The sequence below is a fragment of the Bufo gargarizans genome, chromosome 1 (genome assembly GCF_014858855.1).
Source record: "Bufo gargarizans isolate SCDJY-AF-19 chromosome 1, ASM1485885v1, whole genome shotgun sequence".
Classification (NCBI taxonomy): domain Eukaryota; kingdom Metazoa; phylum Chordata; class Amphibia; order Anura; family Bufonidae; genus Bufo; species Bufo gargarizans.
Genome location: NC_058080.1, coordinates 716,538,394 through 716,826,751, shown reverse-complemented (window position 1 = coordinate 716,826,751; position 288,358 = coordinate 716,538,394). Strand labels below are relative to the sequence as shown.

The 288,358-nt window shown below is 45.3% G+C and overlaps 2 protein-coding genes and 1 long non-coding RNA gene across 4 annotated transcripts; 1 reads left to right on the top strand and 2 right to left on the bottom strand.

Moving 5' to 3' along the window:
- Positions 1–6,973: 6,973 nt before the first annotated feature.
- LOC122937206 lies at positions 6,974–17,008 on the bottom strand. The gene is made up of 5 exons (XR_006389624.1): positions 16,896–17,008; positions 15,568–15,654; positions 8,354–8,456; positions 7,318–7,421; positions 6,974–7,227 (listed from the first exon to the last, which is right to left on the bottom strand). It is a non-coding gene; the product is annotated as an uncharacterized LOC122937206 (long non-coding RNA).
- Positions 17,009–18,825: 1,817 nt separating this feature from the next.
- On the top strand, positions 18,826–40,184 carry SMAD7 (SMAD family member 7). Of its 2 annotated transcripts, XM_044292641.1 has the most exons (4): positions 18,826–19,787; positions 21,980–22,033; positions 26,124–26,198; positions 39,504–40,184. In XM_044292641.1, the coding sequence occupies exons 1-4, from the start codon at positions 19,310–19,312 to the stop codon at positions 40,040–40,042; spliced, it is 1,146 nt and encodes a 381-aa protein (XP_044148576.1). In that variant the 5' UTR covers positions 18,826–19,309; the 3' UTR covers positions 40,043–40,184. The 2 variants fall into 2 exon arrangements, with proteins under 2 accessions (XP_044148576.1, XP_044148578.1); XM_044292643.1 differs by lacking the exons at positions 18,826–19,787; positions 21,980–22,033 and adding an exon at positions 22,074–22,177.
- Positions 40,185–93,998: 53,814 nt separating this feature from the next.
- On the bottom strand, positions 93,999–270,693 carry CTIF (cap binding complex dependent translation initiation factor). The gene is given in 14 exon segments (XM_044276324.1): positions 93,999–98,761; positions 99,191–99,244; positions 104,852–104,932; positions 104,934–105,008; positions 161,847–162,146; positions 167,316–167,772; positions 197,571–197,647; positions 225,632–225,710; positions 226,070–226,174; positions 228,634–228,707; positions 237,653–237,733; positions 239,637–239,828; positions 245,300–245,398; positions 270,575–270,693. Coding segments are annotated over 12 exon segments (1,779 nt in total). The 5' UTR covers positions 239,817–239,828; positions 245,300–245,398; positions 270,575–270,693; the 3' UTR covers positions 93,999–98,545.
- Between the last annotated feature and the right edge of the window lie 17,665 nt (positions 270,694–288,358).

Here is a 288,358-nt window from a genome sequence, read left to right as displayed (position 1 = left end):
CATACCTTCTAGAATTCATGATAGTATCCTTAAGTAAATATCTAATTTTCCTCTATACCCGGAGGATATTATCTATCTAATATATATCTAATAAATATTTATCTATCTATCTATCTATCTAATATACAGGGTGGGCCATTTATATGGATACACCTTAATAAAATGGGAATGGTTGGAGATATTAACTTCCTGTTGGCACATTAGTATGTGTGAGGGGGAAACTTTTCAAGATGGGTGGTGACCATGGCGGCCATTTTGAAGTCAGTTTCAGGTGCTGCACATCTCGTGTCTTCACAGCATATGCTGTGCAGCACCTGAAACTACGGATACTGGAAGCCTGTGCTAGCATTTCTCCTGCGGCGTTGCTATCAGTGTGTGAAGAGTGGGAGAAGACGGTTGCATTGACAATCCAACACAATGGGCAGCACATTGAACACATTTTATAAGTGGTCAGAAACTTGTAAATAACTAAAACCAAGCACACCATTGTTTTTCTTGTGAAATTCCCAATAAGTATGATGTGTCACATGACCCTCTTCCTATTGAAAAAACAAAAGTTGGATTCAAAATGGCCGACTTCAAAATGGCCGCCGTGGTCACCACCCATCTTGAAAAGTTTCCCCCCTCACATATACTAATGTGCCACAATCAGGAAGTTAATATCACCAACCATTCCCATTTTATTAAGGTGTATCCATATAAATGGCCCACCCTGTATATCTAATATCTATCTATCTATTATATATCTAATATTTATCTATCTCATATCTATTTATCTATCTATTCCTCTACTAATATTACATAATAACAAACCTTTTCCGCTCAGGGAGTGAACTCTTGGTTCAGTGACTAAGCCCCAATTTCTGGAGGAACAGCAATTATTTGGTCACAATAGACTTGCTGCAGGATGACGGCTCCTAACTGTGAAATTGGGGTTTAGTCACAGTCGCAGCTCATATGGAACGTCCTCATTGTCAAAGAAAAAACTGTATGTGTCATATCCATCCAGTATCACCGAGAACAGACGTGTCATTATCTGTCTCCAGGATGACATAATCTGGACAGAACACAAACTTTGCTCTAATTTCAATAAACTGTGTATTCTATATATATATGAAAATATCAAAAGGGTGAAGTTACAGGCCGCCCCCATGCTGACTCTTCTTATTATTGTCTTCTTGCTGATTGTCGACTCATTCAAGTCAACCTGCAACTGCAGCACGGACTGCACGCGGCCAGTGCTCGTATATTGCGGACCCGCCATTTGTGGTCCGCAATACGGGCACGGAGCCTTTAGGTTGGTGGGCATGAGCACTTATTCCCCTGCCCAGTCTTGGATAGGTGGTACTGTGACCCAGCACCTATAGGTGGAGTCCACTCCGCTTTTTATACCTACATGTCTTAAAGAGGACCCGTCCTCCCTCCTGATGTGTCTGCTGTAGTAACTACTTGCATTACCATCTAGTCTTATGACTTTATGATGTGCCATTCCTATATTATTCCTGCCAAAAGCCATTCATTAATTGCATATTGTTTGAAATGAGGGTCCAGCTGACTGGCGGTGGAGGGTGTGAGCCTGGAGCGCCTGACACAGACTGTGCAGGGACACCCCCCACCCAGCTGGACCTTCATTGCAAACTGCCAGCAATGAATTCATGACTTCTAGCAGGAATAATACATATATGCCGCAGAATTGTTATTACATGAGGGACACAAGCAGTTGGTAAAACAGACGTGTGAGAGAGAGAGGCGACAGCTCCTCCTTAAAGCTGAACTGACCTATTTCAGTACGGAATATCTGCGCAGTGGTGCGCCACACTTTCTATATTTTAGATTTGGAGAGTATATTATTTGATGTGCGTGTTCAGTCTGAGCTCATACTTCCAGACATGGCAATGGTAATCATACCAGTCCTAGATGTTACTGTGCGGAATGTTCTTCCAGGCTTCTGGGTGTCATCTGTCAGAATCAGCCTGTGATCGGCTCTGGGTACATTGCAGCTTATCATCAAAATGTCTAGATCTCTATCTGGAGTCCATGGCTCCTCATTGTCTCCGGACTGTTCCCTCACTCCTGCTTTCTCTAACCTCTACCTCATTTTTCTTTACTTCTATCTTTCTCTCTCGCTTCTCTTTCTCTATCACTACCATTTTCTCTTTCCTTTCATTCTCCCTTTTCTTCTCTTTCTCTCCCTTCCTTCCTTCTCCTTCTTTCTCTGCCCTCCTTCTCTCTTTCTCTCCCTTCCTTCCTTCTCCTTCTTTCTCTGCCCTCCTTCTCTCTTTCTCTCCCTTCCTTCCTTCTCCTTCTTTCTCTGCCCTCCTTCTCTCTTTCTCTCCCTTCCTTCCTTCTCCTTCTTTCTCTGCCCTCCTTCTCTCTTTCTCTCCCTTCCTTCCTTCTCCTTCTTTCTCTGCCCTCCTTCTCTCTTTCTCTCCCTTCCTTCCTTCTCCTTCTTTCTCTGCCCTCCTTCTCTCTTTCTCTCCCTTCCTTCCTTCTCCTTCTTTCTCTGCCCTCCTTCTCTCTTTCTCTCCCTTCCTTCCTTCTCCTTCTTTCTCTGCCCTCCTTCTCTCTTTCTCTCCCTTCTTGTATCTCTTCCTCTTTCTTGCTCTCCATTTTAATCTTCTCTCTTCATTATACTTTCTTTCCTTGTTTCTTTCTTTATTCCTTCCTACCTTTCCCTTCTCTCCTTCCGTTCTCTCTTTCTTTCTTCTCCCACTCGCTCCCTCTTTTCTCTTTCTGTCTCTCCATTTGTCTTCTCTAGGCTACATGCGCACGAACGTTAGGGCTCCGTGCAAATTGCGGTCCGCAATGCACGGGCACAGACCGTGGGGCAGCCACATGGGGATCACAGACCCCTTCACTTGAATGGGGTCCGCGATCCGCATCCGACGGTCTGCACCGCAAAAAAGTAGTGCATGCGCTACTTTTTTGCGGTGCGGAGGCACGGCCAGAAACACCACAGAAGCACTCCATAGTGCTTCCGTGGGGGTTCCGATCCGTGCCTCCGTTCTGCATCTCCGTGATTGCGGACCCATTCATGGGTCCGCGATCCGTGATGCGGAATGCACAAGGCTGGTGACCGTGTATTGCGGACACGCTGTATGCAGGCCGCAATATGGCCACAGGGGGCATGTACAACCGTATGTGTTTTGCAGTCCGCAAATTGGATCCGCAAAAAAAACAACGGATGACATCCTTATGCCATCCGTTTTTTTTTTTTTGTGGATCTATTGCAACAATGCCTAAAACGGACAAGAATAGGACATGTTTTATTTTTTTTGCGGGGCTACGGAACGGACATACTGATGTGGACAGCACACAATGTGCTGTGCGCATTTTTTGCGGGCCCATTGAAATGAATGGGTCCGCATCCTATCTGCAAAAAAAACTGAACGAACACAGAAACAAACAACGTTCGTGTGCATGTAGCCCATGCTTTCTTCCTTCTTTCCTTTGTATTTCCACGTTCTCACTCTAACCCCCTCCCTCCTCTTTCCTTCATTCGGTTGTATTCTCTCTTCTAGGCTGCTGTCACATAGGTTTATGTCAACGTTTTTTTTTTGGGTGACTTTTTTGCTCCATTTTTTGCAGTAAAAACTCCAAATAGCTGAAGGTCCAAGGGAATATGAAATGCAGAACATGCAGTGTTTTTTGTACTGGTCTTTTTGATCATTAGTTGGCATTTTGGTTTTTTTGGCTTTTTTTTTTTTAAAGGTCTAAGAGAAATATGAAATGTCCGCCTTTTTTATATTTCCCTTAGATCTGCAACTAAGATATGGAGCTGGTGGATCTGGCGCTCTTGGCCTTTTACAGCTCATTCACTATAGGAAAAAAAGGCAGTAAAAATGGTCATTTAGAGAAAAAAAATACAACTACAAAAAAGTCACAAGAACTGCAGAAAAAAATACAAGTGCTCTAATAATACTGAGGAAAATACATGCGCAAGGACTCTAATAGTGATATCATACTTCCTCACATGTTGGCTTACATAGGACTGCAGTTAAACCTGCAGAAGCAAGTGAAGTCCAAAAGCGTCACAAAGTGCTACAGGACAAATTCGTCGCTGCTACAATTCACTGCATCTCTCCCACAGCTCCACCTCCCTATCATCATGTCAAGTATGGGAGTTGGAAATTAGAGCTTTGTTATAACTTTATGCCTCGGGGAGATCAGGAGTTTATTACATGAAACCTTGTACTTAAAGTAAATTCACCCAAAACTGAATTTTCAAGCTTTTCTGTGAAATTAGAGAGTGACAGGGGTAAGAGGGGCCGCTTACCTTATGTAATGAGACAGCACCTTCACATATCAGGTTCCTTCCTCCAGTCTGAGGAACCACACCGAGGTGATAACTCTTGCTGAGGGGCATGATGCTGGAAAACCTCCTTACCTTTGATCCTCAGTAAACCCTTTGCCTGGGTCAAGCATCTGCAGACATTTTTATTGCCCGTCTGCCACTGTCTTATGTCATAGAAAACCACAAAGTAAAAGGAAGGCTCTTGGCAACAAATGTTGCACGTTTGCATCCACTGTAATGTTGTGTTCACATTTTACTGTAAGGGGCAGCACTGAGCTTATTCACAAACTGCGGCTCCGCAAATTAAAAAAATGCTCTTAGAATTTTTTACAGGTATGTCTCTAGAATAACAAAAAATAAGGAACCCTGGAAATTGTCTTGATTAAATATTGTCTACCATTTTGTGTATACAGCTCCTATGCAGACCGTTGTGTCTCCACGGTTACACAATAAATACTTCCCTTGGAAAAATCCTCCACAGAACCCAATCAGAAGTCAGATCCACATGCAGAGTTAGCTTTAAAAATTATTAATGGGGACAAGAATTGGTGATACCCCCTGAAAACAGGTTCTGGAGGGGGGCCTGAACACTTTAGGGTATGCTCACACATTGGAATTTGCACATATATAAAGTATAAACATACCTTTTGTGGAGCTTTTAGCATCAGGAGTAGTGTGAATGTGATGTTTTATTCTGCCAGGTTCTGCTCCTGCAAGTGCACTGATGTGCTCTTTCTTCTCTGCATTGGTATGCTTCACAGCTACTCCCCTCTGCTCTGAGTGACAGCTGTAGCATCCAACCATGAGACCAGTACAGCTGTCACTCAGAGCAGAGGGGAGGAGCTGTGAAGCAGCTCAATGCAGAGAGCACTTCACAGTGAAGCTCCACCTTCTGGGCACTTGCAGGAGCAGAACCTTGAAGATTAAAACTTCATATTCACACTACTCCTGGACTCCTATAAAGACATTTTGGTGTCAGACCACAAGCGCAGGTAGTGTTGACACAGGGACATAGGCAAATAAATTCTTCTCACAGGCAACCTGTGGCTTGAACTGCTGATATCCCAAGATGATAAGCTTTATAGATATTCTGGTACACTTACTGTACTTCTTCTTTTCATGTCTGCTCCCTGCAGCCACGTCCCCTTCTAATACCCCGGTGTAATTGAATGACTATTTTCAGGAATGCTAAGAATAGCTGTCAGTGCAGTGAATGCTGATTTATATCATGCAGAGTTTATTATGTCATGTGGCAGAGAGGGCTGAGGGTGTCAGGACATCATCCGGAAAGTATGGTGACTCCTATATTAGATTCCACTAATAAAATGATTATTTCTGTCTATGCGTGGTCACATTTAATGGAATCTGCCCACTGAGGGTCAATTAGAGCATTACCCGTGTCAGAGTTCTCAGGAATACACAATTTCATCTCTCTGTCAGATAAGAGGATATTAATATATTTCACTTATCTTTACTGAGGTTATATATCAGAGGAACCAAACCGTATCAAACCACCACGCTGAGCACCATCTCTGGGATGAAGCCACCGGAGACCTGAGCCTCACATAAATATTACAGTACTATAAAATATCCAGCAACATACATGATGATAGATAGATATGAGAGAGATAGATAGATAGATATGAGAGATAGATAGATAATGAGATAGATAGATATATAGATAGATATTATAGATAGATAGATATGAGAGAGATAGATAGATAGATAGATAGATGGATAGATATTATAGATAGATAGATAGATATGAGAGAGATAGATAGATGATAGATAGATAGATATATAGATAGATATGAGAGATAGATAGTACAAGAAAGAAAAATAGACATACCGGTAGATATCATAGATAGATTAGACAAATAGATACATACTAGAAATGAGCGAATTTCATGTTATGAAATTCATTCACGCTTCGTTTGGTGGTAAAAGCTGAATTGCGTTATGGATTCTGTTACCACGGACCATAACGCAATTCTATAAAGGCATTCCGTTATTCATTCCGTCCTAATAGAAGTCTATGGCCTGCATAACGGATCCGTCCAGCATAATGGAAACCGGACGGATCCGTTTTGCAGCCCATAGACTTCTATTATAACGGAATGAATAACGGAATGCCTTTATAGAATTGCGTTATGGTCCGTGGTAACGGAATCCATAACGCAATTCTGCTTTTACCACCAAACGAAGCCTGAAGGAATTTCAAAATATGAAATTCACTCATCTCTAGTACATACATAAATATCAGACAGATATGAGATAGATACCTTGACAGACAGACACATAGATAGAAGTATTATTCAAGAATAGATAGATAGATAATATAAGAAATATAATAGATAGATAGATAGATATTTGGCATAACACAATGTATAAATTCAGATCATCTTGTTTTTAGCATCAAACCAGACTATTCCACCTCCTCTGATACATGCTGCAGTAGTAAATGATTGTGGTATTCTCAGTTTATACGCTATGTCGGGACAATAATCCAGAGTATTTATAATCCGGCAACTATCAGGTTCGTGTAACGCTGGATTAAAGACATTTTGTGGAATATATCTCCTTACCCTACTGCCCTCTTGTCTTAGAGGAGTGGGGGGGGGGGGGGGACATGACTACAGAACAGAAGACGTTTTCTAATTAAGAATTTAATTAGTTTAATTTCTTCTTTTACCAGCAAAATAGTATTGCAAAACTCTACATACCCCTAGAACCTTGAATTCTATGAGCTGTCCTTCAGGAGAGTATCTGCACGCCCCTGGGATATTAATTGGGGTGATCCCTCTAAAATGACTAGAATATGCTCTGTGCTCGGCCGGTATGGTCTGTCTCCTGGCTGCATTGACCTCTGTGAGGTTCGATTCCATTATACGCCGGTGTAATTGAGACACGACTCCGCTCTTCACAATGGTTTCCTGGAAAGAAAAGGCGACCTAATTACCCAGCGGTGTCACTGAGCACCATCCTGGAGTGACTGCAATATCCGCACAAGAAGCCGCTCTCACCTGAGCTTTAGTTCCCATGGTTACCGAAGGAACAGCTTCCTATTAGAGACGCGTCTTCACACGAGATCGTTATTGTCCAGGCGCTTATTTACTTCTGAATTTTCCTTTATAAAATTAGTTTAAAGGGTAGGTGTCATCAGAAAATCAAGTTGTTATTTTATTAGATTTTTTATAATTTTCTGAGATTTTTTTTTTTTTTTTTAAATCCTAAAATCGTGCCGTTTTTAGCGTGGCCACTAGGCCTAAAAATATATCCTGTACTTTAGCATTTAGAGATATGCTTTACAGCAGCCACAAGAGCCATAGACACAATTGTCAGGAAGGGACTTCATTGACTTCTATGGGAGAGTTTTCTAGGTGTGCTCTGTGACCTGTGCAGGGGTCATTGTGCAGGGAGGAGGGAAGCTAAGACATCAGTTATTGTGAATGGCAGATCCTGTGTGTGCACAAATATATATATATATATATATATATATATATAATATTTAATTGTGATCCTGCCTGTGATGATAATGAGATGACTGCTGAAAAGCGATCTCCACTGACCATGAAGCAGTGTCAATTATTAGGCTTAGTGGCCAGTGTGAAAATTGCAGGATTTTAGCATTTTTATTAAATATAGATAGTGACATTGAAAATGTAATAAAATCGCCAAAAAATGACATGTCATATTAATTTGTGGTGCGGAACAACGAAAAGAAACACCACGTAAGCACTGCGTAAATCCTTCCGGTGTTCCATTCCGTGACTCTGTTCCGCATCTGCGTAATTGCGGACCCATTCAAGTGAATGGGTCCGCATCCGTGATGCTTGGTGCACACGGACCAACGGTCGTGTGCATGAGGCCATAAAATGTGATTTAAATAGGCCATTTTATGACACATTTACTTTATTTAGATTTAAATAATTTTATTGATTGAAATTCAATAGGAACAAAATGTTTTTAATTTTTTTTCCCCCTAATAAAATAGTAATATTTCACATAATCCTCCAGCGCCAATAGCTAATTAGAGGAGGGGTAAAGGGGGCCACCAACCCTGAGCAGTGTATTCCGTGCTGGGGTCCTCAGGCTGCCGTCGTGCCTGTTTTTACATATCAATTTCATTTTTCTGGTACTGAACTTCTGTCTGTGGAAAACTCTATAAAAAATAAAAGCTCAGAATAATTCAATGAAGCTTACAAGGAGCAATAAAGTTGCAATATCTAAAAAAAAAAACATAAAAACTACAAAAAAGGTCACATCTGCAGCCTTAGTAGTTCACTAGGTCACAGCAGCTACTACTACTGCCTCTCCATCTATACATCTTATGCCTACATGTTAGGGTTCCTTGCTGGGATCTCTATTTGGTTTTGGGTTCTCAAAGCCAGTATAAAGTCTCTGATTTATTTTCTATATACCAGCATAGTCCTAGGTTAGGGTTCCACTGTGACCTCCCCAGCATAGGGATAGAGTGCAGCTTTAACGATTATTCACAGTCAGGCTGCCTAGAGAATGACAACTGCCTAAAAAAATCTAACATTTCCTGTCTACAGCTTCAATACAATTCTCAAGGCTGAGAAATACGGGTAGAGCTTCCTACCGATCATGCAGTACCATCAGGGAGGCTTCTGATCGACTCCAAATTTGTACTGCAGCAGGACAACGACCCCAAACACATAACCAATGTCACTAAGAACTAACTTCCGTGTAAAGAAGAACCTGGAAGTGATGATATGGTCCCCACAGAGCCATGATCTCAGCATCTTAAGGTTTGTCTGGGATTACATGGGGAAACAGAAGGATCTGAGCAAGCCTACCTCCTCTGAAGATCTACGGTCAGTTCTCCGAGATGTTTAGAAGAACCTTCCTGCCGAGTTTACCTAGAAGTGTACCTAGAAGAACTGATGATGTTCTGAAGGTAAAGGTGGTCACGCCAAATATTACATTTTTCTTTTATCCCTTCACTTTGCAGTTTGCAAATTGATAAAAAATAAACGATGAACACTTCTATTCTTGAAAGCATTCCTAATTTGCATCATTTTCCTCACACCTGCCTTAGACTTTTGCACAGCACAGCATATCCCATCCACTCGGAAGCCGCACGTGGCCCTTGCACAGAGTTTTAAGCAGGACTAGATTTCCTACATGACTGTGTGCAATCTGAATGGCAATTTCAGTGGCGCGTCTGTGACACATAGGGCAGGGCTGCCTGATGAGGAACCTGACAGACTTGTGTCTCGGTCCATCCCCAGATATATTTTCTTAGGTCATCACCCTATTGTCCCATTTATTTCCTCTTCACTAACCTGTAAGACTTCCTATGCTCTGAGGTCATCTCCATGACACATTGTAACGCTGCATGATGTGTGTATAGATGACTGTGTAGGACTGAATAATTGAGGTGTACATAGCCCAGCGGAATCCGTACTCCAGTACTCTGCGGACACGTCAGCGGTGTACCAGTATACTGGCTCCAAAGCCAGATAGGCACCCGGGTCTCTGGGTACCTATTTGCTTAGAAAAACCGCAAAATAAAGTATAGTAGAAAAACTATAGAAAGTTTAACAAAAGTTTAGTTACTCTTTATTAAAGGGGTTCTGCAGTTTGTTTTAACTGATGATCTATCCTCTGGATAGATCATCAGCATCTGATCAGCGGGGGTCCGACCCCCGGGACCCCCGCCGATCAGCTGTTTGAGAAGGCAGCGGCCCTCCAGCAGCGCCGCGGCCTTCTCACTGTTTACCGCAGGCCCAGTGACGTCACGACTAGTATCAACTGGCCTGGGCGGGGCTAAGCTCTGAGCTTAGCCGCGCCCAGGCCAGTTGATACTAGTCGTGACGTCACTGGGCCTGCGGTAAACAGTGAGAAGGCCGCGGCGCTGCTGGAGGGCCACTGCCTTCTCAAACAGCTGATCGGCGGGGTCGGATCCTCGCCGATCAGATGCAGAACCCCTTTAAACTATGCCCAGGGAACTGTTCCTAAAGGTTACTTTTATACAATTAGCTACAAATAGTGCCACACGCCACACAGGTCCTACTGCTACACGGTGCACAAGTAATAGGGCCATACAGTATACCAATAAGGATGCATTCACTCGACCCAAATGCTTTCTGCATCCGTATGTCCGTTCCGCACAATACAGATGAGTCCGTGTAAGGTCCGTGTTGCGTATGTTTTTTTTTTTTTTTTTTTTTTTTTTGTGGACCCATTGACTTCAATGGGTCTGTGGTCCGCATTTGCAGCCAAGAATAGGACATGTTCTATCTTTTGCAGAACGGACATACAGATGCGGAAAGCACATGGAAGACATCCGTATTTGTCATGTGAATGCCCCATTACATAGTGAACCCCTGCTGTGGATTGTCCGGAGGGAGTGGTGGAGGCCCCATTGAGTGTGTGGTGGAGGCCCCATTGAGTGTGTGGTGGAGCCCCCCTTGAGTGTGTGGTGGAGGCCCCCTTGAGTGTGTGGTGGAGGCCCCATTGAGTGTGTGGTGGAGGCCCCATTGAGTGTGTGCTGGAGGCCCCATTGAGTGTGTGGTGGAGGCCCTATTGAGTGTGTGGTGGAGGCCCCATTGAGTGTGTGGTGGAGGCCCCATTGAGTGCGTGGTGGAGGCCCCATTGAGTGCGTGGTGGAGGCCCCATTGAGTGTGTGGTGGAGGCCCCCTTGAGTGTGTGGTGGAGGCCCCATTGAGTGTGTGGTGGAGGCCCCATTGAGTGTGTGGTGGAGGCCCCATTCAGTGTGTGGTGGAGGCCCCATTCAGTGTGTGGTGGAGGCCCCATTGAGTCTAAGTGCTCATGCATACAAACATGTGGCGGCCGTTTAGTGTATTGGGGACCACAATTTTTGCACAGAGAGAAACCCCACGGAAGCACTCCGTAGCGCTTCTGTGCCTACACACCACACCTTCCGGATTGCGGACCCATTCCAGTGAACGGGTCCGCATCCGTGATGTAGTGCACAAATGGCCTGTACCCGTATATTGCTGTTAGCGGGCCGCAATACGGGCACGGCCAAGCATGAGCCCTAACTCTGTCCCAGTCCCGAGTAAGGAGTGGACGCTTGTCCCAGTCCTGAGTAAGGAGTGGACGCTGCTCTTGCTCATTCCCCAGACTTTCCCATCCCTTAAGACACGGTGGTATGAGGGAAACGGGCTCACAACACCCATTAATCCGTCTACCCTATGAGAGCTGCGTCCTGGTGCTGACCACTATGCCATCTCACTTGGTAACACTGCTGCCCTCGTCTACCCACTCCACATGGGCGCACTGAAGTCAATGCCTGGTAAGAGGCGCCCAGCTACACCTCTTACATCACTGTTTCCGTTTTTCTGTTAAAATGATTTAATTTACACAGGTTCAGGCAAAACAAGGATGTCTCGCCGTATAAACCGGAGCTGTCGTATTACCCAGGACAAGTTCAGACAAGGGGTCAATCTACACCAACCGGCGCTGTCCCGGCCTGCCCCAGTAATTGAGGGGACAGATATATTGTCTCCGCTGGTAGGAAGAAAAAATGGTGAGATTATGAGATTGACTCGACAGCAGCTGGAGTGTGGAGAAAGGCGGGCCTGCACACTGCCCCCTAGTGGTGGCGCTTATTGGCTATTCTGTGGTATGCTGATACTTGCAGTTCTGAAAGAGACCGAAGAGGTCTGTCCACGTTGGGATACACAAAAGATCGAGACCCCAGGGGTTATCACACAGCTTTCCTGGAGTCCTGCATGGAAAATGTATCCAGTAAAACGTGGCTGCTTTCTTCCAAAAACAGCACCACTCTTGTCCACGGGTTGTGTGTGGTATTACAGTTCAGCCCCATTCACTTCAATGGAGCTAAGCTGCAATACCGGACACAACCCATAGACAGGGGTGGCGCTGTTTCTGGAAGAATGCAGCCATGTTTTTCTAATCCTGGACAACCCCTTTAAGGATTGTTGCCAAGCTGGGTGGTGATGTTCCCTGCAGGAGCTGTAATGGAGGCTGCTATGGTTGCCACCCAGCTTTCCAAGAAACAGATGTGCCAAAAAAGTTGTGTCTCCAACTGATGAGAACCTAAAATTCTCAGCATGCTGGGAGTTGTAGTTTCACAGCAGCTGAAAAGCTACTGCGATAGAGGGACGAGGGGCTGCCGAGCATCTCAGATTCTGCTTATCTTGGGGGAGGAGGACAATAAGAATTGCTGAAATAGGGTGACCAATCTAAATGTCACCCCAGAGCGGATGTCCGAGATTGTCACCCAGTTTGAGGCCTCATGCCCACGGCCGTGCCCGTATTGTGGCCCGCAATCAGCCCACCCTATCATGGATGCGGACCCATTCACTTGAATAGGTCCGCAATCTGGAAGGTCCGGTGGGTAACGGGGGCATGGGACCCCACGGAAGCACTATGGTTTCTCTCTGTGTCTCTGCAACGTGGTGCGGATAGATCACGGACCCATCCAAGATGAATGGGTCTAGATCCGTCTGCGGCAACCGCATGGAGGTTGCCCGTGCATTGGGGACCGTAAATTGCGTTATGGCCGGTTCGTGTGCATGAGTCCTAAGGCTGTATTACACCGAATGCCAGCGGCATACTGGACTGGCATCCTGCTTACTGCAGGAGCGCACGGCGTCATTGGTTGCTAGGACGCCGCGCACTTCGTGCCGCAGTACAGTAATACACCTGTATAGATCATACGAGTGTATTACTGTACAGCGGCGGCGGCACAAAGCGCACGGCATCCTAGCAGCCAATGACGCGGTGCGCTCCTGCAGTAAGCAGGATGCCAGTCCGGTATCTCACTGGCCGTGTGAATGAAGCCTAATACTGACGCCGATTGCCTGCAAACTCTCGTTCAATGCCCGCTTAGAAATCATTGTTTGCCGGCGGCAGATGGTGCTGTGTAATTACGATCTGCCGCCGACAAACCAGTGTACAGCATGGGGACGAGCGATGGCGTAACGACTGCTCCCCATGCTGTGGAGGAGATCGCTGCATGTAACAGCAGTGGTCTCCTCCGCTAGCGAGCAGGCGATTGCCGGGACAATCGCTTTCTCAATCGGTCTGTGTAATGCAGCCTTTATGGACACATCAAAGTCTGCGACGCTGAATCAGGCGGCGATTTGAATGTTACTCAGCTTGTTAGAACTCCTCGCTTACGTAATATAATGGTTTATATTGTGCTTTATGCTTTTGGCCTGGGCCGTGGACGGGTAGGCCCCTCAGCGCCGGCCATGGAGACATCTGACCGCCAGACCCTTTTATTCCATTGTCTGCTATTGACATTCCTGACACCTCATCTTACATGTATCTGCTCCTTTAATGTGGTCATGTGACTCCTCAATGCCCTGTGGGGTCTCCACCGTGTGCAGTGGGGGGCATCCTATTCTACAGATACAGGCTGATTTGCAAATAGGTGCTAAATACTCCCCCCACCCCCGCCCAGGATCCCAACCGCTTCTAAAAATGTCAAAAATAAGAACCAGCTCTTCACACCCTCCGGCAGATTGGTCTAATTGGGCCCCATTGTATAATGTGTCCAGTGACACTGGGATGCTGACCTGGTGTATCTAAGCCTATCGAGTGTGATACAGTCTGCATCTCAAAGTATCTCAGCCCATCATGTGTGATACAGTCTGCACCCCCAGTGTATCTCAGCCCATCATGTGTGATACAGTCTGCGTCCCCAGTGTATCTCAGCCCATCATGTGTGATACAGTCTGCCTCCCCAGTGTATCTCAGCCCATCATGTGTGATACAGTCTGCATCCCCAGTGTATCTCAGCCCATCATGTGTGATACAGTCGGCAACCCCTAGTGTATCTCAGCCCATCATGTGTGATACAGTCTGCCTCCCCAGTGTATCTCAGCCCATCATGTGTGATACAGTCTGCCTCCCCAGTGTATCTCAGCCCATCATGTGTGATACAGTCTGCCTACCCAGTGTATCTCAGCCCATCATGTGTGATACAGTCTGCATCCCCAGTGTATCTCAGCCCATCATGTGTGATACAGTCGGCAACCCCTAGTGTATCTCAGCCCATCATGTGTGATACAGTCTGCCTCCCCAGTGTATCTCAGCCCATCATGTGTGATACAGTCTGCCTCCCCAGTGTATCTCAGCCCATCATGTGTGATACAGTCTGCCTCCCCAGTGTATCTCAGCCCATCATGTGTGATACAGTCTGCCTCCCCAGTGTATCTCAGCCCATCATGTGTGATACAGTCTGCATCCCCAGTGTATCTCAGCCCATCATGTGTGATACAGTCTGCATCCCCAGTGTATCTCAGCCCATCATGTGTGATACAGTCGGCAACCCCTAGTGTATCTCAGCCCATCATGTGTGATACAGTCTGCCTCCCCAGTGTATCTCAGCCCATCATGTGTGATACAGTCTGCCTCCCCAGTGTATCTCAGCCCATCATGTGTGATACAGTCTGCCTCCCCAGTGTATCTCAGCCCATCATGTGTGATACAGTCTGCCTCCCCAGTGTATCTCAGCCCATCATGTGTGATACAGTCTGCCTCCCCAGTGTATCTCAGCCCATCATGTGTGATACAGTCTGCGTCCCCAGTGTATCTCAGCCCATCATGTGTGATACAGTCTGCGTCCCCAGTGTATCTCAGCCCATCATGTGTGATACAGTCTGCATCCCCAGTGTATCTCAGCCCATCATGTGTGATACAGTCTGCCTCCCCAGTGTATCTCAGCCCATCATGTGTGATACAGTCTGCATCCCCAGTGTATCTCAGCCCATCATGTGTGATACAGTCTGCCTCCCCAGTGTATCTCAGCCCGTCATTTGTGATACAGTCTGCATCCCCAGTGTATCTCAGCCCATCATGTGTGAAGCATCTGAGATGCTAGTGTATCTTAGCCAGTCAGGCGTGATAACGTCTGTTGAGCCAGTGTATCTAAGCCCTGTCATGCAGGATACAGTTTCTGAGGCCCGTGTATCTAAGCCTATCTCTGGACTCTATGTACTAGATGTGCCGGCCATATACCATGTATTTTGCTTTGCGCCGTGTACAGTATACAGCACAGCGCTCAGTATCAGTAGTCGCCTGTCCAGGGGGCGTCCCTGTGAGAAGCCCCCGGTTCCACATGTCTGCTCTGTAGGGTCTTCTGGGGCCTCCTTTATCTCCGGAGCCCTTGTTGTGTCTCACACCCCGGGGCTGTTGTTGGGCCCTGGCTCCAGCTGTCTGTCAGCCCCAGAACAGCAATGCAAATGAGGCCGAGGCGGCATTGTCTGCTGCAGACGGGGCTGAGCCCAGCGCTGCTGCCGCCCGCTCACCTGGCTGCAGAGGCCTCCGACTTCACAGCACCAGATAACAAAGGTGGAAAAAAGGAAAGCTTGTCGCCTGGCGTCACCTGCCCGGACCTGGGGGAGGAACAAAGGGGTTACAGGGAGGGGGACAGACGGCTACTGGGGTAGGAAATACTGAAATCTCCCTGAAATTATACCGTCTGTCTGTCTGCCAGAGGATGGAGAGATGGACAGATAGATATGAATAGATAGATTAGATATGATAGATAGATAGATGATAGATAGGATAGATAGATGATCGATAGATAGATAGATAGATTAGATAGAAGATCGCTATGAGATAGAAGAATAGATAGATATGATAGGAGATAGATAGATAGATATGATATGAGATAGATTAGATGAGATATAGATAGCAGCTAGATAGATAGATAGATAGATAGATATATGATGAGATAGATAGAAGATAGATAGATATGAGATAGATAGATAGATAGATAGATAATAGATAGATAGATAGATAGATAGATAGATATGAGATAGATAGATATGAGATAGATAGATATGAGAGAGATAGATAGATGATAGATAGGAGATAGATAGATAGATAGAAGATAGAAGATAGATAGATAATAGATAGATGATAGATAGATAGATAGAAGATAGATAGATAATAGATAGATGATAGATAGATAGATAGATATGAAAGATAGATAGATGATAGATAGATAGATATGAGATAGATAGATAGATATGAGATAGATAGATAGATAGATATGAGATAGATAGATAGATAGATATGAGATAGATAGATGATAGATAGATAGATATGAGATAGATAGATGATAGATAGATAATAGATAGATATGAGATAGATAGATAGATAGATAGATATGAGATAGATAAACTTTCCATGTTCTTCCTAAAGAACTCAGCCGTTCACATCTTAATAAGGCCTCTTGCAGACGAACGCTGTGTGCCCGTGGCTGTATTACGGCGGGTCTGCAATACACGGGCATCGGCCATATTCACTTGAATGGGTCTACAATCACGGAGAGGCGGAACGGAAGCACGGATCAGAACCCCACGGAGGCACCACGGATCGGAACCCCACGGAGGCACTAGTGTGCCTCTGCACCGCAAAAAAAAAAATAGAACTTGTTCTATTTTTTTGCGGTGCGGACGGATCACGGACCCATTCAAGTTGACTGGGTCTCGATCCGTCCCGGCTGCCAGTGCACGGAACGGATGCACAACGTTCATGTGCAACAGGCCTAACTCTGTGCCTCAGCCAGGGATCGGAGGGTTAAGAGTCTCCCCAGTGCACTGGCCCCCAGCTATTAACCCCTTCTCACCCAGACTGGGAGCAGAGCAGCTCCTGGACATGCAGGGGCTGTCACCGGCGGCTCCTATAGACGCTGTACACGAGGCTCCTGTTGTTATATATGTGACATAAAAGAGCTTTTAGTAACCTGAGCTGTTTGTGCAACACAATCACTTTTTTTTTTTTAAAGCGACAGAGTGTCTAGACACCCACGTGATGGGGCGAGCCACTGAGCACTGGAGCCTGGGAGCAGGGAGGGAGGGGGCAGAGACAGCCAGGGAGGGGGCAGAGACAGCCCGGGAGGGAGGGGGCAGAGACAGCCAGGGAGGGGGCAGAGACAGCCAGGGAGGGAGGGGGCAGAGACAGCCCGGGAGAGACAGCCAGGGAGGGAGGGGGGAGAGACAGCCAGGGAGGGAGGGGGCAGAGACAGCCAGGGAGGGAGGGGGCAGAGACAGCCCAGGAGAGAGGGAGGGGGCAGAGACAGCCAGGGAGGGAGTGGGCAGAGACAGCCCGGGAGAGACAGCCAGGGAGGGAGGGGGCAGAGACAGCCAGGGAGGGAGGGGGCAGAGACAGCCCGGGAGAGACAGCCAGGGAGGGAGGGGGTAGAGACAGCCCAGGAGAGACAGCCAGGGAGGGGGCAGAGACAGCCCGGGAGAGACAGCCAGGGAGGGAGGGGGCAGAGACAGCCCGTGAGAGACAGCCAGGGAGGGAGGGGGCAGAGACAGCCCAGGAGAGAGGGAGGGGGCAGAGACAGCCCAAGAGAGACAGCCAGGGAGGGGGCAGAGACAGCCCAGGAGAGACAGCCTCGGAGAGAGGAAGGGGGCAGAGACAGCCTGAGAGAGACAGGGAGGGAGGGGGCGGAGACAGCCCGGGAGAGAGGGAGGAAGCAGAGACAGCTCAGGAGAGAGGAGAGACAGCTCTGGAGAGAGCAGAGAGGGATGGGGCAGAGACAGCCCCGGAGAGACAGCTCAGGAGAGAGCAGAGACAGTCCCAGAGAGACAGCTGATGAGAGAGCAGAGAAAGCCTATGAGAGAGGAGGGGGCAGAGACAGCTCAAGAGAGATCAGAGACAGCTCCAGACACAGAGAGCTCAGGAGAGAGTAGAGACAGTCCAGGAAAGAGGAGGAGGCTGAGAAAGTCCCAGATACAGAGAGACAGAATTATTATAGACAGACCCAGAGAGTTCACAACTCAGGAGAGAGGAGAGGGCAGAGACAACTCATGAAAGAGGTGGGGCAGAAACAGCTCCAAGCACAGAGACACACAGATTAAGAGAAGTGGGTTCAGAGACATCCTCACACAGAGGACAAGTTCAGAAATAGACAGTCCATGAGCAAGAGAGGTGGAAGGAAATATACCAGGATAGATGAGAGGGCAAAGAGACAGCCCAAGAGTGTAGGGAGTGCTGCAGGTACTCCCAGTGACAGAGAGACATCTCAGAAACGTTTATAGGGTATAAACAACCCCAAATACAGAGAGACAGCTCAGGAATACGGGGCAACTGCTGAGGGAGAAGTGAAAAGTCAGCCAGGATAGAAGAGAGGGTAATGAGTCCAGAAGGAGCTGGCAGAGGTGACCCCCAAGAAAAGAGACAGAGAGGCCATGACATAAGTAAAATAAAAGTGCAAAAGTAATAAAAAAGAGATCACACACATCCCTACCAGACCTGGAGAACCAACCAGTACTGGGCATCTGCTCCTGGCACAGACCAGGAAACTGCCTCAGACACTGGCATGGGAAAGAGACCTCCATACGTATTGTCAATGGGTTTTGTGAGGCTGGCACATGCAGGTTTGGTATACCTAGACCTGTGCCATCTACAGGCAGTGCGACCCCGGTGAACAGGTGAGAGGGTCTCTGCCATTGACAGCAGCAGCAGGATGTGTCTGATGGGACCTCCTCCCTCTCCTCCGCCCTCCCCCAGCCGTCCCCTCCCGCCCTCCCCACATTTCCATCACACAGCCCGGCCTGCCCCGCAGCCTGAGGAGGAGGACACAAGACTCTGCTGCATTTTTTCCCCGCTGTCCTCCTGAGCAGCCGGATCAAGGATTCTTGTGGATTACAGCAGGAGCTGAGCTTGTGGCGTCTGCCCCCCGGATATACCGCAGCGCCAGCTCCAGCACTCGTTACATTGTATCCCTGGATCTACAGCGTGGGGCCCCTGATTGAGCCTTGGGCTGACACTAGTAATCGGGCATGCTGGGGCACCTCCGCGGGCACCTATGGTGTGTGTGCCCCCTGTGAAGGATCTCCCTCCGCTTTGCAGGATCTCTACCCCCCTCTAAGACTGGCGTATGTTCCAGATCGCCTTGGCTACTGCTCGGACCCCCAGTCCCCCCCGGGCTGCTGCTGCTTGTCTCTGTCCTCCGGCCTCGGGTCCAGGATCCTTCATGATTTGCGGGCGTCATGCACGTTTTTTAGCCGGGAAGCCTTGCTCTCGTCCCGCATGTTCAGGACCAAAAGATCGGTGCTCGTCCGGCGACTCTGGAGGAGTCGAGCTACTCCCGGGGAGACGGGGGAAGGAGACGGGGAGAGCAGGGCGCATGGGGCCGGGGGCTGCTGCATGGGCAAGACCGGCAAGGTGTCCAAGGCGCAGCTGGGGGGGTCTGAGGCTGAACTGAAGGCGCTCACCCACTCTCTGCTTAAGAGGCTGAAGGAGAGGCAGCTGGAGGGACTGCTGCAGGCGGTGGAGTCCAAGGGGGGAACCCGCAGCCCCTGCCTCCTGCTGCCCTCTGCCAAGCTGGACTCCAGGCTGGGACAGCAGCTCTTCTCCCTGCCCCTGCTGCTCTGCAAGCTCTTCAGGTGGCCGGATCTCAGGCACTCGGCCGAGGTCAAGAGGCTCAGCTGCTGCGAGTCCTATGGCAAGAACAACCCGGAGCTGGTGTGCTGTAACCCGCATCACCTCAGCAGGCTCTGCGAGCTAGGTACACATCTGAGCTGCACCCCACTGTGTGTATAGTCTGCACCCCACTGTGTGTATAGTCTGCACCCCCACTGTGTGTATAGTCTGCACCCCCACTGTGTGTGTAGTCTGCACCCCCACTGTGTGTGTAGTCTGCACCCCCACTGTGTGTGTAGTCTGCACCCCCACTGTGTGTGTAGTCTGCACCCCCACTGTGTGTGTAGTCTGCACCCCCACTGTGTGTGTAGTCTGCACCCCCACTGTGTGTGTAGTCTGCACCCCCACTGTGTGTGTAGTCTGCACCCCCACTGTGTGTGTAGTCTGCACCCCCACTGTGTGTGTAGTCTGCACCCCCACTGTGTGTGTAGTCTGCACCCCCACTGTGTGTGTAGTCTGCACCCCCACTGTGTGTGGTCTGCACCCCCACTTATATACTCTGCACCCCTCAGCCATCAGATCATGTACTATTTTAACTATAGACTGTCACCTTCTTATGTCATATAGTGTGTACCTGAGGGCTGCATTACTTTATATACCTGACACCCCAACTATTGCTACTTTCCTATACTGTACCCCAACCCTCATGTCCTCTTATATTGTACCTTTGAACCACAGTGTGTCTAGGTGCCCCCTCAGCACCCTGGCTGTCATCACATGCCCCCATAGTATACTCACTCTGCGCCCCTCACTAGAAGTCTCTTGCTCTGATCTTACAATGCAATATGATATTTTGTCATGTCTGTCATTCCTGTACATTATAAGGCTTTATTAGAAGTCTCCTCTGTCTTCACTCTTCTTGAGGATGATGGTGGATTTTACATTAGTGTCACTTATAAGGATGTATGACTGTAACACTATTCATGTCTGGGGCAGGCTTGGCTATCTGTGCATGTAGATGTGAAGTTGCTGGTTACACTCTGGGTTACTGTTTTTTTTTATCTGGCTCCTGGGGGTATCTGGCTTGCTGGTGGACTCCAGGTTTCTGGGGGTATCTGGCTTGCTGGTGGACTCCAGGTTTCTGGGGGTATCTGGCTTGCTGGTGGACTCCAGGTTTCTGGGGGTATCTGGCTTGCTGGTGGACTCCAGGTTTCTGGGGGTATCTGGCTTGCTGGTGGACTCTAGGTTTCTGGGGGTATCTAGCTTGCTGGTGGACTCCAGGCTTCTGGGGGTATCTGGCTTGCTGGTGGACTCCAGGTTTCTGGGGGTATCTGGCTTGCTGGTGGACTCCAGGTTTATGACTGGTGGACTCCAGTTTCCTGGGGGGCATCTAAGTTTCTGGCTAATGGTGTCCAGTGATGGCACTGTCAATATAGGAAGTTGGCCAGACCTGTGAGCACTTCCCCAGATGTCGGGTGCAGAGTTTACTCACTCCCCCCTGGAGTCACTGAGTCTGAGCTCTGATAACACAATGCAATGCTGCTTTACAGGCAAGTGTTAACTCTCTAACTCCCACTCGCTGGCTTCCAGGTTTTATGAGCCTGAGGTATTTATTGCTTGGTGCAGTGTGTAAAGCTTCCTAGACATCCAGGAATGTGGAGGTAAACTCCCAGTGCACCCTGATTTCTGCCTTGTACACTACGATGCCAACCCTTATCTCATTATACCTTCTGCAGGTGTGTGCCCACTGTAGACCCAGAGCCCGGCACGCGGAGGGTTAAAGGCTTTATTAGGCTTATTGTGCAGGAAATCCAGTTGTTACTCTGTTGTTGATTTTGTTGTGTTAATGAACTGGCAACATTGTATCAAGGTGAATGTAAATACAAAGCTGAAGGCAGAGAGCGAGAGAGAGTCCTGGCATTGAGGGCATTGCAAATCTGTAAAAAACAAAAAAATAAGAGAAATATCCCCCCCCCCCCCCTAAGTGCATCCTGGGGGTGAGGGGAGGGTTAGAGCAGGACCAGGCATGGAGAATGTCTCTCTCCCCTCTGTGTTACTAGCTGGGGATTATCAGGCATTGCTGGCTGCAGAGTTGTACTAGAGATCCCTGATCAGACAGCCAGAGGAGCAGATAGCACTGAGCCTGGCGCCAGGCGGTCTCTTGTTTATCAGACTCCTAGAATCAAGGCAATCACCGCCTGCTGCCCCAGCTCCAACCCCCAGAGCTTACACAAACACAATGTCCCTCTTATCACAAGTCTCTATCTCTTCTCAGTCTTTTCCTTCTCATGGCTCCTTCTTTATTTTCTCAATACTTTTTTTTTATGCTTTTTGCAGAGTCCCCCCCACCTCCCTACTCCAGATACCCAATGGAGATTCTCAAGCCTTGTGGTGAGTACCTCTGCTTCTACTTCAAGTTCTTTCTTGTGCGTTTCATTCAGACTTGTGTCACTTCTGCTCACTGACAGTTTCCAGGCTATGTCCAGGCAGCAGCTACAAGTCCTGTTATCATTATGGGTAGGATGCACTTAATGTGTAAGTTGGGAAAACTTTTGTACCACTGAACTGAGCTTACTTTTATTTGCTTTTTATGTCTTTTATATTTTTTTTACCTATTCTTTTTGTATGTTAGTATATGATTTATTTTATATACATTTATTGTTTCAAAGCATTTAATATACAATATGTATTTCACTTTTATGTGCTGTTTAATCTATTTTCATTTGTATTTTTCGATTTGAATATTTTATATATTTTTATGTATTTTTTTAATTATGTTTTAAAAAAAAAAAATATATATTATATATATATATATATATATATATATATATATATATATATATATATATATATATATATATTTTTTTTTTTATGCCTCTTTCATAATTATTTTTTTTTTTTTTTCCCCTGAAAATCTTTTTTTTTTTTTTTTTTTTTTTTCCTGGGAAAATGTACCTCATTTAATGTACAACATATATTAGATTTTTTTATATATTTTTTTAATGTAGAACTTTTTATTATTTTCTTAACTTATCTATTTTTATATCTGATTATTTTTATTTTATTTTGTGTTGGATTTTACATGTTGATTTTTTTAATGTAGAACTTTTTATTATTTTCTTAACTTATCTATTTTTATATCTGATTATTTTTATTTTATTTTGTGTTGGATTTTACATGTTGGTACCGATTGTCTAGGCACTGTCATTGTCTATCCCACCTTATAGACTTTGGATAGGATGGCAATGGCATCTTGTCAGTACTGAACTTGTTAAATGAGTCTCTGGCAGGCCTGTTGCTTTTAATAAATGGGCTGCCCGCCAGGGCAAAAGCCCATTTTCATCTGGCACCGGCGCTGTTGAGTCGCCTGTGTGAACCTGGCTGGCATCCTGCTCACCTTGTACTAGATAAATAAAACTGACATTGTGGGATGCTTGTAGATATGGAGTTGGCGACAAGGTGCGAACGCACTGAGCTCTGGGTATTGATTTGGTCAGGGGTTCTTTTCATGATTGTCATGTTACACGCAGTGAGCAGCATGTATGTGCATCTGTCTATAGTTGCGATGTATTCTGGGTGACCATTTGGTGCCCTAAAGGTGCTAGAAGGTTGTACTGTTTTTTTTTTTTTCAGAGCTGTTTTTCCGTAAACGGATCTACCTTTCATTCAGCAGGATTTGGTTGGAATTTTTTGGTCTAGCCTGCTGCCAGTGTTGACACCCAGTTGGTTCTTTCCTTGCTGTGTAGCTGCCTACAAGATACCAGTCAAAGAATTGGTTGCACAGATCAGATGTGAGCGAGCAGTTTAAAGGAATCAAATGCTTATACCGATGGTCCTAACTACAACTCCCAGCATGTCCTGACCACCGCAGGCCCATAGGGCCTTACATTCCATCTGTAACTTTACTGTATTTGCAGTGGAGGATATATTAGGACGGGATCCTCACTTTGCTGCTAATTCCAAGTTGTTGGTTTTTTGGCCACGCGGAGCCGTGTGTTCCCTCTGTTTATCTGGGGTTACTAGGTGAGAAGCAGGAACATCATTTTGTAATGGAACAATCTGAAATCATCCCCGGTTTAACAAGAAGAAAGTGAAGGCTCAGCCGGTTTCATGATAAAACCACATTAGAGACATTGATCTACCACCATGGACACAGAGGTCAACCAGTGATGAGTCTGGAGCCCTGGGCAATGACTTGTCCCTGGAACAGAACTTGTGCTGCTTTGTATGTAGTCGGCGCAGACTTTCAGGCCTTTCTAAGCTACATGAGCCGTGTAATCCAGCTGTTGTGAAACTACAACTCTCAGCATGCACATTGCAAAGTGACGGCTCAGTCCCAAAATGCTCATTTGTGAATACAAATATCTCTTGGCGCCCCTAGTGGTGGAGGGGTGGTACAATACAGTTATTATGTCAGATTGGCTGCCAGGACTGGGTGCAGCAATAACTGTCTGTATGTCATCTGGATGATTTATACTGGACATAGTGGTGTGAATCCTCAGGGCCTGGATTCTGTATATGTCAATGTATCTGTGGGAATTCCTCCCCATCACCAGATTTGCTTTCAACTTGCAGTGGGATCAATAATCCCTATGCTTATCGGCATGCACCGGCTAAAGCATCTGGGCCAGACCAAATTGTATCCATGAAGACTGGAAACATGGATTCTCATTCTTGGTGGGCAAAAGATGCCACCACAGGGAAGGATGCTATCAAGTAGCATTGGCAGACCATTAATCTTCACACCAAAGTGGGGACGTGAAAGGACCCTAGGGCGTCATATCGTAAACCACTATAGCCTCTATATATTACATTTGACTGGAAATTGAATGCAGCCTATTTTGGAATTGTAAAGATGGCTGCTGTGGGTCTGTGGAAGAGATGGAGGCTTCAAGATCAAGGCCCTGGCATCCACGTGAAAGTATACAAGTTTTGAAGCTTCCTGAGAACGTCCCTTCGTTCCCTTGTGCTGTTACCTGGCCAAGTTCCTGTAATCGCATAACCTGGGGCGGCGTTTTGTGTGGGAGTTCAGTACGGTGCGCCTTCTATATGGCTACAGTGTGCCACGGGGCTGGATGTTGGCACCGCACACAATCGTGCCATTTAATAATCCTCCCGCACTGTACACATTCACTCGCAGGAGTTTCACTGGTAATGAAGGAGTGGAAAGCAAAAAAAAAAGATTTCCTTAGGGCATTACGTAAAAAAAACAAAAAAAACTTAAGTCGCTGAGAAAGTAACGATTGACAATTTCATAAGTGACTGCACTTCCTGTCTCCTCCATTGTTTGAAGTTTGATGAAGTGCATCCTGGTAAACTGTATATTCCTGTTATGGCTTCTGATTCTCCTCAATTAAACTTTTAGTGGACTTGTGTGGCCTTTTCTCTTACCATACTGGCACCTACTGGTCTCGGTGTGTCCAGCAACTGCGTCCAAAGTATTCATCAGTTATGGCTGACATGATGCCATATGACCATAGGAGCTTCTAATCCAATGTATCTATCCATCTAACCTTCTATCCATCAATTCATCCATTCATCCTTCTATCCATCCATCCTTTAGCCTGTGTCCTTCTATCTATCCATCCATCCATCCTTTAGCCTGTGTCCTACTCCTTCTATCCATCCATCCATCCATCCTTTAGCCTGTGTCCTACTCCTTCTATCCATCCATCCATCCTTTAGCCTGTGTCCTACTCCTTCTATCCATCCATCCACCCATCCTAGCCTGTGTCTACTCCTGCTGTCCTTCTATCCATCCATCCATCCATCCTTTAGCCTGTGTCCCTACTCCTTCTATCCATCCATCCATCCTTTAGCCTGTGTCTACTCCTTCTATCCATCCATCCATCCATCCATCCTTTAGCCTGTGTCCTTCCTTCTATCCATCCATCCTTTAGCCTGTGTCCTTCTATCCATCCATTCAGAAACTTCTAGACCTCTATGCATCTGTCCTTTCCCAATACATCCTCTTTGCCCCCCCATTCCAGGGCTGCTGGTCTTTTCTTCAGCACAGGATCAGGTCTCATTAATGTGGAGAAGACATTGCTGGGGAGATCCACATCTGCTTTATATTTTGCCTCTCTGCTTGGATTCATTAAATGCTGCTCTGTTTCATGTTTTAAGAAAACAGAAATTCTTCTCTTACTATTCACATAGAGTTTTACTGTTTCTGCTAGTTTTTCTTTTTGCTGCTTTTCAATGCCTTTTGGTTTATTCATTTTGTAGTTCCTAGTGGGTCTAGCAGTTATTATGGTACCACAAGCCTCACTATGTGCTGATGCTGGGGTTAGTAGTTCCACAGCAGCCACTAGACTATAACGTACGCACCTATGAGGCTCAATGTAGAACTACAGGGTCTCAGTGTGTGGGCATGCTGGGTTTTGTAGTGCCACAATAGGGTTGCAAGCTGCTTTTATTTCATTTGTCGATCTGATCTGAAAACGTGGATTTTAACAAGTCGCTTTTCTTTCTTTTTCAGCGGATCCTACAGACTGTGTGCCTTCCTCCACTGAGACAGGGGGAACTAATTACCTGGCCCCTGAGGGGCTTTCAGGTGAGAGATCTGTCTTATCATAGATACATTGATGTTCTGTATGATACATTGTTGCTCTGTCCAAAAATACATTCTATTTGGAACGTTTTCTGGTTGGTGCAGGGAATAATTTTCAGGTCTGAATATTTATGTTTTATGGCCCTAGGTCTGTGTGGAAGCAGGGGCCCCCTCGCTGCGCGCACTAAATGAGATTTTGTGGGTACAGTAACGATAGGCTCGCACGTTTACTAGGCAAACATACCATTCCGCTCTAGAAACGAAGGTCATTAAAGCTGGACCAGGCTGTTCTTAATTGGGCTGTTATGTGAACAGACCCTCATGTATAGAATAAAAAGAAAAAAAAAAATCAAAAACAGAAATAGCCAGTAAATTCTTCTCAAGTCTTCATTAAAAATTTTGCCAAGAGGCCCCGGCAGTCTATATATTTTTAGTTCCAGATGTCATATCAAGTATAAACCCTTGTTAATACCATAAAGGAGGAGGGGAAAAAAGACTTCTAGTTGGGTTTATATGGGAGTAATCAGGCTGCTTTGCATTATGGGTATTTGCTTCTTTCATGGTTGGCTAGCTGTATATTACCCGTGGCTTTTAAGGTATGCTGGGAGTTGTAGTATCCCAGGTTACAGCCCGCTGTGTTGCATCAGGTGCATGTCTTACCTGTTCTGCGTTGCTTCAGATGGCCCAAATGTTTTTTTTTGTTTTTTGTTGCTCACATATAATAGCAAGTGCATTGCCCCATGTGGGAGTTTTTTTTGTTAAATTGTCAATGAATATTTCACCCCTGGATTATCATTACCCATTGGGTATAAATATGGAAATGCATTAAAGGGGTTGTCCAGTGCAGAAAACCCATTTTCATATACGCCATTAGGGAATTCTGAGTTAATGGAGGAGGTCCTCATCCCTTGGTTTATCTCTGGAGGACCTGTCCTGTCCTACATTACACAAGCAACCCATTGACGTCAATGGACACTGCGTAGTACATAATTCCTCCTATTGGTGGGGCTGCAGGGAAATTGAACACTTTCTCACAGATTACAGCTGATCTTTGGGGGGTCCTAGCAGAAGGATACTTTGTGATCCGTTATTTTCAAGGAACTCTCTTGACAAATGGCGATTGTCCATAGCGGAGAACCCCTTTTAAATTATAGTACAGCCCTGAGATAAAGGTTAAAAAAACAAAAACCCTCCTGCTCTCGGAGTTCTTTATCAGATGACTGTAGAGCTGTGCTGGGCGTCTTTCATCTCCACATTAAATAAACTCAGTCCTGGCTTTCAGTAGAAGGTTCTCTTATCACTGATGGGATCTGCACAGTCTGGTCTGCTGGGGAAGGTCAAGGGTGGAGAAGAGAACTGTGTCTCTGTGAAGACCCCCTTAAGAGGAGGTGGGGGCTCTGGTGTAAGCTGAAGATTTCAACCACTCATTTCATGGTGGTTCTTCTTACTCTTCTCCCCCCCTTTTTTTTTTTTTAAAGTTTTTTTTTGTATTTTTCCCTCTTCTGTGGTTGGTGTGTGTGGGGAGGCTCCGAAGCCAACTAAGGGTTTAAGGAGGAATTTAAAGCCGTGGATGGATTTTATGGGTGTAGCTTGAGAAACTCTTACAAAGCTGCTGAATTGGTGACTAACTGTGCTGTTGTGTAACTCATTGACTTGGTCAGTTAAGGTCTTGGGCAAAGTTTTTATTTATTTATTTTTGTTTAAACTTTTATTCTTCTACTAAAGTTGTGGTTGATCTAAGTATTCCATAGCATCTTGAGGCAGATGAAAAAGACTTTTTGCATTTCCAGTCCCCCGGGGGCACACTTCTGTTGCAGTCTAGGAAAGCTTTGTAACGATTTTATTTAAATGGCATGGATCCTCCTGGCTTGGTGTGTTTTGTATTCTGTGTCTCTTAACATACTCTTAATTGTGTATAATGTGCCTCCCCCCCCCCCCCCCCTTCCCCTAAAAAAAAAAAAAAAAAAAGAGTTGAAAAAGTTGGTATGTAACTTAAGCTTGCTCTTGTAATGAGGTTCTGATAAGTGTTGATTCATGGAAGGAAAGAGCTTGACTACAGCAAGCCATGAAAAAGCCCAGCACCACCACATGAAACGCCATTTGTTTTGCATTAGCTCTGATTTACAAGCAGTCCTATTCTGCGTGCATGCCTTCTGCTTTAATGTTGAACCCCAAGAGAAGGAGAATTCTGCAAGAGAGAGACTACAGGGAAAGGGGAGGGGGAATTGCAAAGCTGTTTTCTCTTTTTTTATGTGTTGTCTTGATGTGACTTGTTACATTGTGGCTACAATGTGTCAATTTTCACAAGTGCAAGGTAGTCTAATTGTGTAAGAATGGAGCATTGTCACAATAACCTGGGTGACCTCAGCTGCTCCGTTCCCCCGTCATTGTATGGGGCTGCTTGGTTAAGGCCTGTTTACGTGCAGTAGTTGCCAGTAAGCGATTGTAATCATTTCTTTTAACTTGGCGATTGCCCTACTACTTTCCAGCAATTTTAACATCATTTTGGACCATAATCGGTATTCTCTAGTTTGAGAAAGATTCTTTTAATCTGGCATGAATGGGGTTTTTAGCACATGCTGGGTTATCATAGAAAAAAAAAAGGATGGCTATTGCTCTGACTGGCCCTTCGGGGTGATTTGGGCCACTTTCACGCATACCGCCTTTGAAGCCAAAACTCCACAAAAAAAGAGTGAAGTAGAAACTTTCCTATATAATTTTCCTCCCTTTATTATCCACTCTTTGATTTGGTTTCAAAATCTGTGCATGCACCAAAGTGTGATTGCATCCCTAAAGTGTTGTCCTAGGTGGGATCCGGAGAATGCCCCTTCCTCTCTTTGTTGTGCAATAGTCTCTAAGTACAGAACATTTCTGGCTCTCAGAATACAACCAATGAGACTTGCTCTCTGTTAAAGCAGATCCCCCTTCCTGCTTTTGCCTTGGGCCTCGCTGCAGTTAGCTTGGCTTAATGAATGGGGCACAGTTCAGGGGGGTGGGATGAAGGTCGGGACTTGGGAGACTGGAGCCAGAGATTTGATTCCTTTGGCAAAGCTAGAAAAAATGTAAATGCTAAAAACCTAATCCCTGGCGGGCCTCTCACAAAAGAGCTGGTTCCTCCTGCAAAGCACAGAGGTGACCTTTAATTCACTTGTGCTGCCCTTTCATGTTGTATATAAAACGCACTCCTCCTCCTCCTTGCTTTTCTTTTTTTTTTTCTTTTTCTTAAAAGAATCTCGTCTTGGCACAGAAACGACTTTCGTGGGCAATCTTTACTTAATGACCCTTCCTGTGGTTTGTCTCTCTTATCGTAAGCGGCACAGACTATTCCCTATAGGAACAGAAGACAAACTTTCTTCGACTATCATCTCGCCTTTCAATAACCTCATCCATAAAAAAACAAAAACTAAAATCATATAACAACTAATTGGCAAATTGTGTTTTTTTTGTTTTGTTTTTTATTGTGCCTGGTAAAAAGAGTTCATGTGTGCCTTTTTAGGTTTAATACTGCCATATCGCTGACAAATTTGTATAGTACATAAATAATACCGCCATACAATACTACCTACACAATAGTGTCATACAGTGAGGAAATAACAGTGCTCAATTAGTAATGCTATACTGTCCCTATATAATACCAGGCCTGGTATCATGAAGTAGACAAAAGTGGAATACCTCGAAGTGGTGTACAGTTATAATCCACCCCTCGCCCATATGATTGCACCATTTGCCCAAGAACATGTGGCATCTTTCTTTATTTTGACTTGCGTGACTATTTGGCGTAGCGGTGGTGGAATTTACCACCACACAAACCAAGCAACTGCTTGGGGCCACAGAGGCCAAGATGGCCCCTGCTGGTCACAAGCAGTTAGAGAAAAAAAAACTTCAGGAGCAGACGATAAGTTGCCCAAGGGCCTGGGAGCTCTGGCGAGCAGTAGCAGAAGTGCCCAGGCTGTACTGCTAAGCAGAGAGTGGGACTTGGCGGGCCAAAGGGGTGGAGCTTACTGGTGCAACAGGACCCCCCCCCCCACCAGACATAACTTTGCAGGGGGCGCCAGAAGTGCCCTGGTGGCTACGTTTTGGAGTTGCACAATGTATGTCCACTGCCAAAAAAACATTGCGCGGGTGGGCCAGCCAGTATAAAATCAGGGCGTATACTGGTAATTGTTAGGCTTCTGCCGCCCACTCCCTTTAAATACACTGGAGAGCTTAGTTTTATGAAGCTCAGTCATTTCGGTACTGTTAGACTTTCAAAGTCCAAACGGCAGAGCTGAGTGTGTCATTGGGTTTTAGGTTTAGAGTTTGTCACTTTGTTCATGGCGACTGCAATTATCACACTATGCTCTATAAGGGTAGATGCACACGCTCAGATTTTGCTACTATCCCCATTCAGATGAATGGAGCAGTGTTTCAGTTGCAGAAATCTCTGCCGCAAATCTACCGTGTGTGAATATAGCTGAAGACAATCTGCAGTCCTAACAGCGAGGGAGTCCTGGCGTCTGTGTGCCTAAAGCTTCATTATGACATAGCAAACAAGCCAGGAATGTTTGTCTGTGCCTTTGATCCTTCTGGTAACTCTTCACGTCGCGGAGGAGCAGTTCATTCACTGAGTCTTTAGACGTGTCATTGACTTCGACACATATTCTTGTTAATAATAAACTAAAAAAAGCCTTTTTTTTTTTTTTTCCCCCATCATGTCTGCACTGGGGCCTACTTGAAGCTGAGGTCAAACTCTGTATTGACTTATGTGTGTTTAAGGGTGTCTCAATGGAATCTGCTATACCATAGGGCCACTCGGCTTTCTCGGATATACACCCCCCCCCCCCCCCTCAAAAAAAAAAAAAACACAGCAATTTTGCTTCATTTTTAGAACAGATGTGCCCATAGCCATGGGTTAAGTGCTACTGTATTGGAGACCATATTGGTTTTTGGCCAGCTTTCCAAGAAAGAAGCAGGCCTCTTATCAAAACAAAGAGGAAACTCGGCCTTGTAGTGTATAGCAACCAATCAGAACGCAGCTTTCATTTTTCCAGGGCTGTTTAAGAAATGAAAGCTGAGCTCTGGTTGCTAGTGGCAACAAGACAGGAGTTGATTGAGGCCTAGTAGGCTTGGCAGAGGCTTCAAAATGTCGGCTTCCATTTATCACAGCCACGCTTTAAAATTCACGGGTAGTCCAGATCAATATTCCGTTTCGGTACCGATTGTAGAATTTTTGGCTGCTGTGTTTTTTTTAATTTTATTTTTTATTTTTTTTTATTACGGAAAAGGGAGAGACTGGAAATATGAGCTTCTCCTTGTAATTTCTTTGGCAGGAGAAAAATATGTTACTAGAGGATTATGTGAACTGCGTGAGTGGAGAGAGAGAAAGAAAAAATGGATTGGGCCCCTACAAAGTGAGGGTTATCGTCAGGGGTTAACAGTAAGACGACAGAGTAAAGGCTTTGGATGAGACTAGGCCGCCTGCCAGACTGGGTGTACTGCTGTAAAGTACACACACCATCTGACCGTCCCTGCAAGAGGCCAGGCCAGCAAAAAGAGGAGGGAAACGGGGTCTTGGCAAGGGCCTTGTATAGCTTTTGGCCTTCTAGTGTCGGCCTCTTTCCTGGCAGAGACTGCTCCCGGCAGCTAGGGTGGGCTTTGCAAGACTGAGGGGGCTGTTTAAATTCGCTGCGGTCATTTATAAGCTTTCATTTATATTTTATATTTTTTGCTTTTCCTTTTTTTTTTTTTTTGCTTTTGGAATTTTTTGTTTATGTTTTAATCAGTTTTATGGTTTGTAGCCCCTCGGGTACAGTCCTGCAGCCCTTGTTGTCATTCTTAACACGACAGGAATGCATGGAGCCATAGCTGTCTGGGCAGATCACTCCAGCGCTCAGCGCCTTCGCTGCTAATGTACTTCATGCTATCAGTCTACCGCCTGCATTATCGGCTACATGACTGCACAGTTTAGAAAATGAACGTTGAATTCCTACTGGTGCCGTCTCTTGATGACCCGAGAATGAGCTGTCTAGGAGAGTACTGTAACAGGCCACGCCGAGGTCACTGCCAACACAACCATCTTTCTTAAGCAGGATTAAATAACCCACACAGCAGTCTGGCTGACTGCCTACTGTCACCGAGCAGCTTCCTTGCAGTTTATTTTCAGCTCCAAAGATTTGGGCTTCTTATCCGCAGCCTCAATTTAGTCGTGACACACAAATAAAACTTTAAGATGACTTCTTCACATCAAGAGGTCCTATTTTTAGGGCCCAGTGGGCGGGGGGGGGGGGGGGGCGCGCGCAAAAATGCTCATGTGGACTGCGGCTCGAGTGGAGCTGTGGATTTGGTCCTACCGTGACGTTCTAGGAATTGTATTCCCATGGTCCACCTTACAATGGAGGTGTGAACAAATTCGCAATTTTCTGCCTCTTGGGTGCGTTATGCCTATAAATGAATTTTTAGCGATTTTGGTTGTAGCTCTTTATTCGTGGTTCCAGGATAACTCTAAAATATAGTGACTCATTTCATGGCCCGGCAATAGTTTTCACCTTACTGGTTAACAGGAAATATTAAGAGAGGGGAGGAAGCTGCATCATTCCTCGTGCGAGAACCCTGCCAAAAACGGTTCTTAAGAAAGGGAGTTTAAAAGGGCTTTTATTCACTTAGTAAAAGTTATTATAAAATTGTTTGGCATTTTTTTATGGTTTCTTCAAACCCTTTAGATTAACTCTGCCCCTACTCTTATTTATTATTACTTTTTTTTTTTTTTTTGTAATTTATTTTTTTCGCCATTTACTGAATTCTTCCTTTTTTCTTTCCCCTTCCTCAAAAGTTTGAGGCCAGGAAGGTTGTTGGCTGTGAGCTAATTTTGGTTTTGGCTGCTGCAGTCTCACACGGGTCCCCACCCTGCGTCATTATCTTGGGTTTAACATATAAAAATTAGAGATTTTTTTATTTTTTTTGTAAGGTTTCTGTTGCCTTCACCCTCTTCAACTCCCTCTGCAAACAGCTTGAAGTGTTAAGGCAGAACCATATTTTTGTAAATTGTTCTTTTTAGTCTTGCTGCAAATGCCTTGTTGTAAACTTGACATTTTTGTCCTAGGCCTTTACCCACAACTATAATCCTATGGCCACAGCTACAGAATCTGCTTAAAGAGGTTTTAGCAACTACTTGCATTCCCTATGTTTTAACAAATCTTCTTTCTTTGATGGGCCATTCCTATATTATTCCTTCTAGGAGTTCTGAATGAATTACTAGCTGTGGGTCCTGATGAATGTTACCAGTTGGGGATGTCTGTCACCAGTCACCAGCAGCACTGATTGGATAGTGTCACACTGTGCAAGGACGCTTCCATAGCTGGTAACACCCAGCTGGACCTTCATTGCAAACTGCTATCATTTCATTCATAAACTTCTAGAAGGAATTTTAAAGGAATACCACGGTGTAGTTATAAGAATAGATGCTCCATTTTTTTTATGCATGGGGAATGCAAGTAGTTGCTAAAACAGACATGTCCGGTAGATTAAAGGTCCTCTAATGTCACCATGGAGGTGACCCTTTAAGCATATGGTGCTGCCTTCCATACAGATGTCATTTAGTTACAGTATTTATATAGATCCAGCCTCGAAAATGGCTGCCCAATTCCTTTTTTTTTTTTTTTCAAATAGTTGATGGATCTAATGTTCTTCTCCAAATCCCTCCTCGCTGCAGGACGGTTATTCATTACTGAACAAAAGCACCATCCTTACTATTTGCAGCCATTACGGGGTCTTTTCTTGTCTGGCACACAAGTGCGCTCCCCTCCAGCAGAGGCCTGGGTCGCCCTGATAGAGTATTGATGAGATAATAGCGTTCAACACGTGCTGGACAAAGAATAGGCCTCCATAACCTAGTAACCTTACAGCGAGGAGATTATGAGGCCTGGGTTTGTTTCTGTGTCACAATGGGGTCTAGGCCCTGCGGCTCTGTCTGCGAACGTGTATATTATATTGTTACAGTGGGGGGGAAGCCAATACCCCTGGTCTGCCATTTTTTTTTTTTTTTTTTTTATGTGCATTTTTTATTTTTTTTTTGCCATCTTAAGACCATTTATTTATTTATTTATTTATATATATATTTTTATATTAGATAGGCCCACTGACCCATTCGGTTATGATGGTGGTACCAAGTAGCATAGAGGCCAGTTTCCATTTGTTCATACGTGTGCTGGACTTTATCATGTACCTGTAGTAGGTAGACAGGATTATAAACTCTGCTGAGACAGCAAGTAACCTGAAGAAACCAGCGGTATAATAAAAAAATAAAAAAAGTCTCATCACAGCTGGCAGTCACTGTTAATAAAACCTGTCTGAGTTATATTAATGTAGTAGACAGGAGGGTGCAGGAGAGCATTAAACCAGAGAGCTGGTTACATTTTAACCTCGCCACTGACGTCTGTGGTCGTTAGACATTTGTCTGGCTTCTACCGAGTGATCCTGATCTGGCTGTCCCGTCTCCTGGATATTAAGATTATATACCCTCCCTTCTTCCTGTAATCTTGAACATAAAGAGTTCATACTGTTTCAGAATTAGTCCCCCCCCCCCCCCCCAAAAAAAAAAAGTTGACCTTTTTTTAAAATAATTAAATAAATAAAAACTAAACATTCTAAAAATAATTATCGAATTTTACTTTCTATACATTTACATTCTATTGTTTGGTCTCCCAACATTCTGTCCTAGCTGCCATGGTTGTGCGTGTGGTTGTGAGTTCAGCATGTGCTGGAGGGGACCTGATTAGATTATGAAGGCAGACATAAGTAATGATTAACTTTTTAAGTCTGCACACTGTCTCCAACCTGGCTGGTGGTAAGGCCCCCCCCCCCCCCCCCCCCCCCCCCCTCCCTCCCAGTGAAGTAGTCGGTCTGGTATTGCAATGCAATGGATGAAAAGAGAATGGGGAAGGAGAGAAAGAAAGAGGTTTTATCTCTTCCCCCCCCCCCCCCAAAGCCTTTTCCTCCTTTATCAGATTCAGCAGTGGAATGCAATAAATGCTGCAAAAATGTCATCTCCTGCAATCTAGGATTGCTCAAAGCGCAGAGGAAGGAAAAAAGTTGAACATATTTTTAAACCTACGGGAGGGGGGGGCAAGTTAGACGTAAGGAATTTGTCACATGCAGACACCATTCATCTTTCAGCAATGACGGGGATCCGAAGTTGGACGTTGTTACAAAGAAACTCAGAGAAAAAAAATAAATGTAAACATTTTTTTTTAGAAACTTCTAATTGGTTGGCTGGATAGGTTTGCAGCAATTGTCGGCTAAGCGATTGTATCGATCAGGCCGTCGATATCAATTTTGCACCCCGTCATTCGGTTCCCCTATGATCAAGGCTGCCCGTTCATTCCCTTGGAGTTGAACAGGGCTAAACTTTTATACTATAATTTAGAACATTTTTTTTAGCACATTTTATTTTTTTTATTCTTAATTTTTTTTTCTCCCCCAGACTTAATAAATGATGTCTCCATCTCATGTTAAGAGTTTCCTGACTCGAGTCTGAGGTTATTATATATTTTTTTTCTTTTCCTCTGCAGACAATTTGTACTTTGAGGTTGTTTTTATAGGCTGAAATTGTCTCCAAACAAGTAACCGCATTCGCTTGATAATATACATTTTCCTGACTATTTAGGTTTGAGGGACGGCAGCGTCTCCTTTCCGTATAAAGTATTTTGACCACAGACTGAGCCTTACAATAAAAAGGATGTATGTGTTCCCATTCAGCAAAGCTCCAAACTTGTGTTTTCTTCAGCACAATTTATATATATTTTTTAAATGCCCTTGTCTGGGAGCCATCATGGCGTAGCATAGTCTTTTGCATGACAGCTTGGTCACATGAGCAGATTCCCCAATGGCAGACTTATATACTGACTGTTACCTTTTTATGTTTTATTTTTTTTTTGTTGTTTTGCTCTTTGACTCTTTTTTTTTTTTTTGCCATTTTTGGTCATGGGGATTTCTTGAATTCTATTCGAAGTCTTGTTTCGCTAGTTTTTTTTCCCCTTAGTCAGTACCTGATCTGTGTTTGTATCTATTGTATAGGACTTGCAGTGTTTTGCATAAGTCATCATACCTTTTTTTTGTGTATAGTGGTTCTGAATGGAATGGCTGTTGTACAAAGAGAGGCCCTTTTTGTTATTTGGAGCCTGATGGTGACCGGAGCATCTCATGTCTTGGAGATACTTAAAGAGCAGCTGTCGGCATGATCATGTAGGATTGATCATGCTAAATAAAAAATAAAAAAAATATTGGGTTGAAAGTTGCCGTGATGGAAGATGGATATTGCTGTAATAGAATTTGTTACAAATGTTAATTGACCCTGATGAATGCAAGGGCCTCCAATGAAAAAAATAAATAAAAATTGCACAAAAAAGTGGGAATTGTTCTTTGGTGGTGGAGGAGTAGGTCAGTCCTGACATTAAAAGAGTTAAACACACTTAGCATCTCACACACATACAATGTGGATGGGTTTTGGCTTCCTAATAGATCCCACCCTTCCTTCAAGGCATTTTGCTGTTAAGAGGCTCTCAACTTCAACCTACAAAAAAAGCACTCTATAATTTGCATGGCTGATGAGACTGACTTCTGGGACATGGGGAGACAAAAAAAATAATCAGCCAGTTCCTTTGTTTCCATCAGAGTTGGGCAGACTTTTTTTTTTTTTTTTTTTTTCCATGTCTGTCTTGGAGACAGTTTAGGTCATCAGGTTGACTCTTTTTAGTCGGAAGGAGGCCTTTGGGCTCACAAGGAATGAGTCTTGACAATCGCACTTGGGCTGTATTCACACACAGCATATTAGTTGCAGAAACTGCTGGCACAGAGTTCTTTCGGGGTCTCCGCAATCCCCTTTCTACATGAATAAAGCGGCTGCAGAAATGTCTCCACCAAAAGTGCCCTTAGAAGATTAGGTTGATTTAAAAAATAAATAAAAAAAATTTAAGAATTCTACATGAATTGGTGGGGGCGCTATTGAGCATTTCTTGGGTTATTTCGGTTATTAATACCCATACTAGACCAGACATAAAATGTAACCATATGTGCCTACAAGAAGTGACATTTTTCCTTTCCAGAGACCAATCACAGTTAAGGCATTGTCATAGGTCTAAATGACTAGACATCAAGTCAACACCGCTGTCCCTCAAAACGGAACTGAGTAGACATATTTATAGTGTACCTTGGCTTCGGACCATTGAAAAGTTTGGCAATTACCTGAAGTTAAAAAAAAAAAAAAAAATGTCCTTGGAAGTCGATGTCATTGAAGAAGCTGGTAAAAATTCATTCATAAACTTCGCCCTCCGTTCCTACAACCGGCCCGTTCATCGCAAGCCAGGGTAGCTCGTTTTCTACGCGCTGCCAATTAAATAAGCCTTTGTATGTGGCAATGAGCGGCTTGTTATGTGGTATTCACTAATGCATACACAAACACACACAGACCCGTCTCGCTCCCCCCCCCCCCCCCCCCACCACCACCGCCACTACACCCCCCTCCTTTCCTGGAAGGGTTCCTTTCATGTTGGGGTGTAGAGAAAGGATGTAAAAATAAATAAGAAATGAAGAATTTAAAAAAAAAAAAGAAACGGTAAGCATTTTGGAGAAATGCTGCAGAAGCTGAGGCACCACTTGTATCTTACCTCCCTTCATTTTTTTTTAATTTTAATTTTTTGTAATTCACACCGTCCCAGAAAGGGGGCACCAATAACTGTCTGGAGCTTAGGCCATGAAAAGGTTAACAGAAGAGTAGGTTACACTCACCAAGCCTGCAATTTATATGGGCTAGGCAATTACAATAATCTGAAAACTCCTCTCTTTACTGACGTCTGTCTGAAAATTGCAGGGTGTACTGGCAGGGGCCCTTGAGATGAAAGGGGAAAAATGCAGTCTTAAGGATTTTCTTTCACGCAACAGGGTGACTACAGCCCTTCCATTTACAGATCTTTCCTGGCTTTCTTTTATTAGTTTTTATGAACTTTACAGTTATGACTTTTTTTTTTTTGTGTGTTTGGCCTTTTTAGTTAAGGCACTAAATAGGTTATTTAGTTCCCCTCTTTGCCTACTGTGCCTCTAGCCCTTTCATAAAAAACTTCAGAACTTTTTTTTTTCTTTTTAACTTTTTTTTTCAGAACTGTTTCTTCCAGTGTTTGTTTTCCTGCAATGTGTGCTGCTTGTTTTTGTTGTATTGCGTTTCGACCATTTGTGTCTTGCTTCTTATACATGCTTTTTTCCAAGTTTCTGTAAGAAAGCACTGTAGTTTCAAAAAGGTTTGGTGAAAGGTAATTTGATAGGTTTCCTAACCCCCTCCCTACAACCCTCCCTCCTTTTTTTTTTTTTTTTTTTTTTTTTCTCTTTTCCCTTGCTAGCTGCCTTTTTTGGTGCCAGGTTTCAATCCGATAGAGATATTTGAGGAAAGTATTGTGAGGCACAATGAAGGGGGGGATCCAGAGGCAGCCGAGTACACACACCTAAGCTTGTCTGAATTCCTTCTACTTATTTGATATGGAATTTTTGTAAACCTCCATCCCCTATACAGCACTTCCCCTCTTGTCCAAGAGCTTAAGGAAAGAAGAAGGAAATTTGCAAAATTGCCTTTAGTGTATTTTGAGCAAAATTGTAGTTTTAGTTGTAAATTTCTGGGTGTTTTTTTTCTTTTAGCCTTTTGAATGCTAGAAATGACTTGTTTGCATGTGGGGGTGGGCGGGTTCTTTTTTGTTTTGTATTCATTGTCTTTTTGCTATAGTCGTGTTTGTTTGTTTTTTGTCTGGCTGGTGGTGAATAGAGATGATATGTGGTAGTTGTATTTCTTGGTTAAAAAAAAATAAAAATTACAATGAATGCTTCGGTGCACAATTTCCAGGTCTCCACCCTAAATACCACAAACCACAATTTTAATGAGCTGGGTTACATGTTTAGCAGAACAAACCCCTTTATTTCACAGGCCTAGGGTCCAAGAATGCAAAGATAGGGTAATTCAACTTTTTATACCAGAAAATGGGAGAGTTGCGAATTGCAAAAACTTAAAACCCCAGGGTTGAATATTTACTTTATATTTAAATTCCTATTATTTTTACAATTTTGCTAACTGAACTATATAAACCCATTGATTTTCCTGCCTTTCTAACGATATTTGAAAAAAAAAAAAAAATGTGATTTACAAAAATTCTAAGCATTTTTGTGGCTTGTTTGCAGTATCACTCTAAAGCCTGTAGGTGTCACTGTTGAAAATAACACAATACGTATGAGAATATTTTTGAGAAAAATGGCGCTCTTGTTCTAATGTTCAGTTTTCTCTTTTCTTCTCAACAGATTCCCAACTTCTCCAGGAGTCTGGGGACCCGTCCCATTGGTGCGTGGTTGCATACTGGGAAGAAAAGACACGGGTGGGTCGATTATATTCTGTCCAAGAACCTTCCCTGGATATCTTTTATGACCTACCTCAAGGGAATGGCTTCTGTATTGGGCAACTAAACTCGGACAACAAAAGTCAGCTGGTGCAAAAAGTACGCAGCAAGATTGGATATGGGATCCAGCTGACCAAAGAAGTGGATGGCGTTTGGGTTTATAATCGCAGCAGTTATCCGATCTTCATCAAGTCGGCCACACTGGACAACCCTGACTCTAGGACGTTGCTGGTCCATAAAGTGTTCCCCGGATTCTCCATCAAAGCTTTTGACTATGAGAAGGCTTACAGTTTGCAAAGGCCTAATGACCACGAGTTTATGCAACAGCCGTGGACTGGATTTACTGTACAGATAAGCTTTGTGAAAGGCTGGGGACAGTGCTACACGAGACAGTTTATCAGCAGCTGCCCCTGCTGGTTGGAGGTGATATTTAATAACCGATGACTTGGAAACGAGTGGACTTTAGGACTCTATGACTACATGCTGCTAATATTTCCTTCCGAGTGCTTGCTTCTTTGTGCAAAATGGTTTGTTTTTGTTTTTTTCACTTTTTTTTTTTTTTTTTTTTTTGTTCGTTTGTTTTTATCTTGAGAAATAGCTTATGTCAATTTTTTTTTTTTTTTTTTTTTTTTTTTGGGGGGGTGGGAGGGGTTCCTTAAATATTATTCTTATAAGTGTGAATGATGATTGCAGAGAAAGCTGGGGAAGGGGGAGCGATGAATGGGAAATCCCTCATAAGATCCTAATCCTCTCTCACAGCAACATATTTGATGAATGCGAGGGATGGGAGTAAATCAGTATTTATTTTTTTATGTAAAGTCGACCCCCATCCCGCCATTTTATTCTTCTTCCTGACGTCTGGGTACAGAAAGGCGAACAGCCTGTAATATGTGATAAGCAATCGGGCTTGTAGAGCATGCTTTATGTATGTTTGACACTTGGAGAATCAACCACTTTGTCCCGGGTCAACTTTTTGGATGGTCCGACTCATTGACTTGCTCTAGGAATTCATAACTCAAGCTCTTGGTGGCTTCCAAAAGGCAAGGCAGCCCAAGACATAGTTTTTTTTCTTTGGGCCAATTTATTGAGCCACTTAACTATATAATCCATGCAGGAGCTGCCAAGAGTTTGAGTTGGCATTCTCCAATGGGGCCTTCACAATGAAGGACGGCCATCTTTCAACGGTAGAACCTTGCTGATTGCAGATGTTCAGTTCGAAGAGTACGATATGTGCTTGAGTCTGGAGTGCAGTGACTATGCTTTATTTGATAAAGACCAAATAAAATAAAAAAAAACTGCCAACCTACCGACAACCCCTCCCCCAACTGCCCTTCCCCCATGATGACGTCATCAAACACTTTACTTTTATTTTTCTGGGCAGCGCATTAGGCTTGTTGTTTTAAATAAGCCGATGCAGGATAGAGCTGCTGCTTTTTCTTCTTCTCCTAAATCCACGGTCATATTTATCACCTTTTCTTGTATATGTATATCTAAAGCGGTTGTATACATATAGAAGAGTTCTATCCTTTCAGCAGTTCTGTGGACGCTGACAGGGCCGCAATGGTCAATCATTTATTTATACTATAGGGAATAAGAAGCGAATAGTTTGTGCAGCGTTGTATGGTTAAACTTTATTAAAGTAGTTGTCCAGGATTAGAAAAAAACATGGCAGCTTTATTGGATTGAGTGGCGCTGAGCCGCAATACTACGCATAGCCTGTGGCGCCGTTTTTGGAAGAGAGCGGCCCATGGATTTCTAATCCTGTACGACCCATGCAATATCCCTGAAGGACCATTTACATACAACCTTTTGTGTTTTTTGTTTTGTTTTTAGACTGGGGACAGTCAACTTTCCAAAAATGTAGAAAAAAAAAGTTGACAACTGTCCCGCTCTTTAGGCAGCCATTTTTTTTAGCATGTTTTTTGGCCTAGAAATAGGGAATGTGTTTTCAAAAACTGTCTAAAAACAACCAATCACCACCCAGATTTTCAATTCGTATTCTGCTGTTGAAAAGTGAAAGCAGAGCTGTGATTGGTTGCTGTGGGACAGTTTCGTAAATCGCCATTGAGCGATCCCTGCTGGTCCCATACTAATGGTTTAATGCTACAAAGTGCTGCACAGTCTATCGACTCTTACCGCGGACCAGCCTACCACACACGGCAAGCCATATTGTGGCCTGCGCAGAAAGTTTTTACACAGAGGCCTATCTTTTCACCAGATAATAAACCATGCAATGGCGCCCAATTCTGGTGAACGGATAGGCTGTATTGCTGCCCACAAAATGGCCGCCTCTGCGCGTGCGGCGCTCTGGTCTGCTTCCAACACATCGGTTAGGGATTCTACAGAATAGATTTCTGTAACGTACAGTATTTACTATATATTTTCCTCCTTCTAAGGTACAAGTTATGCACAGAGGACGTTCATTTTTTTTTTTCTATGTGTCGTACGTGACGTATGATGCGTTGTCATTAGTTATGGCTCAATGAGCACGATTTAACATAAGCTATTTTTCTAAAAACCGAAGTTTCAATGAACAAGAGTAGGCACTCTTTGGATCTTAAAGCAATGTAGTGCTTTGAAAAAAAAAAAAAAAAAAAAAGAACTGAAAAAATGGACTCCTTTAAAAAAAAAAAATAAAAAAATTGAAAAAAAAGGAAAAAACCCCCTGAGATTTATTAAAGAAAATGTATTTTATGTTATATATATAAATATATTATTACTTGTAAATATACAGACGTTTTATAAGCATCATTATTTATGTATTGTGCAATGTGTATAAACGAGAGAAATTAAAAAGATGCACTTTGCTTAATATAAATGCAAATAACAAATGCCAAATTAAAAAAAAGATAAAATCTAAATTCTCAAGCTTTTCGGCTCTTTCTTATAATTATGTGATTGTGCTGAGCAGCAGTCCCTGACGTTTCCACACTGGTACATAGAGGGACACTCTGCTGCCGTCTCTTCGTTTTCAGGGGTCAGATCTAGCGAAAGCAGGGGAAGAGGCTGCTACGGGGCCCGCCCCAAAGATTTCATTGTCAGGGCCCCCTGAACAGTATTATACAATGACGTTCTATTCAGTGACATAACAAACAGTATACACGTGTAGGAAACAGACTGAGCGGCTGCCGGGCCTGGTCTGAGAGAACGATCTTGACTAGCCGCAGGATGTATGGTTGCACAGGAAGATGGGGATTTGCAAAGAAGTTGCCGGAGGGCCCCCGTTCAAAAATTTGCTGTGGGGTCCACTGGTCAGACGTTGTAGGCCCCATGTACAAACAGTTAGTTATTTTCAACAGTCCCCAATTTGCAGAGACTGTCCATAATTTTCTGAGACAGTGCTGGCAAATTTGGTCTCTTCTTGGCCAAAAATGGGTGGAGCTTATGTAGACCACACCCATAAGTGAGCATTTCAGGTTAGGTTTGGGGTGTTCCTAGTGGCCCAGAATTTACCAAGTAAGTATGCATACGATGGACCTACTACGTTGGAAAATGGAAGCAAAATCAAGATGGACTTGCAGAAAACCAATCCGACCCCCGTCAGACTCCTAAGTAAAGGGGCACATCTCCCAGAAGAGTAGGTACATCCTAGAAGCCCAAGGTTCTTCTCGTTCTTGCAGACCTTTTCATTCTCTGGGACGGGTGCAGAGATTGTTGGACACCAGACCGTCTAATGCAGGGCTGGCCAAACAGCGGCTCTCCAGCTGTTGTAAAACTACAACTCCCACCATGCCCTGCTGTAGGCTGATAGCTGTAGGCAGTGTGGGCATGCTGGAAGTTGTAGTTTTGCAACAGCTGGAGAGCCTCAGGTTGCCCATCCCTGGTCTAGTGCTACAGTCCCCCAGTCTTGGGAACCAGTGAGCATTCAACACTCCCAGTTGATGAGTACTTGAGTGACCCCCCTCTTAAGGAATCTGAACAATTACTAGAACATTTTAGATATTGGCTTATAGAACAATATTGATTTCACAGTCATATCTGTATTATCACCTGTTTTATGGCCGTAAGATCCAGAACCCTCATGGCTCTTCTGAATGGAATTTGTTTCATTGTAAGTTTGGCCCAGATGTTACGTGAACAGAGCGGAGATGTGGATGTGAAAGTTCTGCAGTGGCCAAATCACAAATGTATGAACGTTCCTTTCAAGAAATACTTTGGGTTGAGTTGTTCTATTGGATTATGTTTCTATTGAGTGGTTCTAGTAACAGGGACTAGTCCGTTACCATTCCAAAATGGAAAAGATGTTACCATAAGGTCTTGTGTGTAACACTTCATACACCCTATTCTGAGGTTATACATAGGGGGGGTGGGTCCTTTTTTTTTTTTTTTTTTTTTTTCTGGCATCCACATCTCTTGGCCAGTTATAAAGATCATCTCTCACGCTGGAGGACCTGTCGTGTATTACACTGACAAACCATTCATTTGAATGGACACTGCGTAATACCTAATTTCTCCTATGATGGTGCTGTAGTGTTTACCTCCACAGTATGAGAGTGAGCATCGCTGTTGCGATCACTTGTCCTTATACAGCTGCCCTGTTTCTACGATAATTTACTTGCCTGCACAAACAACTGGTTCTCGGCTGCATCTCTAGACGGGCAGATTATCGGGAACGAGCGTTTGTAAAAATGTTCATCCTCGATCAGGCAATGTAAACCCTTTAACCCTTTACACCAGATTGTCATAGTAAACAAAAAATGCTACCTACTCCTGGCAGCTGTAGATGTATAATACAGGGTGGGCCTTTTATACGGATACACCTTAATAAAATGGGAATGGTTGGTGATATTAACTTCCTGTTTGTGGCACATTAGTATATGTGAGGGGGGAAACTTTTCAAGATGGGTGGTGACCATGGCGGCCATTTTGAAGTCGGCCATTTTGAATCCAGCTTATGTTTTTTCAATAGGAAGAGGCTCATGTGACACATCAAACTTATTGGGAATTTCACAAGAAAAACAATGGCGTGCTTGGTTTTAACGTAACTTTATTCTTTCATGAGTTGGTTACAAGTTTCCGACCACTTATAAAATGTGTTCAATGTGCTGCCCATTGTGTTGGATTGTCAATGCAACCCTCTTCTCCCACTCTTCACACACTGATAGCAACGCCGCAGGAGAAATGCTAGCACAGGCTTCCAGTGTCCGTAGTTTCAGGTGCTGCACATCTCGTATCTTCACAGCATATGCTCGTGAAGATACGAGAACGGAACGGATGCACAACGTTCGTGTGCAAGAGGCCTAAGTTAGAACTAGTGTTGAAGTGGAATTTGATCTGAATTTCAGGGAAAATTTGATTCGCCACAAAGCTGAATTTCTTTGTGGTATCGAATCGATTTTCCCTGAATTGCGGTAGGAAAGAAAAAAAACATAAATCATTACTTACCGCATCCGTTTGAGCGCGAAGAGCTGGCCGCCATCTTGGTGACGTATGATGTCACTACAGCCACACAACATTTCGCGCTAGATCTTCGCGGCTCTTTGCGATCAAATGGATGAGGGAATCATAATTTTATTATTATTATTTTTTTTTTAACATAATTTACACTGAAAAGTACAATGACGGGGAGCGCTTCGTACCCAGCACATTTTTGAATATTTTGCTCATCACTAATTATAACATTTTATGGCTCCATAGGGCTTTAGTGACATGGAGTTGCCTGCAATTCAGAGTAAAATCACAGTAAGGGCTAATGCACACGGCTGTTGTTCGGCCGTTCCGTGCATTGGTGGGGGGGGGGGGCACAATTTGCAGTCTACAATGCACGGGCAACATCCGTGCGGTTTCCGCAGATGGATGCAGACCCATTCAACTTGAATGAATCCGTGGTCCGTCCGCACCCCAAAAAAATAAATAAAAGAATGGGTCCACATCTGTGCACAAACGTCCAGGACCAGTATATTGCAGACTATGGGCACAGTCAGGCAACGGCCTTAGGATTGATGCATATTTTTTTTTCGTCCGATGTGCATTGGAAAGGAACAAGAAATATAAAGGAAGGACTTTTACTTCTCCTTCCTGCTGGATTTAATTCTGGCTTTGACTCAAAAAACTGTGACTCAAAAAGTTGTCTGTAACACCAGCTTAATACCAGTTGCCGGTCACCTTGTTATAAAAAAATTAAAAATCCACCCACTAGCCACAACAATGTACTGTCTACCCGGTAACGGTGGCTGACTACTTTGGTCCAAGTGACCCTCATGCACTCTGGGTGTCACTAAACAATTTTATAATGTGACATGTTGCCATGGCGCCACAGTGCTGAGACACAATAGAAACCCTCGCGCACCATTCTTAGAATTCTGAGACGGAATCTGTAAAAAGATCACAATCTGAGATAAAAAAAAAAGACGTTTAGAAAATCACGTCTATTCTGTGTACAGCAAATGGGACGGGGAGGGGGACAACCTTCACAGCGCGGGATGGGACAGAGGAACTCCAGCAGGAAACGCATCAAGATTGGATTTTTTTTTATTTATTTTTTATGTGCAGTTGTGCTTGAAAGTTTGTGAACCCTAAATTTGACCTAAAACTACATCAGATTTTCACACAAATCCTAAAAGTAGATGCAGATGACCAAATCAAATAAATGAGTCACAAATATTAGACCTAGTCACTTATTTATTGGAGAAAATGCTTGAATATCACATGTCTGTGAGTGGGAAAAGTATGTGACCCTTTGCTTCTAGTATCTGGTGTGACCTCCTTGTGGAGCAATAACTGCAGCTAGAGATTTCCAGTAATTGTAGATAAGTCCTGCACATCGGCTGGGAGGAATTTTAGCCCATTCCTCTATACAAAACAGCTTCAGCTCTGCTGTGTTGGTGGTTTCTTCCCTTGAACTTCTCACTTCAGGTTCTTCCACAACATTCCTATTAGATGAAGGTCAGGACTTCCAGACCTTCAGGATCTGTTGGACCAAAATGAGAGGGGCTATTGTAAACCTCCTGTTCTGGTAGGTTTCGGTTCAGATGTCCCGAACTTACCAACTAAAATGTTGGTACGTATGTCTGGAATTTACTGAACTAAGCCAGTATTGGGGGGTGCAAAAAGGTCTTCACTGATGAAGAGGAACAGCAACAATCACAACTCACCGGTGGCAATGGTCGGTTGCCCCTTTCAGATTAATTCTCTGGAGTCTTCCCTGATGCAGGGAACACTTTTGACATGATTGGCATTGCCGCTCCACAGTCCTGCACCTCCACTGCCACCTCCTCATACTGTTGGCGGGGAGGTCCATATCTTATCTCAGTCTTGTGGAAGACTCATTCTCCACCTGCTGTGACCACCATGCATGGAGCACCCTCTCCACCACCCACCGACAACCAGGGGTGGGATTAAAATTTTAACAACAGGTTCCCTACTCAACGGCGGACACACGGGGTCACAACACGTTTACATATACATGCACCATATACATGGCACACATACATAAATACACCATACTGTATATACATGGCACACATACATAAATACACCATACTGTATATACATGGCACACATACATAAATACACCATATATACACCATATATACACCACACACACACATACCACCCAACTAAGGAGCTAAACTATCAGAGGTGCTCGAAGCAGTGGGAGCGAACATCTCCAGCTGACCTGCAGCCGCCAGTGCACCGGATTGGGACTCAGCCGGTAACTCAGCCGATCCAGTTGTAATTTTAATAACTGGATCTGAAGAACTGGAGGGAACTGGCTGAATCCCATGCCTGCCGACAACCTTTCTTCTGCTGCATTACTTCCCCAGACCTGACCTGTCGGGGCATTCCCTCTCTTGCCATCTTACGCCCTTTCTCTATTGACGGGAAGGGCAACCCTTTTAAAGATATATTACTGTGCTTTCTTACTGGGCCCAACAACCATCTCTCCCAACCAACATGGCACCCAGGCCTCTCTTCCCCGCCGTCGTCTCAGACTGGACTCAGAGCAATCTAGAACAAGACAATAAGCAACTGTTCACACACTGCAGCATTTCCCATCAGAACTCAGTAACCCAATAAACAAATAGCAATAGTCCCAATTATGTTAGGAGGGGGGTCGCTCCACCACCTTAAACCTAAGCACTGGTGCTTCCGACCACCCGCTGTGCAGTGAATTGCAACCTTGCTCCATTAATGTGAATAGCGCAACACTGCTAAGGGGCAGGGGTTGTACAAAAAAATGTAAAAACATGGCTGCTTTTATCTAAAAACAGCGCCACACCTATCCACAGGTTGTGTGTGGCATTGCAGCTCAGCCCTATTCGTTTCAATACATGCAATACTACACACAACCCATGCACAAGTTTGGCGCTGCTCCCAGAAGTAAGCAGCCATGTTTTTCTTATCCCGTACACTCCCTTTAACCTTTTATTTGCTACAGTTATATCCCCCAAAAGCAATAAGTGATATGCTGAGTGATTTTCAATCTGCGGCTACAACTCCCATTAGGCCTGAACAGCTGCAATCTGTCCTTGCATGCTGGGAGTTGCAGTTTTGTGACAGCTGGAGAGTATTTTTCACGTTATCGGGCCACTAGGGGGCAGCCTGGGATATCATCTGCACAGAGAAAAGTCCGGAAGCTGCAGAATCTCCTGTTCTCATCGATGTTCCCGCAGCAGATTTATACAGATTCCACGCATGAAGTCCTTTCTTTTTTAAACTGTTGGATGATCATTTGCGCTGTAACGATGACAGTCCGCACTCCATATATCAGGCGACACGTAGCTGGACGGAGATGAAGATAGTCGCAGAGAGGAATATTTACACTGGCAAATTCTTTTCCTCCGAATATTTGAGGGTTGGCGTAATGCTCAGCGCAGAGAAATGTGACCAGCGACCGAGAGCCCCTCACACTGTACGTTACCCTGGATTCCTGCCGTGAAGCGAGGGAGGCATATTACATCAAATAGCTGGATGGTTAAACACAGATGTAAGCCAACGACAGAGGCACCTGTGTATGGGACATGATGGGAGTTGTACTTCGGACCGATACATTGTAACTAATTCGAAGGAAAGTTCAGAATAAAGGCTGATCTGTCCCCCGAGTTCCTGTCACTAATGGGACTTTACATAATGCTTCTGGACCGGAAAATAACCCGAAAACTATCCTTCTGAACACATCCCTGCCGCTCGGTCATACACCCAGCAGAATGGCACTACCATAGGGCACCTGTAGCCCTGGTACTCCTCCGCATTCAGCACATATATTTATTTGCAGAATTATATGGGCACTACATAGGACTAAAGGCTGTACTATACTGCCCGATGTGGCAGATGATTGTTGGGAGGGAACTCTTCCCTCCCGGCAATCGCCTGCTCGATAGTGGAGGAGACTGCTGCTATTATAAGCAGCGATCTCCTCCGCAGTATGGAGAGGAGCAGTCGTTATGCCATCGCTCGTCCCCATGCTGTACAGTGGTTTGCCGGCGTCAGATCGTAATTAGACACCACGATCTGCCGCCGGCAAACGATTATTTTTTTAACCTGTCAAAAGATTTGGATTGCCCAATGATCGTCGGCAGTACTACACTGCAAGATGATCGCTAGCGAGTGTTCATACGAATGCTTGCTAGCAATCATCTGCCGAAAAATCGCCAGGTGTAATACAGGCTTTACGCTGGGTTCAGACCTGAGCGTTCGCGATGGAGCGCTCTGTATGCGCGATTGTACGGGCGTTTGCAATCGCGCATACAGAGACAAGCGAACGCCCATTGTCGCGCGTTCCCGCTGAAGTCTATGGACGGGAACGCGCGACAAGACGCCCCAAAGAAGCTCATGTACTTCTTGGGGCGTCGGGCGTTTTACAGTGCGATCGTACGCGCTGTAAAACGCTCAGGTGAGAACCATTCCCATAGGGAATCATTGGTTCTTGCCTGTTGAGCGTTTTACAGCGCGTAGGAACGCGCTGTAAAACGCTCAGGTCTGAACCCAGCCTTAGGCTACATTCACATGCCGGCCTTGAAAAACTTTTTATTTTTTTTATATTTTTTTTAAAGCATCTCAATCCCTACAGTGCCACCAGTACCTATAATGTCCCCCCTGTAGTGCCTCCAGCATCTATAATGCCCCCTATAGTAGCCCAGTATATATAAGTCCCCTATACATAAAATCCCTCCAGTAGTGCCCCTTATATATAAAATGTCCCCCAATAGTGTTCCTCTAGTATAAAATCCCCCAAATAGTGCCCACCTGTATATAAACTAACCCCCATAGTTACCCCAGTATATATAAGTCCTCCCCCTGTATCGTAAATGACCCCCAATAGCGTTCCTCTACTAAATAAAGGCTGCCAATAGTGCCCCCAGTATAAATTACCCCGATCCCCCCCAATAGCGTTACCAAATTTGCTAGGTAACATTTGGTAACACATCCACTTGAACGCGCTGACACTGGCTCTGCACTGGAGGGAACTGGAAGGACCTGACGCTCCCAGCACAGATGATTCCCTGTCCTTGTTGCAATTTCCGCCTCCGTTTTGTGGTCCTCAAACCACAGATCTGCAAAATATAGACACCTCCCGTGCGCAATCCACATTTTTCTCACTCCCACCACTAGAAATGACTATTCCCGTAGGCAATACGGAAAAGAACAGGACATGTGTTCTAACTTGCGGAACGGAAATACGGATTCGGACCCAGAGATGAATAGGTCCGTGTGCTTCGGACGCGGATGCAAAATACGGTCATGTGCATGAGCCCTTAGCATGTTAGGACACCCCTGTGGCTCCTGATACATTACTGGCAGGGCGCTTCCTGTAAAGTCAGGGTCCGGCCTTAATATGGGATTTTGCCTCCCGGTATTCCTGAGTTTCCAGAGGTTGTGTTTTACCACAAGCCCTTATAGGAATCCAGCGCAGGAGCAGGCAGCTGGTGCGGGTTATACCAGTGCAGCACAGTGGCCTCTTTTCATAGGCGGCATTTCCAGGGGTGACGGTGGGATTAGCCAAAGGGTAATCAAAGACGACTTCAGGCAAGGAGATTGGGTTTCAAAGATCCCTGAAGAATTTCATTCTTTAACACTGGAGAGGTATTCGTGTATTATAAAAATGAGCGAGAGATTAACTTCCAAGATTTTCATGCGAAATGGGTTAAATGCACTTTTAATACAAAAATATACAGTAAAATTCCAGAATCAAATATTCTTATTGGACATAGAAAAGGGTTGAAAGTAAAACTCCCAACTACTATTCTCATTTTGTTTAACGGGGTTGTCTTTGTGAGGACCTGTCCCCTCTCCCAATATTTATTTTTTGCATTTTCCATGAAATAACAATTCTGGATATTTATTTTTTCTTATAACTCTGCTGTGTTGTGTCGTTCCTTTATTATTTCTACTAGAAGCCTATGAATGAATTAGTAGCAGTCTACAGTAAAGGTCCAGCTGGGTGTTACCAGTTGGGGGGGTGTCCCCACACAGTCTGACACTGGCAGCAGGGACACATGCCCAACTGATAGCACCCAGAAGGACCTTCATTGCAAACTACTAGCAATTCATTGTTATAGGAAGAATAATAGAGGAACGGCACAACATATAGACATAAGACGAGATGCTCCAGAATTGTTATTACATGGGGGATGTATGAAGTGATTACAACAGACATGTCAGGAGAGGGGACGGGTCCTCTTAGCCGGCTCAGAGGTCATCAGGGCATCACTGGTATGACGTCTTTCATCCAACCAGGATGGCATGGCTAGGGACATCTCATTTAGGGCATCGGTGCTGATAGACATGTAATATTACGGTCAGTGTTAGGTCTTCCATACAAGTAAATCGTTTTTGGTGGTTCCCATCCAACCGTGTGGTACAGACGTGGACAAAATTGTTGGTACCCTTTGGTCAATGAAAGAAAAAGTCACAATGGTCACAGAAATAACTTTAATCTGACAAAAGTAATAATAAATTAAAATTCTATAAATGTTAACCAATGAAAGTCAGACATTGTTTTTCAACCATGCTTCAACAGAATTATGTAAAAAAATAAACTCATGAAACAGGCATGGACAAAAATGATGGTACCCCTAGAAAACACAGAACATAATGTGACCAAAGGGACATGTTAATTCAAGGTGTGTCCACTAATTAGCATCACAGGTGTCTACAACCTTGTAATCAGCCATTGGGCCTATATATATGGCTCCAGGTAATCACTGTGTTGTTTGGTGATATGGTGTGTACCACACTCGACATGGACCAGAGGAAGCAAAGGAAAGAGCTGTCTCAAGAGATCAGAAAGAAAATTATAGACAAGCATGTTAAAGGTAAAGGCTATAAGACCATCTCCAAGCAACTAGATGTTCCTGTGAGTACAGTTGCACATATTATTCATAAGTTTAAGATCCATGGGACTGTAGCCAACCTCCCTGGACGTGGCCGCAGGAGGAAAATTGATGACAAATCTAAGAGACGGATAATCCGAATGGTAACAAAAGAGCCTAGAAAGACTTCTAAAGAGATTCAAGGTGAACTTCATGCTCAAGGAACATCAGTGTCAGATCGCACCATCCGTCGTTGTTTGAGCCAAAGTGGACTACATGGGAGACGACCAAGGAGGACACCATTGTTGAAAACGAATCATAAAAAAGCAAGACTGGAATATGCCAAACTACATGTTGACAAGCCACAAAGCTTCTGGGAGAATGTCCTGTGGACAGATGAGACAAAAATCGAAGTTTTTGCCAAGGCACATCAGCTGTATGTTCACAGACGAAAAAATGAAGCATATCAAGAAAAGAACACTGTCCCTACTGTGAAACATGGAGGAGGCTCTGTTATGTTCTGGGGCTGCTTTGCTGCGTCTGGCACAGGGTGTCTTGAATCTGTGCAGGGTACAATGAAATCTCAAGACTATCAAGGAATTCTAGAGAGAAATGTACTAGCCAGTGTCAGAAAGCTTGGTCTCAGTCGCAGGTCATGGGTCTTGCAACAGGACAATGACCCAAAACACACCGCTAAAAACACCCAAGAATGGCTAAGAGGAAAAAATTGGACTATTCTAAAGTGGCCTTCTATGAGCCCTGACCTCAATCCTATTGAGCATCTTTGGAAGGAGCTGAAACATGCAGTCTGGAAAAGGCACCCTTCAAACCGGACACAACTGGAGCAGTTTGCTCATGAGGAGTGGGCCAAAATACCTGCTGAGAGGTGCAGATGTCTCATTGACAGTTACAGGAAGCGTTTGATTGCAGTGATTGCCTCAAAAGGTTGCGCAACAAAATATTAAGTTAGGGGTACCATCATTTTTGTCCATGCCTGTTTCATGAGTTTATTTTTTTACATAATTCTGTTGAAGCATGGTTGAAAAACAATGTCTGACTTTCATTGGTTAACATTTATAGAATTTTAATTTATTATTACTTTTGTCAGATTAAAGTTATTTCTGTGACCATTGTGACTTTTTCTTTCATTGACCAAAGGGTACCAACAATTTTGTCCACGTCTGTATATTGGGGGCTACGTCGTTCACTGTCTGGATGGAGAAATGAATCAGATAGTGGCCCCTCCATGGATTACCATGGTCTCCCAATTGGGGAAGATTGTGAGCTGTTCATTTGGTACACCTGTACGGGCGGCCTTAGAGAACAGGAGCCGCTCTGCAGAAGTCTTGCAGATACCCATGCACTGCCCTTTGTAATCCTCTCACAATGTCAGCACCAGCTGTCTGTATTTTCAAAAACCGCCCAACCATCCTGGATCCAGCAGGACAGTTCTGGATTTTGGTGGCTGTCCTGAGGTACCAGGAGGGCTGAGATATGTCCTGATTTCAACTGTATTTGCATCCTGAGGGCAGCACTATTGTAAGAGGGACACAAAGGGGGCAGCACTATAGTAAGAGGGACACAAAGGGGGCAGCACTATTATAAGGGGGACACAAAGGGGGCAGCACTATTGTAAGGGGGACACAAAGGGGGCAGCACTATTATAAGGGGGACACAAAGAGGGCAGCACTATTGTAAGGGGGACGCAAAGAGGGTAGCACTATTGTAAGGGGGACGCAAAGAGGGTAGCACTATTGTAAGGGGGACGCAAAGAGGGTAGCACTATTGTAAGGGGGACGCAAAGAGGGTAGCACTATTGTAAGGGGGACACGAAGGGGGCAGAATTCCGTATGCAACCGTATGCAATCCAATCTTTGCGGATCGCAAATGGAAACATAACATTTGTAATAATTACTGTAATGTAATGTTTGTAAACAGTAGACACATGGGCAAAGTGGGCATGGATCCGCAAAATACGGATGACATACGGATGTGTTCCGTGCGCATTCCGTATTTTTTTCGGACCCATTGACTTGAATGGAGCAATGGAACGTTATTTGCGAGCAATAATAGGACAAGTTCTATCTTTTAGTTAAACAGATATACGGAAATACGGAAACGGAATGCACACGGAGTACACTCCATTTTTTTGCGGAACCAATGAAATGGACGAAAATATGTTTGTGTGCAAAAGGCCTTATTGTAAGAGGGTAGAACTACTGTAGAGCGGGTGCTAAGGAAGCATTCTGTTGTGAAGGGGGCACCACTAGCGTATGGGGCCACAAAGGGGTCTGGCGGGTTGTATAAACAGGCACTGGGAGGAGTTAGAGGTCTGGCGGATATGCTGACATTGTCCCTCCTTGGCCTTTTCAGCGGTTGGGAGGTATGTTACTAGCACCGCGCTGAAGACAAGTCTTAGGCACCTCGGGCCGGTCACGTGGGGGCCCTCCCTTTGCTGCTGCGCTGCCAGTCAGGCCATTTTGGGGCTTTCAGTGCCAGGGCTGATCTGGAGAGCAGGGAAGGGAACCAGCTTTGTGTGTCTAGTGCAGACGTGCCTCTTGTGTCCTAAATAACTCATTAATCTACCGCTGGAACAGTGATTGTATCATCACCGTAAACTGCGCCGCGTCTACAAGTTTAAACTTGGGAAGAGCAGACGGGGAGCGCAGCGCGGTATTGTGTCGTAAGTGTAATTGAGGCCTCTTTAGGCTACACAAACAGCGTGTAGAGACAACGCAAGCACAGCCCCAGTCACTTCATGTCTGGGCCTTGTACAGCGGAGAGCGCGGGGCCTTTCTGTAAATTCCTGCTCCACTCTTTAAAGCTGGAATGCTTGCAATGTCTTTGTCTTCAGCTCCTCGGCTGGATAATGGGCCAGCGTATTATTATTGCTATTTTTCTTAATATGCCAGTTGTAAGGAGGGAGGTGGACGAGATCCAGTTCCCGTCTTACTTTCCCAAAAGTATCTTATTGCAGGGACTGAGAGGTTGGGGAGAACTTTTCCTTTACTGTTTAACAAATACAAACATTGTGCGGTGAGGCGGCGGGGGGGGGGGGGGGAAGCTGAATCCATTTTAAGGCTAGGTTCACACTGGCATACGAGGTTGTTCCTTTTCTTAAAGGGGTTCTCTCATCAATAATGCAACAAATGGAAATCATACATAATCTAGAACAGGGATGCTCAACCTACGGCCCTCCAACTGTTGTAAAACTACAACTCCCACAATGCCCTGCTGTAAGCTGATAGCTGTAGGCTGTTTGGGCATGCTGGGAGTTGTAGTTTTGCAACAGCTGGAGGGCGCAGGTTGAGCATGCCTGATCTAGAACATGGCAAAATCTAGAATCAGTCCTGTACCTCACATGGATCTAGAGGTCTCCCCATTATTGTTGTCGGGGGGGGGGGGGAGGACTGAGCGTGTGCATCTGTCTCAGTAAGCAGGACAGAGAAATTAGAAAAAGAGCAAACAGCAGGTGGCGCTGTACTGATTGAATAGCACAGCGGCTATACAAAATTTTTAATTACATGCAATTACAAAAGTATTCAGATCCAGGTGCTGCTTTGAAAAATGTAGAATATTTTTCGTAGGACAATCCCTTTAAAGAAACAGTAAATTCCAAAGGTTTTAGACATCGGATGCGCAAAATAAATAGAATTTAAAACCAGCACCTGGATCTGAATACTTTTGTAATTGCATGGAATTAAAAATTTGATATGGCTACTGAGTTATTCAATAAACTGTATCTGTATAGCGCCACCTGCTGTATTTATTTTTCTTATTTCTTTGTCCTGCTCACTGAGGTGGCCGCACATGCTCAGTTTCATCCTTCAACCTCCTCTTGAGCTGTGATAGGAAGAGAGCTGCCGCAGAAAGGACACGCCCCCTGAGCTGCTGATAGGGAGAGGATGGACACACCCCCTGAGCTGCAGCAGAAAGGACACACCCCTTGAACTGCCAGCTCGATATAAATCTAGCAGAGCAATGAATGTGGAGATCTATGGATCCATGTGAGGTACATGGCTGGGTCTAGCTTTGTTAGAAAGAGACTGTCATGTCCTACGTGATGTCTGATTTTCATTTTTGGAGAAGGAGCGTTCCTATAAAGTGTAAAGGTGCCGCCAACTTATTTATTGGGAGTGATCATTATTCTCTGCAGGATATCTACATGTTCCAGGAATATGCCTAAAAATCCTGGAGAGACAGACAGGGCATTCTTTTTTTTTGGTTGACGTCCCTTTAAAAATTCCTGAAAAAAATTACCTTCACAGTTAAAGGGGCTTTCCAGGATTTAAAAAAAAGGGATCTGAAGCTGCACCACTCTTGTCTATGGCCGTGTCTGGTAGCCAATACCAGACAAAGCCTATGTTTGGTGCTGTTTCAGATCTTTTTTTGAATAATCCCGTAACTACCCTACCCCACAGATACACCACCGCGGTAACTGGATGGAGCTACACTTAATGCTGGGGTTGGGTACTGTGTACTGACAGCATCAAGGAGATTCTCAGACTCTAATGAGCAGAACATTGAACCCAGAGGCAAGAGTGCCTAATACAGAGGAATGCGTCACCCAGGGCAGATAGACAGACGCCTTGTGCAGCTACTGTACAGATCTCCAGGAATCCACCTACAAATATGACGCCTGGGGCACGTGGACGTTTCTCAAGTATAGATGTTGTCCCTTAGCCTCTCAGGACTCCCTTAATACAAACAGCGATCTATGGCCTGAGGGATCTGTTCTAAAACCATCTATAATTCAGTGTACTCGTCCTATGGGCGCATGGCCAATAAAATACATGAAAACAGGTGATATGTCTTATATACCGTTGTGATGACATTTTGTGTTATACTAGAGTATATTAGAGGGGTCCCCCTACTTAGGACACCGGCTTTATTGTTCGGGGGTTACCCTGATAATAGGTTGATCACATAGCGGTCCGCTGCGGTCTGTGTATATGTTCTCTGCAGTGCCACCACAGGCAAAATGAGGGATTGCATCATTTTTATTATAAGCAATACGTGCTGTGTCCTCCAGATCCTCTCACATGGATGCAGAAATCTCCCCATTCATTGCTCCAACTGCTCTGCTAGCAAAAATTTCTAGCTGGCAGCTTAGGGGGGATGCACTTTCTGCTGCAAATATCTTCCTATAACAGCTCAGGGGCATGTCCTTTCTGCTGCAGCTCTCTCCCTAGCACATCTAAGGGGGTATGTCCTTTCAGCTGCAGTTACCTCCCTATCACAGCTAAAGCGATTTGTCCTTTCTGCTGCAGCTCTCTCCCTATCACAGCTCAGTATGTGTGTCCTTTCTGCTGCAGCTCTCTCCCTATCACAGCTAAAGGGATGTGTCCTTTCTGCTGCAGCTCTCTCCCTATCACAGCTCAGGATGTGCATCCTTTCTGCTGCAGCTCTCTCCCTATCACAGCTCAGGATGTGCGTCCTTTCTGCTGCAGCTCTCTCCCTATCACAGCTCAGGATGTGCATCCTTTCTGCTGCAGCTCTCTCCCTATCACAGCTCAGGATGTGCGTCCTTTCTGCTGCAGCTCTCTCCCTATCACAGCTCAGGATGTGCGTCCTTTCTGCTGCAGCTCTCTCCCTATCACAGCTCAGGATGTGCGTCCTTTCTGCTGCAGCTCTCTCCCTATCACAGCTCAGGATGTGCGTCCTTTCTGCCGCAGCTCTCTCCCTATCACAGCTCAGGAGGCATGTCCTTTCTGCTGTAGCTCTCCCTAAGCCACACTTCAGGGGGCGTGTCCTTTCAGCTGTAACTGTCACAGCTTCTAACAGTAGATACAGCTGAGGGCACTTGCAGATGGCACTGAGCATTTGCGTCCACCTCAGCAAAGATTGGCCAAAAAATAAAGAAACAAACAAACAGCAGGTGGCGCTATACAGATAGATTGTATGGAATAACTCGGTAGCTATAATAAAATTTTAATTACATGCAATTACAAAAGTATCCAGATCTTGGATCTGCCTTGAAAAACTGTAGAATAGATTTTGTGGACAATCCCTTTTACTCTAGGCCTAGACACAGCCAGTGTCATAGCTTTTGCCTATGATGACGGTCCAGTCTGGATCGTTTCCGGCGTTACACAACCTCGCACAAAAACGCAACCCGTGATCTTTATGCTAATTAACTGGATTAATTAAAGAACAACAAAAAAAGGAGTCATAAAACGAAGTCGCTGTAATTACAGAGGATTGTGCGCCGGCATTAGAGGAGCCTTTCCTCACTCTTACGCCCCAGACCTGAGATGAGCGTCTACATGTTCATTCATCCACCAGATAATGAGCTCTTTGTCTTGGGATGAAGAAGCAAGGACGGCTTTTCCCGAGATTATTATTTCACGCGGCGCGCCAAACAGTGGAGAATACAAAGCGCTGTCTGCTCCTACATAATGATAATATTACACTCCATTATACGCAGATAAAAGCTGATGACGTCTCAGTATGGGGGAGGCACAAAGCAGACGGGGAATCGTAATAATATAATTATCGAATGCAAGAGATATCAACCGATACCGGGGATGAACTATTATTTATAGGCGTTGTCTGATCCTAGACAGGGGACATAGAGACCCTAGCATAGGGCGCCAACGTCTGATCGGTAGGTTCTGACCTGTGGGACCCCTGGCATTCACATAGTGGCAGTGACACTAGGAAACCACAGCTCAGCCGCCATAGTCAACGTCCATCCATGCACCCTCCAGAAACGACGAGACAAAGCGGCATAGCAAATTTTGTAGCAATCGGCAGGGTCACAGCGGTCCTACTGCCTCTAACTGGACATTAGTGGAATAGCCTATATATATCTATAATGGCACAACTCCCATCACACATCCGCCATGACTGCTCGGGTGGGTCTACCAGGTATACCTATATCCGCTGTAGCAGTGGTCTCCAACCTGTGGCAAAACTGCAACCCCCAGCATGCTCTGACAGACTATGGTTATCTGGGCATGCTGGGAGCTGCTCGTTGTGCTATATTTGAGTTTTGAAATAGTTTCCATTCACTGACAGCAGGCAGAGATCTTGATAACGGTGAGAAATTTGAGCACAACTATATTTAAATGCATGCTTAGCTGTGAATTTGACGGAGCCCCCTTTGTTCTCATATCACTAAGGGTCTCAGCAATCAGACTTGTGCCCCCATAATGACATACCTGCTTTCTTCTTGAAATAGGAATTGTACGGGCATGTGGCAATATACTTTAAAGCGTTCCTGAGTTTTAAAAAAAAAGTTTGCATAATGGCTGTCCAATTATAACTGTAAATGAATGTGTCTTTTGGGGCTACCCTAATGTCTTTTTTCAGCCATATTATTCCCCCGCTTCAGCTGCACAGCTAGATGCATTTCACTCAGAAGCAAGGGGAGCCTCCCTTCGGTGAAGACTACAGCACTGTACTGCTGTGATAGCCTTTTCCTTACTTCCCACTATGTTTGTTATCCGCTCTGGAGCTCACAGAACAGATAAGGAGGGGGAGATCACACTTACAGAAAGGCAGGAGGCCCCTGTGGTCTTCAGAAGCAGCGTAGAAGTAGTTGTTTTATCAGGATCTCAGCTAGCTTTCACACGCCCCCACATCCTCTCACCCGTCTTCTGTGTCTCTGGTACCAGGGACGGATCTTGCCTGACAACATGCAGTGGACAGCAACTTAGGTGGAAGTGAGCCCCCTAGTGGCCGTGACTTTACAGCTTTTTTTCAGGTAGATGTAGGCAGATTTTTTTAATTAAGTGATTTAGAAATGTATTTACACCATTCTCTATTGAATAAAATAAAATTGTATGAAAGTACAGTGACACTTTAGGGGGTTTTCCAATACCTAAAAATTGATGACCTATCCTGAGATGGTTGGGGGGGGGGGGGGAGGAGTCTGACTCCTGGCACCCCCATCAATTAGCTGTTGGAAGCGGCCAAAGCTGTTGTCCTGTGATGTCACATTGATCGGTCAAATGGTCTTTTTGCAGCTCAGTCCCATTCAAGTAAATGGGGCTGAGCTGCAGTACCAAGCACGGCCACTATACAATGTACGGCGCTGTATATGGACGGCGCTTGGTATACTATGAAGAGCGGAGAGGCCAACCAATCGGATTTTATCTGATCAATATTTAAGTCCTGGAAATCATCTTTCAACTGGAACCCCCTTTAATAAGTATATGTCTGGGATTACACCTCTGATCACGCTAATCAAGGTTGCAACAAAGAATCTGTCCATTTAATTGGGGAGGGGTGGGGGGTTATAAAAGTCGTAGAGTAGACGGGGAGGAACAATATGTAGATTTACATGCGGCTTAATAGATTCCAAGTGGCACAGACTAGATGAATAGCTGGGAAGAGGCGGCTGAGCCCTGTCTGGCTGCAGGCAGCATGGAAAATATAGGTTTCATCTCCGGGGCGCTGATGTATCATCTTCACAGCGCGGAGCGAGGCTGGGACGGAGCAGGGCGTACAGTGCACTGATTTACACAGCTTCATTGGGGCCTCTATAAACACTAAGTGCTCCATGAATGGAATGATTCATATTGTAATTGAGTGAGTGGCGGCAGCGCGGTGTCTTGCAGTGAGCGCGGGGCCTGACATACTGGATTGTTGTGTCATCGCTGCGTCGTAACCAGAGCTCCGAAGCTCTACCTACAAATTGCCCTGAGTCTTTCATTAGCGAGTATTACAAGTCTAGGTGTGTATTATTTATGCCTCTCTTTACAGGCTCTGGGACACATAGCGCGGCGAGCATGTGCGTAATACGTATTCTTTACCCATCCCCGCCTTGTCTGCCGCATGACCTATGACCTGCTTAGGAATTCTATGGGATCCAAATATTAGGCTAGACATCTGCGGCGCCACGGCACCGCCCGGATATTGCAGTAAAATATTGCGACTAATGCCGTGAACATCTTACTACTTCGTTCCCTAGTGTTGCAACAGGAGGCCGGGGGAGACTTGATCCTGGCCTTTAAGGGAACCTGTCACCTGGTGTGAGGCCCAAAAGATGCCGTCGCCCCATTACACAGAGGTGGTTTAGGGTCCCAAATCTGCCCATATCCATAGTAAATTAAAATCAAACTTGTGAGGAGAAGAGTCCTCTTCTCCGCCGGTATCGGCCACTTGCTCGCAGTGCCGATAAAGCCAAAACACTGTACACCTGTCACGGCCTATGGTGTACGCTGTGACACCGTTGCCACACTTGCGGTTGCCCGCGGCAACGTGTTGCTATGAGAGCATGGTTGCCACGCATGCTGTTGCCGGTGGTTACGTGGTTTTGTATGCTTGTGTGTGAACTTCCCCTTTAAGTTGTAGCCTCCCCCTGTCTGGTGCAGTAAGGGTTAACTACCTTGCTGGGTGTGGTCACTAGGTGCTTCATCTTACCTGTGGCTAGAGGCCAGGAGTCAGTGGTACTCCAGCCATGGTGTGTGTGTTCATATTCCATCTGTCCAGTGAGGGCCACCCTTGTGGTCATCAATGTCATCCCGGTGTCTCCTTCCCTCCCTATCCTTATTTGTTTGGAGGGGATTTTGTTCAGGGTGTTTGTTGTTACATGTCTGGTGGTGTTTGGTGTCCAGCATATTTGCTAGACATTCCCCTGTCTTACGTGGTATCCTCCGGAAGGGGGTCTCTGGTTTCCCAGAGGGGGGGACCAATCTGTCCATACGCAGCTATGTGTGTCCTGGATACCTGTGTGGTTGTTGTATGTGCTGTGTCCTTAATGTGTGTGGACATCAGCTCTTGTGCACGGGTTCCAGTCCGTGTGCCTGTGGCAGGTAAGTGTGATGCATTCGTTGCTTACCTGCCAATTCCATATACTGCATGTGTCCCCCCCCTCTCCTTGCAGCCTGGCCTCAGATAGAGACTCCTGTTCCTCCATGACTGGGATGAACAGGTCGTCTCTTCCCTGGCTCCTTGGTGAGGGATTAAGAGGGCGACTTAGGGTCTCTAGGAATCCTGAGTATGAGCCATCCTACCATTGGGGTCCGCTCATACGGTGAGGAGTCAGGGAGAGGATTAGGGACGCTGTAGGAGGTGACCTACTCTCTTATTACTCCTTTTGGCCAGGCTGATCCCCTTTTACCCTTTTGACACTCCCCACATGTGACCGATGTGAAGTGCATGCGCAGTGAAGCAGGGTGTACCGACCTTGGCCTTATCGGTGCATGAGCCCGATGCAGCTGGAGAAGAGTCCTGCACTCTTTTTCCCATAAGCTCATCTTTTAATTGACTATTCTTTATGGGGACAGATGGTTTTGTTGTGTCCATTTTGGGACCCTAAACCCCAGCTGCATAATGGCATGCTGGTGACCCCAAAACAAGATGACAGGTTCCCTTCAGATAATGCTATGGCTTTGGTAGTTACTGTCCTCCTACACGAGTCAATATTTGGCAACAAATGAACACCAACGCTCGTACACGGGGCCTTTTACACTGCCCAGTGCAAAATGAATGGGGAATGAATGATCGTTACTACGATTGTTCGCGCCCCATTCCCTTTGCATATTGTTGGCAGGACATTCCTGTTTTCATGGGGTGGTGTGCTGCCAAATAACAATGATTTTGGGTGTTTCATGAAAGATGTGATCACCCGACAGTCGGGTGTTTGCGCGTTTATTGGTTGATCGGCGGCGGCTTTACTCAAGGCAATTATTGGAAATGGATGTTTTCGTAGGTCGCTCCTGATAATTGGTCCCATGCTCGACTGGTGTAAAAGGGCACTCAAATAGTTAAAGCTACGCTGTATAGCCACATGTCTGACAGAGGGGTGACTGTTTCCAAGGGCAACCAGCAGGATTTCAAAGGCAGCTCTAAAAAGCAAAGGAAAAAATGACAAAATAACTCAAAGTGGGTACAAAATCAGTAAAACAAAGGGATTGTACAGATGCAGCTCTATGTGTAGATTCCAGCTATAGGTAATTTTAGTTAAAGTGGAATTACACCTTAAGTGACTACTGAAATCACAAAAATGGACAATTATATATCTCCCCCCCCCCCCTCCCCCGACGCAGTAAACAGATGCGACAATGGCCCCTGCGCTGTATGGACGATTCTTCTCAGGCTCCCATTTAATGAATGCCCAGCATACGGTTATTATCTGGTGCTCTCGGCTCTTTCATGTCTCTTCCTCGCATACTCCCTGCATTTTATAGTGTTTTTCTTCATTAAATTTCTGAAGCATCAGTTTATGGGAAGACAATAAAGATAATGGGATTGTCCTTTTTTTTTTTTTTCTCCTGCTTCTATTGATGCAAGATTGCAAGATCAAGGTTTTCCGGATGTACATTTATTGGCACTGGGCCCTAATAATAAAACTTTCCCTACTCCCCTCTGCAGGGATCAAATTCATTTTGGAACTTAAAGCAGGAGAGGCAGCTGGCCCTTTAAATTATTTTGCATTAGGGAACTGCAATATAAGCAGTTGCCAGGAGCATTAATGTTGCCTTTGCCAATGGGAGTGATTTGCTAAAAATTCTAAACCCTGCAGGTGCGAAAACCGCCCTCTGCCATGTCAGAAAATATCATGCCTATGTAGGTGCCCTCCAGCGTTCACCCATAGCTCGGCTGCAGTTGGCGGGCCATCCCGCGGACGTGAGAGATTTCACTAATGAAGCGCACTATCTGTTGGAGATAGTCCAGGGCTGATATTGACTTTTATTTGGGGAAGGTGGAGGTGGCTGCAAACATACTGGGAGCTGGCGCTCGCCCTGAGGGTTTTATCTCTATATCTGCAGTGCCATACACTGGGCAGGCACACAGCTGAAACTCTGCTTGGAATCCAGGAAACATTGGGTCACTGTGCTGGTGTCATTGCAGTGGACATGGGGGCACATGAGGGCATTTGGGTCCTGGACCGTGCTAAAAGATTGATAGATTCCTGCACCATTGGTATAAGCAAGAATGGCTCATGCCTTGCACAGTTTGCCACACAATACCCCCTGCCCGAGGCCTCTCAGCACGCATAATACAATCTTTCTAGCCCTGCCCATTTCCCTAACATGCTTTCAATCCTAAGGGCTCATGCACATGAGTGGGTGTTCCCCCGTGCCAGTATTCCACTCCGTATTACGGATGCGGACCCATTGACTTGAACGAGTCCGCAGTCATCAAGATACAGAGCGTAGGCACGGATCCGAAGCCCACGGAAGCACTTGTGGGATTTTGGTCCGTGCCTCTGCACCGCAAAAAAACATGTCCTATTTTTTTGCGGTGCGGACCATGGACCCGTACAAGTCAATGTGTCTTGATCTGTAAACAGTGTGCACATGGATGGTGCCCGTGCATTGCGGACCTCCATTTGCAGTACGCAACACGGGGTACATCCGCTCATGGGCATGAGCCCCAAACCTGCATGCTCTCTTGCGCAGTCTTCTCATGCTTTCTTTGCAGGAGAGATTTAAAACAAGTCTGTGTCTGGGAGAGGCAGTCTGCTGTATAGAAGACAGAACTTCCTGTGACCACTTATGTACGTCCAGCTCCAGGCACCTCATAGTGGTCATCCAAACAGGAACGGATTCCTATGTTACTGGACCTCATAGAGTCTCTTGTATTTCAGTTCCTCTTCTGAATTCTGTGGGGGGCATGAGTTCATTTTACTACATCATCAGTTATTTGGGGGGATCACGTGTCTGCACCTTTTAAAGGGAACCCATCACACTGAAGATGCAGTATAATCTCCAGGCAGCGGGTTATAGAGCAGGAAGAGCTGAGCAGATTGATATATAGATTTCAGCATAACCTGTTGTTTATTCATCGATATCCCTTCTGATCTGACTGCGCGCACAGAGGTAAATCCTTGTCAATCACTGATAGGACCGCCCATTGGATGGAAAGAGCAAAGATGTAAAGCTAGTTTCACATCTGCGGCATGTAGACAATGCCAGGAATCGGCCGGGCACAAACTGCAGTGTGCAGTGGTTTGCGTCTGGCTGATCCTCCACATTTTTGCTGGAACGCAGCCAGATCTCCACCATATACTTAATGGGGCCGGCGGGTATTCCGTTTATATCCGGCAGTGACGGATCTGGAGAATTCCGGTAATCTGTTCTCTGTCGGAACAGCCTTCCGGAATTCACGCTGCAGATGTGAAAGTAGCCTAATTGAATACATTAAAAGCGCTGCTGAACCTTTCTCCATAAACTACAGTATATATCATTCTGCTATATACCATGCTGCTGGCAGACTGTACTACATTGTCGATGACAGGTCACCTCTCCTGACATGTCTGCTTTAGAAACTGTTATAATGACGGTTCATGGCCGTCGCTGTCCCGCGTGCAAAGGTACTGCCTTTCTATGTTTAAATTAGGACCATTGTTCATGGTCTCTCTTCAGTTGCAGTACTGCATGGGTTAAACTCCTCTTTTGCTCTATGAGCTGCTGCCAGGATGTTTCCAGTTGCTCATTAGGCTGGGGTATATAAGCTCTCTTGTTTCCTCCCTCCTGTGCCTGAGCAATAGTTCTCAATAGATCTGCCAGGTCTCTCCAGCTATCGAACAGAGCTTTAATCCATTTGTCTGCATGTTTACCTGACCTGTGCCTGGTTACTGTACTGATCCTGTGCCACCTGCCCTGACCTCTGCCTGTTTCCTGACTACGTGTATTGCCTGATCCCTTGGTGATACTCACCGGTCTCTCAGATTCCTGTGGATCAACAGCCAACCAAACCAGGACTATTCCAAGAGGTAGCAGCCTAGTGCCTCCCCTGCAGTGAAGGCCAGATCCCTGGATAGAGGTTAAAGCGTAAAACCCAGGGGGCTGCCAGGATAACGTCCTTAGGTCTAGTACAAAGTGAAACTGGTTGGTTGGTACAGTGGTTCCACTCTTACTGCCCAAAACAGTAACAATTCTGAGGCACCTTTTCTTATGAGTCTATGTTGTGCCATTCCTTTATTATTCCTTCTAGAAGTTATGAATGAATTACTAGAGGTTTTCAATGAAAGTGCTAGTATCTTCTAATGCTCCAGACTTACGGTTGTCCCTTGTGGGGTGTGAAGACTTGCCCCATGCATTGGCCTTACACATCTCTAAATAGACCAGTGGTCTCCAACCTATAGCTTTGTCTATGCTGCATAACTACTACTCCCATCATTAGCACAGCTGACCCAGGAGAAGATTCCTTGTGCACAATGGGAGACAATCACTGCTATGTATCACTCAGCATCCAGCATTTTCCACGCCGGTTCGCTGGCTTATGTTCCCTTCATATCAATCTGCCCCCCACCTCCTCACTATAGTTTCAGGCCCACCCAGCTTGAGAATCAGCTCTGCAGGTAACATGATCTTCAGTGCAATTCTCTGCATTATGAATAAGAGACCTGTCGGCCCGGTCCCTGGTTTCTCCAGCGTTCCCACACCCCCTCCCCCTATAATATCAGCTTGTACCTCCAGGAGGATTGAAAAGTCCAAGGCACGCCAGGAATTCCTCACTGGTTTCACCTTTTGTGAAGCTGTTGTCATCTACTAAAAATACTTGCAGCAGATTCATGAAGGCCAATAACAGCCAATATGTGGGTGCATGTCATACAGTAACCCCATAACTGTACATCTAATTGGTTGGGCTTTGCAGTAATCTTTGCACCCCCTTAATTTCAGTATGTCGAGGGGGAGGAGTAACATTAAAGGGCTCCTTGTATTCCCAAAAGGCAAGAAATAATCAGCTAAACTCACATGTATAAAGGAATAGAAGGTGCAGTGCTACTTATGAGCTCTAGATGGCAGCACTGAGACTTATAGGACAAGTCTATTGTGGAAGGTGGTTGTGGACTATACTAGGAGGGGATCAGCAATTACTCTAAATATAGAGAATATGAGGCGTCAAGATTGGGGAGTGGCATTTTTTTCCTGTCCTATAATTGATTAAGCGGTATGATAAAAAAATGGTGCTGATATCTGGCGGTGTATATCCCTTTAACAATCTCAACCGATGGTGATAAATATTGAATCATACAGGGACATATATTAGTAAGTGCCCTGGGTCCTCCACCGTCTTTACCACCCATCCTTCCTGATAGCTGAGGGCCATTCACTTCTCCTATATGTGGATGTAACGGGGGTGTAACGGGGGCCAGGTGGGCCCCCCCCAGTGGTCGGGTGGTAGTCTCCTCAAGGCCATTTACAAATCTTCAAGGAGCTGTCTAAGATCTTGTAAATTGATGACCTATACTCTGGATATATCATCAATCAATATCAGATTGGTGGGAGTCAGACACTTGGCACCCCCGCCGATCAGCTGTTTGAAGAGGCTGGTGAGCGCCACGGTCTCTACCTAGGCCAGTGATGTCACGTTCATCGGTCACGTGGCCTAGGCGCAGCTCAGTCCCATTCAAGTGAATGGGACTGAGCTGCAATACCAAGCATGACCACTGTACAATGTATGGCACTGTGCTTGGTCAGCTGCGAAGTAGCCGCAGCTCTCACCGGAGAACCGCGGCCTCCTCAAAAGCTGATTGGACATCTTTGACGGCATTTTTTTTTTTATTGCTGCATTCTACTCATTTTGGGCTAAAAATCATTTTTTTCAATTGGTCTTTCTTAGAAATTTTCAACAGTTTTTCCTCTACAGCTTCCACTTTCAGTGCATCTGCAGCCTATGGCTTCCACCTCCTTGTGATTCTGCTGTGACGGCTGGGGCTGTAGTCTTGTCTCTGAACTTCTGACAAACAGATAAGAATTTAGCTGCAATAGGTGTTTATGAGCTGTTAGGAAAACAGAGATTAGGCCTCTTTCCCACGAACGTGTGCGCCCTGTTGCCTTATTGTGGACCGCATTTGCAGTTCCGCAATACACGGGCGCCGTTCCGTGGGCATTCCGTATTACGGATGCTGACCCATTCACTTCAATCCGGAGATGCGGAATGGTGCGGAACGGAACCCTACGGAAGCACCACGGAGTGCTTCTGTGCGGTTTCGTCCCGTACTTCCGTTCTGCAAAACATGTCCTATCTTTTTGCGGAACGGCCGGACCGCGCTCGTGCAAAATGCGTGCCGCAGCACGACCACGGGGCGCACATGCCCGTGGGAAAGATGCCTAAGGGACACAGATTGACACAGAGTGGATTCACTGACAAGGGGGGAGCAAGAGTCTGCAGCTGCACTCAAAGCTGGAGAAGAAAAAACATTTTTAATAACGACCAACTGAAAAAAACATTTTTAGGCAAAAATGAATAGAATGTAATAATAATAATAATAATAATAAAAATTAATATCAATAATAATAAAAAATGCACAAAAGGTGTCCATAGCCTTTAAAGGGAATGTCTCAGCAGAGACAACGCCTTTCAAAAAGCAGCCACCACATATCACCCCGTTCCTGTCTTTGGCAGCCCTAACAAGCAGCTGATTTGGTCGGGATTTCCACCAAGAGCATTTACATGGCGGCTGAGCAGTCCTACTCAGCATAAATCCACGGAGGTGAGTCCTGAGTGGGGGATGACCCTTGATTACGTCCATTTGTCCAAAAAAGGGCATGGAGTCAGCAACAGAAAGTCATTAGCAGAATTTACAACTGCAGCTTTGGATGTGACTGGAGCATAATGTATCACAGGTATCAGTACAAGATACAATATAGCTTGCAACATGTTGATCAGCAGAGGAGCTCCCTTTGAAGTGGACGTGTTATCATAGGGTAATACCCAGTGACCCGGCGCCTGTTCTCGCTCGGCGTTACTGGCCAGGTTACCGGAGGCGATGCCAATTATGTTCCTATGATGGAAAAAGATCTTAAACTTGAATCCCTTTCAGCTGTTGTGATAGTTTGGAAATCAGGAAATCTGATACATTGAGGTTGTTTTTAGGCCCTTGGACATTTTTACAAGGTTCAGAGATGAGCACGACCCCATTGTCTGCTGCTCTATTCTGGGTGTCCTGTCCCCGCAAACCTTCTCCTTACAGGAATCTTCTCTTATAAATACCCGCGGCTGCCGAGAGGATGTGCCCACATCGGACAGCAACAGTGTCATATTGCCCGGCTACCGGGAAAAGACATCCCATTCTCAGCCTGATGTGGGTGCCACCTCTGGGACCTGCTGCACCCATCACCAAACCCTGATCCCAGTGCTTGCTGCAACATCCAGGCAGGGAATGGACAGGTGGCTGCAAGTGGGCATGGCTCTCTCCTTTCATTCCTATGGTAGTCGCCTCTCCATTCCCTGCCTGGATGTGGCAAGATGGAGATCCCTACACCTCCATTCTGGAGACCGATGTGGGTTCCAGAGGTGGGACCCACATCTATTAGACATTTATGGCATATCCCTCCATTTATTACCAGCCCTGAAAGAACATCTCACAGTCGGATAGCCCTTTGCTTAGAACAATGGGTCAGATTTCCAGTAACAGAAATCTCTGCACAGTACCAAAGGGGTCTGATCTCTCTATGGAGCCTTTTCATTCTGGAAACCAGTAGTGGTCCAGGATTGAAGACTTCTCCAGTGTGATGTCCTCACTTGCATTTATGACCAGATGATCAGATGACTTGAATGCACCTCCTGTTCAAAGGGTGTAAGATTTTAGGAAACCTTGTTATCCCAATTGGATAAATGACCCCATATATGCGGGGCGCTACAGTAGTATGCATGGGGACAGTCTTAGTAGAATAGACTGCACATGGCATTACAAAAAGCCACCTTAAAGGTGATATCCACATCTTCACCCCTCCAGCCCCCCTGATATGAGCATCAGAGCATTTAATGCTCAAATGCTCTCCTTTGCCCGTAAAGGCTTTTTTAGGGGTTCTGGTGACGGACTGGGCTCTCCATAGGGACTGCTAGGCAAAGGCTTCCACCTAGCAGTGAGCCCCTGTACAACGGCTGGGGCATCGCTAAAGCCCGCCAATCAGTGCCGGTGATGTCACCGGGAACACTGCTAGGCAGAAGCCACCGCCTAGCAGTGTGATATTGGAAACAAAAAAGCCCTTGCCCAAGGGAGAGCATGGCAGCATGAAATGCTACAATGCTCATATCATGGGGGATGGAGGGGTAAAGATGGGGATACGTCCAGGTGCAGCTCTGAACCCAGACAACCCCTTTAAAGAGGTTATGCTATAATTGATGTAAAAAATTAAAATCAGACATCATATAGGACATGACAATCAATTTCTAACAAAGCTAGAACCAGCCCCGTACCTCACATGGGTGCAGAGATCTCCTCATTCATTGCTCCAATTGCTGTGTTAAATTATTTTCAATCTGGCAGCTCAGCGGGCATGTCCTTTCTGCTGCAGCTCTCTCTATCACAGGAGGCATGTCCTTTCTGCTGCAGCTCTCTCTCTATCACAGCACCCAGTTGTGTCCTTTCTGTTGCTGCTCTCGTACTATCACAGCTTCTATAGTAGATATGGCTGGTGGCAGTTGAAGGATGGAACTGAACATGTGAGACCACCTAAGTAAGTGGACATGCACATTACTGTACAAATTAAACACCAGGGGGCACCAATATAATGAAATAAAAAGAATATCTCACAACTGGAAGATTTTTGTAACAGAAAGTAAATCCCAAAAGTTACTAGCATTTCATGGTAAATTATATTTAACAGTGACACAACCCCTTTGCTGTGTGATCTGTGAGAACTTGTTTGGGGCATCAAAATCCTTTGATCCCTGGGAGATAAGCAGCGCCAGAAATTACACATGCATTACCGGGCACATAGCTACTGGTCAGTTTAGGGGCAGGTCCTGGAAGTATCCTTGGTACCTATAGACCCATTCAAAGCACTTCTCACTTTCGGAAAGCATCCATTTGGGTGCTCTGGATGCTTCTGACCGGTTGGGTGGACACAGGACTGGTAGTGGGATTTGCACCCTCCATCTGGTGCTGCAGGGGATAGAAAGATCTGCCCCAGAAGCTTTTTCTATCTAGGTGACATGTGTGCATAGGATCTTCCTGGTTCCTTGTCTGGGTCTGTTCTGGGATGTGTGAGCCCATTCTCTCCTTATCACCAGCTGCCTAATCTCCCGTCTGTCCTGACAGCCAGCAGCACTCAGACGCTTATCTCCTGACCTGGGTTCATGGGTTTCTTCTCCTCCCTAATTCACATAGGAGGCTCCCCGGCTATCTCCTCATCTGCACTCCCACATGTTCCAGTCTGACTCTCATTTACCAAAAATGATATCATATTTGTGCTCACTCCTGTCCTTCCTGCATCTTAATAATTGGACATTCTAGCTTTCAGCAAAATTCCAGTCTGATCATACAATCCAGTTCCAATCTGATGATACAATTCCTTTCTTTCTTTATTTTGCTAATTAGTTATTATTGAAAGTTTACAATTTGTTTTATGATAAAAGAAAAAGACTGATAGAAACATAGATATGAGATAGATAGACAGATATGATATATAGATAGATAGTTAATATAGATATCAGATAGATAGATATGAGATAGACAGATATGAGATAGACAGATATGAGATAGACAGATAGGAGATAGACAGATAGGAGATAGATAGATATGAGATAGATAGAAGCTATCAGAAGTCTCCATTCAGGTGGGGGTCTCATAGTTGTCCCTGATCATTGTAGGCCCCTAGGTCATTAAAGCCTATTTAGGTTTAATAGATGTGTGTTAGTATGAGAGAGACAGATGATAGATAGATAGATAATTAGGTAGGCGATAGACAAGACAGAGAGATATTAGCTAGGAGATAGATAGATACACAGTATATATATATTTATTTATTTATTTTACGCACTTATTTATATATAGATGATAGATAGATATGAGAGAGATAGATAGTTAGATAATAGATAGATAGATATGAGATAGTTAGATAATAGATAGATAATATATAGATAGATAATATATAGATAGTTAGATAATAGATAGATATGATATAGATAAATAGATATTTTTTATAATATGCAAATTAGCCTCTAAGTGCAGGGGGGGGGGGGCGTTGTTCCTGCTCCTAGAGGCTCTGTTCTCCCACCTCTGTCACCTCCCTCCAAGTCTTGATTGACAGGGCCAGGCAGCGCTCGCATCCTCCTGCCGGCCCTGAGCGCACAGTAAATCTCAGTAAGGAAGTCGGCAGCCAGTGAGCATCCTTCCGTCACTATGCCTGCGCTGAATAATGAATGTCACGGCGCAGGTGCAAGATTTACCGTGCACTCAGGGCCGGCAGGAGGATGCGAGCTGTCAATCAAGACTTGGAGGGAGGTGACAGAGCTGGGAGAATGGAGCCTCTAGGAGCAGGAACAACGCCCCCCCCCCCCGCTCCTAGAGGGTAATTTGCATATTATGAAAGTTACATTTATGGAGTAACGGGGACATGGATAAAAGTAGAAATAGTTAGGAATAGGCTAGTTAGGTTCAGCTGATATTAGCACATCGCTATTGTCAGCCAGTTTAATGTAGGTATTTCTGGTGAGAGAAACCCTTTAAGGGGGAGTCTGCTCTAGGTTTCTACTAGTTTAAGGGGTCTTATCTATTAAGGCACTCAGGAGAGCAGGACATACAGTGTGAAGATGAAGTTCTGCCCGGATCTGCTCCTGAAACTGCCCTGGACTGGGGAGAGCAGTACAAACACACCTTTAATTGAGATTTTCTCATCAGTAGTAGTGTGAATATGAAGTTGTATTCTGCCTGTTAGTGCTCTCTGCATTGATCTGCTTTACAGTCCCCCCCCCCCAGCTCTGACTGACAGCTGTACTGATCTCCTGGTTGGATGCTACAGCTGTCACTCAGAGCAGAGGGGAGGAGCTGTGAAGCAGATCAATGCAGGGAGCACTACCAGCCAGAATAAAACTTCATATTCACACTACTACTAAGACCCCCTAAACTAATACAGACCCCAGACCAGTAAACTAATTCAGATATACACCCCCTATACAAATTCGGATGCCAGACCACACTCCCACTGAAAGGATCACATCCCGGCCAACTAAAAAAAAAATACAGACCTCAGACCAGGCTCTGCAGATACTCACCTCTCCTCCATTCTGCAGCTTGCAGTCCTCTTCAGACAATGTCCTAATGAGGAGTGAAGAGAACGCCAGGAATGAGGAGAGGTGAGTATTTTGTCCGGATGTGCAGCGCCAGGGAGAATTGCCTGTTTTGCCTGGATTCAGTGAGGTCTCTCCTTAATTTGGGAGAGCAGGTAAGTATGGTACAGGCGGCTAAGGCTTCATACACGCGACTGTATTTTGCATCCGTGATTGTGCTGTCTGGATCTGTATGTCCTTTCTGCAAATTCTAGAATAGACCCAAGACGGCCAATAAAAATGGATGCAAAACGGGAGCTACAAACGGCCAGAAAATGGATGCACACAGCCCGGCGAGGTATACAGTATAACCAATGGTTCTGGGGTGCTGATATTTCCGTTTTTTCTCCTTATTGAAGACGGCGTCCCAGCAGGCGATGGGTTAATAGTGTTCATACTGTGTCAGTCTGGGCAGTATCTCTGTAACAGAACCCAGGACATTCTCTTTACATCAAGACATCCAGATCTCAATCTGTCTTTCCTGGCAAAAATGTTTAACATGATAATATCAGCTGAAGGCTCTGACAGAAGTGTTTGGTTAGTCTGCGTGCTGCTCAGATCCTTGTCTGGCCTACTAGGAAAAGATGAGTTTACAGACGGAGCTGTCTAGAAGTCATTCATCATAGACCAGGAGCGGGAAACAACAAGGAAGACATGGAGGAACTGGGAGAAGCAAGGCGAGTGCCCAGGGTAATGTGGGAACTGGGTGCTGGGGTCCTAAGACGAGGCAAAAGTTGCATGGAGGTTGTGATGACACCAACGTGAGATAAGAAGTAACATAAAAGGATATAAATACATAAAATACATGGTTATAGTAGGGGAGTGGGTCTCAGCAGAATCAGGAGCTATAGACACAGACAGTCAAATGAAGGGTCCACCATGTAGAAAATGAACAGCCGGGTCTATCACAGCTCGATCTGGTCTTTGTATGAGATTAATGGGGAGACCCAGGAAGGAGAACGGATTTACTATGTGATATGAACTGGGATTGTCAATATGGGAGGACCCCTTTAATTAGAGATTACCAGGATGGCAAACATGGCCGTTGCCCGGTCGTGCCCGTATCGCGGCCCGCAAACGGCAGGTCCGCAATATGCGTGCACCCGCATCACGGATGCAAACCCATTCAAAATGGGTCCGCAATCCGGAAGGTCGGTGAGGACGGACCATGGACCCATTCAAGTTGAATGAGTCTGGATCCGTCTACGGAATCCGCACGGAATGGTCGATCAATGGCTGCTTGCATGAGAACTAAAGAGGTCTTCTCATCCACAGGACACACCATAAAAGTCCACTAGATGTCGGCCCCATCTCTCTAGGACTCTCATCAATCTCAAGAACTGAGACCAGTATGCCATCCGTAGTGTACAGAGAGGTGGACGCGCATGCACAGTTTTCTCCCTTCACTTCAATTATTTTCAGGTTACAAAAAAAGATAAGGCCAGCATTCAAGCTTACTGCATTATGTAGCATCAGGTCTCTTCTTCCCCTCTCAGCTTGAATAGCACAGATCCAAGCCTGCTTGAAGCCCTGCTGGGGGGGAAAACCCCGTCTTCAGACACGACATCGTTGCTGATGTCACGTCTACAGGGCAGGGTCCAGGAGAATGAGCAGAACGTCGCCCTGAAAGGCAAAGTCGCTGATGTTGTGTCTACAGGGCACGGCCATGCCTCAAATGTAGAAGTGTGTGATGTCATCGGGATAGGATAGACTCCAAATCCTACTAGATCAGTGGCTCCAGCAGAGCGTTCTCTTATTTGTACAGAGGCCCTTAGCTGTACCTAGAACTCTCTTTGTTCGCTGTATTTTTTTCTCGTAACAGACCATTTCTACCTCTTGTAGTCGGGTCCAGGAAGTAGCTAGCTTCCAGCTACCCTTATAGTCACAGAGTCACCCAGGCTTCATAGGGTTGCATGGCCCCTGCTCTGCCCTCCCTTTTCTTTCTATGGCTCATGCTGTTTTACATGGGATTCAAAGTAGAGACTCCTCTACAGAGGTCTGGGGGCGTCAAAAATGGTACAGATTTATAGATAATCTGGCCATTTAGGGTGCGTTCGCATTTGTCACAAACACGGACCATTTTACATGATACAGAAACAAATAGAGATTTTACAAATATATGATACATATAATGCCAGACGTAGGTGTTAGCAGAATTCTTAGCAGGTCTTATAGAACGTGAAGCCTATTCGTAAAGTGAACCATCCTACAACTTTAACCTAAAATATGTTTCCAATTCCCCAGCTGCCCTGTAAGGGTCCTGCTTTGATGTTTCCCGTCAGAGAGCTGGGTAAGTGAAATGCATATGTGTCTATGTGGATGGAAGGCGAGGAGGGGGTCCAGCGCTGGTCTCTATGCTTCCTTCCATCGGCCATGAGATATGCAGTGTAATAATTCTACACAGACACATCATTATCTCGCCCTGTAGGGAGGAAAATATCCACATATTTTGCTAGGGGGCCTCCATCATTTCTAGATTTCATTCTGGGAAAGAAGTTCTGCTGAATACTATACAAGAGAGTTGCCTTATGACTTTTCTGTGGATGTGAGGGTCAAGTCAAGGTAAGGAATGAGAGGAGCACCATGAATACAGAAAGCTATCCTCTCTACAGTATATGACTGGTAGCGGAGCTACTGGGCCATGTGTGAAATAACTGATGGGTTTACCTCTGTATAATCCATAAGTGACAGCCGGGGTACCAGTGCATAATATATGATTGACAGTCAGGATATCAGTGTATAATATATGGTTGGCAGCCGGGGATACCAGTGTATAATATATGATTGACAGTCAGGATATCAGTGTATAATATATGATTGGCAGCCGGGGTTATCAGTGTATAATATATGATTGACAGTCAGGATACCAGTGTATAATATGTGATTGGCAGCCGGGGTTATCAGTGTATAATATATGATTGGCAGCCGGGGTTATCAGTGTATAATATATGATTGGCAGCCGGGGTTATCAGTGTATGGCCCCATGCACACGGCCGTGTTTCACAGCCGTGTGCGGGCCGTGGAACCGCGGCCTGGATCCCTCCTGAGAGCAGGAGCGCACGGCGTCACTGGTTGCTATGACGCCGTGCGCTCCCTGCTGCCGGCACAGTACAGTAATACACTGGTATAGATCATACCAGTGTATCACTGTATTGCGGCGGCAGCAGGGAGCGCACGGCGTCATAGGAACCAGTGACGCCGTGCGCTCCTGCTCTCAGGAGGGATCCAGGCCGCGGTTCCACGGCCCGCACACGGCTGTGAAACACGGCCGTGTGCATGGGGCCTATAATATATGATTGACAGTCAGGATACCAGTGTATAATATATGATTGACAGCCGGGGATATCAGTGTATAATATATGATTGACAGTCAGGATATCAGTATATAATATAGGATTTACAGCCGGGGATATCAGTGTATAATATATGATTGACAGCCGGGGATACCAGTGTTATCAGTATATATAATATATGCGGATTAAAACTGTATATCAGTGGTTGTGAACCGTTTAGAGGCCGAGTGCCAAAAACTGCAACCCAAAACCCACTTATTTATCGCAAAGTGCGCCCCGGCAATTTACCCCGATTACTACAGTCCTGTATATCTTCCATCTACTTTATCATTTAGCTATAATAGCCTGCCTATATTCAATGCGCTGCACGTGCCGTTCATGGTGCGCCCTGCGCTGATGAATGGCAGGAAGGGTCTAAAGCAGAGCTGGCCAACCTGCGGCTCTCTAGCTGCTGTAAAACTACAACTCCCACCACGCCCTGCTGTAGGCTGATAGCTGTAAGTAGTCTGTGCATGCTGAGAGTTGTAGTTTTGCAACAGCTGGAGAGCCTCAGGTTGGCCATCCCTGGTCTAAAGCATATTGGGACACCATAGACTTTTTCCAGGGCGCAGGTGCCCACAGAGAGGACTCTAAGTGCCCCCTCTGGCACCCGTGCCATTGGTTCACCACCACTGCTGTATAATATGTGATTGACACCGGGGCTTATCAGTGTATAATGTACGATTGACAGCCGGGGATACCAGTATATAATATGTAATTGACAGCCGGGGATACCAGTGTATAACATGTGATTGACAGCCGGGGATACCAGTGTATAATGTATGATTAACACCTGGGGATACCAGTGTATAATATGTGGCTGACAGCTAGGGATACCAGTATATAATGTGATTGACAACCGGGGATACCAGTATATAATATGTGATTGACAACTGGGGATACCAGTATATAATATGTGATTGACAGCCGGGGATACCAGTATATAATATGTGATTGACAGACGGGGATATGATATGTGATTGACAGCTGAGGATACCAGTGTATAATATATGATTGACAGCGGGTGATAACAGTATATAATATGTGATTGACAGCAGGTGATACCAGTATATAATATGTGATTGACAGCAGGTGATACCAGTATATAATATGTGATTGACAGCTGGGGATACCAGTATATAATATGTGATTGACAGCCGGGGATACCAGTATATAATATGTGATTGACAGCGGAGGATACCAGTATATAATATGTGATTGACAGACGGGGATATGATATGTGATTGACAGCTGAGGATACCAGTATATAATATGTGATTGACAGCCGGGGATACCAGTGTATAATATATGATTGACAGCCGGGGATACCAGTATATAATATGTGATTGATAGCGGAGGATACCAGTATATAATATATGATTGACAGCCAGAGGATACCAGTATATAATATGTGATTGACAGCCGGGGATACCAGTATATAATATGTGATTGACAGCTGGGGATACCAGTATATAATATGTAATTGACAGCCGGGGATACCAGTATACAATATGTGATTGACAGCCGGGGATACCAGTATATAATATGTAATTGACAGCCGGGGATACCAGTATACAATATGCGATTGACAGCCGGGGATACCAGTATATAATATGTAATTGACAGCCGGGGATACCAGTGTATAATATGTAATTGACAGCCGGGGCTACCAGTGTATAATATGTGATTGACAGCTGGGGATACCAGTGTATAATATGTAATTGACAGCCGGGGATACCAGTATATAATATGTAATTGACAGCCGGGGATACCAGTATATAATATGTAATTGACAGCCGGGGATACCAGTATATAATATGTGTGGTCTGTACATCTAACACTAGTTTGTGATACCAATGCCCGGTCATGTTTTCCAGCACAGCATGCAGGTAGGGCTAGTTGTACAGGAAATGAAGACGGTCTGGTCCGCCACCAGTACAGATGCAATGACACATTTCGGGTCCCCTCCGAGCTGGGCAGGGAGGTGCGGGGTATATGACACAGGATGTATGGCAGGAATGTATAAAGACAGACTTTACTGGAAAGATAAGAGAAAATTGCATCTTTAATAATTTACTGGGTCGGTATGCAGGAGCCAGGCGCTAGGTGCTGGTGCCTTAAAAAAAGAAAAAAAACACACCATCTGTTCCTGGAAATAGGGCTGGCTCCAGCGTCCAGCCTGCCAGACCACAGGGGGCTCCATTCTCTGCTCAGAAAAGGACAGTGCATTGTGGATGGCGTCTAGACAGAGGTGAAAGGTTAAAACACACTAATCCATTGGACATGTTAAACTCATATCCTAAGCAAAAGAATAGAAAGCAATCAATACGACCTGGACTGAGTGTTTTATCTCTTCTTCCAAGCCTCACGCCTCCCAATATGGGGAAATAATCCTGATTATCAGAGGGCGAGTGCAACAAGGGGTTAAGAACGCCAACCTGCAATGCATCACTATTATTAGACAGACTTTATAACATTCACTGTCTCCAAATGGACAGTCGGAATAATTACACAAGGAAGCATGAGATATAGGAGCCTCCCAGCGGGAGAGGAGACACACGGACCAGTACCATAGAAGGCAGAATACAGCACCTGGTGCATCAGAGCTGACAATCTAAGAGACGAGGGAAGTTCAGAATTTTCTACATATCATTTCTTGCCATATAGATACACACAAGGGTGCAATAATCTTCAAGATTTCCAAGGATGCAGGTCTTAATTTGGGAAGATCTAACATGGCAACCCCTACTACAGCTAATCTCGGGAGAGGTGGCTGTGCATGCGTGTGCGCCTCACCAAATACATAGCATAGTTATAAGGTCATAGGAAGGAATGGCCACCTCGCCTTCAATCACTGACTATCTCATATCTATCTATCTATCTATCTATCGTTTTATCTCATATCTATCTATCGTTTTATCAGTGTACGGCTTGTATAACAGTGTACATTTGGTGTGCCCTCAAAATAACTCAACACTCAGCCATTAATGTCTAAACCACTGACAACAAATGTGAGTACACCCCTAAGTGAAAATTACCAAATTGTGCCCAAAGTGTCAATATTTTGTGTGGCCACCATTATTTTCCAGCACTGCCTTAACTCTCTTGGGCATGGAGTTCACTAGATGATCACAGGTTGCCACCGGAATCCTCTTCCCTCCTCCACGACGACATCACGGAGATGGTGGATGTTAGAGACCTTGCGCTTCTCTACCTTCCGTTTGAGGATGCCCCACCGATGCTCAATAGGGTTTAGGTCTGGAGACATGCTTGGTCAATCTAACACCTTTACCCTCAGTTTCTTTAGCAAGGCAGTGGTCGTCTTGGAGGTGTGTTTGGGGTCGCTATCATGTTGGAATACTGCCCTGCGGCCCAGTTTCTGAAGGGAGGGGATCATGCTCTGCTTCAGTATGTAACAGTACATGTTGGCATTCATGGTTCCCTCAGTGAACTGTAGGTCCCCACAGCCGGCAGCACTCATGCAGCCCAAACCATGACACTCCACCACCATGGTTGACTGTAGGCAGGACACACTTGTCTTTGTGCTCCTCACCTGGTTGCCACCACACACGCTTGACACCATTTGAACCAAATACATTTATCTTGGTCTCATCAGACCACAGGACATGGTTCCAGTAATTCATGTCCTTAGTCTGCTTGTCTTCAGCAAAATGTTTGCAGGATTTCTTATGCATCATCTTTAGAAGAAGCTTCCTTCTGGGATGACAGCATAGGCGTCGCTACGGTGGGGGCAATTGCCCCCCCTAGGTTATTCCCCCCCCCCCCCGCGTTCCCCCCACCGATTCCTCTTTAAAAAGCTGTCCGCCTCTAGTACAGTACCGTACAGGGGCGATCTGTCAGTTTTGCCAAACTAAAAAAAGTACTGCCCACGCTGCCCACCTGCTTCACTATGGGCTCCTTGGCAGTCGGCAGCCAAGTGAATCTTCCCCTGCCCACCTCAGCTGCTATTGGACAACATGGCTGATTTAAAAAAAAAGTCTCCAATTCAGCTCACTATCCTCCTCAGTTATATTGTCCCAGATTGTTCCCTTCTCCAAACTCTTCACCCTTTTGTGAATAAGCCTGTGAGCGTCTGTTCATTGGTCTTCTATAGTCACAGGTTTAACACATGGGATTATTCACACAGCCCTGGTGTTTGCTGAAACTGCTTTAAACTATAAAGAAAAGTTTTGGAGAGTTTCTCTCTTTCTCAGGTCTGAAGCAAAACCGAGGAAGAAAGGAAAACTCTTGAAAGCTCGTCTTTTAAGTATTAGGATAGTACAATAAAAAGGTATCCCTGAAGACCGTAATACTCTCGTATTTTGTAATCTTATTTATATATACCGTATATGCCGGCGTATAAGACGACTGGGCGTATAAGACGACCCCCAACTTTTACACTGAAAATATAGAGTTTGGGATATACTCGCCGTATAAGACTACCCCTTTTTCAACACACAGCAGTACATTACTGCATCCCACCACCATCCCTGGGTACCTCTGCCATCCCTGAATCCCACCACCATCCCTGGGTACCACTGCCATCCCTGCATCCCACCACCATCCCTAGATACCACTGCCATCCCTGCATCCCACCACCATCCCTAGGTTCCACCGCCACCCCATGGTATCACCACCATCCCTGCATCCCACCACCATCCCTAGATACCACTGCCATCCCTGCATCCCACCACCATCCTGGGGATACAAGGCAATAGCCCGGGCTCTCTCTGTTGATAATTCGGGCGTCCCGGCACTGCAGCGCCCGCCATACCCGGCGTATAAGACGACCCCCGACTTTTGAGAAGATTTTCATGTGTTAAAAAATAGTCTTATACGCAGGAATATACAGTACTTCTTTTGTTTGATTTCAGTAGTATGATTAAGTGGTGAAAATTATCAGTGCCCCCCATTTTTGACTGTGGTATCTTATGTGCCCCCCCTATATATTGTTCCTACAGTCACCACTGGATGACAGCCATGCAGAGCCATCTGATGCAGTGTGCAGCGTACGGTCTGAGCACTGACAGGCGGACCCCCCACCCCTGTAACCTCTGCAGCAATGCTGGCAGCACTCATACAACCTCTGCGTATGATGCTTCGCTCGTGCACTCAACTTCTTTGGTCGACCACGGCGAGGCCTGTTCTGAGTGGAACCAGTCTTGTTAAACTGCTGTATGGACCTGGCCCCGAGGCTGCAGCTCAGTGTCAGGGTGTTGGCCATCTTCTTATAGCCTCGGCCATCTTTATGTAGAACAACAGTTCTTTTATTTTTTTCAGCCCCTCAGAGAGTTCTTCTTTGCCATGAGGAGCCATGTTGAACTTGTGACCAGTATAAGAGAGTGTGCGAGCGATAACACCAAATATAACACACCTGCACCCTTGTAACACTAACGATTCACATGACACCAGGGAGGGAAAATGGCTAATTGGGCACAATTTGGTCATTGTCACTTAGGGGTGTACTTCCTTTTGTTGCCAGCGGTTTAGACATTAATGGCTGAGGGTTGAGTTATTTTGAGGGCTCACCACAATGTACACTGTTATACAAGCCGTGCACTGACTGCATTACATTGTATCAAAGTGTCAGATCTTCAGTGTTATCCCATAAAAATATATAATAAAATATTTACAAAAATGTGAGGGGTGGACTCATTTTTGTGAGATACTGTAGCCATCTCATATCCTTCTATCTAATATCTATTTCATATCTATCTAATATCATTCTAGCTTATATCTATCCATCATATTTGTCTGTCTATTTATCTATATCTCAGGCATCAGCAACCTCCGGCACTCCAGCTGTTGTAAAACTACAACTCCCAGCATGCACGCTTGCTTGGCTGTTCTTGGTACTCCCACAGAAGTAAATGGAGCATGCTAGGAGTTGTAGTTTCACCACAGCTGGTGTGCTGGAGTTTGACGACCCCTGAGATAGTCGGACATCAGATAAATATGACAGATGGATTAGAGAGATGGATACATAGACTATCAACTCTTAAATGGCTTCTTTCAGAACAGAAGGAAACAACCCATTTAAAGTAAGAAAGAAACAAAAACTGTTCTGTCATGTGAAGCATTACTCCCAGGGGTGGATTAGGATCTGGACAGCCCAACACTATTTGGGCCATTTCACATACTGCTATCAATGGTGATCCTGCCAATTCTCATATTCTTGTAAAATAGTTTATTTAAGTTTTCATAACAAACCAAAGTATAAAAGAAAAAAATATATATGGATCCATATCCGCAAAAGCTTAGGCATTTTATAATGGTAACAACACAATAGTTACAAGCATAAATTCACAAGCTATATTCTCATTTCTCATATTCTGCTCAAGTTGGGTCTAGGATTCCAGTCCATTTCTATTCAGCAATTTTTGTACTTTCTACCTTCGAAATTATCTTTTTTTCCCTTTATTTTATGATGAGAGATCAGCTATTTGGCCATGTTCCAGTCTCTCTTAGATCACTACATATCATGCAGACAACTTCTCTTTTTCACATCAGAGCGACTCCCAGACCCAATGTCATTGTGACTTCCTCAGTATTTCCACCATGAACAGTCCTCTACAACTGACCCAACAGGTTTTTGTTGATGAGGAACCCTCATCCAACAGTGTTACAGGCACATTGTTTGAATAAACAATCCTATGTCTGATCTATGTAGTAGTGCGATATGCAGCATGGTATTAGGGTATATATAGTCATTATATATGGGCAATGTCAAACTGGGGTTCCTCAGGTCCAAAAGAGGAGATTATTTCGAGGTCACCTAGGGCTCAGTTCACATGATAGTAACAGATCCCAGAGACCAGTACCTATTGGACATTTATGGCGTATCCTGTCAAAATGTCTAGGTGGGAATACTCCATTAATAAGATCTGATGGATGAATCATCCAGTGGTAAACGTATGGCTCCAAAGTTATCTCCAAATAGGGTAGTCTACTGCTAGACCTTTGGGCTTCATTGTCATGTCAAAGCCTGGACCTACTAGAAGATCCTCTTGTTGGCCAGTCAAACCCTATAGGCCATCAATATCAGATCGGCGGTGATCCAACTCTTGGCACCCTCACCATTCAAATGATAGTAGGAGCCACAGCACGTCAGGACTAGCACAGCTCCGTACACAGAGCTGTGTTAGTTCTGGCACCGTGACTCCTATCAGTTGATTTTTCCCACGTGTACTTTTACTGTGTGAACATACCCTAAGGCGACCAAATTATGAAAAGCTAGAAAACAAGAAATTAGTTTTCCTGAGAAAAGTTACATTGGCCCACCAGACTAAAGGAAGATGCTCTCTTAGGCACAGACACAATAATGAACCCTAAAGGTCCCGAAGAACCTCATTTGGAGGTCACTTTGGAGCCAATCACCTCTATTTCTTATGGGCTGATTCACAAATCTATTACGTGCTGGGTGTACAATGGGAAAGTTTACTATACATGTAAAAGTGGACACATGCCAAGTGGATGGAGGGTGGCCATAAGGAACCCCACTGTGACAGTGATCTTGAGGGACAAAGCTGAATAAAAACACAATACAGCAGAGCCGTACTAAAACCGGATACTTTATTTCTTTGCAAGATACAAGCAGATAAAACAGCGCGTTTCAGGCGTCACAGGCCGACTTATAAGTACCTGTGAAGCACCAGTGGAGTAGAGCTGGTATGGGTGTTCACCCATTCTTCAGATTTGTTTTAAGACCACATCTCAACTTTAGATCTGGTTTCAAGGATGAGCATCAATTTCTTTAGGCTAGAGCTACACAGCGACATGTCGTCAAAAGACCTAAGCCCACAATTTTGTGTTACCACATCATACCTAATTTCAGTGAATGTGATCCAACTGAGACCTTCAAGGTACTGAGACCGTGACCCAGAAATCCAACTATTATTAGGTGCAAGTAGCAGCCCGACATGTAACCATGTAGCTCTAGCGTTATGGGTTTAATGGTGCCTGGAGATGAGAACCAGGGATGGGATGAAGAGGTTCTGCCATTTGTTCTGGTTCTTGATTTGGTCTCAGTGTATAGATGCCTATTTGTTTTAAGGACACTTGAGAGACCTTGGTTTTACCTGAAATCCACAACAGAATTGACATTAGAAAATCTACAACATCCCCTCGAGCAGATGTTTGTACTACATGTAACTAGGATTATGCAGAATCCATATGACCACTAGGATCCACCATGGGTCACCCTTATGGTGGCATTTTCTAAAAGTCTGACTGTTCATCCAAGGATGGTTGAGCAGGAGCACGTAGTCCCACAAACTAGCCAGCACCGGACACAGAATGCAGATTTTTTTCTATAGTCCAACCCGATTTTACAGTTTCAATAACATTATTGTCTGGCTTTAGATATTTAGCTGAGCTTTCACTCTGAAGGAACGCACAGACTATAGAATATCAATATGTATTAAATAAGCAAGAGATATAAGCAGGAAGATCAAGGCGTTGCTGGAGACTTTGCATAAGTTAAAATGGAGATGTCTCAGAGATATGGAGCCTGTCTGTGTAATCTAATGCCTGAGGACAAGAACCTTCCAGGTATCTACGTGGGTGCAGTCAATATGACCGAAGCGCCTTAATGAAGAAGAACAACTTCACCGACTCAAAGTCTGGACGAAGAAACTTTGCTGAGGACATTCAAAGAAGCCAAAATTTCAATAATGTTATTATAAAGAGGATTCCTCCGTGCTGAGAATCAGATATGTTTTAAAAGTTGGCTCCAGGAACTTGAAAAAGAAGGTCTACAGCTCCGCTATCCTATTCTGATAACCAACCAAAAACAGCCCGCAACAGCAGACCATAATCGGTGTCGCCCCCTACAACTACCGAAAGAATCAAGAAGGAGAAAAGACCTCAGGGAACCTAAAGTTTTGGAAACTGCACAGAAAATTGTGCACTCAGCCTTCTGATGTGGTTCTTCTTTAAGATCCCCCCTAAACTAGCTTACATTAGAACTTCTATCCCCCCCCCTCCCCGTGCAAATTCAAACTTTCTTTTTAAAGAGAAATAAACCCGCTTCTGTCCACTACCCAGACTTCAGAAATATTTATCTACATATAGTAGCTTCATGCCCCATGATCTCAAGGGTTCAGACAAGAAGGTGTATGCAGATTAGGTCTATTAGAAACTATAGTTTTATGCATCATTCTCAGGATACTGTAGAGCCACAGATGCAGGTGTAAGGCACAGGAGAGGCTGCAGACTGTGCCACGTGCAGCAGCATGCAGCATGTCACAGGTATTGTGCGAACTCCAGCCCACTGCAGGAAGGGGCACACACGATTGGTTGGCAATAGTTTTATAGCAGCTGCAAGAAATCGTAAGAAGCCTGGACATGATTCAGTGGCAACAGCGAATTACCCAGGGCTTAGAAGATTTGCAGCTGTCATCAAGTGCATTCTCGCACAACCGTAGCTAGGCTTTATTTATCCAGTCAGATCAGTTCAGGACCCTAGCCCTTTATCCAAATACCCAAGCCACGGCAAAGTGTCTTGTTGGTACCCTCCATTGGCTTCAGACATCACAACTACAGGGGAGACTCCACATAGGAGTCTTTGGTTGTATCAATACTCACCTGCACCAATACCATACCACTTCATACCATTGCTTACTGGTTCCCACTGGTCTCTTCTTTCTTTTACAGTTTGGACATGCAGAAAATACCAGGCAAGGTCTGCTCAGCAATGATCTGCCTCCGCTGGTGACTGGCTGAGTGGGCCTTTCCTGCTTGGTCGAAACTGGATGGTTTATCTTTTTACACCATTTTCAGCATTTTAGTACAATTTCTACTCCTTTAAATAAAGTTGATGTTTGGCAAAAGATTTGTCTCTTTTGTCCTGTAACAAACCACTGGGACAAGTCTTACTTGTTGACTACAAAACGATGCATTCCAGGAAAGACCATATTAGAATGTGGTATTTTGGGTACATAATGATTGGAAGGCCGTAATATAGACTAGAATATATAAACCCTAAAAGACATCTGTTCCTGAAAAAAGTCCATCAATGGCCATGACTCCAACATAAGTGTGGCCTGACTGTGTCCCATGGATGGCACACTGGTTCCAGGTCCATACCTGACCAGGGGCAACATCAGTATAGAGTTTACATGTTCTCCCAGTAGCTGTATGGGTTTCTACTGGGTTCTCCAGTTTCATCTAACCTTCCAGCCACAGACTGATAGGTTTATTGGCTTCCTATTAAACATTTGGCTGGATGTAATAGGGAGATTACATTGAGAGCTCTATGGAAGTTTATCAGTGGTAGTTTATAACCTTTGGCATATCTCACAGACCAGTTATAATCATTGCTATAAAGAAAATCAGCTATCGATACTCAAAATCTGAAAAGCATGAAGGATGGACGGAGGAAATCTGATCTAAAGGAGGAAGACTTCAGACTACTTGGCACTTCTATGGACAATGCAGCTAAGCTGGGGTCACTAATCAAACCTGTGCGTCAAGGTGGCCATACACATAGGATTTCTGCAGGACCAGCCAACCATATAAAGTGTATGGGGGTGCCCTGACATTACCCGGCACCAGATACCAGGAGAAAGAAGGATCAGGCCAACATGGCCATCTAGTAGTGGCTTATCCCCCCCTGCCCATGCCTACCACAAGCATGGCTAAGCAGGATGAATAGCTGTTGGCTGAGCGTGAATATGTATAGGGGGTGTCGAGGAACAGCTGTTGGCCAAAGTGAGCATGCATGAATATAGGAGGATAGGAGTAATAGTTGTTGGCCAAGTGTGCATGTGCATAAGGGGGTTGGGAGGAATAGCTGTCGGCTAAGTATGCATATTTATAGAGGTAGTTGAGAGAAACAGCCGTTGGTCAAGTTGAGTGTGTATATGTATGGGGGGCATGGAACAGTATTTGGAAGGGCATGCACATGCATAGTGAGCTGAGCATGCATATGTATGGAGGGGGTCGAGAGAAATAGCCGGTCAAGTTGAGTGTGCATATGTATGGGAAGTTGGGAGGAACAGTATTTGGAAGAGAGTGCATGTGTATCGGGGGTCGGGATGAACAGCTCTCAGACAGGCTGAGAATTGATGTATAAGGGGGCTGGGAAGAATAGCCATAAGTTGAACTGAGTGTGTATATGGGTGAATGGAAGAATAGCATTTGTCCTGGTGTGGATGGGTATACAGGGGTTGGGAGGATTAGATGATAACCAAGCTAAGTGTGGCCCTTAAAAAAAAAAAAAAAAAAAAGGCCCTCAAATTTCAGAAGAAGAACAACTAAAAGATGTCCATTGTTCTTCGCAACCCTAAGAGCTACAAGATCTATGGCATAACCAGACTCGTCATAAGCAAAATCAATGGAATGAGAAAATATTAATGAATGACATTCGATAAAAATCAGATGCCCCTATCATGAGAATGCAGCATCAATATTAAACAGACTGGCACAATCACAAGAAGTGGAGACAAATGGGTTTTGTGCACAAGAATTAAATATTTATTTGGCTATTCATAATACTTTCCCCATAATAATTGCATTGTTGTATTAGTCTAGAATAAGCCTCGAACAGAAGATACAAATTATTCAGCAAATCAATTATTGCATATATGTATATTTCAATAGTAGCAGCAACATAAAATGTTCAATAACACCAAAATAGATGGACATTTTTCATACCATTGAGGTATTTAGTCTTCTTGCGTTATCCGTATGGAGTCCGCCTGGCGTCAGACCACTTAAAGTAACAGAGAAGAATTACATGGGTTCAGTTACTTGTAACAATCGACGCATAGAAGTGATATTGGATACAATATTTCATTCACAAACCACAAGAAAGATTTTTAGGTGATTTCAGGATGTTCCTCAGGGATCTGCCGACTATGGCGGAGTTGGAAAGAGCAGAAGACACAATCCCGCCATCATTTACCACACTTATGGTTGTGCCGTGCACTGAAGTTGGATATATACAACAGACATTTGCTTGTGGACAATCCAATATGTATGGGGAAAGCAAAATGGCCGTCCCGAAACCTCCAATCAGGTTTTTGACCTTTGTTTCTGCTATGTGGTAGCAGATGTGTCTTACAGACACTTATCCACCTATAGGTCTATGGGGGAGTTAGGGAATAAAACTATCGGCCAACATCAATCCTATGTGTAAGTGCAGCTTCATTGATGACCTTCAAGATTTGGTGTACATCTAAAAGGTCATCGACGCGCTCCCCTTCTCCGCTCCCAAAGTGCCCAGCAGACCCCTCTAGGAGGCATTTCTTTTTCTATACCAGGTCCAGTGACAGGAGTACACACTGATAGAATAAATAAAGAGGATGCTCTGTACAGACACTGAATCAGCAAGAGATGCTGCAAGATGGGAGCTCAGAGGAAAGAACAAGCCAGCAGAATTCTGATTGCAGCTCCGGATGCAAAAGTTTTTAACTTTAAGTGATTTAAAAGTTGAGGCAAATGGCTAGATGTAAACCATAAAATGGGGTCACAAGAGGTTCCATAACCAGCAGGAGCTACAGCTGATTAGGGAACCCCTTTTCCCTACCTCTCAGGAATGAGAATTTGGGGGAGGGCAATTAGACTGTGATAGGCATGATAAGGTTTAGCTAGCAAGATGTAGAAGACCAAGTACATTGAAATTAAATAGTCTGTTGGACAGTGGTCTCTACCTGACTGGCTCGCCAGATGTTGCTAGATTCTAAACATAGAAAGCCCTGGGACCTTAGATAACAGCTGTACCAAATCCTTCTCCCTGGGACATACGCATTCAATTCTTCCCCACCTTATCAAATCATATAGAACACCCCAAAATAAATGAAACATCTCAGTCTCTGTGTAACCCTCCACACTGCAGCTAATCTACAAATGCACCCATCTATTATCTGTCTCCGTTACTCTACGCACAGGTTCAGCTTACCTACTACTTTTATACAGTATTTTTGAGTACTGTTTGTGGTGATGAGGGACTGGATCGTTCGGGCAGGTGCAAAACAAGGAGTTGTAACAGGCAGATAGCCCTGGAGGTGAGCTTGATGGCAGCTTATTGGCATCATAGTGGTCAGGTCACAGTATGATGTCACACAAGAGGTCGCCCGAAACACAACAGTCTGCTTTTTTTTGTAAGACAGGTGCACCACAAAAGCTCTCAAATTTACAAAAATATTAAGACAAACACTACTAAAAGGCGTTTTCTAAGAGTAACTAGAGCTGGTTTTATTGTACGCCGTTACATATACATAGAAATACGCACATCCATTGAAAAGTTCCGGTCGAACGTTTCATTAACAAGACACATGACGCTACTTTATCTCCGGAACTTCTGATATGTGATCTGACATCTCGTCAGGTGAAACTTAAGCCACACGTTGAACGTGTGAACCTCCTGTCCTCACTACCATCATCACGAGGGGACAGGCCATTGTCTCCTACAAAGTTTCCACACTCTTGAAATACTCTGTGCTACTTGGGAACCAAGCTCCTTCCACTACGTTACTATACGTCTGGGACCCTGTACTTGCTACGTGTCCTTTCTAACACATTCCCCTCCTGTCACATGCACTCCTGTCCTCCTGACATGAATACACATCATCCTTTCCTGAAATACTCTGTGTTGCTGTGGCTATTCCCATAATGCAGATTCAAGGTAAAATAGACTGATAAGACATTCATTATAAGTTAGATGCATTATAAGACAGGGTTTCATGACACAAACTTATTTTATTGTCTTTTTTGAATCTTTACGGTCCTTTCCCTTCTGGACTTGGCAAAAGATATTTGCTGATTTTGACAATTTTACACATTTTATCGTTTGCCTTGACCAACAACCAACCAGTGCTGGTCAAAATCGTCATCTTTGCCAATTATTAGATGAAAAAGAGATAAAGAGTCAATAAAAAGTTCATAGATTACAGGCTGGGAGTACATACCTCCCAGATGTCCTGCTTTGCTAGGGACTCTCCTATAAAACGGTCAAAAAGTCGGAGGAGCTTATGTAAATATGCTCTAAAGTTGGTGCTCCCATGCAGATCGGGGAAGCCCTTTAAAAAAAAAATTCACAAATGAAGAAGGAAATGTCCTGCCAGGAACGCCATGTCCAAGTACATCATGGGGGTGGGACGGTCTCCTTCATGACTAAGGGCAGAAGACTTTTTAAAAAGAAGCTGGTACCAAGGGTCCGGCTTTTCTAACCTATGACAACCTGTTATCCTAAAGGGAAGGCGCGTCCGCCCATCCATTACCCCTAAAGTACCACAATCAAGGTAAATGTAGCATTACGTGGCTGCCACTCAAGTGAATATCCATCCATGTAACGCATGGACACACCTAAGCGGCTCGCTGTTCTGGCTCATGGGTGAGGTCCCCAGCAAGGTACCCCCCCTCCTCTGCCATAATAATAGGTTTCGAAGGGCATACGGACAGGGGATGTCCTAGTGAGATGACCCCCTTTAAGTCCCATCATATGATAAGCTCTGTAACGAATGTAGCTCCAAGCAACGTGCTGGAGCATGCGGAGGGTTAAACATTTATTACCCAGATAATGGGTTCTGTTGCATACATTGGGTCTGAATATTTCATGAACACGTCTTGCTGAGTAGCCATAAGTAGCTACACAGACGTGATCTTGTAGGAAACACGAAGGATTTAATAATTTCCAGCAAGTTTTCTTCCAAAGCCGTTAATAAGAGCAGGGTTGAATAATTCATCGTTACTGTCTCAATGCAAATGCACCATGAAGAACAGTAAATACACGGAAAGCCATCAGCTGGAAAGATCTGACTTTTACGTCGCTGTAAGTTCATGTATTAGAAGAACTTGACATTTTATCAGGTCAGAAAATCTCTAAAAAGTGTATGAAAAATAAAAAAAAACAGAACCGTGTATGGCACAGGAGCCCTGATGGCGCATCTCCATTCACCGGGATGTAAAAGACAAGCAATCTTTGATACAACGTTCCGGGAACAAGACATCAATAGATTCAACCACAAGTTCAAGACGTCCATCCCATGAATGAGGGACAACAGGAGGCCTCTGTGTAAGAACCAGGTGTGAGCCCTCCTTAGGGTATATTCGATTAAGTTTTTCTACGCAGATTTTGGTGCGGATTCCGAATCTGTAAACTGTACCGAAAAGGCTCGTTGATTTCAGTGGGAAAAAACGTTTGTTCATTTGCCCTATTGTTTATTTATATGGTGTGAAAAAAGGAAGTGACATTCTTGGAGTATGTTCACATTTCACGTTTGGGGAATCTGCATGGGAATTCATAACTCGCTTCTTTTTCCACTTGTGGTTTTAAAAACTGCACCGCTCCAAAAATTGTGTGAAACTGCTTAAAACATGTGGCAAAACAGTGTCTGGGAAAAAAAGGCATGCAAAAAAAAGTGTACAGAATCCTGAAGCCAATTCTGCATTAGCTTTTTTTCAGCACTCAAAAAACCCTGTGAAAACATAACTTTGGTGCGGATTTGGCGTTGAATCCACATTGAAACTTCCTATTGAAATGGGCAGGATCAAAAACCATACAAAAACGGGTCAAAAACCACATCCAAAAAACCACGAGGAATCCGGAAGCGGATTTCGCATAATTTTTTTCAGCACATAAAAAACCTTCTTGTGAATACACCCTTACTCTACAGAAATAGGCAGAGCACCTCCATTGCGTCTCCTCCTGCAACTGGTGCTGCTCAGCTGGCAAGTAGACAGCAAGATTGGAGGCATGTTGACTTGCAGAAGACATGCAAGGTTGGGGGCATGTTGACTTGTAGAAGACAGGCAAAGTTGGAGTCCTCCCTTAGCTATACACATGTCTACTGAGAGTTGAAGGAACACAAGGAGTGTGCTCATCATACATAGCATATCCAGGTGTCCAACCAGCTTAGATGTTAGCACAAAGCTTGTTTGGCCAACGGCCATCCCACTCACCAATACACGCTTCGCTCATCCAAGAATGCTCGTGTTCTCAATAGAGAGACTGGTACAAGCCACTTCCAGACACCAACATGCCCAATCTTACTTTCCCTCACCATCTGCCACTAGAGGAGAATCGGGACGCACCAATGCACATTAGATGGTCAGCTGGTCCAGATGAAATCTGAGGGTTTGGATGACATTAGTCTAATGTGTGTGGCCACCTTTAGTGTTTCTGTAGCACGGCCATATTTAGTGAAGACTTGCATAAGTGACAACTTCCCCCAAAGGTGGTGGCTTCCTTTACCTTTGGGGGCGCATTCAAATTTCATTTCCATATCCTTTGAAGGGAGAGATTTTTGTCGATTTACAGACTCAAATGTAAGATTGTTCCACAGTTTCTTAAGATGGTCATGAACCTCTCAAACACAAAAGCACTAAAATAATGGAGAACATGATAGGATTTTACGATCTTTGTTTTCATTGAGGAACATGTTAATAGATTCAAATACTTGAGAAAACTTTAGGAGGAGAGAAATATAACTTGCCCATTTAAAGGAGACAAATTCAGTAGAAAATCCCTACTTCAGTGCAGATGTCTTCTCATTCTCAGTCATGAGTCGGTATCAAGCAGGTCAGTCTATGGTTTAAACTCATAATTCACTACACCCGACAGGTTCCAATAACATTCATATTACAGCCATAGCCATGAGCCAACCAATACAGTCTGCAGCACATTCCAGGTAGATGTTCCGTGTGATATTTTGTGAGAACTACCAAGAACTTGTGGAGATTAAGCCCCAGTAGGTTTGGACTTGGCAAAACTTAATATTTGCCAGTAAAAACTCTACCTGCTGGCAATTCTGTAATATGTTACACCTGCTTTCAATTTAAGTTAAAGTATAAAAAAAAAAAAAAAAAAGTTACATCTTAAAGAGCAACTCCAGTCAAACATTACAATTTTCAATTAGGTTTTTGTCTATTGGATAAGTATTATAGTAGTTATACTCTTGTAAATGGGAACAGTATTATAGTAGTTATATTCTTGTACATAGGAGGCAGTATTATAGTAGTTATATTCTTGTACATAGGAGACAGTATAATAGTAGTTATATTCTTGTACATAGGAGAAATTATTATAGTAGTTATATTCTTGCAAACAAGAGGCAGTATTATAGTAGTTATATTCTTGTCCATAGGTGGCAGTATTTTAGTAGTTATATTCTTGCAAACAAGAGGCAGTATTATAGTGGTTATATTCTTGTCCATAGGGGGCAGTATTTTAGTAGTTATATTCTATATTCTTGTACATAGGAGTAGTATTATAGTAGTTCTATTCTTGTACATAGGAGAAGTATTATAGTATTATATTTTATGTTTTTCCACAGAGGTTAGTTATATTTTCATCCATATGGAACATAATTATTGTAATTAGGGTTAATACATTCTAGGCAGTTTGTCTGCTTATAGAGCCAGAGATGTTCCCAGTTCCCTCTCCCCACAGCTCCGGACAGCTCACAGTGCAGTACTCAGCAGGGTGCTGCAGTAAGCACAGGAAAAAAAAGCTCATATGACGATACAGACAATAAAAAAAAACACGTTCATATTCCTTCTTGGTAGTCAATTTCTACATTTATTTAAGAACATTTAATAAAGTCTCACTGCAAAACGAACTTATGACATCAACTACAACTGGAGTTGCTCTTCAAGTATACCAATGGTGCTCCAGGAGACAAGGCCTCCAGAACATGGTATGATCAATCAAAATATGCCATATTACCTTCCCTATTATCCTGTGGACAGGTAATAAAGGTTCACTATGGGAAAACCCAATTTTCATACTGATAACCTATACTCTGGATAGGTCATCAGTATCGGATCGTTGGGGGTCCGACACCTAGGACCCCCGCCTATCAGCTGTTTGAGAAGGCAGTGGACCTTGTCGTAGTGTTGACGCCTTCTCACAGCTTTTCCTAGGCCAGTGACGCAAGGTTCATCGGTCATGTGGCCTAGGCGCAGCTCAGCCCCACTGAAGTAAATGGGGCTTAGCGAGATACCAAGCACAGGCGCTATACAATGTATGGCGCAGTGCATGGTAAGCAGGGAGAAGGCAGCAGAGCTCACAGGAGCGCCGGTGCCTTCTCAAACAGCTGATCGGCGGGGGTCCCGGGTGTCAGACCCTCACCAACCAGAGGATAAGTCATCAGTATGAAAATCTTGGAAAACCCTTTTAAACCTTAGGAGTGCAAACTTTTCTGAAGAATAACGTTTCCCTGTCCAGGCACACTTCTGGTGCTCAAAAGTTGCTGCTGATATCAGTCTTACGCTATCTGAGGTATAGATCATCTACATGTGCTCTGCATCAGCCATTTCTCATAAGCAAGCACGAAAACGAGAGATAAAATATTTCAGTCCGACACGTATCCTTAAAAGTAAAAAACCACATTCCAAGCACCAACACTTAAAACATTAATGCATGGGCCAAGAATGCAAGACGTTCATCCTGATGCGCTTTGATGGGAGACTTGGGACGTCAAGCCAAATTTCCTTGTACTCCCTCTGACTGCAGGATGAGCAGAGAACAGGAAACTACCCTGCCTTTCCCCTCTCGTCTTTGGAATTCAACATTTAATAAGCTCCAGGAATGATCTACTAAGTCGAGGGTCTATAGAGAAAGTAAATAAGGAAATGGCCAAACAGTGACATCATTTCCTCCACTGACCTCCAGGAAGTGAAACTCTGACCTGCTATTCTTCAGTGCCGATACACCAGCAGCCACCTACTACATTTGATAGCTTAAAAAAATAAAAAAAAATAAAAAAATAAAAAAAAATAAAAACGACTCTTCTAGGTCAGACAACAGACTAAAAACTAAAATCGAGAGACTTGCGTCTTGCTGCTCCACAATACAACACAAGAGTAGATGGACTTCTCTGTAGGCAAGAATTGTCACGACTTAAGATGGACAGTCACATTCGTATATTTTGGCCAACAACCTACAGTATGTCTGTTTTTCCAGATTTTACGCCAAAAATTGGTCATGTTTTTGCGTTCAGACCAACTGGCTACAGAGAAATTGGGATCCATGTTGGAGTTTTTGGCATGTAACCAGTCTTAGGTTTGTTTTCCTTGGCTATGTGTGGTCATATATGCCTCTATGCCATCAACTGAAGAAAGTACCATAACACAACCGATTGTTGACAACTGAAGACTATTTGATGAGGCCTCATAAGACTGCTATTTCCTTTCCCTCACACAGAAGGAATAGGGATCGGAGCCTGACCAGCCCAGGTGGAAGAGTTGCTAAATATTTAGATGTTTTTCTGATGGTTTAACATTTTGAGACCAAGAGAAGACTGTCTTAGGAAGGTCTTATATGCTTCTAAAGCAATCGGGCCATTGGTACTATCCGAAAACCAACAGTCGACAACCATTCTGAGGACCCATTGGTGAGGGATGCCATTCCCCCCCCCCCCATATAGAAAATATAGAGGAGGAATGAAGTTTTACCAACTCAGGTGTAGAACCATCCAGTTCAGGAGATTTTTACTTTTGCTGAAAAACACAATGGTCTCAAGTTTTGAGACCAAGAAAAGGCAATCTTTAGAGATAAAATGAGGACAGAGAAGAATGTTTAGTTAGCCAGCCAGCCAGAATCTTATTTCATATTGATGAGCGGCAAACACCATGAAGTAGCTGTCTACGGATGGACATTTGGCTTGGCTATTTTCCCTTGTCATGTCCCAAGGCTTGTTAAAATGTCGGAGGGAGCCACTTCTAAAAGGTTACGCTAGCGAGATGGTTCTCTTTTTTTGGGAGATACCTCTTTGGATATTATTTTTCCATGGAGCATTGCCAATACACAGATGATCTCTTCAAGGAGACCCAGCAACCTGCTTAAGCTTCATCTAAGGCACTGCACCCAGACAGCCAGAATCCTACTCCGTACATATGAGGGGCAAGCACCCCGATACAGCTGTCTATTTGGCTTAGCAATTTTTTCTTGTCATGTCCCAAGGCTTATTAAAAAGTGGGGATTGTGAGATGGTTCCCTTCCACTGGGAGATACCTCTTTGGATATTATGTTCCCATAGAGCATTGCCAATACGTCTCCATACACGGCTGGTCTTTTTAAGAAGAGCCAGTACCCTGCCTAAAGTCCAAGCCCTGAAAGACAAGACCAACCACCTCTAGGTTGTTGATAACTGTAAAGGTGCCTCACAATATAGCGGTCTTCTTTTTATAAACTATTCAATGGGTGATCCTTATCTGTAGTGTAGCTACAATGATACTCAGTCTGACCAGTCATTCAAGTGGGCAAATTAGAAAGGACTCAATTATTTGCCTCCTTGAACCTAGAGTTCTGAATGTCGTCCCAAATGACTAAAGAGTCAATACAATCTTCCCATCATAATCTCCAATATGCCAGATAATGAATATTTGCCCATTGGAACCACTTGTGGCGATATTGGGCGACATGTTCTAAGCCCATGGAAATACTGAACAGTTGGCATGCCCTCTGACGTTCTTTGTTTGCCTACTGTTTGTACAGCTTAAAAACTATAGCATGCTACATAGGCTATCTCACTGCACTACAATCTTGTACACTGACCTCGTCACTGGACACCAGGGTCCAAGTGGTAGATGCGACATTAGCGCCACAGAGCCAGCCAGTGATCAAGTGCTCCTGGACATTAGTGATTTAAGTTGCTTATCAGTCAAATATGACCCATCGTTTGCTACTGCTCAAACTGACGCTGCATTACCTTACAATAATAGCTGTTGAACCTGCCCGGAATGGGATATTAGGTTCGATAACTCCGATCTGTATTAAAAACATATTTTCACACTGGTCCGTGGCCATACTGCCTCCGTCCACCCATGTGACATCACACAAGTGGAACTGTCTGCTCGCACACTTGTGATGTCATTGAGAAGGCGGAGTTTATCTTGAATCAAGAAATGTCATATAAAAATGAACAAAAAGCCTTCACACGTGACTTTGGTGATGTAAAATCCACCAATGAGCAAATGCCTGGAAACACACAGCAATTGGACAGGAGGACCACTCTCGACGCTAGGGGTGGTCATGGTAGAACATATGGGTTTAACTTTTATAGAACATCGCCCCTAGTGTCAGAAATGTCAAAGCACATAAAAATTACCTATGAAATATACAGTTGAAATAAGCTCTAAATAAATAAAATACACGTATCTGTCTCTTTTTAAAGGGGCGGCCTTCAGCGCATTCTGAGACAATTATGTTCAATGTAGATAATATCTTCGTGTGATGTCATAGTGCTTCAGGGTGACATGAGCATCTGCAAGTAGCGGCATGAATGCTACATATATACCACAGCACAGTGCCCAAATATTTCCCATACACCTTAATAAATAGTGAAATATCAATGGCATCACACATTTCGGGTCCAGGATCCAAACCCATCATCTCACCTTCATCAGAAAAGTACTACCACTGTTTTTGCACCGCCACCTGCAGAAGAGCAAAACCAAGGCTATCGAAACCTGGCTGAAAAGCGCAGAAGAAAGCCACACTCTTACATAAATGCAGGAGGACAATGAAAAGCATGTGAATATGGATAAAGAAGCCCTCCTTACATCCTCTGGGACATTTCCTAGCTCTTCAGATGTGTCTTGGACTGATCATGATGACTGACGCATTTCAGGACAACCCTTTTGCAGCCAGATACAAAACATTTACTACATATTGCACAGCAATTTATTAGGGACCCCCTTTTGGTCCCTGCCCAATGAACTGGGTTGCTTAGTATTTATTCCTATTCCCTCCCCCCAAGTCACCAAATCCGTGCATTATCATCCCAACGGATAGGCAAAACCATTTCCGTCACTAGGATGATGGTTGCAGGATTTTTTGTTTTGTCCTACATCAACCTTAAAATGGAAAAAAAATTATAATAATTATTCGAAAGAAAACCATAGAGTGCAAAATGAAATCTCAACCTGTGCAGCTCTCTAATACATATGCCTACTGTGGCTCCAAACACGCGACCCCCCCAAGCTCCACACGTTGACAAAGAAGAGGTCACCAATCAATGTCGCCTTTGACCGTGCCCTCTTTGCTCTCCTGAGACATCTGCCCAGACCCACCTCCTGCCAGTTGGCCTGTAAAAGCCCTCAATATGCTGTGTAAACAATAGCGGCCAGTCGGCCTCACACAATACAGGTCTCTACTGCACCCACAGTGACAGAGTCTCGGTGCGTGCCTTGCGGCTCATACAATATGGTAACGAGACAATGGAGGAGGCGTTGTAGAGCAGGGTACTGGACTGAAAAAGAAGGCAGCTTCCCCCCCTTTGCTGAATGAGTTCTTAAGCATGCTGTTTGATTTATTAACACGTGTTCTTCCTTCATCATCTTCGTAGAAAGGTTGGCAAGTCCAGTTAGTACATCCTGGTTTACGCCAGGGTGGCGGAACTTCCCCCTACCCTAGGGATCGTGTCCTGTTGGCTGTTGCCCCCTTTTACGCTCTCATGTCAACCTGTAAGTTTCTGGATAGTCTTGTTGTAGTACTGGGTGATGCTTGGGGTCAGGGGGTTCCAGCTGTTGGCGTGAAGCTCAATCACCTCTAGCAAGAGAGACCTGGTCAGCATGGACTCGGTGGGACACAGCATCTTGTCCCGTGCGGCGGCCAGCAGCTCCGTCATCATCTCAGGCAGCTGTTCCTCCAGCAGACGTCCAGTGCTGTGCAGCTGTCAACAGAGCAGAGGTTACAAGTCGCATGTTAAATGGCCACCGTCTCAGACGCCCGTGTCTCCGGCTCAGCTGGTGCATGAATGCGAGACACAGACTGACTGGGGGAGATGACTTGGGTGACAGACTGACATAGATAATTGCCCTATGTGTTAGTGAGAGGTCAAGGCAGTGACAGAGTCTCAACCACAGGTGTCAGAGACTATCACATATCCTACAGCTACAAACCCTGGGTGTCACTCAGAAGTCAATGTACAACTTATGGTGCCACCTCCGATTTATCACTGCTTCCATTGGAAGGACCTAAGCTGCAAGGGCAATGCTCGAAAGCCCCTCCAATCACTATGACTTGATGGGGAATCATCATTATAATTATGCACTAGGGTGGATGGATGATGTGTGATTGTCAGAAGATCCAAAAGTCTCACCTCCATGGAACAACAAAGAACCGCATCCTCCTTCACGTCGTACGACTGTAACAGCTGCGGGGAAAAAAAGTAACAAACTGGTAAAACTACGCAGAAATAAAGCCGAGAAGCATCAAACTGGACAGTACATTGCATTAGGCATACAGGCTTCTGGAGGATCGGTCTGTACAACAAGAAAATCACAGGACACTGCCGCTTCAGGAATGATTTGGGCTCTAGATGTGACTGGATTGAATAGAATGGGCTTCCCCCATTGCTGGGAAGATTACCACATAAATGCGCCAGAATTCTGGTTTAATTTGCACCAAAATTTTAAAGACATTTGTGCCTCGCTTGACAAGGGGCCTGGCCAACCAGTAGTGGTGTAAAGTTAGACAAAAGCATCTAAAGATACAAATTTATTATCCAGCCTGAGACAATTGGATCAATTTGGCACACCTTCTCACCGTCTAATCTAAGGGTCCATTAATATGGGAAGACCAATAACTGGGAACAAACGTTTTTTTTCCTGATCATTGCCCACTTGTTTAAAGGGGCTTTCCGAGACTTTTATACTGATGACCTGGCCTCAGGATAGGTCATCAGTATCTGATCAGTGGGGGTCTGACACCTGGGACCTCCGCCGATCAGATGTTTGAAAAGGCACTGGAGCTAGAGCTAGTACCTTCTCCAACAGCTGATCGGAGAGGGTCAAGAGTGTCGGACTCTCACCGATCAGATACTGATAACCCTATCCAGAGGATAGGTCATTAGTATAAAAGTCTCGGAAAACCCATTTAAGCTGCATTGACAGGCAGCAATCTTCCCCTATTCAAAGGAATTAATGATTGCTAATGTGATCATTCATCCCCATGCAGGTTCATTGTTTGTTGGGTGATCGGCAGCACATTTATAAAGGGTCAATTATTTGGATCAAGCATTCATTTCTGATAATTGGTCTGGTAATCTACCTATGTAAATGGGCCCCAAGCTTAGGCTACTTTCACACTCGCGTTTTGGCTTTCCGTTTGTGAGGTCCGTTCAGGGCTCCCAGAAGCGGTCAAAAACGGATCAGTTTTGCCACTAATGCATTCTGAATGGAAAAGGATCCGCTCAGAATTCATCGGTTTGCCTCCGATCAGTCTCCATTCCGCTCTGGAGGCGGACACCAGAACGCTGCTTGCAGCATTTTAGTGTCCGTCTGACGAAACTGAGCCAAACGGATCCGTCCTGGCACGCAATGTAAGTCAATGGGGACGGATCTGTTTTCTATGACACAACCGTCTTGGCTATGTTAAAGATAATACAAACGGATCCGTTCTGAACGGATGCAGACGGTTGTATTATCTGAACGGATCCGCACCAAACGCGAGTGTGAAAGTAGCCTTACATGGTCTTCGTCAGGCCTTCTTTTCTGAAGACACATCATCCTGTGATAATGTCAACACTTAAAGGGAATGGATCACCACAACACATACATATATATATATATAGTAATAAAACCAAATATTAATTAATACTCTATCTTTGTAATCAGTTTTATTTATTTCTGATGGTACTTTTTTTTATCTATTTTCTGTTCAGGATTATGAGGGCGGCCATCTTGCCCGATCTGCTCTGAATCAAAGATTTGCCACATGGTCTAGTTATCTGTAGTCTTGAGATGATTCACGTATATGTGAGAGTATTGTGGGCATGCTCTGTGACCTTTGGGGTGGTCACTGTGCAGGGAGGGGGAGGAGGGGAGCTGTGGCATCATCTACTGGAGCAGATCGTTGGTAAAGTTTCCCTCACGTGGAACAGTCATCTTCAATGACGAGGAGCCCATGGAAATAAGTGGGTGCCTGATGGTTTCAGTGCATGACTGTGGTACTCAAGGGCTCCTCCCGGCAATGGTTCTCTGCACCGGCTTGAGGATGGACCACCCTTATTATTACCTCAAATGGGCCGTATAGAAAAGGGTTTGCACTGTACACACACTTGCAGCGGCAGGTAATTACTGCGGCTGGTGTGATAAGCACATGATAGAGATCATTCGTGTACACGCTCTCTAGACTTGGACTACACTCCAAGCCGGTGCCAGAAAGAAAGCAAGACGGAAAACTCTGCCCCGAGTCAAGTGGAAAGAAAAAGAATAAAGTAAGGGTCATCCTAAAAGAGTCCTCAATGTGCCGCCGAGGCCACGGTATCCAGGATCTGTGTTCTAAACTGTGTCTAACAATTCTGCAGACGGTAAGGAGACACTGCACAAGCGCCTGACTTATTTAGATGGATGGGAGGATGAAAGAGATCTGCAGAGGTCTGGCTCCACACACACAGACAATGCCCCGGGCCCAGTTTCATTAACGTCACTCAGTAACGACTAGTGACAGATGAAGGGGCTGAGCAAAGATCAACTACTGCCATCATACATGTTCTAGTAACAACATACGTGTACAAAATCTTACACAAATATGTCACCATCCTACTATTCATCAGGAGATAAATTCTCAGAGTTAATGTGTCCGTCCATAGCAGCTGACATATAGAATAAAATGTAGATACATTACAGCCTGTATTATACTCCAGAGCTGCACTCACTTTTCTGCTGGTGGAGTCACTGTGTACATACATTACTTATCCTGTACTGATCCCGAGTTATATTCTGTATTATACTCCAGAGCTGCACTCACTGTTCTGCTGGTGGAGTCACTGTGTACATACATTACTTATCCTGTACTGATCCTGAGTTACATCCTGTATTATACTCCAGAGCTGCACTCACTATTCTGCTGGTGGAGTCACTGTGTACATACATTACTTATCCTGTACTGATCCCGAGTTATATTCTGTATTATACTCGAGAGCTGCACTCACTATTCTGCTAGCGGAGTCACTGTGTACATACATTACTTATCCTGTACTGACCCTGAGTTACAGCCTGTATTATACTCCAGAGCTGCACTCACTAGTCTGCTGGTGGAGTCACAGTGTACATACATTACTTATCCTTTACTGATCCTGATTTATATTCTGCATTATACTGCAGAGCTGCACTCACTATTCTGCTGGGTGGAGTCACTGTGCACATACATTACATTACTTATCCTGTATTAATCCTGAGTTATATTCTGTATTATACTCGAGAGCTGTACTCACTATTCTGCTGGTGGAGTCATTGTGTACATACATTACATTACTTATCCTGTACTGACCCCGAGTTATATTCTGTATTATACTCCAGAGCTGCACTCACTATTCTGCTGGTGCAGTCACTGTGTACATACATTACTTATCCTGTACTGATCCTGAGTTACATCCTGTATTATACTCCAGAGCTGCACTCACTATTCTGCTGGTGAAGTCACTGTGCACATACATTACTTATCCCGATTTATATTCTGTATTATACTGCAGAGCTGCACTCACTGATCTGCTGGTGGAGTCACTATGTACATACTTTACTTTTACTGATCCTGAGTTACATCCTGCATTATATACCAGAGCTTCACTCATAATTCTGCAGGCTTTAGAGCTCAAATAAACTAGCATTTTGCGTATCCAATGTCTGAGACATTACATTGGTATCTTGCATTCTGGGAAGAGTTGACTTTTCACTAATCACTGTATAGTAAAAAAAAAAAAAAAAAAAGATGAATTACTAGATTATAGGAGCTCGGCTAAGCCATTAGAAAGGAGGGGAGTGACTGGTGACCAGCTTGCTGACTGTTTCTAATAGCAGCTAGCCGTTTGTGACTGCAGCTCTTGGCTCAGTGATCAGAGTCCTGTCTTGTAATAAGCCACGTGCTCCAGTGACATGACCGGCACAGAGTTCAAAAGGAATGTTTCAATTCAGTCACTGCAAGCAGTAAAGCCAGAACTGGTGAAGTACTGATCCACTAAATGTATTACACAATTCCATAACTTATCACTATACAATCCCCCCTCCGGCTGCATACGGAGCTCACAGGGTGGCAGTATATCATGATATACACGGTATATATAGTGATTGCTTGAGCCTCAGTGTAAATGTGTGCGTTGTGCGTGTTACGCTGTAAACATCTATGGTCGATTACACGTTTAATCACTTTTCCAAATGTATTCCAGAAAACGCTTAGCACTTGGGACCCCTCCAAGACAGGCCTGAAGCCTCCAGGGGGGGGGAGGAGAGTGACTGATCTGTGCCAGGTCCCGGAGGACACCTCTGCACCGAGCAAAATCTCTGCAAAACGGCTTATGCAGAGACTACGTCTGAACAAAGGAATCACGGGTTGGGGGTGTACAATGTACGACAAACCGCTGGCGTCACCAATGTGCCCTGGTCACACTGGTGGTTTTACGAGACGGCAATCCAGGAATATGTGCAGGCTCCTAAACTAAACCCATTCAAGGTCATCTAGCAGTGTATGATAGTAACATACGGGTTTTAGGTGCATATGGCAGGATTATCTTGCCACTATATAACGGTATTTCAAGGGAGCAAATGATGATAAAAACTGATTACAGGACATTACTAGGCTAATTTCTTACACCTTAGGGTTGCCATATATAGTAAAAAATAGTAAAAAGCAAAATAAAAATAAAAAACGGCACCAGTAACACAAAACGGTTAAATACATGTATTGTTCATGCAACTTCCTGCAGTAGGTGGCGCTGTACTCCATCACTATTGCACAGAGTCTACCTCCTCCTTGTGCTTTGTCTTCATTGCAGTAATGGGTGGATTGTAATGGCGAGATGACAAGTGACTCATTACGTTGAAGACACAGGTTGCAAAAGTAGCGGGAAAATACAACCCTGTCCGTGGGATGTGTCCAGTATTTATCTGATTGGAGCTGAGCTGCAATACCAATTACAGCCATCGACAAGAGTGGCAGTGTTTCTGCAAGAATTTGGCCAATTGTTTCTGTTGTCTTTTGTGCTCTGCCTTGATGTCAGCCTTATATTTTTGATGTTTTATGGGGTTAAAGGGGCTCTTCATCATTATATCAGACCTCACGGTGGTGATCACACTTACCAGGGTCCCCATCGCTGGGTTCGGTCTTACTCTGGGATAGGTGACAGCAGCAGCCAACTGCTGGCCGCAGTGGTGACCTGTTCCCTTTTGCGTCACAACAGATGGTCACATGATGCAAGGGGAGCTGGTCACCGCTGCGTCTAGTGATTGGCTGCAGCAGTAACGTTCCCCTCGTCAACAGGACGTTGACTGATATCAGCGCACCATGGGAGATGAAGCGAGGGCAGGCGTGCAGCTTAGAGCAGGTAAGTATGATCACCACCGCAAGTCGGCCATGCAATGCTGCATAACCCTTTAAGGGGGGGTCTCCGCTTCTTTACTCAGGACAGGCCATCAATATCTGATGGGCAGGGGTCCAACATCCCGCACCCCCAACAATCGTCTGTTTCAGAGTAGCGCCATTGTGCAGTGGACGGAGCTTGTACCTGCGGCAGTGCTTCTATTCACCAGTGCAAGTAACCAGCTCTGACCACTATAGAAAGGATGGCGCTGTAGTTCTGGTGACGTAGCTACTATGAAACATCTGATTGGCAAGGGGTGAGGGCTGCCGATCTGATACTGATGAACCATCCTGAGGATAGGGCATCAATAGCAAAGGAGTGGACAACCCCTTTACGTTTCTATAAGTTCCCAGCAGATGGGCAGTATGTGGCATTATGTTCACTGGGCAGGTCAGCAGCCATTACCTCCCTAAGGCAGGTATAGATGGGGCACACAAGGACTCGGAAAGGCTCGCCCATATTACTCCTCATGGTGCCGAAAACTTCAGCAGAGGAAGGTGATGAATCCCAACCAGCTCTCCACATCAGACATGTGCAGCTCTTCTCGTACGGAGAAATCTTTCTGCAAAACACAAAAAAGTCAGAAGAAATTAACCACAAGAGTCGGGGCCACGAGACAACAAAAGAGGAAACGTGTGCTCAAACAGCAGAGTAACAGGAACCCGACAGACAGACGCGACATAGAAGAGGAAACCAGTAAACCCCAAGCACGGTCACCGCCGTCTATTACAAGGTGGAGGCGGTTTGTCCGTTTCTCGGCTGAAACCTATTGCTTCACATCTGGTGATGGCAAAATACACAGCGGCAAACAGACGGGGTCGAGTTCCTCAATTTTTGGGTTGCTATAGGCAAGATGCAATACTGAGAGACAAGAGAAAAGCACCATCTATAGGTTATTACTCGGGTACATCACGTCTTACATTTACATAGGAACGCTCCATACGTCCAACGTAAGGACAGGACCAAAAATGTCCTTCAACCTCGTCTGGATGGTGTATATAAAAAAAAAAAAAAGTGCCAGGCTGTGGGCCACCACCAAAAAAAGTATCCTGACGCACACTGTGGCCCATGGGTGACTCAGGTCACAGTATGGCCATAACTTGACATATGCTGGCGGTATAAGTCTGGAAAAATTCCTGACGAATCCGGTAGAATGCTATATCTGGCAATATACAACACAGAAAATAGTTGGTTGATCCGGATCCTCCCGTACACATGCATGCTCGGCATAGTGAATGGGAAGAGCGAAGAAGGACTCTGCCTAAAACCTCTGTACATTCACGCCTCAGTGGTTGCTTTTCCCAAACTACACTTGTAACGCCCCCGAGTGGCATTCCCACCTTGGCAACTCGCTACTGTCTTTATTGGTTAACCTCATGTCATCCTTTGTATTTATTCCAGGTCCAAACACTGTGCATTCCCTATTTCTAATGTAACTGTTATGTTCATGTGAAATGTGCCTGGTTCACCAGCAGGTGGCAGCAAACAAGGCAGAGCTATAGTTACATAGAGTGGAACCTTCTTTTCCATTCTAACCCACCCTCTGTGGTGTGATGGGCGAGCCCCACTTGCTGCAGGAAGGGTGGAGTTCTAGTTAGAGTTAGTTTCAGCTTACCCCCTGCTAAGGGAGGTTGTGCAGGAGCATATCCCTGCTGGACGTGCCCTGTCTAAGCCAGCTAGAGCACCTTCAGCTCTGCTGGATATGGAGGCCACAGCCTGAAGCCTCAGAAGCCAGGAAGTAGAGTTCACTGGTACTACTTAAGAGACAGACTACCGAGAGAAGTTGCAGCATCCAGAAGAGCTAAGTTATACAGCTACCCTGTTAGTACAGCAGAGCCAGAGAGCAACAGATGTAGCAAAGACGAGTTTGCCTGGCAGAGTTTTAATGCTAAAGCCTGCTGGATCCAAGACAAAGTCTGTAACCCGTTTGGAGAAATGTTTATGCCAAGTAAAGCCGTTATTGAACTTCATCACAAGGTCTGGACTTAATTTATTCTTCATCCCCAAGTTAACTACCCTCCTTATTTGCTGCTTCGGAACTTCGGAAGACAACGCCTGGGGTCCAGTGTATCCAGGTAGGAACACCGGGACACATACAAAACAGTAAGGGACACTGTAGGCCACCCTATACCACTCGGCCATTCCTACACCTTGGCACCACCACCAACACCATTTCTTAAAGGGACTTGGTCCCGTTGTTGCTTCACTGCAACTGGTGTCACAAATATTTCTTAAAAGGGACCCTTTGCCGCTGTCGGAGGTTGCACACAGGCACCGCTCAGTGGCTGCTCTTGAAACTGGTAGTGCAGGTACTTGTACTGGTTCCATAGCGCTCAAGTGAATGAGAGCACCATTGCAGTACCATTCATGGCCACTGACCACTAAATGGAGCTGTGCTGTTTCCGTGCCTGATCGTGGAGATGCCGAGGGTTGACCCCCCACTGATTTGATACTGATGATGGATACGTCATCAACATTACAGTCCCAGAAAACCGCAATAAGGCATTATGAAGTACTACTAACTGGCTACTGTATTTATGAAGCTATATGGTACTAGGCATAATGAAGCAAGGTCATATTTTACATCCAGTTCATGCCAAATGGGCACCGTATATAAGTATACAGGCATTATAGAGAACTTTTACAGTTGTATGGTGGTATTTAAAGGGTTATTCCCGTCACACAAATGTGATGGGTTCTGCTGGGGTCTGACCACAGGTTTTGCAGGGAACTGCAGGATGGCCTCATTTACTAGAATGGGGCTGGGGAGCAGTTCCGCGTACAGCAGAAACTAGAGCGGAGGTTGCAGCGCTAGGATATGCCATCGATGTCAGATAGACGCGGGTGCTACCTCTGGGACCTGCACCTATCTTCAGAACAAGCCCCCCAAACTAAAGGAGAGCACAACGCACTAGCATGGCCACCCTCCGTTTACCGCTGGGAGTTCCCAAAAAAGGTTAGGCTCGGCTTTTTCTGGCAGTTCCATAGTGGTGAATGGAGAGGTTGTAATGCATGTGTGGTGTACTCTCAAATTTGCCGCTATGGGACCTGCAAAAATACCTGAGCGCGCGCTCTATTTTGAGAACTCCCACAACAGCAAATGGAGAGGATGCCGTGCATGCGCAGTGTTCTCTACTTCAGTTTGTGAGGGGGGCATTGTGGAGATAGGAGTGGGACCTGCACCTATCTGACGTTAACGGCATATTCTAGTGATATGCCATAGATATCTGAGATGAGCCAACCGCTTAAGCGGAGCAATTATCGGCAGCTCGTATAAAAGGGCCCTTAAAAGGGGTTGTGCACTAATTTCTAGACCTCACAGACTAGAGGGACCCATGGTGGTGATCATTCTTACCTGATCCCCAGCTCGTTCGCTCCCTGTCCTCCACTCTTTGTCTCAGGCCTCTCTATGTAAACTTCCTGTTTGATGCTGCAGCCGCCAATCACTGGCCACTGCTCCCCTTGCGTCATGTCAAAAGGAGAGCTGATGACTGCTGTGGCCAACGACTGGCTGCAGCGGCGTCAAACCTGAAGTTTACATACAGAGGGGCTTGAAACAAGCAGCGGATGCTGGGGAGCGAACGTGCAGGGACCTATTGCCAGTATGATCACCAACGAGGGTCCCGCCAGTCAGAGGTCTGGAAATAAGTGCACAACCCCTTTAAACAAATTTGTCACACAAAATACATTTGCTTATCTCAGAAGATAAGACCCACAGTGGTATTTTTTATTCCGCCTTCTACTGTCTTATCACTCCCATCATCGGAGCATTAAACTATCTGATCATTTCACTCAAATCAAAGAAGTTGCCGGAATTTTTTTTTAAAGAAGTGGAGTTATCAAAACCTGTCAGATAAAAATAAAAAATCAAGAGCTGAATAACTCACAGGATTTAAAACCACAAATGGTCCTGAGACGTCTTCGAGAAAAGTCCCTAAGTGGCCAAATCATTATCAAAAAATGGCAGCGAGCCATGGTCATAATGCTTGACTGTATAAGAATACAATTTGTGACGTTAAGCTGTTCTTAAACATTCAGAATTTATTAATGGATAAAAATCTAACTGCCTGATATCAGGTTTCTTTACAAATTAATGTAAATGACAGACAACTGAATAGAGGCAAATCTAACAGGCGGCGTTCACCTCATATTACAGTTTATACAGGATGATAATTTGTATATAGATCTGGAGAAGTCACTGTGTACATATAGGACATTACAGCGCCGATCCCCAGTTACATCCTGTATTATACCCCAGAGCTGAAGAACAAAGGATCGCCAAAATTATAGTCTGTTCCTCATGTACGGTCCATCAGCCGGAGCGCAGACTGGCTCATTTATGGCACTCGTTATGGTCCCGATTTGGACTGGAAAAGAGGAAAGTTAATGCCATATTTCCCCCTCTGTCAGGACTTCTTCACAGCGGCAGGAACGCCCACATTACAGACCACACGGACTCTACGTTCCGGCACTCATCTTAAGGGCTCATGCACACAAACTTATTTTCTTTCTGTTTTTTGGGTGGACCGTATACGGAACCATTCATTAAAAAAAAAAAAAAAAGGAAGTTACTCCGTGTGCATTCCGTTTCCGTATGTCCGTATTTCCGTTCCGCAAAAAAATAGAACATGTCCTACTATTGTCCGTATTATGGACAAGGATAGTACTGTTCTATTAGGGGCACACGGATGTCATCCGTGTTTTTTGCAGACCGCAAAATACATACGGCCGTGTGCATGAGCCCTAAGACCCATAGATTTGTGTCACCATTGTCCGCCAGTGTACACTAATGAAATAGCGAGAAATACTTGGTGGTGGTGATTTCGTATGTACTAAATACATTTAAAAAAATACATAAATGACATAAAAAATAAGTAAAAATAAATAAAAATCGAATACCTCAGCCACCTTTGATTCTTTTGTTATTCTAGCTTCGCCTCCAGCTCCGCCACCCCGGCTCACCTTGTGGATTTACTGTGCGCACATGTGGAGAACAAGACAAGCTCTTGCGAGGAGATGTTGAGCACATGTCAGACAGAAGCTCTGGAGTAATTATCAGCTTTTCAACACATTGCTGGGACAGATTTATAACCCACAATTTGGTCCGCTGGCTGAGAGCGCCGGCCTATAGAGATGCCGCAGCTTACGCCACAGCAGCCCCTGTCCCGCGATCGGGGGATGCTTGAACTACTTCAGGTTTCTAATTTATGGGCAGTCAGGACTAACCTTTTAAAGGGGATCTATCACCAGCGACCTCCATATCCAACTGTTCGCATAGACACATAGCTACCGTTCACCGGATTACAACGCTGATTTTCTTTTGTTGAGCCGAGTTATGATACTTTTTTCTAATATGCAAATTAGGCCTTTGGTGCAACGAGGGCGTCACTGTTGGTCTTGTTGCACCCAAGCTCTGCTCTTTTCGGTGGCCAGATCTTCCCTCGCTGCTTTGATTGACAGGGCGAGGCAGCAAGGGAAGGGCGGGCCACAGATCGACATTTGTAGGCAGCGCATCACCGCCCTGTGTATGATGTGCCGCCAACAATATGCAAGCCTAATGGGGGATGAATTATTGTGCTGAAGGGTCGTCCGTCCTCCATTGAGTTACAAGGCCCTAGAAACAAGCGTCCATCAACTCGTGGCTCGTCTGGGGTAATATATCCACGTGTAAAAGGACCCCAAGGAACAGAAGACATTTTCAGTGGAGCCACCACAAGGTTGGATTCTTTTGGAACTTGATCCATTAGATCTAAGGTGGACCTGCGATTATACGGTAGAGTAATGTATGAACTGGAACATGGTCGTAGATGGCCACACCAGGACAACCCCTTTCCAAATGGAGAACCAAACCTAACGGGTTGATCACTGCAGGCAGCTGAAGCCACAGGTGAAATGTAGTACTACAGCAGTATTACGTGTAATACATGGTCGTCTGGAGTACTTCAGAGCAGAAGACACTCTATGCAACACCCCAGCCTGATGTGACCCATTAGTCAGGTTATCTGATGCTAGTGGCAAGTCTTTTCGGTTCCTCCTGAATTCCCATGGTCACTACCTAGCAACAGTCCAGAGAAGCATCAGATGACATCATCAGATCTGCATCAACCAGTGCTACCTGTTCTTCCCGGGCTGTTTTCTGTCACCGGCAGGTGATGTAAGCCCAGAGCAGCCCTTCCCTCAGCATACAACTATAGTCCTCACAGTCCACGAACAGCCACTGAACCTGCAGACCCTTCCTTGCTTCTTCTTCGCACCCCTGCGCTCCTCACCTACACCATATTCATGACTTTAGGTTCTGTTCACATACTTTTAACCACAATGGCAGATCCATCGCATGACAGACACCAATGGCATCCGAGGGACCCCACTGGGAACCGGCGTTCAGTCATGGCCATGGGCGGACTGGGAATTTAAAGTGGCCCAGGAAAAAAAAAAAAAAAAAAAAACTAAAAGTGGCCCCATGTTGTAGGTAGGTCCAAAATGATAGAAGGCAGGGGCTGCAATACTGTAGTGCAGCGCAGAATACTGCGCAGCAGAACCAAATAGCACAGTGCAGCACAATATACTGCCGCCTTCACCACAGTATTCAAGTGCATCACCGTCCTGAGGATGACCCCAGCATTAAAAAGGCATCTGTCAGCAGATTTGTCCCTATGACACTGGCTGACCTGTTACATGTGCGCTTGGCAGCTGAAGGCATCTGTGTTGGTCCCATGTTAATATCTGCCCGCATTGCTGAGAAATACGAAGTTTTAATATAGGCAAATGAGCCTCTAGGAGCAACGGGGGCGTTACCACTGCAGAGAGAGCAGAGCCTGTAGGTGTAATGGTAACGCCCCCGTTGCTCCTAGAGGCTCATTTGCATATAATAAAACATAATTTTTCTCAGCCATGCGGGCACATATGAACATGGGACCAACACAGATGCCTTCAGCTGCCAAGTGCACATGTAACAGGTCAGCCAGTGTCATAGGTACAAATCTGCTGACAGATGCCCTTAAAGTAATGCTTAGAGAACCAGATCGTTATGTACCCGACTGGCGGCCGTGAGGAGGGCTTGGGTGGTCCCTGGGCATCAGCCCACTGGGAAATTCCCCTGTAGGGTCTATAGCCAGTCTGCCTCTGGTCATAGCGACTACTGTTTTGCAGAAAATAAAAGCGCTGCATGCATCAAATGTGACGGAATCTGTGACTTCTCCGGTGCGAGTTTGAATACAACCTAAGGTACTGCGACATTGCAGTCAGAGGCTCTATCCGGAGACGCTGCTGGCAAGATTAGCGCTGCACGCATCACTATGGTTCCAGTGACATGCCAGTCGTAGGGGTATCCCTTTTTCTTGGAAAGCGTTACGGCTTCCATTATAAATGGAGATTACCGCAATAGACTATGGGGACGGCCACGCATGGCGTATATGCGGCAGAATGGCGTACACAAGTCCGCATCGGACAAAGTAGCTGCCAAGTGGGCAAAACTTTACAGAAAATTTATAGAATGGAATCGCTTGAAATCGGCGGCACGTCAATTCGTGCTGCGGATTTTCCCCTTCGCAGCGCAGAGGGTGATGTTGGCAATAACATTTATGCTATGAATTCTACATCAAATCCGCAGCACTCGCTGTAGATTTTGCTGCTGCAGAATTCCGGATTCCCTCCCGTACCGTTAGACCCCCTCATTCTGGGTGCTATACCCCTCGCTCTCTCTGTACACAAAGGGTTAATACGAGTGCTCATTCTGCTCCCTGCCAGTGCTCCAGTATTCCAGACACCGGTGTAATAACTTCAAATATTTACATGTCATTCCTACTGTGAACGAGCGCTGTGTGCTCCCCGCACGGCCATCTGGCGTCCATGTGAAGCAGGTTGGGTCTGATTGGATTAGCGCTTTGTTCCTTTACACCTCCATCTGCAATGTTTAAATGGCTGTCATTAATGGTATTAAACACTGCAACCGCAGGAGCCCGACCTAGGAAATAACGGCTTCCCATTGGTTTAAGTGTGAGGTACAGAGCGGCAATGAGGTCACGTCTTCCGATGTCACCATCACGTCATGCGGAGTACATTTATTTAGGACTACAGGAATATTCCGGAGGTGTCCGATACTCTGCATGTAACGCACCAGTCCGGGCTGTCCATTGTTTCTTTCTTATCTTTTAGAAATAGAAGAATAAACCAGGCTGCAAGTGAATGTGTTAGAACCTCACCTGTGAGGTCCGCCATCACCTATATGGACTGGCTGACGTAGTAAGCTTGTTGTAAAGGAAACATCATATAATATTGGCTTTATTAATGTTAAGGCAGATCATTTGAAGCTTGTATCATCAATATAACCTGTTGGCTTTGTCCTTTTGCTGCCATGAGTGATCCTAGAAGTTTATATCCTCCTAGACCGCAGTACCATCATATGGCCTGTAGATGTGCTGTACAACACAATCACGACTAAAACATGTGTCCATGTTATTCTGTGTTTTATAAGATCTATATAAGAGTATAATTATTTGGATCATATTTGGAACACGCCAGGTAAGATGTGTGTTAGGTCCCGCATACCAGTATGGTCGATCAGAGATCTGTGACAGAGATAGGGACAAATTAATGGGTTTTCCAACATTTTTAACTGATGACTTATCCTCTTGAAAACCCCTTTTAGCTTTTGCACACTTATTTGGCACCAGATACGAATAGTAGCAGAGCATCAGGCATGAATGTCAATGTTAGTCCGATACCATATACGACAATCAATGTTAAGGTCCTTCTACACGGAGTGATGTTACAGACGATCATCAGGAACAAACCAATTACCTGATCATCAGGCAGCAATCATCTATTCTGTATGGGAACGGCAATTATACAGTAGATTCCTGTTTACACTGGCTGATCTACACAGAACTGATTATTTTAGGTTCCAGTCGAAAGACACTATTACCCCATGAACCAACAACATTTCATTGAGTATCAGGTGATCGCAAGAACCTTTTACACAGGCCAATATTTGGGAATGAGCGTTTCTACAAAACATCCGTTGTTCAAATAGCCTAGTACCAGATATGTTTTATAGGCTGTTACCGGATATGACTCAACAGTAGGCTGGTACCAGATATGGATGTCAGTGGTAGGCTGGTACCATATATTATTCAAAAGTAGCCTGGTACCAGATATGGATGTCAGTGGTAGGCTGGTACCATATATTATTCAAAAGTAAATGCTACCACTGACAGTCATATCTGGTACCAGGCTACTCAGTGGTAGCCTGGTACCAGATATGACAGTCAGTGGTAGCCTGGTACCAGTAGCCTGGTACCAGATATGACAGTCAGTGGTAGCCTGGTACCAGATATGGATGTCAGTGGTAGGCTGGTACCATATATTATTCAAAAGTAGCCTGGTACCAGATATGACTGTCAGTGGTAGCCTGGTACCAGATATTACTCAGTGCTAGCCTGGTACCAGTAGCCTGATACCAGATATGACAGTCAGTGGTAGCCTGGTACCAGATATGGATGTCAGTGGTAGGCTGGTACCATATATTATTCAAAAGTAGCCTGGTACCAGATATGACTGTCAGTGGTAGCCTGGTACCAGATATTACTCAGTGCTAGCCTGGTACCAGTAGCCTGATACCAGATATGACAGTCAGTGGTAGGCTGGTACCATATATTATTCAACAGTAGCCTGGTAACAGATATGATCGTCAGTGGTAGCCTGGTGAATGCTATTCTGGTACCACATATGTCTGTCAGTGGTAGCCTGGTACCAGATAGGACTGTCAGTGGTAGCCTGGTACCAGATAGGACTGTCAGTGGTAGCCTTGTGAATGCTATTCTTGTACTACATATGACTGTCAGTGGTGGCCTGATACCAGATATGACTGTCAGTGGTAGCCTGGTGAATGCTATTCTGGTACCACATATGACTGTCAGTGGTAGTTTGCCACCAGATAGGACTGTCAGTGGTAGCCTCGTGAATGCTATTCTTGTACTACATATGACTGTCAGTGGTGGCCTGATACCAGATATGACTGTCAGTGGTAGCCTGGTGAATGCTATTCTGGTACCACATATGACTGTCAGTGGTTGTTTGCCACCAGATAGGACTGTCAGTGGTAGCCTCGTGAATGCTATTCTTGTACTACATATGACTGTCAGTGGTAGCCTGGTACTACATATGACTGTCAGTGGTAGCCTGGTACTACATATGACTGTCAGTGGTAGCCTGGTACTACATATGACTGGCAGTGGTAGATTGGTTCTAGATTGGACTATGAATGGCAGCCTGGCACACAAGAAATTCCTCAGAATAGTGACATGGCACCGGTATTGGTCTGGATACAAGATATGCATAAAGAACTGTCTATTACAGGAAATGGGGATCCATTTGTTTCTAAGTTACTGATCCACTGGTTTAGTTCATACGGAGGATCTGTTCTCAGGTCCTTGCTCAGTATAATAACCATCACTGGCGTGCCAAGCTGGAGGGGAAAAATATCATCTGACAATTAGCTATGGTTGGCAAGATATAATTTACTGCCTTCTCATAGGAAAACAATCACATGTTAAGTTTTTGTTTTCTTAAGACTCTTCCGATGAGTTTCGGAGCTCAGCCTACACATGAAAAGTCATGTAACAGGAAACCTATCTGCTATATGCCTACACGTGGACAGCCCATGAGATCTGTCCACCCCAACCCCTATCAGGTCGATCAAGGGTTTGTGGCAGCCCTTTTGCCGCTTTGGGGATATGACCTGGTTCATAAGCAGAAGAAGGCTGACCTTAATTGTGTTTTTGCACACAGTATTTTATATATATATATATAAAAAAAAAAAAAGAAAAAAAAGGTAGATTTTGATGCAGTTTTTGAGCACAAACCAGGAGTAGATCCAGCAGGAAGAAGTAAACGTCCTTCCTTTATAATTTACCATTCTTTTTTAATCCACTTCAGGCTTTGGCTTTGAAAACTGTATCAAAAGTTGCCACAAAAACCAAAAAATCTGTGCGTGAAACCACCCTGAATGTGTTTTTTTTCTTTTTGTTTTATGCTTAGAGTATTAATGAAAAACTCAACTTTTTAATATACTTTAGGTTACGGTTCCTCACCATTTTCAAGATATGTGGATATGTGTTTGCTGTCAGTGAATGAGAACACACTCCTGTTTACATTCAGAGGCAGTAAACCTGTGCATGGCTAGTCCTGCTGTATTCAGTCTAGACAATGCTCTGTGATCTAAACAGCATGGACTCCAGACTGATACACTGTAACAAAACTACAGTGGTTTGTTACTGGTTCTCATTGAAGAGATGTATCGAGACTTCTTGTCCAGGCAATGCTCCATGGGGGAAAAACATGCAAATTTGCTCATGTCCTCTAAACCAGAGACTCTTCCAAAAGTAAACTGTAGACAGTTTTGGGGTTCTTGCCCCTTGTCGTCAGTACAGAGCAGGGCACTGGTTGGTTAGATATGAAGCCACGCAATTTGGAGGGGGGGGGCTACTGATTCTCATTCAACCAGTACTAACTGACAAAGGGCAAGCTCTATACTGACGAGGGGCAAGAACCCTAGTGTCTAGAGATGGGTTACCCTTCCTTTTCGGTTTTCTGGTTTGGCTAACAGAAGCTAATCTGTATATTTTTCCCATAAAGCATTGCCTTGAATTTAAACGGGTTATCCAGGAATTTGATATTGATGGCCAATCCTCGGGATAGGTCATCAATACCAGATTGGCAGGGGTCCGACTCCCGACATCCCCGCCGATCAGCTGTTTGAGGAGGTCATGGTGCTGCTGTGAGCACTGCGGCCTCCTCAAAACTTACTAAGCACAGAGCCGTCCACTGGATAGAGACTGTGCTTAGTATTGCAGCCAAGCTCCATTCACTTGAATGGAAGCTGAGTCACCTGACCGATGTATGATGACGTCACTGACCTAGAAAAATACCCAAGTGCTCACGGAGCGATGTACAACCAGCTGATCAGTGGGGGCGCCGGGAGTCGGACCCCCAACAGTTTGATATTGATGACCTATCCTGAGGATAGGCCATCAATATCAGATTCCCAGAAAGCCCCTTTAAGTCTCCTCACGCCCACTGGGTCTCTTCAAAGAGCACCAGTACCCCCCCCCCCAAAGGCAGTTTGTCACGCAGCTCAGCCCACCAACCAGTATCCTGCTCTCTACTGATGAGGGGCAAGTACTGAAGAGGAAAACTCTTCTTACAGGGAAGTGCTCAATACGTTGCTTGTAACAGAAAAACATAACGTCAACGTTTTTAAAAAAATTTGGGCCGAATTCGGTGTTCGTATCCTATACGTAAATACAAAGAAGAGCAGTAAAGTGCTCAAGATGCCGCTGATAAGAGGTTTAACGGCCGGGCATTAAGCAATTGGGATCTGCCAAGTGTGTGCGAGTCTTAATGTGGAAACTTTGTTCTTAGAACAAGTTTAGGAGAGTGGAAGGCGACAGAGAGCAGCCGCTGGAGATAGCGGAGGAGACGTTTAGAAGCTGCAGGCTGGAAGAAGTGGAAATCACTTGATAATGAAGTGAGGGGAGGAAAGAAATGGTGTGTGATCCCAGATAACATTCCTGAGGAAGCGACAGCGTGATAGGGCTGGAGAGAGGCAAGGAATGCAGGCTGTAGAGGAGATAACTGGCTCTGGCCCTACAGTGACGGGAGGGGGCTTCTATTTCAGAAAGGGGCCCCTTACCAGACCCAAAAGTGTAAAAATTTCAAGTGTGAGCGTCCTCGTCAATACGTGGCCACGTGGAAGCTATGGACATCCTGCACAGAGGAGGCTCAGTCAACTTTGGCCTATTCCAGGGATGCCCAACCTGCGGACCTCAAGCTGTTGCAAAACTACAATTCCCAGCACGACTGCAGAGCCTACAGCTATTAGGGCCTGCTGAGAGTTGTCGTTTTGCAACAGCTGGAGGGCTGGAGGTTGAACATCCCTGGCCTATTCCAATATATCAATTGCTGGTGAGGACAAACAAGTTGGAAATTACCCCAAGAGTCAAGAAATGGAAGTGAAGTCCAAGCACCAGTCCTTGGCCAATAAACAGGTCAACAAGCCTACTACTCTCCTATTATTCAATGCGATCTATCATGAGTCATAAAAAAGTTTGACCTGTTCTGCTCACTTTTAAAGGAAAACAACCTCTTCGTGGTACCCTCATTTGGTGGACGTGTATAGTGGCTACAAAGAATGTCTCTACCTCTGGATGACTCCATTACATGGACAGTCGATTTATTTAAAGGAGAGCTGCATAATGCTTCATGTCACCTCTCATGGCACTGCAGGGATATTGACTACTTGCTTTCAGCTCCCTTAAAGGGGTTATGCCATAACTAATGTAAAAAATGAAATCAGACATCATATAGTACATGACAATACCTTTCTAACAAAGCTAGAACCATCCCCGTACCACACATGGATCCAGAGATATCCTCACTCATTGCTCCAATTGTTCTGCTAGGTTCTCTTCAACCTGGCATCTCAGGGGGCATGTCCTTTCTACTGCAGTTCTCCCCAGGTTACTGCCACAGCTTCTAAAAGAAGATATGGCTCATCCCTGGGGAAGATTTAAACTGAGCACGTTCAACCAGCTCAGCGAGACGGACAAAAAAGTAAGGAAAAGAACAAACAGCAGGTGGCGCTATACAGATTCATTTTATTGAATAGCTCAGTGGTTATACCAAGTTTTTAATTTCATGCAATTACAAAAGTATTCAGATAGGGGAGCAGGTTTACAAAATGTAGACAATGTTTTGTGACACAACCCCTTTAAAAAGGGAGTGTCATGAAGACAATCCCTGTCCATATGGTCGCTGGGTCCCCCCTTTATGATAAAGAGCCAAGCGACACAATCTTTAAGGGTAGCTCCATTTCTGGAGGACCTTGCTGGGATTGTTTGTAAAGGGACCATTGAGTCAGGGTCCTCATTTATAAAGGGGTCGTCCTTGAGGAGACAACCCTTACAGCTGGTCGCTGTGGGCCAGCCTGTGGTCAGTTTATTTTTTGTAGGACCCTTGCAGATATAGGGATTGTCCAAAGTGGACAACCCCTTTAACACAAGGAATGCATTTACAAATGTTTTTCCATAAGAAACACTTATCACATACGATATGTAATAAATGGTTTTTCGAGGACCACCACTGATCACAAGAAGTCCCATTGAGATAGATCCTCAGTCTCCTCACTCTTCTTACCTACCTGCTGGGTGACATCTCATCATATGTTCAGGCATCTTACAGATTAGTAATATTTCTCTTTAAATAACAAATATATGGGGCAAACTTTCCAATACTCAGCCACTGTGACCCCCTATATCCAAATATTGGATAATTTCACATGAAGCCAACAGACCCTAGAAGATGAGGACCATGAGTAGACCATGGATTATCATCATCTAATCATCCTTAAATTTATCTCCTGAGATGTGCAGATCTCCCTATAGCAAATCATTGACTTCTGCAGGGTCTCGTCAGTACGGTAGTGCACAGACAGGTTACGTGCTTGGATGTACACAGAAGCTGTGACACTGGTAACACATAGTAACGCCGCTCTAATACCCCCAACCCACAACAAATTCTTCACACGTGCATTTTTGTCTGTGTCAAAAGGCTATCGGGTGGCAGAAAACTATGCCAGCTATTCCTAGCCTGAAGGAGAGATGCCCAGGAATAAAACGAGCATGGATAGCTGAGAATGCTGCCATTCTGTGTCATGGAGACAAGACCTTTACACCCCCCCGGGTGACCAGGTCAGACCTGTTCAAATCACAACCCATGCCTTGATGGGCAGCTCTAGCAGAAGCCCGAGAAATGCACAACATGAGCATTTCCATGGCACCATAAAATGTCTTAAAATATTTATCTGTGATATTATGACAGTGGCTTTAAAGATTGCCCCCCCAAAAATGTGATACCAAGCCAGTAAAATATAACATTTGGTGGGTAGTGACATCACGCAACTGACTGCGAGCAGTGATGTCACTCCTGAGAAATACAGAGTCTACTGGGAGAGTCGTGACATCACTTGCGTCACATGATCCACTGCAAGTAGTAATGACACTCCTGTAAATTGTATTTGGACAGTGTGACATCACTCCTGTCAAATGACTAATTAGTAGTGATGTCATTTCTGTGGAATACAGGTTATAGCTACAGGGATGATATCATGCCTGTCAAATGACTTGGACACTGGAGCAATGACATCACTCCTGTCAATGTGAGTACTGATGACAATTCCATAAATCAAACTGTATTTGTCCCGTGTGACATCACTTGAGACTCAAGAAATGAAGTCATAAGTCTCCATCCATAACCTATGTTTCACAGGAATGACATCACTCAAGTCACAGAACGGACTTGTGAACAAAGATGCCACTTCTTTACATTAAAAAATATATATATTTTGAAAGTTTGACATCACTCATGTCACAAGACTCATGAAAAGTGAAGTCAAAACTCTCCTTCTATAACCTGTATTTCACAGGTGTGACACCACTCAAGTCACAACCCACTATGAGCAGTGATGTCACCCTTTTAAATCAGAAATTGTATTTTGACAGTGTGACATCACTAGTGCCACATGACTCTAAAGTAATGATGTCACTCCAGTGAAATACAGGTTACAGATGCAGTGAAGTTGCAAGACCCACTGAGCAGTGATGTCACTCATGTAGGTCTAAAAATCGTATTTTGACAGTGTGACATCACTGCTCTTACATGACTCAAAATTAGTGATGTCACCCCTGTAAATCTAAAAATTGTATTTGGACATTGTGACATCACTCTTCTCACATGACTCTAAATTAGTGATGGAAATACAGGTTATACAATCACATGATTTATTGTGATGTCCCTCTACGGTCATGTTTAAAGAGAGATATTAACCAACATGTCTGATCCGCCACTTGTCACCCGTCTTTCTTAAAGGAATGTTTTACTTTCTGATTGGATTTGTTATCATCTTGAAAGGAGTGGGTGACTCAGCGACTGGGGAACGTACCAAGTGGTCTGCAAACACTGGCGCACAAAGTTCTGCTGCGCTAATTGTTTTACATTGAAGCACACAGCATTGTCATGAGGAAGGACCGCTATCTGTTTATGGTCTGAAACGCGTAACCGAACTTGTCCTGTGTGTCGAACATTTTATACCGCAATAAAGCTAAGATTTCTTTCATCCTCTCTGAGCTGGATACTTCCATTTTTCCTGGTCAATTGTTTTACGCATCTGGCAAAGGATAGGACGGAAGCCCCCATAGGTGGGTATGTCCATGCATGCCACAGGGCAGACTCCATCGCCACCGTCTTCCTCTCCAGACACAAGTCCTATTATTGGCACATCCTAAAATACACAGCATTTCCTAATTCCTAATTCCCTATACTATCTCACCACAATGGGGTTGCTCAAGCTTTCCTTTATTTTGGGGAAGAGCCTCATTTCAAAACGGACTGTCTCTCAGACTTCAAAGGGAATATGTTGCAGTAAAACACAATCCCAGCCACGAGCCGCACGCACATGTCACCTCTGACCTCTGTTTCTGTGGATTCAACAGTAAGGAAACCATCTACAAGAGTAACATAAACAGCATTTAGAAGCGGCAGAGATGGGGGTCCGCTGAAGCTCTGGTAAATGTTGCTGCCTGATGGGCCACATACCGTCATATATATTCAAAGTGAAGCTCCTTCTTTGAATAACAATGGCTGACAACTATGTAATAGCTTTATAATCATTTCATCTTATTTATGTTAATGTTGTCCTTTGTGTGTTCCTGTTTTGTGGAAACGGTCAATAAGCTGCTGTTGATGGATCTCTCCTGAATGATATGTCTATATCTTGTATGTGATATATCGCTTATCACTTTTCCATGCTGGAAGCAAGTGCCAGACTACCTGACATATTGGATGGCGGATAAAAAGAACTGTACTGTTTTAGGGATTAAAGGGATTATCCCTTTAATACCCAATAGGTGATCAATGTTGGATGGGTCGGAGCCCCAGTGATCTTGACTCTCGAGCGCCCTGTCTGAATGGAGTGGTAGTGCTCATTTCAGTCCGCCGCACTTCTATGTGACTGACTGAGCGAGGTCTACCACCAATCTGGTCACAGACGGCACTCCGGTTCCTAGTGGTCGGAACCCCCAGTCATACGAAATTATAGTCCCTTTAAAATTACTGTCTTTAAGAAGTTATCTCATGAAGTCTACCTTTTTTTGTATGAAGGCCAGTTGATCACCTCACACCCGGTGATCATCTCCCAGGAAGACACGGTCTAGTAGGGCAAATGGACAGGGATTGTCTTCATGATGCTAGCCCCTTTAAATGAGTTCCCGGCTTAGACAACCGTTATGCATATGCTCTAAGTGCATAAAGATGTAACGAGAGGACCTCAGCTTGGGTCCCTAGAGAAGCTACAAAAATTGGCTCTAGGTGGTGCAACCGTACATTACAGGAAAGGCCGAGTGATTCCGATGAGCGCCTTGTAACGCCTTGTGTATCCTACAGCGGGATCACTAGTGATCCCTGGATCCGGCAGCTTGGTGTGGGGGAGGGGTTGTCCTAATGGGACTGAAAACGCCACAATACAATGGCATCACGCCAAAGGTGACATATCAATTAATCAACAGACCCGGTATTAAGCCACCTTGTCCAAATCTGCTTAGAAGAAGCACAGAAGTGCGGTCCTGAGCTTCCTTAGAGGAATTAATCAAAGGCTTTAGACTAACACAACCCTAATTAGTTAACAAATGTTTAATTGTTATCCAGGCCCCCTGCCGCTATTGTGGCTACCTCTGTCTTCCCGTCTCCTCTGCTGATGTCTCTGTCACCTCGCACACTGGGCCATGCTAATGCATTAGTCTGAGAGAAGAGCCATCTGTCACCGAGTCTGCTCCCTTTAATCCCAGTCAGTCTGAACAGCAACTTAAGAATTTTCTCTCAATGACTCCATTGCATTAGAAGGCGAGGATTTCCTGGAGCTTATTGTCATGCAGCCAAAGTGACCCCAAATCCCTTTTAATATGTGGAAAGAAGCTGGCAGACGCCTCCTGCTCGTCGTCCATTAACCCATTTTTACACAGACGTGGACGGCAACCTGTGACCGCTTTATTAGCTCGTGTACTGGGGTGAAGAGCGCGGTGGTTTTTGTTGCAATCCATTAGCTCTATTGTTGGTCCCATCATCTGCTCCTTTTGACCGTGACTGGTCTGAGTCTATTATAGCATTGTGTGAAGATGCAAATGACAACTGAGCGAATTAGGCTGCTGGGGAGCAAGTGACATGCCATCATTAACGATGGATGGATGAACAGATATATGAGAGAGACAGATGAATAAATAAAAAATATAATAGATATGAAATAGATATAAATGAAAAACATATACAGTGCATTCAGAAAGTCTTCAGACCCTTGTTATGTTGCTCCTTGTGCTAAAAAGAAATAAAAAAAAAAATTCAATTGTTCCCCCTTCATTCTGCACTGTCAGTACCCCATAACGACAACGTGAAAACAGAATTTTAGAAATGTTTGCAAATTTATTAAAAAAGGTAAAACTACAATTTTGCAAGGACATAAGTATTTAGAACCTTTGCTATGACACTTGACAATTGGCTCTAGGGGGCCTACCGTTTCTCTGAGATGTTTCTACGCCTTGCTTGGAGTCCACCTCTGGTAAATTCAGAGTTGGTTGAACATGATTTGGAAAGACACAGCCCTGTCTATATAAGATCTCACAGCTGACAATGTAGATCAGAGCACAAACCAAGCCATGAGAGGAAAGAACTGCCTGTAGAGCTCAGAGACAGGATTGTGTGGAGGCACAGATCTGGAGAAAGGGACAAATAAAATGTCTGCTGCACTGAAAGCTCCCAAGGGCACAGTGGCCTCTACAATTCTTAAATGGAAGAAGTTTGGAACAACCAGGACTCTTCCTACAGCTGGCCGCCCCACCAAACTATGTAATCGAGGGAGACGGCCTTGGTAAGAGAGGTGACCAAGAACCCAATGGTCATTCTGGATGAGCTCCAAACACCCTGTGTGCAAATGGGAGAAACTTTCAGAAGGTCATCCATCACTGCAACATTCAACCAATCTGGGCTTTATGGCAGAGTGACCAGAAAGAAGACTGTCCTCAGTAACAGACACATGAAATCCGCCTGAAGTTTGCAAAAAAAGTGCTTAAAGGACCCTCAGACTGTGAGAAACAGGATTCTCTGGTCTGATGAAACCAAGATTGAACTTTTGGGCCTCAATTCTAAGTGCCATGTCTAGAGGAAACCAGGCACTGCTCATCACCTGCCCAAAACCAACCCTACAGTGAAGCATGGTGGAGGCAGCATCATGCTGTGGGGGTGTTTTTTAGTGGCTGGGACAGGGAGACTGGACAGGGTTGAGGGAAAGCTGAATGGATCAAAGATATTCTTAATGAAAACCTGATCCAGAGTGCTCTGGACCCCAAACTGGGCTGAAGGTTCACCTTCCAACAAGATAATGACCCTGAGCACACAGACAGGACAACACAGGAGCGGCTTAGGGACAACTCTGTGAATGTCCTTCAGTGGCCCAGCCAGAGCCCTGACCTGAACCCAATTGAATACTGGAGGCTGTAATCACTGCAAAAGGGCTTCAACCAAGTCTTGAGTAAAGGGTCTGATGACTTATGTCACTGCAAGACTTACATTTTCTAATTTCAGTAAATTACCCATTTATGGGGTACTGAGTGGAGAATGATGGGGAAAAACTTTATTTTATATTAGCACAAGGGTGCAACATAACAAAATGTGAAAAAATTGAAAGGGTCTGAAGACTTTCCAAATGCATTGTATAGGAGATTGATAGAAAGATATGAAACAGACATGAGATAGATAGATGAATAGGTAGTTCTGAGATAGCGACAGACATAGTGTCACAGTTAGAGGTCGTATACAGCACACCACCGCTGAAGCCTAGCAGACAAAGACTACAAACAAAATGTTCAGTCATACTACAATCAGCTGATATTTAATGTGTATGGCCAGCTTTAGACTCATAATTTCTGGTTTTGATGCCTACTTGTCCAGCATTACAATAGTGATGTGAATATTGGACTACTAGTATTGTAATATCTACTGATCTGGTCTCTTGTAAATCAGAGAAAAAAAAAAGTGGGAAGAGACGAAAGGATGAGGAATGTTGGTGCTGTTTTGGGATGCAGGCGGAAAGGGGTTAAGTCAGAACAGGCCATATTTATCTATGGTCTGCTTCACCGACTGGAGGTGGATCACAGGAGGATTTGGAGTCCCACCCTGCAATGCTGACCTGTAATTCACCAGGCCCAGGGGCGGTTATAAAGGCTTCTCCATGTAAAGCTGTTTTTTATTTATAGAGGAGAGAAGAACTTGATGTTTCTTTTATTGGAGCTGTCGAGCCCGGGCTGGACTGAAATATAAATAATCTCCCAGAGCTCATGGGTTCATGGCAAGTGTGTCCTTCTCCCAACTCACCGCAGTTTATATGAAATGCATGAGGTCTTGCTGGTGTGGAAACATAACCACGGTGTTAGGAAAACATTGCCAGAAAGCCTCGATCCATTCCATCAAGTAGAGCTTTGATATTGCAGTAGACCAGAAACCTGCAGGAGAACATGGTCAGACGATCTTGAAAACGATGCCACTTGCTCAGGGAGGAGGCCGACATCAATACTAGTGAAGAAAATGGGGCTATAAGAATCAATACCGGTGGTGGAAAAAAATCACGTCAAGGTGACTGAAATGCCCAAAATTTGACTTTATCTCCACGATCATGACCAGTTGCAGTCAAAAAAGACGACCACAATGTTATGGTGGCTTGTCATCTAACTGCATTTCAAAAAGTCCATCTCAAATTGCCCGGTTGGTATATGGATCAGATAGGCACCACTTAGGCCTTGCCTTATACTGCCGACTGATCCCTGAATCTCAGAAAATGGAAGGACTCCACCCATCATCTTTGTATGGAATTGCCCCTTCCAACAAACTTCAGATTCTCAGTCAGACAACTGTAGGAGTTGCCCAGGATTTTGGTATTAATGGCCTGTTCTCAGGATTGACCATCAACATCAGATTGGCAGGGGTTCAGCACCCTGCACCCTCACCAATGTGCGGAATGTCGACGGACGCTGATCTGATATTGATGGCCTATCCAGAGGATAGGTCATCAATACAAAAATCCTTTAAAGGGAACCTGTCACCAGTTTTATGGTGTCCTAACTAAGGGCAACATAAATAAGTGACTGATTCTCTTAGCAAAATGCTGGGTCACTTTCTTTAAACGACCCAGTCAATCTGCCAACATCTTGTATTGAAAAGCTCCATGAGTGATGAATATTCATGAGCTCCTGACTCTCCCCGCCTACCGGCTGCAGATTGACAGTTATTCTCCATATGAATCAGCAGCAGGTGGGCAGGGGAGTGGCTATAGCTCTGAATTAAATATACGCTGGACTCAATGACATCACGCTGGACTCAAATCAGCTCATTAGCATGTGGCATCTTTGTGTGTATATTATGAGGTAACCATCTGTCACACCAGTAAGTGAATACATCTAAGGTACTTTTTAGTAGTTAATGATTGTATATAATTAGTTAGATTATAATCAAATATCCACATGACAGGTTCCCTTTAAGGCAAGGCCCAAGTTTCATACATGTGATTGATTTACTAACCATGCAATTCAGAAGCTCTGTACTTTTAAGCACGAATCCACATGGGTCAGAATTGCTGCAGATTTCTTATAGTATCAGCAAAAGGATGAGAGTTTTAAAAAATCTTAACCACATGTGGCAAACTTTTTTCACAAGGAAAAATGAATCCACAGAAAAATCCACCCATTATGCGGATCTGTGGCAAGATGCGTAGTGGAAAATTTACACCACGTGTGGACTTTACCTTCAAGGTCAAAAAGTTTGATGGGTGGGGGTCTGGGTGCTGAGAACCCCACTGATCGCTAGAACAAGGAGAGAGAAGCTCTCATATTGCGCTCTTTTTTCTCCTCGCTGCAGAGGACGAAATCAATACGATCCCCATAGACTTCTATTGAGCCCCTCTCCTGGAGCGAGGAGAGAGAACAGAATATGCAGGCTCTTCTCACTCCTCTCAGTGGGGGTCTCAGCACTCAGACCCCCCACCCAACAAAACTTTCTAAATGTCTCAGTGACCCTTTAAGGGTACTTTCTCACTGTCTGTCTGAGGAATACAATGGGAGGATTACCCGACCACTGATAGATGCCGCTTGTATACAGGGGTCGGCAAACTCCGGCACTCCAGCTGCTGTGAAACTACAACTCCCAGCGTGTTGCATTTACTTCTATGGGAGTTCCGGTAATGCCATGCAGAGAAAGCAGAACACATCGAGGAACACTACGTTGCAACTGTGCAGTCCATAGTCAGAAAGCTGGCAGTGACGCCATCTATTGGCAGAGTGCTGAACTACCATGAATTTTCAACAAATACGTTCAACCTCAGCGACGCTGTTTAACAACTATATAATAGCGGCCAATGCTACAGATTCCGCCATGTTTTATTCTTTATACAACTGTCGATTATGGGAGAATTTTCCTAGAACTGTTAAGATGTAAGACCATATGTAAAGACAGCGACTTTCTCCAGCGATGTCAAGTCTGGTTTTGCTGTGCCGCAGCGATGCGGTTCTATACCATTACTGCTCTGTATCAGTGTCGCCTTAGGTTCACACGCGGCAGATTTGCTGCAGCAATTTCTCCAACCGAGAATCAGTTTCATGCACGTCAATGGGGTTGTCTAACTGGAATAACCTGGGTCTGTGCAACATCCAATGACATGAATGGGGTTCATGGCAGAAATTCTGCCACGTGTGACACTGCCATTAGGGTATGTTCACACGTGGCCAAAGCGCTGTGGATTTTCTGCTGCTAAATGGAAAGCAGAAATGCTGCAGTGTAGTAGAGTAGCAGCAAGGTGGATGAGATTTTACCAGATAAATTCACATAGACACGGGGTGAGAAGTATGGAAAATCTGCAGCAAAATTTGCAATAAATCTGCATGTAACTGATGTTATTTTTCTGCTGCAATTTCCATCCCAGGTGGATGAAACCTTTGACACGTGGCGCTCCTGACCCATCTAACATTGGGGACAGAGAAAAGTCCATGCATGCTGCGGAGGTACAGCCGATAACGTGCCCCGTCTTATTGTAATTAGTAAGACTCATGCACAATACGTTCCAAATGTAGGAAGACAAGGGCGTCTATCAGTGCCGATGTCTGACCAGGTGGGAGAGTTATTGGAGATGTAACGTCTGCTCTCGAACGCCACGCTCGTTGTTTTTCATCTATATTTTATGTCACTTGGAGCTCCACGTCTCTTCTTACAGAGCTTTAAAGGGGTTATCCTGGATGCAAGCAGACTGACCGGCACTAGTGAGGATACTCACCGACGAACATTTGTGACGCTCCCCTTGTGTCACATGAAGGTACCGATGACACAAAAGGGGGTAAATTATATATACTGACGGCACTAGGGGCCCGTTACTTATACTGGGGGCAAGATACTAATGAGCAATAAAACAAAAACCGGAATACGATTGTACAGCACGAATAGAATGCAAGTGTCAAAAATGACTAGCTCCTAGATGGGACAAGCCCAGGCACTCAGCATATACAAAAATCTAATACAAAAATATATATCCAAAAATTATTGAAATCGATAAAACAAATAAATAGATGCAGAAATTGGCAAAGACAAACACAACCACATGGAGAGTGCACAAAGCACGTCGGGACATCAAGTTATAGCATTACAAGTAGTGGAAAAGGTGGGATGGAAGAACAAGTATAAATAAATACTAAATCAAACCATGTGGCTTCCCCACTTAGATAAAAAAAAAACATGATTCACAACATATAGACAATACATGTTGTATTGTCTATACAACAAACCGGAATACCCCTTTAAAAGTAACGCCTCTAAGGGCGACTCCGGGATCCCCCTTATTGCTGCTCGTTTCCACCACAATACATGCGGTAGCCGCTGTGGAGTAAGATTTCCAATATGTCCTCCTGAACAGATGGAAAACTAAAACTACTTTTCATGTATCTTTCCTATTGGGTGTAGTTCTCTGTTTCCACCACTAGAGGCTTAAGTGTTCAGAGATCCACTGAAATATTAGTGTATACCCTGCTTGGGCCGGATGCAGAACCACTTATAAAGAGTGCTTCTGACTATAGCAGATCTGACCCATTCATTTATTACATGAATACATCATTTCCATATGACAATCCGCCTGCAGCAGAAATATATGGCAATTTCCAATTTTTTTTATCCGATTCCCCCATCCACAGGGTCACTGTATGTCACTAATCAGATTGTGAAAGTGATCTAGGGTGAAGGCCGCGACCCCCACAAAAGCTAGGAGGCATCTTGCTGTACCATAAACCTTCTGACTGCAGAGATAACCAAGAAACGCTAGATCCCATCTATTTATCCAAGCCTTATAGATACGCTAGGCGCATGCGCAGAAGTTTTTCCCATGCTGGGTGCCGGTGCCTAAAGGGCATCTGTCAGCAGATCTGTCCCTATGACACTGGCTGACCTGTTACACGTGCGCTTGGCAGCTGAAGGCATCTGTGTTGGTCCCCATGTTCATATGTGCCCGCATTGCTGAGAAAAATGAGGTTTTAATATATGCAAATGAGCCTCTAGGAGCAACGGGGGCGTGGCCGTTACACCTAGAAGCTCCGCTCTCTCGGCATCTGCCGCACCCTCTCCAGTATGATTGACAGGGCCAGGCAGTGAAAACATCATAATACCGGGCGCAGGGCGTGGCAGTTGCAGAAAAAGCAGAGACTTTAGGTGTAACGGCAACGCCCCCGTTGCTCCTAGAGGCTTATTTCCATATATTAAAACAAAATTTTTCGCAGCAATGCGGGCACATATGAACATGGGACCAACACAGATGTCTTCAGCTGCCAAGTGCACATGTAACAGGTCAGCCAGTGTCATAGGTACAGAACTGCTGACAGATGCCCTTTAATGGCACTCAGCTTTCCTGGAAACAAATAAAGCTGACCATGGCGGAATAGAAGGATTATATTTCATGTTCCTTTTTTAGGCCACAAATGTTCCTTATGTAAATGATTTACTGTGAAAGCCAAAGCGCTGTTGGCAAATGTGTGTGACTGAGCAGTCAGCAGCACATCGCACATAACTGGGATGGAGCTGCTCACCGCTCTGTAAGCCTGCTGCAGACACGGACTCTGCTGCTTATTTTCCCAAATGTACAGAGCAAGCGCTTGTTATGACCTCTCTTCTACATAATCACTTCCCACCTAACGCTCAAGGTCATGTGAAGGACACGCCGCTCTCCTATCCAATATCCCTGATGTTTTTTATGAGGTTGATGCGATTGAAAATCCTCCCAACATACCAGTTGGCAATAGGCGGTATCTGCGCTGGAGACACATGGTATCTATTAGAGAGCTGTTTTACCAGCCCCGTTCTGTTAACTTCTATAACAGCTGTCAGTGCGGACAGGACCTCAGGGAGGCATCAACTGGATGTGGGAATGAAAGCATTGAATACATCTGATTCATCGTAATACACGATGAAACCGGCGGATATGGGGACGAGAAGATCTATATAATGTGGATACAATGTAACCAGCATTCCTTAACATCGCAGAGAAATAAGGGATGTATCCATAGAAACCAACTTATATCAGAAAACTAACCGAACCCAAAAATAATAAACAAACCCATAAATAATAAACAAACAAACACAAAAATAATAAACACAAAAATAACCAAAACACAAAAATAATAAACAAACCCAAAAATATCTGCGTACCATGTTAGGCTACTTTCACACTTGCGTTCGGGGCTCCGCTTGTGAGTACCGTTTGAAGGCTCTCACAAGCGGCCCCGAACGCATCCGTACGGCCCCAATGCATTCTGAGTGGATGCGGATCAGCTCAGAATGCATCAGTCTGGCACCGTCTGTCCTCCGCTCAGCAGGCGGACACCTGAACCCTGCTTGCAGCATCCGGGTGTCCGCCTGGCCGTGCGGAGCCAAACGGATCCGTCCAGACTTACAATCTAAGTCAATGGGGATGGATCCTTTTCAGGTTGACACAATATGGCTCAATTTCAAACTGATCCGTCCCCCATTGACTTTCAATGTAAAGTCTGGACGGACCCGTCTGACTAACTTTCACACTTAGAATTTTGTCTGAAATATAATGCAGACGGATCCGTTCTGAACGGATCCCATCGTCTGCATTATAAGAGCGGATCCGTCTGTGCAGACACCAGACGGATCCGCTCGGAACGCAAGTGTGAAAGTAGCCTTAGCTAGTGAATAGAAGATGTAAAATTAAGACTCCTCAGAGGTTGATCGCTTTTAATGGCTAACTGAAAAGATGATGACAAAACTGCAAGCTTTGAAGACCATTCAGGTCGATTCTTCAGGCAGGCTATACCACAGTGTCACATACAGTGAGGAACAGAAGTATTTGAACACCCTGCCATTTTGCAAGTTCTCCCACTAGAAATCATGGAGGGGTCTGAAATTCACATTGTAGGTGCATTCCCACTATCAGAGACAGAATAAATAAAAAAATATTCAGGAAATCACATTGTATGATTTTTGTAGAATGTATTTGTCTTGCACTGCTGAACATAAGCATTTGAACACCTGAGACAATCAGTGTAATATTTGGTCCTGAAGCCTTTGTTTGCAATTACAGAGGTCAAACGTTTCCTGTAGTTCTTGACCAGGTTTGCACACACTGCAGCAGGGATGTTGGCCCACTCCTCCACACAGATCTCCTCTAGATCTGTCAGGTTTCGGGGCTGTCGCTGAGCAACACGGAGTTTCTGCTCCCTCCAAAGATGTTCTATTGGATTTAGGTCTGGAGACTGGCTAGGCCACTCCAGAACCTTGATGTGCTTCTTACGGAGCCACACCTTGGTTATCCTGGCTGTGTGCTTCGGGTCGTTGTCATGTTGGAAGACCCAGCCACGACCCATCTTCAATGCTCTGACTGAGGGAAGGAGGTTGTTGCTCAAAATCTCACAATAAATGGCCCCATTCATCCTCTTCTTAATACAGTGCAGTCGTCCTGTCCCCTTCGCAGAAAAGCACCCCCAAAGCATGATGTTACCACCCCCATGCTTCACAGTAGGGATGGTCTTCTTGGGATGCAACTCATCCTTTTTCCCCCAAACACGACGAATGAAGTTTAGACAAAAAGGTTCTACTTTGGTCTCATCTGACCACATGACTTTCTCCCATGCCTCCTCTGGATCATCCAGATGGTCATTGGCAAACATCAGACGGGCCTGGACATGTGATGACTTGAGCAGAGGAACCTTCTGTGCAATGCATGATTCAAAACCATGACAGCGTAGTGTTCTACCGACAGTGACCTTTGAAACTGTGGTCCCAGCTCTCTTCATGTCATCGACCAGCTCCTCCCTTGTATTCATGGGCTGATTCCTCACCTTTCTTTTTTTTTTTTTTTTTTTAAACAATTTTTATTTCGGAGAAGCAGGCAGCATACAAGAGTACAGGTGTACAATCAATAGGCATGCACGCAGGCATGAATATACATGCTGTTCAGCCGAACAGTACATACAATAAAAATCTGTCTGTTATTCAAACATTGCCTGCTACCACCGAATTTTTCAAATTTTCTCCCCCCCTTTAATAATTATCCCCTCCCCGTTCCCCCCAACTGTTTCCAAACTCATAATGCCATGCCAACACTTCAGATTGAGATTGCCTGGTAAAGTATCCCACCTCCCTGTGTAAAAAGAAAAGAAAAGGGTGACATCCAGAAATACTACCTCTCTCTAGACTATCTCTAAGCCTCCTAGCGTTCCCTTCAGTTTCCCGTCTAGGTACCATTTAGTATGTACAAAAGGCCTAACCACCTCTGAGACTTCTGTCGGTGTCAAAGAATATTCAATGAATCTTTTCCAGGTATGAAAAAACTGCCTTGCGGATTTCTCCTTACTACTCTCTACTTCCAACCTGTCCAGATACATAATATACTTCACTGCTCCCAGTGCTTCTTGGAAAGTAGGAACCGTGGGGTATATCCAGTGTCTGAGTATGGTCTTCACTACCGCCAGTAGAAACAAATGTACCCCCCTCACATTAGTAGAGTGGGATATTTCTCCCTTCTCATCCAGTGGGATATAATGGAAAATGCAGTGTAATGGAGTCATTTGCGGCTTAAAACCCCATACCTGCTGGATGTACTCTACAGAGTCCTCCCACAAGGTCTGCAAGCAAGGACAATGCCAAAGTCCATGCAGCAAGTTGGCTTTTTGCAGTGAACATTTCGGGCACCACCTCAGATAATGTGCGGGCGCGTCTCTATAAGATAAATCAAAGGCATACGTAGCTTTATGGAGGATCCTAAAATGCATCTCCCTCCACATCTCACTCGCGATCGCCTGTCTCACTCTCTCCATCCCTTCCCTCAATTTAGGGGTGACTGCGACCTCTCCTAATTCTTCCTCCCACCTCTTATACACTTTATCTCCTAAAGGAGTCGAAAGGATGTTCTGCATACGCCCATATAGGTCCGATAGCGAGTATTCTTGGGATCCCACCAGAGCCCCGAACCAAGTTAATCTCTCAGGATCTCCCAGACTCCCTGACTGGGCAAGACAGAATGAGTGAATCTGCTTATATGACAGAAAATGGGACGCAGGAATTTGGTATTTGGATTGAATCTCAGGCCAGGTTAAAAGCTCAGTACCTCCCTCGTTCAATAGATGCTGCAATACATGAATCTCCTTACCTCTCCACAATCTAAAAAGACCTGATTGCCTGCCTTCCGGAAATGCTGGGAGACTCCATAACGGCATATAAGGAGTAATATACATGGGTAATTGATATAATTTCCGAATGCTCCGCCATGCAGCCAGCGTGTCTCTCAGAACTACATAATCCTTTAACGGTTTAGGAAGATCTCTTATTCTAGTATGTAACAAGGCTACTAAATTCCAAGGTGCTACCAATTCACTCTCCAGGGGGGTGTTTGAAAAATGCGAGGTGTTCTTCAGCCAGTCTCTAGCATGTCTAAACAATGAGGCCAAGTTATATCTCCTAATTGACGGCATCTGGAGTCCTCCCTCCCATTTAGTGAGACAAAGTTTATCGTAGGCTACTCTAGGACGTTTCCCCTGCCACAGGAACCGTACAAACGCTCTCTGGATCCTTGTGACATCAACGTGCGTTATCAGAAGGGGAATTGTTTGAATCGGATAGAGCAGTCTCGCAAAACTCACCATTTTTAAAAGGTGAGCTCTCCCAAAAAGTGAAAGCGGTAATTTAGTCCACCTTTCTAACTCCAACTCTATCTTCCTAATTAGGGGATCATAGTTCAACTTATACAACGAGGACGGGTGCCGTCCTATTTTGATACCCAAATAGGTCAGATATTGCGGTACTACGTCAACATTACATAGATCTCGTTCGAACTGAACTGGAAAACCTCCTTTATTCAGGAATAACAATTGGCTCTTAGTGACATTTATTTTATACCCAGTGGTCCCCCCAAAATATTCAAAAGTGTGTAGTACTTTTCGAAGGTGGAGGCGAGGGGAATCTATGAACAACAAAATATCATCTGCAAAGCAGACTAATTTAATTTCTTTCCTCCCTACCCGAATCCCTTGAAAAACATCTGATTGGACCAGATGCTGCACAAGTGGTTCTAGAGCCAAATTGAATAGGAGGGGAGACAAAGGACAGCCCTGCCTTGTGCCTCTGCCGAGCCGGAAAGGAGCCGACAAAAAACCGGGCACGCTCACCTGAGCTTGCGGGCTTTGATAGATGTTTTCAACCAGTGATCTGAAAGCCCCGTCTACTCCAAAGGCAGTCATGGATCTCCACAACCAGTTCCAATTAACAGTGTCGAATGCCTTCTCCGCGTCGACAGACAGCAAGGCAGGGTTCCCTCCCACACACCCATTCTTATGATGAATAAAATCTTGCGCCACCAACACAGATCTAATGTTAGCTACCGCAGCTCTATTTTTTATGAACCCAACCTGGTGTGGTCCTATAAGGTGTGGCATATACTGTGCCAGTCTATTAGTTAGCAGTTTGGTCAGTATTTTAAGGTCTTGGTTAATTAAAGAGATTGGTCGATACGAGGCGGGCTGTGTCATGTCTTTGCCTGGCTTGGGGATAAGCTTGATATGCGCCATATTTCCGGATTGCATAATGCTTCGACCCTCCAGGCAACTATTAAACAGTAATGTTAAAAAAGGGGTGACCTCCTCCTTAAGTCCTTTATAAAAATCTGCTCCAAATCCATCAGGGCCCGGAGCTTTCCCGTTTGCAAGGGATTTAATGGTACTTTTTACCTCATTCTCTGTAATCTGAGCATTAAGTTGGGTACACATTTCCACTGTAAGTCGTGGTAGCGATACAGTAGAAATAAGTTCCTCTGCTACCTCAGCGTCATAGTCTGCTCGACCATATAGCGTAGCATAATATTGCCCGAAGCAATCTACTATTCCTTTTGGGTCAGTAACTCTGTGCCCCGATGCATTTATGACACACTTAATGCTTGTGTTAGGTACATAAGGTTTGGCTAAATTAGACAGCATCCTCCCTGCCTTGTTCCCATATTTGAATAATTGTGCTTTTTTATAGTCCCCAGACAGTTTGGCATTTTGTTCGGCATAGAAATCGTAACTGTGCTTAGCCGTAACCCAACGGGTCTTATTCGCATCTGTTTGGTCATTTAGGAAGGACGTATAAGCACATCTCACCTCATCTGTCGCCTCATTCAATTTTTGGGCCAGTTTCCTCTTTTTAGCTGCAGCATACGACATTATGCGTCCCCTAATGACCGCTTTCGCCGTGTCCCAAAATAAAGTATAGTTATCTCGGTGTTCTCTATTAGTATCCGAAAATTCCCACCACCATCCCTTCAATTGTAGTAAAAACTCTTCATCAGTAGCCAGATGGCTGGGCATGCGCCATATATAATCCGTGCCTCTGGGTACATTTTCTAAAAGAGACAGGGACACCGGGGCATTAGGGCTGCAACGATTAATCGATGTAATCGATTATATTCGATAACTGGATTCGTTGTCGACGAATCCAGTTATCGAATAATCGCCGATTCGTTGCTATTCGGGCGGGCGGGCGGTCGCTGCATCTTTATTTTACCTTTTTACAATGACGCTCCCGCTCCTGTAACAGCCAGGCAGAGCGGACGGCGGCGTAACGTCACTCACTCACGTGACACGCCTGCTCCGCCTCCTTCATTCATGAAGTGGGCGGAGCAGGCGCGTCACGTGATTGAGTGACGTAACGCCGCCGTCCGCTCTGCCTGGCTGTTACAGGAGCGGGAGCGTCATTGTAAAAAGGTAAAATAAAGATGCAAGCAGCGGGGCCGGGGCTGTTAGGGGGAAGGGGGGTCTGTGTATAGCACTGCTATGGGGAGGGGGGAGGATCTGTCTATAGCACTGCTATGGGGAGGAGGGGTGGTCTGTGTATGGCACTGCTATGGGAAGGGGGGTCTGTGCACTGTTATGAGGAAAGGGATCTGTGCACTGTTATGCCCATAACAGTGCACATATCCCCCTCTCCATAACAACGCCGTCCACAGATCCCCCATAAACGCCGTCCACAGATCCCCCATAAACGCCGTCCACAGATCCCCCATAAACGCCGTCCACAGATCCCCCATAAACGCCGTCCACAGATCCCCCATAAACGCCGTCCACAGATCCCCATAAACGCCGTCCACAGATCCCCCATAAACGCCGTCCACAGATCCCCCATAAACGCCGTCCACAGATCCCCCATAAACGCCGTCCACAGATCCCCCATAAACGCCGTCCACAGATCCCCCATAAACGCCGTCCACAGATCCCCCATAAACGCCGTCCACAGATCCCCCATAAACGCCGTCCACAGATCCCCCATAAACGCCGTCCACAGATCCCCCATAAACGCCGTCCACAGATCCCCCATAAACGCCGTACGCCGTCCACAGATCCCCCATAAACGCCGTCCACAGATCCCCCATAAGTGCCGTCCACAGATCCCCCATAAGTGCCGTCCACAGATCCCCCATAAGTGCCGTCCACAGATCCCCCATAAGTGCCGTCCACAGATCCCCCATAAGTGCCGTCCACAGATCCCCCATAAGTGCCGTCCACAGATCCCCCATAAGTGTCGTCCACAGATCCCCCATAAGTGTCGTCCACAGATCCCCCATAAGTGTCGTCCACAGATCCCCCATAAGTGTCGTCCACAGATCCCCCATAAGTGTCGTCCACAGATCCCCCATAAGTGTCGTCCACAATTTGTTTTAATATGGCCTTTGAACATAATTTTTCAAGTAAGATCATATAAACCTCTGTTTTGTAATTTTGTCGTTTTTCCCGATTAATCGATTAATCGTAGAAATTAATCGGCAACTAATCGATTATTCAAATAATCGTTAGCTGCAGCCCTACGGGGCATGGTCCGATATTAGAATATCCAGTATCTCCGCTCCCTTCACCTTCCCCATCAGTCCCGGTGAGACAAGAGCATAGTCTATCCTAGACCAAGACTGATGAGCAGGCGAGAAATGAGTGAATTCACGTTCTGCCGGGTTTAGATGTCTCCATATATCCGTCAGGGCGGTAGATTGTAAAAAGGGGCCAAGCGATACTCTCTGAGCAGATGTCCCTAGCCTTCTTATGTCCGCTGTCCTCCCGCTCCTGCAATCCTCCTGGGTATTATGGACCACATTAAGATCGCCCATCACTATCATATTACCCCTATTCTCTTGCACAATCCTCAACTCTAACTCTGAAAGAAAAGTAGCCTGCATAATATTTGGCCCGTAGACATTAAACAGTGTTAGCCTGCCTGCGTCCGTATCCAGATCAAGCTTCAATAGCCTACCTTTATCATCAACCTCCGTCGACAATACTTCACATCTAAGCCCCTTGTGGATTAATACCATGACACCTGCCCGTCTCCCATCTGAGGGAGAGCCATATATTTGACCCACCCACATGCGCCTCATCCGCCAAAAATCAGCCTCCCCAAGATGCGTCTCCTGAATCAAGGCTATATCTGTTTGTAATCTCTTTAGGTGGCGTAGAACCATTATTCTTTTATGTGCGGACTTCAGCCCTCTAACATTCCACGAGACTAGTTTAATCATTTGAGCTAGGTGAATGGCATTGATGAAAGTGTGCCACCCCTGAGAGGCTGATTTCCGGCGAATTTCCCTCCACACAGATTGTCAGATACAATACAAACATGACATTAGATGGCATAGCAAACACAACCCCCCCTCCCAACGTAATCCCAGTAAACACAGAAACCCTCTCTCCCTTAAGATCCTGGAGAGTATTCAAACAACACAGCAATTCTTCTATGGACTCCTCTTTTTTCGCACCGACCTGGGCTGGAGCGCTGTGTGTTCCTAACCCAGAATCCATTCTCTAATAACACTTCAATCGCATCGACCTCCCCTCCCCGGACCCAATGTATCTGTGGTAGTAAATTTGCCCGTTAACCTCCTCTCCTCCCAACATATTCAAACCAATTGGAACATAACCCACCCAATCCGTACTGAGTTTTCTACAAGAATGAGATCCCAACCTCAGCATAGGTCCCTGCCCCTCCAACCTCTAAACGTTATTTACAGCGTTCATCTCCAATCCGGGCTGGACGCAGGATCCCTTCCTCGCCTCGGGGAAACTCCAGGTGACGCAGTGGACCTTGTATTCCTCGACTTGCCGAAGCGACGTCCTCTCGGAGACGTCATCCCTCCGGTAGGTGATCTTGTGACCGCGTCCCTAGGTAAATTACTGTCCTCTAAGGCATCCACAGCGTCCGAAGGCGTGAGGTAAGTGTCCACTCTTCCATCTTTCTTGAACACTCTCAGAATTGCCGGATAAATGAGAGCGAACTTAACTCTCCTCTGTACCAGCTCAGTGCATATGCGAGAGAACGCTCTCCTTTTCTTGGATACCTCCATGGAGTAGTCTCCAAAAAGTAGGATCTGGTGACCACGTAATTTAAGTGGCTGCTGAAGCCTTCTGTATTTAAACAAGATGGCCTCTTTATCTGCGTACTTCAAGTACTTTACTATGGTCGTTCTGGGTCGTCTTTGCGGCTCAGTCCCCACATTTTCTTGCGGCGGGCCTATTCTATGCGCCCTTTCGACCGTAGCAGGGTCCTGTAATCCCAGAGCTTGCGGCAACTCATCCGAACAAATCCTGGAGAGCTGGTGTGCTGGTATGTTCTCCGGTAAACCAAGTATACGCAGATTACTTCTGCGGGATCTATTTTCCAAGTCCTCGACTTTGTCCCGGAGCGCCGTGTTGGACTGTGTTACATCTCTGAGCTGGGTATGAACTCTCTCCAGTTCGTCCTCAACAATGCTCATTCGTTGCTCAAGTTCTTGCACTTGTTCAGTATGCTGGCTCACCGTGGCCTGAAGCTGCTGCAGGGAGTTAGTAATCGTAGCCTCCAGAGTAGCTTTGATATCCGGCGCCAACAGCTTAGCCACCGCTATGGCCATATCCCTGCACGAGGCTTCCAAGTCACCCGCCTGCTGGGCTTTCTCCAACTGCGTCAGTATTAGTTCCTCTGACTCAGGAGGCTGAGGAGGTTGCGAGGACGAGCGAGTCAGCCGTTTCCCGGCGTCCGCCATCTTGCTTTTCTGTAGGTCAGCCACGTCGCGAGGCGGGAGAGGCGAGCTGGTCAGCGGGGTGCCACTGCGCACTATAAACTTCTCCATCAACCTTTCGGTATGCTGGGGAGATAAATGATCGGGGTAGCGAAGCCCCGGGTCTTGGCTGTGCCCGCTGTTAGCGTCCGGGGAGACGGAGCTCTCTCTGCACACCTCCTTACATGTGCGCGCCGGAACCGGAAGTCTCCTCACCTTTCTTATCATCAGAGATACCCCACGAGGTGAGATCCTGCATGGAGCCCCAGTCCGAGGGAGACTGACAATCGTCTTTAGCCTCTTCCATTTTCTAACAATTGCTCCAACAGTTGATCTTTTTTCTCTGGTGTCTTTTGACAGCTCTTTGGTCTTGCCCGTAGTAGTTGGTGTCTGACTGACTGTGGGGTGGACAGGGGTCTTTAAAGAGCTCGGACAGGTGCTACTAAGTTAGATTAATGAGTGGAGTAGAGGTGGACTTTTTAAAAGGCACAGTAACAGGTCTTTGGGAGCCAGAATTCTTGCTGTTTCTCAGGTGTTCAAATACTTATGTTCAGCAGTACAAGACAAATACATTCTTTAAAAATCATACAATATTCTTGTATATAAGAGGCAGTATTATAGTAGTTATATTCTTGTACATAAGAGGCAGTATTATAGTAGTTATATCCTTGTACATAGGAGCAGTATTATAGTAGTTATATTCTTGTACATAGAAGGCTGTATTATAGTACTTACAGTCAGGTCCATAAATATTGGGACATTACAATGAGCAGATAAAAGGAGTTAATTTCCAGTGTGCTATTTGCATTTGGAATCTGTTGCTCTCAACTCTCAAGATGAGATCCAAAGAGCTGTCACTATCAGTGAAGCAAGCCATCATTAGGCTGCAAAAACACAACAAACCCATCAGAGAGATAGCAAAAACATCAGGCGCGGCCAAAACAACTGTTTGGAACATTCTTAAAAAGAAGGAAAGCACCGGTGAGCTCAGCAACACCAAAAGACCTGGAAGACCACAGAAAACAACTGTGGTGGATGACTGAAGAATTCTTTCCCTGGTGAAGAAAACACCCTTCACAACAGTTGGTCGGATCAAGAACACTCTCCAGGAGGTAGGTGTATGTGTGTCAAAGTCAACAATCAAGAGAAGACATCACCAGAGTGAATACAGAGGGTTCACCACAAGATGGAAACCATTGGTGAGCCTCAAAAACAGGAAGGCCAGATTAGAGTTTGCCAAACGACATCTAAAAAAGCCTTCACAGTTCTGGAACAACATCCTATTGACAGATGAGACCAAGATCAACTTGTACCAGAGAGTGATGGGAAGAGAAGAGTATGGAGAAGGAAAGGAACTGCTCATGATCCTAAGCATACCACCTCATCAGTGAAGGATGGTGGTGGTACTGTCATGGCGTGGGCACGTATGGCTGCCAATGGAATTGGTTCTCTTGTATTTATTGATGATGTGACTGCTGACAAAAGCAGCAGGGTGAATTCTGAAGTGTTTCGGGCAATATTATCTGCTCATATTCAGCCAAATGCTTCAGAACTCATTGGACGGCCCTTCACAGTGCAGATGGACAATGACCCAAAGCATACTGCAAAAGCAACCAAAGAGTTTTTTAAGGGAAAGAAGTGGAATGTTATGCAATGGCCGAGTCAGTCACCTGACCTGAATCCAACTGAGCATGCATTTCACTTGGTGAAGACAAAACTGGAAAATGCCCCAAGAACAAGCAGGAACTGAAGACAGTTGCAGTAGAGGCCTGGCAGAGCATCACCAGGGATGAAACCCAGCGTCTGGTGAGGTCTATGCGTTCCAGACTTCAGGCTGTAATTGACTGCAAAGGTTTTGCAACCAAGTATTAAAAAGAGAAAGTTTGATTTATGATTATTATTCTGTCCCATTACTTTTGGTCCCTTAACAAGTGGGAGGCACATATGCAAACTGTTGTAATTCCTGCACCGTTCATCTGATTTGGATGTAAATACCCTCAAATTAAAGCTGACAGTCTGCAGGTAAAGCACATCTTGTTCGTTTCATTTCAAATCCATTGTGGTGGTGTGTAGAGCCATAAATGTAAGAATTGTGTCGATGTCCCAATATTTATGGACCTGACTGTATATTCTTGTACATAGGAGCATTACTATAGTAGTTATATCATCATTGCTTGTAGTGTCAACAGTGAGTGGAACTATTAAAGGGAGTCTGTCACCACATTTGACCATATTAGACAGATCCTATAGCGTTATATGTGCCACCCAGCAGTTAAAAACGGTACCTTTGTTGCATATAACCGAGTCTTCTTTCTGCCAAAAATGAACTTTGAAGACTGTGTAAACGAGCCCTCTCAAGTGCCCAGGGCGGTGTCTCAATCTTCCGAGCCCAAGACCGGACCTCCCTAACGGCTCATAACCCTGCCCTCCTGGTGCCTGTGCCCGCCCGTTTACTCCCCTCCCCTCGCCTTTTCCATTGCGGCTGCGCGGACAAATTCGTAGCCGGCGCATGCGCAGTAGGTATTGCGATGCCCTGCCAGGACCGGGCATCGCATTGCGCATGCGCCAGCTACGAGTCTCGTAGCTGGTGCAGGGAGGTCCGGTCTTGGGCTCGGAAGATTGAGACACCGCCCTGGGCACTTGAGAGGGCTCGTTTACACAGTCTTCAAAGTTCATTTTTGGCAGAAAGAAGACTCGGTTATATGCAACAAAGGTACCGTTTTTAACTGCTGGGTGGCACATATAACGCTATAGGATCTGTCTAATATGGTCAAATGTGGTGACAGACTCCCTTTAAGTGTCTTTTTCTACATGTTACACTTGCCACTTTACAGTATCAAGACCATAATGTTTGAGGTGTCTTTTTTGTGTTTACACAGGGAGAAGCTCTCAGCATATATCTACCGTGTGTGTATATATATATATAGTTTAAATTTAAACATGTGAACATATATGCCATGTATCCCTATATTGATATGTTGTTGCCTTTTATCTGGACTTACAAATGTATACCTGCTGCCAAATGGTCAAACATTATGTAAACAGGGCCTTATATATATATATATATATATATATGAAAAATAAATAAAAAATCTGTCACATATCAAGACTAATTGCCTAAATATTGCACATACCAATCTATATTAAATTGGCAGAGTGGTTGTTAACTGATACTTAATGAGGAGGGGGAGTTGTGATGAAGGGCAGAGGGCAGGGAAGGGGGAGAATCCCACCAGAAGAGGGTCCTTAAGTGCTGACTTTTTCAGAAAGTCAGAGGAAAGTTAAGGACATAATGAAGATAAAAGCAGAGGCCGCCAGACGAGGACTGTGTAATGACAATACACTGTGCACACAAACATCGCTGCCCATAATAAAGCTCTGTTCCCGAGACACTAGCACAACGCATCGTCTGCCATCGTAGTCACGGTACAAGGCGTACCATCATAAAAAGCCAAACAAGTGTCGTCTTGTACAGACTGTGCGGTGTACCAAAGATCTGCGCGTTCTGGATTAAGGTTCATGGCTGAAGGTCCTGCACCATCTACTTCATATCATTCTCCTTCAATTGGTGCCGTGCAAGAAATGTTTACGTTTTATCAGCACTTAACGATTCTCGCAGAAGGCAGAAAAACATGTAAAATGCAAAAATATTTTCTAAAAAGAACTAGTATCGAGATGGCTGCTGGATATTGGTAATGAAGTGGAGATTTTAAGGGTGTTCCTCAAATAAGTATATGGTATATACACACTAAGCCAACGCGTTTCAAATCTGCCTCCTATTCTGAGCATGGCAGTAGATACAAGTTGCTGAGGTGTTCGGCCGCGCTTTTGCATTCTGTTTTCAGGAGATGTGGGTGATATCAGTATGGCTGACATTGCAGCTCTACACATGGGAGCGGTGACTATCGCTATATAAACAGGAAGACTAGGTTAGGTCACTCCTAACAAAGCCAAAGTGATGGTGGATCTTAGCTGGGGAGGTGTTTTACGGCTGCACCCATGTTATGTCCTGCTTCCAAAATGCATGGTGACCAGCTGCTATCGCCAGAAGAAGTTCCATGCTGGCCATCAGCGGCGGACTGGCCATAGACCCTACAGGGGAATTTTTCAGTAGTCCGATGGCCAGGGAGCCACCTGAGCCCTTCTCACAGCTACAGGACGGATACATAATGATCTGATGCTCTCAGCATTAATTAATGCTAGGAGCATTAAAGGGGTTCTCTCATCTCAGACAATGGGCGTATATTGCTAGGATAGGCCCCCATTGTCTGATAGGTGCGGGTCCTGTATCGGGAACAGAGCCCCGGCTGGCTGGAGGACTCCGATCCGACCACTACCAAGCTCTCTCCCCAAAGAACTCAATGGGAGCACGCCGCGCATGACCGACCGCCGCTCCCATTCACTTCTATGAGCCTAGTGGAAATAGTCGAGCCAGCGCTCGGGTATTTTTGGCGGCCCCATAGAAAATGAATAAAGGACAGCTGCGCATGTGCAGTGCGCCCTCCACCACTTTCGAGGCTCCATTGTGAAAATAGGAGTGGGTCCCACCGCGCGATATGCCCCCATTGTCTGTGATGAGAAAACCCCTTTAAGTACTTATACACCTGGCCAGCAGCGGCATGTGACATCCTGATTTCATCTACATTGCTGTCCTCAGGACAGTGATATAATTGAATGCTGCAGCGGGGACGACAGTGTTTTGTGCTGCACTGTGGAATTTGGTTCTGCAGGGGCGGTACTTTGCTGGCCCTGCCTACTTGTGTTGCCTTGCCTTCTGTCAATTTGGACTTGAATACAACATGGGGTTCCCAGTCCACCCTTGCCAGCTATTTAAACGTGGATGTGTCAGATTTACTACAGACGCTAATACGTCGCTGCTGACTGCACTCTTAAGGACCCGTATCTATGAAGTGACGGGTCCCCTTTAAGACCATGTGGTAGATGGAATTAGAGGTGACCTATCACCACCCTTTCCTCTGTGAAGTAACCCTAGAGGAGTGTACAGATTCTCTAGACTATATCCTTTCATTTGCTAAATCGGGGAGCTCGGAGCCGCCAAATCTCGTCTCACATCCATGTAACTACATGACAATATCATGTATGGCAGACGCCATACTCCCCTGAGATCTAAGGATTGGGCATGTTGAAATTCAACATGCAAGATTGATATGTTGGATGTCAAGACATATTAGAGGATCAGGGGCGGATGAAGTGTATCATAGGCCCAGGGCTGTTAACCCATCTTGGGTCCACTCCCTCCATTTGTCCCGACCATCCCCCTTGCTATGTTTTGCCCTATAGATTTTTTCCGTTGTAAATATTAAAGAAAACGATACCACATATATAGTATAACACCCCCAGCCCCTCATAGTGTATATTATACAACACCCCACAGTATGCAGTGTATAGTATAACACCCTACAGTATATAGTATAACATCTCACAGTATACAATATATAGTAGAACATCCCCAGGCTCTCATAGTGAGTAGTATATAGTATAACACCCTACAGTATACAGAATAAAGTATAACACTCCCAGCCCATCATAATGGTATAGTATACAACATCCCACAGTAGGCAGTATATAGTGTAACACCCTACAGTATATTGTATAACACCCCCAGCCCCTCATAGTGTATAGTATATAACACCCTCAGTATGCAGGATATAGTATAACACCATACTATATATAGTATAACACCTCACAGTATGCAGCATATAGTATAACACCCTACAGTATGCAGTATATAACACCCCAGCTCATTATAGAGTATAGTATACAACACCCCACAGTATGCAGTATATAGTATAACACCCTACAGTATATAGCATATAATATCCTCAGCCCCTTATAGTATATAGCAGGCATGACCAACCTGTGGCTCTCCAGCTGTTGTAAAAATACAATTCCCACCATGCCCTGCTGTAGGCTGATAGCTGTTGGCAGTCTGGGCATGCTGGCAGTTGCAGTTTTGCAACATCTGGAGAGCCTCGGGTTGGCCATCCCTGGTATATAGTATACAACACCCCACCCCAGTAAAAAAAAAATGTGTCTATTTAGAGCAGTGATGATTTCTGAATTTCAGTGACGCCTACATCTGTTACCAAGTGAATAATTGTTAGTATATAGCAAAACACCCCATAGTATGCAGTATATAGTATAGCACCCCACAGTATACAGTATAAAGTATAGCAGCTCTCAGGAAGCAGTATATAATATAACACCCCACAGTATCTAGTATATAGTAAAACATCTCACAGTATGCAGCATATAGTATATCACCCCGCAGTATATAGTATATCACCCCACAGCATGCAGTATATAGTATATCACCCCACAGCATGCAGTATATAATATAAAAGCCCACAGTATGCAGTATATAACACCCCACATTATGCAGTATATAACACCCGACAGGATGCAGTATACAGTATAACACTCCAGAGGATGCAGTATACAGTATAACACTCCAGAGGATGCAGTATACAGTATAACACTCCAGAGGATGCAGTATACAGTATAACACCCCACAGGATGCAGTATACAGTATAACACCCCACAAGATGCAGTATACAGTATAACACCCCACAGGATGCAGTACGTAGTATAACATCCCACAGTATCCAGTATATAACACCCCACAGTATCCAGTATCCAGTAAAACACCCCACAGGATGCAGTATATAGTAAAACACCCCACAGGATGCAGTATACAGTATAATACCCCACAGGATGCATTATATAACACCCCACAGTATACCTTATATAGTATAAACCCCCCCACAGTATCCAGTATATCACCCAACAGGATCCAGTATATAACACCACAGTATGCAGTACATAATATAACACCCCACAGGATGCCAGTATTATAACTTTTTTCACCTCTTGCAAAAATGGCTACAGCCTGATGTGCTGAGTCCCACTGCTATGCTGGATCGTCTGTTAGCCGATATGTTCTGGAGGGCTTTGACATACCCTCTCCAGCACTGGATCGGTCAGGTGTCTCCTGGCAATGCCCTTGAGATGGTGGACCCGGTGGAACGCTATGAAGCTACCAGGAATCTAAAAGAGGGTTCTGTTGGAAGGGGTGACCGCCACTTTGGTGGAAGAGGGGGAGACAACCTCACTGAATGTGATGGTGGGAGACGTGGAGGACTTGCCGCCGGGTCCTGAATTGGCAGACGTCAATGTCTCCGGGGATAATTTTGGTACCGCACAACACCGGGACCCAACCCTATCACGAGCCTGGGAGAATGTGTTAATAGTAGATGGTGAACCACAACAACCTGGGGCAGAGGCGTATCTATCGCGAGGCAAACAAGGCATTTGCCTGGGGCGGCACTTGCCAATGGGGCGGCAAAATGCCTTGTTTGCCTAGTTAGTTAACGTACACATCGATCCGATCCTTCACTATGCAGCTGCGAGCGGCAGCATCGCCGGCGCCGCATAGTGAAGGAGTGACTTACTTCCTCCCTCCTCCTCCTCCTCCCGACCCCAGGTGTTTCCTGAATTTTTACCTACCTGGCCTTGCTACCCACATCACTTCCAGTAGTGACGTGGGAGGTGCGTCTCTCCCCTCCGCTCCTGACTGGCTCTGCTGGGGGTTTGTCGGCGCAGGCGGATTCTGCGCATGCGCCGAGTCGTCTTTTTTGTGCATGCGCAGTGGGTCAGAATAGTCACAACACAAGCGGCAGCCACAGCCAGCCAGGAAAAGTCTGTCCAGACCGGCTCCCTCCTCACACACCGTCCGTCAGACTCATAGAACAGAGTTGGCCACTTTGCCTGACTACTGGCCTACCCTGCGAGGAATGTCCAGTCCAGGACCAGGTCCAGACAGAGGAACAAACAGGAGTGAGTGAGACGAGAGAGTTAAAAAGCAAATCGTGCACAGTGAGAGTGAGACATAAATAAAAGGTGGTATGTCAGACTGTCTATGGTGGCCCTGGCCTCTCCTTGAGGCTGCCCCATACAGACTGGGGCAGCCTCAAGGAGAGGCCAGTGCCACCATAGACAGTCTGACATACCACCTTTATTTATGACACAGTGCAGAGTGCACTATTTGCTTGTGGCAGCCCCCATACAGTTTAGTGTCTCCTTATGTCTGCCCCCCATACAGTATGTATAATGTCTCCTTGTGGCTGCCCCCGCCCCCCATACAGTATATCGTGTCCTTGAGGCTGCCCCCATACAGTATAACGTCTTGTTGAGGCTGCCCCAATACAGTATAACACCTCCTTGAGGCTGCCCCCATACAGTATAACGTCTCCTTGAGGCTGCCCCATACAGTATAACGTCTCCTTGAGGCTGTCCCATACAGTATAACGTCTCCTTGAGGCTGTCCCATACAGTATAACGTCTCCTTGAGGCTGTCCCATACAGTATAACGTCTCCTTGAGGCTGCCCCATACAGTATAACGTCCCCTTGTGTTTTTTTCTTTTAAATGGGTATTTATTGCGATATATATATATATCATCGCGATAAATTTTTGAATATTATTATGCAAAACAGGAAAGGGTGGAGCCTAAAGAGGAAGGGGTGGGGTTTACAGAGGGATGGGTTTGGCCGTGACAGGAAGGGGTGGATCAAAATTATATTAGGGGGGTGCCCGAGTTTAGTCTCGCCTAGGGCAGCACAAAACCAAGATACACCACTGACCTGGGGGCCGAGTTGGTGTTTTCCTGTTTTGTGGTTCATCAGGGTATGCTGTACACATCTTAGTCATCCTAGACTACGCCACTCGGTACCCGGAGGCGGTGCCACTGTGACATACATCGGCCATACTCATAGCTAAGGAGTTAATGGAGATGTACGGTCTGGTAGAAAGGTTTAACCAAACATTAAAAAATATGTTGAAAAGGGTGGTGGCTAAAGATAGGAAGGACTGGAACCTTCTTCTGCCCTATCTCATGTTCTCAGTACGAGAGGTACCCCAGGCCTCTACTGGGTTCTTGCCCTTCGAACTGCTATATGGCAGACACCCTCGCGGTTTCTTGGATGTAGCCAAAGAGACATGGGAACAACAACCCACTCTGTATAAAAGTGTTATTGAGTATGTTACCCAGATGCAAGAATGGATAGAGACAGTGTTGCCTCTTGTTAGGGAGCATATGGAGGCAGCTCAGCGAGCCCAGAGTCGGGTCTATAATCGGCAGGCTCGGGTCTGGATCTTTAACCCGGGTGATCGGGTTTTGGTTCTGATACCGACCGTGGACAGTAAGTTCCTGCTTGCTAGGTGGCAGGGGCCCTACGAGGTACTCGAGAAAGTTGGAGATGTGAACTACAAGGTACCCCAGCCAGGGCGGCGAAAGTTGGAACAGATCTACCATGTTAATTTGCTTAAGCTGTGGAAGGATAGGGAGACCTCTACGGAAGACAGCCCGCGTCTGGGTTTTCTAGGGGAAGAGGTTCTGGACCCTTTGTCTGATGCAAGGGTAGCGGTTGCCGCCGTAAAAGTTGCTGACAGCCTCTCCTCTAAACAGGTTCACGAGGCCAGGGAGTTCGTCAGTCGGAACACGGATGTGTTCTCTGACCTCCCCGGACGCACTTCCACATTCCAGCTTGACATTGTCAAGGAACCTCAGGCCAAAGTCTGGTTAAAACTATACCGGGTACCCGAGGCTTGGCGACAAGCCACTTCGGAGAAGGTGCAGTTAATGTCATTGAAGAGTAGTGATGAGCAAGCATGGTCGGCCGAACTGCTGTTCGGCTCGAGCATTGCTATGTTCAGCAGATCCGAGTGCTCGGCCGAATAATTCTGGTGCTCGAATACAATTTAATACAATGGAAGTCAATGGGAGAACCCCAGGCACCCCCTGCTCGGAAGACAAGAGGGTGTCTGGTTCATAAAAAAAGGTTAGAAATTGATGGAACCTCAATTTGCATAAACATGAGCATATGGAAAAGACATTCAAATGAGCAGAATCTTCTTTGTCTTTCAGCTGTCATGAGACTATGAAAACCAATAGACGGCGCTATTGAGTTATAAACAGCGCCCTCTATTGGTTTCACAGTCTTATGACAAGACTAATATTCTTGTAAGAAGACTATAAAACCAATAGAGGGTGCTGTTCATAACTCAATAGAGCCATCTATTGGTTTCATAGTCTTCTGACAAGAATATTAGACTGAGTCTTATGACAAGCTTATTAGTGTAGCCTTTTGCATGGAAAATTTGCGATCTACACTAGGATAATATCTGACACTGGGAAAGCTGGGTAATAACTCGCGATCTACACTGAGTTATTACCAAGCTTTTCCAGTGTCAGATATTATCACAGACTTATTACATAATATTCGCTATATATTAGTTTTTTTTTAGAATATTACGAATATTCTAAAAAAACTAATATAGAGCAATATAGCGAATATTATGTAATAATTATGTTGTAAGTCAGTGATAATATCTGACAATGGAAGAGTTGGGTAATAACTCAGTGTAGATCGTGAGTTATTACCCAGCTTTCCCAGTGTCAGATATCATCCTAGTATAGATCGCAAATATTCAAAAAATATTCTACACTAATAAGCTTGTCATAAGACTCAGTCTAATATTCTTGTCAGAAGACTATAAAAACCAATAGATGGCGCAATTGAGTTATGAACAGCACCCTCTATTGGTTTCATAGTCTTCTGACAAGAATATTTGTCTTGTCATAAGACTGTGAAACCAATAGAGGGCACTGTTTATAACTCAATAGCGCCATCTATTGGTTTTCATAGTCTAATGACAGCTGAAAAACAAAGAAGATTCTGCTCATTTGCATGTCTTTCCCATATGCCCATGTTTATGCAAATGAGTTTTTACATGACAAAACTGCATAGAAAGGTTATTGAATATTATGTTAGGACAATTAAAAAACTTTTTGTCGCCCTAATATTGATCTAGGTGTGCAGGTCCACCCAAGCCATCCAACAGATGCAAATTAACTTTGAGGCTTACTGGTTTTCAGTCAGATGAGAGCTGGTTTGGAATATCTCATAGTGCACAAGGCTGCCATTGTAAAGTATGCTGACTAAGGCTGCTTTCACACTAGCGTTCGGGTTTCCGTTCGTGAGCTCCGTTTGAAGGAGCTCACGAGCGGACCCGAACGCAGCCGTCCAGCCCTGATGCAGTCTGAATGGAGGCGGATCCGCTCAGACTGCATCAGTCTGGCGGCGTTCAGCCTCCGCTCCGCTCGCCTCCGCACGGACAGGCGGACAGCTGAACGCTGCTTGCAGCGTTCGGGTGTCCGCCTGGCCGTGCGGAGGCGTGCGGATCCGTCCAGACTTACAATGTAAGTCAATGGGGACGGATCCGTTTGAAGATGCCACAATGTGGCTCAATCTTCAAGCGGATCCGTCCCCCATTGACTTTACATTGAAAGTCTGGACGGATCCGTCCCAGGCTATTTTCACACTTAGCTTTTTTTAGCTAATATAATGCAGACGGATCCGTTCTGAACGGAGCCTCCGTCTGCATTATTATGAGCGGATCCGTTCAGAACGGATCCGCCCGAACGCTAGTGTGAAAGTAGCCTAAGCCTGTCATCTGTCCCATGGATAGATTGATGTCTTGCACATACCTTGCTTTTGGCATACAGACTTTGTGTGGTTGTCTACTGTATGTCGTACATAATAGTAGTTTAAGATGCATCCAGCTATCCTCTTAATGTGGTTTCCAAACCATTTTGATGGGGTTTCCATCAATTTCTAACCTTTTTTTGTGAACCAGACACCCTTTTCTCTTCCGAGCAGGGGGTGCCTGGTTGTCTCCCATTATACTAGGGTGCTCAGCCGAGGAGGATGTGGGCAAGAGCAGAGAGGCAGACGTAAGGGCCGAAATATTTTTATTTTATTTTTTTCCCTGCCGGGCACGGTTATATGTCTTGCATTAAACCCGCTAAATTTCAAACAGTGACCCTTGACAAAATGGAGGCGGTAATGAAGGACCTCGTGGAGGCTAACAAACAGCAAGAAACAAATCTGCAACAGTGGGAGGCTAACAGGCAGCAGCAAGAAACAAACCAGCTTCTGCTACAACACGTGATGGCTTTGCAGACGGCAGGAGCAACCCCGAGCCCCGGAAAGCAGTCTGTGCGGCGAACCCCGCAGTATATAGTATAACACCCCACAGTATGCAGTATATAACCCCCCAAAGTACGCAGTATATAGTATAACACCCCACAGTATGCAGTATATAGTATAACACCCCACAGTATGCCGTATATAGTATAACACCCCACAGCATGCAGTATATAGTATAACACCCCACAGCATGCAGTATATAGTATAACACCCCACAGGATGCAGTAAAAAATATAACACCCCCGAGTATGCAGAATATAACACCATCTTTCACCTTATCCTGAGGTAATCTCCACATAAAACTATCCCAACCCTCCTGCAACAAAACTCCTCCGGGATGCTGGAAGGAGAACGGATCTGTGACGACACCATCACCATGTGATCAATAACAGCCATATGTTACATCACATGGCAATGACATCATCACAGGTCCTTTCTCCTACAGGCATCCAACACCGCAAGTCAAATGAAGCAGCAGTGGTCCAGGCTGTCTGCTCACATTCAGTGACACTCCTATTTCTCCAATCTTCCTCCCTGACACTAGGACACCCTCCTTTCTTGTCAAGGGTGTTTTGGGTGGCTTTGGGCCCCACAGGGACATCGGACCCAGGGCCATCGCCCCAAATGTCCCTTTTATGATCCACCATTGCATCAAATGGATGTTCTTTTGAAATTGGCCAGCATAGAAATCTAGTAGGTATAATTAACATTGATGAGGATGATTTTAGGCATGCAAATTCTAGTGCAAAAGAGGCCGAAACATTGAGAAACGTGGCACCAACCGCTCATAACCCTAACACTTTCATACATGCCCCCACTAATCCTACTGTGTTGTCTTTGGGTCAAGTCTTCTGTAAATTAAAATAAAAAAATGGCGGCAATGTTTTCTGTAGGCGGGTAAGCCGATGCCAGAGCTGCCCATCTCTATCGTACATTGGCATTTCATTGTTTACTTGTTATGGTGATTAATTCCGTCCCAACGAATACTCCATTAATCCTCCCAAGTAGAGGGGAGGTTACAATATATATTTAGGGTCTGTATAAAAAGGTGTGGTGTGGCTTCTGCCCGGGGTGACCGGATCCGCGAGTCCATTTTCAGACGTGCCAGCCTGGGAGAGGTGCAAGACGCATATCCTTATGTTTAAGCTGTTGCTGGAAACGGTCGCCAGGGAAAGCAGTGTGCAATTACAGGCGCTGTGATGTTCCCTCTAATAATACTTCGCTATGCATACTCTGCGTGGAGACAACTCTCTTCTAAAAAGAGAACAAGGATTTCACCCGTCTATTTCATCCAAGGCATAAATGTCAGCCATCAGTAGCTGATTAGCAGTGGGTATACAGCTGCGCCGCACACTTAGGCCACAAGCACCAGTGATAAGACACTTATTTTTATTGTCGTTTCAATGGCGCCATGCTTAGCAGTCGTGCTATCCAGCCCGAGAGAATGGATAGCGCACAGTTACGTGCCCCAAGTCCTTATTCTCTGTGCCCTCCTCGGTGTCTACTTGGTTGGGCTTTCCATATCAAGGAATGTAGCGGACCACTTTCGTAGGGGTTGAGCAGAGTGTTGCCCCTTCAATGCTCTAGCCCACCAGAGATATTGGCTTCACTACTCTTGCCCACCAGGAATATGAATACTAAATATTTTAGCATTAAGCCCTTCACTACCCTAGTCCATCGATATTAGAATGAACCCATGCACCATCCTAGACCACCATTAAAATGAACTCATGCACCACTCTAGACCACTATTAAAATGAAGCCATTCACTACCCTAAACCATCAGGGTTATTAGAATGAACCCAATCACCACCCTGGGCCACCAGGGTTATTAGAGTGAACCTATTCACCACCCTGGGCCACCAGGGTTATTAGAGTGAACCCATTCACCACCCTAGGCCATCAGGTCCATTAGAATGAACCTATTCACCACTCTAGACCACCAGAGATGCTACAAATAAATGACAAGTACAGTTTTGCTACTAATTTTTACCTTTTTAAAATAAAATACACAAAAGTGAACAATTTACTTAATTTTGTCCTTGGGGTAAGTTCACACAGACAAAAATTTTTGCGAATTTCAAAGGGTATTCCGAGCAGAAATCAGGGACAAATCTGCATCTCATTGTGCCGAATTTTTTATGTAAAGATCCGAAATCTGCATCAAGGAGTGCCATGTTACAAAATTGAAGAAGAAACCGCGGTTGGGTAGCTGCAGGTGGAGAAGCCCCACTGAATGGGGCTAATCAGTGGTTGATTCCGTGGCATGGTAAAATACAAATCCGCAACAAATGTACATGCCCTTAAACAGAAAGGCCTTCGTGGTACTCTAACCTGCCTTCGCATCTTTCATTGATACGTTGCTAATAGCATTCAGTACAAACCTCCTTTCGTTTTCCGTCTCCGGCTCCTGTGCAGATCTATGTGTCACCATGGCTATAGACAACATTTTAAACCAATGTATTCTGCAGTCATAAACCATTCCATTTGATCAGACAGATAAAAGGAATTGTCTGAATCTAAGTAAATGCATGGATTTTGGGGATTTTTTTTATGGCTGAAAAGCATTTTTGCTAAAGAATTTAATGAAAGTTCTGCACAGTTTGGCTTCTGCAGCTTCCATTGTCTGACGGCTCTTCAGCCCCTCTCTGCTATCCTGAAAAATCTTCTCGGCTGATTATTTTTTTTTTTTCACCAAATCAAAGTTCAACTTTGGAAAATACAGTAAAGGTGGAAGAAGGATGTGTAATCACACTCTGACAGACTTATCACTAGAATAGCTTTCTGCAGCTGCTATACACTGTGAAACATATAGAGCAACACTATTACAATAAATATTTGTATTTTTTTTAGCCCAAAGTACATGTAAATCAATAAGAAATGTCTCTGCAGATGTCCATAGCCTTTATCATTCTAATATTGATTTATCAATCTCTATAGATAGTATTCCACCCCTTAAATACCCAGCATCTGTCCATTACCCAGGCATATATCCAATACCCTGCTGCCTATCCCATCTGCCAAATTATATCCAGCCCCCTATGCAATACCCAGCCACGTACCAAATACCCAGCTATCCATCCAACACCCAGCTAGGTATCCAATACCCAACCAGCCAGGTATCCAATGCTCAGCCAGCCAGGTATCCAATGCTCAGCCAGCCAGGTATCCAATGCTCAGCCAGCCAGGTATCCACTTCCCATCCATGTATCTAATCTGCCGCCTCCAGTCCAACAGACATCATTTTTAACCAGTGCTTTTTAAGATCAACAAGGCATTGTGCGCCTATGGCTGCAGTTTATGGAACCTCCTGGAAAGGATCTGACATAATTTTTATGAGAACATAGCTTCCTGTATTTTTTTTGGGTGGGGGAAGGGGTAGTTATTTTACAGTAAATTCCTAATTCCCCTTAAATTTACGGGACGTCACATCTCCTGATTTCTGCGACATAAGTTGTGAGCTTGAGACACACTCCCAATTTCTTTCTTTTTTTTCTGACTGCTTCATGTTTATTTTTGAGAACACGATTCTCGCTTTTAATATTTTCTTTGGGTGGAGGACGTGTGTGAAAGGGAACATAATATTTTTTCTGTAAATATGGCGGAGAAACGTGTTAAGTGTCAAAAAGTTATGGCCTGAAGTTCAACTGCGGACTGAAATCTCAGTCGCCAGAGAACTTATTCCAGCCCGGGCTTAGTCTGATTCATGGCGGTCACCAACTCCTTCCGCCTCAACTTTAAAGAGGATCTGTCTGCTCTACTGACATGCCTGCTTTAGTGAATTCTTGCATTACCATGACATTCTGGAGCTTCTCTTCCTCTTTTATTCCTCCTGGAAAAGTATGAATAAACGGACAACTGGATGCTACCATTTGTCTTGTCAATCAGGTGTGTCCCCGCAAAATCCTGCGCTGTCCAATCAGTGCTGCCAAGGTCAGATTGTGACACACATTATTGACAAGGAGAATGGTAGCATCCATTTGTCAATTTATATATTTACAGGAGGAATAATAGAGAAATGATCAAATGCTACAAAATATGCTCCAAGGTGAATACAAGTAATTATTAAAACAGACAAGCCAGGAGAGATGACAGGTCCTATTTAAAGGCTAAATCCCTGTTTATATCACATTCAGGAGGGTCTAGGAAGCTAAGATATGAGGTGCTGTTTGAAGGACCCCTCCCCCCACGTCAAAAAACGCATAATGTCTGTCAGGACATATCTCTCTCTGATCCCTCTCTAAGATCTGACCTCGCTCCAGTTCAGATCTCTCTTCTCTTTCAGATCTCGCTCCAGTTCAGATATTTCTCCCCTCTCTCGTATCTCTCGCTCCAGTTCAGATCTTTCTCCCCTCTCTCGTATCTCTCGCTCCAGTTCAGATCTCGCTCCAGTTCAGCTCTTTCTCCCCTCTCTCGTATCTCTCACTCCAGTTCAGCTCTTTCTCCCCTCTCTCGTATCTCTCGCTCCAGTTCAGCTCTTTCTCCCCTCTCTCGTATCTCTCGCTCCAGTTCAGCTCTTTCTCCCCTCTCTCGTATCTCTCGCTCCAGTTCAGCTCTTTCTCCCCTCTCTCGTATCTCTCGCTCCAGTTCAGATCTCGCTCCAGTTCAGATCTTTCTCCCCTCTCTCGTATCTCTCGCTTCAGTTCAGATCTTTCCCCCCTCTCTCGTATCTCTTGCTCCAGTTCAGATCTCGCTCCGGTTCAGATCTTTCTCCCCTCTCTCGTATCTCTCGCTCCAGTTCAGCTCTTTCTCCCCTCTCTCATATCTCTCGCTCCAGTTCAGATCTTTCTCCCCTCTCTCGTATCTCTCGCTCCAGTTCAGATCTCTCTCCAGTTCAGCTCTTTCTCCCCTCTCTCGTATCTCTCGCTCCAGTTCAGATCTCGCTCCAGTTCAGATCTTTCTCCCCTCTCTCGTATCTCTCGCTCCAGTTCAGATCTCGCTCCTCTCGCTTTCATATATTTCACCCTCTCTCTCATATCTCTCTCTTTCATCTCGCTCACGTTTCTCTTTCACCTCTCTCACTCTCATATCCATCACTCTATTTCATATCTATCAATCCCACGTGCCCAATCCTCTTATATCCACCTCTCTAACCATCTCCATCTCTAATACCTCTCTAAATCTAAGATCTCTCTCTCACTTTCATCTTCATCCATTCCTCTTCCATCCCTCCGTCCGTCCATCACCTGCACAGTTCCTGATGCCCGGCTCTGTCTAGCTATGGATGAATTATTCAGGGTGTTTACATGCGTGCTATATACTATGCATACACACATTTGCTCATTATGTATAATTTATTCGGCTTTGCCTCAATTCTCCCAGGGAAGAAGCCATGGAGAAAGATAGAGCGCTGTGCTCGGGTTCCCGGTGGCGGTGGGCACAGAGCGCTCGCTGGCTCGCAGGCACACTGGGCGGATTTCCTCTCTCCAGCTATGACATTCCTCAGGAGACTCCGCAGCAATAAACACACATCCCCACTGGTAGACACAGAATATAGAATTAGGAGGCGATTCAGGATGTGAACCGCACGGCCAGAGACGGCTGCACTTCAAATATTTCTCCTCGCTCGCTGTTAACCACTTCCTGGCTGCAGGAAATTAAATATTTGACAAATCAAATGAATGTGGGGTACAGCCTGAAAAAGGGGGCATCCATCAAAAGGCATGCGGCACAGTCTCTCTATCGAAAACTCTCCAGACTCTAAGATATGCTATATAAGTGCGCTCTGAGCCAATGGCCCTGAAGGTGCAGGTAATTTAGCACTGCCATTTAAAGTGCGTTGCAAAAGTATTCAAACCTGACACAATACGCGTTTCTTTTCTAAACTTTTGCAAAATTTTGAAAAAATTTATTTGTTTAACTGTGAACACTTGTAAGTGCGCAGAGGTAGTTTAGCTAAAGGGTATGACCGAGTCTTCAACAGCTGTCGCTTAGCTGGTACCCATCGCTCCAGATGCCCACATGCACGCTCGGTTTGCTGGGTATGCATGTGTTTAAGAGAGAAGAAAGCTGCCTGTAGACACTGGCAAAACGGATACTCTGTCTTGTGCAGGTCCTGAGGAGGCGGAGCATGACACACAGACATGCTTTTTGGGGTCATGCGCCGTCACCTCAGAACCTGCACAACACAAGACAGTAGCAGTTTTGCCTAAAAGATTCCTTAAAATGAGGGTTCAATGATGTAACAGTGGGAGGGGCTGTGACACCTTACTAGACAGTGTAGTTCCTTTAAAAATAATATAACCAATGAGCCGGAGTACAGGTAAGCTTCTCTTATTAAGGGCTCATTCAGACAACCGTATCCGTTTTTGCAGGCCGCAAAACATGGATACCGGCCGTGTGCGTTCCCTATTTAGCAGAACGGAATAATAGCCAGCCGTATGATAGAAATGCCTATTCATGTCCAAAATTGCAGACGAGAATGGGACATGTTCTGTCTTTTTTTCTGGGGCCAAGGAACAGACGTGCAGATGTGGACAGCACACTGTGTGCTGTCCGAATCTTTTGCGCCTCTGTTGAAATGAATGGGTCACCATCCGTTCCGCAAAATTACAATTGAATGGAGTCGACCAACTTCTGGCCCCTCTGAACAGGTATTCCAGTCCAGGATGACTGGATGACATTCCACGGAGCTTATGCATTTTTGGATTTTGCCCAGAAACAGTATTTTTAATGTCACCCCACAAGTTCTCTATGGGACTGAGGACGAGGGGTTGGGCTGGCCACTCCATTACCTCAATCCTGATGGTCTGTAACCAAGATGTTATTTGCTTACTGGTGTATTTTAATGTTGTGTTAAAAACACACATTTCAAGGGCATTTCTTCTTTGGCACAGGTCAACATATTCTCCTCAAGTATTCTGATCTATTCAGACTGATCCCTCGTATGCGATAAACAGGCCCAACACCGTACACGGATATGATTCATGGACCACCATGCCTTGCGGTCTTTACAGTGTACTGAGGTGCCTGGGGTTCGTCTGGTATACTGTTTGCGGCCATTAGACCCCAAAAGAACAATTTTTGTGCCAGTTAATGTGATCCTTTGAAAATTTTAACCTATTCATGACATGTCTTCAACACCAGGACTTTGTTGGTAACTTGGCTTCACTTCATTGTCTTCTGATTTTACCAGTGCTGACTGGTAACTTCTTCTTAGATTTTTCTGGAGGTCATTATTGGCTAAGCCTTTGACATTTTGGTCCATTCGAACATTTCGTTTAGCATAATTTTCAGGTTTCGGTTGTCATTTTAATGCATTTGAGAGATTTTAGCTGAGCCTAGAATTTGCTGCCCTTCTCTATGTGTTTTTCCTTCTCCAGTCAACTTTATAATCAAAGTATCTTCTTCATCGGAACAATGTCTGGAATAACCCAAGGAAATGCACTATAACCAATAAGCCCAACATTTGCCGCCCTCCTACCTTATTCCACAGAATGAATGACTTCACCAATTTAACTCCTCACTGATCACTGCTATGATTCAAATACACAGGTTGAGCGGGATGCATTTCCTGATTGTTGGGTCTGGTTTTTTTTTCTATTACTCTACTACACTTACATGCAAATTATTTGCCATGTAGAAATATCACTTCTACCAAAAACAGTGATTTTTCAGGTTAATAACACTATACAGCTTTTTGATTTGAAAATCTCATCTACATAGTTGGAAATTCATCACATTGCGGATTTTCCGCACACAAATCCACAAATATGCACCGTGTCTCTACCTTTAGGCCTCTATTACAGAATGTGTCAGGGTCTGTTCAGTGAAAAACTGATGGTGGAATCCGTTTTGACTGTGACTGAGTTCAGTGTGTACGTTTTTTCTATCAGGACTGCCTCTATTTTACACGGGAATAAAGAAAAACTGAAGAATAACACATATCTCCTAGCAACCATCAGTAAAAAACGCATTGCATCCGGATATCTATAGTTTTTCACGCAGCCCCATTGATTTTGATGGCGCCAAGGCTGCGTAAAAAAACGACAATATAGAACAAGCTGCGATTTCTCCTGCACGCAGAGATAATCAGTGATAAATGCTCATGTGCACAGACCCATTGAGATGAACTGGTCAGGATTCAGTCCTGATGTTGTCCATTCGCAAAACAGAACGCATCTGGAAAACTCACTTGTGTAAAATTATGTTTAGGGCTCATTCAGAGCTGTCCGCAAAAATGCGGATCCTTATTTTTTGCGGACAGATAAAAAAAACGGATAGCATTCAGTATTTTTGCGGACCCATAGACTTCAATGGGGCCATGTCCCGATTTTCACTGACCAGTATAGTACATGTTTCATTTGTTTTGCGGAGCCGTGGAATGGAAAAGGGCCCCATAGAAGTGAATGGGTCAGTATCTAATCCGCAAAAATGGATCCGCATTTTTGTGGACAGCATACGGCCGTCTGAATGAGCCCTTAGGGTGGTTTCCCAAGTAGTGGCCACAATGCAGCCAGAAGACCCATTTCTGCACCATCTGCGAATGAATTAAAGGGGGATTGCAAGCCCCAAAAAATGTGAATGTTATATAAATAAATAAATAAATATTTACTGTATATATAGAATGGTCACCTGCCCAAACCCTTGCCATTCCAATGCAGCTGTTGTTGGTGTCCAGTGCTGCAGCAATGATGGGCTTGAGGACTCTATGTAACTGCTGCAGCCATCCCCTGGTCTTACTGGTCATGTGTGATAGATACGTGATTGCTGCATGCATAATGTACCCAACTAGCCCACCTGACCGCTGTGGCCAGAGATTGGCTTCAGCAGTCATGTGAAGTAGTCAGACACATCATGGCTGCAGCATTGGAAACAAAGACTGTCAGAAGCACAGCAGCAGCTGCGGTGGAATAGAGGGGGATTGCGTAGGTGAGAATTTTAAATTACAATGTTCCCGGCTGTCAGCTCTTCTTTGGATTCTTCTTGAAAAAAAAACTAAAAAACTAAAAAAAACTTTAAAATGGTGAAGCACAAACACAAAATATGTTAAGAAGTTGCAGAACTTTTCGTTAGACATTTCGGACTTACATAGTGGTCCGTCTCTAGTGAAAGCCACAGCGACAAAGGCCGCAGAGGTCGAGAGGCGAGGAAGACATTGCAGCCGTCATGTCCGTCGTCGCCTTTGGACCCTGATATGACTAATGATACCCTTTTAGCTTTTGATATAAATGTGACACAGCCGGCTCACGTCTAAATGTGGCAGCGATCTGTCAGCCTACACACGTTCATGCTGAATGACAGCGAGCGCCGTCATGTGACACATTTTATCCTAACTCCCCTGCAGACGACCGTCACCACGTATTCCTCCCACGCGTGTGCGTGGGCTGCAGACCTAGAAACGATTGATGTAGGAGCCAGCGCACGGCTAAGAATTGAGAGAAAAAAAAAAAAAAAAAGGGTGTTGAAAGCCTCAGAGCACGTCTGTCGGCGGAGAGCGTTATTTATGAGGGAATTGAGGACTCGTTCAGCGAGACAAGCGGCTGCTATTTCCATTTAAATGGCTTTGCTGCCGTCCCTCCTGTCGTCAGTCCCCTTTTGTGCATTGTCAGTAATGGGTCAAGTGCGAGCGTTTACGTGATTTCTTTATTTGCTCAATGCACAATGTGAAATGACATTTGCCCAAAGACCTTACAGCAGACTGGAGCATCCTTAAAGGGGCTGTCCACAATATCCTATCAAGCACTGGATGGTAAGGGCTCATTCACACGAGCGGATCCCGTGCGGGTAATCCGCTGCGTGAAAGAGAGCCAAGCCCAGTTCCGGACAGCAGAGACACGGAGCTGTAACGTGATTGATATTGCTCCGTGCCTCTCTGTGATCATTTTTACTACAAGATCACAGTGAGATAAAGTTGTCACTGTGATTTTTTAGCAAAAAGGTCACAGAGAGGCACGGAGCATTATCAATCTCAAGTGAAAGAGCCCTAAAAGAGGAGAAGGGGGTCATTCTATTGAGACTTCATCCCTCTCTTTTTACTAAATCACAGAGCCATTAGCAAGATCACCCGAGGGTACGCAAGCCCCGATATTAAGGACCTTTTTAACAAATTGCCCCCTTGATAATAACAGATGACCATTTGATGTCCCAGCAGCAGGACCTTCCAAAACCATCTTGTCAAAAATAGAAATAAGTGAATTTCTCAATTTTGTTTCGGGTCCAATTTGCGATGGATCATCCATGTGATTCGATTTGGATTCATATAAATTCTACCTGATTTGATAGTGCTGTTATTGCCAGGAAAAGTCTCTCTCTCCTCAATTCTCCCAAACTGAATCACCCAAAATTCAGTAGAATCAGAATTGTTCAAGGCAAAAAAATTCAAGGCAAAATTTCCAAATTTTAGAATCAATTTGCGCATCTTTAGCCATAGATAAAATTATTAACATAAAAAGTTGAGTCACTTTGTAAATACATGATATCATTTATATTTTGCAAATCCTGTATTATACTCCAGAGCTGCACTCAATATTCTGCTGGTGAAGTCACTGTGTACACACATTACTTATCCTGTACTGATCCTGAGTTACATCCTGTATTATACTCCAGAGCTGCACTCACCATTCTGCTGGTGCAGTCACTGTCATATAACATTACTTACGTACTAACATCATGGACATCACATGCAGCCTACCTACCTGCAGCATGTTGAGTAAAAGGCTCCGGAACTTGGTTCCTTCCACCATGAACAGAGCCATCTTGTCGCAGAGTTTAGCGGCGGTATGCGCAAAGCTTCTGTCCGTCACGGCTTTCTGATAAATAGTCTTTACAATCTCCCCTAACATCTCCTCGGAGTTGGCAGAGTTCTGGGCTTCCTCCATGAACGTGGTGAGCTTGCAGTCCACATCGCTGCTGTTATTTCGCATACTGTTCAATATTTCTATAAGTTTGTCCATTTTGGTCCTTTGAGGATTGGTGGACTCCACCGCGTATTCTTCCTACCGGTGATAAAACAAGATAAATGAGTGCGACATTTCCAATACTTGAACATTGGCTTAAAGGGACAGGAAACCTAAAACCTACGGGGGAGCACCGATTGGCCAATCTATAACATTTCCTGCGAGCTTTAGAAAAACATTTCTATAAATCTGTCGGAAAAAACAAAAGTCTCAACCACTGCCACAATTGGGGATCGGCTAAGGTGAGAGTGTTGGTCATTACTATAGACCAGGAATGCCCAACCTGCGGCCCTCCAGCTGTTGCAAAACTACAACTCCCAGTATGCCTGCACAGCCTACAGCTATTTGGGCATGCAGGGAGTTTTGGAACAGCTGGAGGGCCGCAGGTTGAGCATCCCTGCTATAGACGGAGCAGTGGGGGAAGGTTTCTGATGCAGCAAGCTTTCCCCCCAAAGAAAAAGCAACCCAGGTCTTTTCTTTACATGCTTTAGCACTGGAGGAAAGGGATGAAAAGGGGATGACTTGTAGGGGTAGTCTCCTTTGCAGCAAGCTGCCTCCCAGCCATAAAAAATGCAACCTAAGTCCACTTATATGCACTAGCACTAGGAGGTGTGAAGAGGGTAGAACTTAGCTTGTCTGGTCATTTCTGTAATAGGGCAGTGGAGGATAGAGAGGGCGGGGGTCTCCTTAGCAGCAAGCTTCCTCCCAGTTAGGGATGAAACGATTACTGAATCGATTATTGAATCGAGTAATTCGACACAAAAATAAATCCTTGATGCAATTTTTGTGACCACAGAGCAGAAGTGAAGTGCTTGCTGTGACTCACTGGCTGATGGCACTGGGGGGGGGGGGGGGGGAAGCTGATGGCACTGGGGGGGGGGGGGGGGGGAGAGCTGATGGCACTGGGGGGGGGGGAGCTGATGGCACTGGGGGGGGCAGCTGATGCACTGGGGGGGGCAGCTGATGGCACTGGGCTTTTGGGGGCAGCTGATGGCACTGGGGGGGGGGCAGCTGATGGCACTGGGGGGGGGCAGTGATGGCACTGGGGGGGCAGCTGATGGCACTGGGGGGGGCAGCTGATGGCACTGGGGGGGGCAGCTGATGGCACTGGGGGGGGGCAGCTGATGGAACGGGGGGGGGCAGCTGATGGCACGGGGGGGGAAGTGATGGCACGGGGGGGAAGCTGATGCACGGGGGGGGAAGCTTGATGGCACGGGGGGGGAAGCTGATGGGCACGGGGGGGGGGAAGCTGATGGCACTAAAGGGGGGCAGCTGATGGCACTAAAGGGGGCAGCTGATGGCACTAAAGGGGGCAGCTGATGGCACTAAAGGGGGCAGCTGATGGCACTGAGGGGGGGACTGATGAGTTTTTTATAAAGAAAAACATTCTTTTAATCAGTTTTATGTTATTAGCGTACTTGATTAATTTTTGGATTGATAGAATACTCAATTACAAAAATAGTCGATAGCTGCAGCCCTACTCCCAGCCAAAGAAAAAGGTAACCTATGCTTTTTTTTTCATGGGAGGGAGGGAGTGAAGAGGGTAGCATTCAGCTTGTCTTGCCATTACTTTAAACAGCGCGGTAGGGGTGGTTTCTTTTGCAACAAAAGCAACCTAAGCCCTTTTACTTGCACTGGCACTAAGAGGAGAGGAGTGAAGGTTAGGACGCAGCTTGTCCGGCCATTACTGCAGACAGAACAGGCGGGGTCTCTTTAGCAGCAAGCTACCTCCCAGCCAAAAAAAAAGCAACCTATGGTTTTTTTACATGCCCCAGCACTGGAGGAAGGGGTGAAAAGCACTCAGCTCGTCTGGTTATTACTACAGACATATCAGTGGGTGGTGGTGGGTCTCTGTTTCAGCAAGCTGCCTCTAAGCTAAAGCAAAAAGCTATCTATACCCCTACCATGTCCAAAATGTAGACTACCCCTTTGGCCCGGTTGTGAACCAGCGATCACAAAGATGAATACCCTCTCCCCTTCACCCATCCTCGTAAAAACTTTTGTATTTTAAACTAAACCTTTAAGGGATCTTTCACCAACATGCTGATCGGTAAACCGTCCTGGCAGCAAGTGTTCAACTCCACTGCAGCGCCACCACAGGAGAAATGAAGCATTACACAGTCTTCCTTGAAATCAACAGGCTGTTTGTGTTTCCTAAACCAAACAACCCCATCCTATTGTCAACTCATGAATACAGTATTAAGGGTTCCTTCACATGACCGTGCCGTCCGCAAATTGTGGATCCACGAAATACGGATACTGGCCGTGGGCGTTACGCATTTTGCAGAATGCACAGGGCCAGCGCTGTATAGAAAATGTCTATTTTTGTCCGCGATTGCGGACAAGAATAGGACATCCTCAGTATTTTTTGTGGGGCCGCCTAACGGAACTACGGATGCGGACAGAACACTGTGTGTTCATTGAAATGAATTGGGTCACCACCCGTTTCGCAAAATTGAAGCTCAGAATGGGGTGCGGTGCTAAACCATTGCTGGCCCGTTCATCTACAGGATCGGTGGAGATCCCAGAGGGTGGACCACCCACTCATCATAAAGGGATGGCATGTCCTAGCAACATGCCAACCCTTTATAAGATGGGAACAGCCCTATAATACTGTAATAATATATAAGATGGAAATATCCCTTTAATACTGTAATACTTTATAAGATGGAAATAGCCCTTTGATACTCTCGGAGATGTTACATCCATGCCGCCGCCCCCCCCCCCCCCCATCTCCCCCTAGATTTTGTCCTCGGCCTGCCTTTCGCTCAATACAATTAACCTGTGCGGTCGACAGCGCTTATTAAAACAAGGGCTACAAAATTAATACATCTAATAGTTTTAGGGCGCGCATCTGGCGCCTTAATGTGCGGCTTCTTCTACTTCCAAATTGGATTACGGGTAATTGCTGGCGACTTTTCAGAAGAGCATAAATGGGATTAAAAAATTAAAGATGTAGCAGGCAGCCTGGAAAATGACGGAAGTAACACAACCACACATAAATCACACCTCCGCTGCCCTGACGAGCTATCTGATCGCGGCGCTAATTAAATGGTCTGAGATAATAAGCACAGCGAAGAATGGGTAAAACATTTTAACAGAAAAGGCGACCATAAAACATGGGCTTTAAAGGGGTCGTCCTATAAAAGGAAAGTTTAATCAGCTCTCTAACTTTCTAATATACTGTGTGTATTAATTCCTCGCCACAGTTGAGATCTCCTCTTGCCGTCAGTGAATGGAGAACATTTGATTATAGACTGATTAAAAGGGAATGTGTCATTAGGTTTATGCTGCCCAATATGACGGCAGTGTAAAGCCTGTATTACACAGGCCAATTGAGCAAGTGATTGTTGAGAGAGAAGTGTTAGCGAGCAGGCGATCGCAGGCTAGCGGAGGAGACAGCTGCTATTACATGCAGAGATCTCCTCCACAGCATGGGGAGGAGCGAGCACTAATATCATTGCTCATCCCCATGCTGTCTCAGGCAGCAGATAGTAATTAGACAGCACGATCTGCTGCCATGCTTAAAAATCACAACTGCCCAATGAACGAACATTTGCTGCCCATTTCCCCCCCCCCCCCCCCCCCCGACTAGAGAAGAGTCCTATTTTTGTCTAGAGTAAAATGTTCTATTTTTTGGAGGGGGCTGGTGAACGGGTCCGCATCTTTTGTGGTCCCGTTGAGATGAACGGGTCTGCATCTAATACGCAAAAAACAGGGATTGGATGCGGACTGAATCTACGGTCGCGTGCACGAGGCCTACAGGTGAGATTTATTTCGTGCACTGCCAGAGGATGCGACCAATTTATAAAGAGATGCAGGCGTCGTCATAAATTAGGCCCCTCTTCCGTCAGTCTGTGCGCCAGAATGAAAACTACGGGAACTTGGAGCAGCTTGGTGCAAATGAGGATAAATGTGGAGAACCCGCTGGCTCTGCACCCTTTTCAGAAAGTGGTGAGGGCGGCACAGGAACGCCACATACAAGAAAATGTGTTGCAAGCGGCGTTTAAAAAGTTGCAAACACAAGGTTTGCAATTTTTGACGCCAGAAAAGAGGCGCAGGGAGATGATCAATGTCCTCCTTAATGTGTGTGCGTACACTATAGTCCTCAATGTTCATAAGCTGCTGCTAACCCTTCACCAGTGATCGACAGCTTTCTCCCCACAACTGTATATAGGGAGCATGCTGCAATTAGCAGACAGTTAAAGGGGTATTCCCACTTGGGACATATTGTCATAAATGTCAGACATTGGTGGATCCCACCTGTGGGATCTGCTACTATTACAGAATGGGGTCCCGGAGTGAACGCATGAGCGGTGTCCTCTCCATTCACTGCTATTGCAATTCCGAATATAGCCAAAAGTGTGCTTGGCTAGCGGTGGAGGGGTGGCTGCATATCTGTAGCTTGCTCTCCCTTCATTTTTGGGCCCCGTTCTGGAGACAGGAGTGGGTTCCCAGAGGTGGGACTTTTACCAATCTCACATTTATGGCATAACCTAGCAATATGCCATAAATGTCCTGGATGGGACAATCCCTTTAAAAGGAACATATCAAATATATGCTTCTCTATCTAAGGGCAGCATAAACTAGTAAACTAGGCCCCAAGTCAAACACAGGGCCACACACCTTGTCTTCTCCGTTTGTTTTCTTAACATCCCAGCGGGACATGAATGCTACAGTCCTTGTATTCGTGATTTGTTCCCTTTGTCCTCTTGCAAAGGTATGACAGCTTTCTTCTTAGACTGTGTATGGGGAGAAAGCTGTCAATCGGCAGCAATGGGAGGCAGGGACGCCAGCGAGGACTCCACAACATCGTTGAGAGCACTCAGATAGGACAGCATAAACTAGGTGCCCGATTCAGGGACTGTGTGTGGTCAGTGCTGCCCTCTGCTGGAGGTCTAAGACTGTAGCTAGTTTTGTTTCCTCTGTTTTCAGGCCTCCTGTATCGGGACCTGTAGAAATTTTCCCACACTGGTGGAGGCATCAAAAGAATATTCTCAACGTAAAAAAATGTGGAGAAATAACATAACAGAACGTGTTTTTCTCCTTTCCATGTTTACATCACAGGATGTTTTCTGCACATGTACGTGGCCTTCATCAGGAAAACAAAGAGTGTACATTTTTGTATTTATATATGCCATGCAGACTAAACGGATTCTGAATGCAGCTCTGGATGGGACTAGAAAAATTTGGATGGGCAGCTCTTACCTTATCTTTGAGCCTTCTTCGCAGGCGGTCTTTGGAGGACTGGAGAAGGTTTATCTTCGGCCTCTCCTGGTCTCTGCTCTGAATACTGTCTTTCCGTTTGGCTTCAGATTCGTTGCTGCCAGTCTGCTGGGATTGTCTCTCGGTAGTCTCTGTGCTGCGGTGAATGTCGAGGGGGATATGGACTGTGCAAACTGAAGCGTCCTCAATCTTCAGGCTCTCTGTGTCTTTGGCATGTCTCTGTGGGTCTTTTTCACTTGGCGAGTGCTTCTGGTTATGGTGCCATCGGCGGTTTTGGCTGTAGCCGTGGTGACCCTGCTTGCCTGAGGAATGCGGTGTTTGGCATCCTTGGTACGGTTTCTGGTGCTCCCTGGCGTTGTGTTTGGCAGGGGCCGGTTGGTGCTCGTTGTGTTGTGTTTGTTGTTGCGGCTTATTCCCTCCTTGCGCTTTCTGCTGTTTCCTAGAAAGAAGAAGACAACTGGTTAATGCAATCTGGTTCCTTCTCCAATTTCGTATTAGGACTTCTGGGGGGCGATTTATAAGAACCGTCGGGAACAAAAACATTGGTTGTTGAAGAGGGGGCCGGCTGGAGCAAACATGACTGCAGGATGAGCCTATACAGTGATTGTGGTCTATAAATCACTGTATAGAAGGCCAAACACTAACCTCCAGGCTATAGCCCTACCATGTTGAGAATAGTGGTTTTCTATACTTAGAAAGCTAATACATATTACTGGTTTCTTCACAGGCACAATATATGAATGCAAAGAAAGCAGTAATATGTATTCATCTTTCTAAACATAGAAAACCATTATTCTCAACATGGTAGGTTTATAGCCTGGAGGTAAGTGTTCTGCCTTCCCAGAAGAAACTTGTAATTTTTTTTTCTCCACTTATTTTTTTCTCCCTCATTTAACCCATAATAAAAGTCGCTAGAAATTAAAATCTTATGTGCATGGCAAAATGGCCATAGGCAGTAAGTAGTGTATATGATATCATGCTATGACACAGCTCTAGGATAAATGTTACTTCTTTCCTTATACCTATACAGAATACTCCCCATATCTACTGTAGTTCAAGATCTGTTTCTCACTGTAAAGGAAGAGTTTGAGCCAGAGCCAAGCGGCACAGAGGAGTTACAAAAACAGTGCTTAAATTTGCAGCACTTTTTACATAAATCTCCTCTACTATTATGATTTCTCCTTTTTGTGCCACTAGAAGACTTGAACGCTTCTATCACACTTCTGTATTACAGTGTATTGTGCCTGTCAGGCTAACAGGCATCCTATTAATATGCTAACATTGTAGATCTGGGGGCCATGGTTATGCCTCCGGCTGGAATAGCAACCGAAAGCCTCCACCAGATCACAAAGTGAGAGAGGCCAACTCTCCCTCGGTCTAACCTCTTGGATCCTGTGGCATTTAGGTGGGTAAACTGTTAGGATCGGAAACTAAATCTGATGAGGGCAGTTGGAACAGGAGCAAGACTGTGTATTACACCGCTGGTCTCGCAGGTACACCGACGGCACCCGCAAGGTCATGCGACCGATATCTATGCTTTATAGCAAGAATAAATAAATCAGGAAGCACCGCTGTAAATCAAGCAAATGCTGGAGTGCCAGCGGCTGAAGGGCAATCCCTCAAGCCCAAAAACACTAAAAAATTATTAAAGAAAATCCGCGGCACTTCCGTGAATGTGCGTTTATTTACCCGGTATCATGCGTCCTCTCAGTGGGACTATTCTCAAGCAGTGGTTACAAAGTAGCAGACACGTCAGATAGTTTTCACGTCCGCTACCTTACATTTTGTGTAAGTGAGAGGAGTATAATTTATTAAGAGGCAGATGCCCATTAATGAATTGGGCTCAACCCTGGCCTTCTGGGAGTCGGAATCTCAAATCTATGGCAGCTAGGGCCTGGAAAAGACTAGCTATACCGGCGCACACCAGTTTCTAGTGTAAATTATACTAAATCCAGTGAGCCGTGGCGCTTTGCCCAATGCCACCCCTTTATAAAAGTGGCAAGAAGCGTAAAAATACGGCACGGTGCATGAGAAGATGTGACCCTTGGTGCCTTTTTGCAACATATTTCCAATAACAAGTCTTTGATCAGCGCCAAAGGGGTCTGAGCTCTTTCACCTCACCAAAATCAGTGGTGGTTCAAGGACGTCCCCAACGCGATCGTATTATCTGTATGACCCATGAGAAGCTCATCTTCACAGTATATCACCATTCGTCGCTTAATGGCAGCTGTCATGGGCTCCTTTAACACTGCGTTTTGCATTGTCCATTTGCCGTATGTTCTGGGAAACGTCCCAGTGCACATGGAAAAGGTATCCACAGGCCACAATTTACCCAGAGACCAAAAGAGTGTCTTTTTGCACCGTCGAGTATGTACTTTTTATGCTGTATTTAACAGTGTTGGTAGAAGGCACTGTTCCATACAGAAAAAACGTATGCCATGTGTTATACAATTTCTTTTGAGAGCCTATGGCCACTGATGCCATGGTATGTCTATCCAATAGTATCGATTTGAGGTATATGTTGGGGATGCCAGATGTACACCTTTGATGGACAACTGCAGTATGAAAGCAGCCATATCCGTAAAGCATCCAGTCTCTTCATAGATGGCTGGTTTTCTTCCAAGATGCAAAATAAAAGGGGTCTTCTCCATTCCCATGCCCCTCAACGCAACTCGTGGTGAAAGGTCTTTGCAATTCTTCCCAAGCTGCAGTTTGGAAAACGGTGTGACACAGCATTCAAACTGGATCAATTAATATGGCCGCTAATAACGGCATTCAACACGGTGTTATATGGCGGATTGTGTGATGCAAGTGAGAAAACAAATACATGAAATCATGTGGGGATTTTCTTCTAGGGAGCGTTGGAGCAGGCCAGGAAGGAGCAGAGACTTTATAGATCCTCCTGAACAAACTGATTCGGCGTGCCCCAGCCTTTCCAAATTAAAGTGTTTCACTGTGAGCTGACCATGAAATCCCCAGGGTGCCTGAAATCTGGCCCAGCCAATGCCCTATTGACACTTCGGGGAGGGTGACTCAGTCATGGATACATTGGAGAGAAAGTGGAAACACCTTGACCTGTCAGTCTTCCTCAGATAGAGATACATTGCCTTGTACAATCACTCATGGGGTGTTGACAGGCAGGAGCATGGCTGCCGCTGCTAAGAACCTGACGTGGAGGTGAGGGCTATCCTTCTGGAGGTAGAACCGTGCTGCAATGTCTAAGGAGTGGTCCTTGCCTTGAACTCCCACCATCCCTTCCCTCTTCATCATCACTGAGAATCAGGAGGCTTCATGTTTACATGTAAATGGAGAATGCAGCCACTAAATCATTTTGGTGGCCCAGTGGTCAGCACTGATGCCTTGCAGCTCTGGGGTCCTGGATTCGAATCCAACCAAGGGCAACATCTGCATGGAGTTTGTATGTTCTCTCTAGGTTTCACTGGATTTTCTCCAACACATCAAACTACACTAAGGGTGCATTCACACGAATGCCATGTGCACCCTGCATCACAGTGCGGAAATATTGACTACAACGAATCCACAATTCGCAAGATGCGGCAAACGATAGGACATGTTCTATTTTTTTGCGGCGACATGGACCCGGAAGGGTTTCCAAGTGCTTTTGGGTCCCATGCCGCCGTGCCACAAAAGATAGGACATGTCCTATCTTTCGCCATATCATGCTGATTAGAGTCAATAGGTGTGCAAGGCACTGCGGTGTGCACAAGGGCGATGTCCGTGGTTTGAGGATCATCGGGCATGGCCGTCACATCCTAAAACTGTGAGAACCAATGAGGGAACCGAAACCAAGGCGAGTGACAATGTGTAAAGCGCGGCGAAATATATTGATGCTACATGTAAATAAAATTAATTTATTTTTTTAAAACTGTCAACACCTCTTAAAAACATCTTGGCCGATCCAGCAAAATTTTTGTGGGACCATCAGAATCAATTTGTCTCATTTATTGGCTGCCAGACCAACTCGGACGTCAGGGGATTGTATTTGATGTCGGGAGTGCCAAGCAGTTTGGCAGCCATCCGGTGGGGTGCAGTTATCAATCCCCCGTGCCAGAAATGTGGGGCTAAAAAGATGCTAATTTTTACGCACAAATTTGTCACTTTTTGTGATTTTATGTCGCTCACGCCATTTGTTCACGATGTTAATGAGCTGCACTCCAGAAATATCAGTAGACAAAAAAGTAGGGAGCGGTGTAAAAACTGGAGTAACAGCTCGATCCTTTGGTGGGGCGACAGGGGTGTCCGATAGGAAGACGGGGGGGGGGGGGGGGGGGGGGGATAAGCCACTATCGGTAAAACATGCAGGCTTGCCGGAGCCGAGCATGCACACGTATTGAAGGGGATGCAAAGAAGTGATCTAAGGTGCACGGCCACCTTAAGAATCAAGAAAAGCGAGGAGAGAAACGAGTGAAGAGGAGCGGGAGGTCTGTAATGAATGACCTCATGAGACGAATGTAGGGCAGTCAATGAAACACAAGGCCTTCATCTGGGGATTTAGCGGCTATGGAGAGATGTGCTAATTCTTCTCTCCTTCCAGCAGCGATTCCCCATGGACCAAAGACAAACAAGTGAGCGGCAGCAGGAATCTCACGTCTAGTGCGCTCCTATTCCCCGTGGAGTCTGCATTGCTATTCATTTTGGGGTTTCTAAATATACGGAGCTGTTGAATGATGTCTTCGGTATATGGGGATGGGGGGGGGGGGGAGGCTTCTTCGTCAGCACAGCAGATTAGCACTTTTAAAGAAAGAAACATGAGCGCACGACAGCAGGGACCATGGAGGTATTGAGGGACATGGAAATTAAAGAAACTCTCCAGGCAAAGCGGATACTGTGTTATGTCTGGTGGTCTGAGGGGGCGGGGCATGACACCAAAGAGACCAGACATAAAAGACAGCTGCTAAACTTTGCCCCTCCAAGTACATTGCCTAATGCGGATCATGGTGCGACCCTACGGGATCCGTGGTTCTATAACCAGTGGCTGCCATATTATGGATAACCATCTGAGCCCAGCCAGATATTCCAAAGCATGCTCATTCTATAATAAGATTTCTCATAATGTTCAAGATGTCCGCTTGCTTGCAGTGAATGGAAACACTGATACACTGATCCAACGGATACAGATGCCCATTTTGCTGACCACTGTCCGCCATATATAAGGGGTTAAACGGCAGGATCAGTTGCAGCAGAGAGTCCGCTACTATGTATACCTGAACCCGAGCAATCTCAGCCATGCATGTACAGTGGCTGTCCTTAAAGGGGTTTTCCAAGACTTAGATATCGAGGGTGGATCCTCAGGATAAAAGTCACCAATATCAGATCAGTGGGGGGTCCGACACCTGGCCTCCCTGCCATTCAGCCCCCATGGTGTAGTTTCCGGGGTACTGCAGACTAGCAGCCATTCACCTGCAGTACCCGGCACCGATACTACATACTGGATGACGCCTTCTGCTTCCGGCTCTGTCCGCTGTATGGTTTCTGGCGCTCGTGGTTGGACCCCAATCAATCTGATATTGATGACCTACCCTGAGGATAGGTTATCAATTTCTAAATTGTGCAAAACCCCTTTAACTCCCAGATAGCAACGCCATATATACGGAGCATGTTTGCCAGGGGGGTGAAAGGGGGGGGGGGGGGGGGATTTCGACTCTTAGAACTACCAGCTATCAACTATTTTGGTTGTTTACACTGTTCCGTACAGAACAGCTCCACACTTACAGTAGTGTCCGTGCCTGGTATTACAGATAAGTCCGATTCGCATGAATGGGAAGACGCACTGTAATACCAGGCACGGCCACTACTACAAGTACGGGGCTGTTCTGTATGGAGCAGTGTAAGCAATAAAAGGAACGTGGCATCTGCCAAAGCGTCATCGCCCATTCAACAAGCTAAAGGGGCCAATCGATGGCTTATTCAATGGGCGGGCCATTCATTTTAAGGAACCAGAAAATCCCTTTAATTGTCCTTTAAGCTTTCTGAATGGTTTAGATATGGTTTGGTGATGTTGGGGTGCACTGGGTCTGTCCTTATTACAGGTTCCCTCAAACTTCGGGCTCCTGGGACATTCAATCAACAGCATCTGGGAAACGGTGAGAGCCAGGGGCTGGAAACCGAACCATGGTCCAACTACAGACTATTTAAAGGGGCTTAAATATTGATGCCTTATTCTCAGGATAATAGACTGGTGGGTGTCCGAATCCCAGCACCCCAGCCAATCAGCTGGCGCTTGGATGAGCGCTGCAGCCTCTTCACAGTATACCGAGCACAGCGCTGTCCACTGTATAGTGGCTCTGCTTGGTATTGCAGCTGCTCCAAGGCCATGTGACCAATAGACTTGACATCATTGGCTATTGAATCGAGCACTGCAGACCCTTCTAACAGCTGATCGGCGGGGGTACCCGGAGTCAAACCTTCACCAATATACTATTGATTACCGATCCTGAGAATATTTAACTCCTGGAAAAATCCCTTTAACTACGATATCTCTAATGCACGCTATGGGAGCTGGAATGCAGGCAGCGCTTGTAATAAATAATAGTAATATTAGTGCAGCAGGCCTCCCCTTGTATGTGCACTCACAGCAGCTACAGCCTACCTCCCATTAATAGGCGTTCTGTGCTACTTTCACACTCGCGTTTGGTGCGGATCCGTCATGGATCTGCACAGACGGATCCGTTCAGATAATACAACCGTCTGCATCCGTTCAGAACGGATCTGTTTGTATTATCTTTAACAGGGCCAAGACGGATCCGTCTTCTATTGTGCCAGATTGTGTCAGTGAAAACGGATCCGTCCCCACTGACTTACATTGTGTGTCAGAACGGATCCGTTTGGCTCAGTTTCGTCAGAAGGACAAGCAGCGTTTTGGTTTCCGCCTCCAGAGCGGAATGGAGACTGATCGGAGGCAAACTGATGCATTCTGAGCGGATCCTTATACATTCAGAATGCATTAGGGCAAAACTGATCCGTTTTGGACCGCTTGTGAGAGCCCTGAACGGATCTCACAAACGGAAAGCCAAAACGCCAGCGTGAAAGTAGCCTAAGGAGAAAAAGCGCATCCCACGGAAAGAAATAATAACTTCATGAATGTGAATAAAAATGCTGAGCGCCCGCCACAACAGCCGAGCGCACGGTACTTGACTTCTTCAACTTAGCAGCAATTCAGAAAACTTTCCCGCAGTTATTTCAGGTTCTCTGAATGGAGCTTGGAGGGTCTGCGAGGAGCGGTACATTGTGTCTTCACTTGTTTTTCTACCGACGATGTAAACAAGTGCAGAAGTGAAGGGAACGTCCTTTACTGACTGCCGCGGGAGAAAGTTTTGTTCAATTTCATCAGTAGTTAGTGCAGAAATGGTAAACAGGCTGCTGTTGATGGATCTATTGTTCCTATGTTTCATTCGCACAGCCATACAAATCCTCAATACATATATAGAAAGGGATTGCTTTGTGCCAATGCCCAACCCTTTCACTCCCAAAGCAGGTGTCTGGCAGGAGATTATTCCGCTCTACCTATTGAGCGCACATGCATGCTCGGCTGAACCAAGCATGCATGTGTACTGGGAATACTATCTTCTAAGGTGTATGTCCAACTAGGGCCAATTGCACAGACGCCAACTGTGATGAGACAACCCCTTTAAAAGATGGGGGTAATTACAATTCCTGTATCGTTCCTATGCAAAATGGCAGTTTGAAGCAAAATATGGTAAGCATCAGCTGGGAGAAAGCTCCTAGGGTAAAAGTAATGGCAGCCATATTGGTAGTCACCCAGTTTTGACATCAGAGGACACTCAATGCCGATTCCTCGTCGGCGAAGTCCGGGCAGAATGACGCAGTTTTCCGTATGCAGCAGAGATGCGGTGCAATCTATAACGAGCAGTACGAGACGTATAGGATCCAGCAGTGAATAGCAGGGGTGCCAGGGAACTCCTCAGAAGGAAGCTGAGAAATGACATAACCAGGACCAGACTGAGCGCGCTGCATCCCCGAGGATCGCACATGATTTATCTGCGGCCTTTATATATGCAAAATTGGTGAATTTTAATGGTTATTCCCTTGTTTCTCTGCTCCATATATGTGAAATTACTGTTCAGTTTAGGACAAGAACAGATCACACTGTTGTGGATATGAGACTGAAAACTCTGAAGCCATTACAAGATGGCGCTGGCATCCACTCCCCACTTATCTATCGTCTACATTCCTTGCTATGCTAATTGCGCAGAAGTGAAAATGTATCTTTGGATAATGACCAATGGAACAATGCCACGAGCCTGGGGGGGGGGGGTGCGCGCCCCCTCTGATGTACATATATACTGCTTAACTTCCTCTAATAAACCAGAGAATTCTGCTTTGATCCTTGAGAAGGGGTCAGTGTGGTTTACTCCGTCGTGCACGACTAACCAACAACTTGCAATTCGGAGCAGACAGTTTGATAAGATAGTACAGCTCGTGTGCATCCAAAACAACGTAAATGTAAGGAGCCTGTTAATAAAGTACAAGACGTCTGCCTACAGCAGGCCATCACAGCACTCCGACCGCCGGTGCAACACCACCTCCAATATAATACCACCGCCGATGCAACACCACCTCCACTATAATACCACCGCCGGTGCAACACCACCTCCAATATAATACCACCGCCGATGCAACACCACCTCCAATATAATACCACCGCAGGTGCAACACCACCTCCAATATAATACCACCGCCGGTGCAACACCACCTCCAATATAATACCACCGCCGGTGCAACACCAACTCCAATATAATACCACCGCCGATGCAACACCACCTCCAATATAATACCACCGCAGGTGCAACACCACCTCCAATATAATACCACCGCAGGTGCAACACCACCTCCAATATAATACCACCGCAGGTGCAACACCACCTCCAATATAATACCACCGCAGGTGCAACACCACCTCCAATATAATACCACCGCAGGTGCAACACCACCTCCAATATAATACCACCGCCGGTGCAACACCACCTCCAATATAATACCACCGCCGGTGCAACACCACCTCCAATATAATACCACCGCAGGTGCAACACCACCTCCAATATAATACCACCGCAGGTGCAACACCACCTCCAATATAATACCACCGCAGGTGCAACACCACCTCCAATATAATACCACCGCCGGTGCAACACCACCTCCAATATAATACCACCGCAGGTGCAACACCACCTCCAATATAATACCACCGCAGGTGCAACACCACCTCCAATATAATACCACCGCCAATGCAACACCACCTCCAATATAATACCACCGCCAATGCAACACCACCTCCAATATAATACCACCGCCGATGCAACACCACCTCCAATATAATACCACCGCCGGTGCAACACCACCTCCAATATAACACCACCGCCGGTGCAACACCACCTCCAATATAACACCACCGCCGGTGCAACACCACCTCCAATATAATACCACCGCCGGTGCAACACCACCTCCAATATAATACCACCGCCGGTGCAACACCACCTCCAATATAATACCACCGCCGGTGCAACACCACCTCCAATATAATACCACCGCCGGTGCAACACCACCTCCAATATAATACCACCGCCGATGCAACACCACCTCCAATACAATACCACCGCCGGTCAGGGCTGTGGAGTCGGTAGATAAATGCTCCGACTCCGACTCCTCCGTTTTTTGTACTTCCGACTCCGACTCCCCGACTCCGACTCCTCTGTATTTAATATGCAAATGTATTTTATACATTCCTTGAAGGAAAGAAAGAAGTTCTTCTAAGCTCTTCTAGCACAGAGAGGTAGTTGGGCAGAAGCTGCTGCCTTCTCCTTTGTGTGCTGATCTTCTGCTGAAGATCGGGCAGTGGGAGGATCCAAGAAGGGACATTTATTTTAAAACATGATTTCCCTAGAAGAATCCCATAGTCATGTTTAAAGTTTAAGATAACATTCTGAGTTTACACGTTTTATAGCCTTAGCTGAATGACAGCAGTTTTTCCAATGGTTTACAGCAGGGATGTCAAACTCGTGGCCCTCCAGCTGTTGCAAAACTACAACTCCCATCATGCCTGGGCATACTACAGCTATCAGGGAATGATAGGAGTTGTAGTTTTGCAACATCTGGAGGGCCATGAGTTTGACATCCATGGTTTACAGCTTCAGTCTTGAACTATTGACCCTCCATTCCCTTCACTTATACAAGTGTCTCTAGTCCTGCAAAACACATATTTACTTAATCCCTTATCAGTGAGAGGCGAGGTAAACCATGGGCGCTGCGTTCCCTGTAACATCAGAACACAACACAATGCAAAGTATATGTATTGCCACTCCTAATTGTGCATTGCGTACCATATAGTGAAGCATATGAAAAGCATGCTTCTTCACATCACTGAACGCGTTTGTTTTGCGGTTACGTGAGGCACTGCATGCATTGACCTTTATTCTTACAGTAGAGAAGTCATTAATTATAACTGTTTATGAATTCGGACATTTAAACTTGCTTTTTTATTTTTTTATTCCAATTTAAATTTAGTAGGAGTCGGAGTCGGAGTCGGTTCATTTTTTGCCGACTCCGACTCCAGGTACCCAAAATTGACTCAGACTCCGACTCCTCGACTCCGACTCCACAGCCCTGCCGCCGGTGCAACACCACCTCCAATACAATACCACCGCCGGTGCAACACCACCTCCAATACAATACCACCGCCGGTGCAACACCACCTCCAATATAATACCACCGCCGGTGCAACACCACCTCCAATATAATACCACCGCCGGTGCAACACCACCTCCAATATAATACCACCGCCGGTGCAACACCACCTCCAATATAATACCACCGCCGGTGCAACACCACCTCCAATATAATACCACCGCCGGTGCAACACCACCTCCAATATAATACCACCGCCGGTGCAACACCACCTCCAATATAATACCACCGCAGGTGCAACACCCCCTCCAATATAATACCACCGCCGATGCAACACCACCTGCAATATAATACCACCGCCGATGCAACACCACCTCCAATATAATACCACCGCAGGTGCAACACCACCTCCAATATAATACCACCGCAGGTGCAACACCACCTTCAATATAATACCACCGCAGGTGCAACACCACCTCCAATATAATACCACCGCCGGTGCAACACCACCTCCAATATAATACCACCGCCGGTGCAACACCACCTCCTATATAATACCACCGCCGATGCAACACCACCTCCAATATAATACCACCGCCGCTGCAACACCACCTCCAATATAATACCACCGCCGGTTAAACACCACCTCCAATATAATACCACCGCAGGTGGCAACATTACCTCCAATATAATACCACCGCAGGTGCAACACCACCTCCTCCAATATAATACCACCGCCGATGCAACACCACCTCCAATATAATACCACCGCAGGTGCAACACCACCTCCAATATAATACCGCTGCAGGTACAACACCACCTCCAATATAATACCACCGCAGGTGCAACACCACCTCCAATATAATAATACCACCGCAGGTGCAACACCACCTCCAATATAATACCGCCGCAGGTACAACCCCACCTCCAGGTACAGGTACAAGACCAACTCCAATATAATACCACCGCAAGTATAAGACTAACTCCAATATAATACCACTGCAAGTACAAGACCAATCCCAATATAATACCACCGCAGGTACAACACCGTCTCCAGTAAAATACAATAGCATAAAAACATGGTGATTATGGATTGCTGTCCACACACACAAGATCGACCAGTAAGATCAATAGTATTTTAGCGTTTTTGACTGGTTACCTGCAGCGGTATGTGGCATGTTTTTTCCCCAAAAATCATTCACACTTGCAATTCACCATATGATACAACAACCTTCTGCTTCTATTTAATGTAGAAGACCAAGCTGATCTCTGCACTGGCAACTTGACCTCTAAGAAGTGCAAAATTGCATGAAGGCGCTTGAATAATGCAGTTCTCCGACTTTAGTCTTGCAACTATTTTTCCTAGCCACAGTCTTGCGGCTTTCATACTGCTCTAGGAGGAATAAAGTTGGATGCTATCAACATGAAGCGCCAACCTGCAACATTGTCCCTAATGATTTTGACCATGACTTGAATATCCATTCCTCCACATACTCAACTTTAATGTCTGCTTCAACACGCTTCAGTACTATCCAGAACAGCGGCGTCATGATCAGCGCCTGCTGCATTATTCATGATTATGACATCTCACCCCAGGGTGCTGACTCCTCAGATGGGTGTATTTTTTTACAGTCGGGGACTATTGACATTTGGATTCGGTTTCCGCACATTTTCTGGAATGTAGCAGCCATATAATTACAGATCTGCATCAGTTGTAAAACACTTTCCCATTAACTAAGAATAACGCGCTCTCGCCCGAAGTCTATTACTAGCTGCATTCCTGCGGGGGGAGCTATATCGGTTGGAGAGGCCTTCATGGCGGTCATTAATAGAACGTTATGAAACTCTGCAAATAGCCGAGAATCTTAATGGAGGGGATCAGTCCTAAGGATTTTGGAGGCATTCGATGCATATTCAGATGTGATGAAGCAAAAGTCGCAGCCAGAAAAATTTCGTTTTACAGAATGGACATCAGGGTTTAAATGGCCAACGGAAAACCTGTCCCGATCATGTTCTAGGTGCCGCATTCCCTTTCATTGTGCACAGTGCTGTACATACCCTTGTGGCAGTGCCTGGTACTGCAGTTCAGTCCCACAGAGGACAGAGCCGCAGTACCAGGCGCTGTCACAACTGTGCTTATGGCGCTGTGCGTGGATAAATAATGAAAGGGTCGCATTGTCTGCTGGTGGGCCAGATGCTGAGAACTGACGGCCCCCCAAGACCAAAGTTTGAGCTGTGCTGCTTAACACACAAAGCTCTCTACAAAACAGGTCCCATCTACCTGCAAAAAAAGATAACACGTCACCATCCTCCTAGAGAACTGAGATCCACCTCAGCCTCCCTTCTGTCGGTGCCAAGAACCCGCCTCAAGACAAGGGGGGACAGACGTTTCTCAGTATTGGCCCCCAAGATCTGGAACTCCCTCCCAGAACACATTAGAACAACATCAAACTACCTGGAATTTAGGAAGTTGGTTAAGACCTGGCTTTTTGTGTAGGATGACGTAGGGGCCCACCAATATAGCCGTCGACAAGCGCTTCGATCGGATTGAGTTCCTCTAGAGCGCTATACAAGGACTTAGTAACATAACATAACATAACCAAATATTATTCGGGCCAACCTATACATAGGTCATGAACATGACTTACTGGGAAAAACCGCAGTAACATGGGGCGGAATTGCGGCAAATTTAACCCAGAATTCTATTCTATTTTATAAAATGGCATTCTGTGAACTCTCAATCACACAGTGATGTAAATGGCACAATTTTCAGTGCATCTTGTGATTTTGCATGAAAAAAGTTGCTCCATTCACCTCTAGAGCTGCATGCAAAAAAAAAGACAAACCGATTTCCTTTTGCCACTGCAAATAACACTGAGTACTGTGCATCAGAACTCTGAATGCAGCTCTGGATGTGAATGTACAAGCAGGTCATGGTACACATTATGTCCTGTACGTGCCTAGACTTTGGCGCTGACTTCGCCCCCTCTATTTGCATCACATGGGCACAGCATTACCGGCTGCCAGCATGTCCTTCCAAACAGACATTACACAGTGACCGGCCCGTCGCTATCATGAGAAGCAAACATACGCGTTTGTTCACCCGCTATCAAATTTACACTATACTGCCATTTCCAAGAGGCGGTGAAGTCACTGTCAATAGCATATGTTTACACTGGAAAATAAAAATTTGATGCGTAAGAGTAATCAAGGCCTAAACTTTTCAGTTATTGTCCAGGTCTGGCCTTAAAGTGGTAGTGGCGCCTGTGTGAGCACTGCTTGTGTTTCAAAATTACCTGCGCCCCGTTTCCGGTGTAGCGGTGGTGCAGTGTACGTATCGACAATACATTCACTTGAATGGTACATGCAGTTGCAACTACACTGCGCCGCCTCTACAAGCGAGATGAAACGCAGATACTAGCACCGCCATCTCTTTTACAGCTGATCTGCAGGGGAGCCCGGTGTCAGACCCCCGCCGATCTGGAGGACAGGCAATCAAGATTTCAGTCCCGGAAAAGCCCTTTAAAGTTAACCTCAAGTAACAACCCTTTCAGTTGGCTTTGTGACTGGTGTAAATGATGACAAATATGCTGGGGGCACTGGCCCTGACCACTCTCCTCCGCCTTTTCACAAAGTGGCGAGGGCGGTATTGAAACGCCACCTGGGTCTAGATTTATAAATTGATAAATCCCCCCTCCATTGGGTTTAGACTGGCATGTGACACACCTACCCAAGCAAATCTCCCCCATAATCTTACATTTTGCACAATGTACATAGAACATGTGCTGCACATTAGTGGTCATACCTTATTTTGTCACACTCTAGTCCCCTCCAGAGCTGCACTCAAAAACTAACAGGTTACAGCACATTGTTTGGTGGAAATTCTATACATTCTACAATGAGCTAGCAGAAACGATAGGCTCAGTAGGCTTGGAGTGAACAGAAAAGCAGCAGGGCTCTGTCCACATCACATTAGAAAATCTCTCTGCACATATATAAAACATATGTAGGAAGGCCCAAGCATAATGTGAACAGAGCCTCACCTAGGTATGGGTTAGGTAGCTATAATGTAATGGAGTCTTCCATGATTTGCGGTAAGAAACGCTGCATTAACATGAAATATAGGAGACTTCAAGGGGCAATTATTACCTTCAAGGGGCAATTATTATTTTTTTTACTGCATTTTACTTATTTGGGGCTAAAAATCATTTTCTCCAATTGGTCTTTGTGACGGATACCACGCCTCGTGCCCCGCTTGACATCACCTACGTCGAGCTCCCGAGACGAAGTATGGTCACTTGTTACCAAAGCGTGACGTTACGCCCTCCAGAGGATCAGGTAAGGTCAGCTTGGTTCAGTTTACACACAGACATCTCCTGTCCACGCGGGCACAGAGAGGCAACGAGATGAGAGCCTTTTCACTGCCACAGTGAAAACAGCGCTGACTCAGCCCGGGAAATCTGTCACCAGCTTCTCGTTTGATATTAGCCCGGTCCGCTAACGGGATTATATAGGGTGAGAAACCAACCCACTGTAGCTTATAACTAGCCCGAAACACGGACGTGGGGATTCGTGATCGAGATACAAGATAGCACATGATTAAATTATATCTTTAATCGCCTTAAGGGCACACTAGATATAACATAATATACACAGACAATATATACAGTGGTCTGAGGTTACAGATACAGGTACAACAGGGTTAAGCAGAGCAAAAGTCAGTCACCGGGTAGATGAAAGTTCCTTTGGGTTATAATGGTGGAATAGTCCTTGGCTGCAGTCACGCGGGGGCAGTGATGTCAGCTGGTTCCTGGTCTCTCCAAACACATTGGCACGATATGACCCCCTTCAGAAAAGACACCGCCCGCTGGCTTGCATAATGACCTATAAAACCCCTTAGGGCTCATAGCCCCAGACCAGAATGTTGCAGGAAGATGGTTCCGGGCCCAATTGATCCGACTGGGTTCCGGCTATAACTAGAGTCCAAGCATGGTACAGTTATTTGGTTTCTGTGGGGAGATATGTATATCTCCCCTCCAGGGCATCCTAGCATCAAGCCAGGACCACGTGGATGTTTGGCTTTGCCCCAGGATTGCAAAAATATAACCGAATTATGCCTGGGATGGACGGACGATTCATAATTCCTTATGAAATGTAGGTGCCGACATGTCTGGGAGGTATCATTGATCCTGGGCAAAGGCTGAGACCTCCAGCTGGGGGTTTTTTCTGCAGGATTAGCTTGCCTCCAACCTGGCTGGTTAAGGCGTGACTTTATCCACCTGGGGCCTCCTTGAAGCCTGGACCCCTGGGGCTTTCTCCCTTGCTAGCTGACAGCAGATGGCCGGGGAGTGAGAACCTATTTTGCATGTACACTGACTGGGGCTGCCAGTAAATGATAATCCATATTCCTCACAGTTTTTATTAAAAATATTGAGACGTTCTGTCACAAAGGGTTAACTGTTTTTCGCGCTGTGTGCATCCTACTTTCCCTTTGTCATGGAATAACCCTTATCTCTAAATTACCAAGAGATCATAAACACTTATTTAAGCCTCATTCTTATCAGTAAGATAAGGATTGAGCTTTGATGACTGTTTATAAGGTCTGAGAGCAGAGATAAGGAGAGGTCAGCTCCCTGTCTGATGGAGCAGAGGGGAAATTCAGATTCTGCTAGTAGAGCATCTTGGCTCTGTACAGAGAAAAGGACTCCATATTTTTTATAAAGACCAATTGAAAAAAATATTTTTAGCTCATAATGAGTACAATGCACTAAATTGCCCCCAAAGGTGTACATAGCCTTTAAAGCATATATTGGTGTAAATGCACCAAATTCATAAAGAAATATAGCGCATCTTGGGTTGTCTTAAAGACTAATTCTGCAATGGCCAAGTGAGGATTTGCGATATCCCCAACTTTTTAAATGGGGATGAGCGGCAGGAAAAAATTTTTTTTTTAGCACAATAATGGTATATAAGCCAGAATTTGCAACTTTTTAATGGCACTAAACGTAATAATTAGGAAATAATAGAAGTCGCCATAGAGATATATCCTTATCCAGAACACAGCTTCACATCAATACAAGTACGACCTCCCGCACACAACCAAATCTGTTTTGCGGTCTGCAAATCGTGGATCTGCAAAATACGTATGCATTCTGTGTGAATCCTACAATTTTTGCACGACCCACTGTAAAAAAAAAAAGCGCCTCGTCTTGGCTGTAATAAGGACAAAAATAAGACAGGTGCTATAATTTGGCGTCCCGACCGCTCGGATGTGGACGGCACACTGATGACATCCGTTTTGCTGGATCGAAAGAAATGAATAAGTCCATAAGTGATCCACAAAAAATGACTAACGATAGGGTCGTGTGCATGAGACAAAACTTTCTAAACTGTTCTGATAGTTGCAATGTATATGCCTTATTTTGAGGGGGCATTCATATGACTGTATGTATTCTGTGGACCACAAAAGCGGATTTGCAAACAATATGGATGAAGTCCATGTCGCATCCTTTTTTTTTCGTGGACCCATTGTAACAATGCCTATTCTTGTCGGCAAGACTGTCAAGACTATGACACGTTCTATCTTTTTTGTGGGGCTGCAGAATGGACATACGGATGCAGACAACACACAGTGTGCGCGGATTGGATGCGGAGCGAAAATACGGACTCACATTCAGAGCTGTATTCAGAATTCAGCTACTTCATTTATAGTTCTGAACTCACATCTCCCTATTTCCCCTTACTTGTTCAGAGTGTGTGCAGAACATGTTCTTCAATGGGTGATGTTTGGTTTATGTTGACCTCAATTTGGGTACAATAATTGGACTCTATCTCCGAAGTGCTGATTGATTCCATGTGGCAACCAGCAGAATTTTGATTTTAGCTCTGGATCTCAAAAGACCATAGCACGAAATGTAATTTGTACTTGCAAAGTGACTCAGCGTTATACATAGATCATATGTAAATCCAAACCTAAAATAATTATTTTTTTTAAAGAAAGAAAAAAAAAATTCAACACTAAAAGAAGTAACTTGCGCTCCCTTTCTTGTTCCCAAAGAGCTGCCAATGGTTCCTGAAATGTGAAATTTCCAGGAAAAGCAGCACTTGTACTTGTGTAGCCTCCAAGAACCCATTATGTGCGGAGAGGTAGCCTCGCAACATCTTTCTTCAACATGGGCCGACGTAAACCTGCCACTAATTACGCCATCTTCCAGTGTCTTCCGTCTGCCCTTCAAATGGATTAATAAAACCAGGGAAACATTTTATGTTTTACTTTTAAGTCATAAGAAATAATTGCTCGGACGTTACTCAAACCATCACATTTTCTTGAAAGGAGGGAGGACAAAAAAGAAAAAAAAGTAAAAAAAAACAAAAAAAAAAAAATACAAAAAGGACCATGGCTTCCTGTTTTCTTGCTGAGAGGAACAGATTTGTGTGTAAATCAAAACGTCCTCTTTGATGATCTCATAGTAAATCAGGAACACATGTGAGCTCCGGCGAGCCGCTGGACGATTTCTGAAGAATTTGTATCTTTTTTGTTCGTTTTTTTATATACATTTTTTTTTATTTATTTTTTTAAACAATTCTCAATCTGCTCTTGATAGAACCATAGCGGTTCATGCTTCCACAAGGCGGGCCCACTCGTGTCAAGTGCAGCTGTTAATATTGTAGGAGGGAAATCCAGTCACTGCCCAACATTGGGGCAAAAGGATAAAAATAGCAATTTCGTTGTCGTTTGGTCATTCCCATTATAACAAAGTCCAGATGGAAACAACTCCACCCCTGCACACCAACACAGATTTCCATCTACACTCATTAACAAAAAAAATATAAAAAATACTGCGCCCAGACAGAAATGTCGGATTGCTGCAGAATTTGTCTTTCGGTTATGACTCAGGCAGATATGTAGATGATTAAAGGTGTGGACACTGGGTATTGCCACAAGAGGCAGTGAAAGTGCTTCCCCTGCTGTCCTATAAAAAAAAAAAAAAGTCTCTTAGAGGCTACTTTTGGGTAGTGTACCTCTTGTGAGAGCTTGACGACCACTATACAAGCCTCTACGACGCACTCAAAGACATTTTGCCCAGTTGGCAGACTTTGAGAGGGGGCACATAATTGAACTGAGAGAAGCAGGATGGTAGTTTTGACAAAATTGCCCACCATCTGGGTCTTTTGGGCTTAAGTGTTAAGAGGTGTTGGGAGCAGCAATTACGTGATGGCATGCACACACTTGGCGAACAAGCTCCGGATGGCAAGACAGACACCAGTATAGAGCATCAAATAATAACCACGAGCAGCTTCCAGAGTTTTGTTATCCACCATCCAGACACAGGTGGCACCTTCATTACGCACGCTTGTCTCTGCCAGGACCATTTCCAGGTGCTTAACAGAAGGAAATTTGCTGCCAGAGCACCCATTATGAGTCCTGCCATTGACAACCAGCCACTGTCTTCTTAGTTTGCAATGGTGTCATGAACGAGAAACCTGGACAGCTACAGACTGGAGCTACACTGTCTTTAGCGACAAATCCCCGTTCTGTTTGGGATCAGACAATGGTCGGGTTGGAGTATGGAGGCACGGCCTTTGCTGTGGAGCGACACATGGCAACCTACCAGTGTGCAGGATCTACAGGCCCAGCCGTAACATCTGTGAGCAAATGTGCCGCAGTATACCAGGAACCTGTAGGCCTCCATACCCAACCGTAGCTCATCTTGTACCCAGGCTAGGGGCCGTAGCTCATCTTGTATCCAGGCTAGGGGCCGTATCTCATCTTGTATCCAGGCTAGGGGCCGTATCTCATCTTGTACCCAGGCTAGGGGCTGTATCTTATCTTGTATCCAGGCTAGGGGCCGTAGCTCATCTTGTATCCAGGCTAGGGGCCGTATCTCATCTTGTATCCAGGCTAGGGGCCGTATCTCATCTTGTATCCAGGCTAGAGGCTGTATCTCATCTTGTATCCAGGCTAGAGGCACCCAACAGGGTCCTAGAGCCTCCTCTCTATTGTACAATTTTCCCCAATAAAACTTTTCCCTCTAATATTGCAATCACTTCCATCTATCATCATTATAGTCTCACAGAGAAAGTTTCAATCCAACACCTCCTTCTTGGTGTGGGATTTTATTGTCAATGAGTGTAGCAATTTATTGAACTCTTCAATGACGTGATCTTCTATAAAATTTCAATCACTTAGGAGTTTATGTTCCACAAATGTGAGATTTTACAAATAATTTACTGCCACAGGTCTGATGCCAAGAATCTTATAAGGCGTGTACATTGCAACACGGTACTGAGAGACACAACCTGCGTGCATGACTTGGCATCCCCTAAAGCAGTGTTTCCAAACCAACCCTGATTAAGCAGACCGGAATAGGGTCTCTCTTAGCGGGTCTGATCTGGGGGTCCAAATTTAATTAAAGGTCATGTACACCTTCAGAGGCAATTTTTTGTTTATGATTGCATTTCACTAATATTTGGTTAAAAATCATATTTTCAATTGGCCTTTATTAAAAATATTGAGCCATTCTGTCACAAAGGTTTAACTGTTTTTCTAGCTGTGTGACTGATACTTTCACTTTGTGTCAATCATCTAATAAACCTTATGTCTAAACCACTGAGAGGTCATAAACACTTATTTAAGCCACATTCTTGGGCTACTTTCACACTAGCGGGAGGAGACTCCGGCGGGTGAACAGCCTGTCGGATCCGTCCTGCCGCTAGTTCACGTGTGCCCCCGGACTGCCGCTCCGTTCCCATTGACTATGAGGGCGGGGGCGGAGTTTGTGATAGTCCAACTTCATATAGGTTTTTAAACCCACAACTCCAGGTGCTTGGTTTTCGACTCCGTGGGTCCACTGATCTCTTCACTGCACTTCCACCCTAGCTTGTAATCTTCTGCATGGATAGGGTCCTGTGTGCTGCTGCAGCCAATGACTGTCCGCAGCGGTGTCGTGTCCCCAAGCGCTAAAGCACAGTTTGATCACGTGCCACTTGGGCTGCGGCTAGTCGGTGGCTGCCACAGTTCATGGGACCCCATCCATGCCAGAAGTTTGCATGCGGGGACCAAAGCACCATGAAGCAGGTAAGGATGCTTCCCTCAACAGGCTCCACTAAATGGAGGTGGGGGAGGGTTATTTCAAAACCTATATTAAAAAGGTAGACAACCCCTTTAAAGGGGTTGTCTCATCTCAGACAATGGGGGCATATCACTGGGACACGCACCTATATCGGGAACAAAGCCCCGCAAGGTGGCCACCACCAAGCCGGCTCCCCATAGAAGTGAATGGGAGCGCACCGCGCATGACCAACTACCACTCCCATTCACTTCTATGGGACTGATGGAAATATTTTCGGCAGCCCCATAGAAAATGAATAGAGGGCGGCTGCGCATGCGCAGTGCGCTCTCCACCACTTTCGGGCCTCGATTCTCAATATGGATGTGGGACCCACACTTATAAGACAATAGGGGCATATACTAGCGATATAGCCCCATCGTCTGTGAGGAGACAACCCCTTTAAGCTTTCCCTATGCAGAATGATACCAAATAACTTTAAAGATTGCAGTGAAGCTTCCTGATTGGCTGTGATCCCTGGATTTACAATTGGATTGATCCCTGACGATTGATCACAGGCTTGTTTAACCAGTGTTATATCAGGCAGAGAGTTACAATCAGACAGTGGTGTGCTACAGGGAGACTGGGCGGTTGTGGACAGACTTTCCCACGACGTCTCTTTCTCGGATGTGTCTGACCTTCTATAGATCCCATTTCCTTCCAACATTTGAGGTAATAATAAGAGAACACGCCCGGCTCTGTCTATAAACTGCAGCATGTATTAGTGAATGGCCATTTGTAGATCATTTCCTTCTCCCATATTGCTCAAGAGGGGCAGTTTCTACATCAGCACGTGCTCCGCTCCTCACACTCCTGGCTACACCCTTAGGGTCCATTCACACGTCCGTTGTTTCTTTCCTGATCTGTTCCGTTTTTTGCGGAACAGATCTGGACCAGTTCTGTACCCATTCATTTTCAATGGGTCCTGAAAAAAAAATCGGACAGCACAATGTCCGATTTTTTTTCAGGACCCATTAAAATGAATGGGTACAGAACTGGTCCAGATCTGTTCCGCAAAAAACGGAACAGATCAGGAAAGAAACAACGGACGTGTGAATGGACCCTAAAGGAGCTTTTCCTGGAACATCCATGGGTTAAAGACGCGCCATTAAGTTATGAGCTTGTTTTAACATTTAAATGGGTATTCCTACCTTATGAAGAGATCACACTTATGATCAGTGGGGGCCCGACCTTAGGGATTCCTGAGAATGAAGGGCCCGCAGTCCTGAATTAGCATGATGTCCCCTTACTTTTGCATGCACAGCGGTGTTCCTGACTGCGCTGGGAATTACAGTCGGCCCCATTCTGTTGGACAGGGCCATGCTCCAGCTCCCTGTGTGGTCGGCGATTGTGGCGTCACTTTACAGGGGGGAAACAGTGAAGGGTGCACAGTGTTAGATCCTTACTTTTTCAGGATTGGCAGAGGTCCTAGCAGTCAGACCCCCACTGATCACAAAGTGATTGTGTATGCTAGCGATATCACTTTATAATACCCCTTTAAATACTCTGTGTGTCCTTCTACAATCTCTTGTTCATCCTGGGCTTTCTGGTTCAGGAACATGAAGTCAGAACTACTGTATACAGGAAGAGCAGTGGGAGAGTGGTATGTGCCAGGTATGTGGACAGCTGGCGAGCTGCAATTACGCTGCCTACATGTTCTAAAAGGTATGCCACTGTTTTGGGACTTCTGCTGTATCAGCCAGGGTGGGAAAATGCTATAAAGAGTGGTTCCCGCTCTGGAGGACTTAATGCAGCCACCTATTATATAGTCAACCATTAATCATTTGGACAAGCTGCATTGAGGGAGTTGTCCAGTTGAGACTTCCATTTCCAGGTCACATCCATGGTTTCACAGACAGCTACAGGTCCGGCAGGTCCTACAGACATAATCTTGTGTATAGGAACGGGAGGAACCTTAACTGGTGGCACCTGTGGTTTTCCCATTGGACTGCAGGTAAACCTTGCTTAGAACTTTCAACTCTGCTACATCTCCAATTAACACAGCACGAAACACTCAGGACTGTGAAAAACGGCGTCTATGGGGCTATTGAACGTGAAACTCGCTCTGCACTGGAGGCAACTGGAAGGACGCTCCCACATGTGACACCATGATCTTGTGACATCAGGTCCTTCCAGTTCCCTTCCGTTTTTCATGCCCATTTTCAACAGCCATGAAAGACAGATCCAAAGTAGCTGCAAAAAGTCCATTAAAAACGGACAAACGGGCAAAAAAATGGATGCACGTATGGATGCAGAATGATCATTTTCACAGATTGAATGTAGCCTAATGGGGTGACAACTTAATATCTGCCTCTTCGTCACATGTCGCAACCCGTACAGCAAACCCGATGCCTCCCGAAACCGTGCACGTGTCTACTAGCCTATGGTTTGCATCCGGCTCCGCTGTCAGACTAACTGGGTCCCACCCTACGAGGAGTCCCATCATGTTAGAGCATAATGGATCCCTCTAAGGTTGCAATAGGACAGAGATGCTAAAAGTTACTGTCTGGGAAAAAAGAAAGCCAACGGCCTGTGTACACGCGGCTCCATAAAGACGTCCATCCTTACATGTTTCACCGCGTCCTGTATAATTTTGGGGAAGGAAATGAAAAACAGACCATTTTCCGCGGTTTTAAGTATATCATTTCTAACAAGCTTTCCATGGAGCTTCACAGCCCGGGAGGAGGGACGCAGGACAGGGAGCATGTCCTGCACCAAGGACACAATGGTGGAGATTTACTAACCAAACATTGAAGCATATTTCTGCACTCATGCAGCGGACCACATTTATTCGTTTTTTGTATATATTATTTTTTTTAGACAGTTTTTGCATTTCTATAAAGTAGTCTAGCGAAGGCTCGTACATTTCGCACACTGTGGTGAGGGGGATCACGCCATCTTTACTGTACAAAAAAAAAAAAGTGTGCATCTACCACCTTTAACTGGACCCGGTGCCTTTTCCTCCAGGCGCCTGCTGTATTGCAGCCAATAAGTGCTTAAAGGGGTTGTTTCACAAAAATAATAATAATAATAATCTACATTTTTCAAACCAGCACCGGGATCTGAATGCTTTTGGATATAATCCAAAATTTTGTACAGCCACTGAGTTATTCAGTGAAATCTGCACAGCGCCACCTGCTGTTTGTGTTCTTCTTTATTTCTCTGTCCACCTCACTGAAGTGGTCGCACATGCTCAGTTCTATCCTTCAACTGCCAACAGACATATCTACTGTGACAGTTACAGGGAGAGAGCTGCAGTACAAAGTACACCCCTCCCCCTTGAGCTTTGATAGGGCTGCAGTAGAAAGGGCATGCCCCCTGAGCTGTGATAGAAGAGCGCCAACACAGAAAGAACACACACACCCTAGGCTGTGATAGGGAGGGAGCTGCCACAGAAAGGGCACTCACCCTGAGCTGTAATAGGAAGAGCTGCTGCAGAAAGGACACCCCCCTGAGCTGTGATAGGGAGAGAGCTGCCACAGAAAGGGCACTCACCCTGAGCTGTAATAGGAAGAGCTGCTGCAGAAAGGACACCCCCCTGAGCTGTGATAGGGAGAGAGCTGCCACAGAAAGGGCACTCACCCTGAGCTGTAATAGGAAGAGCTGCTGCAGAAAGGACACCCCCCTGAGCTGTGATAGGGAGAGAGCTGCCACAGAAAGGGCACTCACCCTGAGCTGTAATAGGAAGAGCTGCTGCAGAAAGGACACCCCCTGAGCTGTGAAAGGGGGAGAGCTGCAGCAAAAAGGTCATTCCCCCAGAACGACTAGCTTTAAAAAAAAATCTAGCAGAGTAACTGGAGCAATCCTTGGGATATGTAATAATGTATTTAGAAATACAAGGAGCACAACAGCTCTAAGACAGGCTGGGAAGGAACACAAGGATTTTTTATTTTTTTATAGGAGGAGGGGTATCGGGAGCATCCGCAACCTCCCGTCTTCATTCCACGAAAGATACAAATAGCCAAAATACAAGAACCGGGAGGCGCATGGCCTTGGTTTATCCATCACCTTGTTTTCTGACCTTGTAGTATCTGGAAGGTATTTGTCCTTGCAATTTTCGCCATTATTTTTCTCTGGCTGTACGTGGATCCCGGCTGCAGAGGCGGACCCCCTCCTACAAACATCCAGCGTAGTCTGATAGGAATGAAATATCAGAGGAACATCAGGTACAACGCGTGGGCACCGGAGTCCTTTGTGTGACCCCGGTCTACTGAATTATTATCTTAAAGGGATATTCAAGCCAAAAAGATAAGGATGAGTGAGGAGTCGGTGGTTCTGTTACTGGGGCCCCCAGTCATAAATAGACTTCAAGTCCCATGATCTTTAGGCCTCTTTCACACGACCGTATGGCTTTTTCACCATTTTGCGGTCCGTTTTTCATGGATCCGTCGTGCCGTTTTTTGTTTCCGTTTTGTTTCCGTTTCTGTCTCTTTTTTTTTTTTCCGTATGGCATATACAGTAAACAGTAATTAGAAAGAAAAAAAATTGGGCTGGACATAAAATTTTCAATAGATGGTTCCGCAAAAACGGAACAGATACGGAAGACATACGGATGCATTTCCGTATGTATTCTGTTTTTTTTGCGGACCCATTAACTAGAATGGAGCCACAGAACGTGATTTGCGGGCAATAATAGGACATGTTCTATCTTTCAACTGAACGGAAAAAACTGAAATACGGAAACGGAATGCATACGGAGTACATTCCGTTTTTTTGTGGAACCATTGAAATGAATGGTTCCGTATACGGAACGCAAAAAACGGCCCGTAAACGGGGGAAAAAAAACAAAAACGGTCGTGTGAATAAGGCCTTACATTGGAGACAACAGGGGAGAAGAGGACCAGACCGCCGGTCACGCGTGGCCAAATCTCAGGTTCTCAGAAATGAAGCACCACACAGTGACTACTGAACTCAATGTGCAATACATAGACCGGCTGGGTCTTCCACAACAAAGGTGGCCATTCACACTCAATAGACATGTAGACATGTATTCTCAGCCCGGCCAAGTGTGCATGTGTTCCAAAATGAGACAGGGGAATAAGCCGCTTCCAGACACCTCTGATGGAGGCTTTTCTCTCTTGAAAACAAGGATTGGTCATGTTAACATTCAGCACGCCCGATCCTTTTTTCCCCCCAAATGAACTTGGCCAAACATCCAATACACATTAGATGGTTGGCCAGTCTCGGCAGGTTCGGCCAACCTCAGTCTAATGTCTATTGCCACCTTACTGATCCTGTACGTGGGACCCCTTCCCATGACGATATTCTTGGTCTGCATCCGATCCGCATTTTTTGCGGATCACACAAAGACCCATTCATTTCTACGGGTCTGCAAAAATATTGGACAGCACACGACATGTGCTGTCTGCATCCGTTCTGCAGTTTGCAAAAAAGATCTCCTATTCTTGTCCGTTTTGCAAGAATAGGCATTGTTACAATGAGTCCGCAAAAAAAACAAAAAACGGATGCAACACGGACGTCACATGGATGACAGACTGCAAAATACATATGGTCGTGTGAATGCACCCTAACTCAGTATCCCCCAATATATTTGAAAATTGGCTTTGTATACTAGAAATTTCTCATGAAATATCTCATCACGGAGGTTTTGTCACCGACTGTGCTCCCGCTGAAGAGCGGTCAAAGTCACTCTCCTCTGAAATTTATACGAGAGCTGGAAACAGTCAGCATGCTTGTCCATTTCCGTATCGCTCATGCAGTTCATTATCATATGTCGTGCCATAAGTGCAAGTACAAGATGCTGAGATACTGGTGTGATTGAATCATCTTGACTGCTAATGCGGGAGCGTAGTTGTCAGTCTGCGCTTGCGCAGTTAGTGCAATGCTTAAAAATAGCAGGAAATCTACCCCCCCCCAATTCACCAACGAAGGAGAAATCTACTGAATACAAATTAAGCATCTTAACCCCAGGACTTGCAGCAAAGCGCATTACTGAGCGCGTGCACACAACAGACCTGCTTTGTGTCAGGCCCGACGCATCTGCTCGGAAAATTTTTGGCGCCTGTCCAAATCATGTGCGGAGAAGACTGGCTTTAAATGAGCGGCCTTTAATCACGAGAGGAAATAAAACGAGTTACGAGCACAAATTTGACATATAAAAGAAGAAAAAGTTTCTCTTTATGGGAAGGAGACAGATCTGGGTTAATTGACAGCATGTGTGCGGACATAAAGGATGTCCAGAGCGCTGCTGCGCGGCCGTCCCCGCACTGCGCCGCCACTACAAGGTCACGATGAAATTCATGCAGATCCGCTCGAATCCAAAGCATAATACAGTAATTTGTTTCTGAATTTAAAAAGAAAAAAGGAAAAAAAAATTGAAGCATATTGTGCAGATTAAATTATGGTTTATTTCATGTACATTTAGCCCAAAACCAGACCATGGAAAACTGGAATTTTCTCATGTAGGAGGAGGCTCGAAGAAAAAAATGTCTATTGCACTCATTGACAAAAAAAACAAAAATAGAAATGTCGGATTTCTGCAAAACTCTCCATGCAGTTATGTCTCAGGCAGACATTACAGGAGTGGTCCGATTGGACCATGGGTCTGGCCACAAGAGGGTGTAAAAGTGCTTCCCTCACTGCTCTATAAAAAGGCTCTCAGAGGGTACTTTTGGGCAGTGTGCCTCTTAGATAAGAAATCCATGACTACTAGACCTCTACAACGCACTAGAAGACATTTTGCCCAGTTGACAGACTTTGAGAGGGCATTCATCTGTGGACTGAGCGAAGCAGGATGGTTGTTTCGATGAAATGCCCGCCATTACGCTGATCTGACCTCGTTGAAGGGAGAAGTGGTTATGTGAGGTCACACACACATGGTGATCAGGCTGTGGATGGCCCAGACAGACACCAGTAGAGAGGATCATTTGATCCACTGACAAGCATGAGCAGCTCCCATAGTTTCCCTGTCCACCATCCAGACACAGGTGGTCCCATCAATACACATCCCTGTCTCTGCCCGGACCATTTCCAGGAGCTCAGCTTTCACAGCGCCCATTCCATGTCCTGCCATCGACAAGCCATCATCGTCATTGTTTGCAGTGTTGTCATGATTGAGAAACCTGGACTGCTATGGAAACCGTATTGTCTTCACTGATGGATCCAGGTTCGGTTTGGGATCAGACGATGGTCAGACCTTGTGGTGAGCGCTTCAGTCCTGCCTTTGTGGTGGAGCGACACACTGCCCCAAACGCTGGTGTGATGATCTGGGAGCCACCACATAGGACAGTAGTCACCCCTAGTAGTGATAGGAGGGACACTAACAGCTCAGCGATACGTGCAGGACATCCTGCCACCACGTGTGCTCCTCTCATGGCAGACTGTAACCACTGACACCAGTCCCACAAGAAATGTCTCCCAGCTTTCCCATATCCCTGAATTGCAAAACTTCTTAGTTAGGCATTGCTATCCAACGACTCAAATTCGTCATGCAGGACGCGTGGGCTGACAACCCCTCTGCAATACGAGTTGTCACCCAGCTTTTCATGAAAACAGATATCATTGAGAAAGCTATGCTCCTGATGCAATGTCAGACAGTCCTATGTGCACGAGGTCTACGTTCGCCCTAGATTATGGTCACAGGTCATCTCTGCGTTACATGTTGGTTTTCTCCATTGTGTTGAACTTGAGGAGTTCCTGCTTGAAACTGCTTGGTAGAATGCATCAGAAAACCGCTTAAGTAACAAATCTAAATGCAATGTTATTACCGCGTATTCTCCACCCTTGGAGCAAATCCTAGGAATTTATTTAAACTTTGTTGAGGGTAGAAGAAAAAAATAAATAAAAAGAACAGAAATTTTACAGCCCTGGAGAAGTCTTCAGTCTCCTCCACAGGAGCTATTCTGATGCAACCATACTTAAAGGGGTTGTCCAGTTTAGAAAACCCATATTCATACACCCAATTAGGGATTTCTGAGTTAATGGGGAGGGGGGTCCCTCCGTGCAGGATCTTTATCACTTGACCACAGTGAAGAGCAGATACAAAGAGTGTCTCTCACTCTGGAGGACCTGTCCTGTCCTGCATTACACAGATGTAATGCCTCTTTTCTACTGTGGTGGCACTGCAGGGAAATTGATCACTTACTGCCAGGTGTCACTGACCGTCATAAAAGACTCTTTAAGGAAAGTATCACCTATAGTTTTTGCTAATTACTGATAAATATTCCTTTTTTTTTTTTTCTGATTAGAGATTTTTTTTTTAAATTCTTTTTACTGATAATTATCGGGACAGTCTTTTTGCCTGAGCTTCTGCTAACTGGATTCAGAAACATGCTTTAGAGCAGCCACATGGACCATAAATATATGTGTGTTACCTGTCATTGGAATCCTAGCCGTGATGATAATGAGATGACTATTGATGTTGATCTCTATAGAATAGGAAGTATCATCCTATTACCAGCAAAGTGGTCAGTGTGAATACTCTGCAGGATTTCATAATTTTGTTTATGTAGACAGTGACATGGGAAATAAAAAAAATAAAAAACACCAAAAACTTTTAAAAATGTTAACCTAATAACATAACGGTTATTTTCTTACGACATCTTCCCTTTAGGCTTCATGTACACGGTGGCATTCGTATCTCAATCCACAAACAACAAAACAGGAATAACTTCCGTGTAAGGCTACTTTCACATCTGCTTTTTCCTTTCTGGTATTGAGTTCCAGCATAGGATCTCAAAACCGGAGGAAAACGCTTCCGTTTTGTCGCCATTCATTGTCAATGGGGACAAAACTGAACTGAAGGGAACGGAGTGCAGCAGAAGGTATTCCGTTCCGTTGCGTACCCATGATGCACATAAAAGCGCTGCAAGCAGAGTTTTTATGTGCGTCATGCGAAACTGAGCAAGACGCATCCGGCATGAAACACAATGCAAGTCAATGGTGCCGGATCCGTTTTTTCGGACACGAAGACGGATCCGGCACTAAATCCATTGTAAGTCAATGGGCGCCGGATCCGTCTTCTACAATTAGGAGATAATACAACCGGTTCCGCTCTGAACGGATGCAAGCGGTTGTATTATATACCAGATGCGTTTCTGCTGACGGATGTGAAAGTGGCTTAAATTCTGTATTTTTCTCACTCCTCTCAACCGCCATACGGACAAAAAGAGGACACGTTCAATAAAGTGTGCGGTGGCCACACGGATTTGCAAAAAAAATACGAGTGTGCGCCTGGCCCCATAGAAGCGAAAGGGGCAAAAAAAGTGGCTAGAACAAGGATGAAAAATGAAAAACACAGTCATGTGCGAAAGGCCTCATAAAGCAATTCTACAACCGCCATATAGTGCACACACTTTCTGCTAATTATCACTTGCTTTCAATATTTCATCCATAGTTTTAGGAACTTCAGAACGCCCCTGTATGTAGGAGGCTCAGATGAACACTTATGTTTCAGGACTGGAACTCCAAAACTGCAAGGACCGTCTGCAAGTGTCGGTGCTCTTACCTTCGATCGTTCCTTTTCCGTCGGAATAATTTTTTGGTGTGTGCTATCTCTGCTTCGTGGGGCATCGGGTGATATCCCTGGGAGACAAGAAAGAAAGAAGAGGGGGTGATGTCGCTATAGGAAAAAACACAGAGGACTTCTCACAGCAATCGCACCGTGTCTTTTTGGAAGACAACCAATATCCCTGCTGTCACAGGGGTTGTCACCCAGCTTTCCCAGACTCTTAAACAACATATCTGGCTGGTTATGCAGCGATCAGGAAAGAGGGATCACACAAAGCTGAATACAATTCTGTAATAATACGGCGGGGGGGAATTAGTACTGCAAGAGGAGAATGAATGGAGGGACACAAATGAACCTTTCCAGGCAGGGAGAATGCATCGCCAAGGTCAGACAGAGCACGGTACTGCTGTCTATAGCTATATGTATAGGCCTTTGTATAGCCACCATACACTCCATACATCCCCATACAACTCAAGGTCTCTCCATTATACGCAGTTACATTGTGATTACAGTGCTGCTGTATTCTTATACGGTTATACTACACCACATTCAGATAAATGTAGTAATTGTTCAGAGCGCCAAGCAAAGATTGCTAGTAAAGGGGTTGTTTTACACTGTGGCTTCTGGGGAACCGCTAAGGGGTCTCCAACTATGCCAGAATGCAGGAGCTGGCAGCATCTTCACACGTGTGCCAATTTCACATGCCATTACACACTTGCCTCTGCGCCACCAGGATTTAGACCATCTGAGCTTCTGTATAACAGTGCTAGACATGGCATGAAAGAGAAATTTAAGATTTTCATCCTGGTGCCCTAGTAGAAAGGGTTCACGATGGGCAAATGTCAGGTGCTGGATTAACTTATACCTATTGGCTGGGGCGCTAGTGTAGAGGCGGTTATTAATCCACTGAAGCTCTATCGCCACAATACAGCTCCAACCTTGTAGGGGCCCCGGGCCCATAAGCAGTGATCCACCTTCATTAAGTGAATATTACTCAGAGAAACGGATAAGAACACCAACATTTCAGGCACCGCAAGACATGCCAGGGGGCTATGGCAGTTCAGCCATTATCATGGAGGGCCCCTATGACCCAAATAAAAGCGCGGACCTTTCTGCTCTGGCTACTTTCACACTTGCGTTGTGGTTTTCTGGTATTTTTTCCAGCAGAGGATCTCAATACCGGAAAAAAATATTCTGTTTAGTCCCTATGCATACTGAATGGAAAGAGATCCGTTCAGGATGCATCAGGACGTCTTCTGTTCCAGCAGCATTCAGTTTTATGGCCAGTCACAAAAATGGAAAAAAAAACGGATGCGCTTTTTTTAGGAGCCTAAAAAACTGGATTCATCACTCATTGACTTTCAATGTATTTAGTGACGGATCCGTTTTTTTCCCCCCCCGTTTTGATTTCACACAACCGCATCCTATTGGAACGGAGGCATCCTGATGTGTAAAAATCGCAACGGATCCGTTTACATCCGGCATTGAGATCCTCTGCCGGATCTCACTACCTGAATTAACAACGCAAGTGTGAAAGTAGCCTAAGTTACTGTATACCCAGCACTGACTGGAGGGGCCCTTCACCAGATTTTGTTGTAATACATGGTCGCTTCAAGGCCTCCAGTGCGAGAATCAATCATTCTTTACAGCATCTCTCTGATATGACCGATTGAGGGGTCCCTATCCCCCCGTGAGGGTTATACATTCAACGAGGGTACTTGGACCAAAATATAATATGCACATCAATACTTGCATAGTTTTGTACTACAGTCACACCCAAAGCTGCATTTAAAATCTACTGACTTCCTGTCAGTACTAAAGCTTTATGACTTAACACTGCTGTCGGAGTGTCTGCATGTAGCATGCTCTGTTGTGCTGCACTGTGGAGACACCGATCAAGCACCAGGCTGAGGCCAAGTCGTGAAGCCTGAGAGCTAACTGGAGGTCCGTGATATTCTGAAGGCAGCTTTGCATATGTTTGAAGAACACATCGCAGGATATTAGGAGTTGTAGCAAAGACAAAGTGTGCAGACAGTTCTAAAACAACGATAAAGCGCTGCACTGGCACACTCCAGTCACATCCAAAGCTGCATTTAGAATTGTACTGATTTCCTTTAGGCACTAACGCTTCATGACTTCATCCTGAGAACTGTTAGATCAGTGTCTGCACAAAGCATGCTCTGCTGTGCTGCACTGTGGGGACACTGATCTAGCAGCAGGCAGAGATGTCAAGTCATGAAGCCTGAGAGCTATCTGGAAGTCAGCAGAATTCTAAAGGCAGCTTTGGATGTGACTGAAGCATGCATTTCAGTATATTACAGGATATTAAGAGTTGTCAGGCAACAGGAAAGGGTTCTGTTCTAAACATACTACTATAACACACTGCATTGGCATACTCTAGTCACATCCAAAGCTGCATTTAGAATTCTACTGACTTTATGTAAGCAGCGAAGCTTCACGACTTGACTCCGCTGAGATCTGTCAGGTCAGTGTCTGCATATAGCAGTGGAGACACTGATCTAGCAGCAGGAGGAGACGTCAGTCGTGAAGCCTGAGAGCTAACTGGAAGTCAGCAGAATTCTGAAGACAGCAGCATAAACTGCAGGATATTAAGAGGAACGCAAGCTCACGACTCCAAACATACAAGAACGCACTGCTTTGGCACACTCTAGTCACATTTAAAGCGGCCGACTTCCTGTCAGCAAAACTGTTGCAGCTTTGGAGGTGGATGGAGTATAAACCATGTCCTACAAAAAGCACCATTAGGAAGGGCCAGATGTAGCGAAGTTCAAAAGTGTTGTTTTTCTGAAGAGGATTTTCTGAACATAGAAGAATTTTATTTAAAAGGTTAGGACAGCAGGGTAATGAGGACTCAATGGGGAAGAACAAACATCAGGATCTGGAAAATAATTTTTTATTTTTTTTTGCTTCTTAAAGAAATGGAGCCCTCATTACTGGCTTCTTTAGAAGGGGGGAAATGAGTCTCTGGGCGAGTTTTCGTTTCGCTCTCTAACGTTACAAGCACGTTGCGTCCTGCCCTTTTCACCCTCGGCCTAAATTGCAAAATCCTATTTGGTTCTTCTTCCCCTCCCTCTGGAGATGTTCCGAGCTAATGAAAAAGCAATTATGGTGAAGACTTTCTAGCCGAGCTCAATGTTTTACAGATCATCCGGTGATACAAAAGAGCCGTCAAATGAAGAAAAGCAACACTTACAACATGAAAGCGTCTGCTTCTACTTACAACAAAGGCCCTTGGACGGAGTACAGAAACAGCTCATTAAACAGGCGTGCTGCGTACTCGGCCTCCCTAGCCCATATTCTCATTTCTTCAACGATCATTTTCCCACAAACATACAGCGAGCGCTCTTGCAAAAAAAAAAAAAAAAAAAGTCCCTTTAAAAATGTAAATGAGGTACCTTAAAAAGGGGTTCTCCGGGGATGGCCTACCCTCGGAATAGGTCAATATGAGATCGGCACCCCCACCAATCAGCTTGTTTGAGGAAACCGGAGCTCTGGTGACCGCCGCAGCCTCCTTACAGCGCGGCAAGCACAGCGCCGTCCATTGGATGGCGGCTGTGGTTGGTACTGCAGCTTACGACCGTTCACGTCAATGTGACTGAGCTACGCCTAGGCCATATGACCAGTAAACGCGATGTCAATGGCCTAGGAAAAGGCCTAAGTGCATAGGTAGCGCCACGGCCTCTTCATATAGCTGATCGGGGGGGAAGAGGGGGCGTGCCAGGAGTTGGACCCCCACTGATCAGATATATATGACCTATCCTGAGGATAGACCATAAATATTAACATCCTGAATACCCCTTTAAAGAGAAGGCAATGCCTATTTATTTTTATTTTTTTACTAAATTACAGCCAGATACTGGTACATATTTTTTATTTTAGATTTTTTTTATTCTATTCTCTGTACATAATTATAGGGGTGTCCACCTTGCCTGAGCTGCTGTTAGCGGCATTCAGAGAAAAGCTCTATAGCAGCAACATGGACATAGGAGCCTGTAGTCTCACTGACTTCTATTGGAGAGTGTTTTGGGCATGCTCTGTGGACATAGGAGCCTGTAGTCCCACTGACTTCTATTGGAGAGTGCTGTGGGTATGCTCTGTGGACAAAGGAGCCTGTAGTCCCACTGACTTCTATTGGAGAGTGCTGTGGGTATGCTCTGTGGACATAGGAGCCTGTAGTCCCACTGACTTCTATTGGAGAGTGCTGTGGGTATGCTCTGTGGACAAAGGAGCCTGTAGTCCCACTGACTTCTATTGGAGAGTGTTGTGGGCATGCTCTGTGGACATAGGAGCTGTAGTCCCACTGACTTCTATTGGAGAGTGTTGTGGGCATGCTCTGTGGACATAGGAGCTGTAGTCCCACTGACTTCTATTGGAGAGTGTTGTGGGTATGCTCTGTGGACATAGGAGCCTGTAGTCCCACTGACTTCTATTGGAGAGTGTTGTGGGCATGCTCTGTGGACATAGGAGCCTGTAGTCCCACTGACTTCTATTGGAGAGTGTTGTGGGCATGCTCTGTGACTTGCGCAGCGGTTATTGTGCAGGGACGGGGAGGAGGCGAGCTGTGACATCACCTATTGAGAATGGTGGATCCTTTGCTATTAATATATAGATGTTGCCTGTCATCGTGCACCATCCAGTGTAAAAACTACAAGATTTTCAGTAATTTCTTTTTTTTTTTTTTAAGGGAGCAAAATATTGATGACCTATCCTTAGAATAGGTCATTAATATCTGATCGGTGGGGGTTTAAATCCCAGCACTCTACTCATCAATTACTTGAAGAGGCCACGGTCCTCTATTTAGCTCTGTGGCCTCTTCCTAGACCAGTGACATTACATTCATCAGTCACATTGGCTAGGCACAGCTCAGCCCCAGCCTGGGCTGCAATACCAAGCACAGCCATTATCCAATGTAAGGCGCTGCGCAGAGGCCGCGGCAGTCATCCGGGCGCTGGGGTCCTTTCAAACAGTTGATAGTCAGGGGCGCTGGGAGTCAGAATACCCCCCGATCGGATATCAATGATCTATCCTGAGGATACATCATTGATATTATACTCCTGGAAGAGCCCTTAAATTATATAGACCATAACATGGAAATATCAGAGAAACAAAATGATGACAAATTCTTAAAAATTATGTATGATATAAAGTAATTTTTTGAAGACATATTCTCTTTAAAGAGCAAGTACTCCTAAAATGAAAACATGTGTTTCTAGGTGAACACCCATGCATCGGCCACAGGATCATTTTTTTTTTAAATGATGTTTTATGTGATCTAACAGAGAAATGTAATATTTAATTGTAACCTAATTAATAAAAGCTTTAATTGGTTGCAGATTCGCCCTCTGCTTGGTCCGTTTTTTATCTTCTACATGAAGATCCTGTAAATTATGAGATGGCTGAATGAGCTAAAGTGACAACCATTAGGGTAGTAAACCAGAAATGTGTCACTTCCCTTCCTCCACTTCTCTTAGCAGTTTACATAAAGGTCATTATCCAGCAGGGGGTGACAATGAGCACAGAAGAAAATCTAAAGATGGTAGCGAGCATCCTGCACAAAAATACAAAAATGTTCTGGAGGCTCCAGGTAATTTAATTAGAAGGAGGAGATCATCGAAATTTTCCAGCGGCCCGGAGCAGAGCGCTGTACGACTGCCAAGGGGCCCATCTCATTCATTTTATACTCCCAAGGTGCTCAGTGATGGGCAGAAATCCTTGACTTAAACTCTACAGATGAAGCCCAAACAATGATAGGAAGCGAGCTTGTAAAATATTTCCTTCCCAGCCTACGACAGATAATAAATGTGTCCGCAGCTCCTATACATTCCAAGTACTGCCAATGGTCAAAGGTGTACTCCACTTAAAGGTAAAAGGTACACTACACTCCCACCATAAGAATAATTACAGTCCGTACAAAATAACATCTCAGCTTAAAAAAAAAAAAAGTTTGCATAATGGCTTTGCTTCTTTGTACAATCATAACTGTGAAGGAACTGTTGTTCTTCGGGCTTCCCTAAAATCTCTTCAGCCATATTATTCCCTGTTTCAGCTGCTTAGCTAGATGCATTTCACTCAGAAGCAGTGGGCGTCTCCCTCCTGCCAGTACTGTATGCAATAACCTCGCTTCCTGCTATGTTTTCCTTCTTCTAGGGAGCTCAGAAAGCTGATAAGGAGGGATAAATCACACTTACAGAAAGGCAGGAGGCTCCTGTGATATTCAGAAAGAGTAGAAGCAGTTGTTTCATCAGGCTCACAATCTCGGCTAGCTCTGACACGCCCCCACTTCCTCTCAGCCGTCGCCTGAGTCCCTTATCAGGGATGGATCATGCCTGACACCAGGCAGTGGACTGCAAATTTGGTGAAAATGAGACCCCTAGTGGCCATGACTTTACAGCTTTTTCTCAGGCGGATGGGGGCAGATTTTTTTAAATTATGGGATTTAGAAATTTGCTGGTAACACCATTCTCTATAAACTCTATAAAACTCTTTGTTGTGCCGTTCCTCTGTTATTCTTCCTGGAAATGTATGAATAAACTGATAAGCGGGCATTACCATTCCGACTGTCAATTAGGTGTGACTACAGAAGGATTGGGTGAAGTGAACATTTTCACCCATCCTTTTGTTCTCCATAGAGACAAGCCACCATCAGAAGCATCAGGCAGCATCTTTATCCCCTCTCCCTATTGAATACACATACATGGATAGAGAGACCAACACGTAACACTCCTCTGGAAAAGAGAAGTGCAAACCAGTTGTCCTTCCAAAAGGAAAAAAAAAAAAACACGGAGTGTCGCACACCTGCAGATGTAACATAGCTATCCAAAAATCAATGCTTAGCCTTTTAAACAGGCCTTAAAGCATAACTTGGCTACTCGCAAAGTCAACACCTCATCTGTAAATAGCTCTTTTGGGGTGATCGCCTTTTATCAGAGCTGAGCAGACAGAATTGAATTAGCTAGTGGAGAGGCCTTTGTCAGGGTCTGGTGGGGTACTCTCTCTCATTATGGAGAGTGCCTACTATGCATGAGGAGTATAGTATGCCAGGCAACCATGCTCTGGACATTTTGCATCCATTTTAGCCATTTTCGTCTGAGGTCTGCCGGAAAAAAGGTTACGTCGTTGAGGATGCTAAATGAGCATAACGGATGCTCAAAATAACGGACCAGTTTTTTTGGTTGTTTTCTAAAAATAGTTAAAGGGAAGTACAATATTGACGTCCCCTTTAATAGGAGTGGGGTACCCCCATTTAGAACCCCCATCTACTCGAGACAGCAGATTATTGGCTACAAAGAGCATATCTCTGAGGATCCGGTGTTAATGTAAATTACATGGACAGCCCATTTATTTCAATCAACATGTTGTAATGCCACTTTTCGCCTGCGGTGGTGCTGTACGAGAACTGAACACTTGCTGCCAGGCTTCTGAGCAGAGCAGAGCCGATCGCTGGCGATCGTGACACCAGAACACCCTGTGATCATCTTATAATTGGAGAGCTTCAGTCCAGTTCAAGGTGGGCGACCACTTTTATGCATCGATTTTCCACTTTCAGTCTCAATGGAGCAAAGCAACAAATCCACAATGGGTTATATCTGTGTCTTGCAAAGCAGGTTGGGCAACCAATATAACCACTATGGGGCAGATAGGGGATCTGTATGGAGAGATACATACCATGAGTCACATTTCCGAAACCTGGCAATAGAAAGCTGAAAGATCTGAGTAATTGAGGAAGTTGAGCTGCGATTGTATTTGTTCCAGCTGCATATACATTAACTCTTAGGGCCAACAGCTGGGAGCCGCTGCCAAGCTTCCCTGTGCTAGAAATGCCGGTCATCCCCTCATCTTCTGCTGCCACCTAGTAATCATCTTCAGAGTTTAAAACACAAGAAAATTCCTGTAGAGTACGACCACGCGGGATGTATAAGCGGTGGATTTACAGGAGCAGCAAAATGAAAAAAAGAGTCCGGGCCGGGGGGAGAGAAAAAAAAAAGAGTCCGGGCCGGGGGGAGAGAAAAAAAGAGTCCAGGCCGGGGGGAGAGAAAAGAGTCCAGGCCGGGGGGAGAGAAAAGAGTCCAGGCCGGGGGGAGAGAAAAAAAAGAGTCCAGGCCGGGGGGAGAGAAAAAAAAGAGTCCACGCCGGGGGGAGAGAAAAGAGTCCAGGCTCGGGGGAGTCCAGGCTCGGGCTCGATTAAAAGATCTGTTCCTATCTGCATAGAGAGAGAGACACCTGTCAATCAAGCCAAGCACAGCTGGGACTCTTCACCTTCTACTCGTCTCATTTTTTAACTATTCTCTGAAAAGTTGCTGTGTTGATACGTCATAACCTGGTTCGGAAAACAAAAAACCCAATGATAGGTTCCAGTTTAGGTTCTGTTCCCACATGTCGAAATTCTGTCACAGTTGATCTGCAGCATTTTACAGTACCAGAAAAAGTCGATGAGATTTTAGAAATCTCATCCACAGACTGTGGAGAAAACCTGCAGCGTAAACCGACTACCTCCAAACATACTGCTGATTGGTGGAACCCCTTGATCACTCACTGATCCTAAGAACAGGCAATTTTTTTTTTTTCCCCTGAAAGTCCCCTTTAAATGTTTATTTCCCATGATGCTTCCTCTACAACCATGATATAATCCAATCCCGTCTTGGAAGGCACAGGATTTTGTGCAGCAGCTACAATTGGTACTTGTAGTAAAAAAAAAAAAAAAAATAGGGGTGGAGCCTGACACCTATTTGGTGTCCTGGAAAAAAAATGATGACATGGAGATAACAGCCACAAGCTGCTACAATGTGGACAACATGCTGCTACATTAAAAGGGCATATGGCAGCAGGATCAACCCTATCAAACCAGCCATAATGCTTCGTAGCGCTGACCCTGCTGAATAAAAACATACCTTTCTTTCCGCCAATCCATTGCTACATATTAAAATTATGCAAATTAGAAATTAAGTGCACTGAAAGTGAGCTCTCGCCACTCACTGCACCTTAGCTCCTCAAAGCAGAGGAAATAATATGCACCTTCAGTGCACTTAAAGACTATGGATACCTTAGGGACAATTTTAAAAAAAAATTGCATTTTACTCATTTTTTTAATTGGTAAAAAAATATATATATATATTTGCAGAGTATCGTTCCTCAGTCCTGTCAACTGACTGCTCATGTGACGCCTTATCACTGATCTCCTGACCTCATAAACACTCATACCTAAACTCTTATTAAACTGATAAGAATAAGAATAGATTGCATGTTTATGAGGTCAGGAGATCAGAGCTAACAGAACTGGGAAGTCATACTCTGCAGACTGATTTTTAACCCCTGGATCTCAAAAACGGCTGAAAATTTTTAATAAAGACCAATTGAAAAAAATATTTTTTTGCCCAAAATTAAAACATTGCCCCAAAGGTGTCCATAGCCTTTAACCACCTCCGGACCGCCTAACGCAGATTCGCGTTCCGGAGGTGGCAGCCCTGCGCACAGTCACGCATATATGCGTCATCTCGCGAGACGCAAGATTTCCTGTGAACGCGCGCACACAGGCGCGCGTGCTCACAGGAACGGAAGGTAAGCGAGTGGATCTCCAGCATGCCAGCGGCGATCGTTCGCTGGCAGGCTGGAGATCAGATTTTTTTAACCCCTAACAGGTATATTAGACGCTGTTTTGATAACAGCGTCTAATATACCTGCTACCTGGTCCTCTGGTGGTCCCTTTTGTTAGGATCGACCACCAGAGGACTCAGTACAGTCGCACCAAACACCACACTACACTACACCCCCCCCCCCGTCACTTATTAACCCCTTATAAACCCCTGATCACCCATGATCACCCCATATAAACTCCCTGATCACCCCCCTGTCATTGATCACCCCCCTGTCAGGCTCCGTTCAGACGTCCGTATGATTTTTACGGATCCACGGATACATGGATCGGATCCGCAAAACGCATACGGACGTCTGAATGGAGCCTTACAGGGGGGTGATCAATGACAAGTGGGTGATCACGCATATAGACTTCCTGATCACTTCCCTGTCATTGATCAACCCTCTGTCATTGATCACCCCCCTGTAAGGCTCCATTCAGACGTCCGTATGATTTTTACGGATCCACTGATACATGGATCGGATCCGCAAAACACATGCGGACGTCTGAATGGAGCCTTACAGGGGGGTGATCAATGACAGGGGGTTGATCACCCCATATAGACTCCCTGATCACCCCCTGTCATTGATCACCCCCCTATAAGGCTCCATTCAGACGTCCGCATGTGTTTTGCGGATCCGATCCATGTATCCGTGGATCCGTAAAAAATCATACGGACGTCTGAATGGAGCCTTACAGGGGGGTGATCAATGACAGGGGGTTGATCACCCCCATATAGACTCCCTGATCACCCCCCTGTCATTGATCACCCCCCTATAAGGCTCCATTCAGACGTCCGCATGTGTTTTGCGGATCCGATCCATGTATCCGTGGATCCGTAAAAAATCATACGGACGTCTGAATGGAGCCTTACAGGGGGGTGATCAGGGAGTCTATATGGGTGATCACCCCTCTGTCATTGATCACCCCCCCCCCCCCCCCCTGTAAGGCTCCATTCAGACGTCCGCATGTGTTTTGCGGATCCGATCCATGTATCCGTGGATCCGTAAAAAATCATACGGACGTCTGAATGGAGCCTTACAGGGGGGTGATCAGGGAGTCTATATGGGTGATCACCCCTCTGTCATTGATCACCCCCCCCCCTGTAAGGCTCCATTCAGACGTCCGCATGTGTTTTGCGGATCCGATCCATGTATCCGTGGATCCGTAAAAAATCATACGGACGTCTGAATGGAGCCTTACAGGGGGGTGATCAGGGAGTCTATATGGGTGATCACCCCCCTGTCATTGATCACCCCCCTGTCATTGATCACTCCCCCTGTAAGGCTCCATTTAGACATTTTTTTGGCCCAAGTTAGCGGAAATTTTTTGTTTGTTTTTGTTTTTTCTTACAAAGTCTCATATTCCACTAACTTGTGTCAAAAAATAAAATCTCACATGAACTCACCATACCCCTCACGGAATCCAAATGCGTAAACATTTTTAGACATTTATATTCCAGACTTCTTCTCACGCTTTAGGGCCCCTAAAAAGCCAGGGCAGTATAAATACCCCACATGTGACCCCATTTCGGAAAGAAGACACCCCAAGGTATTCCGTGAGGGGCATATTGAGTCCATGAAAGATTGACATTTTTGTCCTAAGTTAGCGGAAAGTGAGACTTTGTGAGAAAAAAACCAAAAAAAAAAATTTCCGCTAACTTATGCAAAAAAAATAAAAAATTCTATGAACTCGCCAGGCCCCTCATTGAATACCTTGGGGTGTCTTCTTTCCAAAGTGGGGTCACATGTGGGGTATTTATACTGCCCTGGCTTTTTAGGGGCCCGAAAGTGTGAGAAGAAGTCTGGGATCCAAATGTCTAAAAATGCCCTCCTAAAAGGAATTTCGGCACCTTTGCGCATCTAGGCTGCAAAAAAGTGTCACACATCTGGTATCGCCGTACTCAGGAGAAGTTGGGGAATGTGTTTTGGGGTGTCATTTTACATATACCCATGCTGGGTGAGAAAAATATCTTGGTCAAATGCCAACTTTGTATAAAAAAAATGGGAAAAGTTATCTTTTGCCAAGATATTTCTCTCACCCAGCATGGGTATATGTAAAATGACACCCCAAAACACATTCCCCAACTTCTCCTGAGTACGGCGATACCAGATGTGTCACACTTTTTTGCTGCCAAGGTGGGCAAAGGGGCACATATTCCAAAGTGCACCTTTCGGATTTCACAGGCTATTTTTTACAGATTTTGATTGCAAAGTACTTCTCACACATATGGGCCCCTAAATTGCCAGGGCAGTATAACTACGCCACAAGTGACCCCATTTTGGAAAGAAGACACCCCAAGGTATTCCGTGAGGGGCATGGCGAGTTCCTAGAATTTTTTATTTTTTGTCGCAAGTTAGTGGAATATGAGACTTTGTAAGGAAAAAAGAGAAAAAAAAAAAAAATCATCATTTTCCGCTAACTTGTGACAAAAAAAATAATAATTCTAGGAACTCGCAGTGCCCCTCACGGAATACCTTGGGGTGTCTTCTTTCCAAAATGGGGTCACTTGTGGCGTAGTTATACTGCCCTGGCAATTTAGGGGCCCAAATGTGTGAGAAGTACCTTGCAATCAAAATGTGTAAAAAATGGCCTGCAAAATCCGAAAGGTGCACTTTGGAATATGTGCCCCTTTGCCCACCTTGGCAGCAAAAAAGTGTGACACATCTGGTATCGCCGTACTCAGGAGAAGTTGGGGAATGTGTTTTGGGGTGTCATTTTACATATACCCATGCTGGGTGAGAAAAATATCTTGGTCAAATGCCAACTTTGTATAAAGAAATGGGCAAAGTTGTCTTTTGCCAAGATATTTCTCTCACCCAGCATGGGTATATGTAAAATGACACCCCAAAACACATTCCCCAACTTCTCCTGAGTACGGCGATACCAGATGTGTGACACTTTTTTGCTGCCAAGGTGGGCAAAGGGGCACATATTCCAAAGTGCACCTTTCGGATTTCACCGGTCATTTTTTACACATTTTGATTGCAAAGTTCTTCTCACACATTAGGGCCCCTAAATTGCCAGGGCAGTATAACTACGCCACAAGTGACCCCATTTTGGAAAGAAGACACCCCAAGGTATTCCGTGACGGGCACGGCGAGTTCCTAGAATTTTTTATTTTTTGTCGCAAGTTAGTGGAATATGGAACTTTGTAAGAAAAAAAAAAAAGAAAAAATCATCATCATTTTCCGCTAACTTGTGACAAAAAATAAAAAGTTCTATGAACTCACTATGCCCATCAGCGAATACCTTAGGGTGTCTACTTTCCGAAATGGGGTCATTTGTGGGGTTTTTCTACTGTCTGGGCATTGTAGATCCTCAGGAATCATGACAGGTGCTCAGAAAATCAGAGCCGTTTCAAAAAGCGGAAATTCACATTTTTGTACCATAGTGTGTAAACGCTATAACTTTTACCCAAACCATTTTTTTTTTTGCCCAAACATTTTTTTTTTATCAAAGACATGTAGAACAATAAATTTGGCGAAAAATTTATATATGGATGTCGTTTTTTTTGCAAAATTTTACAGCTGAAAGTGAAAAATGTCATTTTTTTGCAAAAAAAACGTTACATTTTGATTAATAACAAAAAAAGTAAAAATGTCAGCAGCATAAAAATACCACCAAATGAAAGCTCGATTAGTGAGAAGAAAAGGAGGTAAAATTCATTTGGGTGGTAAGTTGCATGACCGAGCGATAAACGGTGAAAGGAGTGTAGTGCCGAAGTGTAAAAAGTGCTCTGGTCATGAAGGGGGTTTCAGCTAGCGGGGCTGAAGTGGTTAAGCACTAATTTGCATATTTTTTATAGCACTTATTTCTCCTAAATTCAACAGTGGATCAGAAGAATAAAGTTATGTTATTAATCAGCAGGATGAGTCCTAAATGGCATTATGGGTGGTTTAATAGGGTTCTTCCTGCTCACACATTTGCAACCTGCGGCTCAGGAGCTCTACCATGGGAGGGATGAGGTTTTATTATGACTGACGAGTATAATTTTAGGGGGTTATGCTCCAATACACTTGGTCCTCAGGCATTTCGGCTGGTTCCAGCACCTGTCAATGAGAAGAGCAGCACTGAACTCTCTCACACAAGAGACCTGCACAGTGGCCGGACAATGGGAGGAAGAGGGTGGACAAGGGAGTTTCACACTGCTGACCCCAGTATTGTTCGCAGTCCTGCAGCAAGCTTCCTCGCCACGCGCTCTTTTTCTGGCTAAAAGTCACACAGTGTCACTTTGTTTGGTCGTGTAGAGTCGGCGGAGCGGAGAGTCATTCATAAATACCTGCGCCTCATCACGTACGCGGACGCTCGGCTGCGAGGAAGTATAACGAAGTGGAATTTTTATGTCTTTATTAATTGTTCCAAAAGTAGAAGGTGGCAAATTATCTCGGACGGTCAGAAATTCCAGACAAACAAAGCAAAGAAACAGGAGCGGATGCGGGGCGACGGAACAAATAAACATATAAATAAATATAACTATATGCTAAAATGCTGCAAAATGAGAAAGCTTTCAAAAATAAAAGAAGTGTGCATAGTTTATTTTTATGATTTCTAGAAATCTAAATCTAAATCAATATTTGGTGTGACCACCCTCTGCCTTCAGAACATCATCAGCTCTTCTAAGTACACTTGCACATAGTTTTTGAAGGAACTCAGTAGGAAGGTTGTTTCCAAACTCTTCTATGGATGAACACTTGCTCAGATCCTTCGGACTCTTTATGTGATCCCAGACAGGCTGGATGATGTTGAGATCAGGGCTCTGTAGAGGCTCATCACATCTCATCACTTCAAGGACTCCTTGTTGTTCTTTATGCTGAAGATAGTTCTTAAAGGGGTTATCTGAGACTAACAAATGCCCCCCCCCCATATGCCGGGCTCCTCAGACTGAATCTACTTACCTGGCTCCCTGCACCGCTCCTGGTCCCCGCACAGCTGCTTCTCCCCGTGCGCGGATGAAAACATCCGGTGCCGGGGTGCAGCCAATGGCAGGCGGTGACGGGGACAAGCCTCCAGAGTATCGGGGGTGACACTAGGGAGGCTCGTCCCCCTCCCCGCCTGCCATTGGCTCCCCCCCCCCTTCCCGAATGTTTTCATCTGTGCACGAGGAGAAGCAGCTGCAGCGGTGCAGAGACCAGAAGGGGCACGGGGGGACCGGTAAGTAGATTCAGTGTGAGGGGCCCAGCATATGGGGCAGCATTTGTTAGTCTCAGATAACCCCTTTAATGACATTGGCTGTGTGTTTGGGGTCGTTGTCCTGCTGCAGAAAAAAATCTGGAGGCAATCGGACTCCTCCTTGATGGTATCGCATGATGGATAAGTATCTCTTTCTGTATTTCACAGCATTGAGGACACCATTAACACTGACCATGTTGAGGACTGTAGACTCCGTGACTGGCCAAGGAAACTTGGTGCAGTAGATGAAATTAGTCCCCCTTTGAAATTGGAAGATGTTCAGCAGTGTCAGTGGGGAAAGCAGTGGGATCCAGGTATAGCCATCTACTGGTGGGAGATGTCTGGTCAGAAGACATGCAGCCAAAAAGACCATACCTTCAATGTGGAAACAAGAACAAGCGACTCAACTATGCTTGAAAACATAGGACCTGGGGCGCAGAAAAAAAGTGAAGCATGGTGGAGGCTCCTCGCAAGTTTGAGGCCGGATTTCAACAAATGGAGTTGGGAATTTTGTCAGGATTAATGGTGTCCTCAATGCTGAGAAATACAGGCAGAATCTTATCCATTACGCAGTAACATCAGGGAGGCGTCTGATTGTCTCCAAATTTATTCTGCAGCAGGACAACAACCCAAAAGATACAACCAATGTCATTAAGAACTATCCTCACCCTGAAGAAGAACAAGGAGTCCTGGAAGCAATTATACTGTCCCCACAGGGCCGTGATCTCATCATCCGTGAGTCTGTCTGAGATTACAAAAAAAAAGACAGAAGTATCTGAGCAAGCCTACATCCACAGAAGATCTGTGGTTAGTTCTCCAAGATGTCTGGAGCAACCTCTCTGCTGAGTTCCTTCAAAAACTATGTGCAAGTGTACTTTGAGGACCTGATGTTGCTCTGAAAGCAAAGGGGTTGCACCAAATATTGGCTGGATTTAGATTTCCCATTTTGCATTGTCTTAACTGATAAAAAACAATTAACACCTCAATTTTTTATATCATTCTTACTTTGCAGCATTTTTTTTTTTTGGACGAAAAATCTATTACTGCCTGGAAATCATCAACAAGTAGTCTAACCAACGCAGACAGATCGAATTATACATTTTTATATATAAATAAAAGCAATGCCACAGGAATATTTGGTGGTCGCTTGTAATATGGCTTTGGGCAGAAGCTGAATAATTTTGTGTTAAAGAAGGTTCAAGTTCTGTTGGGTTAATGGACTGGTTTGTGGGGGAAATTAAGATATTAAAAGGGGTTATCCAATGAATAATGTAAAAAATTAAAATCAGACATCATATAGTACATGGCAATCTCTTTCTAACAAAGCTAGAACCAGCCCTGTACCTCACATGGATCCAGAGATCTCCACATTCATTGCTCTGCTAGATTTATATCAAGCTGGGAGCTCAGTGGGAGTGTCCTCTCTGCTGCAGCTCAGGGGGAGTGTTTTTTTCTGCTGAAGCTCAGGGGGCGTGTCTCAGCTCTCCCCATCACAGCTCAGGGGCGTGTCTCAGCTCTCCCTGTCACAGCTCAGGGGCGTGTCTCAGCTCTCCCTGTCACAGCTCAGGAAGCAGTTGAAGGATAAAATTGAGCATGTGCGGCCATCTCAGTGAGCAGGACAAAATATAAGGAAAAACAAACAGCGGGTGGCGCTATACAGATACATTTTACTGAATAACTCAGTGGCTATGCTAAAAAAAACTATTACATGCAATTACAAAAGTATTCATATGCAGGTGCTGGTTTGAAGACTATAGAATATTTTTTGTGGGACAGCTCCTTTAAGGAACTCGCCCCTTAAACATAGTACAAGGGGCATAATACAGGAAAACAGATCCATCAACAGCAGCTTGTTGAATCTTTCAATGGCGTAAGGGGAGATTTTCCAATACAGCAAAGAGTAAAAAAACGGACTCTAAAAGCAGAAAAATATAAAAGCAGAAAAATATAAAAGCAGAAAAATATGCACCTTCAGTGCACTTAAAGACTATGGACAATTTTTTTTTTATGATTGCATTTTACTCATTTGTTTCAATTGATTAAAAAAATTATAAAAATAATATTTGGAGAGTATCACTCCTCAGTCCTGTCAACTGACTGCTCATGTGACGCCTTATCACTGATCGCCTGACCTCATAAACACTCATACCTAAAAAAGAGGTAAAAAAAAAAAAAAGCTGACTTTCTATCTGATGATCAAAAAATAAACTTTTAATCAAAGGTGAATCTTAAGGGGTTAAATATATTCAGCAGTTTTCAAACCAGCACCTGGATCTGAACTTTTGTAATTGCATGTAATTAAAAATTTTGCATAGCCGCTGAGCTATTCGATAAAATGCATCTGTATAGCGCCACCTGCTGTTTGTTTATTTTCTTATTTCTCTGTCCATCTCGCTAAGGTGGCCGCACATGCTCTGTTCCATCCATTAACTGCCTCCTGATCTGTGATAGGGAGAGCGCTCGGACATAAAGGACACGCCCTCTAAGCTGCCAGCTTGATATAAATCTAGCAGAGCAATTGGAGCAATGAATGTGGAGATCTCTGGATCCATGTGAGGTACGGGGCTGGTTCCAGCTTTGTTATAAAAATAAATAAAATTGTCCTGTACTATATGACATCTGTTTTTAATTATTTATTTTTTTTATAACCCCTTTAACTATGTTGGTTTCTTTATTTGGCTTTTTATTTATTTATTCCCTTTAGATGTTTTTTGGGCCTTTTGATGTCTATGTATGCCCACACAACCCTCCTTTAATCTGTTCATTTAGGATGTTTGTGGGCATGCTCTACAAGGATGCCAACGACCCTTAGGGTTAATGACTAACCAAGCGATCTATCCGCGCTCACATTCACTAGGTCACGTTCCGTATTGAACCTTTTACCTGGTGGCGGCAGACAGGAAGCTGGCGGTGTAAAGAAATCCTAGTCTCTTACATTGTGCCTATTAATAAACCGGAGAGGAAATGCGGAGAGGGGACTACGAGGACTTTCCTAGCAATGGCAGGCGCTCTCAAGAGGCAGGAAATGCTCCGCTGCATTATTTCCTCTGGCCGGCCAGGATTGTTTGATTGAATTGGAAAAAATAAAGGTTTCTCAGGATAGATAAAACTCAGGATTTATTTCCCATAGACACAAACATAAAGGGGAGGGGGGGCCGGGGGGGCCTGCGGGCGCCACAGACAATGGGAAGCATAGAGACTGAAGGAGATATGGAGCTGCCTTGTCACCAAGGACGGCCGCGGAACAGTCTGGGAAAATGACACAATAACACACATTAAGGAGTCTCTGTTTTCTTGAATGGAGACAGAATTAAAAGCTGAACGGGGAAGTATTTAGCAACTTCTGGCGCGCAGGAAAGAGACGTCACGTGGAATGTACCATTATTAGAGAGCGAGTGGCGGAGCAGAACTAGCTGCAAATATAAACAACCGGAACGCTTCAAAGAGCAATATGCATCCTGCCAGAAATAAATGCCAATGTTCTGAATACTGTACAAAGGGGGCAGTATTATAGTAGTTATATTCTTGTACATAGAAGGCAGTATTATAGTAGTTATATTCTTGTACATAGGAGCAGTATTATAGTAGTTATATTCTTGTACATAGGAGCAGTATTATAGTAGTTATATTATTGTACATAGGAGCAGTATTATAGTAGTTATATTCTTGTAGATAGGAGGCAGTATTATAGTAGTTATATTCTTGTACATAGGAGGCAGTATTATAGTAGTTATATTCTTGTACATAGGAGCAGTATTATAGTAGTTATATTATTGTACATAGGAGCAGTATTATAGTAGTTATATTCTTGTAGATAGGAGGCAGTATTATAGTAGTTATATTCTTGTACATAGGAGCAGTATTATAGTAGTTATATTATTGTACATAGGAGCAGTATTATAGTAGTTATATTCTTGTAGATAGGAGGCAGTATTATAGTAGTTATATTCTTGCACATAGGAGCGGTATTATAGTAGTTATATTCTTGTACATAGGAGGCAGTATTATAGTAGTTATATTCTTGTACATAGGAGGCAGTATTATAGTAGTTATATTCTTGTACATAGGAGGCAGTTATATAGTAGTTATATTCTTGTACATAGCAGCAGTATTATAGTAGTTATATTCTTGTACATAGGAGGCAGTTATATAGTAGTTATATTCTTGTACATAGCAGCAGTATTATAGTAGTTATATTCTTGTACATAGGAGGCAGTATTATAGTAGTTATATTCTTGCACATAGGAGTCAGTATTATAGTAGTTATATTCTTGGACATGGGAGTCAGTATTATAGTAGTTATATTCTTGTACATAGGAGGCAGTATTATAGTAGTTATATTCTTGTACATAGCAGACAATATTATAGTAGTTATATTCTTATACATAGGAGGCAGTATTATAGTAGTTATATTCTTGTACATAGGAGGCAGTATTATAGTAGTTATATTCTTGTACATAGGAGTCAGTATTATAGTAGTTATATTCTTATACATAGGAGGCAGTATTATAGTAGTTATATTCTTGTACATAGGAGGCAGTATTATAGTAGTTATATTCTTGTACATAGGAGGCAGTATTATAGTAGTTATATTCTTGTACATGGGAGGCAGTATTATAGTAGTTATATTCTTGTACATAGGAGCAGTATTATAGCAGTTATATTCTTGTACATAGGAGGCAGTATTATAGTAGTTATATTCCGGTACATAGGGGCAGTATTATAGTATTTATATTTTTGTACATAGGAGCGGTATTATAGTAGTTATATTCTTATACATGGGGCTCTACCTTTTACAAATTACAATGGAAGAAAAGAATCAAGACTGGTTCAATAAAAGCTACAAATAATGTTTTTATATGTAATATTTTTAGGAAAATTGTTTTTTATGGAAATGAAACTGAAGGCTGAACTGGATGTACAGATGTCCTTTTTTAGCCTTATAAACTATGTTAGTATGTAAATGGTGACTTCTGCAATAAGTACAAGTGGTTGAGAAAGCAGGTCCTTCCCGACTCTGCTCCGGTGTCCTGGTAGGCTGAAGGGTAATGAAGTCTTGAGTAAACATCTCGCTCACTTTAGTGTCTTTGGAGGTTAGGAGAAGTGTTTCCTGTCTACTGATACATGGAACATACAATACATGTCAATCAAGGGTCACTTCCTCTGCTGCCAGCCCACTGAGAAAACTGAAGAACTAGGTCTCAACATCCCGGAGGCACGGCCATCACCATATCTTATGTATACATACAAAATACTAGGAGAGGTGTCTCACTGTTGTCTTAAAAACTGAAAAAGAAGTGCCTCTTCTATAACCACTCTTGGGAATAATTGTTGGCTCCCCCTTTCAGCATATGAAGCAGGAAGTTTAGCATATTGGTGTAGTCCTTAATAGAAACCTACTGCACTGTTCCAATAAGGACCGGGCTATACAAGATGGAGAGGAGTAGGAGGAAACACGTACGGCTTAGTAAATTTGCTCCTCTGGTTATATACAAGGACAGTGGCCATATGCTGCTTCTCATACAACACACCGGGATCAGCAACCTTCAGCACTCTAGCTGCTGTGAAACTACAACTCCCAGCATGCACACTTTCTTGAAACTCCCACAGAAGTGAAAGGAGGATTCTGGTAGTTGTAGTTTCAGAACAGCTGGAGGTTGCTGAGCCCTGCAATAGAATATTGTGACTGCCGTGAAAAGTGAAATCCTCGCACCCTGCGCAAATTTCTGAAGATGCCATTCCGACGGCTGGATAGAAAAACATAAAGCGTCGATGGCTTAGAGTTTCCTGGGGTCATCTTAGGTCTGTAATGTTGATCCAGAAGCCTGGATAAACCTTTACCAAACAGTCTGGCGGTCTTCAAGAAATACACCCGGAATATTTACATTCCATTTAAAAAAACAAAAACAAAAAAAAAAACACTTTACATACAGGAAATAAGGAGCACCCAAAAACTGTTTTCAGAAGAAGTGGCTTAAGGGGGGGGGGGGGGGGGTTACATTTCCGTCTCCTTCCTCCTCCTAATAGGCATTAAGTCTTTCCCTTCTGTTAAAGGGGTTGTCCTAAAACTTTAAAGTATAAAGTATCCCCAAGCCATATAGGGGATAAGTATGTGATCGGTGGGAATATCACAGGAATGGGGGTCCGGTGCCCCCGTGTATGAACAGAGCGGAGGTCGAGCACCCGCATTACTGCTCCACTCATCTGTATGGGACTGCGAGGAATAACCTTAACGCTCTAAGGGCTCATGCACACGACAGTATGTATTTTGCGGTCCGCAAAACTGGGATCCACAAAAATGCGGATGACGTCCGCAAAATGGACACGAGGAGGACATGCTGTATCTTTCTTGCGGAATGGACTTGCAAACGTATGGAAACTATTATTTCCGGGTTTTTCTGCGTACCCACTGAAGCGAATGGTTACTCATACGGGACATGAAAAAAAAAAAAAAGTTTGTGCGTATGAGGCCTAAATCTCCAGCCGCCCCAAAGAGGTAAACGGAAAGGCAGCAAGCATGCTCGACTGATGCTCCATTCATAAAGAGGGGTAAATCCCTCAATTTCTTGTTTAGTGGTCGGACACCCACTGTCATACTCTTACCCCATCTGGGATAGGTCTAATCAAGCCCTTTAAATACTATACTTAGCAGTCTCATAGTAAATCCGATCCTGGGAAAGCTGTGTGACAACCACTATGGTTACTATTACACTGTGGTTATCACCCATCTCTCCCAGCTCCTGATTGGTAATGGTGTCTAGTCACCACGCCTGGCAAAGTTGTCACCCAGCTTTCCCAGCAAAAGAAAGGTTAAAAAAAAAACAACTTCATAGGTTGGCTTCTATCTTCTGGGAATATGTCGATTTTAGAAAGGCAATGCCAGGCAATTACAGGTAAGTGATCCCCTTCCTGAACTAAGGTTGGGTGAAAAGCCCATTTTAGCGGACTGGCATGTAGGTGGTCGCCACAGGGGTCACACTCTGTTACAGGAGACCCTCCAGCGTCCTTGTTACTGTATGGTCTGGTCATAACAGAACCGCCTGTGACTCCTCAGTGATCATATGATCCCTGGGACAATACTCGAGCCACGCTGGTGCCAAGATGTCTGCAATTTTCTGGCCTGGGAAGCTTGTTGTTCGGACACTTGAACTCTGTTTACAGTGTAGATGTAGCTTTGCTGTTACGTGTTACGAGCCAAAATAGCGAACCTTGCAACGTGGAAAATGTGAGATTACAGAACTGTGTTGCTTCCTCTGTGCATAATTCACCGCTTGGTGCCAGCTGGAAAAAAGGAGGGGAAGATGGTGTTTTGGCGCCTCCTAGTGACCAGGACGGAAAATGCACTAAATAAAATTTTACAAAAGTTTCCAGATAGGGCACATAAAATCAGACCCTAAACACGAACAGCAATATTTTATTTTCCCTTATGCAAAAAAATGAAAATGAAGAATTCAGCTTCTGTTAACCACCTTGATTATAGCGGTCACTGTCACTATATGCCTCATGAGAAGGCATCACAAAATGTCCAAAGGTTGAAGCGGCCAGAAATCACATCTTTCGGAATTTAAAGTTACATAGATCTTTATAAATCGTGAGCAGGAGTCTAAAGGAGCACAAAAACAAATCTAAAGCACAGGAGAGGCTGCAGGCTGTGGCTGCACAGGAGAGGCTGCAGGCTGTGGCTGCACAGGAGAGGCTGCAGGCTGTGGCTGCACAGGAGAGGCTGCAGGCTGTGGCTGCACAGGAGAGGCTGCAGGCTGTGGCTGCACAGGAGAGGCTGCAGGCTGTGGCTGCACAGGAGAGGCTGCAGGCTGTGGCTGCACAGGAGAGGCTGCAGGCTGTGGCTGCACAGGAGAGGCTGCAGGCTGTGGCTGCACAGGAGAGGCTGCAGGCCGTGGCTGCGCAGCAGCATGCATGTCACAGGTAGTGTTAAAACTCCAGCTGCGCTGCAGGACGAGGCAACTCATCTGCAGGAAACATTCTGCGTGAGGCTCGGTGACAACAACGGAATACACAGTGCACAATGTAGATGTGCAGTAGTCACCTAGTGCAAACCTGGATTGTTGATATGCAACAGCCCAGCCAAAGTTTGTCTCCCCGTGTTTATCTTAAAGGGGTTATCCAAAACTATGGGGGAGCATTTGTCAGTCTCAGATAACCCCTTTAAATGCCTATAGCACAGGAGAGCGCTTTCCCAAGTTCTATCATTATCACCTTTACCGATATTGGTCTGAACATATCATGGGCCTGGGCTCGTCTCATGATGGTAGGGGGCCCAATTATAGAGACTGATATCTAATCTTAGGCTAGCCAATGAAAAGTGATAGAGACTCGCTGGAGGCTACAGGTCCAATATCCTATAATAATAAAAATCCTATACCCCCCTGCATCCTGTGATTGTGCAAACAAGCTTCCTAGGGTGAAAATGATCATTTCCCTTACACCACAAAATTGGTACAAAAAAAGTAGCAAATTTTGGCACATGTTGTTTTTGCATAACAATGTGCAACTTTGTGATCACTTGCCATTTTATAAAATAAAAAAAAAAAGAGGTGGGGCGTGGCCTCCTGTGACCAGACTGATTTACTATATTTACAAATTTGATTAGCATTTCTTGCGCACACGGAAAGGCAAAGTTACGACTATTAAAGGGCTTTTCAATACTGAAGGGCTATCCCCAGGACAGGTCACCCGTATCTGATCGAGGGGGGTTCGACTCCCAGCACCCCCACAGATCAGCTTTTTGGAGATCATAGCGCTGCCGCAGTTTCCCAGGCAAGTGACATCACATTCATTGGTCACATGACCTCGGCGCAGTTCAGTTCCATTCAAGTGGATGGGCCTGGGCTGCAATACCCACTATACAATGTACGGAGCTGTGCTTGGTGAGCTGTGAAGAGGCTGGAGCACTCAATGGAGCACAACGCCCACTTCAAACAGCTGATCATCAGAGTCTAGGATGTCAAACTCCCGTAGATCAGATATTGACCAACATTGAGGATAGCTGATGAATATTTTCCTCCCGGAAAACTCTCCTCTGGCTGGAGACCTTTAACAGATTTGTTGTATCTCCAGTGCACTTTGGAACAAGAGCGACGTATGAAACTTCTTAGTAAATTTCCCCTACTGCAGGCATCAGAAACTTCAAGGGCAGCATTGCTTACCGATGATGATCATCCTGGCATTTCAATTCGACTTGCAGCACTTCCCCACGTGCATGCAACCTAGGCCTATTCAACCAGACTTGGAATAGAATTCCAAAGCACCAGTAAAGACCGACATTTGCACTGGCAGTTTGGAAGGGAAGAGGAAGAAACAGAGAATGTAACTCATACAAAGCATATAAGAATGAGATGATGCCATTCAGGGTCTAAACGGATCACCTTCATGGCGGCCATTGGTGAACCCCCTGCCCGGCCTATTCCAGGCTGATGAGAGGAGGTGTCACACCACTAATTACATCCCCGCACGGTGCAGGGACGGATCCTGAATGATGTGTCTGCACTAAATGACAGGGGTGTGCGCCTCGTCTATCTTTAGAGCTGCTGGAAGGCAATGATATAATTTTCGAGCTGTGAGAGACGTGATGAGAGCTGGACCCAGATAACAGGACCCTGGACGTGAGTAGGACGAGCGATGCCAGGCGCCGACATCCCAGCGCACGTCCGACACTGGCATTAAAGGAAAACCCACAGGTTTATTAAAAATACAAATCCTGGGCGATGATGAAAAAGGAGCAAAAACCTCCAGTCACTGCTGGGTATAGCTGACCGCGTACTGCTGACCGCGCTAAACAACCTGACGTTAGATTAGGGGAACTGCTTACATAACAATCGCATTACTGCAAAATCTCCTGTGAGGGCACAGCGACATGCAGAGATTTCCACTTTGTATAGTAATTACACCCTTCCATAGCGTGGGCCTTATAACGTTACAACTGTGGTGGGAAAAAACATGGCGATGTGATTTTGTCTCTTTTCATATTTTGATGATTTTTGTCCTTTTTCACACTGCGTCTAAAGAATGCGCCAGAAAAGCTCCGGTTAATTCCTAAATGGACCCATAAAACCACGGGGCATCCATCCTTCATAGGTACGCATGTGGGAAAAAAAAAAACATAAGCCGTGTTGTGTACGTTTTTTTACCCAATGCCTTGGTACGGAATAGCACAGAAAGCCCGCCAAATGGAGGCCACAAGAACACTGTTTGGGGATCCACAGGTCCGCTTAATGGATGCACCGAGAACTTTTCTGGCACATATGGTAAATGGACACTCGTCACAATGTGAAAAGAGCTTAAAGGGGTATTCCCATCAGATACAATGGGGACATATCGCTAAGATAAGCCCCCATTGTCTGATTAGTGGGGGTCCCACCTCTGGGACCCGCACCTACATGGAGAACGGAGCGGGGAGAGCGTGGATAAGGACTCCGGATTTCCTAGGGTTTATCCACCACCAAGCGCTGCTCCCATAGAAGTAAAAGGGAGCGCACGCTCGGCCCCTCCTCCCATTCATTTCTATGGGACAGATGGAAATAGCCGAGATCCGTTCTCATTGTAGGTGTGGGTCCCAGAGGTGGGACCCGCACCTATCAGACAATGGGGGCATATCCTAGCGATATGCCCCCATCGTATGTGATGGCAAAACCCTTTTAAAGGGGTTGTCTCCCTTCAGCAGATGGCATTTATTGTTAATACAAGGCACTTATTAATTCTGGCTTGATTAATATTTCAATCTCATTATACACTTCTCATTTCCACGGTTACGACCACCCTGCAATGCAGCAGTGGTGGACGTGCTTGCTCACTATAGGAAAAAGTGCTGGCCTGTGCGCATTCCCGGCCACCAGATAGGCCGGCGCCTTTTCCGATAGTGTGCAAGCGCGACCACCACTGATGGATTGCAGGGTGGTCACAGCCATGGTAACGAGAAGTGTAAAATGAGATGGAAAAATGATCCCAATCTTTTTTGCCATTTGGCACTAAGCTTCGTGGGCGATTATCGGAATCATCACCATCCGTCGCCCTTTTGTACTAGTTACTGCGGAGCTGACCCCAGGGTTTACACTGCTGAGCAACTGTAAACGTGGGCAGGGCTGACACTTATTATCCCACACTCTTAAGATGGGAGATCACTGTACATAACTTTTAGCTATGTAAAATCTCAGTGCACACAGGTGCGCGCAAATACAAACACAGCAAAGGGAGGTGACGCAAACCAGGTTGAAGCAATATAAGCCCTGTCTTACCCTCCCTCCTTTCTTACTACTGTCCATTAAAGGGATAGGTCATCAATATAAATTGCTGCACAATCCCTTTAAAGAGGACCTTTCATGGGTTCAGACATTATAAAATAAGTAGCAGGTTATGTAGGGCATAAAGCAGGGATCTAATAGCGCTTACTATTTTTCCTGGGCGCCGCTCCGTTCGCCCGCTTTGCCCCTGTTAAATTCTCCCGTAACAATGCTATTCATTAGCATACTGAGCAAGGAGGAGGAGACGCCGGGGTCTCTCAATGGGCGTCTCCTTCTCCCTGGCTGTAGTGCTGTCCAATCACAGCGGAGAGCGTCACAGGGAGAAGGAGTGTTTTTTTTTTCTCCCTGGCTGTGACGCTCTGTGCTGTGATTGGACAGCACTACAGCCAGGGAGAAGGAGACGCCCATTGAGAAACCCCGGCGTCTCCTCCTCCTTGCTCAGTATGCTAATGAATAGCATCGGTACGGGAGAATTTAACAGGGGCAAAGCGGGCAAACGGAGCGGCGCCCAGGAAAAATAGTAAGCGCTATTAGATCCCTGCTTTATGCCCTACATAACCTGCTACTTATTTTAAAATCTCTGGACCCATGAAAGGTCCTCTTTATCTTAATAGATGCATGAAGATCTCAGACAATAAGGAAATAAAAATCACAAATTATTATTTCTCCACTAGATGGCGATAAAGAATATGGAAAAAAGACCATAAGGGTCAAGTCATATGGAGAACTGAACCAAGGGTTAAAAGACAGCGGCTTCAACCTCAGGCCCTGCGGCCTCTTCAGACAGCTGATGGGTGGGGGTGCCAGGTGTCAGACTCCATCAAGCTCCTATTGATGAGCTATCCTGAGGATAGATCATAGTATATACAGGTGAAACTCAAAAAATTTGAATATCGTGCAAAGGTCCATTTATTTCAGTAATGCAAATTATAAGGAATTGCATTAATGCAGCTTAAAGGGTTTCTACCACTTGGATTTCACATAATTTTTTCGTCATCGGCGCAGGCGCAGTGGAGATGTCTGAGAAGGGAAGCGGTCGGACATTCACTGCGCATGCGCCGAATACAGCCGCGCACGGCGCATGCGCGTAAAGTCGTCCGTTTGATGCATTCCGAAGCAGATGGGCGGGCTGGAGGGAGGCGCTGAGCGGCGGCATCTTGAGAAGGTAGACCGATCCTCTAGGTGCTAATGACGCCCCCATAGCATCTAGAGGGTCATTAGCATATTAATAAAAGTTCTTTTTTTAGGTAAACGGCTGCCCCAAAAGCTATTATAGCAGGATAGTTTGGCAGAGCAGACACTAGCGGAGCGCTAGTGTCTGACACCTAATTATGTGAAATCCAAGTGGTAGAAACCCTTTAAAATTCGAATTTTGTGAAAAGGTTCAATATTCTAGGCTCAAAGTGTCACCCTCTAGTCAGCTAATTAATCCATACTCCCCTGAGCAAAGGGTGCCTCAAAATTGAGACTTTGGGGTTTCATAAGCTGTAAGCCATAATCATCCAAATTATAACAAATAAAGGCTTGAAATATCTCGCTTTGCATGTAATGAGTCTCTCATATATTAGTTTCACCTTTTAAGTTGCATTACTGAAATAAATGAGCTTTGCACGATATTCAAATTTTTCGAATTTCAACTGTAAATTCCGGAGAACCCCTTTAACTCTGTCTTGTGCCATTCCTCTGTTATTCCTAATGGAAATACACGAATAACCAGGTGTCATCATTCTCCTTGTCAATAGGATGTGTCCCTGCAGAGTCTAACATTGTTAGCACTAGTTTAGCAATGGCAGACTGCTGACAAAGGAACTGGTATCACCCAATTGTATATTTATTTGAATTCCAGCAGGAATAATAGAGGGACCGCTTAACACAGAGTTCTAAGAAAAGATGCCCCAGAATTGTTATATCGCTAAGATATAACAGACGTGTCATGAGAGGCGACCAACGGTAACCATGTGGAAAAGAACAAATCTTACCTGCCAGGTGGGGAGTACTTTCTCTATGTCATGGAGGTTGATCTCATCTCCTCCATCTTCACATTTTCCTTTACCAAACCTGAAGAAAGAAAGGATGAATCAGTCCTATAGAGACTGTGTGACAGGAGGAACTAAGGGACCCTTGGGTGTAGTGATCCTCGGCCTTCACCACCACTATGGACCCAGGCAAAATATAGCCAACATATACTTCAGTCTGTATAGTGTCAGCCATGTGCTACAAGGGCCCAAGAGACCGATCCTGGCAATCTGTCAAGTCTCAAGATTGCCAGGACGGTCTGCCGAGCTTGTGGTGGGCCTGTGCATACACACAGCAGTCAGAACACACAGATCTGCAGTGAAAAGCATGAGACTACCTTAGACCCCAACAGAGAATGCATCCAACCTGGAGTCACAGATCATGGTCGGCACTGCACTCACCCTTCTCTGTCTATCTGAGGAAGGGGATGCTTCGGGGGGTTACGGAGCTTCCGGTGAAACTGGGTGAAGTCCAATTTCTCTGGTTGCAAGTCCCATGTTGCCCCGCTAAAAGAAAAAAAATGGAAAAAGTCATATATAACACCAAACAAAAACACCAGTAAACATGGTCATCATTAAAGGGGTTTTCCAGGAGTTTAAAACTTATGACCCATCCTCAGGTCACCAGTATCTTATCAGGGGCACATCCACGATCAGCTGTTTGAAGAGGCAGGTGAGCGCCGTCTTCCTGACCTAGGCCAAGGACGTCACGCTCATCGGTCACATTGCGCAGGTGCAGCTCAGTCATATTCAAGTGGATGGGCCTGGGCTTTCTTATTATTGCATTGTACTTATTTTGAGCTATAATCATTTTTTCAGTTGGTCTTTATTACAAATACGGAGTCCTTTTTTGTGTACAGAGCTGAGATGCTCTACAAGCTGCCTGTGGATTTTTTTAGTCTTTTCCGTCATCTGGGGAGCTGACAGGCTCCTTATCTCTGACATTATTAATACTCGTTATAGCTCAATCCGTACCTTACTAATAAGGATGTGGCCCTAAATAAGTGTTTATGACCTGTTAGTAATTTAGGGATAAGGGTTATTAGATGACCGGCAAAAAAGTGAAAGTACCACTCACACAGCTAGAAAAACAGTTAACCCTTTGTGACTGAACAACTCAATATTTTTAATAAAGGCCAAATGAAAATATGATTTTTAGCCAAAAATGAGTACAGTACAATAATAAACAAAAATTGCCTCCAAAAAGGTGTACATAGCCTTTAAATCTACATAAAAAAATAGCAATTTTATAAACCCTTTGCGTCCCTGTTTTTGAACAGATTTTAGTTACGGTACTTAGTATCTTATCCTCTATTCACATCTACAGCAAATTTTAAAATTCTGCTGGCAGTCAATGGAAACAGATAGGGGTTTTGGCTCCACCGACTACTGCCAGACATGTGACCTAACACTGCTGTCAGGAGTCCAGAATTTAGCTTTAGGCATAAATGGAGAAGAAAAAGAAATTGAAAAACAGATTTCAATGTGGAAGGCTGGAAAGTGAGGTCAAATAGCGGAGCTTTCCTTTAAGCTGGTCATAGCCATGATGGTAGCTATTAACCCCTTTTGTCCTGTATCATACAAATACGTCATGGCGGCACTGCTGCAACGGTGTCATCCCTTGCAGGAGTCGTCTATATTATATACACCTGCTCGTATCCAGGGGTTATGACCACCCTACAATCCAGCAGCGGTGGCCGTGCTTGCACACCATAGGAAAAAGCTCTGACGGAGGTGCGCATAGGCACGCATGCACAGTATCTCTCATCCCAGCCATCTCATATCTGCGCTGCAGCGGTGGTCAGACACTGGTGTCTGCTGAGGGGTGTAGTTATAATCAGCAGCAAGTGAACAGTCAGTTTTTGAAGCTGATGTGTCGGAAGAAGATAAAAATTAGCAAGCATAAGGATTTCAGTGATCAAATTCTGATGTCTACATAACAGGGTCAGAGGTTAAAAGGTCCAAGGGAGAAGAACCGATGATGATCATGGGCTCTCAAAGCTCATTGATGTGTGTGGGGAGTGAAGGCTAGCCCCTTCACTCCCCAAACACCTTTGTATCATAGCCAGCAGTAATGTTCTCCAATATCAGACTAGACAGATATTGGAGAACAAACTGTAGACAACAATACTGCTGGCTATGATACAAAGGTGTATGGGACTGCGTAGCCGCAAACTGGTCAAGGGGCCCATACTAACCGCTGTCCACTGCAAAAAGTGCCTTTAATGGGCAAAAAAACTGGACCATGAAACAATGGAAGGTGCCAGCCTGGTCTGATGAATCACCATGTGGACAGCCAGGGGCACCTCTTACCCGGGGAAGAGATGGCATCAGAATGCACTGTGGGAAGAAGACAGGGGACAGCGAGATGTTCTGGGCAATGTTCTGCTGGGAAACCTTGGGTCCTGGCATCATGAGGATGTGACACATAGCACCTACCTAACCACTGTATCGATAAGTACCCCCTTCATGGCTGTGATATTCCCTAAGGACAATGTTCTCCTTCAGCAGAATATTGTTCAGGAATGGTCTGATGAACATGTTAAACAGATCAAGTTGTTGACTTGGTTCCAAATTTTCCATAAGTCAATCCAATCGTCATTAAGTGTGACGTGAGGGAAAAACAAGTCCGATCCATGGAGGTCGCCCATCACAACTTACAGGATCTGCTGCAGACGTCTTGGTGCCAGACACCACAGGACACCTTCAGACGTCTTGTGGAGTCATTGCCTTGACGGATCAGGGCCGGTTTGGCAGCATGAGGGGGGACCTATGCAATAATCTATGTTTCTATGTAAGCTCCTTTATCATGGACCACCCCAGAAGTGAAATATTTGATGTGATGAGGGGGCAGCAGGAGGAACATGTCCCATTTATGGTCAGTGTACTCAATGTAAACCTGCCAAAAAAAAGCCTATGGTAAAGAAATACAAGGGAGCAGGTAAGCGACAAAGAAAACATCTGACCTTATGGAATCAAACGTGCTCGCTGCCCAAATATCTGTCCCCAGCATGTCAAACGCACCATCCTTGTTACCATTCTATAGAAGAAGAAAAAATATATTATTTATTATAAAGAATATATAGAATTACAAGAATGAAGCAGAAGTAAGACAGCATAGTTGCCTCTGCACATAGAAGGGTTATAATAAACTGCACAAAAAAACAGACAAGTATAGAATCAGGTCAGATGATGAGGATTACACACACCAAGCAGTGGTACTGCGCTGTAATACTCTTTTCAGAAATCTTCTTGTAATTCTGCCTTGCTGACACTAGGTGGAGCTCTGCCCCTGCGTATAACAGCACATCTGGCATTAGATGCACTGTTTGGCCCATGTCCGGAGGGTGGAAAGTTTATTACATGGCAGAGTAATGGCCGTTCACGCTGCTCACCAACGGCTTGGGCTCCAAATTACAACATTAATTAACAGTGACTTTAATGTCCCATTGATCCATAAACCACTTCTAGATCAGCACACAGAAAGATCATTCCCCTAACGAGCACAGTTCAAGCCAACTCTCTCCTATCCTGTTACCACAGAGGGTGAGGATCAGGCTAATATGCAACGAATTATAATATTTGACTAAAGTGCTAGCCAAAATTACTGAGCAAGTAGTGATGCAGTGTAAAGCGTGGAGGATGGGCAGAGCAGCAGATAGAAGGTGGATTTGTGATTACATCAGACACTCATCAGATAATGGCGCTAAACTGTCGCCAATGATCGTAGCTGTGCCCTTATACAGCAGAGCTAAAAATCAGTTAAACAGCCAACAATAAAGTCAGGAGATGGCAAAAACAGGTAACAATTACACCCAAGGTCGAGACTGGCACTTCTACTAAATACATATAAATGCTCAGCCCCAGTGGAGAGAGAGACTTTCTGTTGTGCTCAAGGTTCAATAAGCCACCAGTACTGAAATACCAAGAAAAAGGTAATATTATCTCATTAATATCATAGGAAAAAATCGTGTTACATTTATGGGCGCAAGCCTCACCCCACATAACTGCTGCCAATTCCCATGGCTGTCCTTATAAATAATATACTAAATATGATATCACAAAGAGACATTTCTTAATATCAGAGGAGAAACTCCAGACCTTAGATTGTGAGCCTCATTGGGGACAGTTGGACGCTAAAGTCTGTAAAGCGCTGCGGAATATAGTAGTGCTATATCAGTGCATATAAATAAATAAAATAAAATTTGGAACAGCAATGGGGTCAAACCTCACCCCACAAAAAACTGCTGGAAAATTCCTAAGGCTGTGAATATACTGATAACACATTAATATATAAAATGTTATAGTAATAATAAAATATCAAAAAGGGACATTTCTTCATTAATAGCATAGGAGAAACCCTAGAAGTTGGAACAGTAATGGGGTCAAACCTCACCCCACATTACTGCTGCCAATTACCATGGCTGTCCTTATAAATAATATACTAAATATGATATCACAAAGAGTAATTTCTTATAATATATATATATATATATATATATATATATATATACACACACACACATACAGTACAGACCAAAAGTTTGGACACACCTTCTCATTCAAAGAGTTTTCTTTATTTTCATGACTATGAAAATTGTAGATTCACACTGAAGGCATCAAAACTATGAATTAACACATGTGGAATTATATACATAACAAAAAAGTGTGAAACAACTGAAAATATGTCATATTCTATGTTCTTCAAAGTAGCCACCTTTTGCTTTGATTACTGCTTTGCACACTCTTGGCATTCTCTTGATGAGCTTCAAGAGGTAGTCACCTGAAATGGTTTTCACTTCACAGGTGTGCCCTGTCAGGTTTAATAAGTGGGATTTGTTGTCTTATAAATGGGGTTGGGACCATCAGTTGCGTTGTGGAGAAGTCAGGTGGATACACAGCTGATAGTCCTACTGAATAGACTGTTAGAATTTGTATTATGGCAAGAAAAAAGCAGCTAAGTAAAGAAAAACGAGTGGCCATCATTACTTTAAGAAATGAAGGTCAGTCAGTCCTGAAAAATTGGGAAAACTTTGAAAGTGTCCCCAAGTGCAGTCACAAAAACCATCAAGCGCTACAAAGAAACTGGCTCACATGCGGACCGCCCCAGGAAAGGAAGACCAAGAGTCACCTCTGCTGCGGAGGATAAGTTCATCCGAGTCACCAGCCTCAGAAATCGCAGGTTAACAGCAGCTCAGATTAGAGACCAGGTCAATGCCACACAGAGTTCTAGCAGCAGACACATCTCTAGAACAACTGTTAAGAGGAGACTGTGTGAATCAGGCCTTCATGGTAGAATATCTGCTAGGAAACCACTGCTAAGGACAGGCAACAAGCAGAAGAGACTTGTTTGGGCTAAAGAACACAAGGAATGGACATTAGACCAGTGGAAATCTGTGCTTTGGTCTGATGAGTCCAAATTTTAGATCTTTGGTTCCAACCACCTTTGTGCGACGCAGAAAAGGTGAACGGATGGACTCTACATGCCTGGTTCCCACCGTGAAGCATAGAGGAGGAGGTGTGATGGTGTGGGGGTGCTTTGCTGGTGACACTGTTGGGGATTTATTCAAAATTGAAGGCATTCTGAACCAGCATGGCTACCACAGCATCTTGCAGCGGCATGCTATTCCATACGGTTTGCGTTTAGTTGGACCATCATTTATTTTTGAACAGGACAATGACCCCAAACACACCTCCAGGCTGTGTAAGGGCTATTTGACCATGAAGGAGAGTGATGGGGTGCTGCGCCAGATGACCTGGCCTCCACAGTCACCGGACCTGAACCCAATCGAGATGGTTTGGGGTGAGCTGGACCGCAGAGTGAAGGCAAAAGGGCCAACAAGTGCTAAGCATCTCTGGGAACTCCTTCAAGACTGTTGGAAGACCATTTCAGGTGACTACCTCTTGAAGCTCATCAAGAGAATGCCAAGAGTGTGCAAAGCAGTAAGCAAAGCAAAAGGTGGCTACTTTGAAGAACCTAGAATATGACATATTTACAGTTGTTTCACACTTTTTTGTTATGTATATAATTCCACGTGTGTTAATTCATAGTTTTGATGCCTTCAGTGTGAATCTACAATTTTCATAGTCATGAAAATAAAGAAAACTCTTTGAATGAGAAGGTGTGTGCAAACTTTTGGTCTGTACTATATATATCTCTATCTCTGAGGAGAAACTCCAGAATTTGGATCAGTAATGGGGTCAAACCTCACCCCACATTACTGCTGCTAGTGCTCACAGCTGCCAATATCCTGATATGTGATTAATATTGAAATAACAATGTACTCAGTAAAGGGGTAGTCCGGGTGTTTAAAAAATGTCAATAAAAAACTGAATCGCACAGTGCTCACCTGTTACATCCCTGTTGTCCCAGCACAGAAGGACTGATTGTCCCTGCTGCTCCTTATTTTCCTTTAGAGACTGCTACAGCCAATCACTGGCCTCGGTGGGCATGCTGGCATGTACTGTATGTCTCTACTATCTATCAGTGGCTGCAGCAGTCATGTGGATTTAAGTCACTACTGCAGGAAAATTATGAACGACAGAGACAAATGATTCTTCCATGCTGTAACAGCAGGGAATTTAACAGCTGAGTAATTGCTATATATATATATTTTTTTTTTTACTTTGCAATATTTCCTGCTTTATTTCGTAAACTCCCAGACTATCCCTTTAAAAGCTATGTACAGCTTTGGAGGCATTTTTTATGATTACATTATACTCATTTTCAATTGGCCTTTTTAAAAAAACAATATTGAGCCGTTCTGTCACAAAGGGTTAACTGTTTTTCTAACTTTTTAACTGGTACTTTAACTTTGTGCCCGGTCATCTAATAACCTTTATCTCTAAACTACTAAGAGGTCATAAACACTTATTTAGGCCACATTTTTATCAGTAAGATAAGAACTGAGCTATAATGAGTATTTATAATGTCAGAGAGCAGAGAGAAGGAGCCCGTCAACTCGCCAACTGACGGAAAAGAGAGAAAATACAGAGGATGCTACTAGAGCATCTCAGCTCTGTATAGAAAAAAAAAAGGCTCCATATTTTTAATAAAGACCAATTAAAAAAAAAATTATAGCTCAAAATGAGTACAATGCATGAATAAAAAAAAATAAGTGCCCCCAAAAGGTGTATATAGCCTTTAATACAGTATTACTCTTCTCCCTAAAGGACTGCTGCCAGTGCTCTGAGCTGTCAGTCTCACCAACACTTATGCAGAGGTCACTTTAAAAGGTCCCCATACATACTTGCTAAATACTGGTCTAAGGCGACTTTCGTCATGGATCCACAAAAACGCTTCCGTTACAATATTACAACCACATGCCTCAGTCATGAACAGATCCGATTGTATTACGTCCTCTATAGCCATGACGGATCCGTTATGAACACCATTAAAAGCCAATGGGGGACGGATCAGTTTTCTACTGTGTAAAAACGCTGCTTGCGGCGTTATTCTGTCCGCGATAGGGACGCAACCAAACGCAACGGAATGCATTTCCGTTTCGTTCAGTTCAGTTTTGTCCCTATTGACAATGAATGGGGACAAAACTGAAGTGTTTTCTTCCACTATTTGGATCCTATGACGGATCTCAATAGCGGAATTGAAAAAGCTAATGTGAAAGTAGCCTAAGCGACTATTTTGGTAGGAGGTGGGAAAAGGATTATCAAGTTGGATTGCAACAAGCTGGATCCTTTGCCCCTGGGGGAGAGAAGTCGAAGCCAGTGTACAAACTCCAAGCAGATCAGACATGAACTGAAGGTGCTACTGACCACCAGCCCACCGAGCCCACCCTGAAGTGTTGGCGCATTATTAGAATAACCCAAATTAAAGGGGTATTCCAGGATAGGGGATAACTAACAGATTGCTGGGGGTCCTTCCGCTGGGACCCCCACCGATCACGAGAATGGGGGCCCCATACCCCCCCCAGAAGTCAAATAAATGGAGCGGTTGCATGCATTTCAGGGGAGCAGCAGGGGACATGGGCCCCCATTCTTGTGATCAGTGGGGGTCCCAGCGGTAGAACCCCCCCCCCAATCTGATAGTTATCCCCTACCCTGTGGATAGGGGATTACTTTTACCTACTGGAATACCCCTTCAAATTACCCAAAGAAGCGTCAGTAAGGCCCCTTGCAGACGAGCTTGTGTCACGCTGCGAGTCGGCAGCTCAGCTCCCGGCCTGACCTCCCAGCACTGACGGGGGTCACAAAGCATTATATTGAATTATGATGCTATGTAAGCCTTACAGTTCGGGAAAGTATTAGATGACACTAACAGAATTATGTCAGTGACATCTAATACAGTCCCGAACTGTAAGGGTTACATAGCATCATAAATCAATATAATGCTATGTGACCCCGGTCAGCGCTGGGAGGTCAGGCCGGGAGCTGCGCTGCAAACTTGCAGAGTGACAAACGCTTGTCTGTAAGGGGCCTAAAACGGCTAAAATACAGGGAAAATGAAAACGAATTTCTTACATTTGCTTCAATTAAGCGGAATAATCCTTTACTGCTCCCTAGGTATCGCTACATGAATATTCCTCCACAGAACAAGGTCTTGAGGTTTTCTCTACAGCCGGTGAGGGAGCGGTAATCTCATACTCGGAGATTTAGTCACAATGCTGATATTTAATTATTATGTAATTACTGGGAAGAATAGAGGCTGGCGGAGCGACGGTCGGTCATACACCTTGCAGTCAGCTGAGAGCCATACCTCCGACCTCTCCCTGTGCATATGCACGCGCAGCTGGGAAGAAAGGCTGGAGATCCCCCATACACACAAGTCCATTGGCCAATCCCATTAAAATGGGGTCTGACAACTTTTATCTCAGGCGTATGAAGAGGTTAAGGCCTCATGCACACAACCATATCCGTTTTGCGGCCCGCAATTTGTAGGTCCACAAGATATGAATACAGTCCATGGGCATTTTTTTTTTGCAGTTTTGCATTTTGCGGACATATTTAATTTTTTTTGCGGATTCGGAAAGCATATGGATAATGCGGGAACTTTCTGCATCCATATGTCCGTTCCGCAAAAACATAGAACATATCTTATATTTGCCCGCAAATAGTGGAACACAGACACGCTGAAGTCAATGGGGCTGCAAAAAAATGCAGATGCGATACAGACAGTATCGGTATTTTGCAGACTGCAAAATACACACAGCCGTGTGCATGAGGCCTAAGTCCGAGGGTACATGTTTATTAGGGACTTGGTAGGAATAGCTTTCGGGAGAACAAACTTTTGACCAACATACATCTTCGCTATATGGGGACCCTTGAAGGGACTGTCCGTGTATTTACTAACTGATGACCTATCCTAAGGATAGATCATCAGTATCTGATCGGTGGGGGTCTGACTCCCGACACCCCCACTGATCAGCTGCTTGAAGCGACCACGGCACTCCGGTGAGCTGCAGTCTCTTCCTAGGCCAGGGAAGTCACGTTCATCTGTCACATGGCCTATGTGCAGCTCAGTCCCATTCAAGGGAATTGCCTGCAATACCGAGCACAGCCACTATGCAATGTACGGCGCTGTGCTTGGTAAGCTGGGAGAAGGCCGCAGCACTCCCTGGAGCCCAGCAGCCTTTGAGACAGCTGCTCATTAGGGGTGTCGGGAGTCGGACCCTCATCGATCACACATTGATAACCTATCCTGACAAAAGGTCATCTGTATTAAACACTCAGACAATCCTTTTAATAACTGTCACAAGCTGAAGGTTTGCTACAATTGAATCCAGTTTAGACAACGTCTGTGAGCAAAGATTAATGGCAGAGCAGGTGCCCTGACAGTTCTGCTACAATGTATCAGTAAAATGTATCGTTCTGGGGTCCCAACTGTTCAGTGCAGAGATTGGACACCAGTGGCAGCAAATCTCCAGCTGTATGAAGTAGTAGGTCTGTACATGCTGAATGTAAATAAGAATGCTCCCTTTCACCGACAGCAAGCAGCGGTCTTGAAAATGGTGACGGATTGAAACACAAAGTATATTAGAAAACCGCCAAACTGTTCATCTGTTCATCATACAATGTATTCACATGATGTGGGTATGTTATGTCACCACCTCTTAATAGGAGGGGGGGGGGGGGTCCTTGACCTTTGACTCCACCTGGGTACATGTTTGCAATGAAAGGCTTCACATCTCATCATCTATTTGTAAGCAAATAACAAGGCAAGGTGCACAACGGGGCACAATGCAGACATTAGCCTTGACCTGACTACAGTACTTACACTCCTGCTCCAGGAGATGAGGCCGCAGATGAAACACAATGGACCCAGCCCCGTATCTGAGACATCCCTACAGAACCTCATACACATGGAAGTCTACTGCCAGCTTGTTTATTGTGTCTCCATATTAACATGTTGCCTTCTAATGATACCCTTTAAGGCCTTTTATTTTACATGGGATAATGATCGGGAACAAAAAAAAAAAATAAAAAAAAATAAAAGCTCGTTCCCAGTCACTGCCCCATGTGAAAAAGGCACTGTTCACCCGACAAATGAGCAAACGCAAATCTGTCGGAAGATCGCACCTTCCACGAGACACCAAAAATCCTCGTTTGTAGGCAGCACATCGCGCTGTGTAATCAGACTTGATGCTAACAATATGCAAAGTGAATGGGGAGCGAATGATCACAGTAACGATCATTCATTTCCCATTTAATTTGCACCACCATGTAAAAAACAAGCACCAATCGACTTGTACCATGGACACGCCTTTAGGACTGAAACGGCATAGTGCGGATCCGTCTAGAAACGCTAGTGTGAAAGTAGCCTAACCCTCCGAATGGAAGCCAAAGGAACACTCTTGGCTTCTGTCAGTATAATGGGGGCCTATGGGTCCATTTTACATATGTGCAAGGAGCTTTACCAATGCGTATGTTAAATGTACACTGAGAAGTCCATTATAAGCTACCGCATAGAGGGCTATATACACATTTACATCTAAGAGAACTTACTCCACTGACCAGTGATGGGCTGCAGAGGTGACACGACATTGCCGGGTGAACACAAACAGACAGCAGAGACAGAAACCGTCAGCTGTCGGTAAAAAATGTCATGGGGGGGATGGAGAACCCCTTTAAGTTCCTTGTTGCTCTTGCCTGGAAGGGATTTAACAGGACTGATCCATAAGCCCTCCTGACAACGGTTTTCACCGAAAATGAACAATTCTGTAGTATCTTTTCTTAGAACGCTGCATTGCGTCATTCCTCTGTTATAGCTCCAGGAAATCTAGGAATACAATGACAACTGGGTGCTAACCGTTCTCTTGCCATGAAATGTGTCCCTACACAGCCTGGCACAATCATTGCTGATCACATTCTGTAGTCTATTGATTCATACATTTTCAGGAGGAATAAAAGTGCAATAACACAATGCAGATTTCTAAGGAATGATGCAAAATTAAACTTTTCTCTTTCTTTTATTATTAATGTGAAAAAAGCTAAAGGTCGTTTCAAGTGGTGGGAGGATTGGGACAATTATCACGGCCAAACATCCGAACGAACGCTCGCTGCCGATAGCAGTCCCATGTAAAGGTGCCACCGAGTGAAAAATCTAATCTTTCAAGGCGCACGTAAAATCCATATTCCTCGGCAGCACATTGCCCTGTGCACACAGGGATGTGCTACTGACAAAGAAGGAAAATACATGGGGACGAATGATCACAGTAACGATCATTCATCCCCCCCATACAGCAGCGATGTTTGCTGCATGTAAATGCAGTTAATGAGAAGCAACGATCAAGAAGGAAGGTTCATAGGAATCACTGGCAGAGCTATCGGCCCGTGAAAAAGGCCCCTAAAGCTACAGTCACATTGGTGCTGTGGGTTCTGTTTATAAACCACCCCGCTCTTCTGGATCCGTCACCAGTGGACACCAGCCGCGTTCAGTGGAGCATCACGTGGATCCGGTCCCGCTGACGTCTCCACTGTGTCTGAAACATGCAACGTAGGCACGCCAATATAATGCATTATCCATGTTACCTGGCTGTGGTTGTTGGAAGGCGATTTCTTTTTCGGTGAAGTCCGATTTACGTCCAATTGTTCATTACATTCCACTGTCCACTGCAGAATACAAAAATAATGCAGGTCAGCGACATCGGAGGCGGTACACAAACTGCAGACAACACTGGTCCACACACTGCTGGAACAGACGTAAAGTAAAGAAAAAAAGCAACTTTGCTTCTTTACGTCTCAATTAAAAATCTCCTGCCGTTTTTTGCACACAGCTCCTAGGCAAACCTATGTGCCTCCAAAAATACAGGCAACAAACAGACCATGTGCTTAGATCCCGCAGGTTACTCCACTCGCTCTTCTAGTGTCTGTAGGTTGCCAAGAAGACTGGAGTAACACAGGACTGAAGGATCAGACTACACAGGCTGTTTGTAGTCTGTAACCATGGAGACACAAACAAATCTGAGATTGTGTTCCTCCTTTTTTCTTTAAGAGGCATTAGAACGATATAAAAAAATATTGCACATACCCTCTAAAAACCACCATGATTAGCATAGAAATAAGAACTGTGCTATTCTCCGAGGGGACGTCCGTTCATGGACCGGTATACGTCCGTTGGAACAATATACCAGTTTATGGTAGACGGGGGAGGATGAGACCTTCTTCTGAGCTGGGTGTTGTCAGCTGTTTTCTTGAAGGACTAAGCATTATCTCTTCTACTTACAGGGCAAGAAGCGGTCATTAAAGGTTTTACAGGAGTGTGAAGTCATCATTTACAACCAGCGAGGTGAACACACAGGAGGAAGCCAAGTCCCACCACTTCTGCTGGGCGGAACGATAATGGGGAGAACCCCGGCCTGCACATCCTAACGGTCAACCTGGCTGCAGATAACATGATCGAGGCTCAGAGGATAATGCTGTCTATAGGGAGCTATCAATATCTTCTTACAAATCACTCCCATGGCCGTTAGTACAGAGGAGGGGGAGATCGGGAGATGTCCCGGTGTAAAGGGGCGGTAAACCTAAATCGTGCCGCTGATAAGAGTGCTATAAGAGGAGCTAATGATATCAGTAACCTCTACAGGTTCTCACAATTGGATATAATTATTGGGCAGGGTTTTCCCAGCCTTCTTACAGTCATCCCAGCCTCTCAGTAGCCAAAAATCAATGATAACAGGGAAAAAAAGATTGTATTAAAGGGAGTTTATCAGCAGTTTTGACCATGCAAAACTGCTGGCTGCACTGGGTAGGGTTTGGGAAGAGCAGTACAAACATACCTTTTATTATCAGGAGCAGTGTGAATAGGAAGTTTTATACAGCCAGGTTCTGCTCCTGCAAGTGCACCTCCCATTGAAGCTCCACTCCAGGGCACTTGAAGGAGCAGAATCTGGCAGAGTAAAACTTAAAGGGGTTCTGGACCTTCTGGATAGATCATCAGCGAAGGTCCGACACCCGGGAAACCTGCCGATCAGCTGTTTGAGAAGACAGCTGCGCTCAAAGTAGCGCCTCGGCCTTCTTGCTGTTTACCGCAGACCCAGTGATATCCCGACTATTAAGCCTTCTCAAACAGGTGATGGCTTCTTAAAAGGCGGTGAGTGCAGGCTAATTTGTCCCTATCCAATGGCAGTGTTCTCTAGTGTACGGTATACAGGGTGCATTCACCTATGGGAAAGTGCCTGAGCAGAAGGTTCCTAGCTTGTATAGTCCTGCCTAGGTGTGCTATCACAACCCGTTTACCGTATTGCAAGACCTCTGCAAGTCCTAACCTCGGCTTGCCCACTGACCATGCTTCTGCCTGTCTCTTTGGTTACAGGCACCAGTGTCTCTTGACCAATCTGGGTCAGCAGCCTCTGAATGGAGACTACTCCTAGAGATGGCGGCCAGGTGGCTCATGCAGCAAAGTACAGATCCAGGAATGGGGGTGAATGGGCGATTACCAGCAGACCACCATAACAACATCTTCAGGAGTAGCCCTCACATCCATTCAGTTGTCTGACTGGCTCCATGATCTCACCTGGGAAATATTAGATGGGGTTTTTTCGCTTTCTCCGTCACCTTCGGTCTTGTCCGTCAGCAGCCCCTGAACCTGATACTCCAGGACGTAACTATCAATAAATCTTTCTAATTCTTCAATCTCTTGGGAACGACTACTGCCTGCTTCTGAGGAGGCCGAGGCCACGGACGAGTTCTCCATCACTTCTGCACGCTAAAGAAAACAGAAGATAGTACAAGTGAGAGGGAACTACTTCACTTTTTTACTTGGACTAGTTTGGAAACATTTTCTTGGAAAAAGCTCAGAGATTTCTGAAGAAAGGTGTGATAAGATAATTTGGCAAAAACTAGGGCAAATTATAGCAAAAATAACTTTCTGTGACTACTTCAGCAAATGCTGCCATGTGTATTCGAATAGTGGTCACTCAGACAGTACCTGAAGTGTTTGCTGGGCAACCCCAAGTAGCATGACTTGAAAAAATCCTGGGCCCTTTTTGTTGCAAGAAGAGATATAAACATAGGGGGGTATGAGATACTAAAGCAGGTCATACACAGGAGATGAATGTTGGCCATAGCTGCTGATTTTGGTGGGTCTGGCCAACAATCTAATCTGTAAGGTGGTGTCCCCACTCTACCATGACGCCAGATATCAAGGAAAAGAAGGGGTTAAAGGAGGTAGACTGCTGTCTATCTGACCTTTGGCAGCAGCTTGCTCTCCTCTCCCTATTCAGAACACATGCTGAGCCAAGCCCAGCTTACATGTGTATGAGCGGAAATTGGACAATTACTATCTACACTGTATGGACAGCTAAAGGGCTCCCTGAGTTTAATAATAAATGTTCACATGCCACTAAACGCCATAAAATATCATCATAAACCCACCCACCATAAGCGCCGCAGCTCTGGTCCTTCTTCAGTGTACATATAGGTGGCTGTAGCAGTGACCACCGAGGACAGTGACTGGTTACAGTAATCATGAGCCGTCTACCTGAACGTCGCTAATGCAGCGATGTATACAAACACCAGAGGCAGGATCAGAGCCGTGGTGCTGAGAACGGAGGGGGAGAAACAGCAGAGTATGGGTTGATGTTTATTTTATGGGATTTAGAGGCATGGGGCAAGTTCGTATTAACGTGGAAAATATGCAGTTACTAAAGCAGAGGTCAGCAACCTCGCACTCCAGCTGTTCTGAAACTACAACTCCTAGAATCCTCCTTTCACTTCTATGGGCGTTACAAGATCAGCCAAGTAAGTGTGCATGCTGGGAGTTGTAGTTTCACAGCAGCTGGAGAGCCAAAAGTTGCTGATCCCTGTACTAGAGTAAGGTAAGGCATCACACTGTTGAAATCTACATGCAGTAAGTATTGCTCTGCAGCAACAGATTGGACTGGTTAGTGTGAACTGGTGGAGCATATAATAAGATAAATATCATTTATATAAATAAATATAAATAAAATATAGGTCCACCACTGACCATGTAATTCCAGCCCTGAAGCGTGTAGAATAGAGAGTGCAGCTCTGGAGTATAATACAGGATGTAACTCAGGATCAGTACAGGATAAGTAATGTAATGTATGTACACAGTGACTCCACCAGCAGAATAGTGAGTGCAGCTCTGGAGTATAGGGGCTTGGTCACACGAACATGCCGTATTTTGCGATCGGCAAATTGCAGATCCGCAAAACACGGATGCCGTCTGTGTGCCTTTCACAATTTGCGGAACGGATGGACCTTTATAGAAATGCCTATTCTTGTCCGCTAAATGGACAAGAATAGGACATTACTCATAATTTTTGCGGGGCCACGGAACAGAGCAACGGATGCGGACAGCACTCCATGTGCTGTCCGCATTTTTGGAGCCCCATTGAAGTGAATGGGTCCGCACCCGAGCCACAAAAAATGCGGCTCGGATGCAGAACCAAACCACGGTCGTGTGAATGAGCCTTAATACAGGATGTAGCTCAGGATCAGTACAGGATAAGTAATGTAATGTATGTACACAGTGACTCCACCGGCAGAATAGTGAGTGCAGCTCTGGAGTATAATACAGGATGTAACTCAGGATCAGTACAGGATAAGTAATGTATGTACACAGTGACTGCACCAGCAGAATAGTGAGTGCAGCTCTGGAGTATAATACAGGATGTAGCTCAGGATCAGTACAGGATAAGTAATGTAATGTATGTACACAGTGACTGCACCAGCAGAATAGTGATCACAGCTCTGGAGTATAATACAGGATGTAACTTAGAATCATTACAGGATAAGTATGTACACAGTGACTCCACCTGCAGAGTAGTGAGTGCAGCTCTGGAGTATAATGTTGGGTGTAAACTCACAATCAGTACAGGATAAGGCTACATTCACATCTCAGGGAGATAAATCCAGTAGTCTGTTGCGGCAGAGGTAGAGAATACCGAAGTCAACATACCTGGCATAGCCATACAAGGCCGGATCCCCATTCACTGGCAGGTTTCCCTTATAAATGCCAGCTTTCAGCCATAGAAATACCACTAAATGCAGCAGTATTTGTCAGGCCAAAAACCGGCATTTATGCTGAAACCCACCAGATCTCATTATAGTGAATAGGGATTCGTATGTTCCCAGCTATGCCGGATACGGTAACTCCGGCAGTCTGTTCCTCAAAGACTGAAATTATGAGACCAATGCAATAAAATAGATAAAACACAAAGGAATATTTTTTTAGTTTACAGGGAGCTTTAATACGTTGTAAAAGACTGGGGAATAGAAAACTAGCGTTCACAGTGCAACCCCCTCTCCATTTTTTACAGCTAGTAAAGAAGAGGCCATAACTGGAATGCCTTTCTTCTAGTCTTAGAATGACATGTATAAAGTATGTACGCAGTTACGGCATGCCATAGTGTCAGTCCGACAGGTAAGTAACACCACGTGTGCTGCCTGCACTCCGCTCTGCAGTCCGGTCCTCAAGAAGAACGCAATGCAAATAACTAGAATGATATATTTGTGTGAATGTGAGATTGTACTCAATGAGAGCAAAAAAAATCCTACACCAAGAAGAAGTTGGACTGGGATGAAACTTTCTCTGTGTGATGTAATGATGATAGATGCAAGTGATCACGATATTAAAGCAAAAGGAGAAGATTATTGGGAAAAAGATGTCCCAGCTGGGTCTGTAGATTCTGCACATGGAGGCATACAGGTTCCTGGTATACTGCGGCACATTTGCTCACAGATGTTACGGCTGGACCTGTAGATCCTGTCCCAGCTGGTCCCATAAATGCTGGGTTGGTGATAAATCTGGTGACCGGGCAGCCAAGGAAGTGTAATCTGGAGGAGACGTTCCTGGGAAACCCTTGCTGTGTGCGGGCGAGCATTATCCTGCTGATAAATCCAGTTGGAAGCCCTGCCATGAGGAGCACACGTGGTGGCAGGATGTCCTGCACATATCGCTGAGCTGTTAGTGTCCCTCCTATCACTACTAGGGGTGACCGACTGTCCTATGTGATGGCTCCCTGATCATCACACCAGCAGTGGGGGCAGTGTGTCGCTCCTGTAACAGCGACTGCTGTGCGCCGCTGTTCCCTGCTTACCGCCGCGGTCCCGGTCACTGTGTTCAGCTGTGATTTGCTGCCAGTGTTTTCTTTCAGCCCTGGCCACAGCATGCTTGCTGCTCGTTTCCTGCAGCATTTCCTTAAGGGCCGGCGTGCGTCACTTCCTGTGTTTTATGGGTAGGATCATGTGACCTCTCCAACCAATTCTATCCCTCCTGCACATATATAAGTGGCTCAACCCCCTTCCCAGATGCCTCAGTGTCAAGGTCCTTGTGTCCTGCTAAGGTTCCTGATATCCACTTGTGTTCCCATACTCTGCTACCTGATTTATCCCTGCCTGCTTACCTTGACTCTCCTGTTGCCGACCGGATTGCCTGACCTGACCTGTTGCCTGTCTGACTTCGTCTCTGCCTCATCCTTCGGTCCTGTACTGTTGCTCCTGGTTGCTGCTGACAACGCCTGCACCTCTGGTACCTTTCTCAGGTACCTCCTGGACCAGCTGCCTCGTGTGCCTATCCTCCTCAAGAGGTAGCCACCTGGTGTTACCCTCGGGAAAATCTATCCCCACCATCAGGGGTACTGTGAAGATCGAGGGGTTCACTTAGACAACACCCTTAGAGGAGGTAGGACACGTGGCACAGTGGGTTCACACCTGGTGGTTCGTGACAGCTCCACAGCAAAGGCAGGATTGAAGCGCTTACCACGAGGTCTCCATACTCCAACCTCACCATCGTCCGATCTCAAGCAGAACCTGGATTCATCAGTAAAGACAATATGGTTTTAGACTATAGCAGTCCAGGCTTCTCGTTTGTGACACCACTGCATATGAAGGTAATGGTGGCTGATTGTCAATGGCGGGGCACGTAATGGGGGCCAGGGTACCATATTTCCTTCTGATAAATGTCTAGAGATGCTCCAGGCAGACAGGGGTGTGTAAAGAAGGGGCCACCTGTGTCTGAATGGTGGACAACAAAACTGTGGGAGCTGCTCGTGCTTGTCGGTGGATCAAATGATCCTCTCTACTGGCGTCTGTCTGTTCACATGTGTGCGTGCCTTCACATAATCACTGCTCCCAACATCTAACAGCTAGGTCTGAACGCCCTAGGTGGTGGGACATTTGTTGAAACAACCATCCCACTTCTCTCCGTCCAATGATGAAGTATGTCTTTGTGTGTTGTAGAGGCATGTCTATCAGTCACCAAGAGGTACACTACACAAGTGGCCTCTGAGAGCAGCGGGGGAAGCACTTTAATGCCCTCTTGTGGCAAGACCCAGTATTTAAATCAGACCACACCTGTAATCATTTACATATCTGCCTGCGACATAACTGCATGCTGAGTTTTGCAGTCATCCGACATTTATATCTGGGAGCTGTACGTTGTCAATGAGTGTATGTAATGGCACAGTGGTTAACACTGCCAGGACCTCAGGAGCTGTATTCCCATATACACTGATCTCAGTCTGTGCCTGTGGCTCTTCAGCTGTTGTGACACTACCACTCTCAGGATGCAGACACATCTATAGGCTGCAGACCACAAGATCCACGACCACCTCTCTTCTCTCACCAGGCACACTGCTGCTCCATTCACAGTCTGACAGAGGGAGCAGAGAGCGGCACTCAATGGATATGCCCTCAATGTCCGATAGGTGCACCTATCCTTAGAACGGAGCACGCAAAGAGCAGGAGGGTGAACCGCGTACGAGTGCCCACCCTCCATTCATTACTATGGAACTGCCAAAAAAGCGCCATAGAAGTGAATGGAGCAGTGGCCGCGCTTGCACAATGCCCTTCCCATTCATTTTAATGGGATTTTCGGCAGTCCCATAGAAATGAATGGAGGGTGGCCGCGCATGCACAGTGCGCCCTCCTGCACTTTACATGCTCCGTTCTAAGGATAGGTGCAGGTCCCAGAGGTGGGACCCGCACCTATTAGACATTGAGGGCATATCCTAGCGATATGCCCCTAATGTAAAAGATGGGACAACCCCTTTAAAACTAGATCAATAATAAAAAAATTAAAAAAGTGTTACTTTGTATCAGTTTCACAGATCTGAGCGCACGTTTAGTATAGGAGAGACAGTGCAAACTACAGGCATGTGAGCGGATTAGGTGGATTATCAATGGGCCGGCTAATCCCAACACAGCTCTCACCTTTATCCCAGACCGCGAGCGTGCATGTAATCAGCTGGCCAGCAGGCTCACTCCATACTGTGGGTCAGCAAGACGCCGCTCACCTTGCATATGACATACCTACAAAACACAACGTAACACAGATGAAGTACACAGACGTCATAGACACAGCTCATCATCATCATCATCACTTACAGGGAACCTCCACCTCTAATTAAATGGGTCGTCTCATAAAGACCCCCTCATCCATACGAGCGTCTCTCGTGGTGGTAGTGGACTCTGGCGGACCATTTATTACGAAAGACTTCTCCTGCAGCATGGCCGACGGTGGCATCCTTCTGCAAAATCATCTCCCCGCCAGGGGTGCAAGGAATGCTACCCGGAGGGATCAGCTCACGCAAGGCCACTATTCAGAATCAAATCGGCATGGGCCCTGGCTGGTTGTTTAGCTCTGGGGATCTGCCTGCATCCTGGGAGTAGTAGTTCACAATGTCTGAAGAGCCACCAGTTGGAATTGCACCACACTGGACAGGGCCGTCTTTACCAAAGGGCAAAAGGGGCAGCTGCCCCGGGCATCAAGCTGTCTGTGTACTTTAACGTTGTGATCTAGGACCTTAATGACAGTCACCATGTGACCAGTAACCTAGCAATTACTGGTCACATGGCTATGAGGTAATCACAGGTCCTAGCAGGAGTGTTGCAGAAGTTAACTGTGGAGCTTTTTTGTGTGAAGATTACATCAGAAAAAGGTGACAGGGGCTGTTATGTTAATATACTGTAAACTACTGTATAGTGGGGGGCTGTATATTGTGTGGGGCCTGTATACTGTGTGTGGGGCCTGTATACTGTGTGTGGGGCCTGTATACTGTGTGTGGGGCCTGTATACTGTGGAGTGCTATACTGCTCTACTGTATAGTGTGGGGGGCTGTATCGTGTATAGTTTGGGGTGCTGTATACAGTGAGGTGCTATACTGCTCTACTAAATACTGTGGGGTACTGTATAGTGTGGGGTGCTATACTGCATACTGTGTGGTGCTGTATACTATAGGGTGCTATACTGCATACTGTGGGGTGCTGGGGTACACTGTAACACTAGGGTGAGCCGAGCCCCGGTCTCCTTCCTGCAGAGCGGTGCCCACTTCCAGCCTGAGCCCAGCTGCCCAGAGCACTGATCCTGAGCCGCTGGAGTCTTCAGAACTGGAAGTATTTACAGTCATTCACTGGACTCTACAAGATGTGTGGATTTTTTGTGTGTGTGCGTTGTGGTGGAGGGCGCGATTGCCTGCTAAGGTGTGGGAAGGCGGGATCCAGGGGGCCCAAGTAAATTTTTGCCCAGAGTCCAATCAATATTAAAGACGGCCCTGACACTGGATGACTACTGCTCTCAACATGAAGAAGCATCACCGCCACATACTGACAGGAGGGATTAGGCGGCTTCATTAGCGGTAAAGCCAAGCTTTTTGTTAAGTGGACGTAGGGATTAGAATATTAAAGTGTGGAGAAAGCGTGTCCGCAGAGCGGGCGGCAGGATACATGGTCATAGGGAGAGGTGATTAATTTGGGTGTGCCGCTCCAGTGACACAGCAACCGGCCAGGAAACCAAGCACCCCGCAGCTTCTTCCTAACCAGAAGATCTGAGCCCCAAATACAGTGCAGATCCCCGAATGATGGGCAATGTATGCAGCACCTGTCACCTCATAATTACCAGTATTCTTACCAAATTTCAATTACTAAAACCATTCTACTTATTTCATATTATAGAAGTTACATTCTTGTACATAGGAGCAGTATTATAGTAGTTATATTCTTGTACATAGGAGGCAGTATTATAGTAGCTATATTCTTGTACATAGGAGGCAGTATTGTAGTAGTTATATTCTTGTACATAGGAGACAGTATTATAGTAGTTATATTCTTGTACATAGGAGACAGTATTATAGTAGTTATATTCTTGTACATAGGAGACAGTATTATAGTAGTTATATTCTTGTACATAGGAGACAGTATTATAGTAGTTATATTCTTGTACATAGGAGCAGTATTATAGTAGTTATATTCTTGTACATAGGAGACAGTATTATAGTAGTTATATTCTTGTACATAGGAGCAGTACTATAGTAGTTATATTCTTGTACATAGGAGGCAGTATTATAGTAGTTATATTCTTGTACATGGAGCAGTATTATAGTAGTTATATTCTTGTACATAGGAGCAGTATTATAGTAGTTATATTCTTGTACATAGAAGCGGTATTATAGTAGTTATATTCTTGTACATAGGAGCAGTATTATAGTAGTTATATTCTTGTACATAGGGAGAAGCATTATAGTAGTAACAATAGAATTTTATTAACAATAGTAGCAAAAAGAGAAACAATTGAGCTACATGGTGTATCATGTGGTAGGTGGTGTATGATGTAGCAGTGTTCAGTATGTACTGTACAGTTCCCGCCTGCTCCTCATACTAAAGACACTCTTGTCATTGCTGATGAATAGCGGTATGTCCTGAAGCTCTGCATTCCGCTCTGATGTTCAGCGATTGATGTTAGTCGCCCAGCGGCTTTCTATTCTGTACCTGTGCTGAGAACAGCTGAGCCCTGTACAACCGCACACTGCTATCTCTGTGTAACTGGGACACAGTCCAAACCTCACCGCTGACGATATCGCAATATAAACATCCAGATAAGGCCAGAGTACCGTACAGTAACGGTTATGGGTACGGAGGAAAAAAGTGCTACAACACACATAACTGTGTACAAATGCACACATAGGAGATAGACAGAAACATAGACAGACAGACCGTGCAAGTCCTGCGTCCTTTTCAAAATGTACCTGCGCACCGCCTCCCTTGTAGCGGCTGTGCGGTGTAATTACAGCTTCCCACCCGGTACACTGGAAGGGAGGCAGCATGCAGGCAGACACTGAAGAGAACGCAGCGCTCGCACAAGCACTGTGGCCTCATCATCCAGTTCATCAATGGGATACTGGGAGTCCTGAGAATAGGTCCTCAATATCCAAGGCTCCAGCGTAAATACTGGCGATTTTTCACAGTGAAATTTCTTCTGGAAAATCCGTAGCTGCAGCAACACGGAGGAGATTTTAGTGAATCCCATCCACACAATGCGGACAAAATCCACACGTATCTTGATCATGATGCCGATTTTAAATAATTCTCAGCATGCTGCAGATTTCGCTGTTTGCAATGATATTTAGTTTGCAAATGATCCTTTAAGAACGATTATTTCCCACTGCAACAGCCCGTCCTGAGTTATGCAAGGAATGCCAGGTATGTGGCCAGTCCCATCAGCTGCTACGCTCAGGCCTCATTCACATTTCCATTTTTTTTACGGACATGTGCTAGCTGCATTTTCTACGGACAGCTCAAGTACTCATTGATATTAATGTATTTGTTCACACATCAGTGGTTTTCCGTGAAAAAATAAATACAAATAAAATCAAGGGAGCATGCGCTACAGACCAACACTCCAGTGACCGCCACTGCTTCCTCTTAGCAGCTGCAATGCAGATGGGGTGTGCCGCCAAACCCCTGCACACTCGCTACAGCCAATGGCTGCAAGAATTTGAGTTGCTGAGATATTACCTTCAAACTGTGCGACCATAGGCCGCTGTAGGTGGACAGGGCTTCAGACACTATGTGAAAATCCAGCCTCAAGAGAAGTTTTAGAAAGGAATATCGCCGGTGTAAGTTCTGAGGAAAACATTAAACAAGTAGGAAATCTCGGCATGCAGAATTGCGCATGCAGCTCTGAAGTACAACGCAGGCTCCTTCTACTATATAAGCCTAAGTCTGTCTATGACATTTTACTTCTTCGCCTTCACTTGTCTCTTTAAATTAACTCCCCCCCCCATCACATGTAGGTCACCAGCTCCCATGGTAATTTTCCTGAAACACTCAGTGCTGCTCTGTGCTTGTGGATCTTATTTGTCAGTGATAACATTGTCTCAATAGCCAATTATTGCTCACAATGGAGATAAATGTGGCGGGACGGGAAAAGGTCACATAACGATCAACCACTTGTCCAGTATGTTTCTATTGGATAGAAGAAAAACCTGTTCTGTGTGAATTCAGCTCTGCGGATGCAGCTCGTCAGCAATGACGGGCCGAACGGAAAGCCATGTAATAATTAGCCGTCTTAGTAGAGGTCTGCAGAGGTTGCCTGGGAACAGACTGAAGATTACAGCTCGGAAGGGTCTCATGATAGAGAAAAGCGTTCCTCTAGACCAGGCATGCTCAACCTGCGGCCCTCTAGCTGTTGCAAAACTACAACTCCCAGCATTTTCGGACAGCCTACAGCAGGGATACTCAACCTGCGGCCCTCCAGCTGTTGCAAAACTACAACTCCCAGCATTTTCGGACAGCCTACAGCTATCAACTTACAGCAGGGCATTGTGGGAGTTGTAGTTTTAAAACAGCTGAAGGGCCGCAGGTTGAGCATCCCTGTTCTAGACCAAGCGCCCGCATCTCCTAATCACCAGCCTCATGGCACAAACGCAACCTTGTTATTAACTCCATTATGGAAGTATATTACATTTACATCACCCGTCATACACAAAGGTAGGACCTCAGGGTGGTGGGTCCACCCTCACCTCGTGGTTAGGAGTGCCATACACCAAACGATATTACTATATAAAATGCACAAAACACTACCATATACTGCATTTCCTACACAATACTGCCATACAATGTCTAACAAGACCCTGATGGTCCAGAGCAGCAGAATATGACATATTTCACTCTCAATTTACTTCTGGTTGTACTGTTCTTGTTGCCTCCTATGAAATGGGGGCCCTAGGCAACTGCCCGGTTTGGCATACACTGTATTTCCTACATAACACTGCTATTCAGTGCCCAAATAATCCTGCCATACAATACCTAACAAGATCGTGGTGGTTCAAAATGGTGAAAGCTTACACACTTCACTTTTAGGTTGCACCTAATTGCCCAGTTCTTGGTGTCCCCTATGTCCAGTTTGCCATACACTGTATTTCCTACATAATACTGCCATTCAGTGCTCAAATAACCCTGCTATACAATGCTTAAATAAGACCCTGGTGGTCAAAAGAAGTGAAAGCTTGCTCGCACTCAAGTTGTCCAGCTCTTGGTGCCCCTTTGGAAATGGAAGCCTGTAGGCTTTTGGCCAGTTTGCCAACCACAACCACCCTGTTTACAGCAAATAAAAGATAGCGAAATACTGTAAAAATTAGGTCTGTTGGGCTTTAAAGCTACTGGAGGTAAAATAGGAAGAGAAAGCATCGGGCGCTGTGGAGCGGAGTGACAAAACACGGAGCCGAAAGTGCGAGACAATGCCGTCTAACAGGATTCCCCACTTCCATCTGATCGCACATAGGAAAGCCTCCATCATCTTTCGACATAGCAAACTGTCATGGTAGATGGGGATAAGAGGAACAACAAGTAAACAAACAGCAACAGGTAAACAGACTAGGCCCCAAATCTAGGGAGGAGGGAATGGTAACCTCCTAACAATCCCTGAGCCTCTCCCTGACTGCTGACAGTATGAGCAAGTCCTGATGGTGAACAAACTCATACGCTGGAACCTAAGCCCTGCTGACACTGTAGCAAACCCCAACTTAGGGAGCGGGAAATGAGACGGCCAGTACCTACCACCGTGAAGGAACCAGCGTCTCCCCGAGACCTGGAAGCAACCCACGCACAAAAGGAGAAAACAGGAGGACTTAGCTTGAGACGAGCAGGAAGTAGAGGATGCACGAACAACCAGTATAGAACTCCAGAAGGAAAATAGAGCCTCTTAAACAGCTAATGAGCAGTAGCTGTGGAGAGGTGGGATCCAGGCCACAACAACATACGGAAAGGAAACACAGAAAGACCTGTCAGATAGACTCACGTGCTGCAAGTCTATCCGATCTTCTCAGATCCCTCACAGGGCAGGCAGTGACACAAACTCAGCCTCAAGAAGGGAGTTTTATCGAAACGTTACTATATACACAATACGATGGCGGCGACTTAAAGAAACCTCTAAATGCAAGGAACTTTCTCAGAGTGCTGTTTCTATTTCGGAATAATATTTGGTGGAAAAAGGGAGCGGATTTAATTTTGTCATTCTCCCAATACGGGTAATGGTAGATGATAGCAAGTGACCCTTATTACATACAGCGCTTTCTAATCTGAATAGAACAGCTAGAAAAGCATGTGGGGTATATGGACTGCCTAGAAGGGGGTACCCCTCTCCCCACGAGACGGCCTCTGTTCTGGCAGATTTGAGGAGTCCTTTGATTACGTGGACGGTCATTCATCTCAACAGACGTCATGTAATTCTACAACAGAGGTTTTCTGGACGAGGCATGCGGACAATAGCCGGGGTCAGCAGCGCACAGCTTTAGCACAGGCTGCATTGTACAGACAAGGGCTGGCACCCGTAGGCCGTGCGCTGCCAGCCGCTGACTCTTCGCATGTTGCCTCCTATTGTTCTGATCCTGGCAGCTGGCCGCTCATGTTGGAGCAATGCGATTTCAGTGCATTTCCCAGCTGCAAGTGAAATGCGAGGCCGGCTGTGGCGTCCTCCAGCCAGTGGTCTAAACTCCATTGATGGACTACAGACTGCCATAGAGAGCAACCTCAGGTTTCCAAACAGATCTGCCAGACAGCGGCAGAATATTTAACGGTGCAGCTACACAGCGACATATCATGAAAATGTTAGTCAATGCTGTTGCAACATGCTAAGCTGCAAGTCACAAAAAATCCAGACAAAAAGAAATTTGTGGCACACGTTGCGTATGATTTTTCCTCCATTGACTATAATGGGAGTTGCTCAGGCTGCAGATACGGATGACCTATCAATGATCAGTATCAGATTGGTGGCGGTCCGACGTCCAGCTCCCCAAGTGATCAACTGTTTTGGGCTGCCGCAGCGCCTGCAGCTACGCTGTACTGAGCTGGTGGCAGATAGTTCTGTACACTGTATAGTGGCAGTGCCGAGGCACTGAAATCACCTGTCGATTCAAGTGAATAGGACCTAAGCTTAAGTACACCGACTCCGAAAACTATACAAAGTATGGAGCCTTCTGCTTCCACTCCAGTCCACAGTTTCCAGAAACAGCTGATTGGTGGGGGTGCTGGGTGTTGAACCTCCAATGATCCTGAGTATAGGTTCTCACTATCTGTAGTCTGGAGAACCCCTGAGGACAGGTCCTCAATGTCAGTAGTCTGGGGAACCCCTGAGGATAGGTCCTCAATATTTAGTCTGGAGAACACCTGAGGACAGGTCCTCAATGTCAGTAGTTTAGAGAACCCCTGAGGATAGGTCCTCAATATTTAGTCTGGAGAACACCTGAGGACAGGTCCTCAATGTCAGTAGTCTGGAGAACCTCTGAGGATAGGTCCTCAATGTCAGTAGTCTGGAGATTGGAGAACCTCTGAGGATGGGTCCTCAACATCTGTAAGCTGGAGAATCCATTTAAACATCTGATTTCAGAAAAACATGTATTTTCTTCCAGAAACAGCGCCACACCGGTGCATGGGTTGTGTGTAGTATTACAACTCATGGGGTAGGGTGCTGCTTTTGGATGCAAACAATCCTGGATAACCCCTTTAAAAACTGCACTTTATTCTAGGCAGAGCAGGCCGTTCCTTTCCGTATTTTGGAGCCTTCCTCTGCCACCTGGTTTTTGATTTCAGAACATTTCCTAACCCCCCTTCCTCTGACAGTGCCAGCAGCAGGAACATCCTTATATGACAGGAGACTGAACAAAGACCTGAAGCGCTTGCTGAAATCACATCGCTCCAACATCGGGGCCGGCTGCCAGGATCTGGGCTGGAAACAAAAGGAGGCAACATGCACGGAATCAGAGGCTGGCAATGCACGGCCTACGGGTGCCAGGCCTTGTCTGTACCATGCAGCCGGTGCGGACCCCGGCTGTGTGTCCTGACAACTTTCTATCATGCAAACTATACAACTGTGGTTTAAGTCAGCAAAAAGCATGTTCCTATTCTCTGACAGCAAGCAGAGATCTCCAAAATGGTGAAGAATTTAAATAATTCAAGCCAAATCTTCTCTCCTTTCCCTTTTTTGCTCCCCCTTTCGAACACTTTGGCACCTTGCTGCATGCCCTCCGCATCACAGGGCCGCTGTCACTGCCGGGTGACAGGCAGCATTTCCTCCTAGCACATGATGCAAACGTGCTGCTTGTCCCATCAGGGCACGCCTGTCAGACATGTAAAGCCTCGCTGTGACAGCATTATTGCATCCAGCCTCTCTGTTCAGGCTGAATGGGCCGACAACAGCAGCTGGGAACTGGGCGGACAAGCTCTCGCTCTTATGCTTTGTGACAGATGCGGTGGCGTTCCCATGCATCTGTGCGTACTGCAGGTAAAGATCCGGCTCCAGTATACCCACATGGGAAGAGTGCCTTTGCCAAGCAGTCACATCCATTAGAGGCATAAGGTAGTACTGTAGCAGGTGTAGAACTACAAGTACTAGCATGGACAGTCCAATAATATAGTTCTTAAAGTGATAAAAGAAGAAATAAAAATAGATGGCAAGAACATGTCTATCGGTTTACCTTCTGTAAGTTCTTAAAGGGGGTTTTCCAAAATTTTCCTCTGGATAGGTCATTATCTGATCAGTGGGGGTCCGACACTCAGGACCTCCGCCGATCAGCTGTTTGAGAAGGCAGCGGCTCTCCTGTGGATGCTACGGCCTTCTCTCAGCTTTTCCTAGGCCAGTGATGACACGTTCATTGGTCACGTGGCCTAGGAGTATTTCAGACCCATAGAAGTGAAGGGGGCTGAGCTGCAATACTAAGCACTGCCACTATACAATGTACGGCGCTGTGCTTGGTAAGCAGGGAGAAGGCCGCAGCGCTCACAGGAGCACCAGTACCTTCTCAAACAGCTGATCAGTAGAGGTCCAAGGTGGTGGACCCCCACCGATCAGACACTGAGGTCCTATCAAGAGTATATAAAAAAAATCTCAGATTTTTTTTTTCTAAGCAGACAAGTCTTCTAGAAATCTGCTGATGAAGCAGAAGCTTTGGCTCCTTGACCTTCTCCACGTTGCAGCTGCAATGTCTGAAGACGTGTGGCTTGCTTAAGTTAGTGCCAAGTGTAGTATGACCACATGGCGGTTGAGATGCGACCATGCTGCGGTCGAGTACCGTCTGGCCGTATGACCCACAGCGGACTCTACTCAAACTAATCAGGACGGCACTGTTTGGTCTGTCTGCGCAGTATAGCAAGGGCCCCCGCTGTAGCCTGTACAGCAGTGCAGGTAACTGACCACAGCATGGCCGTTCGCAACCGTGACACAACCGCACCGTGCGGTCTTACCTCTTAGAGAAGTAGAGGAAGGATTTCACTACCTTCCAGAGACAAAGTAGTCTAAAGGTAGTCAACAACTATTCCTTCAGACCACCCATACACATGTACCCGAGGCTCAGCCGAGCAATGCCCATGATCTCAATGATGGGGGTCCGAAGTGTCGGACCTCCACCGATCAGATACTGATAATCTATCCAGAAGACCGGTCAGTAGTATATAAAAGTCTTGAAAAACCCCTTTTAATCAAATTCCAGCTGAACACAACGTTCCCTAATCTGTGGCTCTACAGCTGTTGCAAAACTACAACTCCCAGCATGCATTGACACACATTAAACATAATGACCTTCCTTTCTGATCACTGGGGTGCCAGACAGTTGATAGGAAGCGGAGTGATCAAGAACAGGACACGACTGATGCCATGGGGCAGGCGGGAAGGATGTGCACTCTGCCAGCTGTAAGGATGGTGCTGGGAAAGTAATGACTTCAGAGCATGCATTCAACATTTTGGAGGCTTCAGAGTTGAATTCTCCCAGCATTGCTGTCTGGTTCAGAATCCGCACATGAGCTTTCTCTGGTGCGCTGCATTTTGGGTAAATAAGGCTACTTTCACACTTGCGGCAGAGTGATCCGGCAGGCAGTTCCGTCGCCAGAACTGCCTGCCGGATCGGGCAATCTGCATGCAAACGGACAGCATTTGCAAATGCATTGCTAGAACGGATCCGTCTCTCCAGATGTCCTCCGGAGAAACGGATCAGTTATATATTTTTTCACATTTTTACCGGAAGGACGGATCCGGCGCTAATACATTTCAATGTAAATTAAACTGATCCAGAATTTTGGACGGAGATAATAGCGCAGCATGCTACGGTATTTCCTCTTTACAAAACGCTGTTCAGTGACTGAACTGAAGACATCCTGATGCATCCTGAACGGATTTCTCTCCATTCAGAATGCATGGGGATATGCCTGATCAGTTCTTTTCCGGTATTGAGCCCCTATGACGGAACTCAGTGCCGGATAAGAAAAACGCTAGTGTGAAAGTACCCTTAGACTTTACATTAGGAAATCTGCTGTAATCCCTATCAGTATAGGGAGGAAACCCACGCAGACACAGGGAGAACATACAAACTCCATGCAGACCACCGCTGAGCCAACATGCATCCATATTAGCTGTAGACTCAGAACGGTAAGAAATGTTTTAAGGGGTTCTCCAGGATTTTCATATCGATGTCCTACCAATATGAGATCGGCAGGGGTCCAACTCCCTGCAACCCCGCCGATCAGCTAGGCCATCAATATCAAAACCCTGGATAACCCCTTTAATGAAGACTATTTGCAAAGTTGTTTCTTCTTCCATCGTAGATGCACGGAAACCAGAGAAAATATTTGCAAAGGTGGACATAGCCTTTGAAAGGGAACCCGCCAACTGGTTTGGGCCAACAAGTTACCACCATACCGCTGGGGTTTAGGGTCCCAAGCTTCTCCAGTGGGATCTGGCATGTGCACTCACCTGATGAAGCAGAGGATGATGCACCTTGCGCTCGATGTGCCCAATGCGTAGTGAAGACAGGGGTACAATCCGCAGCATCATCTGTGCAGGGCGCATGCACCCAATGCTGCTGGAGAACAGTCTTCTCTCGGTAAGGACTTCACACTAGCACTAGACATCCAGCAGGCTGTTCAGGAGGGGACAGCCTGACGAATTTCTCTGCATTCTGGCATTGTGGAAGTTTGTAAGTCTTCGTCCGGCAAACCTTCTGATATCAGGACATTCAGCGCAACCTTTGTACCTATGGCCAAATAGATGAAAACGCAATAGACAATGCAATCTATGGAAACCTACCTTTACAGGGGCTGCCTCACTTCAGCAAGTGGCATTTATCACGTAGAGAAAGTTAATACAAGGCACTTACTAATGTATTGTGATGGTCCATATTGCTTCCTTAGATCACATTATACACTATGCTCGCATCGAGGAGTTACGACCACCTGCAATCCAGCAGGGGTGGTCGTGCTTGCATACTATAGGAAAAAGCACCAGACTCTCTGGCGACCAGCAATTTTTCCTATAGTGTGCAAGCACGACCACCGCTGCTGGATTGCAGGTGGTTGTAACTCCCGGTTGCCAACAGCGTATAATGTGATCAAAGGAAGCAATATGGACAATCACAATACATTAGTAAGAGCCTTGTATTAGCTTTCTCGACATGATAAATGCCATTTGATGAAGTCACACAACCCCTTTAATATTACGGCTGATCTTTTCCATCCAGTCTATACTTTATGAGGACAGACAAGGCATCGGAGGAGGTTGGGAGTCACTCACCGCTCCTAATCCTGAGAAGAATATCACTATCCTAGACTATAAAACACTTCAAAGGGAGGCCTCCATTGATACAGAGGGTGGCATCGCACCTATAACTGCCGTGAAACCTGCAATTAGTGGAGAACAATGGCAGCCAAGCCCCATGGATTGTTGTGTACGGGGGTGGATGGGGCAGGGCAGGATGAGTGCAGCGACCCAGCAGTGGAGCGGTTGTGGGTCCTCTTATATCCTATGGGCCTTCACGTCCCTAGTGAAAAAGTGGCCCCCAGGATCATCACAAATAAGCGTGTGTGTGGTACAGATGATGTGCGATACAGTCAGAGGTCCGCTTTTACAACCACTACAGTCCATTAAGTAATTCACAGTCAATAGGACATGACCTATTTTTGAAAGCCGCTATTGACTGTGCATTACTTAATGGACTGCAGTGGTTGTAAAAGCGGACCTCTGACTGTATCGCCATCATCTGTACCACACACACGCTTATTTGTGATGATCCTGGGGGCCACCTTTTCACTAGGGACACCAATAAACATCCGTTTAGACAGAAGTGCACCTGTTTAATGTTAAAAACTGATACACTATTGAAAAAAAATGGGCCTTTCAGGGTTAAAATAAATTAAAAAAAAATACTAAAATACTCACCTCACCACTTGCACACGTGGTTTTTGTTTTTTTTTTCGCAACAGCAAAATGGGGGGCCAATATTCCTACGGGGGGGGGGGGGGGCAAAAAGTTGGTCATTATGCCTAATTGGGGGCAGGAAGGGGGTCATTCCTACTGGGAGCACACAAGGGGGGGGGTCATTATTCATATTTGGGGACACTAAGTGGGGAATTATTCATAACGGGGGGCCACTATAGAGACCATTTGATGCCCTGGAGAGCACTATGGGGGGGGGGGGTATACTGCACTGTGGGGTTAGGATTTTATTTTTATTTTTTTAATTCATCTGTTTAAAACGGATGCAAAATGGTAGTTAAATGGCGTTTCTATTTTCTGACAGTCAGCGGAGATCTTGTACAAGGCTGAACTTTTCACTAGGAAGAGAACGCAGCAAATCTCATTGTTTTCCTGACTTAAGAACGGTTACCGGTCATGACGAGTCTGAATTCTCTGAAGAAAACGTGGCGACCTTGTAAGAAAGCCTCCGTATAGTGACAATACGCAGTGCCGCCTCATTCATCCCTGTACATAGCGACAAGCCAAGGATGCCATCGCTGTATCTACATAGAGGAGAGATTACATCTGCCTTACTTAAGGAGGTATTCTTGACATGGACATTAATCACAGGATATGCTATATAGCAGTGTTTCCCAACCAGTGTGCCTCCAGCTGTTGCAAAACTACAACTCCCAGCATGCCCGGACAGTCTTTGGTTGTGAGGGCATGCTGGGAGTTGTAGTTTTGCAACAGCTGGAGGCACACTGGTTGGGAAACACTGCTATATAGGACTGACAGGTGCGGGTCCCACCTTTCTGGAAAATGGGCGTCCCCCTGACATGCGAAGCGAGGAACCTCTGTATAGTGCATCCAGGTGGACAATGAATGGAAAGATGGCTGCAAATGTGAATAGGAGCTATAGAAACAGATTAACTCACCAGGTGGGTCAGGGGTGGGGGACCCATGTTCTTCACCCACATCTATCTGCTGTTAATACACCATAGATATCCAGACGTGGAGTACCCCTTTAAAGCAACGGTCCAGTCCCCTCTGCGCACAGATCCTAGTCACTCCTATCCAGCCTATGTACACGGGGGCCTTAGGCTACTTTCACACATGCGTTCGGTGCGGATCCGTCTTGTATCTCCACAGACGGATCCGCACCAATAATGCAAACGCTTGCATTTGTTAATAACGGATCCGTTTGCATTTTTCATTAAAAAAAAAGTCTAAGTCAAAACGAATCCGTCCTGACTTACATTGAAAGTCAATGGGGGACGGATACATTTTCAATTGCACCATATTGTGTCAGTGAAAAACGTATCCGTCCCCATTGACTTAAATTGTAAATCAGGACGGATCCGTTTGGCTCCGCATAGTCAGACGGACACCAAAACGCTGCAAGCTGCGTTTTAGTAACCGCCTGAAAAACGCAACGGAGACCAAACGCAGCCAAATTGATGCATTCTGAATGGATCCTTATCCATTGAGAATGCATTGGGGCTGAAATGATCCATTTTGGGCCGCTTGTTAAAGCGGACCCAGAAACGCCAGTGTGAAAGTAGCCTTAGGGCTCATGCACACGACAGTATTTTGCGTTCAGTATACTGGACGTTTTTTGAGTTCAGTATGCGGAACATATACTGAACCATTTATTTCAATGGTTCAGCAAAAAATACTGAAGTGTCTTCGTGTGCATTCCGTTTCAGTATTTCAGTATTTCCGTGCCGTGAAAAGATAGAACATGTCCTATTCTTGTCCACAAATCACGGTGCTTGGCTCCATTCAAGTCAATGGGTCCGCAAAAAAAATAAAAAATCGGAACACATACGGAAATGCATCCGTATCCGTTCCGTTTATGCTGAACCATCTATTGAAAATGTTATGCCCAGCCCAATTTTTTCTATGTAATTACTGTATATGGCATACGTAAAAACGGAAAGGAAACACAACGGAAACAAAAAACGGAACAACGGATCCATAAAAACGGACCGCAAAACACTGAAAAAAAAGCAATACTGTCGTGTGCATGAGGCCTTAGGCCTAGTTCACACGACCGTATGGCTTTAATAGTTTTTTGCGGTCCGTTTTTCACGGATCCGTTGTTCCGTTTTTGAGTTCCGTTGTGTTTCCGTTTCGTTGTTCCGTTCCGTTTTTCCGTATGCCATGTACAGTTTACAGTAATTACATAGGAAAAATTGGGCTGGCCATAACATTTTCAATAGATGGTTCAGAAAAAACGGAACGGAAACGGAAGACATACGGATGCATTTCCGTATGTGTTCCGTTTTTTTTGCGGATCCATTGACTTGAATGGAGCCACGACCCGTGATTTACGGCCAAATATAGGACAAGCTCTATCTTTCAACGGAACGGAAAAACGGAAACGGAAGGCATACGGAACACATTCCGTTTTTTTTGCGGAACCATTGAAATGAATGGTTCCGTATACGGAACACAAAAAAACGGCCCGTACACCCGCAAAAAAAACGTTTGTGTGAACTAGGCCTTAGGCCTCATGCACACGACCGTTGTGTGCATCCGTGGCCGTTGTGCCGTTTTCCGTTTTTTTTCACGGACCCATTGACTTTCAATGGGTCCGTGGAAAAATCGGAAAATGCACCGTTTGGCAGCCGCATCCGTGAGCCGTGTTTCCTGGCCGTGAAAATAATATGACCTGTCCTATTTTTTTCACGGCCAACGGTTCACGGGCCCATTCAAGTCAATGGGTCCGTGAAAGAACACGGATGCACACAAGATTGGCATCCGTGTCCGTGATCCGTGGCCGTAGGTTTTAGTTTCATACAGACGGATCCGAAGATCCGTCTGCATAAAAGCTTTTTCAGAGCTGAGTTTTCACTTCGTGAAAACTCAGATCCGACAGTATATTCTAACACAGAGGCGTTCCCATGGTGATGGGACGCTTCTAGTTAGAATACACTACAAACTGTGTACAAGACTGCCCCCTGCTGCCTGGCAGCACCCGATCTCTTACAGGGGGATATGATAGTACAATTAACCCCATCAGGTGCGGCACCTGAAGGGGTTAATTGTACTATCATATCCCCCTGTAAGAGATCAGGGCTGCCAGGCAGCAGGGGGCAGACCCCCCCCTCCCCAGTTTGAATATCATTGTGCGGCCCCCCCTCCCCTGTTGTTAACTCGTTGGTGGCCAGTGTGCGCACCCCCCTCCCTCCCTCCCTCTATTGTTTTAATACATTGGGGCCAGTGTGCGCGCGCCCCCCCAACCCCCCCCCCCTCCCTCCCTCTATTGTAATAATAGCATTGGGGCCAGTGTGCGCACCCCCCCCCCCCGATCATCGGTGGCAGCGGAGTAGAAGATTTTCATACTTACCTGGCTGCTGGCTGCTGCGATGTCTGCGTCCGGCCGGGAGCTCCTCCTACTGGTAAGTGACAGCAATGCGCCGCACAGACCTGTCACTTACCAGTAGGAGGAGCTCCCGGCCGGACACAGATCGCAGCAGCCAGCAGCCAGGTAAGTATGAATCTTCTACTCCGCTGGCACCGATGATCGGGGGGGGGGGGGGGGGGCACACTGGCCCCAATGCTATTATTACAATAGAGGGAGGGAGGGGGGGGGGGGTTGGGGGGGCGCGCACACTGGCCCCAATGCTATTATTACAATAGAGGGAGGGAGGGGTTGGGGGGGCGCGCACACTGGCCCCAATGCTATTATTACAATAGAGGGAGGGAGGGAGGGGGGTGCGCACACTGGCCACCAACGAGTTAACAACAGGGGAGGGGGGGCCCACTGGCCACCAATGAGTTAAAAACAGGGGGGGGGGGTCTGCCCCCTGCTGCCTGGCAGCACCTGCCAGGCAGCAGGGGGCAGTCATGTACACAGTTTTTTTGTATATTCTAACCTGAAGCGTCCCCATCACCATGGGAACGCCTCTGTGTTAGAATATACTGTCGGATCTGAGGTTCACGAAGTAGCTCATATCCGACAGTATATTCTAACATAGAGGCGTTCCCATGGTGATGGGGACGCTACAAGTTAAAATATACCATCGGATTGGAGAAAACTCCAATCCGATGGTATAACAGAACTCCAGACTTTACATTGAAAGTCAATGGGGACGGATCCGTTTGAAATGGCACCATATTGTGTCAACATCAAACGGATCCGTCCCCATTGACTTGCATTGTAATTCAGGACGGATCCGTTTGGCTCCGCACGGCCAGGCGGACACCAAAATGACTTTTTTTTCATGTCCGTGGATCCTCCAAAAATCAAGGAAGACCCACGGACGGAAAAACAGTCACGGATCACGGACCCACGGACCCCGTTTTTGCGGGCCGTGAAAAAAAACTGTCGTGTGCATGAGGCCTTAGTCATATGTTTCCGGGAGGAATAGCAGAGGAATGGCACAACTATTTCATGGAGAATACAAGTATTTACTAAAACAAACATGTCAGGAAAGCTGGAGGTCCTCTAATAATGGAAAGGAAACTGCAAAGCACCACAAGACACGAGAACAATGGAGGGAAAAATAAAAAAAATGTTAAATTATATTCAGCAATTATATTCAGCCTCCCCCATTATGGGGGGAGGGGCATTAAAAAAAAAATTTGAAGGAGGGCAGGGACAGGAATGTCTGCAGCACCAAGCCTGGCAGATGCTGGGATATTGGCATCAGGCCAGCACAACGCCCTCCAGACAACACAATGCCACAGGCAGGTGCTGGGTATATCCCCAATACCACCATCCAGCAACAAAGGCACCAATATGGCGCTACCATGTCCCTCTTTTTATGGGCACCAGAATCCTTGTGGCTTTAGATGCCAATGTACCAGTGTATATTTAGCTCCTGTAACCATGTACGCTGTGGCCGGGCACATCAGCAATAAATGCATGCTGGATGGCAGGGTGTCAAGGAACGCACGGCATAGCAGATGGGTCACAGGCAGCAAGTACCGACGCTCCCCACTTAACCCTACGCTAAATATAAAGTACACAATACACTACAATATCTAGATATAACATGAAATTCCTAGAGTCATGCAACCAATCATCCAGAAATCCTAACAATCTGCCACACCCTTACGAGCTTTTTTCCCCCAGCCCAATTTTTTTTTTTTACGTCATTACTGTATATGCCATACGGAAAAACGGATGTCATTACTGTATATTCCATACGGAAAAATGGAACGGAAACAAAAAAACAAACCAAAAAAAAATTATTTTAACTGAATGTACCGGGAAAAATGGACCGCAAAATACTGAAAAAGCCATACAGTCGTGCGCAGGAGGCCTTAAAGTAGTACTCTGCCTATAGACATTCACACCCCACAGCGCCTCTTGTGACTCAATTTAGAAGTGCAACAGAGCTGGTAGAAATGTATGGCGTATGCTGGAAATAAGTGATAAGCGTCAATCTCCTGGATACCCCTTTAAGGTGGCCATACTTGTAAAGGTCTCACCCTACTATGAGGGTTGAAAAGGAGGTAGTAATAATATGAATATTTATAGTAGTAATAATAGTATTAAAGGGGTTGCCCAGCTGTTAATATTGAAGATCTATTGGCGGGGGTCCGACGCCCAGGACCCCTGCCGATCAGCTGTTTAAAGAGGAGGTGGTGCTCCATGTGAGCGCTGCTTCCTTTTCATTACATGTCGCCTCGGAGGTACAGTGCGATGACGAGTACCCGCTCTGTTCCCTTGAATAGTGCAGGTACTTGTGATTACTCCATACCGCCTCCCCACAGGGGACGAGGCGTAGTGCAAAGACCAGGAAGTGGCACTAGCATGGAGCGCCGCTGCCTACTCGTCTCACAGCTGACCGGCGGGGGTCCCAGGTGTTGGATGCCCACCGATCAGATATTGATGACCTATCCTAACGATAGGTCATCAATGTTAACACCTGGAATCCCCTTTAATAGTAGTAATAGCCATAATATTAGTCATAATAGTAATAGCCGTACCAATAGTAGTATTAATAATAGCGGTAATAATATTATAATATTAATAACAGTAAAACTGGTAATAGCAATACTGATAATAGTAAGAGGCGCAGCAGTAGTAATAATAGTACAGTTGTGACCAAAAGTTGAGACAGATTTTGGTTTTCATTTGCTGCTTCAGTGTTTTGGGATCTTTCTGTCAGATGTTTCTATGGTAACTGAAGTACAATTATGAGCATTTCATTACTTTTATTGACAAAGCCATCAGGTTTATGCAAAGACTCAATATTTCCAGTGTTGACCCTTCTTAAAGACTTCTGCAGTTCGCCCTGGCATGCTGGATGTCAGCTCCTGGGCCAAATCCTGACTGATGGCCACCTACTCTTGTCTAATCAGTGCTTCTTATCACAATTTCTATGTTTTTGTTTGTCCACCAGCTTTTTGAAGATTGACCACAGGATCTCTATGAGATTGAGATCTGGGAAGTCTCCTGGCCATGGACAAAATGTCAATGTTTTATTCACCGAGCTACTAAGTTCTCACTTCTGCCTGTGATGTGGTCTCCATCTTGCTGGAAAAAGCATTGGTCATCCCCAGATTGCTCCTGGATGGTTGGGAGAAGATGCTCTTGGAGGAGGTTTTGATCCCATTCTTTATTCATGGCAGTGTTCTTAGGGAGATTTGTGTGCGAGCCCACAGCCTTGGATGAGAAGCCACCACAGACATGAATGGTCTGAGGAGAACTCATGGCAGTGCTCACCTTTCTTCTCCAGATGTCCTCAGCAGTCTGAAGGGGGCTTCCTAAGAGAAAATAACTAGACCTCAGTCCTCTGTAGTCCAATCCTTGTACTTCCTGCAGAATGTCCGTCTGTCCTTCATGCTTTTCTTGGAGAGAAGTGGCTTCTTTGCTGCCCTTCTGGACACCAAGCCATCCTCCAAAAACCTTCGCCTCACTGTGCGTGCAGATGCCCCCACACCTCTCTGCTGCCGTTCCTGAGCAAGTTCTGCACTGGTGGTGACCCGATTCTGCAGCTGAATCCTCTTTAGGAGATGCTCCTGGTACTTGCTGGACTTCCTTCAGAGCAACTGAACCTCTCCCTATGAAGTCCTTGATGATCCAATAAATGGTTGATTTAGGTGCAAATCGTACAAGCAGCAATGTCCTTTTCTGTGAAGCCTTTTTGATACATGAAAGCAATGATAACTTCACACATTTCCTTGGAAGTAACCATGGTTAGGCCTCGTTCACATCTCCGCTTGTGGATCCGGCAGGCTGTTCCAGCACAGAGCAGGTTGACGGATCCTCTACTTCACCGCCGTCTCCCCATCGACTGCAACGCAGCGGTTTTCTTCTGGCCAAAACCCAGCATTCTTTCTGGAAATCAGCTGGATCACCGTCAGACCCCTATTGCAGTCAACGAGAATCCGGTGGTGAAGCAGAGGATCCAGCAACGCCGGCACTGTGAGATCCGGAGGGCGGCTCTGTGCCGTAATAGCCTGCCGGATCCGGAAACGGAGATGTGAACGAGGCCTTAACAGAAGAAGACAATGGGGGAGATTTATCAAACTGGTGTAAAAAAGAAAACTTAGCAACCAATCAGATTCCACCTTTCATTTTCCAAAGGAGCCGCGAAAATTTAAAGGTGGAATCTGATTGGTTGCTATGGGCGACTAAGCCAGTTCTACTGTACACCAGTTTGATAAATCTCCCCTAGTGATCCCAGTATCCCAGTCTGCTCAATCAGCAGGACAGACTGATATCAGCTGCCTTGTCCTGGTTAACACTTTCTCCTGAGCTAACAAGAAGATCACTGACACGATGTTTGCAGGACATTTTGTGGCCGGGCTGAAATGCGGAGGAAATGGGGATCTTGTGATTAATGATTTCTATTTGCAAAAATTTTTGGGAAAGGAATGAATGACGGCAACCCACTCTTCATAACTGCCGTCAAAGACTGAGGCACCAAACTTGAAATCCAAAATTAGTGTCAGTCAAACAGGTTTTGGTCACATCACCAGGGTTAGGCCTCATGCAGACAGCCGTTGCCCGGCCCGTGGCCGTATATGCGGGTGCCGGCCGTGTGCACCCTGCATCACGGATGCGGACCCATTCACTTGAATGGATCCGCAATCCGGAGCTATGGTGCGGAATGGAGGCACGGAACCCCACGGAAGAATGGATCCGTGCCTCGGCACCGTAAAAAAATGGAACATGTTCTATTTTTTTGCAGTGCGGACGGATCAGAGACCCTTTCAAGTTGCATGGGTCTTGATCCGTTCCGGCCGCCGCACTGATGTTGCCCTTGTATTGGGGACTGCAAATTGCGGTCCCCAATGCACAGAACGGCTGCACAACGGCCGTGTGCATGAGGCCTTAAAAGGGTTTTCTGAGATTTTTATCCTCAGGATAGGTCATCAGTATCTGATCGGTGGGGGTCCGACACCAGCCACCCTCACCGATCAGCTGTTTGAGAAGGGCCCAGCTCTCCTGTGTACGCCACGGCCTTCTCCCTGCTCACTAGGGATGAGCGAATCGACTTCGGATGGAACATCCGAAGTCGATTCGCATAAAACTTCGTTTCAATACTGTACGGAGCGAACGAGTAAAAAACAAATTTCCCGAGCTCGGGTTCGGTTCCAAGTGGTACCTTGGAAACGAACCCAAGTTCGGGAAATGTTTTTTTTTTTTTACAGTATAAATCAATTTCTGAAGTTATTATGCGAAGTCTCGCGAGCCAATTCACTTCAATGGGGCCGCAAAAGATGCGGACAGCACTCTGTGTGTTGTCCGCATCCGTTGCTCCGTAAAAAAAAATATAACCTGTCCTATTCTTGTCCGTTTTGCGGACAAGAATAGACAGTTATATTAAGAGCTGTCTGTGCCGTTCCGCAATTTGCAGAATGCACATGGACGCCATCCGTGTTTTGCGGACAGTCGTGTGCATGTAGCCTAATACTGTATGGAGCGCTCGTTCTGTACAGTATTGAATAAAAGTTTTATGCGAATCGACTTCGAATGTTTCATCCGAAGTCGATTCGCTCATCCCTACTGCTCACCAAACATAGCGCCATCCATTGTATAGTGGCCGTGCCCGGTATTACAGCTCAGCCTCATTCACTTCTATGGGGCTGAGCTGCTCCTAGGCCATGTGACCGATGAAAGTGACATCACTGGCCTAGGGAAAGCAGAGAGAAGACCCCGGCGCTCACAGGAGCGTCGCTGCCTTCTCAAACAGCTGATCGGCCCCTTTAATAATAGTGCAGCAGTAATAATAGTATTAATCATTATGGCAGTAATAATAGTAATAGTGGTACTAATAGCAGCAGAAATAATAGCTGTAGTAATAATATTAGTAAGCATAGTTGCAGTAATATGGGATTAGTAATAATAGTGGCGGTAATAATAGTAGTAATGATAACAGTTGTATTTATAGTAGCAGCAATGGTAATAGTTGTACTAATAGTAGCAGTAATAACAGTAATTGGAATTATAGTTGGAGTAATTCTGGGAGTGATAGTAATAGTGTAGTAACAATAGTTGTAGTAATAATAGTAGTAGTAATAGTAACATTGGTACTAATAGCAGTAATAACAGTAGTGGTACCAGTAATAACAGTAGTAATTATAGTTGAAGTAATAATAGTAATAGCAGTAGTAATAAGCAAGTTTTCTGCTGCAGTTTTGGATTCCAGGATCAGGAGTGGATGATAGTAGTAGTAGTAGTAGTAGTAGTAGTATACAAGATAGATACCACTTCTCTTCTGCTTTGAATTCCCTCCTGGTTTTGGCTTCCAAACCTGCATCAGGAAACCCTGCACAGCGTGACCGCACCCTAATAGTGGCAGCAGTAGTAACAGTGATCCTCATCTGTTAAAAGGGGTTCTGTGCCTTTAAAAGGGAAGCGGCAGTGAACGCCAGAGTTTACCAATTACACCTAATGATCGGGGCCTCGCTCGGAGAACACAGGCGCTGAGCGCTCTACGCACTGAATGAATGAGTTTGCTGCGGCTGCCTGGTAACCCGTCCTGCGGCCTCGGGCAACCACGCTCCATCTCCATGCTAGTGAAGAGGTCAATACCGGGGCCCTGTGTACTACAGGAGTACCGCTGTGATTTTTTTGGGGTCGGTACTGGTGTGCATACCTCTTTAAATGCATGAAAACTACAAGTCATTATAACAAAGTATTAGGTCAGATGACTAACCAATAATAACCCACAGCCTGCGCCAATCCCAGCCGCAGAGGGCAACCTACAGCTAGTGCCATGATGCCAACTCCCTACATATAACATGCCACCAGCAGGGCAAATTGGCATCAGTCAGCAAGCAGGGAGTGTCCAGCCTTACAGAAATAACACATAATCACTGCATAATGAAATATTTTGAAACTTTGTCATATATTTCCCGTTTCAATTTCTCACCATTTTTCAAGCTCTCTGCTTGCTGTCAGTGAACATGAACACTTGTTTACATCGAGATGCTGAAAAACTATACAGACCTCATCCTGCTCACACACAGAGAGGGTTTGTTACCATGTATCGGCGCCTTTCAGTCTGGAGTCAGAGACAGGAGAGATGTGTTTAGATGACATGGGATTTGTCCCCACTGACACACTAAACAAATCTTCAGCGGCAGGAGCAGGACTAGGTTAGGATGGGTTTGCTGACATGCAGCAGATTACTATCCACTCCGCTGGTCAATGTCCTGTGTGGGATTTTCCTGCAGTAGGTGGATGAGATTTGATAAAATGTTGCGCACTTTGCTGCCACTGTGATATCCGAAATCCGTACTGTGCGAACATGCCCTTAGGCCTCATGAACACGACCGTATGTATTTTGCGGTCCACAAAAAATACGGATGACATCTGTGTGCATTCCGTGTTTTGCGGAACGGAACAGCCGGCCCCTAATAGAACAGTACTATCGTTGTCCGTAATGCGGACAATAGGACATGTTCCATTTTTTTTTGCGGAACGGGAATACGGACATACGGAAATGGAATGCACATGGAGTAACTTCCGTTATTTTTGCGGACCCGTTGAAATGAATGGTTCCGTATATGGTTTGCAAAAAAAAAAACGGAACGGACATGGAAAGAAAATACGTTTGTGTGCAAGAGGCCTTAGGGTCAAATGGCGAATTTTAGCACTCTACATCCTAGCACAGGGGTCAGCAACCTTCAGCACTCCATCTGCTGAGAAACTACAACTCCCAGCATGCACACTTGCATTGCTGTTTTTCTAACTCCCATAGAAGTGAATGGAGCCTTCTGGGAGTTGTAGTTTCACAACAGTTGACCTAGCACAAAACTAAACATGATTCTATTCATTGACAGCAATCTGACATTTTGAAAATAAACTAAAATATAAAAGTATTTCATAGGATCCTTTGCTTCTAAAATGGTTTTCACATCTTCTAAAGTGACAACCTATAGCCAGAATATGTCACCTTATGATGGTCGGGGGTCCGACCTCCGGGACCACCACCGGTCCTGAGAATATTAGGGGCTGCAGCGCTTTTCTTTCCCAGCGATGGAGCAAAATCACTACAGAGACCCCTTTATTCTCAGGGTTGCTTGGGGGTCCCAGAGGTCAGACCCCCACCATCATAAACATGGCATATCCCAAGGACTGGAATAACGCTTTCATTCTACTATGATTACACTTTTTAGGATTTTCTAAATGATTGGAGTTAGGAGACCCCACAACCTCTGAGAAGCCGAGGGCGAGACCTCCCTGGCCTCAGGGGATCTCTCTTGGGTTGTCACCCAGCTTCAGACAGGACACAAACAATTCCTGTCCCAGTATCTCTGCATAAACCACACTTGCTGCTCTGGGAAAGCTGGGTGACAACCTCTGCAGCAGCTGCGATGGCAGCCATATTGGTTGTCAGCAGGCTTTCACTGAAACAGAATGTTTAACAAACTGGAAGAGGAGGGCGACGGGGCCCTGCCGCTATAGCTGAGCCTGGCATCTGGGTGACACATAGCTGGTGCCAGTATAAGTGATGCAGATGAATGAAGTGCACACAAGAGGTGCCAGGAGTGATGGGCATCATGTCCGGCTGAGTGCTCTGCTGCTGAATGGAGGAGACTAAACGATGACGACCGGCATGAGGAGGAGGAGACGTTGTGTCCATTCACCAGCTACAAGCCAAATGATGGGACTACAACCTGGTGGCTGCCAACAGCTGCAAAGCGGCACAGTGTTCCTGGGATGGCAGCAAAGTGACACCTTGGTCCAGTGATGCTATGGCTCAGGGACAGCAGTGAAGTAGTGGTGTGGCCCTGCAGTGCCAAAGTGGCACCGCAGCCCTGGGACGCCCGCAGGGTGCAGCCCCGGCCCTGGGACGCCCGCAGGGTGCAGCCCCGGCCCTGGGACGCCCGCAGGGTGCAGCCCCGGCCCTGGGACGCCCGCAGGGTGCAGCCCCGGCCCTGGGATGCCAGCAAAATGGTGTTGCAGCCCTGGGATGCCAACAAAGTGGCGCCGTGGCCCTGGAATGCCTGCAAAGTGGCGCTGTGGTCTTGGGATGCCAACAAAGTGGCACAGAGGCCCCTTGGATGCCAACAAAGTGGCGCCGTGGCCCTGGGATGCAAGAAAAAGTGGCACCGCGGCCTCGGGTCGCCATAAAGTCCCGCTCTAATGTTTGGAATGGAAAAAGAGTCACATCATAACACTGAGATCACGTGCGAGAGCGCATGCGCTGCGACTCCACCAAAGTCCAGGGTCTTGGGCATTAAAAAAGTTTGATGGTGCCAGTAGTGCAGCCCATGTGTCTGCCCTGGCAGTGCCATGCTGGTCAGAGCAGGGAATAGATGGAGGAGATCTCCTGGGCATCCCCTGCTCTCAGCCCCATGCGCCACCTGCCTGGGGGGGTCAGAGGTCACACAGCTGGCACTCACACCCGCACCCTAGTAAACAAAGGGAGGACACCAGCATGAGAGGGACGCGGGCAGGAGCAGCCAGCCGGGCACAGCCACGTCCACATGGGGGCAGCGACCTACCGGCCACACCTCAGGCCTCAGCCCGCGGAGAACAGTGCCAGTGACGACGGGCACAGACGGGTACGTACCTGGGCAGTGTCCTGTGAGCTCGCCCGGAAGAGCCGGCCGCTTGCTCCCTGACACTGGCAGACAGCTCCAGCCTGACACAGAGAATGCAGGAATCTGACGTCACGGCCCCGCCCCCTACAGCGCACCACGTGGGCCCAACACCGCCGCGGGACACGTCGGGAAATGTAGTCCTGACTGAGGGGAAAAGGGAGAGAGAGCTCCCTGCTATATATTACACAGAAGTCAGAACATGGAGGAGGAGGAGGAGGAGGAGAAGGAGGGTGCCGGCCAGACCGCAAGATCGCACTCCCAGATATGTCAGAAATGTGCGCAGGAATGATGGCACCTCAGGGGGACGTCACTGTCTGCGAGTATCAGCCATAGAGAAAAGCAGTGCAGACTTGTGTGAGGGGAATGTCTGCCATACTGACTGACCTTTCATTTTAGGTAGATTGTGAGATAATAATCCCAGCAGAACGTCTCCCCAATGTTACCCATATAATCCAGGCCAGAATCTCCGCCAAAAAGTATCAGGAGAGGCCAAAGTATTCAATGATGAGAGTGAGCTCCCCCTAGTGGCGACAACCGTTAGCATCATACTGGAGGTTTACCTGTGTCAGTGTCCTGTACCCCAAGTGTCAGTGTCCTGTACCCCAAGTGTCAGTGTCATTATCCTGTACCCCAAGTGTCAGTGTCCTGTACCCCAAGTGTCAGTGTCCTGTACCCCAAGTGTCAGTGTCCTGAACCCCAAGTGTCAGTGTCCTGTACCCCAAGTGTCAGTGTCCTGTACCCCAAGTGTCAGTGTCATTATCCTGTACCCCAAGTGTCAGTGTCATTGTCCTGTACCCCAAGTGTCAGTGTCCTGTACCCCAAGTGTCAGTGTCCTGTACCCCAAGTGTCATTACCCTGTACCCCAAGTGTCAGTGTCATTACCCTGTACCCCAAGTGTCAGTGTCATTATCCTGTACCCCAAGTGTCAGTGTCATTATCCTGTACCCCAAGTGTCAGTGTCATGTACCCCAAGTGTCAGTGTCCTGTACCCCAAGTGTCAGTGTCATTATCCTGTACCCCAAGTGTCAGTGTCATTATCCTGTACCCCAAGTGTCAGTGTCATGTACCCCAAGTGTCAGTGTCCTGTACCCCAAGTGTCAGTGTCATTATCCTGTACCCCAAGTGTCAGTGTCATTATCCTGTACCCCAAGTGTCAGTGTCATTATCCTGAACCCCAAGTGTCAGTGTCCTGTACCCCAAGTGTCAGTGTCATTATCCTGTGCCCCAAGTGTTAGTGTCATTATCCAGCACCCCAAGTGTCAGTGTGTCATTGTCCTTTCAGTGATGTCACTTCTGTATGGTGTCAGTGATGTCACTTCTCTATGGTGTCAGAGATGTCACTTCTCTATGGTGTCAGAGATGTCACTTCTCTATGGTGTCAGTGATGTCACTTCTCTATGTTGTCAGTGATGTCACTTCTCTATGGTGTCAGTGATGTCACTTCTCTATGGTGTCAGAGATGTCACTTCTCTATGGTGTCAGTGATGTCACTTCTCTATGGTGCCAGTGATGTCACTTCTCTATGGTGTCAGTGATGTCACTTCTATATGGTGCCAGTGATGTCACTTCTCTATGGTGCCAGTGATGTCACTTCTCTATTGTGTCAGAGATGTCACTTCTCTATGGTGTCAGAAATGTCACTTCTCTATGGTGTCAGTGATGTCACTTCTCTATGGTGTCAGTGATGTCACTTCTATATGGTGCCAGTGATGTCACTTTTCTATGGTGTCAATGATGTCACTTCTCTAGTGTCAGTGATGTCACTTCTCTATGGTGTCAGTGATGTCACTTCTCTATGGTGCCTGTGATGTCACTTCTCTATGGTGCCAGTGATGTCACTTCTCTATGGTGCCAGTGATGTCACTTCTCTATGGTGTCAGTGATGTCACTTCTCTATGGTGTCAGTGATGTCACTTCTCTATGAGGTCATGATGTTATTTTTGCCATGTCTATGAATGGAGCTGCCCTTGAAGAGGCGGTATGTGACCTCCCAGCATGCATTGCAGACCATATTTGATAGGACTGCTGGTGCTGTTGGCCGCTCACCCACCTTCCATCTTCCAGATGGGAGCAGTCATGTCCTATTAGACACAGGCTATATATAGCAGAGAGATGGGCGGGGAGGCGGGCAGCGGGGTTCTTCCTGCGCTCATCAGATGTGATGCTGGGCTCTCCATCTCATACATCTCAATGACATAAACTGGTAAATGTACCTGACAAAGACTGCGCTGCCTTAAAGGGGTCTTCCGGTTTTATGTAAATATTTCTTAGTACTTAAAATTTCTACAATTTGCTAATATACTTTGGGGGAGATTTATCAAAACTGGTGAAAAGGAAAACTGGCTTAGTTGCCCATAGCAACCAAACAGATTATACCTTTTTATTTTCAGAGCTCCTTTTGAAAATGAAAGGTGGAATCTGATTGGTTGCTATGGGCAACTAAGCCAGTTTTCCTTTTCACCAGTTTTGATAAATCTCTCCCTTTGTGTTTCAGTTCCTCACCATTTTCAAGATCTGTGTTTGCTGTCAGTGAATGGGAACACTCCTGATTGCATTCAGAGGCTGTAACCCTGTCCATAGCTAGCTTGTATCCAGTCTAGACAGCAGCTGCACACGTCTCTCTGCTGGTTTGTTACAATGTATCAGTCTGGAATGCAGGCTGTTTACCTCCCAGAGCACTGCGACAACACCCCCGTTGCACCTAAAGGGCTCATTTGCACCTTTACACAGGGCAATTATTGGGAACAAGCTTTCCTAGGAACTCTCCTTCCCAATAGTCGTCCTGATTAGGGATGAGCGAATTTTTAGAAATTCCGGTTGAGGTTACCGCAGAATTGCGTTATGGATCCTGTGAATCCGGGCCATAGCTTATGGTCCATGCTCACGGTAACCCCAACCCGAACGCAAACTTCTAAAACAGAAGTTCGCTCATCCCTAGTCCTGATTATTGACCGATGTAAAGGTACCGTTCAGGATCCATACAAAGGAGTCTGTCGTCGGCTGAACCTGCCAAGCAAGACGGCTTCAGACGACAATCTGCTGTGTGCGGGCAACTCCAGACCCTCCTCTGATAGATGATGTAAATGGGAATCTTTTCCCCCGATCCTTTGGTTCTGCCAGGAGGTAAGTCTCCACCACAGGTGTCTGTCAGCAGCTCTCTGTGCTCTCCCCAGGGGCCGAACATGTGTGTGTATGGGGGCCGAACATGTGTGTGTATGGGGGCCGAACATGTGTGTGTATGGGGGCCGAACATGTGTGTGTATGGGGGCCGAACATGTGTGTGTATGGGGGCCGAACATGTGTGTGTATGGGGGCCGAACATGTGTGTGTATGGGGGCCGAACATGTGTGTGTATGGGGGCCGAACATGTGTGTGTATGGGGGCCGAACATGTGTGTGTATGGGGGCCGAACATGTGTGTGTATGGGGGCCGAACAATTACTTGGCCGGCAGCTATTGAATGTGTCATTTATAACTGGTTCCTTCCTGTGGCACTGAGGGAGCAGAATTCGGGGCCTGGGTGCAACCACAGCCTCCGCACCCCCTGTGTTCACACCCCTGCGGTGACCTCCTTATGTCCTCTGACCACATGGCTGGGATTCTGCTTTGGTCTTATTGTTTATAGTCTCAAATGGAGGTAAACTAAATTCTGTACTCAGGGTTATTTATCTGTTTTAAGAAAATTGTGGAAAAGATCCGAATCAGAGAAATGAGCTTTATCTGACACTGCATGGCACTGGGATTAGGACTGCAACGATTCGTCCATGTAATCGATGCAGTTTCCCTGCATCGAGGATTTGTTTAAATGACGTGACCACGGAGCGTGAGTGAAGTGAAGCCTTTCACTCCCCACTCCGTGGCCTCCCGTCCGCACCGCGCTGCAGGGCCTGGCATGCACACATGTCAGCACACTGCCAGGAAAGGTAAGTATAAAGTTAGCACTAGCAGGGGCCCGGGGTGGTGGGGGTGATGGTGCTTTAAGGGGGCACTTGTGATTTGAAGGGGCTGATGGCGCTGGGGGACATGGATGACAATGGCATGGAGGGGCTGATGATATCTGATGGCACTGGGGGAGTGGGGGACATGGCATGGATAGGCTGATAATATCTGATGGCACTGGTGGAGTGGGGGACATGGCATGGATGGGCTGATAATATCTGATGGCACTGGGAGACATGGCATGATCTGATGACAGTGGGGGACATGGCATGGAGGGGCTGATAATATCTGATGGCACTGGCGGAGTGGGGGACATGGCATGGATGGGCTGATAATATCTGATGGCACTGGGAGACATGGCATGATCTGATGACACTGGGGGAGTGGGGGACATGGCATGGAGGGGCTGAACTGATGGCACTGGGGGAGTGGGGGACATGGCATGGAGGGGCTGATCTGATGGCACTGGGGGAATGGGGGACATGGTGGATGGCATGGAGGCACTGGGGAGGGGGACATGGCAATGGATGGCATGGAGGCACCGGGAAAAGGGGACATGGCTATGGAGGGGCAGATGGCACTGGAGGAGTGGGGGACATGGCATGGAGGGGCTGATCTGATGGCACTGGGGGAGTGGGGGACATGGCATTGAGGGGCTGATGGCACTGGGGGAGTGGGAGACATGGAAATTGGCAATAGATGGCATGGAAGGCTGATGGCACTGGGGGAGTGGGGGACATGGCATGGAGGGGCTGATCTGATGGCGCTGGGGGAGTGGGGGACATGGCAATTGGCAGTGGATTGCATGGAGGCACTGGGGGATTGGGGGGCATGGAAATGGATGGCATGGAGGGGCTGAAGACACTAGGGGAGTGGGGGACATGGCATGATGGGGCTGATCTGATAGCAGTGGGGGACATCACATGGCAATGGATGGCATGGAGGCACTGGGGGAGCGGGGGACATGGCAATGGATGGCATGAAGGGGCTGATGGCACTGGGGTGGGGGAGAGCTGAAGGCACTGGGGGAACAAAGCTGATAGCATGGGGGGGGCGGTGCACTTGGGCTGATCACACAGGGGGAACTAAGGGTGTTGGGGACTGATGAGTTTTTATAAAGAAAATCTGTCTATTAATTCATTTTTTCTTATTAGATTACTCGATTTCTAAAATAATCGTTTGCTGCAGCCCTAACTGGAATACATGTCATCTAGTAAATTAAATGAGATAGATAATACGGATGGATAGATAATAGATGGATAGATAGATTTGGGATAGATAGATAGATAGATAGATAGATAGATAGATAGATAGATAATATGGATAGATAGATAGATAGATAATAGATAGATAGATATAAATAGTAATGTATGGTAAATGTCTGACAGTCTCTTGCTTTTTCATGGGTTTGATTTGTTCTTCCTTCAGTTTTTCTTACCTTGTTTCCAAGGACACAGCGCGGCGTTGTTCTGAGGAAGCTCTCATCCTCCTGCATCTTACATCTGTTCAGTTATAAGACACAGGAGACTGGGCCGCAGCCGGGGACACGTCCAGCCGACATCACTGCGCCCCCAGAAGGTGCTCGCTGGACGTACAGAGTGCGGTGAGACAGGATTTGCCCAGCACACGACTGCTTATATTTTAGCTAATAGGTCACATTTAAGTGTTACATATCATCCAAATAATTTTAATGTAAGATAAAGACAACACAAGGAAACACGAACCGCAGCTTCTCAGTGATCCTTCCATTTATCGAGGATCAGTATTGATGACTTATGTCAAAACGTAATTGCCCCCTAAACTGAGTACCAGGTTGTGCCAAAATTTGCAATCCCGCGTTTGCAAAAACTTGTGATGAGTCGTCTACATCTCTGTGGGGGGATTTTGTCTTTGTGTAATTGCCAACACTGGAGGGTTTTCCAGCATAAACTGCCCCTTTAGAGTTTTGCCCCAGGATCTCAGTGGGATCCAAGTCAGGATTTTAACTCGGCCACTCCAAAATCGTTCATTTTGTTTCTTTTGAGCCATTCAGAGGTGGACTTGCTTGTGCTTTGGATCATTGTCCTGCTGTATAACACAACTGCACTTGAGTTTTAGGTCATAAACTGACGGGCAGACGTTCTCATTCAGGATTTTCTGTTGAAGAGCAGAATTCTCGGTTTTGTCAAGTCATCCAGGTCCTGCCCAAGACCATCACATCAGTCCCACCATGTTTGTGACAGGACCCAAAAACTTCCACCTCTGACTCTTCAGTCCGCAGAATATTATCTTGAAGGTCATCTAGATGATATCTGGAAAATGTGAGACAATCCTTTGTGTCCTCTTTGGTCAGTAGTGGTCTGCTACTCTTCTTTGGATTTGCACCAACAGGTTATCTGACCAATGTCTGTCCAATCAGACCAATAATTGGTGTGTATAACAAAAGATCTGTGTGTGTAAACAACCATCTGACCAATGATTGGTGATAAAATCTGTCAGATAATCTGTTGGTGTAAATGCATTTGGCCAGTGTCTTTCTTCTTGTGGAATTCTGTACATCGACCTTAACTGAGGCAAGTGAGGCCTGCAGTTCTTTAAATGTTCCTCTGGGTTCTTTTGAGACCTCTTTGAGCAGTTGATGCGCTCTTGGTGAAATTTTGGTAGGCCGACCGTTTATGAGAAGGCTTACCGCTTCATCACAAGCTTTCTCCATTTGTGGGTAATGGCCCTCATTGTGGTTCGCCGGGTCCCAGAGCCTTAGCAATGGCGTATTGACCTTTTCCAGTCGGTTACATTTCAGTGACCTTGGTTGGCATCTGTATTTGAGTCTCTTCAGATCATGGCATCATGTGCTGCTTTTTGAGACCTAGCTGCGTCACATTGCCAGACAGGTTCTTTATAAATTACATTTAGAATCTACAGGTCTGGCAGTAATCATACCTGGGTGTGGCTAGTGAAATTGGATCTAACTTTCAAATTAATTTGGTTAAGGAGTTTTTGGATCTGATCGGTGGGGTTTGACACCTGGGATCCTCCCCTGTCTAAGGAGTCTGCAGTTTTGAGACCTCCTGGAGAGTCTAAGGAGTCTGAAGCCTTCTTGCAGCTTGCCCTAAGCCAGTGACGTCACGTTCATCAGTCACGTGGCCTAGGGGTCGCTCATTCCCATTCGAGGGAATGGGGGTTAAGCTGCGATACCAAGCACAGCCACTATACAATGTATGGCGCTGTGCTCGGTAAGCTGGGAGGAGACTGCAACAAAGGCTGGCGTCAGCACCCGGCATACCTGGGCAAGTGCGGGGGCCCACAGCGCAGCTGCCAGAGGCCAGGAGCAATTAGCGTTTTCATCAATACAGATGGAAGCGCTCATTGCTGAAGTGCAGGGAGCTGCGGTCCTGTCACTCACCGATCAGCTATCTTGGTATATCTACTATGAAGGGGGTATATCTTGGCATATCTACTGTGAGGGGTGTAAGGGATCAGCTCTATTTTGGGGGTCATTCCCACAGATATTTTCGCCAGACACCAAAATTAAGGTCCAAACACTGTGCTTTATTGTAAACATAAACAATTCTACAAAATAATAAACACTCGCCCGTCTGGGCTCTAACTAAACATAACATAACCCTACCTCACTTATAGCACCGTTCACACACGGTACCAACATACGGCTTTCTTAGCCAATACTCCAGCACTTCCAGGCTGTAACAAAGTCCAGTACCTTTGGGGGATTGTGGCCCAGAAGTCCGTCTGACTCTGGCCTAGTGACCGTCGATTCCCAGACATCGCAGAGTCCCCCAAAGTTCAGGCTAACACCTAGCCCTGTGGCCCCTTAGCCAGCCCGGCTGAGACCACCCTTCCAGAGCCTCCAGCAGGCCTCTGTTGCACAAAGAACCTCTCTCTCCGACTGACAGTCTGGGGTGGGCTCTTATCCCAGACTGATTGTGGCACCTGGTGCTGCCTCAGAACTGATGACTGACGGGGAAGACATGGAAACTCCTGCTATGAATCCCCCCCCCTAGCAGCCATGCGGCCCGTCACTACCTGACAGGGGGCACATATCTGTGAGTAGACCTGAGGGACTGAAACACAGGGTAGAAAATAAAAGTAGGCACATAAGGACTGATTCACATATATCCGCTCTGTAGCTCTGCGTAAGGTATTTAATCTATAGTACATGCAGTTTCATTGCCATAAGCGCCATGCAAAATGCCACAAGGGGGCCCACTGAGACTTTATCGCCCAAGAGCCCACATGAACCTTGAGCCGGCCCTGCAGGTATACCTTGTACCTACATAGTATACACACAGTGTGCTGTAGGGTTGTCACGATACCAAAATTTTGTTTCGATTTCAATACCATAAAAGAGTATTGCGATACTCGATACCATTTGAAACCACACAAAAGAAATAAAACACAAAAAAAGCCACGTGCATTGCACATTTTAAGGAACGTCTGGCCCTAAGTCCTATTTCCTATTTTGGGGGGACAAGGTGACAAAAAAATGGCAAATTCGCGTGTTTTTTATAGTTTTTTTCTGTTATGGCGTTCACCAAAAGTTCTGACTTTTTCGGGTGTGGCGATACCTAACATATATATTTTTTTATTGGGTTCATATTTTTAGATGTAAAATTGGGAAAGGTTAATACACATAACATTAATCCTTGATTGATCCAAAGGATTAGGAGGGGGTCAGCAGGTGATAGACCTTCAAGGTTTCAGAAAGGGGACTTATATTCAAAACCGGGAGCGGACCATATCAAAGTTCGCCTGTATTGTACAGGAAACGCTCCTCAGATATTGACATCACATATCCTCAACACATCTTCACCCCTTATTCCTCCTTTCCCCTCCTCTCTCCCTTGCTCCACTTTTCCACTTTCCACAAGGAATACAAGAAAAACTTATACATGCACCCTACTGCAGATGATATCCGGCAGGCTCAGCTTTCGCTTTTTAGATCGACTCCTTCCACACTTCTGTGGTGATAGCACAGTTGTAATAGGACTTCTATCCTCTGTGATAGATAGACGCCGTGGGCACCGCATTCAATATACACGACACGGCCAGCAAAACGCCAACAGCGATAACACCGCCCGGCCGTCTCAGCCTCTGCAGACACCGGACGCTAACGCTGAAGCTCAGGCAGTGCACCCAGGCAAACCCCATCAACACAGAGCTTTTTTTTTTTGTCCTCGCACAACTAGAGCTGCAATAGCTCACTGCTCACCACCCGACGGCTTAATGTTATGTGTATTAACCTCTCCTGTATTTGCCTTAGCGTCTTAAACACTGTGGATCTGTAGATCTATGTTTCTATTAACCTTCCATCTTGGACTAACATAGAGAGGAATTAAGAAATCGTCCTTGGACGGGATCCTGTGCGTCATTTATGTATTAGGAGTTGTAACAATAACACTTACATTGGATTTGTCCCCCCCTACCCTCTCCGTTTTTAATTAATATTTTTGAATTAACTAACTCTATATCTACTGAGAGGTGGACCTGAGTCATATTCCCCAAGGAAATTAATTTTCTTCTTTCTTTTTTGGCGGCTAAGGTCCCGATTAACATCACAAACTTTTTTTTTTTTCCCCCTTTGAGCCGACTTTTGTGTTTGGATATGTTTAAATGTGAATGTAATTTATTGATATCTGATTGTTTGTGACCAATGCGATTAATGTGATCAAGCTAAGAAGGGGACTATATTTGCTATAAAAGAGTTGAAGAACTCAAAATGCCATCTAAAAAAAGGGAGGAACAGCGCGGCCCTACGGGGAGCACCGCTAGGCGATCAGCAGTAGGGCTGGAAAGTGGGCCTAAACAATTGGGTTTAAATAAATACCTGGTCCCGAATTCACCTGGGCTTAGATCCCCACAAAAAGAGAAAATGGTGGATACCAGATTACAGGATCTGACACATGAGACGTCAGCTGAAGGGAGAGAGGGGGAGAGGGGAACACCAGTGACTTATACAGAAACAGACGTAAAAATGGTACAGGACATACTTTGCACTGTCTCACGGATGGAAAACTTAATGGGTAATTTAGTGACCCAGCTTGGGGCAGTGCAAACGGATGTTATGATTATTCGAGCGGAGATGGAAAAAGTAAGGCAGCGTTTACAAGAGATGGAAATAAGGATTCCTACCCTAGAGAGATCTGTGCAGAAATTAGAAAAGGAGGTGGTCCTTTTAAAACAAACAAACGTTAAGATGGAACAAAAACTGGTAGATCAGGAGGATAGATCAAGAAGGGCTAACATAAGATGTGTGGGGATCCCAGAGCGAGCGGAGGGAGGAAACTGTGCTGAATTCATGGAAAAATGGTTGAGGGAAAATAGTAGAGCAGGCACTCTCTCTCCCCTATTCTCTATTGAAAGAGCACACAGGGTCCCCACAAAAAATAGGGTGCCAGGGGATTACCCCAGACCCATACTGGTGAAATTTTTACTATCTAAGGATCGAGATGAAATACTATCTGATGCAAGAACCTCGGAAAAATATTATATACAGGGCGTAAAGATCAAACTCTTTCCAGATTACTCATTTAGCACTAATGCACAAAGAAGAGAATTTATATCGGTCAAAAAAAGATTAAGGGAGGCAGGTATAAAGTATAGCTTGCTCTTTCCGGCGAAATTAAGGGTGGAATATAAAGGCAAGATTTTTTTCTTCCAGACTCCGGAGGAAGTTAGTGAATGGGCGGATGGGGAGGGTCTCTGAGGCTGGTGGGGGGGGGGGGGAGTGATAGGAGCTACGCTAAGTTATGGAGTCGCCCGGACTGCTGGTTAGCAGAAGGGGGGACTATGGGGGTGAGGGACGTGGAGGGAATTTTTTTTATTTATTTATTTATTTTTTATTTATTTTTATTTTTATTTTTTTTATTTTTGTTTCTTTTCCTTCTCCTTCCTCTTTGCTAGATGGTTAGGATCCTTTCGCTGAATGTGAGGGGGCTCCGTGAGAGGGTTAAAAGATATGCTATCCTTGAGTGGATGAAGAGGTTTCTGCCAGCCATCATCTGTCTCCAGGAGACACATTTGGATAAGGAATCAGTAAGATGGCTAGAAAGGGGTTGGGTAGTGGCGGGATATCACTCTGTATACACGACTTATTCCAGAGGGGTCTCAATTTTGATACACAATAAGATTAAGTTTGAATGTTTGGCACGCGAGGCCGATGACCATGGCAGGTACCTCTTTCTATATTGTTATTTAGAAGGGATTAAAACTGTAATTGCAAATATATATATTCCACCACCATATAAACCAGATGTTCTGTATCAATTGTATAGATTTATGTTAAATAAACAGGAATGTATATTGATTGCGGTAGGCGACTATAATGCGGTTATGGATCCACTCAGGGATAGGACATCTAGTAGAGGGGGAGGAGTACAAAATGTAGACTTATGTAAAGTAGCCCATGAGTTCAATTGGGTAGATGTTTGGAGGGTCCAGCACCCGGATGAAATTAGATATTCTTGTTATTCAAAAACACACCAAACTTGGTCGAGAATAGATATGACCTTTGGAAATAAAAATGTAATGTCCCAAAATAGGATTACGACAAAATATATACCTATGGCTCTGTCAGACCATAATGCAATGGTAGTTGAGCTGGACTTGAACAAAGATAATACTTTGTTGTTGTTTAAGTTCAACTCCCATTGGCTACTATTGATCTCAGACACAGAGAGTATAACTGAGGAATTAAAAACCTTTTTTATTGAAAATAACGGTTCTGCCGGTAGACTTGTGGTTTGGGACACTTTCAAGGCTTTTTTGAGGGGAGTTTTGTTTAAAAGGGTAAATTATTGGAAAAAAAGAACTAGAGAGAATGGGAAGGTATTGGAGAAAAAACTGCAAGAGGCAGGAATGGCTAGCATGAGAAATCTTACTGTACTAAATAAGAGAGCCTGGGAGGAAGAACAGGAAAAGATGAAGATTTATCAATTAGAGAAAAGCAGGAAAGAATTGCTCTTTCAAGGCATCCAACTAGCTTCGGAGGGTGAAAAGGTCGGTAAAATACTAGCAAATATAGTGAGAAATCAAAAAGGGAAATCATGGATAGGTGCAATCAAAGATAAAACGGGTAAACTAATTACCACACCCGAAGGTATTAAAAAAGTGTTCTGGGAGTACTTCCTAGAGCTGTATAAGTCCAGTGTACAATATTCAAAACAAGAGCTAGATTCATACTTGGACGAGATTGCCTTTAGTAGGATATCCAAGCCCCAAAAAGAATATTTGGAAAAAGAAATAACGGTGGCAGAAATAAATCTAGCTCTGGGGAAGGTTAAATCCGAGAAAGCACCGGGTGGGGACGGGCTCCCCTTTGAAATATATAAAACCTTTTCCCAGGTTTTGGTACAAGAATTAAAGATAACTCTGGACGAAGCTCAAAAATTAGGTGACTTACCGAACTCTATGAAGGAAGCAACTATTACACTAATCCCAAAAAAGGGAAAAGAACCAACAGATCCTGGTTCATACAGGCCAATATCCCTGTTGAATACGGATGTTAAAATTCTGGCAAAAGTCCTAGCTGACAGGCTTTCAAGGGTCATTAAAGTAATAATAAATAAAGATCAGACAGGATTTATACCGGGTAGAACAATATACTCCAATATAAGAAGGCTGTTCCTCAACATCGAAGCTAATAGATTGGCTGCAGGGGAGAAAGCGATACTCTCATTGGATGCCCAAAAGGCATTTGACTGCATTGAATGGGAGTATCTATGGGCAGTATTGAGGAGATTTGGTATAGGGGAGGGATTTATAGGATGGATCCAGCTAATATATCTAAATCCCAGGGCTAGAGTGGTGGTGGATGGGAGCTTGTCCCTGCCTTTTGCCCTATTTCGAGGCACTAGGCAGGGATGCCCTCTCTCCCCACTGCTATTCGCCATTGCAATGGAACCTTTGGCAACCATAATAAGAAATGATAACGAGATTAAAAGCTTCCAATATGCGGGCGGAGAAGAAAAATTGTTAATGTATGCGGATGATATATTACTCTTTTTGCAAAATACTGGGGACCAGTTTAATAGAGTAATAGAGATAATAGATAAGTTAGTTTTTTTTTCGGGTCTAAAGATAAATTGGGGGAAATCACATATGTTATTACTAGGAGATAGACAATTACAGGGAGATACACGGGTGCACGTTCTTAAAAAACATGAAAATTTTAAATATCTTGGCATACAAATCTCCGGAAATATACAAGAATATGAAAAATTAAATGTCCTTCCCTTAGTAAAAGAACTAAGAACTAAAATACATATATGGAAAAGACTGCCAATGTCAATCCAAGGTAGGGTAAATCTAATAAAAATGGTTCTTCTCCCAAAGATACTCTATATACTTCAAAACGCTCCAGTGAGAATACCGCAGACTACCTTCAAACTATTTGATAGACTAATGGCGGACTTTATTTGGAAGGGTGCGATCCCTCGGATAAAGAAGGAAGTCCTTCAGCTTCCAGTGCAGGAGGGAGGATTAGCAGTCCCCAATTTGTTTCTATACTATTTAATAACTCAATATGGGAATATAAAGGGTAGTTTAGATAGTCAAGTGGGTAGGCAAGAATTAAATAGATGGGGGTGGAAAGAGGGAGGTAATCACTTAGAGGTGCTGGAGTCAGGTTTTCTGGGGAAAAAAAATTCTGATAATAGGATATTAAATCTAATAGAACACGTATGGGGGGAAATTAAGAAGATATTGGAGATTAAAGGGTTTTTGAAATACACACCGATATGGAAAAATCTTTATTTAAAAGAATTAGAAACAATAAGGGACTATATAGATTGGGGAAAAAAAGGAATGATATATTTAGATCAGATCTTTGAGGAAGATAAGCTGAAGGACTTTAATACAATGGTGTTGGAATTCGGGATCCCCCATACTGATACCTATAAATATTTTCAACTCAGGAATGCACTGCGGATAGTGGCACAGGAGGATAGGTATAGGAGGGAAAGAAAAAATGATGAAAAAGAATTGTAACTATTATGTCTAGTGTTAGAGTAATGTGTTTTCTCCATTTTTATGGATCTATTTTGTATGTGAAATTCAAATAAAAAAAATTAAAAAAAATTGGGAAAGGAAATCTAAACTATTAATTTTTGGTAGGGGGAGGTGTTTAAACTATTTTTTTTTACTTTTACTTTAGCCACCTTAAGGGGCACTTTGTCCTCTTCACCCTAGCAGAGCTTTATCAGGGTGAATAGGACTTTACACTGTCCCTGGTGTGCTGTGCTTTGTGCACACAGCAGCAGGGAGATTACCATGGCAGCCAGGGCTTCAGCAGCGTCCTGGCTGCCATGGTAACCGATCAGAACTACCACTGCCACCAATGAGGAGGGGAGAAGGGGACCCTATTTCCACTGCCACCAATGATTATAACACTGGGGTGGGGGGGCGCACTGCACCACCAATGAATATAATGAACATGATTATAATACTGAGGAGGAGGGAAGGGGTTGAGGCCACTGCGCCACCAATGCATATGATTAACCCTTAAATACTAATATAGGCTGCACGGCGATCCACCCTGTCATGTGACACGGCCGGCTCCCACCGGCTACATTTGTACAAACCGGATTCCAAAAAAGTTGGGACACTAAACAAATTGTGAATAAAAACTGAATGCAATGATGTGGAGATGGCAAATGTCAATATTTTATTTGTAATAGAACGTAGATGACAGATCAAACGTTTAATCCGAGTAAATGTATCATTTTAAAGGAAAAATACGTTGATTCAAATTTTCACGGTGTCAACAAATCCCAAAAAAGTTGGGACAAGTAGCAATAAGAGGCTGAAAAAAGTAAATTTGAGCATAACGAAGAGCTGGAAGACCAATTAACACTAATTAGGTCAATTGGCAACATGATTGGGTATAAAAGAGCTTCTCAGAGTGGCAGTGTCTCTCAGAAGCCAAGATGGGTAGAGGATCACCAATTCCCACAATGTTGCGCAGAAAGATAGTGGAGCAATATCAGAAAGGTGTTACCCAGCGAAAAATTGCAAAGACTTTGCATCTATCATCATCAACTGTGCATAACATCATCCGAAGATTCAGAGAATCTGGAACAATCTCTGTGCGTAAGGGTCAAGGCCGTAAAACCATACTGGATGCCCGTGATCTCCGGGCCCTTAAACGACACTGCACCACAAACAGGAATGCTACTGTAAAGGAAATCACAGAATGGGCTCAGGAATACTTCCAGAAACCATTGTCAGTGAACACAATCCACCGTGCCATCCGCCGCTGCCAGCTGAAACTCTACAGTGCAAAGAAGAAGCCATTTCTAAGCAAGATCCACAAGCTGAGGTGTTTTCACTGGGCCAGGGATCATTTAAAATGAAGTGTGGCAAAATGGAAGACTGTTCTGTGGTCAGACGAGTCACGATTCGAAGTTCTTTTTGGAAATCTGGGACGCCATGTCATCCGGACCAAAGAGGACAAGGACAACCCAAGTTGTTATCAACGCTCAGTTCAGAAGCCTGCATCTCTGATGGTATGGGGTTGCATGAGTGCGTGTGGCATGGGCAGCTTGCATGTCTGGAAAGGCACCATCAATGCAGAAAAATATATTCAGGTTCTAGAACAACATATGCTCCCATCCAGACGTCATCTCTTTCAGGGAAGACCCTGCATTTTTCAACAAGATAATGCCAGACCACATTCTGCATCAATCACAACATCATGGCTGCGCAGGAGAAGGATCCGGGTACTGAAATGGCCAGTCTGCAGTCCAGATCTTTCACCTATAGAGAACATTTGGCGCATCATAAAGAGGAAGGTGCAACAAAGAAGGCCCAAGACGATTGAACAGTTAGAGGCCTGTATTAGACAAGAATGGGAGAGCATTCCTATTTCTAAACTTGAGAAACTGGTCTCCTCGGTCCCCAGATGTCTGTTGAGTGTTGTAAGAAGGAGGGGAGATGCCACACAGTGGTGAAAATGGCCTTGTCCCAACTTTTTGGGGATTTGTTGACACCATGAAATTCTGATTCAACATATTTTTCCCTTAAAATGGTACATTTTCTCAGTTTAAACTTTTGTTCCGTGATTTATGTTCTATTCTGAATAAAATATTAGAAGTTGGCACCTCCACATCATTGCATTCAGTTTTTATTCACGATTTGTATAGTGTCCCAACTTTTTGGGAATCCGGTTTGTATTTAGGGGTAAATTATATTCACTGGTGGCGCAGTGGCCACAGCCCCTCCCCTCCTCCTCAGTACTATCTCCTCATTGGTGGCAGCGCCGGCCGTGTCACAGTGGAGAGGGAGGAACTCTCCCCTTCTCCACTGTGATTGCTGATGAGAACATGGCGCGCACTTAGAGTGGCGCGTGCCATGTTCTTGAAAAATAGCAAATCACAGTATCGTATCAATCCGGGTACAAAAGTATTGATTGGTCATCGACAATTCGATAGACAGTGCAGCCCTAGTGTGCTTATACGTCAGGTACGAGATACAATAGATGCAGTGTGTACAGATATATAATATCCACAGCAATGTACTGATATATGAGGTATAATACATGCACTATGTACAGATACAGTATATGTATAGCAGTGTACTGATATGTGCGATACGAAGTGTAATTTATACCTCTACCTCACATAGCAGTACACTAATGTATGAACTATATATCTGTACACACTGCATGTATTATACCTCTTACCATGGGACCATTGACAACATGTGACCTGTGACTTCACACATATAAGAGGCACTGTACATAATGGGGAACATATAAGAGGCACTATATATAAAGGGGCACAGATAAGTGCCACTATTTATAAAGGGCACCAAGCATGTGGCACTATATACAGGCGGCACAGAGCATGTGGTACTAGCATTAGGGGCACTGTGTGTGTGGCACTTTATGCAGAGGACTCAGAGCATGTGGCACTGTATACAGAGGGCACAGAATGTGTGGCACTAAATACAGAGGGCACAGAGTATGTGACACTACCATTGTGGGAAATGTGTGTGGCAGTAATGCTGCTATTATACTCAGGGCACAGCATGTGGCATTAAGAAGAGTTTGGCCCGGGAAGTGTCATCATGGTGGTCTGAACCAGATGGAGAAGAACTCAGGTGTCACTAAATGGAAATGATTATTTTGCTACTGACTGTGTATGGTGAGTGTTGTAGTCACCTGGATGATATACAGCTGATGATGGGTGGTAGCATGCTGTTTTGTGAAACAACTCCCAGCATCCCTTTACTACTGTTCAGGCCATACTTGGAGTTGTAGTTTCACACCGTACAAGCTGTGGGGGATTAGCTCTTTTCCGGGGGTTGCAATCACACACTTCTTCACGGACACCAGGATTTAGGGGCCAAACTGTGCTTTATTGTGGCACACGGCATAAAGAAAAACACACAAAGCCAAAATAAAATACCTTGACTGTCTGGGCTCTACCTAAACACATAGGTTTCCCTGACTCACCTAAGGCTACTTTTATACTTGCGTTCGGAGCGGATCCGTCTGGTGTCCGCACAGACGGATCCGCTCCTATAATGCAGACGATGGGATCCGTTCAGAACGGATCCGTCTGCATTATATTTCAGAAAAAAATCTAAGTCTTATTGTTATTTAGACAGATCCGTCCTGACTTTACATTGAAAGTCAATGGGGGACGGATCCGTTTGAAATTGCACCATATTGTGTCAACGTCAAACGGATCCGTCCCCATTGACTTACATTGTAAGTCTGGATGGATCAGTTTGGCTCCGCATGGCCAGGCGGACAAGAAAACGCTGAAAGCAGGGTTCGGGTGTCCGCCTCCTGAGCGGAACGGAGGCCAAACGGAGCCA

Excerpts from the sequence above, each read along its gene's own strand:
- SMAD7 (XM_044292641.1), top strand. The coding sequence starts at position 19,310 with ATGTTCAGGACCAAAAGATCGGTGCTCGTCCGGCGACTCTGGAGGAGT. Across the intron at positions 19,788-21,979 it reads CAGCAGGCTCTGCGAGCTAG|AGTCCCCCCCACCTCCCTAC; the intron begins GTACACATCTGA and ends TGCTTTTTGCAG. Across the intron at positions 26,199-39,503 it reads GGCCCCTGAGGGGCTTTCAG|ATTCCCAACTTCTCCAGGAG; the intron begins GTGAGAGATCTG and ends TCTTCTCAACAG.